Source organism: Pangasianodon hypophthalmus, chromosome 25 (assembly GCF_027358585.1).
Source record: "Pangasianodon hypophthalmus isolate fPanHyp1 chromosome 25, fPanHyp1.pri, whole genome shotgun sequence".
Taxonomy (NCBI): domain Eukaryota; kingdom Metazoa; phylum Chordata; class Actinopteri; order Siluriformes; family Pangasiidae; genus Pangasianodon; species Pangasianodon hypophthalmus.
The window spans coordinates 2,331,899-2,560,737 of record NC_069734.1 but is presented as its reverse complement, the minus strand read 5'-3'; the positions used below and the strand labels follow the sequence as shown (position 1 = coordinate 2,560,737).

General features: G+C 38.6%; 11 protein-coding genes and 1 long non-coding RNA gene across 18 annotated transcripts; 7 read left to right on the top strand and 5 right to left on the bottom strand.

Moving 5' to 3' along the window:
• Positions 1 to 10,757: 10,757 nt before the first annotated feature.
• LOC128317481 (uncharacterized) lies at positions 10,758 to 23,104 on the bottom strand. The gene is made up of 3 exons (XR_008301013.1): positions 22,953 to 23,104; positions 22,728 to 22,847; positions 10,758 to 10,867 (listed from the first exon to the last, which is right to left on the bottom strand). It is a non-coding gene; the product is annotated as an uncharacterized LOC128317481 (long non-coding RNA).
• A 4,400-nt stretch (positions 23,105 to 27,504) lies between these two features.
• hrh3 (histamine receptor H3) lies at positions 27,505 to 32,210 on the top strand. Its single transcript, XM_026937662.3, has 3 exons — positions 27,505 to 28,121; positions 29,520 to 29,686; positions 30,474 to 32,210. Exons 1-3 carry the CDS (start codon positions 27,512 to 27,514, stop codon positions 31,389 to 31,391), a joined length of 1,695 nt encoding a protein of 564 aa, XP_026793463.2. The 5' UTR covers positions 27,505 to 27,511; the 3' UTR covers positions 31,392 to 32,210.
• A 4,973-nt stretch (positions 32,211 to 37,183) lies between these two features.
• On the bottom strand, positions 37,184 to 78,722 carry vps35 (VPS35 retromer complex component). Its single transcript, XM_053229520.1, has 17 exons — positions 78,608 to 78,722; positions 76,699 to 76,797; positions 74,122 to 74,218; positions 72,526 to 72,649; positions 67,407 to 67,589; positions 66,244 to 66,457; positions 63,977 to 64,060; positions 63,577 to 63,686; positions 63,372 to 63,468; positions 60,633 to 60,781; positions 58,253 to 58,460; positions 55,432 to 55,587; positions 51,159 to 51,281; positions 50,013 to 50,192; positions 48,421 to 48,660; positions 42,202 to 42,345; positions 37,184 to 38,585 (listed from the first exon to the last, which is right to left on the bottom strand). The coding sequence occupies exons 1-17, from the start codon at positions 78,608 to 78,610 to the stop codon at positions 38,406 to 38,408; spliced, it is 2,391 nt and encodes a 796-aa protein (XP_053085495.1). The 5' UTR covers positions 78,611 to 78,722; the 3' UTR covers positions 37,184 to 38,405.
• A 959-nt stretch (positions 78,723 to 79,681) lies between these two features.
• Positions 79,682 to 85,857, top strand: orc6 (origin recognition complex, subunit 6). The gene is made up of 7 exons (XM_034299794.2): positions 79,682 to 79,830; positions 80,031 to 80,157; positions 81,535 to 81,698; positions 82,168 to 82,257; positions 83,271 to 83,380; positions 83,947 to 84,033; positions 85,119 to 85,857. The coding sequence occupies exons 1-7, from the start codon at positions 79,766 to 79,768 to the stop codon at positions 85,259 to 85,261; spliced, it is 786 nt and encodes a 261-aa protein (XP_034155685.2). The 5' UTR covers positions 79,682 to 79,765; the 3' UTR covers positions 85,262 to 85,857.
• Positions 85,858 to 86,838: 981 nt separating this feature from the next.
• On the bottom strand, positions 86,839 to 123,569 carry mylk3 (myosin light chain kinase 3). Of its 2 annotated transcripts, none has more exons than XM_026937382.3 (13): positions 123,351 to 123,569; positions 114,487 to 114,580; positions 112,030 to 112,282; positions 108,931 to 109,361; positions 106,524 to 106,629; positions 101,827 to 101,920; positions 99,853 to 99,962; positions 98,818 to 98,959; positions 97,376 to 97,446; positions 95,820 to 95,948; positions 93,473 to 93,625; positions 89,617 to 89,752; positions 86,839 to 87,598 (listed from the first exon to the last, which is right to left on the bottom strand). In XM_026937382.3, exons 1-13 carry the CDS (start codon positions 123,426 to 123,428, stop codon positions 87,524 to 87,526), a joined length of 1,872 nt encoding a protein of 623 aa, XP_026793183.1. In that variant the 5' UTR covers positions 123,429 to 123,569; the 3' UTR covers positions 86,839 to 87,523. The 2 variants fall into 2 exon arrangements, with proteins under 2 accessions (XP_026793183.1, XP_026793181.1); XM_026937380.3 differs by lacking the exon at positions 123,351 to 123,569 and adding an exon at positions 116,625 to 117,511.
• Positions 123,570 to 132,583: 9,014 nt separating this feature from the next.
• c25h16orf87 (chromosome 25 C16orf87 homolog) lies at positions 132,584 to 151,676 on the bottom strand. The gene is made up of 4 exons (XM_026937439.3): positions 151,219 to 151,676; positions 148,641 to 148,719; positions 140,447 to 140,626; positions 132,584 to 135,069 (listed from the first exon to the last, which is right to left on the bottom strand). Exons 1-4 carry the CDS (start codon positions 151,282 to 151,284, stop codon positions 134,951 to 134,953), a joined length of 444 nt encoding a protein of 147 aa, XP_026793240.1. The 5' UTR covers positions 151,285 to 151,676; the 3' UTR covers positions 132,584 to 134,950.
• Positions 151,677 to 155,470: 3,794 nt separating this feature from the next.
• gpt2 (glutamic pyruvate transaminase (alanine aminotransferase) 2) lies at positions 155,471 to 169,343 on the top strand. Of its 2 annotated transcripts, XM_026937580.3 has the most exons (11): positions 155,472 to 156,030; positions 159,098 to 159,187; positions 161,026 to 161,134; positions 161,581 to 161,714; positions 162,773 to 163,016; positions 163,793 to 163,872; positions 164,146 to 164,282; positions 165,773 to 165,947; positions 166,036 to 166,191; positions 166,424 to 166,536; positions 167,541 to 169,343. In XM_026937580.3, exons 1-11 carry the CDS (start codon positions 155,755 to 155,757, stop codon positions 167,662 to 167,664), a joined length of 1,638 nt encoding a protein of 545 aa, XP_026793381.2. In that variant the 5' UTR covers positions 155,472 to 155,754; the 3' UTR covers positions 167,665 to 169,343. The 2 variants fall into 2 exon arrangements, with proteins under 2 accessions (XP_053085370.1, XP_026793381.2); XM_053229395.1 differs by lacking the exon at positions 159,098 to 159,187 and having other exon boundaries at positions 155,471 to 156,030.
• A 972-nt stretch (positions 169,344 to 170,315) lies between these two features.
• On the top strand, positions 170,316 to 173,380 carry cdca9 (cell division cycle associated 9). Its single transcript, XM_026937582.3, has 10 exons — positions 170,316 to 170,458; positions 170,547 to 170,678; positions 170,767 to 170,807; positions 170,902 to 170,953; positions 171,732 to 171,796; positions 171,893 to 171,942; positions 172,762 to 172,848; positions 172,928 to 173,000; positions 173,080 to 173,166; positions 173,260 to 173,380. The coding sequence occupies exons 1-10, from the start codon at positions 170,341 to 170,343 to the stop codon at positions 173,308 to 173,310; spliced, it is 756 nt and encodes a 251-aa protein (XP_026793383.1). The 5' UTR covers positions 170,316 to 170,340; the 3' UTR covers positions 173,311 to 173,380.
• Positions 173,381 to 174,236: 856 nt separating this feature from the next.
• Positions 174,237 to 185,661, bottom strand: dnaja2a (DnaJ heat shock protein family (Hsp40) member A2a). Its single transcript, XM_026937615.3, has 9 exons — positions 185,506 to 185,661; positions 182,232 to 182,291; positions 181,029 to 181,255; positions 180,745 to 180,825; positions 179,678 to 179,811; positions 179,327 to 179,523; positions 176,709 to 176,853; positions 176,485 to 176,612; positions 174,237 to 175,302 (listed from the first exon to the last, which is right to left on the bottom strand). Exons 1-9 carry the CDS (start codon positions 185,581 to 185,583, stop codon positions 175,114 to 175,116), a joined length of 1,239 nt encoding a protein of 412 aa, XP_026793416.3. The 5' UTR covers positions 185,584 to 185,661; the 3' UTR covers positions 174,237 to 175,113.
• Positions 185,662 to 187,324: 1,663 nt separating this feature from the next.
• LOC117596041 (uncharacterized) lies at positions 187,325 to 192,991 on the top strand. Of its 5 annotated transcripts, none has more exons than XM_053229258.1 (10): positions 187,325 to 187,871; positions 188,341 to 188,371; positions 188,470 to 188,519; positions 190,253 to 190,283; positions 190,384 to 190,433; positions 191,252 to 191,279; positions 191,681 to 191,781; positions 191,975 to 192,002; positions 192,153 to 192,353; positions 192,481 to 192,991. In XM_053229258.1, the coding sequence occupies exons 1-10, from the start codon at positions 187,782 to 187,784 to the stop codon at positions 192,705 to 192,707; spliced, it is 837 nt and encodes a 278-aa protein (XP_053085233.1). In that variant the 5' UTR covers positions 187,325 to 187,781; the 3' UTR covers positions 192,708 to 192,991. The 5 variants fall into 5 exon arrangements, with proteins under 5 accessions (XP_053085233.1, XP_034155393.2, XP_053085234.1 ...); XM_034299502.2 differs by having other exon boundaries at positions 187,329 to 187,871; positions 191,249 to 191,279; XM_053229259.1 differs by lacking the exons at positions 190,253 to 190,283; positions 190,384 to 190,433 and having other exon boundaries at positions 187,330 to 187,871; positions 191,249 to 191,279.
• A 5,767-nt stretch (positions 192,992 to 198,758) lies between these two features.
• LOC113540837 (uncharacterized) lies at positions 198,759 to 205,492 on the top strand. The gene is made up of 4 exons (XM_026937448.3): positions 198,759 to 198,858; positions 203,326 to 203,526; positions 204,566 to 204,780; positions 204,918 to 205,492. Exons 1-4 carry the CDS (start codon positions 198,759 to 198,761, stop codon positions 205,065 to 205,067), a joined length of 666 nt encoding a protein of 221 aa, XP_026793249.2. The 3' UTR covers positions 205,068 to 205,492.
• A 13,718-nt stretch (positions 205,493 to 219,210) lies between these two features.
• Positions 219,211 to 228,065, top strand: LOC113540943 (uncharacterized). The gene is made up of 10 exons (XM_053229288.1): positions 219,211 to 219,319; positions 220,129 to 220,317; positions 221,019 to 221,257; positions 221,485 to 221,745; positions 223,937 to 223,970; positions 224,117 to 224,158; positions 224,349 to 224,549; positions 226,546 to 226,781; positions 227,195 to 227,236; positions 227,446 to 228,065. The coding sequence occupies exons 1-10, from the start codon at positions 219,313 to 219,315 to the stop codon at positions 227,536 to 227,538; spliced, it is 1,344 nt and encodes a 447-aa protein (XP_053085263.1). The 5' UTR covers positions 219,211 to 219,312; the 3' UTR covers positions 227,539 to 228,065.
• Positions 228,066 to 228,839: the final 774 nt, after the last annotated feature.

The window sequence follows — 228,839 nt, the reverse complement described above, 5'->3', positions numbered from 1 at the left end:
GGTTGTTGAGAATAATGGTGATCAGTGATTGGTTAATGGGAAACAATGGTGATCAGTGATTAGTTAATTGTAAACAATGGTGATCAATGATTGGTTGTTGAGAATAATGGCGATCAGTGATTGGTTGATGGAAGACAGTAGCTTATGATTCATGGGAACAAAAGTTATCCATGATTGGTCAGTAGAAATGATGGAGATCAGTGATTGGTTTTTATGAACAATGGTGAGCAGTGATTGGTCGTTGGGTTTACACACTGGTGCTGAATCGAGTAAACCTGCTCTCTCGACTTGTGTAACAGCAGCTGTGATGTGAGCTGTGTGGAGTGCAGAACAGTCACTAACGTCTGCTCAAAAAGGTGCTAGAATTGGCTCATTTTTGAAACAGTCGCTAAAGGACTATAAACAGTCACCAAATTCTAGTTAGTCTTCGATTCAGACCACATGTTTTTAATAGATTTCAATTTTAGGGGGAAAGATGGTCATTGCAACACATTTCTGTGTAGGTTTGGGATCATTAGCTTGTTGAAATCTCAATCTAGGGCCAAGTTTTTTACTCCTAGCAGAAGCAGCCAGGTTTTGGGCTGAAATATTCTTGTAATTAGCAGAATTAATGATGCCATCAATCAACACGAGAACCTCTGGACCACTAGCTGCGAAATAGACTGAAATCATCAACACTCCACGGGGGTGGGTTTGAGGGATTTACTGGCACTCGTTCACCTTTTTTCAACAAACATCATGATGTTCATGATTCTAGTCTAATCTATCCACACCATATGATTCACACTGTAGCTCTAATGGTTTGTGAAGTTCAGAACCCCCAGAACCCAAGAATTAACTAAACCTCTGAAATCTTTGGATGCCTGTATTGTGCTTAATGCTATTTTTTTAACAATTTAAGTATTTTTTATCTCTATGGAGTGTCCCAAAAGTCTCAATAAATAGGTGAAATTAACACTTTTTAGCAAAATGTCTTCCAAAACTTTCCATACTTAGTTTATATTATAAATATATTCCAGATAGCCTTTAAGAATGCCTTTGACAAAAGAAGAACGTATTGAAATCATTCTCATGGCTGAATCGGGAAGCTGTCGCAAGGTTGCGATGAACTTTAACAGGAAACATGGCGAGCACATCACACACACGACACTGTCGCCAAACTTATTAACAAATTCAAAAAGACTGGAAGTTTTACAGACCAACTGAGAAGTGAACGTCCACAAACATCCACTGATGAAGACACAACCGACATGGTGAGGCAAAAACAGTCCCCTGTGTATGGAGACACTTTTGGGACACGCTGTATTACGCATCTCTTTTGTGTTATAATGGCTCTATAACATGGACGAGACAGGGACTTTACATGTACGCAAAGTTTTCTTTTAATGGATTTGCAGTAATTTTAAATGTGCTTTCCTTAGGGGTGTCAATAATGAGAGAAAATACTATTACTTAATAAAAAGATGGCTTTGGTAAGAAGGTGTGACTTAGAGAAATAAACTGAAGAAGTTTTTTCCTGTTGTTGGCGTGGAGAATTATCATGTGTAGTGTTTATTTTATTCAATGATTTAAACCAATATTTGTGTAGCTGGAACCCCGTTCTCTCGGTGTGTCACAGTTTTTAAGAGCCACTGTGGTTTATAATAATGGCGGATATGTAGAAAGAGCTGTGGGAATGACTGAAAGTGTGCAGGTCAGAACAAGCTGTGTTTGCCTTAGGATTTAATCCCGTAAGAATGTTCAAAATGGCAAAAAATAGAGGCAAACGTCACCTGAGCAGAGAAGGCATGTAATTGTTGAGCATAATGCACTGCAAAACCAGAATAACCCCTGTTAACAATTCCTGCTCACACTGCAACGTCTTGCCCTTCAGTCACACTGAGCACACGTTAAACTGATGTTGTTCATTATTTGGTGCAAAGGTTCGAACCTGAACCAGCTGCTGTGGTGGTTAATGACCCAAAAATCTGCTGTGTTGATCGATAAATAAATAACCACTATCATGGACTTGGTAGAGGATGCGGATGCAAGTGCAGGTAATTTATTGCAGAAGACAAAGCCAAACAAACCAAACAGTGAAAACAAGAACCAGTCACATGACCTACAGATATGGGGCAAGAAACATACAGACTATAAGTGATAATGTGGCGCACACACAACAAACGACACCTACAGCAAAAGTGTGACAGTGAGACACTGAAAAACTAGAACCTAAATAGTGGAAGTAACAAGGCATAAGACACAGGTGAGAGTGATTAATGAGGAATGTGACATGCTGGGGCTGATGGGTAGTGTAGTTCTGCGCCCTTTGGCGCTACCATGACATCCAGGCCCGATTTGTGCAAAAATGTGGATTGTGATGATGATGATGATGATGATGATTACTCCTATTACTATTATTTTTTTTAAAGGTTTCAAGATGAAATTGCAGTTGCACTTAATTAATTCATTCATTCATTAATTAGAAAATTCAGACACAGTGAAATTAAGAGAAGCAATAACATGTCAAATTTAAGCATATACAAATAACACAATAAAGAAAGCAAAAATCAGAATAAAAGAATAATTCTGTGTGTGTTTCTGTTGCTGTGGCTGAATTTTGGCAAACTGAAAAAAATTACAAAAAAAATTTCCTGCCTGTTAAATATTTTAACATCTCTTCTTTCAGGAAATATAAATATTTCTACAATATCATGTAGAAAGTTTTTTTTACTTTGCTGTACTTTTTTATTTGATGCTTTTTACGTTGATTTTTTTCTTACATTACAGTTTTATTTACTTTCTAACAAACTTTCTAACGAACACGGCTGTAAAAACTTATTCAGTCTAAAGAGGTTTTAATTGCTGTCTTTTCTTATTGAGTGAATGTCATGCTTTAATCGAGTTGTTGATTACACACCAAAGCGAAACGGACGTAAGCCTAATAGATTTAGTGAGTAAACAGCTGGCAAATGATCCGTGATGCACGCGAGGCATCGCTGCTGATACTGTAGACGTGATATGACAGAGCTTGTACAAAGATCAACAGAACGAGATAGCTTTTATGGTCATATTTATCACTGTGTGTTTTATTTATTACATATTACATTAAATGCAAATAAAGAGATAAAAATAGCAGCTGGGTTTTATGATCAGTTGGTGTCTTTAAGGTGGAATTGGAATAATTCGTCTGGTTAAGGAATAAAAAAAAATAATAAATCTGATAAGTGCATACATTTCAGTTCAGAAAAGCTCAAAGCAAAGGACCAGTACAAACTGGGACAAATATAAGTGATGGTTAGAGACAAAACAGTGATGATTGGAGATAAAAATATAAAGTATAAACTATAAGATGGTAAAATAAGCTCATTTTTACTTCCTTTTACAGTTTATTAAATTGTAGGTATTAAGTGGGAAAATGAAGGCTAAAGTACAGGGTACTTTTTTGGCTAAAAATGGTTAGTAAAAGACATTTTAGCTCTTTAAATCTTTAAATACTATAAACACAAAAGAGCTGGTTTATTTTTTTTGTATTAAAAACAGTAGATTTCAAGACAATTTAGCTAAATTTTATTTTAGCAAAAGAGAAAGAAAGCAGTAAAATACCTCGTAGTTAATTATTTGGAGGAATGCGGTGGTAAATAGAAAAGGAAGTAGAAAGTGTAAACAGTGGATTGTAGTGAAAGTAAACTGGAAAATTTTTATTTTGGCATAAAAAGATGTTTTTACAATTTCTTGTTGAATGTTTTGCATTTCTGTTGTAAAATCAGCTAGTCAAATTTACTCATCTAAATGACAAATTCCTGTTTCAGACGTGTGAAGAAGTACACCCACATTTCCTCTAGACCTAAATTTAAAAAAAACTACAGGTTACTATATTTTGATCTCTGTGTGAGTAATAAACACCGGGAATTTTATTGTGCAAGCTGAAGACGAATGAAGACGAGTGTTTGTGTTCACTTCAGAGTAATTTATGATTTTTTACATTTTCCTGGCCATGCTCCATTAAGCTGCTAATAATCATGTAATGAAATAATTACAGAGTCAGAGTAGACTGTCAGCTGGACTGGCTGTTCCAGTGTGAATGTGTGTAACAGCTCTGATGTGTGTAATATCCGGAAATATCGGTGGGTCACTTTTCTATTCTCAGCCTTTGGATCATTGCTGTTTTACACTGTGAGCTGCAAGCGAGGTGACTCATGTCCAGAATCTGTGGGTTATTCTATTGGGTTATTGTCTTTCATATGTAATAATAATAATAATAATAATAATAATAATAATAATAATAAGTAGTCAGTTTAAGAAACACAGCAGTAAAAACAGTCAGTCGGAATAAAGCATGATTTCCTCATGATTTGTTCAGGTTTTTGGATAGCTAAGTCAAATAAATTCAGTTTTTCATCAGATGTCGGTCGTCAAAATGTCCGCCATGCTCCTGCTCCATCACATCATCATCATCACAGACAAGAGCGCTTACACACACTCTTTTCAAATGACGGCGGACCAAATTTTTACATTTTTAAAAATGTATATAATACGAAACTGATCCAACAGAACAGAAGAGAGTGAATGATGGATTATTTGCTCACTGATGTTAGCGTGAACAGAGATCAGTGGAGTGAAGAGACGATGATGAGGCTCGAGTTTAAACACCACGAGTGACTTTTACCTTCGATGATGAAACAGAGACTGATGTGGATGAAACTGATAACCAAAGTGAGAACTCATTTCCCATCATACACTTATCATTCTTAAAAATATAGTGTTTTAGTCTTTAAAAGTTTAATGTAAAAGTTAAAAATGTTGTTTTTCCATAAGGTTATAAATGTAGAGGTATAGTCGGAGCTTCTTTCAGTGGAATTAGAATAAAACTTTAAATGCGATTTTCTCTCTTTTTACTTTAAAATGCTAGAACTTTACTTTCTGAGGTATACACAAAAATAGTTCAGTTCAGGAAAGTTGGTAGGTTTTTATTTTGTAACTATATATAGTAGGAAATTTTAAAATGTCACCATATGAAGGGTTTTCACAGACTGCCAGACAAATATGGAAGAAAGTAAAATATCAAGAAGAAGAAGAAGAAGAAGAAGAAGAAGAAGAAGGAAATGAAGAATAGGAGCAAGAAAGCGCAATGAAATAAAACATGGTACAGAGAGGAGTCTTTTGGAATTTGTTTTAACAAGATGGATGCTGTATCCTCACCTTCCCCCTCGCATCAAGCCTTGCTGTTTAGAGATCTGTGTGTGTGTGTGTGTGTGTGTGTGTGTGTGTGTGTGACTGAGTGTTTCCTCATGTATCAGACCTGTCCTCCCACTTCTTTCCTTTCGCTGTCGCTGATGGTGGCGCACAGGACAGTTTGAGAGCTACAAAGTTGTGGACGTTTTTGTTTTCTTCTCCTTTCTCTCACACTAATGTCACAGAATGTACAATTACAGCAAGGGCCTCACTTTTGGCCCAAAGCGAGAGGGACAGGAAGAGAAGAACAGAACGTCTGTGTGTGTGAGAGAGAGAGAGAGAGAGAGAGAGAGAGACGAAGGGAGCGAGGCGAGGTGTCAGGCAACAACTAAACGCGCCGTACTGTGACGGGAGACGACACACACATATTTCTCATAATGTTTTATTCAGTGTACAACCAGGAACATCAGCGCCTGTGCTCATGTATATGGAGCATGCTGTTGAATTCTGGATTCTGATTGGTCAGAAGTTGTTGATTCATTTTCTATAACAGCAGCACTGACAATGGTGCAGGTTTATATTAATGCGCACGATCTTATACGTTATTGTTTCTAGAACAACAGCTCATTTACAGGGACTTGTACAGTGGACGATATTACAGAAATATCATATCGCGATACTTCAAGATTTTTCTATGATACACAATGTGTATAACTACATAAGTTTGCTCAGAAACTTCTAGCAAAATAGTAATTTTGCCTTAAAAATGAATATGAATTTGAATTAAATATGAATTTAATTTACTTTTTATTTAAAATAATAAATTAACACTCCAACAAAGGGAAAATCAAAAGAAAATATGTAAAAAACAAAAAAAAATTATGTTTTTTTTTGTGAATATTTAACATTAACTGCTTCTTACAGATTGTAAATATTAAATCTGACAGATTGTAAATATATAAAAAAAAAACCATAAAAATGTCATAAAAAGATATCATGATACTCACGATATCTCAGAAAGGTGTACTGCGGCATAACTTATCACAATATTGATATTAAATCATCATATCGCCGAGCCCTCGCAACGCTCCACATAATCCAATACTAAATAAATGGATTAGAAAAAACATGATGTTATTTAATAAAACAAAGAAACATATAATCGTTGCTATGGTTAAGCTTACTGGAAGTAAGGAGTCTCCAGTGTCAGCTTTGTAACAGTCAGTGGTGAAGCAAGAACTTTACGTTTTCCGACATCTTCAGTTTTACAGGCGTTTACACGCTTCGCAGTTTCTCGGGAACATGCTGGATTTTTGTCTTATTAACATCAAGAGAGAGAAAAAGAGCATCTGCTGAGGGAACAGCTGTTTATAGCTGCTATAAGGTAAGTGTTGTTTCATGGCCATTAGATATGTGACCTGAGCCTACGACTTAGTATGTTATGGAACATCGTTGTAAGTACGTGGCCTCAAGTTAGTAATCTGGTGAGAGTGGGAGAAGAAAAGCACAGAGCCACTGAGGCGACATGATGGTTAATTTTTAATAAGGTGCAGCCACAAATTAATATAATGAGACCATGAGATATGTTTCTTGGGATCTGTTTGGTGGCCACTAGATACTGCTGTATTTTTAAATGAGTGAGAGAGAAATCAATTGAATTAGTCCATTGTGTAAACATGGAGATGTGAAGTGAAGTGTAATACAATAAATCATCTCCATGATTATCTTTCTGTGATCACAATGGTCTAATTCAACTGATTTCTCTGTCACGTTCACGGCAGTTGCCACATTTTAAGTATTTTATGGCCATCCATTAGAACTCAAGAAACTTAACTCTGGCCTTAAAACATTCATTTGTGGCTACACCTTATTAACTCCAACATTTACCACCAACGTGATTTTCAACATAAACAATGCTGAAGGTTTTCACTGCATGCACCTGTATATATATATGGTCCAGATTGTGTAAAATATGAAGCTAAATGGAGATTTAACAGAGTATGTAAATGCAATGTTGACGTACACACATACACATTTGAGCATGAATGCTATCGGTCACTGCTTCTTAGAAAGAGGCTTCTTTAGAGCACTCTGCACTCTGAGTCGTGGGCCATGCTCCTGCACAAAACATAATTTGTTAAGAGAACAGCTAAAGTTCTTGAGACGAACACTAAGGCTGCATAGCAACTGAACACTGCCTGAGCCTCCTAGGCGTGAGCTGCGCTGTCATATGACTGACCCCGGATCAGCCTCGGAGGCCATTTCTCAGCCGGCGTGCTTTCAGCACAGAAACAACACTGACCGCTGATCAGCTTTGTGCGGGCTGGGGAAAAAAGAGAAATGAGCGGAAACCTGTTTTTGTGAGAGTCGAGGGGAAGACCTCCTCTCTGGAAAAGAGACCTTGAGGTCTTTGCAAAATAAATAAATAAATAAATAAATAAGTAAATAAATAAAAATACAAGAGAGGCGTAGAGGCTGTCAGGAAAATGGCCCTCGAACCTGCGGCCTGCTGCTGCATGTTTCTCAGCACTCAAGAAAACCAAGCGTCTCTGACTTGTAAATTTAAATCTCTCCTGTTCCTGCTCTTACACATATAATTTGTAAACATTTTCATAATCTTATGTTTTTCTAAAATAAAAGAAAAACAGCTCGGAAAAGGAGGCGGGGTCTGACTCAGCGGGCCTTAATCAAGGACACAAGAGTGTCAGCATCACTTACTTTTATTTCCTGTGCGATTATGTGAGCAATATGTGGAAAAACATGTGAAAATGCATTTCAACGTCAGACCCTGAAACTGCACGTGTGTGAACTAAACATGTGACATCATGTGGACAATATGTGATGACCTGAAAAACTAACATGAAAAAAATCATGCACTAGATGTTGACAAAATCAGCATGTGAATATTAATTAATCATGAAAAAACAAACTGATTAAAAATGCAAAAAAAAAAAAAAAAAATCACAATGCAATATATTACAAAAGAAAGTAAATGAATTTTACTGTATCATTAGTATAATATATTTCCCTCTTTTTTTACCTTCAGATTTTGGCATTTATGTGCAAATCAAATTTGAAATATTTTCTGCAAACTACAGGCTGATTAGACGGATCCAGTTTGATCCTCCACACACACTCCACACACACACTCCAGACGCCATCTACTGTTATAAAGCTGAACACACATTTATCAGTACCACTTTGACTGAGACTTTTCATAGTTCACGCTGAAATACCCAAAAAAAAAAAAAAAAAAAAAAAAGATGTTTTGTTGTTTCTTCAGGGGGGAATCGCATTACTTTGTGTCCTTGTTTCCATTTTGGGGAACTGAGTTTCTCCAGTGCGAGCTTCAACTGTCCCAAAATATTCATTGTTGCAAAAAATGCAAATTGCCTACTATTACTTACAAAAGCGGTTACAAGTTTATATATATATATATATATATATATATATATATTTATATATACATATACACACACACACACACACACACACACACACACACACATCGATCAGCGATAACATTAAAACCACCTGCCTAACATTGTGTAGGTTCCTCTTGTGCTGCCAAAACAGCTCTGACCTCTCGAGGCATGATCTCCACAAGACCTCTGAAGGTGTGCTGTGGTATCTGGCACCAAGACATTAGCAGCAGATCCTTTAATTCCTGTAAGTTGTGAGGTGAGGCCTCCATGGATCGGACTTGTTGGTCTAGCACATCCCACAGATTCTCAAACAGACTGAGATCTGGGGAATTTGGAGGCCAAATCAGCAACTTGAACTCTTTGTCATGTTCCTCAAACCATTCCTGAACAGTTTTTACAGTGTGGCAGGGAGCATCATCCTGCCGAAAGAGGCCACTGCCATTAGGGAATACCGTTGCTATGAAGGGGTGTACTTGGTCTGCAACAATGTTTAGGTAGGTGGTACGTGTCAAAGTAACAGTCATATGAAGGCCAGGACACAAGGTTTCCCAGCAGTTTGCCTTCTTCCCATAGTGCATCCTGGTTCCATCTCTTCCCCAGGTAAGCGACGCACACGCACCCTGCCATCCACATGATGTAAAAGAAAACATGATTCATCAGACCAGGTCACATTCTTCCATTGCTCCATGGTCCAGTTCTGATGCTCAAGTGCCCATTGTAGGAGCTTTTAGCAGTGGACAGGGTCAGCATGGGCTCTCTCACACACGCAACAAGCTGCGATACACTGTGTGTTCTGACACCTTTCTATCAGATCCAGCTTTAACTGTTTCAGCAGTTTGTGCTACAATAGCTCTTCTGTGGGATCAGACCAGACGGGCTCGCCTTCACTCCTCACGTGCATCAGTGAGCCTTAGGAGCCCGTGACCCTGTCAGTGGTTCACCGGTTGTCCTTCCTTGGACCATTTTTGGTAGGTACTAACCACTGCACACCGGGAACACCTCACAAGACCTGCTGTTTTCAAGATGATCAGACCCAGTCGTCTAGCCAGCACAATTTGGCCCTTATCTAAGTCTCTCTAATCCTTACGCTTGCCCATTTTTCCTGCTTCCAACACATCAACTTTGAGAACTGACGGTTCACTTGCTGCCTAATATATCCCACCCCTTGACAGGTGCCACTGTAACGAGATAATCAATGTTTTTCAATGTTAATCAATGTTATGGCTGATCGGTGTGTGTGTGTGTGTGTGTGTGTATATATATATATATATATATATACACACACACACACACACACACCGTCCTCTTTATCAGGAGCACCTGTACACCTGCTCATTTACGCAGTTATCCAATGGCAGCAGCACAGTGCATAAAATCATGCAGATACAGGTCAAGAGCTTCAGTTAATGTTCACATCAGACATCAGAATGAAGAAAAAGTGTGATCTCTGTGACTTTAACTGTAGCATGGTTGTTGGTACCAGATGGACTGGTTTGAGTATTTCAGAAACTGCTGATCTCCTGGGATTTTCACACACAACAGTCTCTAGAGTTACACAGAATGATGCGAAAACAAAAAACACTGAGTGAGTGACAGTTCTGTGGGTGGAAAAGCCTCATTGAGAGAAATCAGAGGAAAATGGCCAGATTGGTTCAAGCTGCCTGGAAGGATATAGTAACCCAAATTCTTTACCGTGGTGAGCAGAAAAGCTTCTCAACATGCACAAAACATCAAACCTTGAGGTGGATGAGCTACAACAGCAGAAGACCACATCAGGTTCCTCTCCTGTCAGCCAAGAACAATAATCTGAGCCTATCATGGGAACAGACTCACCCACACTGGACAGCTGAAGATTAGGGAGAAAAAAAATCACCTGGTCTTTTTCCAGTCTTCACCTGTAAAATAATTAGTTGAATAAGGTCCACCTGCGTGCAATCAAAATGTCACATGATCTGTCACATGATGTCAGTGTAAACACACCTGTTCTGAAAGGCTGAGTCTGCAACACCACTAAGCAAGCAACATGAAGACCAAGGAGCTCTCCAAACTGGTCAGAGACAAAGTTGTGGAGAAGTACAGATCAGGCTTGGGTTATAAAAAATATCCCAAACTCTGAACATCCCACAGAGCGCCATTAATTCCATTATCACAAAATGGAAAGAATACAGCACCCTTACAAACCTGACAAGAGAAGGCCACCCGCTAAAACTCACTTCACCCTCCCTGGTTGGTAGCAGTTGTATGATAGGGGAGAGCTGGTTCGTGGGTGGGAATTGGCCGAGATCAAACTGCGGAGAAAAGGCAGGAAAAAAATGCAACCCAAAAAATAATTTGTCCTGTGCTTTATCTTTTTCTCAGTTGACATTTATGCAGAATTGCCCCCAGCCGAATAAAACAATCTGTATAAATCATTCAAAGTTATCTGGCATGAGAAAAAAGGGCAAAAGTTGCCTTAGTGCTCTTTTTTGACATTTAAATTTGTTCACATATTTTTTTTACTAAGTCTTACAAATGCTTGTTCGTCTGTCAGCCTTGTGCTCGTGGGAGTGAACTGCTTCTGCCAAGACTCCCTGTGAAGCGAGGAGAGCAGAAGCCTTGGAGAGAAAACAGCGAATCAGCGAAGCGAATCTGACCTAATGTTCACTACGATGCACATTTCACTCCATTCTGCCAGCAGCTTCCAGAGCTACAGGTCTCACCGAATGTGCTACCTTCTTGTTAGAGGTTATATAAAACTGCTACAATCTACTTTCTGCTGGTTATGTAATGCTCTTGCCTTTGAGTCACTGGCTTTCCTGCGTAGGATACAGATGCTCTATGTCCTTCTCAATAAAATAAACCTGCAGTTGGTCTTTATTTCTACTCTGTGTGTGATTTAGCGTATCACTTTTTAATGAGTTCTCTAAAGAGTTTAGACGTAAGCCAGTCACACCCTCCTGGTAATCTTGCTGGAGGGAGCGATCTCTAAAAATCCTCATGCTGAAGGATCTGAAACAGCAGGATGACTCACGAGCTGGCTTTAAGGGTTTAAATGCAGCGCAGTGGTGCAGAGTGATGACGTATAACTGCAGAGTTTGATTTTGTTTCAAAATATTTATTTGACCTTTCTGTGAGTCAATGACCTGTACTTAAAAGTTTGCATTAAACACTGACAGAAGCATTTAAAGTGGTTCTGAGATTCAGTTCTGGGTCCCAGAACAGTTTTGTCAATATTCTTGTTTTAATTTTATAGTTTATTACTTCCATTCATCCATCTCTGTGCTGTTTGTCCTATGCAGGGTCACGGGGAGCCTGGAGCCTGTCCCTGGGGACACCCTGGACGGGGGTGCCAGCCCATCTCTGGCCACGATCACACACACACTCACACACCATTCACTACTCACAATTTGGCAATGCCAATCAGCCTATGACGCGTGTCTTTGGAAACCAGAGTACCGAGAGGAAACCCCTGTAGCATGGAGAGAACCTGCAAACTCCGTGCACACAGGGAGGAGGCAGGATTCGCACCCCCAACCCTGGAGGTGCGAGGCAACAGTGCGAACCACTAAGCCACCCTCCAGTTAGTCACTGCCGATACTCAATACTCATTTCCCCTCACTTTATTTCCCTTTGGTTTTCAGGAATTAAATTAAATGCATACTTTTTGTCATGTACATGACAGCTCTTGTGTACAAAAAAATGTTCATCCACTTCACCCACTTTAAAAGTGGATAATTTCTCACTTGTACTTGTGTAGCATTCGCAAAACTGTTAATTAGTGTTCTAAATATCCCACAGCGAGGTCTAAAAACATCTCCACACCTAGGAGGCAACGGTTTGCTCCTGCCAAAAGCTCAGCAGGAGTCATATGGAAAAACGTGGAACGTGTGTACAACGAGCCAGACGGTGCCCCAGTGCCTTCTGGGATATTAGATCCATTAGGGTTTATGGGGAAAAGAAGTTCTGAGAAAGCTGACTTAGAAGCTGAGACAAACTTTTAGCAAGACAACGTGGACTAGCGGCTTTCTTAGAGAACAGACACCGCTGTGGGGATTCAGTGGTGTGATTCGATTACAGTAAGTAAGGAATAAGAGGAATAAAACACTTTGTGTCGTGTTAATAGGAAATTAATCAATGACAGGGTGGTTCGATGAAGCAGATTTACTGTTACCACCACAAAGTTGACTATTTTCCAAAAACACCACTTACTGAAATGTTATTTCCCTTATAACCACAGCAATTTGCCAACTGTAGTAAAGAGATGCACAGCATAATGTTTTTTTTAAACTCATATATAGTTAGAATCAAGAAATCCAGATCTACCAATTGCATAAAGTTCAAGTTTGAAAATAAAAAAATACACTTATATTCATTTATTTCTCATAATGAGAAATATCAGATCAATCTGATTATAAGCAAGACATTTTGACTTGATATTATTTGTGGACGTTATATTTATATAACTCTGTAAACTCTGTAAACATGTACGTATTTTATTTTGATAAGATCTTTATAAAAAAAAAAGCTCCAACAGTCTCATCAGTGATTTGTAGAGAAGTCTGGAGAGTGTTTTCTTCCTCTACTGCTCCATAAGACTTCTCCTGAACACTGATGTGGACTCTTTGTTCTTTGAGAGACGGAAAGAATTTAAAACACCCCGTTAAACTCAACAAGGTGTTCGTGAGTCCCATCAGAGGAAAGAATAAAAGAATGAAGGTGAAGTGCTATCCAGTGTCTCTATACTCTCTCCCTGGAACATTTCTGTTTATCTGCCTCTTTGTCAGTTTAGTGATGAACCTGCCCTTGGACATTCTCCAGTCACGCACCATCGATGTCCCGAAGGTAATAAGAGAGCCTCTAAAAACTGCTCCCGGTGATAAAATGGACCTGAACAGCATTAAAATGTCCCAATCCTTTCTATTTGGTAAAAAGGAAATGTTGTATTAATGCAAAGCCTCTCCTAAGTAACACATTCGATTAGAACATTGAACAAAAATGAGATGTAAATTCATTCGGACATTCAGTCTTATTGATATCATTCATCAGTGACTAATTCGTGTAGATAAAGTCAGAAATTAAAGTAGACAGGTCCTGGTTTTGTATCCTGCTCTGGATAATGAGAGAGAAAAATATGGCTACATGAGGTTGTGAGAGATAAAAAGACAACAAGATACGAACTAATTCACTAGATACGAACAAATTTATTCGCAAATCGTTTGCAAGAGCCTTTACACAGGAAATGTAGAATTCATGAAAATCCAGGAAGCTCAGAAAAACCTTCTTATCCTACGTTTTGCTCCTGAGTTTGTGTAGATTTCCATATAATGAGATTCACTCATGTGAACCTCGACTGATCGTCTTCAAATCGCGAAATCGTCAATGAGTTCCTGCGATTTTTATTTATTTCAATTAAACGAAAATTTAATGAACATTTCATGAAACTCAGTTGCTTCGTTTTACAGCAGTTCCAAATCAAGTCCATAAATAAAGACCAATAAGACTAGCTGCTCAGTTAGGGCAAAAGTAATGGCACCCTATAAAAGGAGAAAGAGTTTGCATGTGTCTATGGTAGCTGACTCACTGCAATGGCTGAGCTGCATTACTGGCTCAGGAGGCATGCTTTCATCATGTAGGTGTCAGCTTTCTGTGAGCTTATATGTTATGGAGTTTAGCTAAATGCACATGCTTGAACAGATTAGTAATTTACAGCTAATTGGTGTTTCTAATCGTTTAAAATTTTTTAGCTTGGTGCGGTTTGAAAATATTTATACACAAATTTACTATAATGATTAATGTACACTGTACACAGTGCTCAGGCAGTGCACAGTCATACATCATAACCAGCGTTAAAGCCCAAGCAGATGAAACCAACACAGACAAGTACGTTATTATTATCCAGAACGCAGACTGAGCTGAGCACAAAAGCCAAAAAATACACAAGAGAGAAACTTCGGAAATTAGGAACAAGCCAACAAAGTCTCAAGAGATGCTACCAATAATTATGGAAGCAGACGAGTGAGACATAATGAGACAAATGACAAGGTGTGAATGATGATAATGAGATGTGGACAAGCTGTAAGAAAAAATGCTTTTGTTTTTTTAGCCCATTTTTCTTCCAATTTGTTCATTTGAAAAATTTCCACTCACTCTGTGTTTTGGCAATGAAGTAGCCACAGTGACCATCTGCAGCCAGGATTTTTCAAATTCATCTCTACATCTATCACACAGAGAGAAAAGTATTCACTCCCTTTGTTTACTGACTGAAAGAGTCACTTCCTGCTTTGGTAATTGCATTTTTATTCAGGAATCTTACATTTAACTCACACTGCAAAATAGCAGCTAATTGCTGCGAAGTTTCATGATGATGTTTTTAACAGGAGGGAGGCTGATTAGGAGACACTCTGCAATCAGCTGAAGGCTCAAAAAACAAGTATTTTTTTTTTTTTTAAAGTAATGTTTCACTCATTAAATTCCTGCAGATCTCTCTCTGATTTGGGGCACACTGCGGGTGAAATGAGCTCCAGGCAGATCTTTAGCGTAAACAATGAACACGAAATGCAAGACACATGTGGAGACTTGGCATCCTTTTAAATGCACATTTTATAGACTATATATTTTAAACAGGTTTATAAATAAAACAAATGATAGATAACACAAAACAAGCCAACAGCATGCTCTCAGACTACTCCAATGAATTATGGGTGAAAAAAATTATCAACCGAAAAAAATAAAATCTAAGAAGTTAAAAAATAAACCTGTACTATAAGATAAAAATCAACAGAAAAAGGTTTTTGCCATAAACCTCTTGGTCTAAAGCCTTATTTTATAAAGATTTTATATATGACATGCTTATAGGAGAATTTCTTAAACTATCATCTTATTTTATCATCAAATAAAATAAAAATAGGAGCTTTTGAGATGCTGTAGGTTTTTTCCACTTTCAGTTCACAGATAAAAGCTTCAGAAGTGAAATAATTTCCAAATCTCAAAAATGAATCATCTGAATCATGTAAAGCAGCACACTCAGATCACTGAGCGTTTCTCTGACCGTCTGAGAGCTTTAATCTGACGTTTAATCTGACGTTGAATCTGATTTCAGCTTTTACACACAGATTGTGCTAAAACTACATCTATTTCTTGCAGAAAGTCATTTGAATTAGTCCAGTTTGAACCTGCTTGATCCTAAATAATACTCACTAATACTAAAGTCTGATCATTTACACATTGCTAAATAATTTACTCATCATTTGGGGTACTCAGTGAGATTATATTTTGTCTGGATTATTTAAAAAAAAAAAAAAAAAAATGCATTTTTGCATTTTAATTAGTGTAGATTTTTCTAAAATCATGTGACCCATTTAAAACTAAATCAGTCCCATAGACCTATTTGTGCCTATTTGTTAAAAAAAGTTATATATTTCCATTTGAAATAGGGATTTTTACTGAAAGTTAAACTTGCATATAAAAAAAGGCCACAAGTAGGCATAGACTTCTTAGGGTTAATCTACGGCTAGGGTTAATCCCAGTCCAGGAAACCGGCCCATAAACTATTTTTGTCCAAAGCAAGACAGAGTGTCTGGGTCTGACAGTAATTATTAATCGCACCCAGTGTTCCTGGGACAGACTCTGGATCCACAGTGACCCTGACCAGGATAAAGTAGTAAAAAGCTGAAAATGAATGAATGAATGGATGAATGAATGAATGAATGGATGATGTTGTGATGTAACCAAGGAAGAAGTACGACCAGGAAACATTGTTAAAACAATGCCCTTGCTCTGTTTTGTGAAAACAAAATAATGCAAATTACCATATAATCAGCATAAACGTTAACGCAGCAAGGCTACCGCAGAGGCTCATGGGTATGAAAATTAGCGCTCAATCATAAAATATTTCAGCAATATGACAATATTCAGAAAGGACAATGCAAACCATTGTTTTTGTTCCATTACTAATTTCTTAATTTTTTTTTTTGTTTGTTTTTTGTTACTTATAATTAGTTTTGCTACTGTGAAGGAACATCTGACAGATTAAATGTCTTTTATAGCAATAAATATATATTTTTTTTGTGCTAAGGGTGTCCAAACTTTTGCACTCAGCTGTACTTGTATCCAGGAGGTGGCAGTACAGAGTCATGTTTTCCACATCAAGTCCACATCAAGGACACGTGGCTGTTGTAGGCTTAGAGCTGGAGATGATGTAATAATAACTGTATGAATATGCAAATATTATTATAATTATGCAAATTAGTATACAACCTTTGTACCAAAGCGCCTCCATGTATTCTCTCTCTCTCTCTCTCTCTCTCTCTCTCTTTCTCTCTCTCTAGAGGGTATTCTTTCAGTTTTCCAGCTGTATTTTGAGCTGTACTCAGTTCCTCTATAGTACTTGATTTTTTCCCCCAGTATTCCTTTTTGTCTGTAATTTTTCTTTTCATTTTATTCATTATTCATTTTTCATCCTTCTCCGTGTCTTTGCTTCTTTATGTCATTCGAGATCAGCGCAGGAACTCTCGACACTCTCACTCACTACTCTCTTTTCTCTCTTTTTAATAAGTTTTTTCCCTTTTTCATTTCATTTCATGTGCGGTTTTGGGTGTCACTTCCACTTTGGTTGTTGCCCATCTGAGCCGTGTTGTCATGGTAACCACTCTGAATTAATCCAAATGTCCACAATGAGTCCTCTCTGCGAGCCACGAGGCAGCGAAGGAGGTCTACTGCTTTCCTAATTATCGGAGACGAGGTCATGGTTGAGTGAGCGGGTCATTGTTTTGCAATCGCAGTCTGGATGATATGGTTTTGATTTACATCCTTTTGCTTTTAGATCAGATTAAAACCAGCACATACCCCGTGAACATGGGCGTATTCGGATCATTTGGTGATCCAGTGTGAGGCTTTGTGTGTTTTTTTTTTTGAGTGACAGAATGCATTTTTGAGCTTGTGGGATGTGAAAACAAAATGTCAGCCTCCACCTCCATCACTCCACTCCACTGCACTCCACCCCCCTCCAACCTGATCCTGTTAGTGTGAGGAGCACATGGTGTGTGGGCGCGTACAGATGGCCAAACCTCACCATGTCCATTCAAGCCATCAAACATGCTTACAAACACAGCAATGTGACTCAACACTGATTGGGAGCGAGTGTGACGTTGTGGTCACTAACGCTGTAATCAAGGGCACTTTGATTGGAGGGCGGGATTCAGTGATTAGACTGAAATAACATGGGCCATGAATATGACACTCATGTTTACAGAAAAACTCCACCCTGAAGCACAAAACATATGTTTATAGTGAAACATGTGTGATGTGTTTAGCAGTTCTGGTGCTAATATATTTGCAGTATTTTCTTTATTTGTGTGAGAAGTTAGCAATTGTGCATCATTTGGATGTCACAGGGTGACATTGTTATTTCTAGGTCAGTTCCAATGGCATTTCATTTTAAAAATTAAGATACACCTCCCAGAATGCACTGCGGCTATACAACTCATTTGCATTGAGTTACAGCAGGGACTCGACTCGGCTAGTTAGCGATCTACAAGATGATGAGTGCGATGCTAGTGATGGTGGTATTTGCATGAAAGTTGCTTTGGAAGCTGATCTGTTTGAGCAGAGTGTAGAGATGAGAGAGCTGGACAGACTAAAGCGCCGCTGCATCGCTCTCTTTGGGTAGAGATGACATGAGGGATAACGCCTCATTCAGCTTACCTCAGTAGTGGGAAGTTGGAAGTTTTGAGCTACAAAGTGGTGAAAAAACATGGGCACCTTCACATTCATCTTTTGTTAGCAATGAGCTAACCAGCTAACTGTGATGAGCGACGTTTTCCTCTGACTGTATAGTCAGTGTTACAGAGTTAACAAGCGAATATGTCTGTATGTTGACTGATCTAAAACAAACACTTGTATTGAAAGGTAAGAAGTGCTACTTTGTTTACCGCTGATGCTGTGAGCGGCCATGTTGATTTGATGTCACTTGCTGAACTCAAGGTTGAGGAGACTGTCTTGAGTTTCTCAGTAGGATTTCCAAGTTTTCTGTGGTTTTTCCTGGTCTGAGGTCGGAAATTACGAGTTACGACCTTTAGTCAAATGCAGCGTAAATCCCACTGCACCACTATCAGCGTGGCATTTTGGGTAATGTTATAGGGAAACCCTTAACCAAAGAAAAAAACAGACTAACATGCCGATGAAAGAAGTTTTAACTAAAACACTCATTATAAAATAAACTGGATGTCATTGAGGATGATGTTAATTATAAAAATTAATATGCAAGACGTTCAGGGTTAACCAGGTCATTGTTTTTTGTTTGCTTAATAAAGAACTTCATTAACGTTAATAAGTCTCTCAAATGCATCAAGCGCTGCTTAATCAGTGCCGTAAATGCATTCAGTCATAATCATAAAAGAGTTTTAGTGTTTATATCTACTGCAGCTAAAGGATTCGTCTTTCATGATACTTCAAAATGTCTCTTATTATTGATTTCTCGTGAGCTCTCTAAAAGCACCTTTCTGTTTTCCCTTCACACAACAACTTCTTTTTAGCTCTGGCGTCTTGTCCGTCACATCCTCTCACGGCTGTGCAAGGACACCGGCTGTTTCATGTGCCTCGTTTTGAAGAGTCCTTGACGCTGAAGCACTCTTGCTTTCATGTCTATAACATGCTTATTCATGAGTATGAACGAGACTGAGGAGTGAGTGGGCTTCTGTTATTCTTGCTGGTACACGTTCCCACCTTTTACATGTTCAATATTGTCATACAACATGGGGAAAAAAAACTTCTTTGCTTCAGGGACTTGATTGAACATCTCTTCATTAGTTAGAAGACCAGAGAGATTTGCACTACAATTAAATTCATGATCCTACATCCAACAGACTGAGTTAAGCTTCCTGGTTGCAGTGATTATCTTCCATTATGTGTGCAGGCGTGCTTGTTCAGAACACGGCACCACACATTTCATTTGCTTATCTATAGGCTGATTATTATTTGGCCCCTGTGGAAACAAAAAAAGAGTGGATCTCTTATCCACAGTGAATACAGTCATTCGTCTTCTGGAAGATTTTTGGGCAGACTGTGTTAATTGTCTGTCTGAAAGGTTTTCCCTCAAACAGAATTTGCTGAAAAATTGCTTCTGTATCTGATGAGTAATGATGGCCCATTGCATGACTAATCACACAGGTTTTCTCCTTTACAGCATCAGGAGGATTTGTGTAGTTCTATCCACAGAGGACACTAAGGTGCCTGCTCAGTCCCTTGTCATGTCGAGACTGAACTCGCTCCTGGCAGATCGGACCCTGTGCACCATCTGACCCCTGCAACTCTTCCAGAATCTCCCCAAATTTTCCCACAACACCCCACTGCTGCGTTCTCTCCACTGGCTTCCTGTAGCTGCGTGCATCAGACTGAAGACACTCATGCTCACGTACAAAGCCTAAACCGGACCCCCAGGAACCTGAAGGCACATATCACACCCCTCTCTGAGCCTCTAACATGACTCGACCGGACTCACTATCTAACAAGAAGATGATCAAGGTACGAGGAAGACTCTTCTCGGTGGTCGACTCTATCAAGTGGTGGAATGAACTTCACATTTACATTAAAGCTTTTTGGCTGATACTTTAATCCAAAGCAGCAACAGAGACAGGATGCACATGTACAGTTTTGAAGGTTATGTGTCTTGCATAAGAACTCAACAGTGGCAGATTGGTGATGCTGGGATTTGAACTCACAACCTTCCAATCAGCCATACAGCTGAGTCACAAACTCAGGACCTCTTCACCAAGCATTGTGTGTTTTCTTTTCTTCCTGACCTAGTGAACTAGAATAAGGATTTTCTTTGATTTTACCCCATTTTTAACCCACAATTTGGTTATCAATGTATCATTTCCAACCCACCAGTCAGATCTCCTCTATCTCGCCACAGCTACCAACACAGCGAGGGTGAAGGCTAACACGTGATTCCTCCAAGCTATGTGAAGCCACTCGGAAGAAAGTGCTATCCGTCAAACACAGCATACATGGGCTCATGGATGCCAATGATTGGCCAGTGCTGTTGTGATTGACAGGGGAGAGAGCGTATGCCCTTCCACCCAGACAGCTCAGCCAATTTTGCTCTCTTGGCTCTCTTGACATCTTCAGGATTTGAATTCACAACCTCTCAATGATAGGTTGAACGCTTTTCCATTGCACCACTCGGGAGCCTTTGCGAGGACATTTTTAAGAGAGACTACAAAGCATTTCTTTAAGGCGCTCTGCAAAAGGTCGTCTCCAAAATGCTGTGAAAGTGAATCTAATTGTTTTTTCAGTCTCTATACTCGCTCCTTGTGTCAGTTTCCACTCCCACCACCTCCTCGTCTCATCCCTATTATTATTAACGCCTCCAACCTAATTTACTTTAAGGGTGATGCAAATCAGAAAGAAGCTGTCCACAACTCATGGCTCTCATAGTTCTCTCCGTTACAGGTGACACGCAAAGTGTTATTTGGTCAGTTAAGGGTTCTTCTTGTCCTAAAAGGATTTTACTTATACTCTTTCTGATAGACAAACACTCAGTTGTAGAGATATACATAGATAGATCTACATTGATCTACATTGTCCTCCAGAAGGACAAGTGAAGGATGTTTAAGGGAAAAATGTCTAGATTGAACATTTTCTCATGCCTAGTATGTGGTTCATGGACATTCAGAATATATGCTGTCAAACAATATAATCAGGTAATCTGTTAAAGAAAAAAAGCAACAGCAATCATGGACATTCAAATGTGGCCTACTCTGATTATAATATTTTTTGTGATGTTACATAATCCAGATTGCCCACACTCATGCCCACACTCATACACACACACACACACACACACGACTTGGTGTGTATAAAACACCGCTCTATAATTACCAACCCTTTCATTTAGTGAATGTATTAGTGTGTGGTTATAACCAGCCTCTGACAGGTGTGTAAATGGAAACCACCTGTTTCTCAATATGCGCTCTTGTTTGCTCGAGTGCTCATATACTTGCCTGATTCCTGGCTTGAGTAACAAAAATGCTCTAAACAACCGACATGTGCCTGATCCTGGCTTAACATCGAGGATGAATCACTTGGTGACTTGCCAAACAAAACAAACTCGTACAAGTTTAATTTATTCTTAAACCACAGAGCTGTTGAGTTCTGGATGCTGATTGCTTAGAAGGTGTTGATTAATTTTCTATAGCAGCAGCTCTGACTGTAGTTCAGCTCCAGATCACAGGTTTATATTAATGTGCTCGTTCAGATACAGTATTGTTTCTATAGCAACAGCTCATTCACAGGGACTTGTACAGCGTACGCTTGGCATAATCGAACTCTATTAATAAAAGGATTATTTTCAAATCAATGATGTGGTGAAGTTTTCTGTAAGGAGATGTTTATTTAACATTAATGGAAGGAGTCTCCAGTGTCAGCACTTTGTAACAGTCAGTAAGTTTTCCACCAGGGGAAAGTCTTCAGGACTGTGAAATATGTGGTTTCTTGGTAACATGAGAAGCTGTTTATTTATTTATTTATTTGTTTATTTATTTACTTTTATTAATATCAAGAGCGAAAATAAAGACAGGCTGGTGAGGGAATGACTGGAAGTAACTTGTTCCATGAATGTTCTACAAACATTAAAATGTAACTATAAATGGATAAAAAGTATAATGTGTCATTCTTTAATTAATAAAAAAGTAATTGTTGGCAAATTACTGTGGTATAAGAGGAATAAAACACTTCAGGATGTTCTTTTACTGGAAATAATGAACAGCAGGTTGGTAACAGTAACTGTTAAAGTAACTGTGCTGTCAGCGGCTATGCCAATTTCCTGATGCCAATTTCCCAAAAGAAATGTAAAATTATCTTAACTAGAAGAGAGAGAGAGAGAGAGAGAGAGAATTGAATGTGATGCTAGCTCAACCAATCATCTCTGTCCTGCTCTCATGAGAAATCTGTACAACCAGAACCATTAAGTTTGGATTTCATTCAGTTCCATATGTCGTAAGAAAAGATACAAACTCTGACTCCGCCCCTAAAGCTGATTTCAACTGTTTATTCAAATAGAGTCGTGTAAATTGGTATGAATTTGAGACTGTGTTACAGTTACGCAAGACGTCTTAATCGCTTCTATATGAATATTCTTCACAGTAATGTAAGTGTGTGGTGTGAAATTACCTTTATTTCCTATTTTAACACCAGTGTGAAATGCAAATCATTCACTGCGGCTCTCTCTGAATTCTGCCAGGAAGCTGTCCGTTTGACGCCAGGTTAAATCACAATCCTTCCCCAGAGTATCTGTATGCAGTGCAAGACACAGTTTTACACCAGAGTCATTTGTCTTCCTCCAGTTTTGAATAAATTCTCTATCAAGGCTGAAGTAATACTGAAAATAATATTTACAGCAACACATCCTGGCTGTGCGGATGAAACCTGCAGATTTCTTCGTCTTCACTCTTCTTTCGTTTTTTCTTCTTGACATGGACTGTGCACTACGGTTTGTAATCCAGAACTTTATTAGAACGTCCAGTGAGTATTCAACAGGTTATGCGAAGGTTAGACTGTAACATATAAGAAATAACAATCCGGCAATTCTATAAACACATCCACCCAGTTAGACAAAAAAAAAGACTGTTAAGGTTCCTAAAATGTTGCAGAAATGTTCTGAGAACGTTATTTATGAACATACACAAAACCTGACCCAGAAATTCCTAGAACTGAAATGTTCATCGCTTTCATTTCCATACATGGACTTCCTGACACGCCCACATTTCCATCTATGGCCTTTAACCCAAGGTTTTCATTAGCAAGTGAGGAGTCACTCGTATTGTTTGTAGTTTGTCTCTTGTGGGAGCGTAGTAACTGCTAGTGTTGTTGTTTGTGGGCGTGGCCTGTCTTGTGGGTTTTTTTTTTTTTTTTTTTAAAGTTCCAGCTAGAAACTCTAGTAGCCAATGTGTATGCCGTCTAAAGCTAACAAGGTAACACAAATCCACCAATGGAATGACGTAAAACTCACAGGACAGCTACAAATACGCTAATGACATGTTCGCTTTCAAGGTATGTGCATCAAATACCAATAAGGAGGAAGGTTAAGACATCTCCTAGGTCAGCCTGATGCGGTGTGGCCTCATCGGCTTTGTTAGCTTTAGATAACATAAGGGTAATGGGTGATCTAAAGGGATGGGAGACATGTAATGGTGGTAAAGACAGTTAGAGTGAGTAAGGTGAATTAGAACTAGCCAATTAGAGGTGGCATTTATGTCCCGCCCTTGGGACATTTAAGATCATGCACTATGGTCAGCTTTTCAGTGTTCACTCTCGAGACTGACCTCTTTTATTGCTTAGGTTTTCCTTTGTAATAAAATTTATTATTGCTTTTGAGAAGTAAGTGCTTTGCTTCTTGCTTATCCTTAATATGAGACGGGAAAGAATTATCCACGACAATAGTGATGATGAAACGTAAAGTAACTTACTAATAGACAAAGTATCATCACCTCATGTGCACGAGCTGATTTCTGGATCACGATGATTAATGACGTAAGTAGAATGTATTTGTTTTCTAATCACAGGTCTATCGGTAGAGGATCTTCATCATATAATCTGACATGGAGAACACACACTATCACACAGTCTGCTACAGAGTTGTGTGACAAGGAAAAATTTTAAAAGACTAAAATCGGCTTTTCCGACTAAAAACTTAATCTACCTACTTTTTTGCCATTTTTAAAAAAAAATATGATTACTTTAAAAAGTATGATAGATAAACACTATAATAGTCTGTACAGTGGCATAATGGAAAAAATGTAAAGCTGTCAGATGGACCAGTAGTTTATTGCAGTAGGAGCAGACGTCAGATATAAGAACTGCACTGCGTCGTTCCTTGATCTAAAATCCTCTGTTTCACGTCATGTTCACTAATGTACTAATTTCTCTCAGAGTGAAAGTGATAAACTGCTCTGAAAGCTACTGTGCATCTTAAATCCAGGATAAGACGATGTAGTCTGTTCAACTGTACCGCATTCACACATCGCGGATTCGACATCTGATCTTATGGATTAAAGGATTAAAACACCACGTGTGCTTTGTGTTGTACAAACTCCACTCAAAAGCCTTCTGTCTGAACACCACCGAGAAGCGGTGAAGTGGACGATGCGCAGCCGGAGCTGTCCTTTCGGCACGCGGCGCCTCATTAGACCTGACAATCCTTCCCCAAGATGACCTTTATGAGATGTGACACACACAATGTCAACCGATTCGCTTGTCCTTCTCCAGTTTTCATTTCAGTTCTCAGATTTACACATAAACTAAAAATAAAAACCTCCTTATCTGTCAGTGTGTTGCTACTCTGAGCTGAAAGATCTCAGCATGCTATAGCAGGGAATATATTTGCGTATGGTCTTAAGGAAAGCCTCGTCTTGGATCATATGGAACGTAGAGAATGCATGGCACTTACATCGGATCCGAGTTATCTAAAATATAAAGCATGTAGAATGGGAAAAAGCTTCAGTCATTAGCAGCATGGTAATGAGAGACACGCTTTGCATAATGGTGAATTAATTAAAGCCACACACACGTCCAATTATAAGCTGGCCAAAAGGTCTCTCTTAGAGTGATACTGTAATTTAATTTCACAATGAATCTAATCAGTGTCAGTCACTTGAGATGTTTTGGAAACTGTTCTAGAAAATAGCACCAACGTCACTGTGTTGCATTGTGTTTTATAGACAAGTTGATCTGAATACAAATGAACGGTGACAGTGAATGAAGTGCCATGAAGCTCACCATACACTCTGTGCACCCTGAGGGTCTCTGACAGAACAACTGATTTTCTTCCCAGCACTGAATAATTAAAAAAAAAAAAGAACAAGACAAAGAGTTCTGAATTATAGCTTTTTTCTCTAAATCAATTCATTGGCACTGGTCTGGAAGAACACAGCCATGTCTAGGGGTGTAATGATTCTTACGATTTGGATCGATGCATCGTATAAAAGGCAACAATTGAAATGAATCGAGGCAAAAATCACAACTCGATTATTATAAAGAAAAAGGACAGACAACTGGTGTGTAAAAAAATCACATTTTAAACTGATGTGTAAATTATTTTAATACACTAGCAAGATTATTTACCTGTAACTCTGATACTTTTGAAACAGACTTCGTTACATAATCATCATTCCTAAATTAGCAATACGCTTTCGCCAGATTCAGTTAAATATTAGAAAAAAAAAATCACCTGGTCTTTTCCAGTCTTCAGCTGTCCAGTTTGGGGGAATCTGTTCCCATGATAGGCTCAGATTCTTGCTCTTGGCTGACAGGAGAGGAACCTGATGTGGTCATCTACTGCTGTTGTAGCTCATCTACCTCAATGTGTGGTGATGTGTTGTGTGTTCTGAGATGCTTTTCTGCTCACCACGGTTGTAAAGAGTGATTATATGAGTTACTTTAGACTTCCTGTCAGCTCTCAACAGTCAGGTCATTCTCCTCTGATCTCTCATCAACAAGGTGTTTCAGCCTGCAGACCCTCCGCTTACAGGATGTTTTTCGCATCATTCTGTGTAACTCTAGAGACTGTTGTGTGTGAAAATCCCAGGAGATCAGCAGTTTCTGAAATACTCACAGTACCAACAACCATGCTACAGTTAAAGTCACAGAGATCACACTTTTTCTTCATTCTGATGTCTGATGTGAACATTAACTAAAGCTCTTGACCTGTTTCTGCATGATTTTATACACTGTGCTGCTGCCACACGATTGGCTGATTAGATAACTGCATAAATGAGCAGGTTTAGGAACAGGTGTTCCTATTAAAGTGGACGGTGAGTGTATATTATTCATTCATCTTCAGTAAGCGCTGTATCCAGGTCTGGTAGGCGGTTGATCTGCAGCCTATCCCGGGAATGCTGGACGCAAGGCAGGAGATGGCAATTCATTGCAGGGCACCCCACACACACACACACACACACACACAAGCAATTTATCTTAGCCAATCTACCTACTGACATGTGGGAGGAAGCCGGAGAACCCAGAGGAAACCTGCACGGACATGGGGAGAACATAGACAGAAACTCCACACTGACCTGAGCTCAGGATCGAATCAGGGACCCCAAAATTTATTTATTTATTTATTTATAGTGTGAAAAGGATTCAGTGATTCTGACCCCTTCTGCTCTCCAGACCTGCCTGATCCATCCTGATGCCCTGCTTCTGGTTGGAGTTGTCATCACTTGGAACTCACTCGCTGTTGTTAAGGATGGACCCACACGGACAGCCTGAAGATACATGAGATTACTGTGGATGGTGCCACTTCGAAACCATGAAGATGGCTTTGGACTTCAACTGCTACAGTTATGGAATGATAGCTTTAGGACTGCAATTGCTACAGTTTTACACTCAAGTCTCCATCAGTGAACAGCTGATAACTTCAACAACACAGACTTCACGTGAAAACTATAATGAAGTTCCTGGTTACACAACTGCACTATATGTAGTACACAGTTATAGAAGGGATGAGGATGAGTTCCCTTCTGAGTCTGGCTCGTCTTAAGGTTTCTTCCTCATAACATCTCAGGGAGTTCTTCCTCACCACAGTCACCACTGGCTCGCTCATTAGGGATTCATTTATAAATTTAAAATTTATATCTGCATTTTATGGATTTCTGTAAAGTTGCATTGCGACAATGTCCATTGTTAAATGCACTATACAAATAAATTAAATTGGAAAAAATAAATATATATATATATATATATATATATATATATATATATATATATATATATATATTTTTTTTTTTTTTTTTTTTTTTTTTTCCCCTAGATTCCTGGAGTTTGTGTGGTGAAGCAAGTAGAAAATTGATATTAAAAAAACAGAACAGAGGAAAATGCTGAGTGTTGATACTCGAAGGATGTTTATAACCGCGCATAAGGATGTGATGTGAAACACTAGTGTGTTGAGTGTGTTGTGGATGTTGTGCGTTTTTACGGACACGCGCAGTGAACCCGTCTTCACCGTGACCACAGTGAGGGTTAATGTCCCTGAGTCCGTCCCTGAGTCCGTCCCTGAGCTGAATGAGATGCAGCCAATGAGCGCCGCTCTGCGTCTCCGGTATAAAGCACCGGGCGCAGCGCCTCCGCTTCAGTTTCGCCCTGAACTCCGGCGCACATCGCTCGCGGTGCCGGTGCATTGCCCATGCCTCTACCTCTACCTCTGCCTCTGCCTCAGCAGCATGCAGTCCTCGCTGTTCGCCGTGGGTCACAGCTTCGGGCTCCCGACGCCCGTGTCCTCCGTGTGGAAGCCGTCCGCGGACGCGCCGCTCGCGCTGCTGCTCTCCAACTGGTCCGCGCCCGACAGAGCCAACGGCACCGCGGACGCGCTGGAACACCGGCGGCGCGCGCAGTCCTACGGCCAGTTCTCCCAGAGCGCCGCGGTGCTCGTGACCGCGCTCATGACGCTCCTGGTGTTCGCCACCGTGCTCGGGAACGCGCTCGTCATCCTGGCGTTCGTGGTGGAGAAAAGTTTGCGCACCCAAGGCAACTTTTTCTTCCTCAATCTGGCCATAGCGGACTTTCTGGTCGGTGAGTGACCGGAAATCTCACACACTGGAGAAATTAATCCATAAATAAAAACAAAACAAAACAACAACAACAGAAAAAACGCAGCTGATACACACCTGTGTGTTGGATTCATGCTTATGATTACGGACTTTAATGTGTTTTTAGATACAAACTTCATGCGTCAGAGTAACACGTGGGAAACAAACCAACAGCAGGTCATTAAAACGTGCAAAATAATCTAAAAAAAAAAAAATCTGAAAATGGACTGTTTCTGTAAGAGCTGTAGACTAACACTAATTTATTACCGTATATGCAAGAATATATTTAATATTGTAGTAAATATCTATCTATCTATCTATCTATCTAAAGATACTTGATAAGATACTTGAAGATTGTGTGCATCATGACATTCAGACTTGTTAACAAAGTGCCAGATGTAAATAAAAAATATATAGATTTGCTTTAAAGATATAAACCTTTAACATAAAATAATGATTCACAGTTTCATTTTTCTGAAGAGGTTCTACCTGCGACCTTAAAAAAGATTGCTAGACTGTTGTAATTGTTGTATATAATATATGAACATATATAAAATAATTAAAGAACAAAATTAAAAAAAATGTTTGTTACGAGATAATACTCACAGAAGAGTGAATTATGTACTAATTTATTGCATTATTGATATTATACCTTAAACTCATCTAGTGCAGCATGGTACACTCTGACACTCAGAAATAAAAGGTCCTTCTCCTTGTCGCTGCAGTGGTTCCTTTATCATTCCTTTATCATTTTTACCTTTAAAAATTATTTTAGGCACCTAATCAGTACCTTCAGTGTTTTACTCTAAAAGGAAAAACACACACCTTCTCAGGTGAAAGATACACAGTGAAGGCACCAAACATCCACCCTTTGATGGTACCACAGCATTGACAAGGAAAAGTCCTTTATTCCTGGTTTCATTTTGCACCCTTAAGCCTTTATTTGGTTTTAGGTTCTGAGTTGATCCAATCTCGGAAGCTAGAACTGCTACGCATCCAAAGAACCCTTGAGAAATCCTTGTTATGGACGAATGTAGCTATTAATACATGAACGTGTTGTGTTGGATTAACACTTGAACACGTTTGAATCTAGCACTTGAAAGTTTCATGTAGAACCCTACAATGGAGGCTCTTCCTTTCAGAAAAAAGGTTCTAAGTATAAAGAGATAAAGGGTAAAATCAAGAACCTTTAATGGCTCTATGATGCGTCCACCTGGAGAACCTTTAAAAGCTCTATGTAGAAGCTTCCAAGTAGAACCTTTTCAGGAAGCCATCTAAACAAACCCTACAGTATGTTACAGTAGTCTGTATATAATTCCTAGAATGATGATGTGCTAACGTGCATATGTTTGTGCCCCCGTACCTGAATGTGTACCTGTAGGTGGGTTCTGTATCCCGGTGTATATTCCCTACGTGCTGACGGGGGAGTGGAGGCTGGGCAGAGGTCTGTGTAAGCTGTGGCTGGTGGTGGACTACATGCTGTGTACGGCGTCGGTCTTCAACATCGTGCTCATCAGCTTCGACAGGTTCCTCTCCGTCACTAGAGCTGTAAGTCAAGTCCTTTCCTGCTTCTAGATGAAAAGCTGCAAAGTGGTGCAATGCTACACTATTAAATAAAGGTGCCAGAATCAGTTCTTTACAACAACCGGTGTTTGGTTTCCTGTAGAACCTTTCAACAGAGAAATCTTTATTATTCTGAATAAGCAATTTCCATGACAAATGCTAATTATTAGTTGATTATTTTCTGTTCTCTGTGGCCCAAGAAAAATGGTTCACGATCCATCGATCATAAGGTTCTTCAGGACAGGGGTTCTCAAACATTTTGCAGCCAGAGATCCCTCCCAGAGTAAAAGAATTTTGAAGAACCCTCCTTACGATCACTGCTCAGATTTAATTTTAAGAACAATACATGAGCAAATATGTACCAACATTTAAATGTATTTGAGCTATTAGAGCTTGTTATTCCTTTCATTTCATCCAGATTTAGATCTGAAACAACATCATATAAACGGCACTTCCTGGTTTTCATAAAACAGCATTTAATTGCATAAAATTACATCAAGAACCCCTGGGAGTCTCCGGACATCACTTTGAGAACCAAAAAGAAAAAAAAAAAGCTTCTTCTGTGGCCTTATTTTATATCACAATTTCTAAAAATTTTATTTTTGAGAGTGTATAATTCTACACTCAAGGATTCTTTGCAGAGTTAAGGGTTCTACCTGGAAGGTTTCCACCAGAGGGACAACCCAAGGGCCTTTAAGGTTTCATCAATGAAGAACTGAAGTCTGTATGGTGGTAATGGTTTAAACCGAGTCGTTTTTTTTTCCTGTTCCAGGTGAGCTACCGCTGCCAGAAGGGCGTGACCCGTGAGGCCGTGCTGAAGATGCTGTGCGTCTGGTTGGCTGCTTTCCTGCTCTACGGGCCGGCCATCATCAGCTGGGAGCACATCGCCGGGAAGAGCGTGGTTCCTCACGGCGAGTGCTACGCCGAGTTCTACTTCAACTGGTACTTCCTGATGACCGCCTCCACTGTCGAGTTCTTCACACCTTTTATAAGCGTCACCTACTTCAACCTCAGCATCTACATCAACATCCGAAACCGCTGTGTGCTCAGAGAAGAGCGCTCTACCTGCGCGCACCTCAGGAACGAGAGAACCGGAGAAGCCAAGCCGTTCTGCGCGGCTGACGTCCAGCGAGTGTTTTTCGTGAGGCCGGCTGAAGAGAGCAGCATTGTCGAGAACTCAAACTCAAGGTCTCGGTGTTGTCGGTTGTCCAACGCTACAGTATCAGGAACCGATTCCGAAAACGCCGGGCGGACAACGAAGAGGAGAATGAGTGCGATTCAGGATCTTCCACCTCTGCAGGTTGGGGACATGGTGAACGAGACGGGTTTCAACTGCGCTGGACATTCGTGCCTGTCCCAAAGAAACCGAGCGGACGTTTCATCAAGTCTCGCCAGCCGCTTTCGCCTCTCCAGGGACAAAAAGGTGGCCAAGTCTCTGGCTGTGATCGTGTGTGTGTTCGGCCTGTGCTGGGCTCCGTACACACTCCTGATGATCATCCGAGCTGCCTGTCACGGCCAGTGCGTTCAGCACTACCTGTACGAGATCTCCTTCTGGCTTCTGTGGATTAATTCGTCCATCAATCCCGTGCTTTATCCGCTCTGCCACACCAGCTTCAGGAGGGCTTTCAGTAAACTGTTGTGTCCGAGTAAAATAAAGATCCAGCCGCAGTACATGGACCAAAAATACTAACAAACGCAGGACTGAGATGTGTGAGGTGTTCATTTGTGCAGATGATGTTCGTGTCAGGATGTATTAGTAATCTCTATCCGTATTGGATTGGTGTAAAAACTGTAGTACTGCTTGAAGTAAACCCACTTCTGTGTATCCATCATGTTGTTTCGAGGTTCTTGGGTGAGCAGGAGAAGCTCCAATGTGGTGCAACTGTGTAAAGTTTCAACTTAAGCAGTACTACAGGCATCCGGAGTCAGTGGTCGATGTTACAACTGGAGGACATACAGCTTGTGTAACGTCACAGGAGAGCTCAACACGCTCGGAGGAGAGCACTAACAATCCTACAGTCTAGATTAGGGAAGAAAATGGGAAAAGACCCCAAAAAGAAAACAATACTGAAAATGTAACCCTTTAGACTGTCTGAAGTTACAGACGAGTGCATGTTTCTCTGGTGCAAAAAGTTTTTTTTACTGTATTTTGTAATGGAAAACAAAGAAGAAAAAGATAAACATTACAACTGAGAGGATTTTCGAGCTGCTCATGAGTAAATGAAAAAGAAACAGAGATAAACATTTGTGTATCATTTAGATTCACCCCAATATTAATATCCTATTATTATCTTAGCATTTGACCATTTTTGTTACTTGTGATAAAGAAAGAACATCTGTGGAAGCAAAACTTATTAAATGTCGTGTTTATTTTGTCTTAAAGATGCCAGTTTTTCACTTGACTGTAGTTTGTTCTTTTGTATTTTTTGAATGTCGCTGCATCCTGCAGATTTGTCAAATGAAAATGAAAGGAAATGTATTTCTCTCCCCTGACTGATTAAAGAATGAATTGTAGTAAAACTGCTTGGAGTATTCTGTAAATCTTCAGGATTAAACATCTGCATCCAGAACATGATCTTATTTCCAAATGCTACAGAAAGATGTTATTTGGGAAATTTGCAAAAAGGATAAAAGATGACCGGAAATCAAAACTCACTTTCTTGTTAGCTCTTTTCCTTGATCAGATTGTTCACGATTCATCTGTTACTAATCCCTTAAAAGACAAAATTCATCGTTGTCCGTAATCTTCCACTTCCACAAGTGCAGCGACTTTCTCCAGCCTCTGATTTATTTTTTATTACATCATAGTAAAATCGGGGGCGGGACAATAAATATAACAATCAAGAAGTTAACGCTGTGTTTGACCACATCTGTTCTGGAACGCCCACTTTTTCAAAAGCCAATGAAATCCTGTTGGATAGAACCAAAGTCCCGCCCACTCAGATAAGCGATTTTGCTTGTAGATATCTCAAATTTTCATTTCACATCATCTATAAGTGCTTTGCTCAAGAGAAGGCAACTTGTTTATGGTCAGAAAATGAAGGGTTATTTGAGAAAATATGGCTCTGAAAAAAAGAGAGAGAAATTCTGCAGTTTGGGAAGAATGACACCTGAGTCTATAGCCTTGATTATTTCTATTTTTAAAATAAAAAATTAAAGATGCAACATGCTCCATTCGATTTTCAAATCGCTACTTAGCGGCTTAGTGATGCCTACGACTGAGAAATTGGTTCACTGTCAAAAAAGGATTGTCTGGCCATTTTTCTTCCTTGTCACGCTGTATTAGAAACGAGTATTAGTATTGATTTTACATCTCTGAGCGAGAGTATCTGATTATTTCTGCTGTCCGAGTGCAGCCAACTTTAAAATCGTGATTTAAATTAGCAAAACTGCGGCCATTTTTGTCGATCCTTCCCTTGTAAGCAATGCGTCGGCTCCTCTGCTTTGAAAAGTCTGGTAGTTTCCATGGCAACCCAACGACCACAGCGCGTGCACCCAGAACAGTATGACTCACACCTTTCAAAGTCACTCGGTCACCTGGTCTATAGAACACTGCATGCAGCATCTCATTTACAAAGGCCAAGTGGAGGATTGATTGTGGAGGATGAAATACACTCTCAGGAACTCAGGCTGCTTACACGGGCGCTCGGGGGAGAGTTACACGGGCGCTCGGGGGAGAGTTACACGGGCGCTCGGGGGAGAGTTACACGGGCGTCGAGGGGAGAGTTACACGGGCGTGGAGGGGAGAGTTACACTGGCCTTCGGGGGAGAGTTACACGGGCGTTGAGGGGAGAGTTACACGGGCGTTGAGGGGAGAGTTACACGGGCGTTGAGGGGGAGAGTTACACGGGCGTTGAGGGGAGAGTTACACGGGCGCTCGGGGGAGAGTTACACGGGCGTTGAGGGGAGAGTTACACGGGCGTTCGGGGGAGAGTTACACGGGCGTTCGGGGGAGAGTTACACGGGCGCTCGGGGGAGAGTTACACGGGCATTGAGGGGAGAGTTACACGGGCATTGAGGGGAGAGTTACACGGGCACCGAGGGGAGAGTTACACGGGCACCGAGGGGAGAGTTACACGGGCGCTCGGGGGAGAGTTACACGGGCATCGAGGGGAGAGATACACGGGCGCTCGGGGGAGAGTTACACAGGCGTCGAGGGGAGAGTTACACGGGCGTTCGGGGGAGAGTTACACGGGCACTCGGGGGAGAGTTACACGGGCGTTGAGGGGAGAGTTACATGGGCACACGGGGGAGAGTTACACGGGCGTCGAGGGGAGAGTTACACGGGCACACGGGGGAGAGTTACACGGGCGCTCGGGGGAGAGTTACACGGGCGCTCGGGGGAGAGTTACACGGGCACCGAGGGGAGAGTTACACGGGCGTTGAGGGGAGAGTTACACGGGCACACGGGGGAGAGTTACACGGGCGTGGAGGGGAGAGATACACGGGCGTGGAGGGGAGAGATACACGGGCGCTCGGGGGAGAGTTACACGGGCGTTCGGGGGAGAGTTACACGGGCACTCGGGGGAGAGTTACACGGGCGTTGAGGGGAGAGTTACATGGGCACACGGGGGAGAGTTACACGGGCGTCGAGGGGAGAGTTACACGGGCACACGGGGGAGAGTTACACGGGCACACGGGGGAGAGCTACACGGGCGCTCGGGGGAGAGTTACACGGGCGCCGAGGGGAGAGATACACGGGCGTCGAGGGGAGAGTTACACAGGCGTCGAGGGGAGAGTTACACAGGCGTCGAGGGGAGAGTTACACGGGCGCTCGGGGGAGAGTTACACGGGCGCCGAGGGGAGAGATACACGGGCGTCGAGGGGAGAGATACACGGGCGCTCGGGGGAGAGTTACACGGGCGCCGAGGGGAGAGTTACACGGGCGCCGAGGGGAGAGTTACACGGGCGCCGAGGGGAGAGTTACACGGGCGCCGAGGGAGAGTTACACGGGCGCAGAGGGGAGAGTTACACGGGCGCCGAGGGAGAGTTACACGGGCGCAGAGGGGAGAGTTACACGGGCGCAGAGGGGAGAGTTACACGGGCGCCGAGGGAGAGTTACACGGGCGCAGAGGGGAGAGTTACACGGCCGTTCGGGGGAGAGTTACACGGGCGTCGAGGGGAGAGTTACACGGGCGCTCGGGGGAGAGTTACACTGGCGCTGAGGGGGAGAGTTACACGGGCGTTGAGGGGAGAGTTACATGGGCACACGGGGGAGAGTTACACGGGCGCAGAGGGGAGAGTTACACGGGCGTCGAGGGGAGAGTTACACGGGCGTCGAGGGGAGAGTTACACGGCCGTTCGGGGGAGAGTTACACGGCCGTTCGGGGGAGAGTTACACAGGCGTCGAGGGGAGAGTTACACGGGCGTCGAGGGGAGAGTTACTCCAAATAAGAGTTATAGGAAGTGGTAGCTCAGTGATTAAGACCTTGAACTTCTGATTGGAAGATTGAGAGTTCAAATCCCAGCACTGCCAAGCTGCCACTGCTGGGCCCATGAGCAAGGCCCTTAACCCTCAACTGCATAAATGAGATAATTGTAAGTCGCTCTGGATAAGGGCGTCTGCCAAATGCTGTAAATGTAAGTTACACAAGCGTTCAGCATGCTGTTTAGAGATAACCGTAACACAATAGCAGCAGTGCAGCTGCAAATAACAGATTTATATTAATACACTCGTTCTAATACATTATCGTTTCTATAGTAACAGCTGATTCACAGGGATGTGTACGGCAGATGCTCCACAAAAACAGATTAAAAGCGTGTGTAATTGTTGATGTGGTGAAGTTTTCTGTGAAGAGAAATGTGTATATTTTACATTTATGGAAGGAGTCTCCAGTGTCAGTGCTTTGTAACAGTCACAGGTAAAGCTGTGTCTAAATTTTCAGACATCTTCAGAACAGAGGAGTTTATGCTTCTTTGTAGTTTATCGGTAACATGACAAGCTGCGTTTTTTTTCTCTCATTAACTTGAAGAGAGAAAAAGAACAAGACAACATACTTTTAATCAGTTTATAATTACACTTAATGTTGCTGAATGCCCATGAGACATGTTCGCTCCTGTTCACCAGCCTCTCCTTTTCTCTCTCTTAATTAATAAAGTTAATAAGACAAAAAAAAAAAAAACCCTTTTCAGCTACCAAGAAACGACAAAGAAGCAGAAACTCCTCTGTCCTGAAGATGTCACAAAACTAAGTTACAGCTTTACCCCTGACTGTTCCAAAGCGCTGACACTGGAGACTCCTTCCATAAATATTAAACAAACAGAAAACTTCACCATATCAACAATTAAAGACGTATTTTAATGTTTATGTGAAGTGCCTTCCTGTGAATGAGCTGCTACTACAGTAACGATAACGTATTAGAACGAGAGCATTAATATAACGCTGTGATTTGCAATGCGCTGTCAGAGCTGCTGTTACAGAAAACTAATCAACACCTCCTGACCAATCAGAATCCAGAACACAACAGCGCTGTAGTATAAATTACATTAACTCATTTTTGAGCTACACTTGAGCTGAGCTACAGGATGTGGTGGTATTTTCTAGAAATTAAACCTCCAGAAAGGAGACAAGACATAAACGGTCTAAAAAACAACTACAGCAACAACAAGCAAGCGAAAGGAATTATGGGAATTATGGCGTGATATTTAGGAACTGTCTGTCCTTTAAGTGTTAAATCGAAAAAAAGGCAGTGTGTCCTACAGAGCCAGCAACACACAGATACACAACCTCATTAACCTTTCACACACTCTGATCCACACGGAGCTTTTTTTAAACACACAGGTGTAATTAAGCCGAGGTCTAAATGTTACCCAAGGCCAACTTTTTAATATTTAAAGAGAAAAACAGCATAGAGAGTAGGACTGAACATAAAGTCTCTTTTTAAGGAAAAATACAATCCTGAAGTAAGGAATAAAACACTCCGTGTCATGCTGTGATAAGAAAATTCATCAACAACGAGGTGGTGTGATGAAGCAGAGTTACAAGCTGAAACTGATTATTTTCCTCTAACAGCATGTCCTGAAGTGTGTTACTCCTCTTATACCGCAGCAACTTGTCAGCAATTAGATATGCATTATATATTAAATTGTCACATCATACTTTTTTATCCAATTATAGTAGCATTTAATGAAACGCATTATGTTATAGCAGCTCTAACAATCAAGAAAGCGCAAAGCATAAGCTCCTCTGTCCTGTTACAAAGCACTGACACTGGAGACTCCTTCCATAAATGTTAAATAAACATCTCCGTAGAAAAAAAACAAATAATGGAGTTAAAGAAAATATCACTCTAGGCTCATTCGTTTTGAACCTGGTGTTCAGTCGTGGTTTTTTTTTCCATCTTGTGCTTGTTCCTGGTCTGTGGCCTGAAACTCCGCCCACTTTGGTACCTTTGATAAACCGGCACAATTGTGGAAATTATATTCTGCGTCACCAATTACGTTATTTTCTGATGAATAAATGATGTAGACGCTAAAAAACAGTTTCACAGGGTTAATGATTTGTTTATTTGCGCAAATGTCATGAAATCAATGATATTCTGCTTTTAGGCGATTTACAATTAGATTATACACACAATATACGACGAGGGAACAGAGGGGAAATAATGAGTTAAAAAAATATATGGGAACGTGATACACAGAGCTGGAGGCTGAGGAAATTGGTAGCCACACACACACACACACACACACACACACACACACAAACACACACACACACACACGCACAGAGCTTTCATCCATGCACGCTCACGTCTGCCTCCGCTCTGTAGGAAAGCCAGTGCACCAGCGTGTGACAAACACACACCATTTCATCTCTTCACATTTTACTCCAGCGTACACTGACGACACCACCACAGAAATAAACAGACTGGAAAAGCAGAAAGGGAGTGAGAGGAAAAAAAAAAAAAAAAAAAAACAGAGCAAAGGACACACAGAGAGATGACAGCAAAAAGGAGAACAACCAGCAGCAGCAAGGATTCTGTTTAAGCGCAAGGATACGAGAAGAACGCGCCACTTCCTAATGAACCTCCAGAGACGCACGGAGCAGACAAAAACCTCCGTCTAACCGAGAAAGAAAGGAGGACAAAAAGGAAAAAAAAAAACAAAGTAAGAAAGAGAGAAAATAAAGAGGGAAAAAAAAATCGAAAAGAAATAATTTTTCTTTTTCTTTCCAAAAAGACAGAAAAAAAAACAGAAAAAGAAAGAAAGGAGAGAAAGAGCAAAAGAGAGCAAAAAAGCAGAGAAAGAGAAAAAAAGAGAAAAAAAATTATATTTTCTTTCTTTATAAAAAGGAAAAAAGGGAAGAAACGAGAAAGAAAATAAAACATTCTTTCTTTTCTTTATTTTTTATAGAAAAAGAAAAAGAACGAAAGAAAGGATAGAAAGACAAAAAAGAGAAAAGGAAAAGGAAAGAAAAACAGAAAAAAGGATCAAGAAATAAAAGGAAAAAAATGTACATTTATTTATAGACAGAGAAAAAAGAACAAAAGAAGAGAGAGAAAAGGAGAAAGAGAGAGAGAAAGAATGAAGAACAGTAACACAAAGATGGCGGCTGTGTGTGGGTTGGTTTTTCTATTAACTGGAGCAGATGTTCAGGTGTGAACACTCACTCGCACACTCGCACACTCACACTCTCTCTCTCTGTATGTCTATAGGGGTGTGTGCACAGATGTAGGTATGCATGTTGGGCGAAGGGGCGTGGCCTCTACAGCACCAGCCCCTCGTAGGCGGGGCCCTCTGACTCGGGCGACTCCCTCTGCAGGCGCAGGTGCTCCAGTGTGTTGTGAAAGTGTTTGTTGATCTGCTCCGTCTCCTCGCTCGCCTCCAGGTTGGGCAGGTCCTCACGGATCTTCTGGATCAACTGGTTCAGGACCTGAACGGTCACCTGTGGAACACACACACACACACACACACACACACACACACACACACACAGATGAAATCAGGAATGTAGCTGAATATTAATGAGTTCTTATATAATGTATAAATCTGCTGCAGACAGACAGACAGACAGATAATAGTACGGACAGTAAGGAATAAAACACACTGCGTCATGCTGTTATAGGAAAATAATCAACTCTAGTGTGGTGTGATGAATCAGAGTTGTCCAGCAGGCACTAAGGTGTTTTATTCCTCTTACACCACTGCAATTTCCCTAATGATTATATTTTTATTTATTAAAGAATGACACATCATACTTTTTATCCATTCGTAGTTACATTTAATGTTTTGTGGACGAGTTCGTTCTTGTTCTCACGTGCATTATAGCAGCTGTAAACAGTTGTCCCCTCACCAGCCTCCGTTTTTTTCTCTCTTGAAGTTAATATGACAAAAAAAAAACAAAAAAAAAAAAACAAAAAAAAAAAAACGTAGCCCAGAATCCGCAAAGCGTAAACTCCTCTGTCCTGGAGATGTCGGAAAACTTAACGTTACAGCTTTACTTGTGAGTGTTACAAAGCACTGACACTGGAGACTCCTTCCATAAATGAACACATTTCTCCTTACAGAAAACTTCACCGTATCAACGCTTACACACGATTTTAATCTGTTTATTACTATCAGAACATCCAGCTATGAATGAGCTGTTACTATAGAAACGATATCGTATTAAAACGAGTGCATTAATATAAACCTGTGATTTGCAGCTGCACTGCTGTCAGAGTTAATCAACATCTTCTGGCCAATCAGTGCACAGAAAGAAAAGCTCGACAGAGCAGGAAGTAAAGAAAGAGATGTTAATACACAATACACAAGTGCAGCCTGAGAGAATGGAAGAGGAAGTGGAGAGCGAGAGGAAGACGGGTGAGAACATCCATCTGCTTTTCAGCTCTTTACACCGGAGAGACTCGAAGGGCTTGAAAAGGCTTAATGTAGGTCATGTGTGAAAAATACCGACGGCCAGAAATGCAACGAGATGAAAGCCTGGTGGAAATACGTGCGTGTTGTGTCTGTGTGTGTGTGTGTGTGTGTGTGTGTGTGTGTGTGTGTGCATGTACGCTTTGGGTTGTGTGCTGTGTGTGTGTTTGTGGTCTCCTGTTAAATTACAGCAGGAGAGAGGTCTGCTTCTGCACCTGAGAGGCCACTGAGATGAGGCAGTAATGAGAAGCAGACTGCAGCTGGGAACACCTGGAGTGCACATGAGTGAGGGCGAGATAGAACAGGAAGAGAAAGAGAGAGTATTTTCTCTTCTCATCAGTGCTGTGTGATGGACTGTGGTGACCGTCATGTGCTCCGGAGGCAGCGAGTCGCTCTGAAATGCTGCTGTCCAATAAGGAACGTGCAACGACGCCACAAACTGGTGTCCTTGTCATAAGATTAGAGAGTATGAATTATCTACTGAACGTAGCACAAGGATCAGTCTTGAGTTTTTAAAAAGAAAGAAAAGAAAAAAGGGTTTGAGTCATTTTACAAATAACACCACTATCGCATAGACTTATCTAGATTCACATTATCTTCATATTTAGATGATACAATCGACGTTTATTTATTTTTCGCAAAATATCGCGCAGATGGAACATCGTCTCTGTAGCTGTTCTCCAGAAAAGCTCCATGCGTTAATCCTGGGGGCACTAATCACCCGCTAACAGTTCTGTCACGCTGTTCTGGGATAAAAATCCACAACAGGGTGCTGTTATGAAGTGGAGTCACTTTCACCACCCTGTAGGATTATTTTCCTACATCACTACGTTCCGAAGTGTTTTATTCCTCTTATACGACAGCTTTCTTTATCGCAGTGCTATAAACAGTCACTCCATCACCATCGCCCTTTCCTTTTTCCTCTCTCTTGAAGCTAAATTGTCTGAAGATGTCCCAAAACGTAAGCTTCATCTCTGACTGGCACAAAGTGCTGACACTGGAGACTCCTTCCATAAATGTTAAACAAACATCTCCTTACACAAAATGTCACCATATCAACAATTACACGTTTTTTAACCTGTTTTGTGGTCGTGATGTTCATCCGCTTACGTCAGGACAGCAAATTACAGCGTATTAAAATCAGCGCGTGAACGAAACGAGACGAAATATCAGATCCTCTATTTAACCAGATGATTGTTATCTGTTTTCTAACTAGTCAGTTTCTAGCACATTAAATAAATAATATAAATCAATACATAATGAAACAAAACATTTTCCATCACACTGCCATAAAGCAGCGCAGCTTTGGTTACGAATTTTTACAAATTTTTACGAATTTAACTATTACGCTACATCAGCGACATTATCAGAGCAGAAGAAGGAATTTGATTACTCTCTCATTTTCAGTAACGTAACCAGATCACCACACGTTTTACGTTAGCTGCCACTTCTCCACTTTTTAGCGTAGTTAATTAGGTTTCCATGAGCAGCACACTGCAGATTTTATTTGCCCTCGGAGAGCAGTAATGAATTGATGATTTTTTTTATTGTTTTATGGATGTTTCTGCTGGTTAAAGTTACAGGACTAATAAATACAACATGAGCAACAGTGAGCTGAAGGTGGACTGAGATCGATAGCAGTGTGCACTCTGTGTTTATCTGCTGTTTTCAGTGTTCTCTCACACACACACACACACACACACACACACACACCGAGCTCTTTCATCTCAGGGCATTTCTGGACTTCAAGCTTTCAGCTATAACCTAAATCCTATTGATCCTATTGTAAGAATTGTGTGTGTGTGTGTGTGTTTGTTTCTCCCTGCTGGATAAATAAATGGATGAATAACCGCTATATGTGAGACATACACAGCATGCTGGTTCAGTATGTTTGTTTCTCTTTGATCATTTTGCAGAAATGGATTTAATATTTAGAAACATACACATACACACACACATACACACACATGCACACGCACGTCTTTTTCAGGTTATATGCAGGTCTTGATTCTACACATCACGTCACACTGTACTAAGAAACCATTTAAAAATTCATAAGAACAAATTTATCTCGGCATCTCGTCGGTTTATTCAGAAATACACCTGGGCTTCAGTAGAGGAGAGTGAACAGACTAAAAACCAAACACAGGACCAGGATTCTTCACTCTGCGGGCCAGAATCCATTGTTTTTTCGAGGCAAAAAAGGGCAAAAGGACAAAAGAAGGGCAAGAGCAGTTTGTTTTGGCTTGTGCTGGAGTGTGGTGATAAAATTCAGGGTCAGTGAGGGTTAAACGCGCCGCAGGAAATAAACAGAAAACACCAAAGAATGGGAAATGAACTAATTTAAAATCGTGAAGAAAAAGTTCTGTTCCTGCTTTGCTAAATATTAATACCATTATTTTCAGATAAACAATGAAGCAGCAAAATGGAAAGAAGAGCGTTCCTGTTTTATTATGTATTATGCTAAGGATAATTTGTAAAGTGTTTTGTGGATGTCCAAGATGGCTGCCATAACGTTCAAGCGTTCAGCTACACGCTTGAACAGAGACACTCAACACGTCTACGATTCCATTTATTCAGCATTTCGGTTAATTATTTCATTAAATGTAGAGTAGAGAAGGATAGAAAGAAAGAGTTGAGCGTACCGCATCGTTCTCTCGCTCGTAGAAACACACGTAACGGTTGAGGATCTCGATGAAGAGCTGCACTTGCAGAGACGGGTCCATGCACTGGTTGGCGATCTTCAGGGCCTTCTTCAAGCACTCCATCACACGCTTCCCGTCACGGATCTGTCACACACACACACACACACACACACACACACACACAGAAAGGGTGAGCATCTGCAAAACATCCTCACAAAGCTATTTCCATTTAGTCAAAGCAATGATTCAGCTCAGAAAGTATGACTCAGCGCTTTACAACGATTCTGCACGAGAGAGATGCTTTGAGCTGGAAGCTGTCTCCAGGCTCCCTAAATCCGTCGCTAAGGGCAACGACAGCATCGGTACGAAATCACTGTGCTGTGTTGTGCAGCGAGACGAAGCAGAAGACCTCTGTTTGCTTTATAATGGTTACAGAACACCATGTTTCCACTGAAACGCTGCACGTTAACTGGGTCTTTGTGAACCACTGAAGAAAGCGGGTCATTTCCTTCAGCAAAGAACATCATGCACTAACAAACGACAAGAAAAGAAACGTAAAAAAGCGGCAGGTTGTCGTTTATTTTTATGCACGTGCGTGACACGGAGCTGCGACTTCAGCGGAAGGTGACGTCTGAATTGAGATTTTCTCATCATGATGCAAATTATTTAAGACAAATCCAAACGGTTGGCTCGAATGATTCCTCGAAACAATCCTAAGGTGTGTGTGTTCTGACGTTTCTTCAGTTCCTCACTCACAACTTTAGCTCCTGTGGTATGCTAGCTTTTGTACTCTGTCCATATTCAGCTCTGTGCTAGCCTTTTGAACTTTGTATACCGCTAGCTTCATAAATAAACATGATATACACTGTATATTAACATTATAACAGCTTCTTCGTACCTATAGCTAAAGATGTTAGATATGAGAACGTTTCAGATAATTGTGTCCTTCATCACCACCTGGACACTTTGTTTGGAATAATGAAGGTACATTAAAAAGCTCAGCGATATTTTGTTGATTATTCCTGCATTACTCAGCTCAACACCAATATTACATCATCATCAAGCTTCTCCTGCTGTCTGGTCTCTTTGGTTTATATTATGACTACGGTTTCTCACTCGCAAAACGAACCAGATGTTAACTTTTTTCAAATTATGATCGTTTTGTGCAGGATAAACGATCAACGAATAAATCATGCCTCTATATTTTACTGTTGTGCATTTTAAACTTTCTTTTTAGAGACAGCAGGAAAAGAGCGAACGCTTCCTTACACTACAGCTTTATACTGAAAACGTTTGCTAGAGCATATAACGCAATCTTTACTGACGTGTCAATGAACTAATCAACTAACGCTCCATAAGATACAGAGTAATCTTTCCAGAGGTGTGCATGTGCAATCCATTAAAAAAATACAATAAAATCCAGACATAACCAATTCAGACAGGGCTAAAATCCCAGAGATGCTTCACCTCCCCGTGAAAAAGGAATAAGATGCGTGTAGCTACACCTCCTGACTCAGTGACTGCATATTAATCTGTAAAATTACAAAATCTTGAGAAGTGAAAGTCTGTAAACACTCACAACTCTTTAAAAATGTTAAGTGCTTTTTCTTGATTAAGTGCTGCAGTGCTTTGTTATTCTAGAGGGAATTTCAGAAGGTCGTTTCTCGCAGCTCTACTACACTACGGCGTATCTGCTTGATTAGCACTAGCCTCCTGAATGTTAGGAAATGCAAATGAACAGAGAAATCCATGCATGATGGGACGAAGCCTGTGCAGCAAGCAATACCTTCGCTTCAACACGAAAAGATTAATCAAATCAGATTACACACATGACGTCAAACTGATCCGTCTCTCCGGATTAATCTCGATGGCAAATCAAACTGAATATTGTACAAATGGGGGAAAAAAAAAAAAAAGGAGAAAGTCGTGACATTTCTGACATTCATCTCCACGTTAATATGCAGTAGCTGCTCCGGAAGCTCACAGGCTCACAGCTCTGTCGGTCTAATCCAAATCCATGTTTCCCTACATATCACACACTTCCGTCTAAACACACTAGCAGAATATATCACACCGTGTGCTATACAACCGTCCCTAATGAACCAGGATTCATTTTATCTTCTGCTACACAATACAATTTTTCCCTTTGTTCAACAGCCGAAAAAATCAAACTGATTTAGTATTTTTATTAGAACAGGTGCAAATGAACTCCAAATAGACGGGAAAAAACAGCCGCAGGACGAGAATGTTTTCTCAAGTAGGAGAATGTTAGTATTAATCAATTACTGGACATTTTATTTAGCTCAGTTTACACTTCCTCTGTTTAAACAGTGGCCATGAAAAGCACACAAGCGTGTGTTCTTGCACTTACGCTACTAGGCTCGTTCTTTATAACGTCAGCTCAGGTGCTTCTCAAACTTTTTCCGCAAAAGACCCCAAACGGACATTACGATTTTTCTGCAACCCCAAGCCCTGACCACCCTACATCCTTTACATTCCAGATATAAACTGTATATAAAAAGACAAATTAAAGTATTTTTTTCCTACAATTCTGCAAGCAACAAATCACAATGCACAGAAGAAGGATATCAACCGTTCTTTTATACGTTCCTTCTATCCGGTTTACAAATAAAATGGCTTCTAATCCCAGATTTGCAGAGTGCAGCAGTTCTCAGTTACTTACTAAATCCAGTTTAATCCTATTAGTAATTCTAATTACATTTAATTAATTTATTAGAATATACTGTATTACTACTAATGTAGCAGGGTGGCTTAGTGGTTAGCACTCTGCCTCACAACTCCGGGGTTGAGGGTTCGAATTCCACCTCCGGGTTTCCTCCTCCAGTCCAAAGACGTGTGTTGTAGGCTGACTGGCATTTCCAAATTGTCTGTAGTGTATGAATGGGTGTGTGAGTGTGTGTGATTGTGTCCTGCAATGGGTTGGCACCCCATCCAGTGCCACGAGTCCCCTGGGATACGCTCCAGGCTCCCTGCGACCCTGTGTAGGATAAGCGGGACAGAGAATGGATGGATGGAGGGATGGATGGACGGATGGATGGGTATTACTACTATATTCCCTTAAATGAGACAGCGTACTGTAGACAGCGCACTGAAAACTCTGACTGGCGTACTCTAAAGTTCACGCATGTCATTTCCATGTTTTCAGCTTTAATTAATGCTTCACCCCAGAGCGTGTTTTATTCCATTCACACCTCTCTATAAATAAATAAATTGCTAATTACTCTCTAATTTTGTCAGCACCTCTGGGTAAACACGTAGCAGGAACTTTGATTTCGTGCTGCAAGCATGAGACCCTGCGCTGAGGAGCGCTGAGCTATCTAAAGAACCTCAAGCACGTTCAGAATACAGCATCATTATTATTATTAATCAGCGTTTTAGATCCTGGAGATGTTTGAAATGTTCCCTCGATGTTTCAGAAACCAAACATTTCTGAAAATTCTGCAAGCACTATCAAATCGTGCACTATCACTACACGCGTCTCAAATCGTTCACCACACACTTTCTAATTAACTATCCAATACCGGGATTTTTGTAAAGCAGTAACAATAAATAAATAAACAAATAAATAAATAAACAAACATATTAAACAAAATCTTACAGGGTGGTACCAGCAGAATAACCTCCACAGGAACAACTATTCATTTCATAAGCCAAAATGGCTGGTTTCAACTTTTTGCTCATAATTTCCTTCCATGCTAAAAAAAAAAAAAAAAAAAAAAAGAAAATCAATCAATAAATCACACGGTCCTCTGATGGCTCCGCCCCTTCCCCGACCGAGTACAAACACTATCATCTCAGACATTCTCATTGCAATAGTTATTTATACCACAGTGCTGCTGGATTGTGATTGGTCAGAAGGTGTTGATTAATTTTCTGTAACAGCAGCTCTGACAGAAGTGCAGGTTTATATAAATTCTAATACGTTATGGTTTCTATAGTAACATCTCGTTCACAGGGACTTGTACGGCAGACGCTCCACTAATAATAAACGAATGAAAAAAAAAGTGCATAATCGTTATTGATATGCTGAAGTTTTCCGTACGGAGACATTTATTTAACGTTTATGGAAGGAGTCTCCAGTGTCAGTGCTTTGTAACAGTCAGAGGTAAACTTTTTTCCCCCGACATCTTCAAGGCCAGAGGAGTTTTACGGTTGCTTTACGGTTGCTCAGTAACTGCGTTTTTTAGGCTGGCGAGCGAACGACTGTTCATAGCGTGAGTAATGACAGGTGCTAACTTGCTATCTGACAAATTGTTGTGATATTAAGAGGAATAAACACTTCATTCCATGCTGTTATTGGAAAATAATCAACTTCAACACGCTTCATCACACCACCCTGTCGTCGATTATTTTGCGTAGCTGCGTATTTTGAACAGTGTGTGGTAGCCATGGTAACCCATGTCTCACCTTTACTGCAGGGTAATTTCAGCCAATCACAGAAAAGTATTTAAATTCATCTCTCTTTTAAACGCTGTATATAAACAAAGAGCATTTTTGTGACCTTCACCCTAAACAAACCGCCCTGTGTCGCAAATTCTTACTGTTTAAAAACCCCCGGAATACAGGAAGAAGCCGATTTTCACAATATTTCATATTTTTATAGCACACTGCTTATCGTATCTGCACTACATGCATTAATCAGACGCCGAGTTTGAGACACGGCTGCAGTCGCTCCGCTGTCTCCTCTGTCTGCGTGCCATTTTTAGAGCCTAATTTGAGCTCGTGGGATGTTTCCTTCTCCAAACCTGTCCTCGGGGCAGAATCCACTCCACTCCTGCTGTAAGTGAGAACAGGAAGTGCTGCTGCTGCAATTCGCTCTCTGACACGCTCACACACTACTACAGTCTGCTACGTATATTACCACAACTCCATCCTCATCTCTTCTCTTGGATTTAATGCTACAGTTTATTTATTAATATGTCTTGTTTATTTATTAAGATTCCTGCCTAGTCTTCACTTATTTATTTAAAAAACAGAACTTCCAGTGATCATTTTTAACCATGGACACAATGCTGAACAAGTGATGGAAAGTGTGCAAAAGCAGATCGAGTCTGTCAACAGAAACACCTACTAACACCACTCATGTTCTCAGAAAAGCACATTAGGAGATCATTTATCATGATATGGACGTCATATTGTTATTTTGGCCCGCCCCACTCACTGGCTTCTCACTGTACCACCCTGGAAGCTAATTTTACATGTAAAAGTAAATTTAAAAAATAGTCTATTTTCCACTCCTCTTCCTTTTCAGATTGTTATATAACAAAAAGAAGAAGAAGAAGAATAGGATGGGTATACAGATGAACAGATCGAGATAAGCAGACAGATATACAAACAGACAAATACACAGATAGAGAATCAGATGGATAATCAGACAGACATATTGACAGATCTGACAGAAAGACAGTCAGAATCTGACAGACAGACAGACAGATATATAAATAGACACATACTTAAAGACAGATAGACAGATAAATGTACACTACTCAGACTTAGACAGACCAACAGACAGATAAATAGATAGACAGACTGATAGAGAATCTGACAGACAGACAGACAGACAGACACACAGGTTTCTGTCACTTCGTTAGAACTCTGCAGTAGAAGTAAATCTGATGTGGTATTTCTGGCCCGTCTCTCTGCCCCTGTAATACAGTGCAGCGTTTCAACCTTCAGCAAGAACCAAGTGAACACTACACGACCGAGGACGTCTTAAAGAAAGGAAAAAACGCAGCTATGGTAACTGAGATAACCAGAGAAAGATGGGTAAAGAAACACGACAGAGTCTCTCCCTCTCTTTCTCCAGAGTCGTGTTTCTTTACTCGTGGTTTATCTCGGCACTGATCATCTCTCGTGCTCTGTACATCCCCACGCTTAAAACTCTAGTACATAGAGGGCAGGCCCACCCACAGGCCCACCCACAGGCACACCCACAGGCACACCCACAGGCACACCCACAGGAACACCCACAGGAACACCCACAGGCCCACCCACAGGAACACCCACAGGAACACCCACAGGAACACCCACAGGCCCACCCACAGGAACACCCACAGGAACACCCACAGGAACACCCACAGGCCCACCCTCAGACACACCCTCAGACACACCCTCAGGCACACCCTCAGGCACACCCTCAGGCACACCCTCAGGCACACCCACAGGCACACCCACAGGCACACCCACAGGCACACCCACCTCATCTCCATTCTTGTCGGTGTTGCGTCCGGACCAGAAGAGGTGAGCGCAGATGCTGACGGCGCGGCACTGGTCGGGTTTCTTCAGCAGTTTGGATGCAGCGAGAGCGCACTGGGTTCTCAGAGGCTCGTGGTTCTCCTCGCTGAAACAGCGCATGCGCTCGAACGTGCCGATGATCAGCGTGATGGCTGCAAGCTGGGCCTTAGAGTCACTGATCTCATCCTCATACAGAGAGAACGCCTGAGAGAGAGACAGACGAGAGGAGAGAGGGAGTGAGACAGGGGAGAGAGAGAGACAGGGGAGAGAGAGAGAGAGTGAGTGAGAGAGAGGGAGTGAAACAGGGGAGAGAGAGAGACAGGGGAGAGAGAGTGAGTGAGAGAGAGGGAGTGAAACAGGGGAGAGAGAGAGACAGGGGAGAGAGAGTGAGTGAGTGAGTGAGTGAGAGAGAGGGAGTGAAACAGGGGAGAGAGAGAGACAGGGGAGAGAGAGTGAGTGAGAGAGAGGGAGTGAGACAGGGGAGAGAGAGAGACAGGGGAGAGAGAGTGAGTGAGAGAGAGTGAGTGAGACAGGGGAGAGAGAGAGACAGGGGAGAGTGAGTGAGTGAGAGAGAGGGAGTGAGACAGGGGAGAGAGAGAGAGACAGGGGAGAGAGAGTGAGTGAGTGAGAGAGAGGGAGTGAGACAGGGGAGAGAGAGAGACAGGGGAGAGAGAGTGAGTGAGTGAGAGAGAGGGAGTGAGACAGGGGAGAGAGAGAGACAGGGGAGAGAGAGTGAGTGAGAGAGAGTGAGTGAGAGAGAGGGAGTGAGACAGGGGAGAGAGAGAGACAGGGGAGAGAGAGTGAGTGAGTGAGTGAGAGAGAGGGAGTGAAACAGGGGAGAGAGAGAGACAGGGGAGAGAGAGTGAGTGAGAGAGAGGGAGTGAAACAGGGGAGAGAGAGAGACAGGGGAGAGAGAGTGAGTGAGAGAGAGGGAGTGAAACAGGGGAGAGAGAGAGACAGGGGAGAGAGAGTGAGTGAGAGAGAGGGAGTGAGACAGGGGAGAGAGAGAGACAGGGGAGAGAGAGAAGGAGTGAGACGGGGAGAGAGAGGGAGAGAGAGAGAGAGTGCAGGAGAGAGGGAGAGAGAAAGTGAGACCGGGGTGGGGATGAAGACCAACACAGAAAGTGAGCCAGAGGCAATGACAGAGCAAAAAAAAACGAAGGGAGCCAAAAAAGAAAAAGAGGGGTACAGATAGAGGGAGCAAGACAGAAAAACAGTGTGATAGACAGATAGATAAATAGACAGAGTGACATGCAGAAGAGACAGACACACACAAGCAGACAGACAGACAGACAGAGAGACAGACAGATGTAGTGTATGACTAATAGGAACATTCAGTTGCAGCGCTCGGTTTCATGCTGAAAACTTTCTTTAAAAGTGTTTTTTGTTTTTTTCTGGAGAACTTCTCCCGCTGTTCAGTGAGGACAGTACACACGTGTCCACTTTTCACCTCCCCCTGTCCCTGAGCGTCTCACTGTGAGCCGCTGCTGCATTATTTCTTTTTCTAACCCCCCGTCTCTCAGCCTGAAGACACACTGCAGACGCCGCTCCGGTACCTGAGACATGAACTCGTAGGCGACGGTCTCGTGGTTCTCGAAGCCGATCTCTCCGGCGGCGAGCGCCCCCTGCAGGAAGAGACGCAGCGGCAGCTCTGCCAGCTCGGCCTTTATCAGCGCGCTGATGGTCTGATGGGCGAAGGAGAAGATCTTCTGGCACTTCTTCTCCCACTTATCGTCCTGCAGGTGAGAGGACAAAAAGAGACAAGATTACGGATTCAGAGAACTGATGAGTCACACGAGGGGGAAATAAATGACATGTAATGACGAACTGATTTTAAAAAATAAATAAATCAATTCCACATGGTTCTCTGATGACTACAACTCATGAAAACTGGGACAAGACAAGAGGGAAAATTTATCTCCGGATTGGGGCTGATGACGTTTGTGAAACGTATTTTGGTCTAATCGCTCGCTCATTGTCAGTCAGTCAGCGCTACACCTGCTGACTCCTGAGGCGAATGCCTGAGGCAAGAGGAACATGAAACCCAGAACACACACTCACACCTCTGTTATTTGCTACTCTGTCACTGCAGCTCCATACAGAGCAACAACGTGGAGATTTTGTTCTTGTAAAAATTTAAAAAAAAGAAAGAAAGAGAATAAGGAAAGAAGAGGAGAGAAGGCAAGAACATCCATTTCATCCATTCATCAAGAAAGAAAGATAAACAATCAAGGAAACAGAAGAAAGAAAGAAAATAAATCAGAAAAAAAAGAAGAAAGAAGGCAAGAACACCCATCCATCCATCAAAAAAAATAAAGAAACAAAAGAAACATCAGAAACAGAAAAAAAAAAAATAGAAGGAAAGAATGAAAAAAGAGTAAAACGAAAGCGAGAGCATCCATTCCATCCATCCACAAAGAAATATATTTCAAAATTTTCTCTTCATGGCAAAATTGCTTTAATAAGGAACCAAACAAATTAAGAATCATTTTTAAAAAAAATAATTTAATAAAAGCAGCTTTTTTTTTTGCTTTTTGTCAGGACTAAAATGATCACACAGCCACTCTGTATTCTGAAGATAATTCAGGCTGGAAAACAGAGAAACACACACACACAGACCACTGTGATTTTACTTCCGTCCGAGTGTGTGTGTGTGTGTGTGTGTGTGTGTGTGTGGAGAGAGGTGTGAAATGGAGATGTACCGAGGAGGCGTTGTCTTTGTAGCGGAAGGCCAGCTGATAGGCGGCGAACACCAGCGGAGGCAGCGTGTAGCGGATCCTCTGATTACCCCCGGCTCCGAAGTGCTTCCTGGCTGTGTTTAAAATCTGTAGGAGGCACAAATTAGGATGAGAAACTGTGGGGCGTGTTTGAATAATTCATCACCCCGTAACAGCGAGACGTCTTCTGTAGGTTCAACAGATTCCATATTCATTAGAGACTCATTAAGACAATTTGGAGCGTTCTGTTAAAACGGCATATATGATGTGTTTCATGGTGTTTTACTTAAGCGGATTTGAGAGAGAGAGAGAGGGAGAGGGAGGGAGACAGAGAGAGAGAGAGACATTGAAGCACCTTAGCTAATTAAAAATAAATAAATAAATAAATGAATAAATAAATAAAAGCCATTTTGTATAACTTTCAGCTCCTCACAGAGTAACATTCACATAAAGAACAAACGGTCATTAATCAAGTTCAGGTCATTTAGGAGCTTTATTGAGATCCTCCTTAAATTATTCATATCGCAATTTAAAATAATTACAATAAATGGTTTCTATTTGCTACTTTAATAGGTTTAATAGTTCACCTGCTGTCTTCTAATCACTAACTTTAATTGCACATAGCGCAAGGGTTTTCAGACAATGTCACAAAGACGACCTGCAAAATGATCTGTGTGGAGAATAAACAGCGTTGAGTCCAGATTCAGGAGAGATTTAAAACACGATCGAAGAAATCACTGAACTAGCATGGAGAGGCGTGAATACAAGATAGAATTTACAGAAAGAAAAACAAGAAAGTACTACACACCAGGTACTGTAGAGCTTTATAAGAGTACAGTGAGAGTACTACACACCAGGTACTGTAGTGATGTATAAGAGTACAGTGAGAGTACTACACACCAGGTACTCTAGAGATTTATACGAGTACAGTGAGAGCACTACACACCAGGTACTCTAGAGATTTATACGAGTACAGTGAGAGCACTACACACCAGGTACTGTAGAGATTTATACGAGTACAGTGAGAGTACTACACACCAGGTACTGTAGAGATTTATACGAGTACAGTGAGAGCACTACACACCAGGTACTGTAGAGATTTATAAGAGTACAGTGAGAGTACTACACACCAGGTACTCTAGAGATTTATACGAGTACAGTGAGAGCACTACACACCAGGTACTGTAGTGATTTATACGAGTACAGTGAGAGTACTACACACCAGGTACTGTAGAGATTTATAAGAGTACAGTGAGAGTACTACACACCAGGTACTGTAGTGATTTATACGAGTACAGTGAGAGTACTACACACCAGGTACTGTAGAGATTTATAAGAGTACAGTGAGAGTACTACACACCAGGTACTGTAGAGATTTATAAGAGTACAGTGAGAGTACTACACACCAGGTACTGTAGAGATTTATAAGAGTACAGTGAGAGTACTACACACCAGGTACTCTAGAGATTTATACGAGTACAGTGAGAGCACTACACACCAGGTACTGTAGAGATTTATAAGAGTACAGTGAGAGTACTACACACCAGGTACTGTAGAGATTTATACGAGTACAGTGAGAGCACTACACACCAGGTACTGTAGAGATTTATACGAGTACAGTGAGAGCACTACACACCAGGTACTGTAGAGATTTATACGAGTACAGTGAGAGCACTACACACCAGGTACTGTAGAGATTTATACGAGTACAGTGAGAGTACTACACACCAGGTACTGTAGAGATTTATAAGAGTACAGTGAGAGTACTACACACCAGGTACTGTAGAGATGTATAAGAGTACAGTGAGAGCACTACACACCAGGTACTCTAGAGATTTATACGAGTACAGTGAGAGCACTACACACCAGGTACTGTAGAGATTTATACGAGTACAGTGAGAGTACTACACACCAGGTACTGCAGTAATGTGTAAGAGTACAGTGAGAGTACTACACACCAGGTACTGTAGAGATGTATAAGAGTACAGTGAGAGTACTACACACCAGGTACTGTAGAGATGTATACGAGTACAGTGAGAGTACTACACACCAGGTACTGTAGAGATTTATACGAGTACAGTGAGAGTACTACACACCAGGTACTGTAGAGATTTATACGAGTACAGTGAGAGTACTACACACCAGGTACTCTAGAGATTTATACGAGTACAGTGAGAGCACTACACACCAGGTTCTGTAGTGATGTATACGAGTACAGTGAGAGCACTACACACCAGGTACTGTAGAGATTTATAAGAGTACAGTGAGAGTACTACACACCAGGTACTCTAGAGATTTATACGAGTACAGTGAGAGCACTACACACCAGGTACTGTAGAGATTTATACGAGTACAGTGAGAGTACTACACACCAGGTTCTGTAGTGATGTATACGAGTACAGTGAGAGTACTACACACCAGGTACTGTAGTGATGTATAAGAGTACAGTGAGAGTACTACACACCAGGTACTGTAGTGATTTATACGAGTACAGTGAGAGTACTACACACCAGGTACTGTAGTGATGTATAAGAGTACAGTGAGAGCACTACACACCAGGTACTGTAGTGATTTATACGAGTACAGTGAGAGTACTACACACCAGGTACTCTAGAGATTTATACGAGTACAGTGAGAGTACTACACACCAGGTACTGTAGAGATTTATACGAGTACAGTGAGAGCACTACACACCAGGTACTGTAGAGATTTATATGAGTACAGTGAGAGTACTACACACCAGGTACTGTAGAGATTTATACGAGTACAGTGAGAGCACTACACACCAGGTACTGTAGAGATGTATAAGAGTACAGTGAGAGTACTACACACCAGGTACTGTAGAGATTTATAAGAGTACAGTGAGAGTACTACACACCAGGTACTGTAGAGATTTATACGAGTACAGTGAGAGTACTACACACCAGGTACTGTAGTGATGTATAAGAGTACAGTGAGAGTACTACACACCAGGTACTGTAGAGATTTATAAGAGTACAGTGAGAGTACTACACACCAGGTACTGTAGAGATTTATACGAGTACAGTGAGAGCACTACACACCAGGTACTGTAGAGATTTATACGAGTACAGTGAGAGTACTACACACCAGGTACTGTAGAGATTTATAAGAGTACAGTGAGAGTACTACACACCAGGTACTGTAGAGATTTATACGAGTACAGTGAGAGTACTACACACCAGGTACTGTAGTGATGTATAAGAGTACAGTGAGAGCACTACACACCAGGTACTGTAGTGATTTATACGAGTACAGTGAGAGTACTACACACCAGGTACTGTAGTGATTTATACGAGTACAGTGAGAGTACTACACACCAGGTACTGTAGTGATGTATAAGAGTACAGTGAGAGTACTACACACCAGGTACTGTAGAGATTTATAAGAGTACAGTGAGAGTACTACACACCAGGTACTGTAGAGATTTATACGAGTACAGTGAGAGCACTACACACCAGGTACTGTAGAGATGTATAAGAGTACAGTGAGAGTACTACACACCAGGTACTGTAGAGATTTATACGAGTACAGTGAGAGTACTACACACCAGGTTCTGTAGTGATGTATAAGAGTACAGTGAGAGCACTACACACCAGGTACTGTAGTGATGTATACGAGTACAGTGAGAGTACTACACACCAGGTACTGTAGTGATGTATAAGAGTACAGTGAGAGTACTACACACCAGGTACTGTAGTGATGTATAAGAGTACAGTGAGAGTACTACACACCAGGTACTGTAGAGATTTATACGAGTACAGTGAGAGCACTACACACCAGGTACTCTAGAGATTTATACGAGTACAGTGAGAGTACTACACACCAGGTACTGTAGTGATGTATAAGAGTACAATGAGAGTACTACACACCAGGTACTGTAGTGATTTATACGAGTACAGTGAGAGTACTACACACCAGGTACTGTAGTGATGTATAAGAGTACAGTGAGAGTACTACACACCAGGTACTGTAGAGATTTATACGAGTACAGTGAGTGTACTACACACCAGGTACTGTAGAGATTTATACGAGTACAGTGAGAGTACTACACACCAGGTACTGTAGAGATTTATACGAGTACAGTGAGAGTACTACACACCAGGTACTGTAGAGATTTATACGAGTACAGTGAGAGTACTACACACCAGGTACTGTAGAGATTTATACGAGTACAGTGAGAGTACTACACACCAGGTACTGTAGAGATTTATACGAGTACAGTGAGAGCACTACACACCAGGTACTGTTGGTCCGGATCGTCGGAATGCAGCAGGTGGATGAAGCGGCCCACTAAACTCTGCTCCTCTGCAAAGTCCTCTGGGTCGGGATCCTCTGCAGGCTGATCTGGCTGGTCCTGGATCAGTGTGGACACCAGGTTCAGGATCGCATCCACCTGCAAAGAAACACACACACACACACACACAATTAGCAATAAAGACAGAGCAGAGAGAGACTGAGAGAAAGAGAGACAGAGAGAGAGAGAGAGGGAAGAGAGCGAGACAGACATGGAAAAAGAGACAGAGGCAACCAGATTGAGAGACAGACGAACAGAGACAGAAAGAGAAAGAAAGACAGAGGGACACAGAGTTAGGCAGACTGAGAGATACATACAAAGTGATAAACATACAGAGAGTCAGACAGGTAGACCGAAAGACAGAGACAGAAACAGCTTTAGAGATACAGACAGACAAAGACAAAGGGACAGAGACACCTTGAGAGACAGAAAAAAAAAATAGATTACTAGACTAGCTTACTAGACACAGACAGGTACAGGCAGACAGAGAGAAAGAAACAGACAGACAGCTAGAGAGAGAGACAGAGAGGAAAAAGACAGATCGAGAGAAAGATAGACTGAAACAGACAGACATATGCAAAGAGTCAGACAGACAGACAGACAGACAGAGAGAGAAACAGACAGAACCACCGACTACAACAGACAGGCAGACAGATACACAGACAGACAGCTTGAAGAGACACAGACACACAGAGACATGTGGAGAAATAGAGAGAGAGAGACAGACAAATACACAAAGATGCAGACAAATAAGAGACAGAAAGACAGCCTCCAAGACACAGAGAGACAGATAGAGAGAGACAGACAGAAAGCAGAATGGACCATCTATAATGTGGTCCACAGGGAGCGAGTGCATGTTGCTGCTCAGTGAAACTTCTCTGATAAACCCATCACAGCTAATAAACTTTAATAACCATGTTGACAACATCATTACACGCTCTCCTGAATTCTACACGAAAAGCAAATAAAACCAAACCAAGAACTTTATAAACTAATAAGATGTCCCTTTTTTCCTCCGTATACCCGCCCCACCTAACTCAGATACAGCATTTCAAATATCGAGCCACTTCATCTAGAACAAACAAGTTTAAACGGTTTTCCCCCCGCTGCCACTCCAACAGCCGCCCGAGTCACCGCGTGTTTGGGAACAGACATTCGAAAAAAAAAAAAAACATGGCAGGCCCCTCATTAAAGGAATGGAGTGAAATCAATACGTCCGTGCCTGTAATGAAGCCTCGGGGAGGGAAAGAGAGAGAAAGAGAAAGAGAGAGCGCAAGCGCGTCACATCTCAGCACTTATTGACTTTTTCTCTACCTGACCAGCTTTTATAACCAGCACCGCAATACAGCTCTGGAGAAAACCGCAGCACATGCAGAAGCACGAATGAATGAAGCAGTGTTTAAAATGCCACAACGCAGCGTTGGTTTAGTTGTGGTCGCCCAAGACCACAAACACGTTCACCAGCGTGACGCTGAGCAGGTGCAAAATAACAAGCTAGCGTCAAACTGCTTTAAAAAAAAGTTTAAAAAGCTAGATCTCATCCTCCACCACCAATTATTATACCGCACACACACACACACACACGCACACACACACACGCACTGAAGAGGCTAATAACGTGGGCTGGGGTTAATGCAGCCTGGAGCTACAAAGATTCCTCTGAACTTAGGGCAAATTATCTACAAATGAATCAAGCAAATGAAGACCTCAGAGAGGCAACACAGCCTGCTTTATTTATAAGGCAACTGAGTTGTGTCGAGGTTTTGTAAAGTCATCATCAGCCCACGGGAATTCAAGGACCTTCTTATCCTGTCTGTTGAGTATCTGCGCTGTTCAAATGACCAAAATAGACGTCTTGATCTACTGGCAAGCAAATAACAGAGTGTCTTCCTGCGACGTGTGTGGCGGCCGGTGACGCAAACGTTTTCTGAACACTGGGGCACGACAAGAGGAAAACAAAAGACAGCTAGAGCTGCTCTCTAACACTTCCTGCACTTTATTCATTTATTTATATTTATTCATTTTTCTCCCAACACATTTTTAAAGGATCTGCTGACAACGGAACCCTGGCGTGTTCTCCACCTCAGTGCGAGACGAGAACACAACAATCTCGAATCAAACGTGCCGTGTGTTTTGGGTTGCTGCATTCGCTCTCTAACCCGAGCCAAAGGACAGAACCGTAGCGCTGCCGAAATGCCACGTGTTCTGGAGATTCGGATCAACAAACAGAAAGAGAAAATAAACTCAGGATGTGATACACAAAAGATATTCATATACTTATGTCAGCAATTATTCAGCTCCAGCTCAGTGTTTTTCATGCTCGGGTGATTTTTGTGATTTCTACACGCACTGACTAATGAATAAAAGAGTTTTTTAAGTCACTTTCAGCCTTACACACCCTTCGAAGAGCGTTAATTGGCTTTTTGGTTCCTTTAATTATGTGCAAATGCACTAATGCTCATTATTTGTGTGTGTTTATCGTCCTCTAGCCTTCATCAGGGTGAGCTTCTGACCACAGCATCACTGTCAGATAGAGATTTTTCAGTTAATCTCAATCTTTACTTTCAACCCTGCTGCATCTGAGCCGCTGCAAGAATAAATCATCATCCAAATATCACCTGCTCAGTGGTGCACTGGGTAGAGGGGTGCCAATAGATTTGTATAGCAAGAGTCAGTAATTATACATCTACAATGTGGTCTCTGTGGTAGGTATTGATTATAAAATGGCAGTTAAGGTCAAGCCGCTGCATTCCCGTCTCTGTACCTGCTCCTGGGCCACGATGGTGGTGTTGTAGTCCAGCGTGTTGCTGAGCACGTAGCAGCTCATGCTCTTGCGTGACTCGTAATCGAAGTACTCGAAGAGCAGCGGGAAGTGTTTGAGCTGAAGGACCGTCAGGATGTTGTTGTAGGTGTCCACGGGAATCTTCAGCAGCCTGGTGAGCTCCTTCGATACGGCGCTGCTCGTCGCAATGCTGCACAACAACATGGCGATTAATATAATATACAAAAAAACACTAAACTCACAAAGATCTTTTCATCGCTACTGAAGGAGTTTTTTTTTTTTTTTTTTTTAATACAACGTTAACATGGAAGAACCAGGGCCAATTTTAGTTCTTGAGTTGTTGATCCAGGAACCATTTTAGTTCCTAGAACCTCTTTTGAAATGGCGCTATTTCGCCTTCAAACTTTAGGCCACGCCCCCTACCCAAGTGACACCAAACTACGTGCCAAGGAAGAAAGTGATTTAAGCCCTATTGTCCATTTTTATACATAAGAGTGTGTATAACTATTATTAGTGTGCTTTTTGCCCATGTTAAACCGGTAGCTATACATTTTTCTTTCTTGTTATCTGTATCAGCCCCGTAGCTAGCCTCCAGCACAAAAGTTACTGTTCGACTACTATTTCCGAGTTTAATTTCTGTCAGAACTCTGAAGAACAAAAATAAGAACCTGTCAAAGTGGCAGTCATTCAGTGCCGCTTTCTCTGCATGACTCTGAACCACCACTCTTTACCTGCTTTTTTTTTTTAAAGCAAAGTGGTAACAATGACCGCATGAAAAGGGAACATGCTGCTGTATTTTCTACAGCGTGTGGCATTTCGGAAACTTGAAATGAGTATTCTTTAAATAAAAAAAAAAAAAAAAGGGTCTAAAAAAAAAAAAAAAAAAAAAAAAAAGGCTTTTACAAATCTGAGGTGACCTTAAACCCAGCGGCGACTGCGTGGGGAGTGAACCTCTCTGCCTGTAATTAAAGGCGAGCAGGATGGAGAGGCTTTTCTTTAAAAAGCCACCGGCTGGGTGGCACAAAGCGCTCATGCTCTACAATTACAATGAAGTCTTTTTTTTTTCTTTGCTTTAAATAACCTGCGTGTTGACATGAATAGAAAAAAAAAAATCTGACAGGGTAAATGTAGAGGAAATTAATGACTAACCATCAAAACATTTTTTTAATCAAAATAAAGATTTTTCCCCTTTATGTATATCCTGTAATTGCAGTATTTACGGTAGATGCAAGACTTCACCAGTTATGGTATAGTATTTTTGATAGCTTGGAGCTAGGCTTGTGGGATTTCGTGCTGTAATTGTCCAGTGAGATTTACTCCGAATATTTTATATCACCAGACCTTCCAACCTTTACGCATTTTCTCCACGTTAACGTCGACATACAATGCTGCGAGTTAGCACTCAAAAGGTGCTACACTAAAAGTGAGCCATTCAACAAACGAATCTGCAATGGTTTGAAAACGATTGCGTTAAACGACATCAATCTCACACTGGAGCACTCTTGCCTTGTCTCATGGAAATAAAGAATGTTTTGAGTTCATTATAGTTAAATAAAATACATCACTGTACGTATGACGTAGCTAACTTTAGACAAATATAACGTTAAGGTCAATTAACTATATTTTTTAATTTCAGTCCAAAAATGTTCAAAAACAGCACTTTCGGTTTTTGAAAAAGATCGAAGATTTTTAAAAAATTAGCATTAAAGTAGCACGAAATATAAAACAAAAGCTACTTAGTTTTGTTTAGGTGGTAGCCTTTTAGCACAAGTACGCAAGACTAACGAAGCACATTTTACACTACATTTGTGGTAAATGGAAAACTATGTACGTTTTTTTCCCCAAGTATCGATCGCTTTATGATCGCTAAACTGCGTCAACACTAACGGGACCAAAAAAACCTATTTTTGTCAGAACAATGCTAAGCCTTTACGCAAGATTTTACCCTATAAACAGACAGATCAATTTTTGTTTGCTTCTGGATTTTTTTTATTTTTCAGTTGCAAAGACAGTTTTAGTTTTCTTCACCACCAGTGTGTTTTTTAAATGCTAGATTAATACCGTGATATTTTCAGACAAGGTTTCATAACTGCTTCTCACACTTCTCAGATAATTATTTGGAAAATATTCCACTATCGATGACAAGAAATCGTTATCTTGTTACCAAAAAAAAATAATAATAAAAAATGCCCGAAAAAATGCCCAGCCTGTCCTACAAGCTAAGCGTGGAGGAAAAAAAAAAAAAAAAAAAAATCAAAGGGAACTGACAAACCGTTTAACATGGACAACAAAACAAAAGATCTTTTCATTTTTCTAGACTTTGGTCCTTGTCTGAAATTGGTGTGTCCTCTGTTCTACTCACTGTTCCAGGTTGAGTTTGTTGAAGATCTCCACGGTGCTCTCGAGAACCTTGTCTACGTAGTCAACGCGCTCAGGGTAGCATTTCATAGCCAAGTTAATGAGGGACACCTGCAGAGACACAACGTCCTCCGACGGCATGTCCTGACGAGACTGAAACAGCAAATCAACACAAACAACTCAACACACAACCATTTGTTATGACAGTAATGTGTCATTTAGTGCAAACAGGAGTCAGAGTTTAAAATACATAGTATAAAATACCTAGTACTTACACCCATCAGCCATAACATTAAAACCACCTGTCTAATATTGTGTACGTTCCTCTTGTGCCACCAAAACAGCTCTGACCTCTCGAGGCATGGTCTCCACAAGACCTCTGAAGGTGTGCTGTGGTATCTGGCCCCAAGACATTAGCAGCAGATCCTTTAAGTCCTGTAAGTTGCAAGGTGGAGCCTCCATGCATCGTTGTTTGTCCAGCAGTTTCCACAGATGTCCAGAGCATCACACTGCCTCTGCTGGCTTGCCTTCTTCCCGTAGTGCACTCTGGTGCCATCCCTTCCCCAGGTGAGCAACGCACACACACACCCAGCCTTCCACATGATGTAAAAGAAAACGTGATTCATCAGACCAGGCCACCTTCTTCCATTGCTCCATGGTCCAGTTCTGATGCTCATGTGTCTATTGTAGGAGCTTTGGGTGGTGGACAGGGTCGGCATGGGCACTCTGACAGGTCTGTGGCTACACAGCTCCATACGCAGCAAGCTGCGATACACTGTGTGTTCTGACACCTTTCTATCAGAGCCAGCTTTAACTGTTTCAGCAATTTGTGCTACAGAAGCTCTTCTGTGGGATCGGACTAGACGGGCTCGCCTTCACTCCTCACGTGCATCTGTGAGCCTTAGGAGCCCGTGACCCTGTCGGTGATTCACCGGTTGTCCTTCCTTGGACCACTTTTGATAGGTACTAAACACTGCATACCGAGAAAACCCCACAAGACCTGCTGTTTTGGAGACGCTCTGACCCAGTCGTCTAGCCATCACAATTTGGCCATTGTCAAAGTCTCTCTAATCCTTACACTTGCCCATTTTTCCTGCTTCCAACACATCAACTTCAAGAACAGACCGTTCACTTGCTGCTGAATATATCCCACCCCTTGACAGGTGCCTTTGTAATGAGACAATCAATGTTATTCATGTCACCCCTCAGTGGTTTTAATGTTATGGCTGATCGGTGTACATTAGGAAGCTCTCATGTTTCTTGGTTCCTGAAAAGGTTCCAGAAAAAGTGTAGGGTACTTCTAAGGTTTCTGAATCCCTGAAAAGGTTGTATGTTCCTTATAAGATTCCTGATTTTCCAAAGAAAAAAAATTATAGGTTCCTAAAAATGTTTATGGGTCCCTGAAAAGGTTCTCCTGGGCTCCTTATAGGGTTTCTGAATAGGTTTCAGAGTTACTGGAAAAGGATTCCTTCTGCAAATTTTCTGGGTAAAAAAAAATCTACTCCTATAAAATCAAGGGGAAAAAAAGTACACCCTCCTTCAATTCTATGTTTTTATTTATCAGCACCTAAATAACGCTTTTGTGGTCCTCACCATCTTCTATAAACAAACAAATAACCTCAAGTGACCAAAAAAAAAAAAACAAACAAACACAACAGATTTCAATATGTAGTCGTTTTTCCCAAAAGATTAACCAACTTTCAAAACTAGGTGGGGGAAGAAAATGAGTACACTCTTCCTTCTCCTAGGTGTTACTAATGCAATGCACAAGATTAGTTAATCTCAAGAAATGTGACTACCTCTGCAAAAGCAGAACTTTTGGCAGTTTCATGCCAAGAAGAATGGACATCAGCCATGACCTCAAAGAAGCAATTGCTGCTGCTCATCAATCTAGGACGGGTTATAAGGCCATCTCCAAACAATTTGAATGAAATGGTGGCTAGGAGAAATAAAAATGCATCTGAACAAACCACAGAAGTTCTGGATCAATATCCTTTGGACTGATGAGACCAAGGTGGGGATGTTTGGTCATCATACACAGCACCATTTTTGGCAAAAACCAAATACAGTGTATTGCCACAAACACCTCATACCAGCTGTCAAGCATGGTGGTGGAGGGATGATTTGGGCTTGTTTTGCAGCCACATGGCCTGGAAAACTCACAGTCACTGAGGCAACAATGAACTCCATTTTGTGTGAGAATATTCTTGAGACAAATGTGAGGCCAGCAGCTTAAGCTAGGCTGAAATTGTGTCATGGTTAAAGAAGACAAACGTGAAGGTGTTGGACTGACCAAGTCAAAGTCCAGACCTCAACCCCATTGAGATGCTGTGGCGAGATCTTAAGAGAGCTGTGTATAAATCAAAGCCCTCAAACAACAATGAATGAGACTAAAAAAACTCCTACAGAAAACATTTACTTCGTTATTGTTGCTAAAGGTGGTTCTACGTTATTGAATCATAGTGTGACATATTGAAATCTGTTGTGTTTTTTTGTAGTCATCCGAGGTTATTTGTTTATAGAAGTTGGTGAGGACAACCCAGTTGTTATTTAGGCCCTGATAACTAAAAACATAAAAGTGTGATACTGGTATGTTTCAGCATTTTCTGGAATATTTATAGGTCCCTTACAGGGTCCGTGAAAAGGCTTCTAAGGTTCTGAAAAAGTTCCTGGGTTCCTGAAAAGTTTCGCTTTTATTTGGATATTTCGATCCTCGCCATGCAGGAGATAAACGGTGATGTACCTGGATGACTGTGGCCACTTGCTGGGAGAAAATATCAAAGAGTTTGATTTCGGCAGGGATTCCAGGTCCATCTTCTCTGTGAGCAAACAGAGCCAACCTACAGAGAGGTACAGCGAAGGTAAACAACGATAAGATAATAAAAGTCTGTAGGAACACCTGTAGGAAGCAGGGTGAAGGTGTGTGTTTCTATGTGTGTGTGTGAGACCTGTCAATAAGAGCTATGATGATGTTCTTGACATTGACGTGCTGGTGGAGCTCAGCACACGCTCTGAGAAACGGGTTCAGGGTCTGGAGGTGGAACTCGTCTGGGAAAACCTGCGGAAATAATGAGAGGCAGTCGGTTTGAGTAAGAGCGCGTGCGCACACACACACACACACACACACACACACACACACACACACACCTCTCACTTGTTTCTTTTAACCACTTAAAACACAAAAGCTCTTTGTGTGCCTGCGTGTCTGAATTGGAAAAAGCCCGGCATGAGGCTCGAGTGTGGCCGAGTGCCTGAAGCAATTAGAGAGCTCGAGGCGATGGGGAAATGAGACATCACTGTGAAACGAGGCAGCTGAAGTGTGTGGCATTGTGTGCTAATGTTCTCTACCTGTATAATACACTCCATGAGGTACTCCTGCGCTAGAGAATCTCTGCAGTTCACCACCTGCTCCAAGACTCCTGGCAGAACAATCTGAGGAGAACACATGCAGGATTTCACTCAATGCCACATTCCTGAATTATAGCCAATTTTATTTTAAAATAACGTTCAGAATGATAGCAGGGACGCCAAAATAATGCTCACTATTCCAGTACTATACAAATTTACATAATACTTATGCATTTAAAGGCTAAAAATCTACATTTGCATGAACGGATGAATATCAGAAGGCTCACGTGTGAACAGAAGCCGATACATTACCTGGAAAAATGATAACTGTTTTTAATTTATAATTGAGATACTTATTTTACGCTGCACTAACACCATTTAAGACACCAGATTTAGCAAAGTAGGCTTTAACCTCTGATGGCACGGTGTGAAAGAAGATCAATTAAGATGTCATGTTTTACTTTTATTGCGTAGAAATCTAATTTTCCGCAAAAGTTTTCCTTTGTCGGTGAATGAGACGGCTATTTTTTCCCGACAATGCAATTTTATAGGTGTTTAATTACTGAAATAATAACAAATCTGATATATTGCACGTGTTAGTTAGTGAGCATGTTACGCAATTTTTCTTTAAATGACGTCACGCAGAAAGCAGCAGCAGAAAACAATATGTAAATAAGGTGTTAATGTGTGCTAATTGTTCTCAACAGCCATGATGAGGTCAGATTTCAAACAGTTTCGTGGAAGAATAAAACCAAAAATAAAGTATGAAAATTCAGTAATATAAAATATTACTACAATATTAATTCTAAAATCTTAGAATTCCCTTCATAATTCTGATTCCTAACACTATGACGATGCTAATTCATTTACAACATAGCATACGTGTTATTTTACCATATTTGAAGTAGCACTACCGTAAATACACTAACAAATAAACATATTAAAATTGTGCTACATAACCTATTTTCTATATAATTATCCCTTTTAGAAAATGAATCTGCGTAGCGAGAAATGAATCTTAGGTAGCGAGAAGGTGAAATAACACTGGAAAAGCAAAGTTATAGAAGTGTTATTGTGTCATAAAATACAAGAGCCAATCACATTCCAGTATGCAAATTCTGGCCAGGAAAAACTATCCTACTTGCACATTCATAGATTTATTTATTTTTTTGTTTTTTTGTCATCTAATGACACTTTTTGTAGAACGTACAGGTCAAGCAACTTATTATTGAACGCTTTTAAAAGAAAAAAAAAAAAAGAAAAAAAAAAACCCTCGAGTCTATTTTTAGTCTCCATTACAATCATCAAACAAAATGTGATGTACAAGTGGATGCTTTTTTCGTGGGACAAACAGAGAAAGTCCACCGAGAGCACGGCTGAAGAATTGCTGGTCGATAAGAAGAGCCATTAAACACACAGCAACTCTCTTCTGCTTATTAACGAGGACAAGTCAGGACTCAGGACTGTCTTTCCCCAGGCTGTGTTTACTGATCCAATCAATTTCATCAGCTCGGTTAGTGCATCTGCCGTCTGCTTTATCCTGATGTCCTCTGTAGGTAAAGTGTATCTATTTATAGTTATATACCATGTTGCAGTATTCAGCATGAAGAATATATTTTAAAATACAACCATTAGCTCTAAACTTCAAATAATGGTTCAGATGAAATCCTCTGGAAATAGAAATGGTGCACTGAGGAATGTTTGTGCAGTTTTATTTCACTGGGAAAGAAAAAACTACAGTTCCACCTGCAAAAGAAAAAAAAAAAAAACCCAAACAGATCCACAACGATGTGGATCACGCAAACTAAAGACACTTGATGCACACAGACATACACTGATAAAACTAATATCAACTGCAAGAAACTCCAGGGGGCAAAAACTTTTGAGTGGTAGTGTAGTAGTCGGTGATTACGCAACACCTAAAAAACCCTGGGTTCTGTTTTATAAAAGAAAATGACGTTCCCATTAGAGTGGAGACTTCAGAAGGAGGAGGAATCATGTTCATCTCATAAAGGAATCAAATGATGATTTGATTCGATTCATCAGCTATTTGATTCAGCAATTCAGTCCTGTATAATGAATATAACGATGCAGTAAAAGTATTCCTAAAAGACTTCTCTAATTGTCTTAGCCACATTTCTGTGTTACTGACATGTTTAATCCAATCCATGATTCAATATTATTTTATTTCTTTTTTAAGATTCATGCGATTTGAATCGATTCACAGAGGAAAACGAGTGACTCGTTGGTTCCCGGTGCTCTGATACCTGTTTGTATTTCTCGACGTTGACGCCCTCGAGCTGGCTGAGTCGGACGAGGTTGGTGCCGACGAGGATGCGCAGCTCCTGCCTCTCCTTCTCCCGCTTCTCGCGGTCACGACTGTGGCCCTGGTGCTGCATTCGCACCCACAGCTTATTCATCTCTGCAAAGTTCAGCAGGACAAAGTCGATCGAGTCGTTGATGTCGCCGGTCATCTCCTCCCTGCGATAAATAAAGACAGAGAGACGTTGCAACACATATTATTTAACATACGGATATTATATATTATATATATTTCAGCTATAGTTATACATAGGAACAAACCACTGCGTGTCATGCTGTTGTTGGAAAATAATCACTGACAGGGTGCTGTGATAAAACAGAGTTACAGTTACTACTCTGAAGCTGATTTTTTTCTCCTATAAAAGCACAACCCTGAAGTTAACATTAAACTTTAGCCCTGACCGCTTTATGCTGACACTGGAGACTCCTTCCATAAAATGCTAAATAAACATCTCCTTACAGAAAATTAATCAACACCTTCTGACCAATCAGAATCCAGAACTCAGCAGCGCTGTGGTGTAAAATTGCACAAACAAATTACATATTTATTTTGCATTGTAGTAGTAATGGCTGTTTATTTTTCTATACATTTAAAAACCTATTTTATTTATTTGCTTAATTCTTTTGATTTTTTTCCTTTTTTCATGGTATTTTCTTATTTTTAATTAGTTCTTTTTCTGTTGTACTGTAAAGCAAACTGAGTTGCATTTTATGTATGCTACATAAATTATTATAGCTTTAAAAATGACTATGTTTTAACAAAGAATTAGCTATGAGAATAAAGTCACATTTGTAGACAGTGTGTTCATTCAGAGTGACAGTATTTTAATATTTCATAGCTCTTATGTAGAAAAAAAATCAGAGATTATTTGTGAGAAACAAACATCCATTCAAGCATGACCAAAATAAAGAACTTTAGATTATCCTGGGAGTAAACATGAAGTAAATGCACGGATGGTAATTTATTTGCCGTCACACAGCTGAGGCCAACAGTTGTACTGAGATATTTGGTTGTATTGTATTGTATTAAGAACCTCTCTAGATTCCTCAAGCTGATCTGAGAAAGCAGAAGGTTATCCCAGGAGTAAACAAAGCGTTTGGCTCTTACTCGGCCTGTTCTCCGTCGTCAGGCAGGATGTTACGTGTGCACTGCAGCAGGTAGTTCCTCAGGAACAGACCTCTCAGAGGATGCTGAACACCACGACACATCTCCACCAGATCCTTCAAAATGTCTTTGCGTGACTGAGGGAACGAGCGCACGTACACCACTCCCACTGTTATCAACAAGTACCTGTGAGAGAGAACAGAGAACGAGAAGAAGAGACGGGAAGAGACGGAGCAGACGTTAATATGGGATTAAATGCCAGCCATGCAGGTGGACAAGCAAATAAAACGTCTAGAGATACCCAGTGTAAACAAGCGAGATATTTATATTAGACCTGAAATGACAGCTGGGCTTTAAGAGCACGGAGACTGGATGAGTTTTTAATGAGCTGTCCTCTGTGTGCTTTTTCGCTTCTCAATTTAAAACAAGCCATTAATTCTGCCGATCTGTCTCAACATCTGTCTGAGCTTATGTTCCGGACGTCTCCGTCTAACCATGCCGACTTATTAAAGACAAGCGGACCAGAAATCAGAAGAGTGGAAAAACACACAGCTTTCCACTCCACTGCTTTACTGCTTCACCATCTCTCCACTTGCATTTAATCAAAGACAAAAAAAAAAAAAAAAGTAGTTTGAGTTATCACTGACGTTTTGACAGCTGCAAACATCCGTTCGCTCACTAGCCTCTCTTTTTTCCTCTCTCTCTCTCTCTCGAAGTTAAAGTGTGTTGACGACAAAAAACACATCTTGTCGCGTTTCTAAGAAGTTACAATTAAAGTTACGGCTTTATTTCCAACACTGGGGACGTTTTTTCTATAAATTTTAAATAAACATCTCCTTACAGACGTGGACAAACTTCTTGGTACCCTTACACCTCACTGAAACAATGCTTCATTCCTTCTGAAAAGTGATGAAATTAAAGCAATTGTCTCATGTACGCCTGCATGCCTTTGGTATGTCATAGAGTAAAGCAAAGAAAGTGTGAAAACAGATAAATTATTGCTTATTCTACAAAGATATTCTAAAAAGGCCGGGATAGATTTGTTAGTACCCCTAGAAAGGATTATAAATAATTGGATTATAGTGACATTTCAAAGTAACTGTTTTCTTTAATTAGTACACACACGTGTTCAATCTTGTAATCAGTCATTCAGCTGATTTAAACGGAGAAAAGCAGTCACTCTGCGGTTTCTGTATCATCGTCTGCAGAGAAAGCAAAGGAGAGAGCTGTCTGAGGAGATCAGAAAGAAAATTATAGATAAGCATGTTAAAGATAAAGGCTATAAGACCATCTCCATGCAGCTTGATGTTCCTGTGACTAAGATCCAAGGAACTGTAGCCAAACTCCCTGGACACGGCCGCAAGAGGAAAGACAACTCCAGATCAAACAGAAGGATAGTGCGAATGGTAGACAAAGAGCCAAGGAAAACTTCCAAAGAGATGCAAGCTGAACTCCAAGGTCAAGGTACGTTAGTGTCTGATCGCACTATCCGGTGCTTTCTGAGCAACAGTGGGCTCGATGGAAGAAGAAGAGCCAGGAGGACTTCACAGTTGAAAGAAAAACATAAAAAAAGCCAGACTGGAACTTGTTAAACGCATACTGACAAGCACAGTGCTTCTGGAAGAATGAGATGAGACAAAACTGGAGCTTTTTGGTGAGTCGCATCAGCTCTGTGTTCACAGATGAAAAAATGAAGCTTTCAAAAAAAAAAGAAAAAAAAAAAACCCACCACCATACCCTGTGAAACATGGAGGAGGCTCGGTTATGCCTTGGCGCTGCTTTGCCGTGTCTGGCACGGGTTGCCTTCAATCTGCGCAGGGCACAATGACATCTCAAGACTATCAAAGCATTCTGGAGCGAAATGTACTACCAAGTGTCAGAAAGCTCTGTCTCAGTCACAGGTCATGGGTCCTCCAACAGGGTAATGACCCAAAACACACAGCTAAAAGCATCCAAGAACGGCTAAGAATAAAAGACTGGACTATTGTGAAGTGGCCTTCTGTGAGTCCTGATCCGAATCCTATGGAACATCTACGGAAAGAGCTGGAACATGCAGTCTGGAGGAGGCTCACTTCAAACCTGAGACAGCTGGAGCAGCTTGCTCTGAAGAGAGGGACAAACTACCTGCTGACAGGCGCAGAGGTCTCGCTGAGAGCTACAGCAATCACGTGTTTGCAGTGATGGCCTTTAAAGGTTGTGTAACAAAATATTAGGTTAAGGGTGCCATCATTTTTGTTCATGCCATTTTCATTTGTTTTATTATTTTAAAGATTCTATTGAATCAAAAATCAAAAGCAAATTGTCATTTTTATGAATATGGAATAAACAACGATGGACGTCAATTACTTTTGTCACATGAAGTTCTTTCAGAGAAAACTGTGGGTTCTTCTTTTTTCATGGAAGGATAGCAACAAGGCGAAAACTAATCAACACGTTCTAACCAATCAGAATCGAGAATTCAACAGCACTACGGTGTAATTAACTTTACTAAAAATGAGGACATTTTTTATCGTTCTTTATTCAACAAAACAAAAACAGTGCTTCAGTTTTTTTTTTTTTTCACTTCAGAAAGTGACGAAGTGACGGCAGACGCTTCACTTCCGGTGAACGCACTTGACTCAGAGCTGAGAATCAACATGCGACAAGCAAACTGAGATTTTTCTCCACTTTTTCAGTGATGACTAGATGAGTTATGACACAGTGAAGTGACAAATGCAAATGATTGGCTGGACACCAGGCTATGACGCAGATTCTCTGACGACCCGTTCCCACTCTCGCTGTTTTTTTTTTTTGTTACCTCTGAACTTCACTTTAAACAATGCGCAGCTCTGATGAAATATAAATAAAAGTCTAAGACGCAGTTACAGCTCTAGTGCTAGACTTCTCAATCTTTCAGCACGCTAAATTCCAGGAGCTCCCTCAGTACAGCTTTTTTACACAATTTTCTGCAACTCCAAGCTTTGTTATTTACCACCACACTTTTAAATCCATATTCATTAAATGCTTCGCTCAAATTAAATGTGGTTTGTGTTAATTGTGACATTTCAAAATAGCAGCACTCAAAACCCATCCTCATAGTTAGAGCCATGTTCATAATATTAATCTGTAAAATAAAAGAAACAAACAAAAGAGAAGATTGTTAGTTTCTTTCACGACCGCGTTTATAAATCACGTGACCTCAGTTTGGGAATTGCAGGTCTGTGAGAATTAATGCAAAAGAAATTATCTTTCTACAAAAGAAGAACCATTGGGAGATCTGATATTTTCGCTTCCATTTGGTTTTGTCTTTTTTATAAAACACACACACACACACACACACACACACACACACACACACACACACGGATGCACAAACTCTCTGCAGGAAATTTTTTCCTTTAATTTTCGTCACTGGTTTATGTGTAAGAATGTGTTTTCAAGTGTCATTGTTTTGACTTAGTAACTCGTTATTTCAAGATATCTCATGATTTTTGCCTTAGTATCTCGTTATTTTTAACTAAATCATTATTGCGACGTAGTATCTTATATTGACTCGTTATATTTCTGAGTCAACGTAAGATAATATCTTGAAATAATGAGTTAGTATGAAATTTACAACTTACTAAGTCAAAATAACAACTTGGCATCTTGTTATTTTTATTTACGAAGTCAACATAAGATTATTGTTTGAAATAACGAGACACTAAGTCAAAATAAGATAATTTCTTGGAACAACATGATACTAACACAAAATAACAAGATAATATACTGAAATAATGAGATAGAGTCAAAAAATGAGATAATATATTGCAATTATGAGTTACTAATCCAAAAATGTTGAGTATTTCTTGAAATAATAAGACACTAAGTCAAACTAATGAGATAATTTCTTTCAATGACATAAGTCAAAACAACAAGCTAACTGACATAATGAGCTACTAAGTCAAATTAAGATAATTTCTTGAAATAACAAGATACAGAGTCAAAATAATGAGATAATATTGAAATAATGAGTAACCAAGTCGAAATAACAACATTTTTAAAATAAGACAGCAAGTCAAAATAACGAGATCATTAAAAAAAAAAAAATAACAGGACAATAACAAGATCATTTCTTGAAATAATGAGATGCTGAGTCAAAATAATGAGAATTTCTTAGAATAACAAGATACAATCAAATAAGATCATTTCATTTCAAAACAAGATAATTTCTTCAAATAAAGAAATAGACCCAAAATAACAAGATAATAAACTGAAATAACAAAATACTAAGTAAAGAGATTTTTCTAAATATTGAGATACTAAGTCAAAATAAGATAATTTCTTGAACGAGATACAGAGTCAAAATAGCGAGATAACACATCGCAGTAAAGTTCCTAAGACTAAATGATTAAATAATTTCTTGAAACAACAAGACAGAAAGTCAAAAACAACGAAATCTTTTTTTGAAATAACGAGAAAATATATCAAAATAGAATTTTTTTAAATAACAAGATAGTAAATCAAAATAAACAGATTTTGTGAAATAATGAGATACTAAGTCAAAATAAGATAACGTTCTGGAGTAACGAGATATGGAGTCAAAATAAGATAATATATTGCAATAAAAAGACAGTAAATCAAAAGAAAGTGATATTTTTTTAAATAATGCGACACTAAGTCAAAATAATGGATCATTTTTTAAAAAAAACAAGGAGACAGTGAGTCAAAAATAACGAGATAGTATCTCGTTATTTCAAGAAATTATGTCATTATTTTTGACTCAGTGTCTCCTTATTTTTTTTTTTTTTTAAATGATTAATTATTTTGACTTAGTGTCTCATTATTTCAAGAAATTAAGTCAAAAAATAATGAGAATTTCTTGAAATAATGAGATAGTAAGTCCAAAATAACAAAATAGCACCTGAAAAAAACAATTCACACCTTGAGATTCAGGGCTTCTGTAAAACCATGACACCGTGATATTTTTAGTCTAGATTATTATAAAACGCATATAACAGCACCCGAGCAGCTCTACTCCACATCCACAGGAGAGAAATGAATGTTAACATTAATGTTAAAATTAAAATGTGACCTTTGTAACTGAACACAGGGGTGTGTAGTAAAGCTGGTGTGTGTGTGTGTGTGTGTGTGTGTTACTCACAGTCTGGGGATGATGTTCCCGGCGTACTGTACGAGTTCATACAGGTCTGCCACCTTACGACCTTTAGCGAACTCGTCAGTCAGGTAAACCTCCAGGTAGTGTAGCTCATCCGATATGGCCATGTCTAAATCACACACACACACACACACACACACACACACACACACACACACACACGTGCATAAAGTCCATAAGACTAAGCAAAATTTTAACGGTAGAAATTAGATGCTAGCTAAATATTCACATTACGACAATCACAATGAGCAGTTTTCTGAATAATAAAGAACTTCGACAGGTTTCACATTCGGCAGGGGGATTGGTGATATCATGAAAATATCACAATATCATAAAAATATCACAATATCATAAAAATATATCATATCACAATACACTGTTTATAAAACAATATATGGATTACGATATATAGTTTGTTTTATCGGTTTTGATATTGAGAAAATCCTTTATTCAGTATCTGTAAAAAATATTGAACATTAAACAGCAGGAAAAGTTATTTTTGAAAGAAAAAAATTCATTAAAGTTTCATTAACCATAAAAATACCTGCTGCAATTTTAAAATTACAACAATACAGTAACGAATTAACATCAAATCCGCTGCTTAACCCTTTCAGGTACGACGTCCGCACTCACAGGTCGCAATCTTAAGGCTGTTTTAAGAATATATTAGATCTCTAAACCACTCCAATGTTATACACACCATTATTATTTATTACTCCATTATTGTTTAATTATTACTTTATTATTATTTACTACTATATTATTATTTTTTACTCCATTACTGTTTAATTATTACTTTATTATTATTTACTACTATATTATTATTTTTTACTCCATTAAAATGTAAAATGTTGAATCAAGGGGGGGATTCGTTTTTTTTTTTTTTAATAAGACATCATATAACTTCAGAGCCAAACTGTGTAATTACTGTAGGTATTAACTTTTCTGTTAAAATTATTTTGTTAAAATTTGCAATATTTTTTGTAAAATATATTTTTTTTAAAAATCAGTCATTTTTTTTAATTTGTCAATATCTACATAAATCTAAATTTTCTATCAGCGTTTACATCAAAGTTTTAAACATAGTTATGTAACATTTCAGACTTAAAAGATTCATGAATACAAATTATTAAATTTATTTATTTATTTAATTAACAATTTTACTTTTACTTGATGCCTAATATTCATTAGTTTTTACTATAAGCAATTTTGTTTTGGAAAATGTTTATATTTATGTGAATTTGCATGTCATTTTTGTTTAATAAAAGCATGTGAAAATCTGTGTTTTATAATCATTTATGCAAAAAAAAAAAAACTTCAGTAAACTATAATACATAAAAAAATAAATAAATAATCGTCTGTCTTTGTTTTCTTTCCTTTTGTCCTTAAGGGGAGGAGCTAAGAAGCGATGAGACACAGTTTAAGAAACTGAGCGATTACGAACTCCGCCCCCTAGAACACTATTGCGTGCGTTATATTACAATATCACACGCCTGATTATCGCCGCGCCCCTGAAGCTACACACTCGGAGTTCAGGCTGCTCTGACTTCAGGACGCTGGATGAAGATTAAAACCACGTACAGAGTTCATAGTAGCTTTTAGGAGACAGCATGGAGGTCCTGAGCTCCCCCAGCATGTTAGAGGCGTGTTTCAGTGCATCCATCAGCTTGTTCTTGTCCTGAAAGAGAAAATAAACGAATACGTCATCAGTGTGGATGGAGACGAAGATCGGGAAGATTCTTTTTCAGGAAGTGGTGCACGAGTACCGAGACTTCTCATCAGTCCGACACTGACAATCACATTTAGAGTTTACGATTACTTTATATTACTTCCGAATGACTTTTTTATTTAAAGGTAATTAAGCTTATTATTAAAGTATGAAATGAATCGACCTCAGATTTCACTTCATTCGCTACGGAAGCAACGTGACGCTTAAACCTTTAAAATCCGTCTGTCACTTTTTTAATCACTTAATGACCTCAATGACTCGCCAAACGCCTCACTGTCTGAAGTGTCTGAACTGCTGAGCGTGAATGAGTCATGTGACATTTCAGCCATATTTATAGCTAAACACTATTCAGAACGCAGTCGATTCGGATGACTCGTTTTTCTGGAGCATCAATAAAACAAAACGCAGATTAGAAGAAAATTTTACGCTCAAATAAAACACAAATTCTATCACTTCTGATATTCGTTACGATTTTGTCCTAAAGTTGAGAAATTCTACGATGCAATGTGTGAACGCATTACAATATAATCCCACTAACGTAATTACACATACATATAAAATATATAAATAATATTCTTAAAAAATACACACCAGAGATTTTATTTAATCAGATCAAATCTAACGCCACTTCTTCAGTGATTTATGTTTCATTTAAAGAATTATTACTTCGGCCGTGATTCTGAATCATTTTGCGACTTTATTTCTCTGTTAATGTGGAAGTAAGAGTGGAATTTTTTTTAATAATATTTATCACCTTCAATAGACAAAATAAAAATAAAAATAAAAATAATCTCTACAGCATTAATGAGACCTGCGATTTAAATCTGCACACTTTATTTGCGCTCACGTGAGTGACGCTTATTTTGTGACATGTGTTGCGTTATGGGCAGGACGAATTTTAATTAACGGACGTTACATGTTTTGTGTTTAAGCGGTGCGACTCGCTTTGCGCTACAGCTGTGACATACGTGAAAAATCACGTGAACCACCAAAACGTTGTATATTTAATGTAAACTGAATGAACGAATGTTGTAGGGTTTGCGGCTGCGCATGTCGCGTTTCACCATGAAGTGTTTACATTGGGGATTCCCAAACTAGGGGTGGAGTCGCGAGAGAAACTCACAATCTCCTCTTTCATTTCATTTATTTATTTTACAAATTAATATTAGAAATATATACATGATGGATTTTGTGTGGTAATACTCTGAAATGTTCCTGCGAGTCACATTCAGACAGACCACGTTTAAATTATTAGTGCACGAGTTACTGTAGTGTTTGTCACTATCCTGACAGTTCACTGGCGTAAAAATGGACAAATCTAATGCCACTAAACAAACTACATTTCTAGACCATTACTGAGCACTAACGCTAACCGGGTTTCCTGTTACAGTTACTGTTTTAATTTTAAAAGCCTCTCATGTCACCTTCAAACCCACTGAAAGCTCTGTTTTGCGTACCAGCCTTCTGGATTTTCTAGATTAGTAAATACTTTTGATTGCAAGCTCAGAGTTTTCGATTTGAGATGCAGCTCATGACGATAATCACGACGACAGCGTGAAGTTTTAAAAGCGAAACAGAGCTCGTCAGTGTGCGTAACATCACTGTGTATAAAGTCGCTAAACATTTTACAGTCGATCACATCAATCAGGCTACGATCACATTAATCCGGAAAGACCTGAAAACTGCATTTTCGTTTTAAAACGCTCTCCGTCTACACTGGCGTTTTCTAAAAATCGCTTGTCCACACTGAAATGTCTGAAGACGCTCACATTCCTGTACTGCACGTGTAAAACGTAATACGCTTTGGCCTGCGTCACTTCCGTCAGGCGTTTATTTACTGTCCGTCTTTCTGAATTAAAATGTCACGGAAAAGCACAGAGTTTTTTTTTTTTAAACGGACAGACGAAGAGGTGAAGCTGCTGCTGCTCCCGGAAACTCAAGACTATAAAGTTGTGTGTTTTGAGTTGAATGGGTCACATGATTAAAAACACATCATTGTTTTTGAATCTCTCCGTCTCTCAGTTCACACTACAACAGGAAAACTGCGTTTTCAAATTTATCCACCTGGGAAAGCGTTTTCTAAAATCTCCGTTTTTGTTGGGCATCTCACCATCTCATCGTAGATGGAAACCAAAACATGGAGAAAAAGATGCGTTTTCAAATTCTTCCAGATTAACGTGGACGTAACCTTAAATCTTTCTGATGTACGTAAGATACGCAGCGAGTGTGTGAACGATGACGTGCACGCAAAGTCACGCGTCAGGTATAAAGCAGAGCTTTCTGCTTCGCATCACGTCACCGCGTTGTGGATTACTGTTTCCCTTAAACAACACGACAGACTGGAGAGTTAGCGTGAGGAATATAATAATAGTCACGTGCGTTACGCGTGCGAATGTTACAGACGTAATAAAGGTGAAAGTGAGTCTCACCAGGCAGCGTTTCATTTGGAAGGACTGCACTTTGACGGCCTGGACCGCCTCGTCCAGCAGCTTCTCCTGCTCGTCCTGGGGCGACTGCTGAGTGGTCGGCTGGGAGACAGAGAGAGAGAGAGAGAGAGAGAGAGAGAGAGAGAGAGAACGAGAGAGTGAGCGAGAAAGAGAGAGAGAGAGAGAGAGAGAGAGAGAGAGCAAGAGTGAGAGAGAACGAGAGAGTGAGCGAGAGAGAGAGAGAGAGAGAGAGAGAGAGAGAAAGAGAGCAAGAAACAGAGAGAGAGAAAGAGAGCAAAAGAGAGAGAGAGAGAAAGAGAGACAGAGAAAGAGAGCAAGAGAGAGAGAACAAGAGAGTGTGAGAGAGAGAGAGAGAGAGAGAGAGAGAGAGAGACAGAACAAGAGAGAGCAAGAGAGAGAGAACAAGAGAGTGTGAGAGAGAACGAGAGAGTGAGAGAGAGAGAGAGAGAGAGAGAGAGAGAGAAAACGAGAGTTAAACAGAGAGAGAGAGAGAGAGAGGGAGAGAGCAAGAGAGAAAGCAAGAGAATGAGAGAGAGAGAGAGGGGGAACACGAGAGTGAGAGAGACAGAACAAGAGAGAGCAAGAGAGAAAGAGAGAGAGAGAGAGAGAGAGAGAGAGAGAGAGAGAGAGAAGACAATCAGCTGAGCTCATCACATGACTGACTTACTGATAACAGCTTCAGCTCCCACACTCTACAGCATGGTTTTGGGAATTTCAGAGAAATTCTGGAGAAATTAACATCTATTTCTAAACAATAAAGCGTTAAGTACAAAAGTTTGTGCCCCCCAACCTCTAATTTTACGCTTCCTCTATGAAACAGCTTCCATTCTCGTTTAATTGTGCGTGTATTTTTCTGAATGGAAATCCGGTTAAAACCTGCAGCTTGGATCTGATTACAAACTGAACATGATCCCTGCAGCGAGACGGCAAAGTACGGCTAGAAAACAAACAAAATATATCTCTTAAATATAATCTCTATAATTTTAGACATCAATGATTTTTTATTCTGTAATATTATAGACCTTTATTATTAGTGAATAACGTTACAGTAATGTACAGCAATTATGTTTTTACCTCATTTCCCTTCTCTGATGGTTGCTTTTTATTATAAGTGGGAAGTTCAAATTCAAACTTTTTATTTTACATTTTTTATTAATGTATGCATAAAATGGTTATTAAATTTCACAAACACAAAAACAGTTAATGATTCCTGAACATCAGCAGTAACTAAACAAACCAGAGGAACTAAGTTTCTCCTCCTGATCTGTATCTAAAGCAGGATGATTAAGGGCTGATTAATGACATGTCACTAATGAATATGTATGAGCTCATGAATATTCATTAGTGACATGACAATTATACAATGCAGCAATGACAGCTCGCTAGCTTAGCTTCCTTTATCCAGCTTTCTGTCACACTGGCACGACAAATTACACATGAAATCAATAAACTGTTGATTAATTATACAATATTTCATTGCATATTTGTGTGTTATATCAGACGACTGGCTTTGATGCTAACTCTCGGACAGGATTTCCAAAACAACACGGCTAATGCTAGCTAGTAAAATAAGCTGAAGGTTGTGTAACAAAATTCCCTGCAATTCCCAAACATGTTGTGCAAACATATAAAAGCAAATAAAACTCTGTAGTTTATCAGTGACGTCAAAATCATCAGGGAGAAAAAGGAAAGCAGGATTATCTTAGCTTAGCTTAGCTTAGCTTAGCATAGCCAGGCCTCTGTAATACCGAGCAGCTAGCTAACGGAATAAACATGCTAACTCGCTAAACACTGCCATTTTAGAGTCTTTAATATTTCGTTTTCAGTTAGTAGATGTTATATAATGTGCGACATGAAAACTATGTTTATACACATTTAATTTTTGACTTACCATGATGATTAATAACTGAGCTGTTAGCAATCACTCTGCAGCTCAAAAAAAATCTGTCGGTCATGTGACTGCTGGAGATCCGCTCAGCCAGCGGCGGCCTCTGATTGGCTGAGAGGTGTGCGCTAGGAAGACGCTGATTGGCTGAGCCCTGAACATTACAAGGGCTCTGATTGGTTACACTAGGAACCGTAACGGTGTGTGTTCCTGGGTTGGGAAATAGTGTTGAGGAAATTATTTAATAATAATAATAATAATAATAATAATAATAATAATAATAATAATAATAATAATAATAATAATAATAAATAAATAAATAAATAAAGAGAATTCACAAACATTTAGAGTGAGTGAAAAAGTTATCATAGAAAATTATTAATTTTCATAAAATGAACGAAAGAATAAAAAAACTGAATATACAAGCAAATACATCTTATCATTATTGTTATTATTATTATTATTATTATTATTATTATTATTATTATTATTATTATTATTATTATTATTATTATAATATAAGAAATAACAGTATAATTAGAAATTACATACTACTACTACTACTAATAATAATAATAATCAATAAAATAAATAAAAATCAATAAAGAGAATTTACAAACATTTAGAGTGAGTGAAAAAGTTATCATAGAAAATTATTTCCTAAAATATACAGTCTATTATTATTATTATTATTATTATTATTATTATTATTATTATTATTATTATTATCATTATTATTATGTATAAGAAATAACATAATAATAAGAAATAAGAACTATTATTATTATTACTACTACTACTACTAATAATAATAATATCATGCCTCAAAACATTCTAAATTTAAATTTAATTTGCAAATACTCTAACATAAATTTATATAAATTTATATAAATAAAAATAAGATAATTATTTGTTAAAATATAATCGTAATTATTATTATTATTATTATTATCATTATTGTTACAAACGGAAAATTAAAACGTCAAAATAATTCTAACAAATTATAAAATGCGATTCAGAAAAGAAAACTTGCAAAACCGTATTACAACACTTCCGCATGACCGGTGACGTAATCGAGTTCCACCAATCAGATGAAAAGTGGGCGTGACTTGCGAGCAAAATTCCCGCGAAAAGAACTTAGCGGAGTTTAACAAAACTAACAAAATGGACGGCGAGTCATTCCGGAAACTTGCATCTAAACTGGGAATAACGTCTCCTAAAGTGCTGAGGTATGTCCGTGGCTTTGATTATTTATAAAATTCCTTTGCAAAAAGAGTAAAAAACGTTAGTTTCTGAGTTGGAAGGAGTGTGTTTGTTAGATAGCTCAGTATAACCTCCAGGTCACAGGGAGGATCTGGGGGAAGCCTGGTGGAAAATGGATGTAAATAAAGTCATAAAGTGTGTTTTTGTGGTATTTCCTGTATCTCAGCCAGGCAGAGGAGTACATGAGGCTGTCTCAGGTGAAGTGCACAGGCCTCGGAGGCTCCACAGCAAGCAGCAAGGCTGTAATATGCCTGGAGCTGGCAGCTACAGCCATGAAGTGTCCTATAGACAAGGTGTGTGTGTGTGTGTGTGTGTGTGTGTCAGTCACTGTCTCTGAGAAATCAGACATTTCACCTATGACCAGTACACACCTGCATGGATGCACAATTACTCTCTGTTTACTCTAAACAGTGTATTAGATTTGTTTTCAATTAATCTTTGTACATTCATTTTCTTGCACTTGTGCAGCCTCCAATAATCCATATCACACTTCATATTTTTCTCTTTTTTTAAGTCCATCACCTTTAAAATAAGTGAGAAAACTCAGCATATGAAGTCTGGAAAGTTCATAAGTTTCCAAAAAAAGCACCATAAATATCAACATAACCATGAGAGAGAGGGAGAGAGAGGGAGAGAGGTGATGATGATGATGATGATGATGATGATGATGATCATCATCATCATCGTCATTGCTCTAATATTTAAGAATAATCTTTGCTGTGGTGTTTTTGGGGGAAATTAAGTCCAGTGAAAAGGTCTCAAATTTTCTTCAGGAGGATCAAGAATTCAAAAAGTCAAGAATTAAAAATCAACTAGTCATCTTTTTCATCATTTTCTCCACCTTCAGGACATCGCTAGTTTATGAGTGTAGTTCTCCGCCTTCAGGCAACAGCAAACAATGTTCAACTCCAAACAAACAAAAAAACAATCGTAGATCGACGTCTTTGAGACTCTGATAGTTGCGTGTGATCAGATAGTGATGCGCAACCCGCGGCTCTGAATAACAGAATTCACTCTGTTACGCTGCGATGCTTTTATTTAGGTTTAAAAGACAACAAAATAACTGCAAGTGTTAAAATCCTGAACCTCTCCCCTTCATACAAAGTGCTATTAAAGTGATGAAATTTCATTAAAGCTAATGAAAAAAATAATAAAGACTTTTTCCAGTGTGGTCTTACAGAGTGCGTAGTTGACTCTAGGATTTTCATCTCCTCTGAAATATTTCCAGACTAACTGAGCACACGTAGCTGCTTTATTTACTGTCTGCCTCGCTGTTTTCCCCTGTCTGACTAGTCGACATCCCCACAGCACTTTATTATATTCAGCCCTTACTATATTCAGTTCAGCTGAATTTTGTCATTGTACATATAACAGAGTGAATTCTGTCGCTGTGTGAAAGAGCGCATTCAGAGCCGCGGGTTGCACATCGCTATCTGATCCAGAGTCGGATCAGGGCCACGTGTTCGCTCAAAGAGGTCGATCCAGGCTCGGGTTTGGATGCTGCTGATTGTGGCGGAAAAAAAACGAAGGCTGCTGAGCTGATGCGCAGCGTGGAAACTCGTGTCCAGTCTCCGTTCCTGATCTCAGCCAAGCCACCATTTCATCCATGTTTGAGTTGTGAATTCAATTTCTCTTTAGTCGCTCGTTTAAAAGGTTTTGTTTCTGAGCAGGAGTACGTCGTCAAGCTGTCGGGATTGAATAAGAAAGCGTATCAGAGCAGTCTGAAGGCCATGGAGTGTATGCTGGGTCTGCAGAGCAGTCTGGGGCTCGGGGATCTGGCTGTGCAGTACGGATGCATGGAGGCGGTAAAGGCGGCGTCTCAGATCCTTCAACGGTAATCGAGCTTTTAATGAGCTTCTCTATAATATTCATCTAATCTGAATACACCACTATGAATCTACTGTTCATTCTCTGAGCTGATTTTAGTTTTACACTCTAGCTACAAGGCTAATGTTGATAAGTAGTGGAAGATTATAGCTATCAGATTAGCACTATCCATACTGCAGTTTATATACAGCGCACTCGTATATAGCAATATAGAGTTGTACAGTGTGGAGAAAATTCTGTATAGCGTTAGTAACTCTCTTATCTGGAGTGTGTGAAGATCAGTCGAGATGATCACAGCAAGTAATAAAACCTTTACGAATGGGACTGAGAACCGTTTCATGTGACGTCTGATATATTGGCGAAAGCTGATAATGCGGTAATAATGATTAACGAACATGACATCATGCTGTACTACTTCCTGCTGTGTGTGTGTGTGTGTGTGTGTGTGTGTGTGTGTGTGTGTGTGTGTGTTTTAGGTACGAGGCCAGTTTACCTGCAGCTCAGCAACAAGACCTCGATCTTTCCAAACCCCTGTTCACTACGGCGGCTCTGTTCACCGCCTGCAAGTCAGTACTGCACAACACACTGCTGCGCTCCTCCGTTACGTCCTCCGAGTGTGTGTAAGGAGCGGTGTGAGAGCTGTAGAATAGAGCGATGTTACCAAAAATAATAATAATAATAAAATATACAACTGACTGTAACTACAAATGGTTAAAAAGTACAACCTGTTGTTGATTAATAAGTTAAAAATTGTAATCTTTGTCAAATTGCTTTGGTGTAATCGCGTCACGCCGGGCCGGAACACACCACCATGACGTGGATTATTTTCCTATAAGAGCGCAGCACGTTGTGTGTTATTCCTTACGTATAACGGAGCCTCTGTCTCACCTGCTTTTGCTCTCATATGTCATCACTGTGCTTACAGATATTACTTTTTCTTTTCCAATACTGAAACATTCCGAATCAGTCGATACCGATATTCATTTGATTTAATTTTTAACGAAAAAAATAATAGCGCTTAAAAGATAGATAGCTAAAACACAACTAACACAAAAGTGTGTGTTTGTTTATTCGGTTAAACTCTTTCACTGCAAATATGATTAATATAATAACATCTAAAGTATAAATGGAATAAAAAGCAATCCTATCAAAAATGTAATCATGTTTATACTATGTAAAGATTCAGTTCCAAAAAAAATCTCCTCCCAGTCGAATTCCAGTCTTTTCCATCTGTTACGGATCTGGATCGGATCTAGTTTTCCTTTCCTCTAATATCAGAGTATTATTATTATTATTATTATTATTATTATTATTATTATTATTATTTAAACCTCGATCCTGGTTATCGTATGATCCTGGGTATCGTATCGTTGCGAGTCCACTAGGTTGATAAATCGGAGTGCTGTTAGTTAGCGGCGCTACTCTCAGGGCTGCTGTCATACAAAATCATCTCCATTTATTTCAGCATCTCGTAATACCTCAGCGCTTCTAATCCTGCTGCTGCTCCACGCTGTGATTTGGGGAACGTGTAGGGGAGAAAAAAAAAAAACTAACATGGTGTCTGACATTTACTTTGAAGGTGCATGAAAATCAGAGTTGATAAGAAGCTGGCGTCATCCTCCGGAACGAAGAAGGCTGTGTTCGACAGGCTGTGCGCTCAGCTTCTGAAGTTCGGCCAAGAGATTTGCAGTCAGTTGGTTTTTTTCTTTTTTTTAAATTGTAAAAAAAATCAGCCACACGTTCAGACATGAAATGTCTTCAGGAAAAAAAAAAAACTTCACAAATGATTTAGCTTAAAATGATTAGCATATTTGCATCATGTGATCATTTGCTCTAGTTGTCATGGATACAGAACAAAGACTTCATGTTTTAAATTCCTTCTACATTAACAAATTAAGATCTTTAATGAGCCAATGGAATTTATTTATTATTTTTTGGGGGTTGGATTTGATGATTAAAAATTGTATTTATTAAAAGAACGACACAGTATTTATCCAGTTACAGTTGCATTTAATGTTGGCAAAACAAGTTAGTTCCTGTTCTCACTTACGTTATAGCAGCTGCAAATTAAACCTAAATTCAGTCTAGCTGCAGATATTAACACAACTTCAGTTTTAATATGATCCTCTGTCTTTAAGAGTTATTGTGGGGAATTTTTTTTTGAAAGCCGCAGATATAGTTCAGGGAAAAACCCCTAAGATTTATACCTCCACTTAATTACACGCAATCCCCCTCCCTCTCTCTCTCTCTCTCAGGTGACGCATCTTCTGTGAAGCGACAGATGAAATCAACACAAAAGAGACCGAAGACTCTGACTGAGACGCTGCAGGAAGCAGAGGAGGGTGAGCGGAAGAATGGAGGAATGTTGCAGTAATTCTCATCAGTGGGGTTTAAAGATTTACAAACTTGAATCAGTGGCAGTATTTCAGTATTTCAGCATTTCATCACAGCCACAAATGTAAAAGCTTCTCCTCCATTCATTTTTTAAAAATTCATATTAATATTCTCCTAAAGAGCTGAAAGGAAAGTGTACAGACCTGCAGTTATTCCATCATCACATCCCTGACGTGCAAACATGGAATTTTTGCCAAAAACCTCTTTTCGTTTATTCACTCTCACTCCCTCATTTCCCCTCTTTCCATCACTCATTTCCTCATTCTTTCATTCCTGGATTCCTTCTCTCACTCACTCATCTATTCTCTCCTTCTCTCCTTCCCTCCCTCACGTATTCCCTCATTCACTCATCTATTCTCTCCTTCCCTCCCTCACGTATTCCCTCATTCACTCATCTATTCTCTCCTTCCCTCCCTCACGTATTCCCTCATTCACTCATCTATTCTCTCCTTCCCTCCCTCACGTATTCCCTCATTCACTCATCTATTCTCTCCTTCCTTCCCTCACGTATTCCCTCATTCACTCATCTATTCTCGCCTTCTTTCCCTCATGTATTCACTCATCTATTCTCTCCTTCCCTCCCTCACGTATTCCCTCATTCACTCATCTATTCTCTCCTTCTCGCTTTCCCTCATTCATGCCCTCATTCACTCATCTACTCTCTCCTTCCCTCACTCACACATTCCTTCATTCATTCATCTATTCTCTCCTTCCCTTCCTCCCTCCCTCCCTCCCTCACCTATTCCCTCAGTCACTCTCTCATTCACGTATTCTCTCTCTCTCTCTCTCTCTCTCTCTCTCTCTCTCTCTCTCTCTCTCTCTCTCTCTCTCTCACACACACACTCGAGCCTGGATTTCTTTGTAGTCGAGGAAAAGCAGCTTGATAAATGAAGTGTGTGTCTGAAGCGATATTCATCATTATAGATGAAGTTTCAGAAATTGACTTAATTGTATTTGGAATAAAAGATTCTGTACTGAAAATCTTTCTGCATTTAACACAACTCTTCTCTCTCTCTCTCTCTCTCTCTCTCAGACGATGGCTTGCCAACGTCTCCTAAGCAACAGCGGGAACCGGCACTGAGGGAAGACGAGTGTGAGGAAGAGACGAAACAAAATTACGAGGAGTGGAAGAGAAAAATCCTGGAAAACGCTCTCAAAGCCAAAAGCAGCGGATAGTGCTGGCTGCACCTGTTAGAGTTTTTTAATGATTATTATTTATGTCATGTTTTTAGTTTTTTTTTTTTTTTTTAAAACATTGCCCTTTTCTTCAATTTGAATTTGATTTCATTTTCCCACACGTACGTGTGTGTGTGTGTGTGTGTGTGTGTGTGTGTGTGTGTGTGTGTGTGTGTGTGTGTGTGTGTGTGTGTGTGTGTGTCAGTGTCAGCAGGCGAACCTGACCTGTGTGTACAGATATTCACTCTGCTGTATTATTTCACTTGATTGCGTTGACGGAGATGATTTTTAACGCATTGTTGGGAGTGAGAAGAGCAGCCGAGCGCTGCTTTATATTCAGCCGTGTCTGAGAGGTTTGATGATGTTCATTGTTCATGTGTAGACTCGGCTGCGTTTTAATCAACTGCCTCATTACCTGTGACTCGTTCGCATCACGTGTCTCGTGTGGCAGTGTGAAGAGGTTCATGTGAGCGTTTGTGGTCACAGTCACACAGTTGTGTGTGAGTGGGTGAGCGTGCGCTCATCATCTCTAAAGGAAATCCTGCAGCATGATTCTGTACCGCTGATGTTTTAATAAAACTAAATGATCAAAGTGTGTTTGTGTGTGTGTGTGTGTGATGTGTTCACAGAGAACAGCTACCATTTTAGGAAAGAATGCTTGCTAAAAAATAGTTTGCCATCCTATAACAGCCTTAAACAGGTGTTCTAAAGAAAGATGTACTGTCAAACTCCAGATTCTGATTGGTCAGAAGGTGTTGATTAATTTTCTATTACAGCAGCTCTGACATTAGTGCAGGTTTATATTAATGCACTCATTCTGATTCCTTATCGTTTCTATAGTAACGGCTTGTACAGGGTGGACGTTCCACACAAACTGATTAAAAAATGTGTGTGAGGAGATGATTATTCAACGTTTAAGGAAGGAGTCTCCAGTGTCAGTGCTTTGTAACAGTCAGAGGTAAAAAGCTGTCACTGTGCTTCATGGACATGAAATGTAACTGTAAACAGATAAAAGGTACGAATTGTCATTCTTTAATAAGTAAATAAATAAATGTTATAATCACTGAAACATTACTGTGGTATAAGAGGAATAAAACACTTCAGGACATGGTGTTATAGGAAACTGCTTCAGGATGGTGACAGTAACTTCATCGTAACCTGTTGTTGATTATTTTTCTAAAACAACATGACATGGAGTGTTTTATTCTTTACTTAATATATAACAGCTACTTCATTTCAGGAAAAAAATAATAAATTAAGCCATGCAGCAGTGCTGTGCCTGATGAAGAGGGAGGAGTGATGTGTGGTTGGGGGCGTGTCTCATTTTCATATTCATAGTATTTGAATTTCTTGAAATTTTCCAGCATAAATGGCACACTAAACTATTATTTAATATAGAAAAAGCTTTGGGTAGCTCTATAAATTAAGGACTGTTTTTTTGTGAAGTTTATGAAGTTTTGTTTGGTGGTTAAAATCTAAAAGATTAAACTAAAACAATGCTTTCATGCTTCACTACGAAAAGCATATTAGGGCACCAGGATGTAAAATTCTGAATGTATGTGCCACTAAAGTAGACGTCTTTTGGGAACGTGTTTATTAGTTGTGGTTTGGAAGCTGACGTTCGCTTCCCTTGGCTGCTCGCTTCCTCTGCTGTGTGGGAGGTAATTTACTTCAGGAAAAAATTTCCCACTGCAACTCCAAGTGCCAGAAGTGTCTACATGATTTTATTGCATAACTGAACAAGTGTATCAGAAGAGGCAAGAAGCAAGAAAAAAAAAAAAAACTCTCAGCTGGGAAATGAGTTTTAAACCACCACAAGGTAAAAGAGGCTAATTTTGAGTATCAGACTGAGGCGAGAAAAAAAAAAAAACACCTTCACAGAAGGGAGAATTAGTTTTCCATGTGAGTGTGTGATGTGTACAGCATCGACTTTACCCTCATGGCAGAGAAATCGGTGGCAATTATTTCTGGTTGTGTTTAAAACAGTACATCAAACAACACAAATAAAGTGAGCATTGAAACATATTCACTACAATAAGATGTCATTTTTCAATCAGCTGCTGTTCCTTTGACTAGCTATAAGAAAAGAAAAGAAAAGAAAAAGAAGTCTCCACATGGTGCTGGTCTGTGCCATGCTCATTGCCCCGTCATCTTCACACACATCTTCACCCCACTGGAGTCGAAGCTCAGTGAAACTGATTCGAGCATGAAGAAGAAAGGAATGTCCATCTTTTCCTCCTCAGTCCTGTATTTGTGGAAGAATCACAGCGTGTTGATGGATCTGCGCTGCTGGAACCTCTTGAGCCGGTTGGCCGCCGTCACCGCATAGAAGTGTTTCTGTAAAAATGATGGACGGGTTGTGATCACGGACGTGACACACACTGCAGCAGATTTCAATTTTTATATTCATTCATGCGACACTTTTTTCTCCAAAGCGGCCTATACGTGAGATAGAGTCTAATACAAGCACTGAGCTGTGTAGTGAAAGCTCTGGGATTTGAACTCATACCCTTTCTGGCATTTTAACCCATAAAGTTCTCAACACTGGAGTCGCCTGAGATGTGGACGGATGCAGGGGAGATTTTTACCTACTCTGATTTATAAGGTAGATCTATGAGTATAAACCTGAATTGTGGAATATTTGATAAGAATTAAAGCTGTCAGAATATTATTATTAAATTTCATTAGCCTTCATTCTCTTAATCTGATCTTCCACCAGACTACACGGTGCCGTGTCCAACGCTCTGTCATGTTCATCAGAGTGCCAATGATTTGACGATGTGACTGAACCTCTTATGATATGATATGATTTTGATTCATAAGGCAACGATTCTTTAAAAAACAGGACTCAAGTGGAAATTGAGGATCCAGTCTATTCAAATGGAACACTAACAACAAACCTAAACAAAGTTAAATATAAGCAAAGTTATTGGCAAGGTAAGCCAGGAACATAGCAGGAGTCCAGCAGCGGCATGAAATGGAGCTCAACACAGCTGAAGCTGTTTAAATACACACGCTAATCAGCTTGGATGAGAAACAGGTGCACACAGTTACTGGAACGCTTTCAGGGAAGGCTGCCCTCTGGTGGTGTGGTGGTGATTTGTGACAGATTCGATATTTAACAAAACCACCTAATGTGCAACGATATAATACAATATGATACAATTTAGTAGCCTCTGATCTATATGTGACTCATGTTGTACAGAATCTAGGGAAGGCCTACCGTTAATTTCAAGGTTCAAGGTTCTTTATTTGTTGCGTACATATTACATACATGATGTACTGTACTGAAATGCTTTTCCTTACTGCCTCGTCCCACAGTGCAACAATCAACAGAGCAACAACGAACTACATATACACAAACATAATAAAAACAGAATATAATAAAATCTAGTAGACTATATGATAAAGTTTAGCAGCCTTTACAGGAATGTAATGTAGAATATGAATATGCATAAATAGAATATGTTTAAAAAAACATAAAAAAAAAACAGATTTGTGAATAATGATACTATAGAAAAGGACTATTTTAAAAGGATCAATCACTTTGCTAGTGTATAAATGATTTACATTAGTTTAAAATATTAATTACTTTTTACGCACCAGTTGTTTGTCCTTTTACGATAATAATAATTGATTTATAATCAAATTGGAACTGACAATCCTTTTAAGAGTGTTATGAGTCATTGCTTTGTAAATTGATACACCGATCTGAATCATCGGATCGTTCCACCCCTACAGCATGCAGAGCGGCCGAGTGTGATGTATGTCGCAGCGTATGTCTGTAATCTGAACAGTCTGTAGCAGCACCTGCTCGGGTGTCGGTTTAAAACCCAAACTTTAGCGTAGAAGTGAAAATCTCATTGGCTTAATGTACATTATGTACAGTATGTTCAGAAATAAATACTCCACTCCCTGAAGTGAGCATGTCACGATGAGCATGAAATGGACAAATATTACATGAATATTACAATACGTGAATCCGACTAAATCGACGAACCCAACCATTTTCTAGCACTTATTTATTGGACGGAGGTTTCGGTGCATTTGTGTGAATCGAATAGAAAATAGTGAACTACTGTAGATTGGATGAGATGTTCGCTTTCGAAGACATCTCCTGCAGTGCGACGCACAAGCCCAGTCCTCTCATTCGACACCATCTTTCCTGCTTTAATGTATAACCACGCAATGTAACGTGTGTTGTTTTGTTTGTATGTGTTTACTAATGTGCTAAGATTAAATTTAATCTTAAGCTTAATTTTTTTAAATACTGCATTCTTACAGGGCCTCAGGGGTCCTAAGCAGGCCACACAGAGGTACCAGTGATCCACGTGTCATATCCTGTGTGTGCGTACCTTCCACTGTCGATGAGCTGCTAGGTAACGCTGTAGTCTCATCTGGGATTTGAGACGGACTCGGTGTCGCTTCGCTTTTTCCTCCAGATTATTCAGCCAGCCGTGTTTCATACAGCCTGAGGCGCTCAGTCGACTGCTGCCGTATACACACACACACACACACACACACACACACACAGTGTTATAATGATTTTCCTTAACAGTAGAGAAGCAAACTTACACAATTAAAAAAAAAACTGATTTAAAGTAAAGTATCACCTATTTGAAGCTTATAACGTATACAGACATATATGTATATATACAGTACTGTGCAAAAGTCTTAGGTACCTTATTTTTTTTAGTACAAATTTTGATATAGATTGTTATTTTCTGACTTCTACATAATTGATTCAGTACAAAAACATTTTAGATTCCAAACATTAGTTTTCCAGCAGAAAATGAAATGTTACAGACAAATGTTTGTATGCCAGTAAAGAAAGCAGCAGATTCCATAAGAGACACTTTTCAGATAAAAACATAATGAAGGCTGCTGGGTTTCGCTGCAGAAATAAGAAGCAAGTCGACAGTCAAAGTCTCCAGAAGAACTGTGGCTGCTTCTGCAAGATGCTCAGTAACACTTACAGCTCATTTCCTTACAAAACTGCACACACTGCACCTGTGAGTACACTTTTTTTAAAGTGAAGGATCGTCACACCAAATATTGACTTTGTTTCATTTATTACTGTTTACTGCTCTTTATAGTATTTTTTTAAATGTAGAAAAATTTAATTTCATTATTTTTGAAGGCATCTTTGCTCTACAGCATTTCTTTGCATTTGCCCAAGACTTTTGCACAGAACTGTATATATATATATATATATATATATATATATATATATGTATATATATATATATATATATATATATATATATATATATATATATATATTTTATAACTGCAGCTCTGACAGTAGTGCAGCCGCAAATCACAGGTTTATATTAACTTGCTCGATATTGTTAACGTAATATGTTATTGTTTCTATAGTAACAGCTCATTCACAGGGACCTAAAATGTGTGTAATCATTTTCTGTAAGGAGATGTTTAACATTCTCCATTTTGTTGATTATTTTCCTATAACATCAGACTCCCATGTGTTCGCTCTGTGTGTGTTCTACATAAAGTTATAGAATTATGAAGTGTAAACTGAGAAAGTAAAACAACACTAATTAGAGCAACAGGCTATCAGTAGCTTTTCTTCCTTTGGTGATAATTAAATGATAACGTTAATTGTCATTTGAATGGCAGCTCAGCTTAATTAGCCGTCTGGTATTTGTGAAGGAGCCTGAGCTGCTGACTGTGAATGTGCCATTAGTGGTCATTAGCTAAAAGCATGCATGACCCGTTAACCTGAAACACACTGGTGTGAGAGAGGGAGAGACAGAGAGAGAGAGAGAGAGAGAGAGAGAGAGAGAGAGAGCACAAAAAATCCATTAAAATATATCTGTTATAAATCACACACTACTGAACAGATCAGAGTGTACTGTGAGTGTGTGTACAGGGGCACGTTTTGCTATCTTGATGGGGACCAAATATTCGTCCATCCAACCATCAGTTCATCCAACCATACATCCATTGGTACATCCATCAATTTATTTACCCATCCACTCATTCAACATCTATCCATCATCAATTCATCCCTCCAGCCAGGCATCCATCCATCTATGTTTCTTTTTAACAAAAATAAGAAGCTTTTATCTAAAAATAAATAAATAAATAAATAAATAAAAGAGCCAAAATGGTTTCCTTTTGGTTACTGAGGTTAATGTTAAGGTTAGCTATAGGTGTACTATAGCATTAATTAGCTGGATTAATAATTATATCACAGGAAGGTCCTCACAAGGATACTAAGACAAATAAGTGTGTGTGTGTGTGTGTGTGTGTGTGTTGCATGAACATGATTCACACTTTAGGCTTTGTAAATGCTCTACACCATTTTCTTTTTTTTTTCATCTATGCGGATGACTACTTTAACACTGGTACTCTATAATTACCCCCGGATATCTAGTTATTTCGTGACCTTTGACCTGCCATACAGACCAGGGAAGTGTTGAGTCTCTCCTTCAGTAACAGCGATTCACGGCGGCCCTCTACACAGCGATGGCGGCAACGTGCCAGCGGAAATGATTTAGAACTGTCTGCTATACAAAAGCCATTTTCGTCAGCAAAACACAGCAATTACGCAACACTCGTGCACAATCAAAAACGCATTTTCTCAGGCACGTCTCGTTGAAGGGCCGCCCATCTGCGTGTATGTTTTTAGTCACCGGAGAGCGGGTGTGAATGTGAAGAATGTTAAATGTGGGTGTGTGTTGCGTCACTAAGTGCACCCTGTCACAGATCTGTAGAGGATCATTAGCAGGCAGTGGAGGCCCTCGCTGGCCCCTGCTGTGCCAGTCGCCTATTGTCTCACGCCAGATGAGCAGTGACGCTCGCGTGGCACTAAAAAAGCCCCCGCCTTACAGCTCGGCCTCGTCTATGCTGTTAATTTCAGCCTATTGATGAATGCATCCGGATGTTTGCTGAGTTAAATGTTCTGTTCTGAAGAGAGGAAATGTGGGGATGAAAGAATGAACTGCCAGCCTCACATCCTGTTACTGCAAAAAACCCAAAATATTAAAGCGAGAAGTTAAGCAGATTGATCCTTCCCTAAAAAAAACAACTTTAAACTTCCACTTTAAAGGAGTCTTTAATGTCATTTTCAATTAAATATTCTAACTATAGTATTAAAGTATTTAATATGCTTTTTATGATTACACCTCATAAAAATGAATATGAATGATATGCCACTTAGAAAAACACCCCATGACCAGCCTTCCATCTCTAACAGCCTAATATCACTACTATTACCTCACCGGCTAACTGCTAATAAAATAGCCCACATTGGACACGTGTTGAGTGGGATTTCAGTATCAAAGATGTGATTTGTCATTTTTACACAGTGAATTATTTAACAGCAGCCAGATACAGCAAACCTGACATCCTTTACAAAAAGAATTACAAAAAGATAGATGAATGAATGCATTGAATTGATGTATGTATGTATGTATGTATGGATGGATGGATGGATGGATGAATAGGTGGTCGGATGAACTGCTGAATGAATAGATGATTGGATGGAGGGATCAATGGATGGATGGATGGATGGATGGATGGATTAATTAATGGATGAGTAGAAAGTTGAATGGATGGATGAATGTTGTTGAATTGGTGGATGGGTAGATAAAGTGCTGGATGCACCAATGGATGTATGGATGGATGAATAGATGGAAAGATGGATGACTGAAAACAGGTTAGAAAAATAGAGAGAAACAGTAATGCGAAATGAATAATGGATGGATGGATAGATGGATGGACACATTAATGAATGGATTAGAATGGAGTAGGATGGATTTAGGGACAGATTCGATGGACAATAAATGGATGGATGGATGAATGGATGGATGGATGGGTGGATAGATGGATGCATGCATGGATGGATGAACTGATGATAGATGGATTGATGGATGTTTGGCTGGATTGATGGATGTTGTTGAACTGGTGGATGGGTAGATAAATTGATGGATGCACCAATATATGTATGGTTGGATGAATTGATGGTTGGATGGATGGATGAACAGATGGAAAGATGGATGATGGAAAAAATTAGGTTAGAAAAATTAGAGAGAAACATGGATGATGGATAGATGGTTGAATGATAGTGAAAGGATGAACAAATAGACAGACAAACGGATGGTTGCCCGAATAGTTGGATGGATTATTGAATGGGTGGATGTGTAGATAAATAGATAGTTGGTGAATGGATGGACAGATAGATACCATTTTGCGGGGATGAGTAATTTAGAGATGAAGTCTTTCGCTTCTTCAGACACGTTCTCAAACGCCTCAGCATCAAAGTCCCAGTTAGCGTGAAGGATGTTGTTCATCGTCTCAGCGTCGTTTTCACCCAGGAACGGTGACAAACCACTTAAACTGAAAAACACACACACACACACACACAGAGAAACACAGGAAGACATTAGGACTGTTATATAATACACCGTCTGATAGATTATTAATGAAAAGCCTTTTTTACAACCATTTGGCAAAACCGAACAAACAACCTCGTCCAACCTCGTGATAAATGTGTTGCTAACACTCTGGCAAACTGTTTCAGTTTATCAAAAAAAAAAAGGACTAATTTACTGCTTAAGTGCTTTCAAAATTGCACGCTCTGTGCTGTTGACTTTTTAAAATGTATTTAATATGACAAAATGTGGTTGAAATGTCATGGAAATAAGAAGAGCAAAGGAAATAAAAAGAGAGAGCAAGACAAATAAAATAAAAAAATCCCTCCACAGTGTTGTTGGATAAAGAAATAAAGTCAGCATCATCGTTTTGGCACGTTGGAGGATCGCTGTGTGCTCTAAGTGTTTGCTAATGGTGTGTCATCTTCTTCGGTAGCAGTCATCTTCCTCACATGTGCGTCTGTGAGCACACGTAGCCTTGCATAACACTTCAAAATGAGGCCAGCAGTTATTAAAAGTCATGTATGTATAAAATGCACGCATTAAAAAAAATCACACACACCTGCCGAACGACTCCATGGGTCCTTTAAATAGCAGAGAGATAATTGAATAATCAAACTGGGGCGCTGAGTGGCATGAAAGTAGGTCATAACATACATTCGAGGTGAAAAACTAAAATCCTGCTAAAGCCTCTTGAACACCTGTCACGGTGTTGGCGCTAATTTGCACGTTACAGTAGGTCATCCAGGGCTAATAATGGAGCTTTGGCATTTAACTCAAGCTAGAGGATGAAAAATAGGAGCAGTGCCTGATCCTGATTCCCGAACAACCCTTTTTTAGTGTTAATGATGAGGAATATGACTCACTTTATTGATTTAATTACTTGAGGTTTTGATTCATTTGATTCAGTCAGAGAAAAGAGTGAAAGAAATTGTAGTGTGGAGCACCAACCTACCAGAAAAGACAGTCACGAAACATCAAAACATCAAACTTTTTCAGAGTGGGAAACTTTACTTTGGGAAAGTTACAGGTATTCAGACTCAGATTACGCACTTGCTTAAGTCGATTTTCTGGGCTCCGCATTCAGATTATCCAAAATGGCTTCCATCCTCATTATCCAGCTACTAATAAAATAGCACTTGATTCGGCACATTCCAGCATATTTTTAGATTGTGTGGCAAGACTTAATTCTGCACAAAGCTTGCCATGAGAAGCCATGAGATACTAAATCGAGGTCAAGAAATCGTTATATGTGTGTGGGATGATTTTATCATGATTTTCATTCACTGTTTTGAGTTGTAGATTAATAAAATAACAGCAATGTTTTTGTTAAATCGTTGGAAATGATAAGATGAATGAACACTCATCTACGACACTTACAGCCCACTTTAAGGAACTGTTGGTTATCATTTAAGAAAAATGAGCTTGAGGTCAGAGCCTCACGCAATTGAGAAATGCCGGTTTACAGCAAACTTCGCGCCATGCGCTCAAGTCACTTAAAAGAGTCGTTCAGAAAAAAAAAAAAAGAAAGAAAAAAAGAATAAAAAGTTTGCCAATAGTTCCTCGTTATTTATTATTTTCCTGCTCTAATACACCAGTTGGGGCCTTGGTAAACCAGGACCAGGAGTTGGAGTTGTAAACACTGTTTTTTTTTGCATATTCATGTGAGTACTCAGGTCACAACCTATCTGAGAAGGGCTTTGTTGTTGGATTTTGATTGGGGTTGAGTAGATATTGTGCTTTCAGGACCTCTTAGCCATCTCCCAGGGCCCAGAGCCTTTCATTAGAGGATTAGTGGATGCACTCATGCCTCAGGCTCTGATGTCTGGCTTTCATTCCTGTGGCATTTGCATTTCCTTTTTGATCTCTCTGACATTAAAAGTCAGGAAGAGCAACAGAAATATAAAATTCAATTCAGTCAGATACTCAGTGCCAAATAGGCTTTTTCTGCCTTTGTAATATTCAGTTTCCAGACGCAAAGGCATTCTCAAAAAGGTTTTAATGTATTCACTTTTTTAAGTGTGCATGAGATGAAAAAAGCTTGGTCAAAAAGGCCTGTTGGAGATATCTAATTTATATTTTAAAAGTAAAGTTCAGCTTTAGGGTACAACATGCACTGTTGTGGATTTGATGCCATTTGTCTCTGGATTTGAACCTACAGCATGTATGTGATGACGCCGACACTCCACATGTCTGTAGGGAACGAAACAAAGTCGTAATTCACCACTTCAGGTGCCAAAAACTCAGGAGTCCCAAAGTTGACCTTCAGCTTCTCTCTGGGTCGATATCTGCAAATCACAAGAAACAATAAACATCAAATGCTAGTATTTCGAATAGTTCCGTCTTCATTGTAGATGCTGTATATTTCATTCCCAGTGTGTCTATTTGCACCCAGGTAAAACAGCATTGGCCAAACAGGACAGATATTTACACCAATCAAAGCTGCTGTCACTTCCATATATGCACCTGAAGACACACCCACATCCCCATCTATGCCTTAAAGGCATGCTCACTCAGACTTGCTGAAATTACCATATATGGACTTGGCATTCCTACTTATTGGGTTCCATATATGGAAATGACACATATACTTAATAACTATGGACAGGACACGCCTATATACTGAGTTCCATACATGGACATGACATGCCAACTTCTTGGGTTCCATATATGGACATGACCTGCCTTCTTTCTGGATTCCATACATGGTAATTACATTCCTACTTACTGGGCTCCTTATATGGATATGACACATCTACATATTGGGTTCCATATATGGACAGGACACACCTACATATTGGGTTCTATATGGACATGACATGCCTTCTTACTAGATTCCATATATGGATATAACATGCCTACATATTGTGTTCCATATATGGACATGTTACACCTACTTCTGTGTTCCATATATGGACATGACACGCCTATTACTGGGTTCCATATAAGGACATGACACGCCTTCTTACTGGATTCCATATATGGATATGACATGAATATTTATTGTGTTCCATATATGGACATGGCACACCTACTTATTATGTTCCATATATGGACATGCCTACTTATTTTTAGAAGCAGTGCTAACATTATATAAAATAAAAAATCATGCTTCATTAATGCCACGTAGCCAATGAATTTATGTATTCATGCATTAATATTTTCTTTAAGAAGAGAGTACGCACTTGATATATGATATATATACTCGGGAGTGATTTATGTTCTGGAAAATTCAGTATATCAGTACGCAAATGACAAACATCATGTTCTAAGGCTAAAGAAGAGAAACTCAGTGTTTCTGACATTCAGAGTATTTATAAGAAACGATTGTGTAACACAAAACAATCCAGGCCTAATGACTCAGAACTGCAGAAAAATACAACATGTATCTCAAAATGTAATTGTTGCCTGTGAATCTTTCGCATGATATCTCCGTGTCAATCTTTGTTGCGAGTAATCATGTAGGTGGAGGTGTGACGGCAGTGATGGTTTTTCTAAATCAAATGTGGGGGCCGGATGATTAAGGCGTTGTAGCCTGGTGAATCAGAGGCAGCGCATGAGAGAGAACTGCTGAGAAGTATAATTACAGACAACTGGGGATCTTTCTCTCTCTTCACACCATCACAAATAACTTTACAGACGTAATCAAAGGTATCTGTTTGATACGGGAAACTGTCTAACATCTGCCAGAAAAAAAAAAACACAATTCACTTACTTTCTAGCAAGTCCAAAGTCAATGATCTTGATTTGGTTGCTGGTGCTGCTGACACACAGTATATTTTCAGGCTGTGGGGGAAAAATAAATAAATAAATAAATAAATAACTATTTGAAAAAGAGCATCCCACGTGTCCCAAGCTTTCGTAATTAGAGTATAATAGCTATTAAATGTTCATGCCTTATTTTATAATATGCTATTTCTAGGTTCTTAGGGTATTAGGGTTTTTATCTAAATGGATAAAAAAACACTTTAATTGTCATTATTAATTGTCATTATGACACAACAAAATAACTGTCAGTATCAGATGTTATTCATTATGACACAACAAAAATATAATAATAATAATAACAGTAATAATAATAATAATAATAATATATTTTGTGTCCATGTAATATGCTAAACTATTAATTAAATCATCTTTAAGGACAGGTTTACATTTTTATTTAATTATTTTTAAATATTTTAGTGTATTTTAACATCAAATTGCCAGAATCAGAATTGTTGGCACGCTGCATAATAATGAAAACAAAATGAATTGTATGGAATCACTGTATTAGTTTTAATTTTTAAAAATGAATTGTTATTTGGTGAAGCCTTCCCTGGAGAGACCAACAGCACTGAGGACCTTCCTGTAGTTTCCATGTGCAACACTTCAAGCTCTTTTATAGTCCCAGGTTTGCACAAGTCTTAACCTCTTGGCAGAAGCAACCAAGTTGAAATATCCTGCTAATGATCAGAATTCATGATGCTATAAATCTTCACAAGAGGCTCTGAACCACCAGCTATAATGATCAAGAATCCACTACCAGACTTTGCAGTTGATTTGGATTTGGGATCTTTTCCTTGAACACAGTGCTTATTTTTGGACAATGAAAAGATTTTGGTTTCATCTGACTACAACATACAGTGTTACAGATGCAGTAGTTTAAGTTGATATTTTTTTAAAAAATTGTTAGAAGAAAGGGAAGTGGTTTCTCCAAACATGGAAACATGGAAACATGGAAACAGTGGAAAATTTCAATAATTGTTCATAAAATATCTTTTTTTTTTTTTTTTGGTGGGGGGATGCAACCACAGAAGGAGTTGGAGCATAAATGTTGCAGTTTTAATGAAATAGAAATAAAAAATGGATTAGGATTTGGTTTTGATTAATATATTTGTGAGTCAACTATGATGTTTTATGTATGTTTTTATATAACTGAAGCAAAGACCAGAAAGTCGGATGTTTGGGCTGTACTGCATACTGTAAAGTGCACTTTGATGCTGTGTTACATGATTTATCAGACCCTTACACTGACCTGATGCTGTATAAATTGAGACTATGGACTATCGCTGCTGTTCTACTGTATGTGCGTGATTTTTTCTGGTTTCTGTACGACTGTGCTAGCCGCAGAGGTAACGCATCAGCGTGCATGTGATGGAGTGCAGGTCGCTTCACCTTCAGGTCCAGATGCAGGATGTACTGCTGATGGAGGTACTGCACTCCCTCGCAGATCTGCCGCATGAACACGATGGCGTCCAGCTCCGTCAGGTGGTAATGTTCGTTCACGATGCGTTCGAACAGCTCCCCGCCCTCCACGCTAATCAGAAAAAGCCAGCCAAGCAGAAAAATAAAAAATAATCTCAAAAATATTAAACATTTGCGTTCCTGTTTATATTGTTCACACTTTCTCTGACTGCTTAGTTTAGTTTTATAATAATAAACAGATTCGTAACTGACACAACACTCTGGTTATATAGAACAATTATCTATCTATCTATCTATCTATCTATCTATCTATCTATCTATCAGTAACGTGACAAGCTTCAGGTAACTATAAATGGATAAAAAGTATGCTGTGTTGCATACCTTTGTGGTACAAGAGGAATTAAACACTTCAGGGTGTGATGTTAGGAAAATAATCAATTTGGGGTCATTAGAGTGACTCTGCTTCAGCACCCTGTTGTTGATTATTTTCCTATAACAGCATGACACGGAGATCTGAGACGTCTGATCTCTGCCAGGTTGTGTGATTGGACGTCTGCGGTTAAATTGTTTAGATTGTTTTATCGAACAAAAAATTGTTTGTTTGACTGATTATAATTAAACACACCAAACCATAACCAGATCTGTCAGAGCTGTCTTGTCTGGTTAACAGTTACAGAAGTGAAAATGACAGTGTGCGTATGTGTGTGTGTGTGTGTGTGTGTGTGTGTGTGTGTGTGTGTGTGTGTGGGCACTTGCAGTTCTTGTCAGCGACAACAGAGGTGCTGAAAAACACGCTGAGTGAAAGGAAATTTGTCTTGCAAATGAATCTCTAATGGACGGAGTCAGATCAGGCCTCAAAGCCTTAATGAGCTGAGGCGTATAAAAGAAAAAAAAACAACAAATGTGCCGATGTGAACAACAGGTGCAGAAAGACAGGCGTGTTTATTTCTCCCCGCCGTGAAGAACACAACATAATACCCATCTTTTATGAAAGTGTTTACTTACTATTCCATTATAAGAGTGAGATTGGTCCTGGACTCGAATGCGTCATACAGCTGAATGAGGTTTACGTGATTTAGCTGGTTCATCATCCCGATCTCATTCTTCACCTCCTCCTGTTAGAAGAGATGAAAGGAGGGGAAAAAAATGAGAAAAACAAGCGGAAGTAAACATCATGACATCCTCAGTGCTCTGGACTTGACCTCTATTTCATACCTAAATCCTGATCCGAACATTGTGTTTTAAACTATGTGAGGGCAGACCTCATCCAAATTCAAATCCCCAGACACACGGACAAACAGAGATGATTTTAGATTTTGTGGTGAGTTTCCGGAAACGAGGTTTCCAGAAGCGAGGACGCTCCCAGAGAAGCGTTTAGAGACGTTCTGCACAGACAGAGGTTGACATCTGCGCATAATTGCCAGACTCTGTCTTTCTGGATTTCAGGTCACCTATTTTCTCAATTGCCCTGCAGAAATCCTTTCAGTTGTGTGTGTGTGTGTGTGTGTGTGTGTGTGTGTGTGTGTGTGGTTTCAGAGGAAAAGATGGGTCCCGTAATTGTATGTGTTGTCACTGTGAAAGTCTGCAGTGTGTGTAAAGGACTGGGTCATCTCTTCTAATCTTCTGCTCTCTTTGGCTCTCTAACATCAAGACAAGCAGGGCAGATTCATAACCAATTTGTGTGAGTGTGTGTGTGTGTGTGTGTGTGTGTGTGTGTGTGTGTGTGTGTGTGAGACTTTTCTACAGATGCTCAAGAAAAAATGTTATGTGTATGGCCATATGCTGGCATCCCAGCTTAGTGTTACTTACACCACTGCGCTGTTGAGATCTGGATTCTGAATGATCAGAAGGTGCTGATTAATTTTCTAATTTTCTATAACAGCAGCTCTGACAGCAGTGCAGCTGCAAATCCCATGTTTATATTAATGCGCTTGTTCTAATACATTATCGTTTCTATAGTAACACATCATTCACAGGTGGACACTCCACATAAACCGATTAAAAAACATGTGTAATCGTTGATATGATGAAATTTTCTGTAATGGGGCGTTTATTTAAATCCTTATTTATGGAAGGAGTCTCCAGTATCAGCGCTTTGTATGAGTCAGAGGTAAAGCTGTAACTTTAAGGACAGAGTAGTTTATGCTTTGAGGTTTTCTGGTAACATGACAAGCTGTGTTTTTATTTAATTTTGCCTTATTACTTTCAGTAGAAGAAAACGAGTGTTTATAGCTGCTGTTCTGTAAGTAAGAATAGGAACTTGTTTCCACCACATTAAATTTTAAAAGTATGATATGTTAGTCTTTATTAATTAAAAAGTGTAACTGCTGATAAAAATGGAGTGGTATAAGAGGAATAAAATAGTTTGGGACATGATGTTACATCCTGTTGTTGATTATTTTCCTATAACAGCGCAGTGTTTTATCCCCTGCTTAAAACAGGTATTAAAGAGGTGAAAATGGGAGGAAGTTTAATTTTAACACTGTAACACTAATTTTAACAAATCGAATAACTGAACCCTCGCATTCTATGGCATTTAATGTTGTCTTCTTCGCAAAATCTACTCCAGAAGTTACAGATACAGCGCTGTACTGAAACCCACAAGAATGGGATGTACAATGTTTGTGTCTCATATTATGAATTTTTCATGCTGTTCCATTATGAAGAACCCTACAGCTTTATGTTTTACAGCTTGAGTTTATATGGATTTGTATACTGCCGCGGGCTAGTACGACTTCTTAAGAGTCGTCATGAATCATAAATCTGGTCACTGGGACATAGCGAGGAACAGATTGGAGCAGAAGGAGAGAGAGAGAGAGAGAGAGAGAGAGAGAGAGAGAGAATAAAGGCAGGAGTAAGGCTGTAGTAAGACAGCCAGTGGACTTTCACATAAAAGCTGCCTTTGAAAGAGAGAGAGTGAAGATGTGAAGGTGGAGAGGGGGGTGTTGCTTTGGTTTGTGTTTTTTTTTTTTCACTCACCCTTTCTTTCATCCCCTTCACTTTTATAATCTTGGCAGCCAGAGTGAGACCTGAAGAGAGCTCAGCACACTTATGAACCTGGCCAAAACGCCCCCTGTAGAGACAGCGAGCAGAAAACACACAGCGCTTATTAGAAAACAGGTCATCATTCTGCATACACCGTCAATGCAGCATAACAAGAAGCTAGCTGCCAGCTGTGGTGATGCTGGTAATGCTTTACGGACGTAGCAAAGTATTTCAGCAGATTAAAAATACTGTAGAAGATCCGATCGACTTATGAACGATACCAACAGCGTGGATGGGGATGCCTCCAGTAATAACAAGTACTAATTTATACTCATCATATACCCTTAAAATGTACTTCCATATAAATCAAACAAACATTCAACCACTCGATCTTGAGATATCGCACTAACGAGAATCTCAGACAGACGCATTTACAAACCAAAGACCTAGCTGCAGTGGCATAAAAACATGAACCACCAGAGATCCTCTTTTGCAGCCAAGCACATGCATTTATATAAATAATGTATCTAAAGACAAGGTCACCAGGTAAGGGATGTTTTCACAGATTTTCATTAATTTTTTTATTTTAAAGAAAATTTTATTGAACTTTCTTTAACAGCAGCTCTGACAGTAGCGCAGCTACATATCACAGGTTTAGATTAATGCACTTGTTCTAATACATTATTGTTCCTATAGTAACAACTAATATGCCGAACGCTCCACATAAACCTCTAGACAGACCCTGTACCCATAGGCCCTGCCCACTAACATATGAAGGTGGAATTTAAATATAAATATGCTCTATCACTGCAATTTTATATAATGTTCTATTCAAAGCTTTTTACCCTCGTATACTGACCTGATAGCTGGAGCAAAACGTCAAAACTAACAGGTGTGTACATTCGAATATATTTTCACTGGGAAATTTTTTTAGCCAAAAGCTCACTCTGTGTTCCTTTCAGCATAAAGTAGAGTGTGAGTCAACAACAGCCCAAAATAAACTCTGTCCATGACAAGTCAGAAACAAGCCCAGCACTTATTTGTGCCCTATTGGGGGGGGATTAGTCTCTGTACTCTGTGTACGCCAGTTATTCAACTCCACGCTCCTATCTGCCCCTCCGCAAGCTATCAGCAGCCCCGACCTCTTCTCCACCCCCTGTCCCTCCCCGACGCCTACATATTTATCTCTGTAGGCCTTTATCTGCATTGCTATTGTCAGAGGACGCAAATGGGTGAATGCCAAGTTGACAGTGTATTGATAGCACAAAACTATAATTACCCACTGGTGAGGCCTTATCACACACTCGGAGGGTCTGAAAGGGAGGCAGGCTACTAATGTACAGCAGCTTTAGAGAAATAAACAGATTATATAGGATGTGCAAAGGATTACAGTAGCTCTAAATGCAACAAATTTGCACATTCATGTCAGTCTATAGGACTGAGATACAGTGCAGCTTGTAAGTATGGAGCTGTGACACTGTTTAAGTTGTCTGTATCCTGTAATGCACTGAATGTGAAATAAAACACCGACTGTAAGGTTAAAGTGCAGAATAGTGATGTTCTGATACTGATACTGATACTGGTATCAGGTGTACAGTACTGTGAAAAGTCTTAGGCACACGCAAAGAAATGCTGTAGAGCAAAGATGCCTTCAAAAATAATGAAATTAAATGTTTCTACATAAAAAAAAAATACTATAAAGAGCTATAAACAGTTCTTCTGGAGACTTTGACTGTCGACTCGCTTCTTATTTCTGCAGCGAAACCCAGCAGCCTTCATTATGTTTTTATCTGAAAAGTGTCTCTTATGGAATCTGCTGCTTTCTTTACTGACATACAAACATTCTTCTGTAACATTTCATTTTGTGCTGGAAAACTAATGTTTGGAAATCTAACATGTTTTTGTACTGAATCAATAATGTAGAAGTCAGAAAATAAACATCTATAACAAAATTTGTACTAAAAAAATAGGGTGCCAAGACTTTTGCACAGTTCTGTAGGTCAGATATTGTGCTCCAGTGTGGTCTGTAAAAATATCAAGAGGAGGAACTACAGCATCTTCCAACAATAGATGTAACGTGATAAAAAACCATCTCTATGGTGTTTAAAAAGTATGTGTAATAGAGAGCACGAGGACGGCTGACCCGTTAAAAAGTGTGCCGTTAATTGCACACACACAAAGTTTTTCACACGTGAGTGTGCAGAGACGCCGAGCACTGAGGCACACCTACACTTTGCTCATGAGTCGAGGTGCAATTCACAACACATACAGTAGCACTTGTTTTTAACGTTCACGCTCACTGATACTGTTCTTCACATTCAGGGCGGCCATCTTCACTCTCTCTATTATAAACACTGTTTAAACATCATAACAACTTACATATAAAACTCAGCATAAGGTGTTGATTGCTACCAGCACACTGCAGCGACCTACACAAACAGAGCTAAATAAAAATTTTCATGATGCCCCTGTTTGATTAACATTAAGTATTTACTCATTCTGAAAGTATCAATATGGATGAATACCAAAAAAACATGTAGTCAGTTTGGAAAAAAATGTATTGATGCAACCCTTAGTGCAGAATATCAAGTGAACTCCATCAACTACACCAAAAAATATGTTGAAGAATGAACACCAAAAAGTTATTCACCTAAAAATATGTTGAAGAAAGAAGAGAAATGATTTATAATCACACTGTTTGGTGTCACTCAGAAGATGATGGGTTCTCTTTTTGAGAAAACTCTCCAGGTTTCTTCCTCTTGTCATCTCAGGCAGGTTTTCCTTGCCATCATCATCTCTGGCCTGCTCATTAGTGATAAGTTTAAAATTTTAGTGTAAATTTTATACCTGGATTTGTGTAAAGGTGCTTTGTGTCAATGTCCAGTGTTGAAAGTGCTATATAAGTACAAGTGTAATGTAATTGAATTGAAACTCATTGCAACTGAACTCATGAAGTCAACTACATACAGTAGCTCCCTTCCCATGATGCACTGCCTGTAATACATTTTTTGGTTTCTACATGCTTCAGGGACTTTTTGAAATCCAGCTGAGTGCAGTTCAGGTTCAGGAATTTATTCAAAAAACCAAGAACTTTGGAGTTTTGTTCCTGAATAAGTCTGTGGCAGTGTGCCTTGGGTCACTGCTCTTTTTTCCAAGTTTCCATTGAATAAGTTTCATCCTGCAGTTACATCACTGATGAATACGAGTGAGTCAGTTCACGTAGCAGCTGGACAAACCCACATTTCGCAGATTAGTTTCCTTGCTTTGAATCACGTTCCCTCATTCCATGACCCTGGAACAAGTTAATCCTCCACTCATCTGCTTATAAAAGATTGATGCAGAACCCAGCAGGCTAGTTAATATAACCTTCTGTAACCTGGTCTTTCAGGGCCGCATGCTGACCTTTCCACTGTAATAGCACATATTAAAATATTAAAATATTGTAGGACTAGTATAAAAACTCCACGATAATCCTTGCTTAATCATGGAAAGTTTATCATTCACATAAACGTTAGCTACAGTTTGTCATTTATACAGTTTACAGAAAAAACACAGAGACTGAATATCTGAATTTAGTTCGTAATTTCCTTTAACATTAGGATCTGAAAACTGATGTCAGAATTAAGGTACTGATAATTTTCCTACCTGTAAAAATCACACTCATAATTACCAGTTAGGAACTCTACAGAAATAAATAAATAAATAAATAAATAAATAAATACCACCCCAAAGTTGATTATTGTCCAATAACAGCATGTCCTAAAGTGTTTTATTCCTCTTATACCACAGCAATTTGCCAACGATTACAATGTTTTTTTATTTATTAAACAATGACACATCATACTTTTTTCTCATTTCTAGTTTCTCGTTACATTTTATGGAATTGCCTACAATACAAGTTAGTTCCTCACTTATGCTATAGCAGCTGTAAACAGTTGTTCCCTCTCCAGCCTCTTTTTCCTCTCTCTCAAAGTTGATAAGACAAAAAAATACAGCTTGCCATGTTACCGAGAAACGGTAAAGTGTAAACTCCTCCGTCCTGAAGATGTCTGAAAGTTACAGTTTTCCCTCTGACTGTTACAAAGCACTGACACTGGAGACTCCTTCCATAAAAGTAAAATAAACATTTAACTCCTTAAAGAAGTTAACTTCACCATATCAGTGATTTTTTTTTTTTATTTGTCTATGTGGAGTGTCAGCCGTACAAGTCCCTGTGATTGAGCTGTTACTATAGAAACGATATTAGAGAATTAATCAACACCTTCCGACCAACCAGAATCCAGATTTCAACAGCATGGTGCACTTTATTTGTGCTACAAGAGCGCATGGTATGATGTATGTAGCTGATGTTAACACGCTACAAAAACTGTTCCATGCCACCATAACTATTTGTAAAGATCCATACAAAAAATAAATATAAAACAAATACTTTAAACAATATTCTAAGTGTATGCATTTGATGGGTTTTTGAAGATAAGAATGTTAAACCAGACATCCTTATCTGATGGTAAGTGTCTTTGTCTGTGTCTTCCTGTAGGAGTTCTACCTAAAAACTCTTTTGAATAGAGAAATAATCTCTGCATGGTTCTACACAGAACCTTTAAGGGTTCCCCTGTAGAGTCAGAAACATACACACTGCAGTAGACATATTCATGCTGTAGTCAGGAGGAGAGATGCTGAAACACACTCACCCTCCGAGCAACCCGTTGGGTTCCACTGTGTAATAGGAGCCGATGGGAACCTGCTTGGCGCTGACGATGCGGTGCTCGAACGGAGCAGGTCGAGGGGGGCAATCATCTGGAAAAAAAAAAAAGAAGAGAAGTGGAATAGCTGTGAAATAGCTGACTATGACTTGGCAAGGTGTGAAAGGTGACAGGTGACGTCAGGGACTCGGTTTACAGCGACTAATGGAACAGAACAGTTTTCACATTAGCATCAGGAGCTTTGACAGAACCCTGCTGTTGTTACGGTTACAATCACAAGCGATATCTCAGATTCCAGCTAATGACCTATCGAATGCTTGGAAGGTGCAGCTGCTAACAAAGTGTGCCAATTTATCTGATTCATCTCTGTCACAGATTTAAGTTTGAACACATCACATGGCATTTTAATTTAAAACATCCAAATGATAAACTTTCCTCTTTGTAAAGATGCAGGTCCTGGAGAGTATAAAGTGATTTCCACCACAGCGCTGTTGAACGCATTATTCTGATTGCTGGTGATTAATTTTCTATAAGAGCACATGTGACAGTAGAGCAGCTGCACCACTCCACAATGTTTATATTAATGTGCTCATTCTGATACACTTTCATTTCTGTAGAAACCCAGGACATTTTAGAAATCTTCTTCAAGAACTTTTTTACAAGAATCTTTTACAGGAAATCGGAAACCTTTTTCAGAAACCATTTTAGGAACGTATGTTCTACTTCGAACTTTTGTTTGTTTTTTTTAGAAATGTAGGACCTTTTAAGAACTTATGGTCTTCTTCTGGAAACCAGAAACATTTACAGGAACTCAGAAACCATTTTTAGAGCCCTAGGACATTTTTAGGAAAGTATGTTCTTCGTTGTGAACTCAGAAACATTTTCAGTAACCTTTTCTCCAACCCATGAACTTTGTGTATGTTCTTTTTCATGAACCCATGAACTTTAGCTACATTTCCACTGGAGGAACCTGAGCCAAGTCTGACACCAGACTGTGGTGAGGTAGGAAGCAAGTCCACAACTCCCCAATGCTAATTGACTAGACGCTAAACTGTGCAAAATGCTAAACTGGTGGCTATAAGCGTCCTTTTCTTTTTAACAACATTAGTTAAAAAGCACAAAGTTAAAAAGAGGCAAATTCAGACATCAAACATGTCTCGTGTGATTGACTACATTTGTGTTAAAGGTGCAATAGTCAATTTTTTTGTTTGTTTCTTGCTAATACTAATAATGTGGAAATTATTTAGAACAAGATAAAAAATAATGCTTTGAGCCATGACCACAGCACAAGTGTATTACATGGCTGAGAAAACCCAAATAGAAAACTGTGTTATGGTCTGGAGTGCTTGTTTGTGTTTAGATGGACTTCCTGTCAGTCATTTTATAGACAACTCCCCTTCTAAGATTATACTAAGATTAGCGTGCAATACATAGTATATAACTACTGTACTTAATTACCGTTACCACACTGGACTTAATACTCAACATCTGTCATTCCGTTGCACTTCAATTAACTTCACACCTGATCTAAACTATCATCTTCACTGGTACAGTTCTACATCATTATTTGTATGTTTACCTATTCATTTTTAATGTATTGATTTACTTTTTTCATTTTTGTGTATATATATATATATATATATATATATATATATATATATATATATATATATATATATATATACTGTATAGGTATATATTTATTTTTCTTTCTTTCTTTCTTTCTTTCTTTCTTGAGAGCAATTGTAACATGGCAAAGCAATTTCCCCCTGGGATTAATAAAGTTCTTTGAATCTTGAATCTTGAATCTTTACTCTGCCGCCATCTTAGAAATCAGCAAGCTCCCAGCGCAGCCTGATAATTCGCTCTGTGATTTGAAAAATACTTAACTGCAATAAAAGCAGCAAAACCACAGCAGAATAAACACTGGCAGTGCTTCTCCAAGATGGAGTCATTTATTTCAGGTGAAGGATGCAGAATTCTCTACACTTTTCCTTGACAGGAATAAATAGCTAGCAATGCTACCATGCTAATATTAGAGCTTAGAGCTCATATTACAAGCTTATTATAAAAAAAAAAAGGAAAGGAACATCCTTATGAATCAGTATAAGAAAGATTTTGCTTATTTATAGTGTTAAAACTCGGGTTTGCTAATGCTAACTCTAGTTGAACCACTGTAGGTTATGGGGGCGGAGCTTTTTGTACATGGGTGGGAATGGGGGATGTGGTCAAGGAGTAAAAACAACTCATTCAAATCTTAATCAACTCTAACTATTTGAGCGCTAGAGACCTAATCCTACCAAATTTTGACAAATAATTCCTGATGCACCTTTAGGTGGAAATCTGTGTTCATTTCTGGCTGAATTATTTCCAAAACATTTTTTTTTTTACGCACCAATGATAGGAAACTGTAAATCCAGGCCTTCAGATTTCGAATTATCCTCGGTCTGTGGTGCAGAACTTGCCGCTTCGACGTGTTTTGAAGGCTCGGATTTGTTCTGGGGTGTTTTAGGCTTTTCCAGAACCACATCTGCAGTCTCGGTGTTAGTTTTCCGGGTGAGTGGTTGGGGTTTTGGATCGCACTCAGCTTCTCTCAGCTGTGGAGTTTCCAGAGCAGCTGTCTCCTTCTGTTCCAAGTTTTCTGTGATTGGCAGATTCGGCTCTGTGGCGTGACATGGCTCGGCTTTAGGGACTTCTCTAGTTTTTTGCTCACGTGCTCTCTTCTGCTTGGGCTCCTCTTTTTTAATTAAAGAGTCCACAGTCAGCGGGACAGCGGCTGCAGAAACGTCCGTCCGCCCAGGGGCACTGTGGGTTTCTGGGGTTTTACTAGAAATACAATAATCCAAATAATTAGTTTAATAATCTTTCAACACGGTTCTTATCTCACTTATACACATTAAAGCTTGGTCTAAAGAACTCCATGCAAATTGGCAGAAAGCAGCAGGACATGACCACTGGAGTGAATTAGAACTGCCAATTAGCAGGAGATAAACTGTCAGGAACTCTGAGTTTGCTCTGCTCAGATGAAATGAGCTGTGGTATTCCTTTCACTCGGAATATTTTAGCGTAATTAGCGATAGCTACATGCAGCAGCCCTCAGCCTCGCTCCTTTCCTCATGAACTACACCTTAGGTTTGCATCTCATTAAACAGTGGGCTAGTTGAGAGAAAACAAGCATATTAACACACAAAGGCTGGATGTTGAAGATGTAAAAAAACCTTTTAAACAAGTGTTAATTTCTCTACGAAAACACATTTACACTGCAGGAACGTTTTCAGGAACAAAGGAACTTTTTTATGGAGGTTTTATAGAATAAAGTTCAGAAAAAAAAAGACATTTTTATATAGCTTTTTTTTGTTATTGGTTTCCAAAAAACATTCCTGTGAAAGGTGACAGAAAAGGTTCCTGTGATGGAAAAGCAGTAAAAGTTAGTGAGTTTCTGAAAATGAAACGGAAACATGCGTAGAAGCAGCGTGACATAGCGAGCAAAGTGAAATGTTTCTGCGACACTTTTGCTTTACACAGTTCCTGGAATGAGATGAGAAAGCAGAACAGGAAATCTGCAAAGACTTCTTTTTCAGGAGAGTTCAGGAAACTCTTTAGTTCCTAAAAAACCTCCTGAAAATCAAGTCAATGGCCTTTAACCCCTCATTCAGGAACTTCTAATTCATCCGACCCCAGGCTATGTTTGCCTGAATGTCCTTAAATCACATACATCATAACAATGAGACACCTTTACAAAGGACAAAAAGGGACACAGAGAATTGCATCACTGCAATTTCATAGAAATTTTACAACGATTTAGGGGCTTTTAAAGTTCCTTTGTGTTGTGAACCAGCGGCGGCTTGAGCAATCTCCCCAGTCATCAGAAAGCACACGGAAAGTGCACAGGAACATGATGTAAAGGTCTCCTCGCTCCTCACAAAAACACATCCATCCTCGAGCGTGAGTGACAGAAGCCTTTGTTGTTCACGTATCATCTGCACGTTTCAAGTTTCAGTAATACATCAAATAAAGGCATGCAATCAGTCTGAGTGTGATGTGCCTCTCCAAACACTCCAAACAATGCAACAATACATCACTGTGGATGTGTGAGTTCGTGTGTGTACGTGTGAGTATACGTGCATGTTCTCTCCTCTGAGATGATGCTTGCTTAGATTTTATTTTTATTTCTGTGTTCTGCTGCAGTGGAATTACAATAAGCCTCTCAAATGCAGTATACAGTATGACCACAATAAATTTCTACTGATTTTCCATTGATGTGGTCAGTGTGTGTGTGTCTGTGTGTGTGTGTGTGTGTGTGTGTGTGAAGACAGCAGCTGCTATGTTATTACAACGTACTTTCATTATAAACAGCATGTATTAGTGTGTGTGAGAGAGAGAAAACTAACATCTGAGAGCTGACTCGCTTTTAAAATCATTTGCTCTGTCAAACTCATGACAACCTGGTGGCTTCGTTATGAGTAAGGGACAAATGACAGGAGCACAATGCTGACTCCTTCATTAGCGTGTTTTTGGCACCAGTCTGAAAGCCGGAGGAAGACTAGAGGAAGACATCATGCAGATACGGGTCGTGAGCTTCAGCTAATGTTCACATCAAACATCAGAACGGGGAAAAAATCTCAGTGATCTCAGTGATCTCAGTGATCTCAGTGCCAGCTTGAGGATTTCAGAAACTGCTGGTCTCCTGAGCTTTTCACACATAATCATCTCTAGAATTTACTTTCACAGAATGTTGCGCAAACAAAAAAACATCTGGCAGTTCTGCGGGCAGAAACACCTTGTTGATGAGAGAGGTCAGAGGAGAACACTCAGATTGGTTCAAAGTGACAGGAAGGCCACAGTAACTCAATAACCACTCTTTACAACCGCGGTGAGCAGAAAAGCATCGCAGAAGGCACAACATGTAGAAACAGCAGTAAACACTTCTCTCAGCCAAGAACAGGAATCTGAGGCTACAGTGGACACAGACTCACCCAAACTGAAGATCAGAAAAAGAACAAACGATGCTTTTCCAATCTTCAACAGTCCGGTTTCTGTGACAAGATCTAATTCTAAAAATATATAAATCTGACCTTGCGTAATGAGTAAGGTGCTACTCTCACTCTCACTGATTTAGTAACTACACTATTGTTCTTTATCCCATGTTACCGACCTCTGCTTACTACAAACGTAAAACCAAAGCCCACTTTTATCCCGCTAATTCTTTGAGAAGAACAGAGCATGCTGTGATGTAACACCGCAGAAAGTTCCATTAATGAGTGTTTAAAGGTAAAACCTTTAACGTCTTAGACATTTCTAAATCCCATCTGGGAGAAAATGCCATGAACTCGGTTCAGTCATTCCTGACTGAACACATGAAGGAAGCGATTAGCAGCTGATGAGCTAAAGCGAGTGTGTCAGAGCAGACGAGGTAGAACCTAGATCCCTGCAGCACTGGGGTTTAGGAGAATCAGTTCCGCTAGACTGAATCGTTTAGATTTTACAGGCTCACCTCTCGAGCTGAGAAGCTTCTGTCACGGAGACGGTCTCTGCAGGCAAGACTTTATGATCTTCACTCACTTCGGGCACTTCAGACTCATTGGGGCTCTCAGGAGCGAAGGCCTGGACTCGGCCAGGCTCTCTGCTCTTCAGGGTCACCTCCTTCGGCCTGCGCTGGGATTTAGGAACTGGAACCTCCTCTGTTAGAGCTGGAGCGGAACCAAGAGCCGGAGACTTGACTTTATGCTCAAGATGCTTGTGTGGGACTGTAGAAGGAAAAGTGAATCAGTGGCAGAGTTACAAATTTAAAGCAATGTCATTGTAAAATTGATTTTAAATAAATAAATAAATCTAATTTTAACGTCGGTTATGAGCAAAAGAAGCAATATGAATGCAAATCCATTTTCAAATGTACTTTACATGAACAGATGTTACTGTACACATCAACTCTGTTACTGTACACATCAACTCTGTTACTGTTCACATTAACACTTTTACTGTACAAGTCAATATTGTTACTGTACACGTCAATCCTGTCACTGTTCACATACACCCTTTTACTGTACACTTCAACCCTGTTACTGTACACTAACAATACTGACGTGTACAGCAACAGGATTGATGTGTACAGTAAGTGGGTTTATGTGTATAATAACAATATTGATGCATACACGTCAAACCTTTTACTGCTTTTATTACATGTTTATTTTAATTAGTGTTTGGAAAAAAGAAAAACTTTCTTGCGGACACTGAAGATTGCTTGATTACCCTATTAGAAATAAATGTTATATATCATATATTAAAATTACTTTTAGCTCATAAAAATGTACTTTATTACAGGAAATACATTACAATTTAGAAATCTAGAGGTTTAAATTAAAGATTGCTGCAGGCTCTGATTCAAGATAATAACCCACGTACATTTTATACTAAATTCAATAAGCACTGTTCGTGTTGCTGCCATACTGATTCCTAAAATAATGATAAATGTGGAGCTGTCACAGTCTCTAGAATTAGCTCTGCTGATAAGGACGTGCTGCTGATTCACTCATTTTTGACTTTTATAAGACTGTTAGTGTGAGCATGATGTGAGCAGCAATAAATCACACTTGAAAAATCTTTAGCATCTGGCAGATCTTTTTAGCAACTGAGCTTAAAGCACCTTTACATGCTGAGGTTAAGTTTTCTTCTCCCCGTGTCAGTGGTATCCAGTTTCCCCTACTGTAGGTGTCACATGTCACATGACAAATTCCAACCTTTCAGAGGACCTGCATTGCATGCAAAGCTTCCCGTTGTATTTTTTTCTATCGCCCACCTCTAGCATTATCACTGGGCAACTCAGCACACATGGAGAGCAGTGTTAAAGGCTCTGTTCTGCTCAGTACCTGACTGATGATCATGTAGGACACTGCATTGTAGAAGCTCTGGCACTGAATTCTCATTATAAAATACAAAGAAAGTGTTATGGCAATGAAACTTTAATCCATTTGTCAGTAATAGTCCTAAACATAGGGATCCAGAATTAAATGCCTTAGATGGTTTCTTTACATTTTACGCTCTTATTAAATAACTTCTAATATTGTGGCCCACAGTGGTGTACTGCGGATTGTATACCTAAACTACAGAACTTTAGGAATTTGTGGGAATATACTGCACAGTGCTCCTTTAAGACAAAATGAAGATGATAAAGCCAAATTAAAAGGTGTTTTTATAGCAACTAGATTTTAAGGGCCGTATTCAGAGTTAGCAAACTTTGTCCAAAAGCTTTGCCAATATTTATGTAGGGAAAGTTATTCGTATTCAGAGTTTGGCAAATTACCTCAGTGTAGTTCATGCCTCCGAGGTTGCCAGATTTTCTCTGAAGAATCCCAGATGGGGTTTTTCAAAAGCGTCTAGACCACCGCCTTTAAACACAAGCACTCGCCTTATAACCCCCCCAAAAGCCTGTGTTTCTTTATTGTCACAAAAAATTTAACAGTGTGTCAAACTAGCTAAACATTTTGACATTTTGCCTTTCCATTTCTGAATTTGGCATAGCTTTTTTGTAAGCTCAACCTTTTTCTTTGTCTGTTCGTACCCTTCCAGATCAGGTCTGGAAACCGAGAAGCTAATTTGCAAACTATTTATTTTCTGTATTATTGTTACAGCATGCACATACATTTCTTTTTTCCAATAAATTTGTAAAATAGAGGTGTCCATTTTCCCTTTTTTACATTTAACCACCATGGGCGATGCAAATTTTTTGCCCACAACTGGATAACAACGTTGGCTTCATAATTTGCACATCACAGCTTTAAACAACAGATTTCGTCATTATTCAGTCATCGCCGCGTCTTATTTTCAACCCAAAAATGCCTCGGCTGAGCTGTATTTCTGGCGGATGAAGAATATTCCTGTGGAAACTGTCCAGATTGACGATAAAGCTCTGCCTCTGAGAAAGCCAACGTTGGTGAGAGACTCGATCTCCTACCTGCAGGTTGCTCATTAATTTCTTCCGGAGCCTGAGTTCCTGTGTGACAGAGAGAGCTTTTGGCCTTTCTGGCATCATCATCTGATGTATTTTTCTGGGGAAAAAAAGAAAGGTAAAGATGTCACAGATTGCTTTTGGATGAAGCAAAAAAAAAAAAAAAACTGCTGCTGCGTTTCTGGCTTTAAGCCATGGTGACGTTCGGATTTTTTCCCTCAGGCTATAAGAAAAAAGTCACCGATTATATGAGGAAGGATCTTCATCCATTTTGTATCCGGCATCATTTGAATAAAAATGACTCTGGAGGTGTTTGTTTAATATTAGCTGTACTCGACTGTCAATCTTCTTACGATGATAAAGATGTCAGAGATGACTCAGATAAAACTCCAACTTATCACAAAATAAATACAAAACAGAAGGAAAATGATCAAATTCAACTATTCTGACTGGTCTGAGGGGTTTTACGTAGCAATGCAAATCAGAAAAGAAGTCATTCTAAAACAATGCGACTTGAAACAGAAAGAAATGTGCATATATATAGTTGGTATGCATGCCTACTAGACTAGCTCCACAAGTGGGTGCTCAAATCTGCAGGGAAATGCAGACCTTCCAGTAATTGGTTATAGAGTGTTCCTTCAATCACAAGATGAGCAGAAAAACAATACAGAAGGACTTTTTTCAAATGCATAGACTAGACTGAGACTGAGCTACAAATTATGTGCTGTCACAATTCCCAGTCACATTCCTACATAATTTTTCCCTGAGTGTTTATAGCGCTCTGGGCCTGCCTTTTCACACACTCCGCTTAACAATGCGGTTACGCTGTATGACCACAGATCTGCCAATTAGAGCAAGGCTTTCTGACTTTCTTTTGCCAAGAGTAAGTAGAATATGCATGGAGTAATTAGAGTAGCGTGTGCAGAGGAACTGAGAAATATTTTTAAACCTGATGCACATCTAAGTTGCATCCTTAACTGTTAAAAACAGCGACTGCAAAAAACTTTCTTGTTTTGTTTGGTAATGTGCCAATTAAAGAAAGAATTAGCATCCCAGGAAACAGTGGAGAACTTTTTAAACAACGAAAACAAGTACGTTACATCAGATAATGCATTATTTACAGAATAAAACACCCAGAGCGGTGCTGTTATAGAAAAATAATCAACGACAGGGTGGTGTGATGAAGCAGAGTTTCTGTTATCACCTTGAAGTTGATTATTTTCCAATAACAGCGCATTCTGAAGTGTTTTATTTCACTTATATCACAGTAGTTTGCCAACAATTACAATTTTTTAATTTATTAAATAATGACATGTGATATGTCTGTGAAACAAGTGAACTCCTGTTCTCAGTTAGTTTATAGCAGCTATAAACAGCTGTCCTCTCACTTTCTCATGAAGTTAATAAGACAGCTAATTATTGAGAAATCACAAAGCATAAACTGACACTGGAGACTCCTTCCATAAATGTTAAATAAACAGATTTCTCCTTATAGAAATTACATCAATAATTACACACACTTTTTAAAAATCTGTTTATGTGGAGCGTACGCCGTATAAGTCCCTGTGAATGAGCTTTAAACGCATTATAATGAGAGCATTAATATAAACCTGTGATTTGAAGCTGCACTACTGTCAGAGCTGCTGTTATAGGAAATGAATCAACACCTTCCGACCAATCAGAATCGAGAATCCAACAGGCTGGAAATAAAATGGTACAACTGAATGCCAAAGTTTCATGATTTATGTCTGGAGACTTGGGTGCCAGTTGAACTCCCAGTAATCCAGGTCAAGTGTCCTTAAACAACACATGCAGTGCAATGGCAAATGAAACCTGAAGCTTCTCTGTGGACACAGCAGTGACCTGGGAAACATGTTCCAATAGAACCTGGACTCTGTTTACCAAATCTTAAGAATGGAGTCAAGGCTGTAAGTTAAATATAACAGCTTTAGATGACAAGATGTCATAAAAAAACCCACATCTTTCCTCAGGTATAATTTTTTTCCTATGAAGTGTATCAATGTTCAGACAACAATTAGCTCAGATAACAAACCCAGCAGCACTGAGTCATCAATGACTCAACGCTGCACGAACTTGCATAAAAACTAGACAAAAGCTCTCAAAACGCCCAGAAGCTCACTAACCTCATCCTCTGTTGTGTCTAGAAGGCCTTGCTTCCTCCAAGGTACGACGCCACTGAGGATGAAGTCCACTATCTTTGAGCTGCGAAAAGCTTCGCCCACGTAACCGAGCACTTTATCCAGGGTGGACACTGAACTTTCTATCCCCTCAATTTTCTTTCTCTGCAGCTGGCCTTCTTGTTTCAGGCTCATCAACAGTGCCACCGTTTCTCCACAAAGGGATTTGACCTCAGCGATCACAGCTGAGTCACTCACGCCTTGTTCTGCATCTCTATGAGGAGGTTTTAATAAGGATTGTCCTAGAGCGTGATCTTGTCTGAATTGTGCAAAGTTTTTCTCCAACGCACCCATTCCTTGACACACTGAATCTAATTTCTGAAGCACTAAACTCTGTGTATTTGTGATATGTTCAACCCTTCCTTCCAGGAGGTTTATCTTCTCTTCGATGTGGCCCAGACTGCCCAGAAGAGTCGAACTGGCCTTCTTTGGTGTCCCAGATGCAGTTCCAGAGTTGTCCAGCTTGGCACCTTCGTACATCTTGGCAATGCAGGTGGCCAGAGTCACCGGTTTACTCATGATTGGAGTGAAATGCAGTCAGGATAGCAGCTCAGGGGTAAGACAAACGGCAAGAGAAGGAAACACTACTAATCCTTGGGTCACAGTCACCAAAAGTTATCAGAACTGCTATTTCGGTCCCTCCTATCTTACTCCTCTTAAGGCTTCTCTGAGGTATCGTTGTGCCTCCCACCAAAGCAAGCAGCTTGTCCAGAATGGTGTCAGTATGCGCCAGAGACATGACACCACTTAAATAAACACCTCCGTTCTGGTATCTTATCGTGACACTTCTATTTTTCCTCCCCCTTTTCTGTTCCACTCTATTGAGCTCGCTCTGTTTAAGCGCTTTTATATAGGTCCTAGAGCTGCCAAAGTTCCAGCAGTCCCTTGACGTCACCAAACATTTAAATTTAACACCACGCATGCTGTTGACAAGCATACATGCGAGGAATGACCTTTTACAAAGGGCCAGAAATCCGAAAATGCAAAGCCGGACTGAATAAGTTGGAATGTTGTACAGGTCTGTCTGGATCGGGATAGTGATGTCCTCTTTGATTAAAGATGCACTGGTCCAAATCTGCCTAATGCTTTGTGGTCTGTGGCTTGAATGTGCCTTGACTTTGGGTTGACTCTTCCTGTAAAAATAAACCCCTCTGGACACTGGTATGAAGATTAATTGTGAACTGGAATGTCAGATGTGTTCCCTCTTCGAACAAAGAATTCAATCATGCTTCCTCCTGCCAGGAATATTGCTTGAGAAAGGAGAAAAAAAAAACAACTGATACCTGATCCAGGGGCTTTCTTGTATTCGCAATACAGTACAGGCAGAAAATAATTGGACAGTATCAAGAGTTTTTTTGTTGTTTTGTTTGTGCAATATAGCACACAGGATGTGAAATGAAACAGTGCAGGTCAGTGCAGAATGTTCCCGAGTGGCCCAGCTGTTCAAGCTTTCACGTTTGTAGTCGGGAATCATGAGATTGAAGTTTGAATGCCACAATTATCCACTGTCAATAGTCCAAGAGAGCATATTCAGCCATCTGGGTGAGAATGACAGGACTTTCCTCTCTACCCTGACAATCAGATTGCTGTTAGCCAATCTGTTAACCCATCTATCCATCTATAGGGCAGTTGAGCAACAGTTTAAAATTTGCAGTGGCTTCTTGTGTGCATGTTTAGCCTTCATCGTGTCTGCTGTTGCTAGCTGGCCAGCAATATAGGCAAAGTTGCCAAGTCCCTGTGACAAAACCAGGCCAATACCAAAATTCAAAATCTGATCCTGAAGACTGTAATAAATCCAAAATCAGGGCTACCATTGCCAAATGCATTGTAATATTTCCAAAGTAACATCATGCAATACATTTTAATGTACTGTTTTAAAACCCAGACACTTTCACTAAGAAGTGTGTTATGCTCAAGTCTAGGGTCGGGGAGAAAATAGAAAGTGTGGTTTGAAATTTTGATAGACAAAGAGCACACTGGCAAGTAATGCACAATGTATATAAAGCTATACTGAAAGACATGCCTGTACAGTCACGGGTAAAATTACATCAGGCCGGCCAAGGCCAAAATAAGAAACAAATCTAGAATAACCGAAGAAGACATACGTAAAATGTCTTATTACATATTGCCATAAATAAAGAATAGCTATGAGAACAAGAAATCCAATGCACTCACACCAAACAAGCTTATTCATACAGTAAAGGGCATCCATTATTTTTATTCTATAAGCATTTACTATTGTTACAATACCTTATTTTCTACAGATGCACCATTAGTTCAGTTTATTTAGCACCACAGCCTACATATACTATAGATATACAGTGAATGAGTAGAATGAGAATTTATCACTTGCATTAAAATAAACCCTGGATTACTCTGATATACTATAATTACTCTAATGTGTGCAAAATGCACAGCAGCTACCTAAAAGTAGCCCAGTTCCATGGGGACATGGCATCCCTGAATAAATTAAATGAAATTAAACTAAATTGGCTGGAAAACATTTACTGTCCTCAATATCACACAACCTGACTGGCCATGCAAGACCACAGTATTTTTCCAGGCATGAAGAAATCAGCTGAACAGCTGTAGTCATAGAGTGTAGTCACATCCGAGCTGAACCACACTGAGCTGAATTTCACTTCCTGAAGACAAAACTGAAGGCACATCAAACAGGACGTGAAAATGGCTGCATCAAAACCCCTTCCAGCTGCGAATCATGTACTGAACATTATCATGTTATTGAGGGTTTGTGATTCCTGTAGGGAAGGGGTTCTTGAATGTTTTCCAGGGCTTATAGTTTAAAAAACAACTATTCAAATATTAGGGATATTAGACGAATATGTACCACCTGATTGATTGATTGATTGATTGATTGATTGAAGTCATTTGAGCTTTTTAGTTCCAAACCATTCCAGTTCAAGTGAACATTATTTATACTTCTTATTGGACCTATTTGTTTAAATTAATGAGTCTTATAGCTATAATAACCAAATAATAGCTATAACAACTTTAATAATCCTTGATTGTGATCTTCACTATTGTCATTTAAAAAAATGATTTTGGATCTCAGTTTGCCCCCGGACACCACCAGGCTATTTTTTTTGTAAATAGTATGGCTGGAAATAGTCTCAAAATCAGACGCAGACTGTGTTTACATGTACAAAGTAACCTGATTATTGAAATAAAAAAACAGATTTCAGGAATAAATCCAAAAATTCTTTCAATAACTTCAATAATTTGTATCCGTTGTAACACTGTGAAACATCCACATGGATTTCACAACATGGAAAGTACATAAATAACAGGAATAGTTTAGGATCTGTCTCCAGACTGTATGGAATCATAACACTGTCACACCCACTGCATTTAAAGCATCGCGTACATACAACAGCACAGGGAGATAATGAGCCTTTTGTACACACTCATGTCTCACATGTAAGCGAGTGGGCTTTATTTATAAATCTCTCCCCAGTGAGAATATGGTTTTCCACCCTGCACTGGTGCCAGATCCCGAGCGTACTCTATAGATGCGTGTTATGTAATGGACAATCAGTGGAAAGGTACCAGCTGGGTGCTTTCCTTTCTGTCACTGGAATGTGACTCCATCATGGCCTTTCCATGGAGATCATTTATAGTGGCTGAAGTTCATCATTACCAGCTGGTGTTAACTCAATTTCCCAGTTCGCACGTTGTATGCACGGGTGTGTTAGCAAGCAAGAGTGTTTGGGAGCATGGAGGATATGGGGCTGGCAGCGAGTCTGCTCATAAATGGATATTTCCTCACCTCAGCTGTGACTGTCCACACATTTACATGTGATAAAAGAGACTATGAATAGGACAAAGAAGTGCAGACATCTCTTCATTCTACCCAGAGAAATGAGGTTAACCATAAAATTGGTCTAAGTAGCCAAAAAATGGATAAAAATATCTTTTCTAACACTGAATGGACTTCTCTACTTGAATTCCCCAGCAAATGGAGAATGTTATCTGTAAAATCTGTGCAGGTTTTAAAAGCAAAATAATAAATAATATCCTGCTCTTTAAAATATTTTATGTGGTAATAATAGGCTTCACAATGTTTTTAAAATGTTCCAAGTTAGACAAAAACCTAGCATTATGGAAATTTTAATGTTAACATCCGATGTGCCACAATGTTGTAGGAACGTTTATATATGTTACATTAAAATATTCTCCTAAAATGTGGAAACTCTGACAGATTGAAGGAAAGAAACGTGTTCCTACAACTACTACATTCAGAAAACATTCTGGGAGCTCGCCTAATACCATAGTGACTCAGCAGTTCATGACAACTGACATAATCCTGAATAAACTTTTATAGCCTTACTGACAATCTTGATGTCACAATTACATTTGTATATAGGTCTACATAAGCCTACATAAGCCTTGCATAAGCATTCCTTGACAAATGACATAACCGTGAATAAAGATTTATAGCCTTATTGATAACTTCCATGGCTAGGTGACATTGGTCATAGGTCTACTTAAGCCCTACATAACCAATTTTCATGTCAAATAGACATTTTTTCATAGGTATACATAAGCCATTTATAACCTCTGAGTCAAGGGAGAGATCTTTGTTGACATAATGTTCCATTATGATACTTTTCAGGCTGACTTTTTTTTTTTACAATGTTTTAACAACTGACATCTGTATCTGTATCTCAGTGTACAGCATACACATGTTCTGCTTATAAGACAATTATTAGTACTTATGGCAATTTCATGACACCATAATTACGGAATTGTGTAGGCTTTCTCTAGCCTTTAGGTGAAGGAAGTTTAATTTGAATATGTATTAGATATTTATATATATATATTAATATAAACTCATAACAAAGCTATGACACCATAATGACGGTATTGTGTATATTTTGATAGACCTCTGCTTATAAGATATATTTTAATACTTATGGCAATGTCATGAAACTGCAATTACAGAATTATATATAAATTTCTTATATAATGTCTCTTGTCTCTATGTGACTGTTTAATTTAACTATTTATTAGATTTTAATGTAAAGTCATAACACTTCTATGACAGAGTAATATCAGCGTTATGTATATATATTAAAATAAAACATAATTGCAACCATAAATGTCTTTGCTCTGGATGTTTGACATGTCACATCATCACCATTTTGTGACTCTGACATACCAGAAGTCAGTTGTAATAACATTCTTATGTAATTTGGACTGAGTTTTGAAAGTGTTGTAACACAAGACTATGTCAACAAAAACTCTATGTCACCCGACTCAGATGTTATGTCAACTTGACCTCAAATTTATTGAAGGCAGGCGTTAGATACTGTAGATGACATGTTTCTGTAGGTTTAAATCAGCGGCAGGAAGAGTTTATGTAGGTTTTATGTAGCTCTATGAACACTTAAGTGAAGAGTTACCTACCAAAGAATGCAGCTCTATCAGTAAACCTGCTGTGGCAGAAACATAAGTGAAGAAGCAATAATTCTGCACTAACAAGTATGAATGTGGTGTCCACTGTAAACAACATATTTCTAAAATAAACAAACATGCCTAGCAGAGAGAATGCATTATGTTTCATGCATTATGCAAAAGGTCAGTCATGCGCAGAATCTCATGAATGCATTATGATCAAAAATACAAATGACCAGTGTGTAAGTTAATATCCTGTCACAGCTATTCGCACCCCAGACATTGCTCTAAAGGACGTGCTGTGAGTCAAACGGAGTGGATTTTCCGTCGTCCAGGATGACATGGATGACCTCCCCCTGTTTGTTCATAGCAACGTTTAGCCTTGACCTATATGAGGCGAAGTTTTACCCTGCAGTCTCCGTTTACAGAGGCCTTCTCTCCATCCAGGGATGCATGACATGGCAGGACATGGCAGGACAGCTCACACTCTGTGAAATGAGCTCCTCTAATGCCTGAGCTTCAGACCGATGTACTAATAACATTTCACTTCCATCACTGATTATTTTCCCCCAGTGTTAGTACTTTGGGCTTCCCTTTTTCGGTCGCATAAAAAAAAAGATCCTTAGTAACTATGAATCATTTTCCTGACCACCCAAATAGCACTGAGTCTATTGCTTATTTCAAGGTCGTGCTCCTAAAAGGAGATTTACTCATGCAGGTGGTAATATATTTGAGGATGATTCACAGCTCAGGAGTGATGGAAGGCAAAGATACAGCAGCAAAACAAAGAAACAGACTCAAAATAGCACTTTAAATGACAGGTAAAGCAAAGGCACCAGTCTGAAGATCTTAATCTTCTCCCTGGCTGTGGCATTCACACAAAGCAGTGGCTTTAAAATATCAATAAAGTGCTCGAAATAAAACATTTTCTTGCCAGCTCTAGCTGCAAAACCAAAAAAAGTGAGCTTTGTTAGATTTCTGCTATAATCCAAACCCCATTTTCTCATTTAAATGCAAATCATGGTGTTTCACGGCCCGCCTTTTTGCATATATGTGAACTCTTTTTAGGGATGCTCCGCTTATATTGCTTACATCACCATCACACAGTGCTGGCCCTGAATTCTGCGAAATAAGTGAGCACTCTCTTCTAAAGCTCTGTCATTATCTGGTGCTGAAAGGCTCCATTTGCGTAGAGCACAGTCTGTGCTCGATGCCATCATGCGAATCGTGTTAAAAAAAAAAATTGCATTTAGTTACCGTGAACTTGCGGATGTAGTCGGACACGCTGAACCCGCTGGTGCTGAGGAGCAGAGATTTGTACAGTGACGTCCCCATGTCTTGATTTCTTTACTGCTTTACTTATTTCTTCACAACAGCGGCATGCTTTAAATCTGGTTTCTTGGGAGGCCAGGATCATTCTGGACCCCTAAAGGGGTTCTGTCTTCATTGCCCTGTTCCCTTTTGTCTATGTTTGCGCCCCTCCTTATACCAGAGTCCCCTCAACACGGCACCAGGCCCAGAGCACTTCCTGCACAGAGATAACAGCTGCCTGAGATTAGTACGGTATGCTGGAAATGTCAGGGTCCTGTTTTGTTAACGGGGTACAGATTTGTTTTTATACATCAGAACTGTCCCCAGAGAAGGTTTGGATGTTGTCACCGCAGATCAGAGGGCAGGACAGGAGAGACAGGACTTTCTGGTCTGGAATAAAGATATAGTGATTGTGCTTCTCTGTATTTCTCACAGTTTTCTCTCATAGTGCGCCAGTAGCACTGCATTGTGGAGGCATCAGGTTCCTTACGTCTTCAACTCAGAGTTTTATACATAGAACTCAAACACTTTCAGATTTCCTTCATTATAAAAGCTTGGTTTGAAGTGAAGGTATTTATTTTGGGATGATGGTCAACAAGCTGTGATATGCGATGCGTCAAACTCACATACCAGATAACAGCACAGACACAGTCATCAGGGGAGACGAGGTTCTGACTAACACTGAATTCTTCTTCTTCTTCTTCATTTTTCTTCATCCTGGTCAGGGTTGTGGTGGATCCAGAGCCTATCTCAGGAACACTGTAAGCACGAGGCAGGGACACACCCTGGTCAGAATGACAGCACAGTGCAATCAAAACATTCACACACTCATCCACACCTAGGCAATTTAGCGTAGCCAGTCCAACCAGAGAACCCTGAGGAAACCCACAGAGACACAGGGAGAACATGCAAAACTCCAGAAAGACAGTAACCTGAACTGAAACCAGGAACCCTGGAGCTGTGCCAGTGTGCCACCCTTTACATTTACTTGGGAAACTTTACTATAGTGAACTTTTAACTGTAGGGCATATACAATGTTATTGACATCATCATTCATACATGGAATGAGTGTGTAAATCTGTATGTGTGTGTGTGTGTGTGTGTGTATGTGTGTGAGCACATGATGCTCTGCAAAGGAATCCCATCCTTTATCCTTTTAGCAAAAAAATCAATTGTTGCATTTTGCATTTATTCTAGAGCCCTTATAACAATATATGGACTTGTATTTTTTTGTATAATTTTCTAAATTATTACATTTAAATATTTAAATATTTTCTACAAATTTCCAGCAATTTTCATGGAACTTCGATGAAGTTGCCTGTCTCGAAACAAAGAAGAAAAAAAAACCAAAAGAGTTCCCAATGATTCTTGACATGATGCTTTCTATATACTGTAGGTTCTACCTGAAACTTTTCTGAAAAGGGAAACCCTCTTGTAATGTTCCTGTTTTGTTGGAATGGCAGTTTGCTAGCACAAGAGGTGGAGCTTTCTGAATTGACAGGTAACATGATTGACAGGTGTTTAGAGCCACCTCCCTGTCCTGATTGATTGAATGTTGGTGGTCCACATCAAGTCTTGCTTCTCCCATTTACAGAGTCTGCAAGAGTTGCATAGATGTGAGGAGAAACTTCACCAATTAATACAAATAAAGCATTTTATTTCTGGCCACTCCTTTAAGACTGTTTGAAAGACTGTTCAGGTAAAACTGGAGCAGCGGTTTGAATCCCAGGTGTACCACACTCCGCGACATCTCTGCATGATGCACTTGACTGCATTTTCAGGGAAGAAGGACAGCAGGGAGCCATTCTTGCACACAATTATGCAATCATATATATTACCCAGTGGGTTGTAGAGCAGAAATTAGCGATTAGAGTTCTTATTATGGCTGAAAATACTAGACAGTAAAATAACACAGAGGCGGTAGAAAACACAAAGGAAACAATATGCACTGTATTGGCAAAGGAGAGCTCTAAAATAGGACTGGATGGTGCTAAATTGGGGGAAAAAGTAATTAAAATTGTTTGAAAATGGATAATATTGCATAAGGAGGAGAGTTTTCAGTCTCTCATGTTGCAATTACCTTCAATTTCAAACAGTTGATATTTGCGTGGAGATCAGCAGAAGGATGGAAAGCTGCCAGCTGTGTGTATTTGATAGGAAAAGTAGCTTGGAGATTCTGTTGCTAATAAAACGTTTGTGTGTGTGTGTGTGTGTAGGTGTGTATGTGTGTGGGGGGGTGTATTGTTGTTCTAGGTGGCATTGTAAACACTTCAGGTTGTACGAAATTGTTAACAGCCTAATAATTAAGTGTGTGTTCTGGGACAGAGTGTGTGTTTTCTGATGGTCTGTTGTTCCTGGCATTGCAGGTGGTATAGCAAGTGTGCCAGGCCACAGAAACTGCCATGAGTGATTTGTCTGAAAGCGAGGTGGATTTCAGTGACTCGTTCTATCTCACAGTTCCTTCAGTGTGACTGTTTATGAGGCTGTGTGCCAATGATGAGCAAAAATCAGTACGCAGAAAAAAAAAAAAAAACATGAGCCCAAAGACAGGCTTAATATTGCTTTTTAAACGTTGTCACTGGACATTGAAACCTTTCCTGCATAATATTCTACAGCATGTCCTAAAAGTCTCCATACATACAGGAGTGTGTTCACCAGCACCACGTCAGTTGTTCCTTCGTCAGTAGATGTTCATGGACGTTCACTTCTCGGTTGGTCCGTAACACTTCCAGTCTTTTTGAATTAGTTAATAAGTTTGGCAACAGTGTCATGTGTGATGTGCTCGCCATGTTTCCTGTTAAAGCTCATTGCAACCTTGCGACAGCTTCCTGATCCAGCCATGAGAATGATTTCAATACGTTCTTCCTTTGTCAAAGGCATTCTTAAAGGCTATCTGAAAAAAAAAAAAAACATATATAAACATATATAAGTATGAAAAATGTTTTTTTTCTGTACATAGGAAATAAAGGAAGTGTGATTTATTCATGTGTATAGCACATGATTAAATCATAACCTATGCCCTTTTCCAGATCAGCTTCAGTCTGATGTCTCTGTGGAGAAAATTCCAGACATAAACTTTAGGATTTGGCTGCCATCTAGTGGGTAAATACACAACAGGCTGTAAGTGAAGTGAAGCAGATATTTACTCTCAAATACTGCTCAGAAATGCAGAAAGATATATAGAATGGTACCCTGAATAAATACCTTACTTATTAAAGGAATAGTAACATTTTGGGGGGTCCTACTTACCAAAATGAATACAATCATGGAGCAACATATTTCTGAAAACAGTGCAATGTATCTTTAAGCTCAATCCACTATTCTTTTATATAATTTTATTCTATTATGTTTTATCTGGGTTGTACTGTCCTGGATGTACAATCTGATAATAAGCACCTAAAAGTAGCATTATATATATATATATATATATATATATATATATATATATATATATATATATACAGAGCTTCATAAGTGCATTTAAAAGATTTGTTTCTGAAATATCCTGTCAGGTTAGCTTACACCAGCCAACTAGCTAGCATCTGCAGTAGAGAATTTAAATATTTGTGAATATGACCTAAAAATTCTGTTTAGCTCTTATTAGCTAGCTGGTTAGAGTTTAGCTCTTACTAGCTTATTAGCTTTTTCTCAGTTTAGCTCTTACTAGCTAGCTGGTTAGAGTTAGCAGTGTACATTATAAAATATACAGTATGTATAAATATGTATACCTAAAAACCTGACAGCAGGCCCGTCTGCTCTTGTTAGCTCTTGTTAGCCAGCTGGATAGAATAAGAAGTGTACATTATTTAAAAAGAAATCATGAATATGTCCTAAAAGCCTTCTGAGAAATTATGTCATTTTAGCTTATTTTAGATAGTTGGCTGGAGTTAGTAATGTACATCATAAATAAATTATAAATATGACATAAAATCCTGTCAGGTTATCTTGTGGTTGCTTACTGGCAAGAGTTAGCAGTGAAGATTATTGTCTTTTATTAATCTGACCTAAAAATCCTGTCAGAAATTTGATAAAATGTGATAAACCTAAAAACCTGTCAGAAATCATGTCACGTTAGCTTGTGGTAGCTAACTAGGAAATGCTTTTGGATTAGCTCATGTTACCTAGCTAGGTAGGGTTAGCAGTATAGATTAGGGATGTTTATTGATATGAATTAAAAATCCTCTCAGAAATCTTCTCAGGTTAGCTCATGTTAGCTAGCTGGTTAGGGTTAGCTGTGTAGGGTTAACTGTAGCTAGGGTAACTGTAGCTAGGATAGCTGGCTAGGGTTAGATTATGTAATTTTTTAAATATGATCTAAAAATCCTGTCAGAAATCCTTTCAGGTTAACTTGAGGCAGCAAACTGATGAGATTTAGCAGATTAGGAACTTTTAGGAATATGACCTAAATATCTTGTCAGAAATTTTGTCAGATTAGCTCTTGTTGGGTAGCTGGCTAGAGCTTGTAGTGTTTATTAATATGAATTGAAAGTCCTTTCAAAAAGTCCTGTAAGGTTAGTTCATTTTAGGTAACTGGCTAGGATTAGCATGTGTACATTATGAACATTTATGAATATTTAATTAAAATGAATTCATTTTTTATTAATTAAAAACCCTTTCAGAAATCCTGTCAGGTTAGCTCGTGTCAGCTAGTTGCCTAATGTTAGCGGCTAAGATTATAAATATTATAAATTGATTATAGATTTTATTATAAATATTATCAAATATGACTTATGAAATCCTGTCAGGTTAGCTCACAGTAGCTAGCTTTCTACATTTAGCTGTTCATGAACAGTGAGCGTGAATGTATTTTGTTTTTGTTTGTTTTTTTAAAATATAATATGTGTTTGTTGGTCTGTTAGCCTAATGTACAGCTTTATGAGCTTCAATAGAAATCACTTACAGTTAAAGTGAATCAAAACACATCTAGGTTTTTAAGTTACATATTCAGAAACTTCTCTCATTTCCTCTGATTGAGGAACGATTTTAACTGGTTTACAGAAAGAAAAAAAAGCAGGAACAGATGCATTTTACAGAGAAGGCAAGTAAACCTTTGCAGAATGAGTTGTATTTGCATATATGCATATTCATGATGATATTTTAATTAGCAATTTAAAAACAGATTAACACTGGTTATGAAATAAACATACCTGAACCAATAACAATTATGAAATACCAAACTCTCTTCCAATAGAGCTGCGTAAAAAAGGTAAGAGAAATGAATTTATCATACAGGCATAATTTTTCATCAAGTATAATTTACAAATTGACATGATAGAGCTATAGATTTTAAATAAATAAATAAATAAATAAAAAGAAAATAGTGTTATACTGTATGTGTGTATAGAATGTATGTTTGACTTATTGAAAAAGCACATTATAAAAATTTATTGTGATCATCATTGAGAATGATCGTATGACCTTAGTTTTAATGAAATCAAGTTGATTTATTATCCACACTGAGACATAAAGGTGGGAATATATCCCCAGGGCATGGAGCAGGAGAGTGTGTATTATTCATACAGATGATGCTCCGGAGCAAAGCTATGAATTTAAATCAGAGCACTTTCTGCTAGAATGTACACAAGGACCAAAGCGTGTTACGTCATCCATGCACGGAAGAATGGAAAATATTTCCCACGAGTCAGGTTTGAGGTTTTCAGTTATTAAAATTAATGCATGATGTGGATGCTCATTTTTATTCTAATTCCCAATGCAGCGTCTTCATATTGTATAGCAATACAGTCTAAAATACCAAATCTATGCATTATTTATCACATTGATGATCAGTATTAACATAGTGATGAAAATGAAGTCCCTTCCCATGCTCACGGCTGCTCCTGATGGCAAGCAAGAATAGAAATAAGAAATGCTGTGAGTGAGACGACCATAAATCATCTCTCTCTCTCTCTCTCTCTCTCTTTGGCTCAGATTCACAATCAAGGTATTTTCAACACACTTTTATTGCACTCTGATATTTTTAGGGTTATATAGTCTCCATATTATGAATATGGCTTTTTAAAATGATAATCTTTATCAGAGGAGTTCAGCCAAGCAGTTAAAGTTTCATACATACAAAAATTGCTAGCATTGCAAAAAAATTTTAATTGTGAGATTAGGACTGGAACAGAAGAGAAGGGTTAAGAGTGCAGACGGCGTAACGGCCGTCTCTCAGCTCCTGCTGTGCTTTTGATGGATGTGACAGCCTTATGCAAATAAAGGTGCTGAAACACACACGTCTGTCTTACTATCTTTGTGAGGACCTTCCTGTAACATAATTATTAATCCATCTTATTAATGCTATGCTAACCTTGGTTATTTTATTTTGTTTTCTTTTTCAGGGGACCAGCCAAATGTCCTCACAAAGTCAAAACTGTCAGATATTCCTTTCCTTGTGGGGACATTTGGTTCCAACCAAGATATAACACACACACACACACACACACACACAGCTTGACTCATGTTGGAAAATCCCCATTCCAACCCTCACTGAGTCGCGGGTTTTATATACAACAGAGATTATCTTAAGTTTACTCTGACTGTTTCTAAATGCAAATTTTGCACTCTACAACTGTACTTCTCCCTGTTACTGTGTACTTTTTTCCTCTAAACATCTTTACGCAATAGAAGTAATGCAGAAGTAAGTGGAATTATATACTGTATTTGTGTATATATAATTTCGGGAAGTGCACTGAGTACCAAGTGCTGCCTCACAGCTCCAGGGTCCTCGCTTTGATCCTGAGCTCAGGTTACTGTCTGTGTGGAGTTTCACATGTTCGCATGTGATGAGTGTGTGAATGTTTCCCACCAAGGGCGTATTCCTGCCTCACACCCAGTGTTCCCAGGATAAACTCCTGACATTCCATGACCCTGACCAGGATAAAGTGCTTACTGATAATAAATGAAGGAATAATTTTCAGTAAAATAGACTTTTGGGCACAAAAAAGATGTCTTTTTTTTTTTTACCCATATACACGAACCTGCCAAAAGTTTGTGCACCCCTGACCATCACACCCATATGTGCTTGTTGAACATCATTCCAGATTTATTCCCCTTTGCTGTTATAATAAGCTCCACTCTTCTGCAAAGGCTTTCCACTAGATGTTGGAGCGTGGCTGTGGGGATTTGTGTTCATTCAGCTACAAGAGCATTAGTGAGGTCAGGCGCTGATGTTGGGATGTCGAGGAGGTCTGGGGTTCAGTCGGTGTTCCAGTTCATCCCAAAGGTGTTCAGTGGGGTTGAGGTCAGGGCTCTGTGCAGGACACTCGAGTTCTTCCACTCCAACCTTCACACACCATGTCTTCATGGAGCTCGCTTTGTGCACGGGGCATTGTCATGCTGGAACAGGTTTGAGCTTCTTAGTTCCAGTGAAAGGAAATTATAATGCTACAGCATATGGGTGTGATGGTCAGGTGTCCATATACTTTTGGCTATATAGTGTATATCATATATAGTGGAATGCAGAAGTTTGCACACCTTTACCTTGACATGAATAAAGCCAAAAAAAAAATATTGGGAGGTTTTACAGATAATCCTTCATCATCACAAGTAACACAAATGGTCAAAATATGTACAAGATATTAATAATGAAAAAATATTTCTGAAAGCTTCATAAATATGGATTTTTATTCTAGATTTTATTCCTATGAGGACTTTTTCAGGTCTCCTGCTTTTTTCTCTTTTGTGTGCTTCATACATTTCTGAATGATTTTCACTGTTGTTTTGGTCTCACGAAACACTTCTTATCTCTCACTATCTTTTTAGCTCTGTTCGTTTTTTTTTTCCTGGTTTAACCCTGTTTTTCTGATTCCTAATGATTACGAACCCTTGTTAACTGCTTACAGCATGGAGATTTGAGCCTTACTTATCACCATTAACTGAACAATGAATTGTTTTGTAGACAAACTGTAAAATTTAGGTCTGTTTTTCCCCCAACCAGAAACCACTTTTAAACTCAAGTGTTTTCCCAATTTGTACTATTTAGAGATATTTTTCTGATCGACATACCTGCCGTCCACAAAAACCTCCTCCCTCACTCCTCTCCTCACTCTGTTAAAAGTTAAATAAGGACAATAACGCCCTCTCGGCAAACAAATAGGAAAGGTAAACAAGCTATCTCTCAGTGGCATGCTTTGCATTATTAAACACAGCCAGTACCTTGAGCCAGTCCTCTGAATTGCAGAGATCATTAGAGCACCGTATTACTAAGAGCTACAGAAATAGCTCCTACACTGTATCTTTTTAAATTCAGTCATGGATAATGTCACATTACTGTAAATCTGTTACTGATAATCAGTGTTAAAGTATGCTAAAGGAGCTAAAGGTCCACACAGCTCAGTGGAGACAGAAGGAGATGCAAGATCCAAATTATTTGGAGGCAGGAAGCCCTTTTATGACACCATGTGATGATGTAATCTATAGAAAAAAATCAATTATGGATAAAATCTCTGAATAAAAAAAATACATGTGCTTACGATTGTCACATGAAGCATGCTTCCTAAGATTTTGTAAGGTTTCATTTTGGATAAATAAAAGTATTTTTTCTTTTTGTTGACTTGGTCCAATGTTAGTGGTCCACAGTAAAATGGTACCTTCCTGGTACATCATTTCAGATTGTATGCAAATCTTAAACTTAATCTTTTTCACCTGAAAGCTGTTTAAACAGCAAATGACTCTGGGAACTGGTAGAGCGGTAGGCGTGGCCTGTAAAGGCATTCTGTGAAACCACACAAAATATATTTGCACAAATTATATTTGTATTCTTTATCTAGTACTAGATATAGAAGTGACAGACACAGAGACTGAGAAAGAGACCAAATATCTTGGTGTAAAGTACATTTGTTGTCTCGAACTTGTCCTAAGGGCATGCAAACTTTTTCATTCTACTGTATTGCCCTATCACCGAGAGAGGCATTTTGAAATGACTAAGTTTCAGTCCTAACGTTCCTGTGAGTGAGAAACAGATGACGGTTTATATCAGAGTGAGACAGAAGGGGAACTGGAGCTTTCACAGCTAAGCTACAGGGACACAGACCAACTGAAATGTGAGCAGCCATTTTTTCTGTAGATGAAAAACAGAGAGAGAGAGAGAGAGAGAGAGAGAGAGAGAGAGAGAGAGAGAGAGACATGACTGGTTATAATTAACTTCCCCTTAAAAAAACAGCAGCGAGACTTGCAAAGAATGTTTTCCCTCTGATGTTTAATATAATCGTGGTGATTATTACACATGTACACTTTAACCATTTGTGAAATAAACATTAATAAAAGGCCATAAAATAGAAGATGCACTTAAATTAGAGTGGAAAAGCACCAATAAATAAAGTTCGTTCCCCAGTATTAGCTTCAGAGTCCCCACCCACTTTTTGATCAGTTGCATTTACAAAGCAGAATGGCTCACCGGAACGTTTAAAATAAATAAAAAAGTAGTTGTTCAGCTTTCAACAAGCTCGGTGTGAGACATCAGCCATCTGATATACGGAGCACTCTTTGGAAATGTTTAGATCTGTGACCTGGATGAAGAACACTTAACTTGTGCACTCAGTACTTTACGGCCCTGTTTACGCCTTAAATTAACATTCATAATGAACAAGTAAACGACACTCAGGCGCAGCCCCACAGAGCAAGCCTCACGCTGGGCACAAGTGTGAAAGAATGCAGGAAAGATGGACTTTGAACTGGTGCCTCCTCTGCCCAAGCAGGGGCCCCTTCCATCCGGTGTGGGGCTCCCTCTGCCCAAGCAGGGGTTCTCACCATCCAGTATGGGGCTCCCTACATCTGGTCTGGGTCTCCCTCTGCCCAAGCAGGGGTTCTATCCGTCTGGTGTTGGGCTTCCTCTGCCCAAGCAGGAATTCTGTCTGTCCACTGTGGGGCTCCCTCTGCCCAAGCAAGAGTTCTGTCTGTCCACTGTGGGGCTCCCTCTGCCCAAGCAAGAGTTCTGTCTGTCCACTGTGGGGCTCCCTCTGCCCAAGCAGGGGTTCTCTCTGTCCACTGTGGGGCTCCCTCTGCCCAAGCAAGAGTTCTGTCTGTCCACTGTGGGGCTCCCTCTGCCCAAGCAGGGGTTCTCTCTGTCCACTGTGGGGCTCCCTCTGCCCAAGCAAGAGTTCTGTCTGTCCACTGTGAGGCTCCCTCTGCCCAAGCAGGGATCCTCTCTGTCTGGTGTGGGGCTCCCTCTGCCCAAGCAGGGGTTCTCTCTGTCCAGTTTGGGGCTTCCTCTGCCCAAGCAGGGGCTTCCTCCGTCCAGTCTGGGGTTTCCTTCTTATGTCGTCACTCTGTGGGACTGCAGCCACACACTACTGACCAAATCCAATCTCTTTCTTGTGCTACATCCCATTTCTCTTCCACAATATATAAATATGTTATTTAGGATATAAATGATCTCCCTCAGGTTCTGTATTCTGGTTTTATGGAATAAATGAGAACACACAGTACAATCACAGCTCGAACCAGACCTCTGGAGGATCTCCAGTCAAGTTCACACTTGTCTCCAGTCGGACATGCTGCACAATCGTAACTGGATTAGAAGAAATGCTCGTTAATGGAAGATGTAAACAGGGCCTTTATAGCAATCTCAATATTTCACATTTGTTGCATTTCAAAGTTAAAGTTCAGCAAATAAAAAATACAAGTAGCTGAAACATATTTGGTGAAATTTGCTTCTTTAATTTTGCACTGGCTAGTGTAGCTAAAGTAAGGAAAACATATAGGCTCCATGTCTAAATCCTCAGACTTTGCTGATGTGGTTTCTCACACTGCATGACACTGTTATTTATTAAAAAAAACGTACCAACGGATGGTGCAGAGCTTAAAAAAAAAAAAAAAAACCCAGTCGCGGCTCCAATTCAAACCCTCAAGCAGAGGGCGTGGCCCAAAGATTGACGACTGAGTTCAAATTTGTTTTTTTATATATTTAATATGGATATATTTTCTCATGCTTGTGTCAAAAAATGGCACTGATGAGTTAATTGACGTCTTTTAACGTGTGTGCGTGATGCTAATCTGGTAGCTATAAGCTTCCCTCAACTTAGCTACCTCTAGCCAAAGTACGAGAAGCAAACTTCAGACACTTCTCAAATCTAAACAAGTCTCAGCTGGTTGAATTATGTAAATATCATTTTTGGCCTAACTACTCTTTTAATACCTTAAAAATGTTTTACTACGTTTCATCATGACTAAAAAACCCTGTTGATCTTTTAAAAAAAATAGCCAAAAAAAAAAAAAAGTATGATGTGAATGAGAACGTGTGCATTGTGTTGACAAATCACAACTTGGATAAAAGAGAAAAAAAAAACACTCCTTCTTTAATACATTCCATAAAATCTGTTTAAAGATAAATAGAGAAGATTCCTACATGTCCATGTTTACAATATTTAAAGAATCGCCACGGTCACCGTTCCCTCGTCCTCGTGTGACTCCACAAACCATCAGCCGCCCGAGTGAGACGCTCACCAGTCCCGACTTCACGCCTTCCTCCCAGATACACACATCACCCGGAGGGCCATGCAATACGAGTCCTGAACTTTCACCTGGCAATCATCTGTAGCTCCGCCCCCTTACAAGATCAGTCTCTGGCCCAGGATCTTGCGGTTGATCTCAGCTAAGGCCACGGAGAACACGAAAGCCTTCTCGTCCGACAGGTTGGCGTAAATATCGACTTCCCGCTCCTGTTTTTCTGGAAAACATACAAGAGAACAATGTCAGTACAAGAAAAAAAAAGACTTTTTAAAAAAAAAAAATACAATTCCACAATGACTTCTTTGTACTTTTTCCCCTGGAGTACTGTTATGAGAGAAATAATAAAAAGATAAGAATTTTTAAAATAATATTAAACGATTAAAGAAGAGCAAGTAAACAATACATCTTTTTGTTTGTTTTTTTAGCATCTGAATCAAATTAAATTTGAGAATTTTTTTTTTTAATATATAATTCCACTCTTACTTCTTTACACTTCTTCCCGAATGCACCTTTATGAAATAAACAAAGTAAATATTGAGAAAGCAATGTCAAACAATAAATAATGTATAGCACAAATTCAGCACTTTACATTTCTAACATCAAATAATGAAGGAAAATAAAGTATCACAATAAAAGTATAAATTCATCTCTGTGGCTTTTTTTTTTTATCTCCCTGAATATATAATTTTAAACCATTATATAGAATAATTAATTGTTTAATTTGTTTTTAATACCAGAGAACCATCTTTACACCTTCACCTTCTTTAAAAACACCAGAGTCTATGAATATACATGAGTATGCAAATTAGAAACACCCACATGTCCTCCTGTCATGGCATCACTAATAGGCTAATATATCGCTTAGCAACAGTTAACTTAGCTATCTGGCTAGCTAACTGCTATTAAACTAGCACAGATGACACACGAGAGGGATTTCAGTAGCAGAGCCTCATTGTTATTTTCTCCCTGATTTATTTAAACAGCAACCAAGCCTGACAAAATGTTATGTTACCATGACAACCAACATCTGTCACCAATTTATCACTAACATTAGCTAAATGAGCTAGATATCTTAGAACATGCTGAAAGTGGTCAGGTTCCACTTTATCATTCTCTAAAATCACATGTGATTGGTCCAAATCTGTGGCACTTGTTATATGATTATAGTTGATGACACACACTTAGCCCCGCCCCCAAGTCCACTTTATACAGAAGTATTGAGAAAGTCTGTTTTAATTGAAAGATGTGTTAATGAATCATCTTTGGACTGTGTGTGTGTGCAGATAAAGATGAATGAATCATTTAACACTATGTTAGTGCTGCAAAAAGAAAAACACGAACAGAAGGCTCAGTTCACTTATCAGAGGAAGACATTTTGCAAGACAAATGAAGAAGAGATTAGTGTAAAGAAAAACAAATCTAAAAACAAATCTAGTCTTAATAATGACTAACGTTTTCCTCTTGTGCATATAAAACTGAGCTAAGAATAGGTTTAAAACTGAGAAATTTAAATCGATTGACACAGAGTGAATGACTCAGACGGGGAGAGAATGACTGCAATGATAGAAATATGTTTCGAAAAAAGAGTCATGTCTAGAAATGACTGGAATTATCAAAAAAAAAAATACAAATCTTTCACCAAAAAAAGAAATCCAGATGAATCATAATCACATTTTCCATAAATGACCTCATGAGTACTGATATTTACAGTACAGAACATATTGAAACTGATAATGTTCCTGTTTTAAAGGAAAAGAGAGAAATTTCTTTAAAGAAAAAATAATAAAACGATCATGATATGGGGCTACTGAGCAGTTCTTCAGAGGTTGTTAATGTTGCAGAAAATTTCTTGTTTTTGTTATCAGCCTACTCTTGTTACGTCTCTGTGGTTTCAGTAAGCTGTTAACAGTAAAAGAGGAAGATGTTACGGAGGAAATAAAGCACTAGTGTGTGTAAAAAAAAAACTGTCACTGTGTGTAATGGTGTGCATTCCAATTTTAACATCAAATGTTTAAAAAATTAAAGAGTCGCATTACAAGAAATGTTTTCCCAAGACTACTTGTTTGAGAATATTAAACAGAGAGAAAAAGGAGAGAGAGGGAGAGAGAGAGAGAGAGAGAGAGACAGTGGGAGAGAACGACAGACTGAGACAGTAAAATGGAGAAAGGGATAAAGAGTGAAATAGTAAGAGAGAGATTAAAAGACAGTTAGACAGTGACAGAGAGAAAGAGCAATTCAGTAACAGAGAGTGAGAGAAAGAGAAAGAGAGAGACAGCAGGAGAGTAAGAGTGTGTTACACAGTAAAAGACAGAGAGAGAGACAGCAGGAAAGAGGGAGCTTAAGAAAGGGTGGGATGATAAAAGACAGAGAGACAGAGAGTGATAGAGTGTATGTGTGTGATGGGAGTGTGTGAGAGAGACTGAGTGAGAGTGACACCGTAAGAGAGAGACAGATTGAGAGAGAGACAGTAAGAGAGAGTGAGACAGACAGATAGAGTGTGTGTGTGTGTGTGTGTGTGTGTGTGTGATGTATGGGAGTGTTTGAGAGAGACTGAGTGAGAGTGAGAGTAAGAGAGAGACAGTAGGAAAGAGGGAGATTACGAGAGAGTGAGACAATAAGAGACAGTGAGATTGAGAGAGACAGAGTGTATGTTTGTGATGTATGAGAATATGTGAGAGAGACTGACTGAGGGTGAGACAGTAAAAAAAAAAAGAGAGATTTAGAGAGAGACAGTAGGAAAGAGCGAGATTAAGAGAGTGAGACAGTAAGAGAGAGTGAGAGAGAGAGAGAGATAGTGTGTATATGTGTGATATAATGGGAGTGTCAGAGAGACTGAGTGAGAGTGAGACAGTAAGAGAGAGTGAGAGAGAGAGAGAGATAGAGTGTATGTGTGTGATATAATGGGAGTGTCAGAGAGACTGAGTGAGAGTGAGACAGTAAGAGAGAGTGAGAGAGAGAGAGAGATAGAGTGTATGTGTGTGATATAATGGGAGTGTCAGAGAGACTGAGTGAGAGTGAGACAGTAAGAGAGAGTGAGAGAGAGAGAGAGATAGAGTGTATGTGTGTGATATAATGGGAGTGTCAGAGAGACTGAGTGAGAGTGAGACAGTAAGAGAGAGTGAGAGAGAGAGAGAGATAGTGTGTATATGTGTGATATAATGGGAGTGTCAGAGAGACTGAGTGAGAGTGAGACAGTAAGAGAGAGTGAGAGAGAGAGAGAGATAGTGTGTATATGTGTGATATAATGGGAGTGTCAGAGAGACTGAGTGAGAGTGAGACAGTAAGAGAGAGTGAGAGAGAGAGAGAGATAGTGTGTATATGTGTGATATAATGGGAGTGTCAGAGAGACTGAGTGAGAGTGAGACAGTAAGAGAGAGTGAGAGAGAGAGAGAGATAGTGTGTATATGTGTGATATAATGGGAGTGTCAGAGAGACTGAGTGAGAGTGAGACAGTAAGAGAGAGTGAGAGAGAGAGAGAGATAGTGTGTATATGTGTGATATAATGGGAGTGTCAGAGAGACTGAGTGAGAGTGAGACAGTAAGAGAGAGTGAGAGAGAGAGAGAGATAGTGTGTATATGTGTGATATAATGGGAGTGTCAGAGAGACTGAGTGAGAGTGAGACAGTAAGAGAGAGTGAGAGAGAGAGAGAGATAGTGTGTATATGTGTGATATAATGGGAGTGTCAGAGAGACTGAGTGAGAGTGAGACAGTAAGAGAGAGTGAGAGAGAGAGAGAGATAGTGTGTATATGTGTGATATAATGGGAGTGTCAGAGAGACTGAGTGAGAGTGAGACAGTAAGAGAGAGTGAGAGAGAGAGAGAGATAGTGTGTATATGTGTGATATAATGGGAGTGTCAGAGAGACTGAGTGAGAGTGAGACAGTAAGAGAGAGTGAGAGAGAGAGAGAGATAGTGTGTATATGTGTGATATAATGGGAGTGTCAGAGAGACTGAGTGAGAGTGAGACAGTAAGAGAGAGTGAGAGAGAGAGAGAGATAGTGTGTATATGTGTGATATAATGGGAGTGTCAGAGAGACTGAGTGAGAGTGAGACAGTAAGAGAGAGTGAGAGAGAGAGAGAGATAGTGTGTATATGTGTGATATAATGGGAGTGTCAGAGAGACTGAGTGAGAGTGAGACAGTAAGAGAGAGTGAGAGAGAGAGAGAGATAGTGTGTATATGTGTGATATAATGGGAGTGTCAGAGAGACTGAGTGAGAGTGAGACAGTAAGAGAGAGTGAGAGAGAGAGAGAGATAGTGTGTATATGTGTGATATAATGGGAGTGTCAGAGAGACTGAGTGAGAGTGAGACAGTAAGAGAGAGTGAGAGAGAGAGAGAGATAGTGTGTATATGTGTGATATAATGGGAGTGTCAGAGAGACTGAGTGAGAGTGAGACAGTAAGAGAGAGTGAGATAGAGTGTATGTGTGTGATATAATGGGAGTGTCAGAGAGACTGAGTGAGAGTGAGACAGTAAGAGAGAGTGAGAGAGAGAGAGAGATAGAGTGTATGTGTGTGATATAATGGGAGTGTCAGAGAGACTGAGTGAGAGTGAGACAGTAAGAGAGAGTGAGAGAGAGAGAGAGATAGAGTGTATGTGTGTGATATAATGGGAGTGTCAGAGAGACTGAGTGAGAGTGAGACAGTAAGAGAGAGTGAGAGAGAGAGAGAGATAGAGTGTATGTGTGTGATATAATGGGAGTGTCAGAGAGACTGAGTGAGAGTGAGACAGTAAGAGAGAGTGAGAGAGAGAGAGAGATAGTGTGTATATGTGTGATATAATGGGAGTGTCAGAGAGACTGAGTGAGAGTGAGACAGTAAGAGAGAGTGAGAGAGAGAGATAGTGTGTATATGTGTGATATAATGGGAGTGTCAGAGAGACTGAGTGAGAGTGAGACAGTAAGAGAGAGTGAGAGAGAGAGAGAGATAGTGTGTATATGTGTGATATAATGGGAGTGTCAGAGAGACTGAGTGAGAGTGAGACAGTAAGAGAGAGTGAGAGAGAGAGAGAGATAGTGTGTATATGTGTGATATAATGGGAGTGTGAGAGAGACTGAGTGAGAGTGAGACAGTAAGAGAGTGAGACAGAGAGAGAGAGTGTGTGTGATGTATGGGAGTGTGTGAGAGACTGCGTGAGAGTGAGACAGAGAGAGATAGAGTGTGTGTGTGATGTATGGGAGTGTGTGAGAGACTGAGTGAGAGTGGGACAGAGAGAGAGAGAGAGTGTGTGTGTGTGTGTGAGATGTATGGGAGTGTGTGAGAGACTGAGTGAGAGTGAGACAGAGATAGAGTGTGTGTGTGTGTGTGTGTGAGATGTATGAGACAGTAAGAGAGTGAGACATCCACAAGGCTGTCAGTTACAGGAAAGGACAATTTGGTTAAAAATATCGCATTATGATATGATGATAGCTTGATGCTCAAGGGAGGAAAAGATTCTCCTTTACATATCTAACATGTGACGTTATTCTTCCTCCTGAAAAAGTCCTGCATGCAGAAACCTACAATAATCAGCAGACAAGTACATGAAGATTTATTAAAAAAAGTTTCTTACGTAAGTTCTTGTTAGAAGACACGGAGCATCAGAAGCTAGCTCACCTTTCTCCTCCTCCTGCTTCTTCAATCCCACGGTCTTCGGCCTGCCCCGCCCCCTCCGGATGGTATCTGATTGGCTGTTGGAGCGGGACCGCCTCCTGTTCTCCATATCATTGGTGGACGTTAAGTTGATCTTTTCCCTTCTTATTCTTTCCGGTCGTCTTCTTTTCGCGTCCGATTTGTCTGACAGGAGATTGGAGGAAATCAGTATCGGACGCGCATTAACGTGAAATAAAAAAAGAGCTAAAACTTTAATATGTGCTGGTAGATAAAGGAATAAAATTAAAGATGAAAAATGATCTCACAAATGCATGACATTAGAGTGACTCATTCATTATGTTTTATTATTATTTATTGTTTATTTTATATCATTCTGTTATATTATGCAATTTCTGTCTGCTTTAGGAGGCATTACACTATTTATTAATTAATTAATATACATTTTCATGTTTTAGATTCATTTTTATTCATTTACCCAAAAAAATGCTCTTATCACGCATATTTAGCACGATTTTCCATTTCTTACTCTTAATCCACGTAAAAAAAAAAATCCACCATCTTTAAGTCAAATACAAAATGGCTTCCTGTTCCCGAGACGCCTTATAAAACTCGATTTGATATTCAGCCAATGATTCTTGTAATATTTTAGCTCCTCCTACTTTCATAGGAGTAAATAATATTCGTTTATTAAAATAAAGACTTAAAAAAACAAAGACTAGATTCTTTTTGTTTTGCACGTTCCACAGATATCTAATCACACATTTTTATAAAAGACACATAAAAATATCAGTTTGTTATTATATACGATATATTATTATATATGATGTGTTATTTATTTTCTTATTTAATAGGAATTTATTAAAAGATATATAACAAAAATTAAAATAAAATATTGTAAACTGTAATAAAAGGTAACATTAAATATTTTAATATTTTAGTATTTGATAGTTGAATATTTTAAATCCTTTAATATTGAATTATTCTGTATTTCTTACGTGGTACATTATATTAATTTAAATATTATATATTGACATATTGAATTAAATTAAATTATTCTATTTCTTTTTAATTTAAGGATTTTATTGAGGCATTAAATTAAAAAATATATATATTTTAATGCTCCACTCTGTAAGAAAATAAGAATATAATGATGCATATTGTGAATTTCATGTTATTGTTTCTCCCATAATTTGAAACGCTGCATGGACAGATAATCACAATGGCAGTTTTTTTAATGCATGTCAGTAATGCGTGTCAGTGTGTTAAATATGGCAGCGCCGTGTCTCCTCCCTGTCTCACTGCAGTGTGCCGTTTCCACACAATACTGCAGGAATCCTGATCTTGCCAATAACCTGCCCTAACAGGAACAGCTCTGTTCTGCAGCTCGTTTGATTCATGTCTTCCTTGACACTGCCTTCTGTCAGTGTCAGAGCTGGGCTTGGTTACAATCCTGATGAAACGCTTATACAGCTGCTCACGTCACTGTTTAACCAGCAGCCTTATCGGAAATTAAATATTTATTCATAAAGATCACTTCCAAATCATGCTTTACTCTCTCAAACCGAGTGAGGGCCGCTCAGCCTAAATAAAATCCTGACCCATATGAAAATCGAGCAGTTATTCTTAGCGTAAGCTCAGTATAAATAGTCCATCCTGCTTAGAGAACAAGCAGCTAACACTGAAACCCGAGCACTCAAAGCAAAAAAAAAAAAAAAATCTCTCTGAACACACTTCCTCTCTTGCAGAGGAGAAAAAAAAATTCACTAGTCATGTGAAGTGAAACGTCTGCAGTACAGGGATTGCAGTATAATTCACTATCTGGACTGCATTATGTGAAATAAAGAGCAGAGTTTATTATGCAGCTGATTGGAGTTTAAAGCTCTGGTACAAAGAAGCCTGTGTTTAACATTCCACTCATAACTGCGGGCCGAGCGTCAGCCAGCGGTTACACACTCAAACACCAAAAATATGCTGCTACAGTAAACTCTTTAATGTCAAATACAGACTGTACAAGTGTTTTTGTGTTTCTTAGACAGTATATTCTTGTGCTCGATTTCCAGTATGCTCCACTGCGTCTCATGGAAAAACCTAACTTGATGCAAATATTTTTTTTTAATCATAGGTCTACCCAATCTACCCATTAATACTATATATATATATATATATATATATATATATATATATATATATATATATATATATATATATATATATATATATATTGTATTTTTATTAAAAATGGCACCAATGTGATACCCAGGATCAACATCAGGCCAAAACAAGCAAAACATGTAGATCAGATATCGAGGAAAAAAAATATTTGAGATTACATATTAAGAGAGACTTGATTTTTTATTTATTTATTTTTTTGCTGGGATTGATTTTTATTATATTGATACTTTTTACTTCATTATATTTGCGATGGAAGTGATTTTTGTGTATCTGAATATTTTGTGTAACCGAATAATCAAAGCTGCATTTGTTTTGCTGTGTTTTTTGCCATGTATTTTTTTCCTCGATTTTTAAGTGCTTTAGTTAAAAGTTAATTTTAAAGCTTTGTGGTTTCTTTTTTGTAATTGTCAGATCAGTATTGTCATCAGCTGATACTCAAGGTTTCAGTATCAGTATTGGAAAAGAAAAAGTGGTATCGTGCTCTCTCTAATTTTTAGTTTAATTGGCTTCATTTACCTTACCAAGGACTAGGTGAGAACAAATGGAGAAATGTTTAATATAACAGTTATAATGTTATGATTTTATTCTATTGTTCCAATCTAGGTCTAATCTAATTGGATGAGAAATCTTTATGGCGACGTTCACATTAACAGATTGATAACAGAAAATCAGATTTTCTGCCTTAAGTCAGTACGCAAATATTGTTTTATTTTATTGTTAACTGTTTAACTTATTGCATACGGGTTCTCTTATTCAGACTGTGAAGTGACTTTGGCTATTGTGTATTGTTTATTTTTATTATTCTTCCTTCCTTGTTCCTTATTGCATATTTTTTGTATTTTTATTGTCTTTGTAATTTATTGTTTGTTGCCCTTCTACGTCTTTCTCATGAGGAATAAACAAAATAAGAATTTCATTGTACCAAAGTACACGACATTAAAGATTTTTGAATTTTTATTTTTAAGGTCTTGATCTTCGTAAATCAGACCTGAGCCACTTTCTTATGTGGCCCTAGATCGGATAGATATCTGATATGTAGTGATGTGACATGAACCATGTGCCATCATCATCCAGAGGTGTCAGCACGGCAAAACAACAAAACAACAACGGAGGATAAGAACAGCAACAGAAGCGACTATACTCAGTGGAAGGAAAGGGAAATTGGGGATTTAGTTAATATTTGGAGGATCGATTCAAGCAAAACTAGAAGAAACGCAACCTGAGTAGCTTTCGAAACAATCCCCAAGAAATCCACATGCACATGCAGGACGTTTCAGCAGACAAGTGCATTCGCATTAAAGACAGATACGCATCACTTCTTGTTATGAATGTGAACCATCAAGACAGACAGATCCAAGCTGAACAAAAAAACCAAAACAAAAACAAAACAAAAAAACCAAATTTCCCCTGTACACAGAAGCTTGTAATAATGTGAACGTAGGCAAATCACTCTAATTCTAATATCACAGCACATATTTACGGTTTCCAGTTAATACTGCTGCTGCCTCTGAGTCATTTATCTTTATGAATAACAGCTTTATTCACCTTTAATCCTTCAATAAATAACTCATTTAGAGTTGCATTAGAGTCTGAGCATGAGAGATTAGTAAGTTCCACAACAATACTGCTTTCATTAATTATTCACTACTCAGTATCATTTTGTTTCTTACGTAGAAATAATAGTGAATATTTAAGATAATCAGAATGATTGCGATGAAATGATGACTGCAACTATCGATTATTTCGTTATACGGACTGAAAATAATAATACACGAGGCTCGCGCCTATTCTCTCGGGATTTCCTCATGTTCAGTGTTATTATAAAAGTGGCATAACTTTAACAGAAAACACAATTAAATCATTAGTCTTAATTATGTGCATGACAATTAATCATGAGCCAAACTATCCTAATTATGACAGGCCTAGTATTTTTTTTAAATAATGCATCACAAACCATCATTAGGCTTCTGAAAGCACAATATACATGAATCATTTCTTAATCATTATTAACATGCAATCAAGACTGAAGATCCAGCCTCAGATCAAATTATAATGCAAATAAATTAGATTTTTTAGAAAATAATACACAGTCAAAACATGCTGCTTTATCATTTATATGACATTTTCTGTTATGAAACTGATGATGTACTGATAATGATAACAGCTGCAAAATACAGGTTTATATTAATGCTCTTGTTCCAATACATTATCGTTTCTATAGTAACAGCTCCATCACAGGGACGTGTACGGCGGATGCTCTACATAATCCAAGATGTTTATTTAACATTGATAGAGAAGTCTGAGGACAGAAAACACTTCAGGGGCGTGCTGTCAGAGGAAAATAACCCAACGGCCAGCTTCGGGGTGATTATTTTCCTATAAAAACACGCATGCAGGCGTTTTATTCCTTACTTGCGACTTTATTAACGTTATGCTGAAGTTCATGCTTTGTTAATGTTAAGACAGTAAATAACCATAGCTAAGGTAAAGCTTTACCGAAATGATTCCAAAGTCTTCTCATGGCAACACCTTTTTAAACAATCTTACAATTATTATTGTAAAAATACATAACCATATTAGAGCCGTATGTGCCAGATCTATATTTAGAGCACTGTTAAATCGCTATTGCAGCAAAAATGGAAAAAAAAAAAAAAATTTGCAGTCAGTACTTTCCTGGAACCAGCATTTCTACATTTAATCATCTGAACACCTCCCCACACTGTTATACACTCTTTTAATGTCATCCATTTTGCATAGTTAAAGCTGCAAACATTTATAATGATTCAGCGTTTACTGTTTATCAAAGTGCTGCAGCTGAAATAAGTCATCACCTCTCACTGATCTGCTAAAGCTGATCATAACGAGTCAGTAAGGACAGAGTTCCCGTTTTTTTTATAAAGCCATAATGAAGTTAATGAGGCTCGTGAGGCCTAAATGCTGAGTGCTGTAGGGGAGGAGGGAGTGAGGAAGGGAAGGGAAGGGAGCGTTTTCAGGCAGGAATTAGTGAATTAGTGCACCCTTCCCCCCTTTTCCACTCGACGTTACTCACTCAAGCGAACAGCAATTTCAGCAAGAAGTCACTGAAGCACTGCAGAGACGCTCGAAATCCTGCACTTACTCTGCTGACCGGGAAACTTCCAATTTACACCCAGTTCACACGGCAATATAAATACAGTCCATCACTGCACTATTAACTGTATGTGAATCGCAAGTGAGCTTTTTTAAGTTATATTTTTTAAACTAATGAGCTCCTTCATACGATTTCTATAGTTCAACTGCTCATTAAGTCTCATAGCGTGATGGCATTTTGCTTAATTTAGAGTCTAATTGTGTTTTTATGCATCATTTGATAGCTACACGTCATTAATGTGACTGGTCTTATTGTGATTCAGAGATACATCCTAGTGAAAAGACTTTTTTTTTTTTTAAAAAAAGTCATTTTAAAATAATAAAGAGCAACAACACTTTAACTTCTAGTGATAAAAAGCTGTTATTTCAATATACACTCTCTGATTTGACAACTTTCTGAAAGACTAACTGTAGTGTCCTGTTTCTTTTTTCCCCCCCCATGTTGGACATTCTGAAATAACATATAAAAAAAAAAAAAAAAAAAAAAAAAAAGGTTTAAATAATTAATAAAATGAAGTAAAATAAATAGAAAGCCAACTGTACACAATGACACTTGGTCATCATTACAGGTGTAATTGTGTAAGTAAAAAACTTTATTTGGTAGAGGTGACATCAATGCTACCCGAGTACCAATCAGAATTAGGCATTTGCTTACATCTGTGCCCCTTTTAAGGCTGATTTATACTTGCTGTTAACTACGTGAACGCGTAGGCAAGATGGCCGCCAGTAGGCATGTGTCCCGCAGTCATGTGGTGCGTATCCCGCAGTAATGTGGTGCGTATCCCGCAGTCACGTGGTGCGTATCCCGCAGTCACGTGGTGCGTATCCCGCAGTCACGTGGTGCGTAACTTGTGCACGTCTTCAGAAAAGAACGCAGTATAGCACCATGTGATACTGTCTCTGCAACTGAATACGCAAACTAACATTGTGTCTCAAATTGCACTCTTAATTAATTTTCTAGGTTCTACGTTTTCCTAATTATAATTAGTGTTTGAATTTTAAAAACCTCTTAAACCTAGTGAAAGCTCTGTTTTGAGTACTAGTCATCTGGATTTTTCAAGATTAGTAAATATTTTTTAATGTACAGTGAGAGTTTTTGATTTGAGACACGGACCATGAAAGCAATCTGCATAAACGGAGCTTTTAATCCTGAAGGTATACATAAGATACGCAGGCGAGTACGTGAACAATGCTGCTGGCGTAGCAGCTGCGCGCGCACGCTCGCGTGCTGAAAATGAAGAATATTTGCGCCTTTGCCCAACCACAGCAACTAAAGTGTCTTCTTTCCTGCTCTCTTGTCTTTCTTGTGCCTGAGCGTAAGCGAAATTGCTTAGAGTTGGAATATTTTCCATTTGATCAGCAGTCGAGTAAACACAAACTGCAATCTTAGCTGATTTCCCACTTGAAATAACTACAAAATACACCGATGCAACGTTCGTGACCCATAAAAACAAAAACGCGCATGATGTAATAAAACAAAAGCGCTGTGAAAGCACTACTCTATCATTCCTACACACTTTTCTGGCACGAGATCTGTGCCAGCGTTAGTGACTGCATTGCCTTGAAGACGCAGCTGTCACTCATTACGCAATCTGACACACCCACACAGATCCGAGCAGGAAGAAAATATTTCTTTTGATAGCATTTAGATATTAAATCAAAGTTAGGGATATATTAAAAAAAGATCTAAGATTAATAAATGTTTCTTTAATGACAAATCTTCAGTATAACAAAGGTTTTTTTGCTTATTAGCATTTGAAAGCGTGTTGCCGGAGGCATTAAATGATTCACTGTTTAAACTTCCTGTGAAGCATTTCAGTGCAGATTAAAACTGCTCATAAAAGTGGGAGAGGCACAACACCAGCTCTGCTGCTCACCTCTGGATTCAACTGCAATTTATTTACCTTCATTTCTTCGACTACACCATGAGACTACATGTTTAATTGGGGGCAAGAATAAAATCACACATTATAACTCTGACGTTGATTGATATTCACTTAAATTACAGATTAAGGGAACAGATCAGCTACAAATGTACACAAAATTTCCCCTTAAACTAAAAGTAGTCTAAAAACCCTGCCATATTCAAATAAAAAAGTGCATATCTAATTAATCACACACTCACCACTATAAAAAAAACAAAACAGTCTGACTCAGTAAATACACAAATCAAACTGAATCTATTATCATCCAAATTATTTCTAACGTCTAATGGCCACGCCCCCCTGGGTCTCACACCAAAGTGTGTGCTGTAGAGGAAAGTGATTCAGATCTATGACTGATTTTAGCTGTGCAGAGTTTTTTTTTTCTTTTTGTGCATACTGAGAGAAAACACGGCGTCACACACCGTCAGAAATCACCACTAATCTGTCGACACTACCATATGATGACTGAGATATGATGCTAAAACGGAGGCTATAAACATCCCTTACTTCTTAGTCACATTAGCCTCAGAGCTGCATTCAGGGTACGAGGGAAATTTTTCATTCACTTTTCATTTTTGACCAAACTGTTCCTTTGCTATAAATCTTATGAATGTTTTAAATTCCTAAAACACACTGAGATGCAAATATTAAAACCACACGAGTGGAAAAAAAAGCATTCCATACCCCTTATTATATTAAATTACAATCCAATTTAAAACAAAACACACCCTTTGGCACAAATATCCACTTAATTTATTCTTTTTTATAGAATAGCAACCATCTATATAGCACTCAGGCCAATATTTCAGACTACAGCCTGTGATTATGGTTCCTATAAAAAGCCTCTTAAACAACACACAGCCCAACTTTCAATAAAAAAAGAATGAAATGGAGGGTATGTGACGTGTACCAATGTAGCAGTGCTTGATTTGTTTTTTGTTTTTAAAGAAGTGAACATTTAAAGGCGTTACCTATAGCAGGCGGCTCTCTGAGCAGCTTTCGGCTGATGAAGACGTAACCACAAGGGCACGACTTACAGGCCACAGGGATCTGATTAACCAAAGAAAGAGGAAAGACACACACACACACACACACACACACACACACACACACACACACACACACACACAAAACAATGCTGTTTACACTGTTTATAACACACTCCAATGCTTTTACGTCCTGATTGCATAATGCTAACAGGATAACAGTACCACATCAGTAAAAGAACAGATATTTACTCTGATCTTGATTATTAACAGCGTCACATCAACCTTTGCGCCTGTTTAATTATTCATTGTGATGGTTTTGGTGTGTGGATTGTAATGGAAAGAACACCGTGCTCTCCATCACTACTACCTTCTACACCCACCTTCCAAGCACAGCGAAAATGACATGCATTAGAAACTAAACCAGGACTGCTTCTGTGCAAAATTTTTACAGCATGAAAAAGGCCAAGCTCCTGCGACTCATCACATCCTGTTGTTGTTCTAAGTCTAAATTTCAGTATCTGTGAAATTTCTGGGTTTATATGATTGCAGAATCATTTGCTCTACATCACACCATTTTGTATTTCTGTTTGTTCTGGAAACACTGATTGTTTCCAGAAGCTTCAATTCATTTATGTGCTAGTGAATAAAAGCGCATGCTTTTGATTCAGGCCTTAAAATTGGGATTTTATTGCTATCAAATGGACTGGATTTGTGTATTACAGATGACCAGTTTATAAGTTTACATGAAGGAAGTCTGTGGTCTTTTTAAGATTAGGTTTTTTTATTGTTTTGAAAACCAACTGATTATCAAACTCATTTAAAATTAAAATTACGCTACAGAAAATTCACCAGCTCTTTCACTACATTACAAAAGGCAAATATGAATTACTTCTCACTGCACAATTTGACTCGTTAGAATATTTAAATAAAGGCTGAAAAGCAGCAAACGTCAGAGTACTGAATCGTCTGCCACATTGTAGTAACGGACAAATATTGAGCTTTTCATTCCTAGTATTCTTACTGACTTAAAATGAGCTTGGCTCAACAAATCCTGATCCCAGGGAATATGATTTCAATACCAGGCGTTACATTTTCCTCACCAGACCTAGTTAAAAGAATAAAACTACTCCTTTTTTTTCGTAAGTCAATGTGAAATGTGCAAGCAGTGAAAAGTAAACGATGAGAAGTGGCCCATGATCTGGGCATCCTGCCCTGCAGAAACCCAATAATCTGGCCTTGGCCTTGGCAAGCAGGAAACTCCACGTTGACTATGAGTTTTTAGCAGGAATGATATGAAATTAGGACATAAAACAGCTTGAAATTAAATCAGAGGTAATATGAGATGTGTGTGTGTGTGTGTGTGTGTGTGTGGAGGGTGAGGAATTAAAAAGGAAATGATTCAGATGAGCACACAGCCTATTAGAAATGAACATTAGAGAAAGAAGCATATCATAATGTAATATTAAAGATATGACAAATAAGCAGAATTTCACGCATAATGAATGAACCAAACCCATAACAATGATCTGACATCAGCACCATGAACAAAAGGATATTTCTTTCTTTCTTTGTTTTTTAAGATAAGAATTGATTTTAGAAATCAGAAATATTTTTCAATGACTGAAAGATTCCCACAACAGCTCTAAATATGAATCATTTCCACTGCAGCACTTTTAAAGCCAGATTATTCTCATTTCCCAGATAAAATCACACAAAAGCATAAATATTTCATATTTCCATTAGGAGGAAGACTCCAGCTGGAATATTATACTTAGCTCTCGCTCTCTCACACACACACACACACACAGAGACAGAGAGAGAGAGAGAGAGAGAGAGAGACAGACAGAAAGAGAGACAGGCAGAAAGAGAGAGAGAAAGACAGAAAGAGAAAGAGAGACACACAGAGAGAGAGAGAGAGAGAGAGAGAGGGAGAGAGACAGACAGAGACAGAAAGAGAGACAGGCAGAAAGAGAAAGAGAGACACAGAGAGAGAGAGAGAGAGAGAGAGAGAGAGAGAGAGAGAGGGAGAGAGACAGACAGAGACAGAAAGAGAGACAGGCAGAAAGAGAAAGAGAGACACAGAGAGAGAGAGAGAGAGAGAGAGAGAGAGAGAAAGACAGAAAGAGAAAGAGAGACACAGACAGAGACAGAGAGAGAGAGAGAGAAAGACAGAAAGAGAAAGAGAGACACAGACAGAGACAGAGAGAGAGAGAGAGAGCAAATACACACTAATGGCTCAGAGCTGAAAATAATAACCACTCATATATTTATTGATTTGTGGATTTGTGTGTTTATTTATTTATTTATCTCTTGCCGGTGATATAAGAGCACATTTGTATTCTTTCAGGAGTGAAATCGGAAACAGAGATGTTTCTTTTCTGCCTGAACTTTTTTTTTTGTTTGTGTTTTTCATGCTACAGACTGAAGGAGCCATAAAAAAACATCCCCCCTGCTGAATAATAAAAGCAGCAACTTCAGCCTGGACAAACTTCCTCTCCACATCAGGAACACTTCCACATGCAATCATATTCATATCATCAGCCACAAAATCAGCACTCACCTGTTGGTCACATTCCGGACACGATTTGGTAGCCATTTTCACTTTCTTCACTTTATTTGCGGACATTATTTTGGGTTTTAAAATTTTAAAAAAGTCCAAAATGTGGAGGACGGAATAATCAAGTCGATCCTTTGCCTGTAATATCAGCCACTTCTCTCTCTCTCTCTCTCTCTCTCTCACACACACACACACACACACACACACTCACTCACTCACTCACACACACACACACGCGTGCACGCGCATTCACACACTCACACACTCACACACACATACATAAACCATCAATCAGCGCCCGAAACCCTAAAAGAAAAAAGGCTACAGCTCATTTTCCACATTATTCACACTGCACATGCGCAGTGCGGCTAAAAAAAGATACAGTAACCAAGAACATGCTGTTGATATTTCCTCTGTCTCTATGTGACCCGCACTGCGCATGCGCGCTCCGACGCTACCGGGTCACGTGACCCAGGAAACAATAACGAGCCGGTTGAAAGCCTATATTGTTATTTACCATTTTCTTGTATTGCTTATATACATGTATATATGTATCCATATTTTTTATATTTATATTTATACATATATATCATAATAATCGCAATTTTTTAAATAAATATGAAGGACAGTGTGAGGAATGTTTTTAAACAAATCTGTTTTTATATTTTAATTACTTGAATATCTAATACAAATCTAAAATCTAATATTATTTCATTAATTTTTTTTTTTAAAGAATTTTTTTAAATCAACTATATAGAAATAGACACTTTTCTAATATTGCTGGTTGAAACTAAGGTCAAAGGATCTTTTTTTTTTTTTTTTTTTCTCAGCCCATCCCCCCAACACACACACACACACACACACACACACACACACACACACACACACACACACACACACATACTTTCTGTGGGTTTTTTCCACTGACTTGTATATTAACACAGTTAAATAATCTAACCTCTAAACCCTAGCTTTAACCTCAATAACAATGTAAACAGAAATTTTCTGCCAATTTCTGGGATTAAATAAATAAATAAATAAATAAATAAAATAAATAAAAAAACCTGCTTAAGAACTGCAGCTTGTAATTTTGTGAAAAGAAATCATCAAATAAATAATATAATAATATTATACATTTAATTTACATCAACTGGAACTGGCCAAATGTCACATCTCCCCATCATTACAGTGAAGATAAAGAAATAAAGACAATCCCTCCTTCCCAAACACAGGCTTTATTCAGATTCTCTCCTGCTCCTCGAGACGTCATGGTCTGCTCTCCAAACCTCAGAGCCACGCAGAAGAAGCCTGTGCAGAGTTTTCCATCAGCTTTACAATCTTCACTGTCATGAAATATAATCAGTTTACAAAAGCATGTAAGAGAAATCATTGAAAAGCCGTGAGTTTTATACAGAGGTTTGTCTGAAATCAGCACACAGTAAATTACAATCTGTGTTTCTCTTCATGTCCCTTCATCACTCCTCCCAATACTGTGCACTCTATAAGGAGTCTGAATGTTATGTGGTATGTTATTTACATAAAGCTCCTTTTTAAAAAAAGCTGCATTTTGGTGACAGTCTTTGTTTCTCATGCTCACAAGCTGAACTGATGAAAGACTGATGAATATCTGCGGCTCTGTGTTTCCTCTTTTTCTCCCACAAATCTGCCAGCACCAAGCAGACAAAGACATCTTTAAAAAGTTCTGCTCGTCTCTGATGGACGGCTTCTTCCTGAAGAACGTGATCAAGACACAAGCTTTAGTTTGTGTGTTTCAGAGCCGAGAATGGAAATGTAAAGTTTTTTTAAAAAAGATTATTAAATCATATTTTACTGTTTGTTTGTTATTTTACAAAACAAAAAATTACTTTGTTGTTATGTGATATCAGTCACCAACACCGAGCATATGGATTTCTAAAAAAAAATAAAATAAAATCTTGTGAATAAACAGAATTATTAATTATTGGACACAAATGTTTACCCTTTTTTTGTAATATCTTTTATTGCAGTTCTAACATTTAAAACTATGTATAATGAGGTCACTGAGGTCATGATCTGATTTGTCCACCAGATAGCAGTGTTTCATTTTATTTATTTATATATTATTTAAAAATATTTTAATATATTCATTGCTATGACAAAAAAAAAAAAACACCATTTGTTTAAACTTTCTGAAAAGCTGAACCTGACTGATGATTGTAATTCAGAAAAAAAAAAAAACACAGAGCTGTTATATATTATTACATTCACAATGTAAGTGATTAAAATATTTCAATTTATTAAATAAAATAACTTAATTAAGTATTTAAATTTAATTCAGGGTAAAAATTATATTAATTATCCCTTGTGTAAGATCATTAACACTCGTATCTTATTGTGTTGTTTTTATGTTGATTTTTTTTTTTTTCACTTGGCCAGTTATTCTCTTTCACTACATAATTTAAAATCACTTTCTTTACATTTCTAAGCTTTCTGCTTTTATATTTCATTTATTAATGTACTGTTTTTATGTTATGGCTTAATTTATTTGTGTTTTACCAAACTTTATCATGTCACTACCTTTTTTATTATTTGCATTTTATACTTTTTAATATTTGGCTGCAAATGAGAATTCAATTTCATTGGACTACAAGTTTCAGTGAAATAAACGTCAAAGCTACAAGCTTAAATTGTACCGTATTTCTTTATTTCAGTGAATTTATGGCCACCAGTCAATCTGAATATGTTGTTTAGTATACAGTATAATAAAATATGATTTATTTAGACAGTTTACCCCTCATCTTCCCAGAGAGATTCACATTCTAGGCTTGTTATACCTCCTTTTTCATATAAGTGATTTGTATAATTTTGAATAATTTGTATAATTTTTCCCCTATACACATAAAAATAATCAAATTGGTTGATTTTGTTATCACTATTACCATTTACACTCTCTCATTCTTCTTTCACCATGAATATTATTATTTTTATTAATTTTCTCTCACCTGGATATTTAAAACCAAATAAACATCGAAAATAGACAATATAGACAGCTATAAACGTTAATCTTTGCTCATGAAACTCACATTTTGGCACTGTGTTTATTTAATCATTCCTATGAACTCACTCTTGTAGAAAATTTGGTAGTTTTGCGCCACGTGTCAGTAAACAGTATGACAGTCAGTGCAGTACATCAAACTGGACAGCAGGTGGCAGTGCAGAGTCAGTCTGTTGGAAAAGGTCCCGCCTCTTGCGCGCTGATTGGCTAGGAAAATCAGTTTCACAAGCTGGCCTGCAATTGGACAGTTGAGATGACGTTCCCGTTGCCGTAGTAAGTATAACACCATAGCAACCGTGGAAAGCCCCAACCGTCATTGCTCTTCATTGTTCCTTTTCTGTTATTATTATTATTATTATTATTATTATTATTATTATTATTATTATTATTAGCATATTAACCATAGCAACCGTGGAGTTTTAACGGTCTCGTGGCCCATTTTAACCGAAATTTGACAAAACAAAATGGCGGATCTTCCTATTATTATTTTTTTTTAAACACACATAATACTTTAAATGAAAAATATTTAAAAAATAGTTTATCCGGCAGATTTCCAGACTATCCTGATAAAATGTTTGCTTTGCTCTATAAAATATTGTGCATCAAATTTTAAACTATATGTAAATATTAATAATTGAGCACAAATATGTTCCATTTTGTGGTTATCTGAGATATAATTTCATCTACAGTTGCCAATTTGCTAACAGTTATTGTTTTCTGTTGTTCTTTATGAGCGTATAGTGCACATAAACAGTAAAATATTGCAGTAATAATGATATTTTTGGGCAGGGAAGAGGAATGAGCTGCATGTTTGTATTGATGTAATGGGAAATATTACTGTATATTAATATTTCGGCATTTATTTGATTTGTATTTCTTTTTAATTCGGTGAAAATTGACGTTGGCTGTTCGGGACTGCGCTCTTGTTTAAGGTTGTACATGTATATTTCATATAATAAAGCAAATAAAGCATAAAAATGAACAACATTTAAACAAAAAAATTGTACGTTGGGTTTCTTTTGTATGACGAGGGCGGGGTGTTTTTAGCCAATCGCAGAGCAGAGGGCGGAGATTTGTGTGCTGACGTACTCGATAAACAACATCCTTTCTGGCATTTGTAGTTCTTTAGAAATTACATCATCGTAGTCCAGATAAGAAGACAAACCGGAAATGGACTACAATTCCCAGTAGTGAGGACACACGCGTTACCGGCTGATGAAAGAGTGTAGTCTGGCGGTTTTGGAAATGAAATGCAGCTGAGGATCTGACAACTTGATCCGTGCCTCACGGTTATGTATTAGATATAGAGAATAAAACGTGTTTAAGGTTAGAGGGGGAAAAAGGCTGTATTTAGGGCGGGTTTGATTGGTGTGAGATATTGGGAATTGGTTCATATTTCCATTGCGCATTCTTTGAGGAGGAGGAACCGAGCAACCTGCTCCACTCATACATTTCATTTTGAAGGTTCTACTAGGAGATCTCGGTATATTATTATAATCATAATAATGTATAGATTGCAGTCTCTCGCACACCAGGGGTTAATCTCCGGAGCTCTGGATCAGTGTGCGGTGTTAAGGCGCGTGTCTGGGAAGTGGAGGTGCGGGATGGAGCGGTACAGCACCGCCGAGGCGACCGCAGCATCAGCAGCTCTGGGGAAGAGCAAGCCGAGAGAGAAGATGCTGAGCATGGAGAACCTGAACCCGCAGGTGAAGGCCGTGGAGTACGCGGTGAGAGGACCAATCGTCATTAAAGCCGCAGAGCTCGAGAGAGTAATACAGCAGGTGAGACGCGCGAGCAGACTTCCGGTTTACCAGGGGTCGCGTTTTAACCCCCCTCTTTATAATTACTCATTTATTTATTTTTATATTCAGTGCTACAAGAGCAGGAGGTGTTGAACATAGTCACACTGTCTACAACGTTAATGCAGTCAGACAAAATTTCCTACACAAAATTAAGTTCTGTTGTAAAACTTTACATGTTTTCTCAGTGCTTTTTTTAATTTTTAATTTATTCCAAAAAGTTTATATATAATTCAAAGTCTACATTATAAAATGTAGAACATTTGCTTGGTTTACAAAGAGGCCATTTCTTCTTGTGATTGTGCTATTTACCTACAAAATAAAATAAAATAATTTAAATAAAAAAATAAATAAATACACAATGTATTGTTGTTTACCTTCCATAATGAAAGGCCATTTTGGAAATAAAAAAGTGCATCAAATACACAAAAATTTCTGTCATACATCCCAGTTTTCTACTGATATAAGTTTCTAAATCCTTCCCAAATAATCTTGAGTGCATATGCTGATAAAATAAATTGCATAATTGTTCCAGAAAAAGTAACAGGTGCATGAAATGTTCAGCTTAAATCTTTCCAAAACATGCTTCGCTGGATAAATGAGACGATTTATACAGTAAGAATTAAAAATAAGGCAAATATGGATCGACATGTCGTTAGAAACTATTTATCACATCCGAAAAAAATATTCATTTCCTTGTTTGGCAGCTTTGCGATGTCTGTATACAAACCAAACAAATGATCCAATAACAGCAAGGAATAAAAGAAATTCCTTTGTCTTCACTTTGTCCTGAGGGTGTGCAAACTTTCGCACAGTACATCTTTCCCAAAAGTATTCATGACAGTGCAAAGTTTTTGAACATCCACTATTAATATTTTCATTCATCTTTCAGCACTGGGCTCTGAAATGGTCTATGATAAGAAAATTTAAGTAGGAAAGAAAAATAAATAAATTAAAAGAAATCTTTGCAGCTTGTGTACACTCTCAGAAAAAAACTAAGCTACATATCCCTGTTGCTGAGGCAGGAGTGTTATCTTTTATACCTTTAACCTATTAGAGTACTTATTTAAAGTACATAAATGGACCAGAATTATATTTTCGAGTAAAGCACACATTTACGTAGTTTAAAATCCTATTAAGATCTGAGAGATTGCCTGTTAAACCTTTAAAATGCACAGATGTGGGTTTTTACGTAGCATTTGTTTAATATTTTTCCTTTTTTCCATCACCATTTGGTGCTATTTAGCTTTATTAGTGACATCAGTAGTGATTAAATGTGACTAAAACAAGACATTTGAGCTTTGTGTTGGTGAAATTGTGCCCTATTCTCTACAACACATTAACGTGCATTAGGACTGTTTTGTATCTGTTTCTGTTTGGACAAAGTAGAAAATAGTTCACTATATAGTGGATTTTGGATCACGTTCTTTGCATTACATAAACAACTGAAAGTAAAATACAGCCAGCGTTAATCTAAATGTCTTCCAAACTTCTTTTATATGCACCGCTTCATAGTTCTACCAGGTGGAATCGTTTTAAAATAATAACTACTTTTTTGCGCAATTGTGCATTTCAGAGCAAATTCTTCCTTCAGCACTTCTGTAAAGCAGTTCTTCTGTAAAGTCTATTAAACATGAGCCGTGCTTCAGAAAGTCTCAGGAAAACGATTGCTTATGCAGAGACGAGTGTTCAGTACGAGAACAAACCAGTACGAACGCACTGTCCAGATGAGTTCTCTTACTTTCAGCTCGTCTCTCTGCGGCATGCTTGCGTCCGTCACCAAGCTGACCCCAGCATAAACAAATATGCAGATTTAATTTTAGCTCTTGGCTGGAACAGGTGTTTTTCCGAAGGCCTCGACAAGCTCTTAACCCTCTGAGACGCCCACTTTTCCAGTGTCTACACTCCACTGGACCGAACCGCCAGCAGTGATGCAACACAGCTTTCTCATGCTCTGGATGTGATCACAGGGCATGACAGAGCAATCATCTGAAGGAGATCGTTTCACTGACACGACATATTGACTGAGGATTTGTAGCACTGCTTGAGTCAGGGATGTAGATGAAGGGATGAAATGATTAGATTAAAAATTCTAATGTTAGATTAAAAAATCCCTCATTCATTCTGACCTCATTCACAGGTCTGAGATGATGTTATGTATGTGACTGAAAGAACTTTTTGACTACAATTTGAATGTAAAAACAGCTAACTTTGAAGATTAATAAGGAATGTCATTTATAGCAATGAGACAGAAGTTCCTGCAGAAATTATCGAAGCAGAGAAGCTCATGGCCGAACTTCATTTAAAAATGTTATTTCATTTTATTCTGGGTTATTGTGTTCCAGCAAACATCTTTGTTAGTCTTTGTTTATCTTTGTTTAAACATAAATTTTATCTTTGGAGAGTCAAAAGATGAACAAAGATTTTCTGTTTTTTCATTCAAAGGCCATGGGGGATGCAAACTTTTGCACTTTGCATTGTAAATCACTACTTTTTAAAATCTAACCAGTTTTCTGTGTTCATTTTTCAGTTTCGTCTTCTCCCAACTGCCCGAACGTAGCTGTATTATGGTGTAATGTCTTCCAAAAGGTGTACCAACGACGTAGCCATAAGAAAAAGAAATCATTTAATTGAATAATTTATGCTTGTTTAAGTCACCAGGAAGATCAATCCAGTATTGCTGCTATAGAAAGTGCTGACGATGCCATAGAGAGTCAATGAAATGCTTTAAATCAAAATGAAAGGCTTTTTATGAATAATTCATTCTCCTTTAATTACAATGAGAAACCTGAAGGCACTTTTTGAGCATCTTTTTCTTCGGCATGTTTTTCCCTTAATGCATGTGTTTGAGGGATTTTGGGATGCTGCAGATTTTGGTGTTATAAGGGCACAGAAAAATAAAAGTCTAGTGTCTGATTTGTTTGTTTCCACTTTGGGTGTAGCTTGTAATTTGGGTGTGGTATAATCGTAATGCGCTATAATCGCTGTAAACAACATTTATTTCCACTGGAATGTTAAATCTGACCACTTATGTCTGTGACTCTAACAGGGGGGAAAGAAGCCCTTCACCGAGGTCATTAAAGCCAACATCGGAGATGCCCACGCTATGGGACAACAACCAATCACATTCCTCAGACAGGTGAGATCAGGTGAAGGAGTGTAAAACGTGTAACCGCGCTCAGATGTTCTTGTTACTAAATCTCTGTCTGTGTGTTAGTGTGCTCTGAGGAAGGATTGATGATGTGGCACTGGGAGACGGGAAGCTCGGTTCTTTGGCTGTTGTTTATTATCGACACGTGATCTCCGAGAGTACTGTTTTATTCATCACATGCTGCTCTTGTGAGACGTTTCAGGACAGCTGAGCGGCAGCTGGAAGGTGTCCGAGCGAACTTCTCAGGAAGCGAGTAGTGCAGAAGGGAAAGTTGTTGCATCAGCATGGATCGAGCCAGAGAGCTTCAGAGCAATCTGGCTGAACTTGCTCAAAATATAGACAGAAATATGGACAAATAGCAATATTAATCAAAAATTGAATCCAGAACTGAGCAAAAAGTTCACTAATTAGTTCTACAGATTCTAAGTTTAGGCTGTAACATTACAAAAATTAAATTCCTAAGATTGATAATGGTTGCATTAAAAGCCAGAAGGTTTACAGTTTATTGTCTGTGTATGGGACGAGGTGGATAAATCAGTACCCCTACACTCAGGATGAACAGATAACCTGATGGGTAAAATTCAGAAAATCGAGAGAAAACAAAGACACTAGACAGACTCGAATAATATCTTTTACTTGCAGAGCTTGTTTTCAAACAACCATGGCTGACCCAAATTTGTCATTTAACCGGGAACGACAAATTAAATTAAGCCTAACATACAGCCTAACATACAGCTTTTCACTCAATCAAAATGTCTTTAGTTGTAAACAAGCCTAATATTGAATATTAAATACTACAGTCTATGACAGTAGCCAGTTTGGGCTCAAAGCCAGGATGTAGTTTCTCTCAGTGTGAGCCAAATTGTCTATGTTGACCGTGAATATGTTTGTAGGACGGTGTAAATCTCCGTGACCCATTGTGTCGTCAGCATTGTCTTTTACTGAAGCGGCTAGCAGGTGACATGGAAGTAAATATGGCAGAGTGTAATATATCATACAGGTTGGGATCAGATAGAGCTCGAGTCATGAGTCGTGTGCTTCAGCCATGTGTCATGTCTCAGTTTATAGCGCACAGGGAGTCCGATAATTATCATGTTACATATAACCTCGTGCAGATGAGAGAAAGCAGCAGTGATATGAGGCTAAATTGAAAAGCAGTTCAGCCATGTTTATTGCTTTTCAGGATAAAGTGTGTGTAATGAGCCGAGGATGAGCCGTCCTGCTGTCCTTTTAAACCTGCCTAAACCGAGAGTTGCATCATTAGGGCATTTTATACACCGGTTGTTTTCTTAAGCCTCTTCACCTGTGATCAAAAGACAAGATTTATGACCCAGCATTGCCAAAATGCCCCTGTTAGCCTCCTAAGTAATCGTCCTGCAGTAATATTCCACACTCTTTCTAAGCGTTCTCTACATGTGATGTTGACTGTCTGCTGTAATTGTTTTTCCAATAACCTGCTGCACCGAAATAGCGAACTGTTTGTTAATTGTTCTGTTCTCAAGGTGTTGGCCCTTGCACCAGTCTGAGGTTCCAGAAGAATTTTCACTGGCTGTTCTGATAAATCATGGCTTTGATGTGATCCAAACATTTTTGCTCAGATTAATGCAGAACATGTATTAGTGTGATTAAAACAGATCTATATAAACAATGAATTAGCAGTCTTTCAGTTGCTTAATTTCAATTATACACATACTACTACAATATTAAACATATTGTTTTGTCATGTTTTCTAGTAACATAAGGATAACCCAAAACACAATTAATTGTTTCCCACTTTTACCAGAACAGCAGTTGATGAAAACTTTTCAACTGATGTGTGTCTTCAGGTGGTGGCTCTCTGCATGTTCCCCGAGCTCATGGACAGCCCGAGTTTCCCCGAGGACGCAAAGTGGAGAGCACAGCGCATCCTGAGGGGCTGCGGGGGACAAAGCATTGGTGTGTGTGTGTGTGTGTGTGTGTGTGTGTGTGAGTGAGAGTGAGAGAGAGAGAGCATGTAAATATAATTTGGACTGGGGAAGAGACAAAGACTGAGAGAAACAGACAGAAAGAAGGAGCTGATGGAGAAAAACAGACAAACAATGGGAGAAAGACACATGGACAGTGGGGTAGACAGACAGACATGGACGGACAGATGGACAGATTGTTTGTCAAAGGCCAGAAAGGAAGAAAATAAATCATTACACACAGACTGAGAGTGTTAAACAGAGAAAGACAAAGATAGGAGACGGAGAGAATGAAATTGTGTTACATAGTGCTGTAAATCACACAAAGCAAGACATGAACACTTGCCTTGACTAATGACACAGCAGTTTTGCAGCAGTAAGTGATTTCTCGTGCTGTGTGTGTGTGTGTGTGTGTGTGTATTTATGGTCATGTCTCAGGCTCGTACAGCTCCAGTGAGGGGGTGCAGTGTATCCGTGAGGACATCGCAGCGTACATCGAGCATAGAGATCATGGCGTACCAGCTAACTGGGACAACATCTTCCTCACCACCGGGGCCAGCGATGGCATCATGGTACGATCCTTAAGCCAGCTCTGAGCTCAGAGAACATGTAGTAAACTTTTGGCACATGACACATTAATGACTAGGATTCAGATACTGAACAAACCTCACACACGCTCACACCAAAACATTTTCCCATTTTAGTGTCAACAAGTACAACATGTCACTGTAGTAGTTGCGACATGTTTGTTGATGAGAACGGGCAGACAGGTAATAGATAAATGTCCTTGAATATGAACCAATTTGCCCCAAGATCAGCCCCAAGCTTGTAGCGTTTTCCATAGAAATGTCACTTATATGCGCTACTCAAATAGTATTAGTTCTACAGGGGTTTTGGGAGTTAATTTTATATTTCCAGTGTTCACACAGGTACTGTGTTTGCTGTGTGTACTGTGTGCCTCACCCTTTAGAGCATGCATGGGCAGACTATGTCCCATGAGCTGGATCCTATCCTCCAGCTGCTTTAATTTGTTTTTTTTTCAGTCCAATTCCAGAGTACAGTCCTGTAGTGACTCGATACGTCCAATAGGCGCGTATGCCTTAATGCAGCCTTTTACGGTAGATGAGTGTGCCACACTGAAGCAGCACATGCATGTTTATTAGCTAGAAAAATTACAAATATCATATACTGTACTTATGCTTTAGTTTGTATTGAATGTTTTCCAAACACAACATGAGCTAGATTTGTTGAAATTTAAACTTCAGTGACCCACAGCATAGGAATGAAACTAAAACTAGATAAAGATCATATCAAGATGGGAACAAGTGCAAAATGCAGGGAAACTATGCAGCAAGAACAACACATCTTCCACAAGCCTTACTTATGTTTGTTGTGTGTCTTATTGAAACGTGTCTAATGTGAAGACTTGATGTACCAAGTATCGTAAAATAGTCTCTCATGCATATACCCAAGTTTGTAGGTAATTTAGGAGAGCATAGTACATGCGTGTTATGTATAATGGTACGTCTCTAAAAGGAAATCACTGGTGGTGTTACAGTGGTGTTAAGGCGATCCATTGTGCTACTTCAGCTAATAAACACTGATGTGTTGGTTTGTGTTTGTTCCTCAGAACATTCTGAAGCTGCTGGTGTCGGGTGAAGGTCATAACCGTACGGGGGTGATGATCCCCATCCCTCAGTACCCGCTTTACTCAGCTGCCATCGCTGAGCTGGGTGCAGTGCAGATCAATTACTACCTGGACGAGGACAACTGCTGGGCGCTGGATGTCAACGAGCTCCACAGAGCGTACCAGGCTGCTAAACAGCACTGCCAGCCCCGAATCCTCTGCATCATCAACCCCGGAAACCCCACCGGTGGGACAGTACATTCCTTTACTGACTGAACATTTGAATTGACATGCACATCCTTTGTGTTAAGGGCATTTGGATTTGAAAGGCCTCTTTTTGATTAATACACATTATACAGGAATTATAACTAAGCTCACAGCTCCTTTGAGCTATATTAACTCCAACTTAATATATCTGTTTATATCTAAACATCTAATCAGCATTCCATGGCCTGAAGTACCTGCTCAGGTGTGTTAGGAGCTGGGAAGCCTGTGTAATAAAAGAACAGTGTTCTCTAATTCTCATGACCTGCATATCAAAATATTGTAGAATGTGTTTAGGGAATAAAACACACTGTGCTGTGCTGTTGTAGGAAAATAATCAGTGTCAGGGTAGTGTGATGAAGCAGAGTTACTGTTTGTGTGTTTTATTCCTCGTCTAATACAGCAATTTGCCAACAGTTACTTTTGTTTATTTATTAAAGAATGGTATGTTGTCCTTTTTGTCTGTTTATAGTTACATTTAATGTTTTTGGCATGTCCGAAACAAGTTAGTTCCTGTTCTCGTTTACGTTACAGCAATATAAACATTTACACGCAGAAAAGTTTCAGAAAAGTTCTTCTCTGTATAAAAACAAAGCCCAAAACACTCAACATATAAAATGTATCGATTCTGGTCATGGAGCAGATTTAAAGGACAGCAAATAAGATTTGATTAATGAATCAATTTGGTTACATTTTGCTTTCTGTACTGAGTGTACTGTTCTGTCTATCTCTCCGTCCTTCCTCTCCCTGTGTAAACAGGTCAAGTCCAGAGCAAGAAGTGTATCGAGGACGTCCTGCACTTCGCCTACGAGGAAAACCTCTTTGTTATGGCTGATGAGGTAATGATGCAAAGCCAACAGGAGAAAAGACTGTTTGTTTTCTCTGATTAGTGGCTCTTGCGCTTCTTCACACTTGAGAGGCCAAAGCGTTCTGTTACGTTTGTTAAGCATTGAAATGGAGATTAAGTTCTAGAAATAATTGTTAGTTGCAGCTTCAGTTTCAGTTCATCTTGCTGCTTAAGTATAATTTTCCTCCTTACAAGCGTTTATGTGCTAAATATTACGTTTAATGTTTATTTCTTCAGTATTAATATGCCTTATTTTACCCTGCAGGTGTATCAGGAGAACGTATATGCTCCCGATTGCCAGTTCCACTCGTTTAAGAAGGTGCTGTATGAAATGGGGCCGGAGTACTTTAACAGCGTGGAGCTGGCCTCCTTCCACTCCAGCTCCAAAGGTTACACGGGAGAGTAAGTACAGCCATCTGAGTCAGCACGGCTCTGAAATTAAACTCTCGCACATAACCGCCTCATCCTGCAGGCACAATAATGCTTACTGCAGCTTAACCTAGAATACACATTTGACACGACGAGCAGGAAATACACTGACCAAGACATCATGCGTCTATCAGTACGGTGGATTTGAACATGTATACACTACACAGGACAACATAAAGTGCAAAAAATATCTCCTAAATGCACATAATGGCATAGCTACCAAAGAGTGAGCATAGCTGTTGAGCTGTGTAGTTATATCAGCATATCAATACAATCCAGTGCAACACTGTGAATAAATCAAAGGCCAGAAAAAAAGCCAGCAAAGATATGTGGCTCAGTTCTTATTCACTAAAAGGGTCAGGTGAGGTGATCGCTGTGACAATGCTGACAGACTGGAAAGGCATTGCTGTAGTCCACATACTGCTCTCTTCCTGTTATTAAACTGCCAGCAAAACAGCAGCTCTGACAGCAGTGCAACTGCAAATCACAGGTTTATATTAACGCGCTTGTTCCTGCACATTATCGTTTCTATAGTAACAGCTCATTCACAGGGGCTCGTAAGTTGGACGCTCCATGTAAACGGATTAAAAACGTGTGTAATCGCTGGTATGGTGAAGTTTTCTGTAAGGAGATGTTTACTTAACATTTAGGGAAGGAGTGTCAGTGCTTTGTAACAGTCAGAGGTAAAGCTGTAACTAAGTTTTACGACATCTTCAGAACAGAGGAGTTTACACGCTTTTTTGTCTACAAGAGAGCGTAAAAAAAAAAAAGAGAGAGGCTGGTCAGGGAACAACAGCTGCTATAACAAGCGATAACAAGAACTAACCTTCGTGGAAGGCTCGTCTTATTAAAATATGTCCTCGTCTTATTGTTTATATTTACATTTGCAGAGTAGAACTGACTGAGTGAGATTGTGTTCTATAGTAGGGGTGGGTGATGTGACAAAAATATATCACTTATTTCTACAATACAGAATATGCATCACAATATATATGGATGGAAAAGTAATAGTGCTGCATTTTTGGGGGGAAAAAAAAAAGCTATGAAGAAAAAAAAAAAAAAAAAAAAAAAAAAAAAGAGTATGCTGAATCTACCAAAGAGAAACAAAACACAATTAATCACTCCCGCACAATCCTGCACAATTAATCACTTAACCTGAAAATGAACAAAATCAAAAATAACTATATTCTTAAAATGATATTTTGCAATTCTGAAGATTTAGTACAACATTTTAACCTGAAATCAATGGCTTCAAGCAGGAAACATGTTCAAATGACTGCTTGTGGTAAATCACACATGCTACTGATGCAGTAATTGTTGATGAGGTTGGAAAAACACTGGAGTAGTTCTGCATCCATTCTGGAGTTTCTTTTTGGGGAATTTTTAAATCTCTGTGCTCATAAAGTGCTTAAATCCTGACAGCGTGCTCTAGATGATCTCTAACTCCTAGCTGTGTTCTTCAGGTGTGGATTCAGAGGAGGCTTTATGGAGATCATTAACCTGGACCCGGAGGTCAAGGCCCAGCTGGTGAAGCTGGTCTCGGTCAGATTGTGCCCCCCCGTGGCCGGACAGGCTGCCATGGACGTGATCGTGAATCCTCCTCAACCAGACGAGCCGTCCTTCACGCAATTCCACAAGGTCTGCAATAGCTTGTGTGATTTGCGTCTGTTCGTACTTCAGAATTATAACTCTAAATTAAATATACGTATGCTGATGTGTGTTTCAGGAAAAAGCAGCAGTGCTGGGAGCTTTAGCAGATAAAGCGAAATTAACGGAGCAGGTCCTCAACGCAGTGCCTGGGATCAAGTGTAATCCCGTGCAGGGGTCCATGTACGCCTTCCCTCAGATTTTCATCCCTCCAAAAGCAGTGGAAGAAGCTAAGGTACGTCTTCGCTGCTTCATATCGTAGCCTGAACCTTGGCATTCGTCAGTGACTTTATAAACTCAGTTACAAGCACAAAGGTTGTATCAGGGTGTGTGACTGTGTAAAGTAGCATACAGAAAAAACAAGGTGCGTCGTGATATTTAAAATCCACTCACACTGACCAGCAGAAATGCAACGCCTGTTCACCTGCACTGTGGTTTACTGATTGTACTCTGATGGCCATGTGCAGGCTTTGGGAATGGAGCCGGATATGCTGTACTGCCTGCGTCTCCTCGAGGAAACGGGAATCTGCGTGGTCCCTGGCAGCGGCTTCGGACAGAGAGAGGGCACGTACCATTTCAGGTAATCTTACTTCCTGATCTCCCAGTGCTCCTCAGTCCCCACTCCCGAAGTCTTTATCCATCCCAAATTCCTAAAATCACATCTACTTTGTGTATTTATTAGAAAGGCAGCTACGACACGCCTAGACAGAATGTTGATTCTCGTTATTTTATTTAAAATGTTCATAACGTGTCCGTATTTACCCATACGTGGCAGAGGAAGCATGTGTTACCCATAATGCATTGCCAGAGGTTTAACACTGAGAAATGGGTGTGAGTGGTGACTTTGTTTACAAAATACACATTCAGATGAATTTGTAATCAAATAAAGTGTAAGGTAAGCTACGTTGTCTGTATCTTAATACTAGAGATCATATGTGTTTAGCGTTCGTGTCAGACTTTTCCTGACAGTGTTATTATTTTTCCTAACCCACTAATTACCCATCTTGAATACAGATATTAGCCATCTACAGAATAAGCTGCAATTATGTAAAGTTATGCCATTGTTTGGTGGTGCAGTTTGTTTGCTTAACTTTGCTTAATGACTGTCGCTTGATTTAGACCCTGTTTACCTTCATGTTCTGTTGAATCCGGATGTTTGATGGCCAGGATTCCGCTATAGACAACTTGCACAATGTTGTGTGACTGAAAATTCATTCACTGGATGATATATTCCCATATGTAAAGATCTCCTAGCAGCACTTTTTTGTTATTTCTCTGTTAACTTTGTAGATATTTATGAAAAGATTGATCTCACAAATCATAATAGGTGTATTAAGAGTTAAAACTGCTTTCTTCACCTGAAGTTAATGCCATGTTTTTATATTTTATTAGGCAAAACATTTCATATTATGCAAAATCCTTCCACAGTAGCAGAGTGGCATTAGATTTGCATTTGCTGAAATTCTCAAGAACAAGAAGTGCCTTGTTCTAGTGCAGGCTGTAGGAGGGGAACTGCATTTATCAGATTCCGTACTGCATTCCTCTCAAGCTTCACTTCAATTCTGCTTCTCTGTTTTATTTCAGAATGACCATCCTGCCATCTCATGAAAAACTGAAAGTGCTCCTGGAGAAGGTGCGAGATTTCCACATCAGGTTTCTAAAGGAGTACTCGGACCTACAGGACCCTCAGTGCAGTGTCGCAGCATGAGCTGCTGACCGCCGACCACGGGACACGTCTGAAATATTACTTAACACACTAGCCACAAGTAACAGTAGTGTTAAGTAACTATTTATCTACATAAAATCCCCATAATTTGTTTTAAATCCCCCAAAAAACTCCCAAGGGTCAAAAGGACTACTGTTTCATAATCTATGTGCCTTTGTGCTACTGTAACATAATTAGGAATGGGATGGAGTCAAAATAGTTTAGTTATGAAAGAACTAACACTAAAGCATGAAATGATGAAATGTGAGAATAGGCTGTTTTCTCAGTATTTATAACATGACTCATCTTCATTAAACACACGTTTTTACATCACAAATGAGATTACGAAATTAAGTTTGTCAATATGTCTCTGAATATTAACGTTTTTATTTGGACCTCTTTCATATTATACAAAGCCCCTCCAGATATATCCCTTATAAATAAAAATACTGTGTGGCTTTACCATGTGTGAAATTAAAACTTGTAGCCAGGCCGCTAATAAGCTAGCTAACATTCGGCTAACAATTATGTCATTAAAACAATGGCCAGGTTCGCTAGCAAACTAGCGTTACATTAAGCTAGCTTTTAAAGTAACGGTTATATTGTGTAATCTAGCACACTAACCAACACAAACTACTAAGTTATGCAGTTGAAACTAGTACCCATAGTAGCTATTAAACTGGCCAACAAAAGCTATTTATTATAATCAATAGAAAGTTTTAGATTTTCTTATTTTCAGATTGGTATTGTAAATAGTTTCTGCTTTACTTTTATTAATAAGGGATGTGAAGAGAGGACCTCTGTAATGATCTATGCTCTATTTAAAACACTTTTGCACTTCCCAGGGAAACTGCTGTACACAGCATTAAGTAACGCACACTTGGACAGTGTTGATGTAATTTCAGAAACGCACATTTCATGATGATTGAAGTACACTTTTTGAACATTGTGTGCTAAACATATTGTGAACATTGTTTAAAAGTTAAATAGAGAAGGGGAGCGTCTGTGCCAGGTGTCTCTGGCGTTTGCACCTTATGTTCTTTTTTTTTTTGCTTCCAGGGATGTAGTTGTGTCACTGCTCTCATGTGCTATTCAGTTTTATAATATGTGTTTTTGTACTGAAGTAACTGACGATTACATTTTGCATTTCAGATATAGAGAATTGCCAAACCTTTCCTGACGGTTTAAAAATTATCATTATACTTTTTCCCCCTAAATAACCTCATTGCTAAAACGGTATTGCTCATTTTGTTCATCACATTTTAACTATTTAACAAAACTCTTGAACAGAATTATGAGATTTTAATATTGTGTATGCAGTAAGCAAAAAAGAAGCCCAGAGACGATGCCTAACTATGCAGTCTCTGTCCAAATGTATTGTAATTTGAGGTGTCTGTTATATTTTACTGATTATCTGCACGTCTAATCTCAGAGATTGGACTACTGCGTTATCGTCACTTCACTTCAGTGAGTTTGACTTTTATTTGTGGACATTTTTGTCTTGAAGTTCGAATTAACAAAGGCAAATCAGTTTTGTCTGAAGTTTGCAAGGTACATCGTTTTTTTTTTTCCATCAATGTTTACATTCATTTTGCTAGTCTAATATGACTAATTTCATGTGAATTGTAATGAATCTAAATGCCAAATTAAAGCTATCATTAAAGTGAAGACTGTTAAATGACCGTTTTGTGTTTTTTTTCTCTCTCTCTTTATTTAATTTCTCAGTTAGAGCAAGAACATTAATTTAATGTTTTCTCTCTTTAATTAATCAATAGAATTACTTCCAAAATGTAGGAACTTTAAAACTTTAAAATTTTATCAGAAGGATATAATTATCCCAATAATCAGCCAAAACAGCATGAAGTTCTTATTCACACGTGACCTTGATTTGATCTGAAAATGCTTGCAAAATAAGACAGCAGTGCATCAGTACGTCTGTAAAGTGTCAAATCCACACAGTTTATACATTCATTTCAATAGATCTTTTTTTTTTTTTATCAGAAATGTGGTCTATTAGTGAATATGTACCATTACTTAACAAAATACTTTCTCTGTAACACTGAACTTTTGGGGAAAAGAGTATTTGGAAATCTTAAAACCATAGTTTAAAAAAATTCGAAACCTCCATGTAAGTGTTTTTGTGTGTGTGTGTGTGTGTGTGTGGTTCCTCTAGGAGAATAATTAACAGTTCTGTGAGGAACCTTGCACCAGAGGCTTTCTCTTTGGAAACAGTTCCAAGTAGGAAGATGGAACCATGTGGATTTCATTCAAACTTGTAATATTTACACATATTCCCAACCCTGGTCTTGCACATTTTAGTGTTTGCCTGACTCTAACACATCCACATTAACTCAGAAAACGCTGATACTTAGCTGATAAGTTGGATCAGGCGTCTTGGGAGGAGAAAAAAACACCAATATGTGCAGGGCAGTGGGTTCTCCAGGATCACAGGTTTGGAACCTGGTCTTCTAAATCACCTGAGAAACAGATTAAAAATCTTATCTATATCTGTAGTGCACAAATACAGGAAATAGTGAGGCATTTGAGATTTATCCAAAAAAAAGAGAAAAGTTCAGCTTGCAGTTTATCCTGTCTGATTGTTGCTGCACCTGTTGTTAATCATATTCTCTCATGATGAGTTTAAAGCCAGGTTCAGAGGTGAGGGGTGATTTGGAGAACATGGCTGCCAGAAGAACTCGTAAAGGAAGCCAAAGCTCTGAAGGTCTCCAGAGAGACCAAGCAGCTGATAAACTCAGGAAAAGGAAAGAGCTGTTCATTCAGCAGTTTGAGAAGGAAGGTTGTTTTTCCCCACAGTACTATTAATATCGTGTTTACTATCAACAATTCCCTGTGTGTGCTAAATCTCAGTGTCTGTTTCGTAACAGCACAGGAACGGATAAATGAAATGGAGGCCAAACTGGACAAATTACTGGCGACACTGGACCGAGCTGTGAAAATAGAGATGATGAAACTGCCTCAGTCTCTTCATACCACATTGATTAAAGATATAATGAGTGGTAGATACACATTAAATAAACTATTTTCTGTAGATAAAATTATATACACACTTTAAAATCTTCATTAATGTGGCTGTGTTAAATGCAGCGCAGGAAACATCTTTTGGGGAAGTTACAATGGCGATTGAGGTGAGTTTGTGTGAAATGTGGTCAGTTGTTACAAGTGCAGTTTTTTTTTTTTTTCCTTTGGCTCATTCTAATATTTTTGTATATTTTGTTGCAGTCTGCGTCTCCAGAGATTAGTAAGCCTCTCAGCAGAAAGCCCAGCAAAAAAGGTGATCTGTCGTATTACCAAAAAAAATAAAAAAATTGTCACAAGACCTTCTATTTATTCAGTAGTCAGTGAGGAAAGTGTAACTCAACATGGAGATGTTAGCAAAGTGGCTAACACGCATTAAACTTTTTAAAATCAAAATATTCAGTTTTGAGAAATAATTTGTTGGCTTGAGAAACTCTAGCAATGAGAAGACCCTAAATACATTAAGATTTTTTTTTATATAAGCTGTTTTCCCCCTAAAGACTGACACCAACAGAAACTAAGGGTACTTGGTCTGGTTCATTAGTGGTGTTTGGGTCATCAAAAGCACCATTATGCTGATTAGTTGCTTTGTTTCGGGGTCAAACAAAATTCATCATGGGAAGAAACTGTTAATTTCTTTAAAGTCGTTCTAAAAGACCGTTCAAAATGAAATGTTAATCTCAGCTCTCCCAAGCTGAACCTATGGCCTTGTTGTATGTTGTAATGTGGCGCTAGTGTTCTCCCAAGTTGGTGGAGGTTTAAGGAGAAGGCCAAGTTTTAGTCTCTGTTTAGGAAGGCTTTTAAATATATGGAAACTAATCCAGTTAGGGTCTTTGACTTGGTTTAAAATAAAATAAATAAAAGTATTGAGCAGAAATGGAATACTTTTTGCTTGCGTAAACATGAAAATCCTCATGGAAGCACCTCAAATAGCTTTGTTCAGGTTCAAACTGTCTAAATGAAGAAATCTCCTTTCAATTGTTATAATTCAGTTTTCTGACCCTGTGCGTGTCCCTGTGTATGCTGTCCTTAAGGTAAAGCGAGTACCACAATGGCAGCACAAAGATCCACAGGTCCGGTGAAGACAGATGATAATAAGGTACAAAGCCTTCACATGGAGCGTACATTGATTCATTTTTAATCATCTAACTTGACTTGTCTTAATTTTTTATTTATTTTTTTAAAATAAATACAGAGAAAGCCCAAGAAGAAACTGCAGCCCAGTAACAGCACTGGGAATCTGAGGTAGACTCCACAATGTTCATCAAATGTAGCCCTAGATAATGCAGATAACTTCCAGGAAGACACTTATGCACTACTTTAAGTATTGACCAAAGACAAATTCGGACATGAGTCTGTCCATCTGTATCCCTGTATCACAGTCTAATACATAAAATGCAGTATAAAATATCCTTTTTATGCCATCAAGTGTAAACAGGTGTATAGAAGACACACGGGTATAGTTCTGTGGACTGAAGTCAGACTAACCTGGGGAACACCTACAGCCCTTATTTTAAAATTTTTACCTTATTTTACTTCTGTCAAGTGCAGGGATGTCCAGTCTTATCCATAAAGGGCCAGTGTGTGTTTCAGTCAAGCAGGAGTCACACCTGATCCCACCTGAACAATCGGTTGACCTTGGCTTTTGATAGACTCAGGTGTGGCTTCTGCTTGGTTGGAATGAAAACCTGCACCAACATGGACCCTTTCCAGATAAGACTGGGCACCTCTGCCCAAGTGCCTATGACTGTTATACTGTAGGTTATTGACGTTCCCTGAAACTAAAGGTGTGCACTATAGTGTTTATTTTAACCAACGATGCAATATTGACTTTTCATTTTCGATTAATGTGCACTGACTTTACCAGTTATGGCACAAGTAAACTAAACACTTTGTCGCCACCTGCTGGATACACTTAGAACTGCAGCATTGAATAAAACTATGGTTAATTACTGTATGAAACCTAATTATTGTTAGAAGGGATTATTTTGAGAGCAAATATTCTGAGACTTCTCTGAAAGTCTGAATATTTGAAGCCTGTCAAGTACTGGTTTTCTTTTGCAGATGTGTCTCAACAGTCAGTGGCAAAAGAACTCAAGGCCGTGTGATGAAGCTGAGCGACCAAGCTCTTCTGCTGGGTGGTCATATGAGGTAAGACTTGAATATTGTACAGCACAGGACCGAGGTCTTCTGAAGTGAAGGCAAATCTCTTGGATGCTTTTTTGTACAGACTACAAAGTCGGTCACTTAGTGACGATCTCTCGGGACTTGCTACCGCCACCATCACCACCTCTCTTGGAGAGGTAAGCGTAATCACTTTAGAGGTTTGTACCTGAAAAATTGGATGTAATCACTAAAATGTGTGGCTTTTTTCCCTGCCAGACCTTGTTTCTGTCAGAGGAGAACAAAGATGAAGTCAAACTTGAACTTCTGGATGAGTTGGCTATATGCCAGATGCAAAAGATTAAGGTGAGGGATGTGTGAATGCTAGTGCAGTGTGTGTGTGTGTGTGTGTGTGTGTGTGTTTATTTCATAAATAAACTAAAATTTCTTTGCTTTCAGGAGCTGATGGAGTACCTGTGCAACAAAGTCAAGCTCAACAATACTCACTGATGTCTTCAAAACCAATATTCTTCAGTTTTACGTTTTAAATATTCTAATATAATAAATATTTGAAACTTTTTCCTGGAGTACTTTTGGTGCACTGCAGAAAAATTACTGTTTATTGTCTAGAAATCAGCTTCAACTGGTCATGACTCTCTAGATTACAGATGTGTAGAACCTAAACGTAACACACTCTGAATAGCAGCCCTTTGTTTCAGCAAATGCTTATACTTTACGTAGCAAAGGCAAACTCTCGTAGCAAAAAAAAAAAGTCAAACACTCTCCACTGTATGTGCATAGTTTGAGGCTTTTGGGTGACATGCTGAATTTCCTCAGTAAGTAGATCTTCACCTGATGTATGAATCACTTAACATGAAATATGATGACTATGAAAAGAAAACATTGCACTTTTTCATCTGTTCAATTTTATTTCAGAGGAATAAAATTGGTTTCCCTGCAACAGCATGTCCTAACTAATCATTATACCACCTCTCCTTGATCATTTTCCTTGAACAGCACCACACTATGCATTTTGTTTCTCTTGTATTACAATAGGGGCTTTATTGTTTTGACTTGGCTCTGGAGAGGCCACAAGATTCATCCTGCATACTGAATATATTCATTGAGCTGTCTTAAAATAATGCCATAAAACACATGGGCTTTCTTTGTGATTCAGCTTCATGACAAACTACACTTAATCTCTACTTATAAAGTGATGAAGCTCAGTTGAAGTGCATGTAGTTTTACCTGCTGAAATTGTAAGCCTGATTCTTTTTACTTATTTGAGAACCAGAAATGGCAAACTTCAGGCACAAAATGAAAGTAAATTTAATCATGGGGCACAAAAGTTGGAAATTACCTTCTGAAGAAACCTGAGAGAATTCAGAGCTCCAACATCATATCATCGTATCAAAGGAAAGGAAGGACTCAGTTGATTTTGGAGAGATAGTTTTATTTAACAACTTCATAAATTTTTTTCCACAGAAGTTATAAGCCTATAGCTGCTTTCCACCCACTTGTTTCATAATACGATTTTTTTTTTTATTTGGATGTTTCAGTGCTTTCCCAGCATGCACCTGGGCTGAAGACAGATACAGGCAAGTGAAGATTTTATTTAAACTAGATCATAACTGCAGCTCATAAAGCTTAAATGACAAACACTTTAATTTTATACACAATGCTGTAGACTCTTGTTCCAATTCTTAAAATATAACAGAAAGAAGAGGAAGAAAAAAAAAAAAAAGTAAAAATCTACAAAGTAAAGTGGTAAAAATCAATCAAGCACAAATACATACAAACCAACCTAAAAATGTGATGCTTATTATAATGTCCCAAAGGTGTTTTTGTCTTATTTAAAGGACTTTTCTCTTTTACGGTCTCTTTCTCTCTCACACAAACATACTCTACAAATAAAGAGGCTCGAGTCCAAGGCCAGAACTGCACGTTGGGATTAGTTTTAAATTAACTCTAAATACTATGCTGACAGCAGAAACAACAACAACAACAGAAAAAAATGCAAGTTACACACCAAGTAAAAGAGAAACGACCTTTTTTCTTCTCCTCCGTCTGATGTGAGGTTGCCTGGATAGGAAACTAAAAGGGGAGGCTGCCAGAGAGGAAAGAGGGAGGAGCTACGGGCTCATATGTGCGTTCACTAGGGAAAGCAGCGTACTCGCTGTTTAAGGCGAACCCCAATCAGACGGAAGAAAAAAAAAAAAAAAAAAAACGGCCACACCTTTGTTGATCTGATGTTGTGCAACTAGAACATTTTTTTTTCCTTCTCTGGATCCAGACAGGTTGGGATGGTCATGCTTACTGATGGGCGCACTGCACCCCGGGGCCGTGATGGCCGCCCTCTTCGTCAGAGCTGTCGTTGTAGGCTTCGCGCCGATGGCTGCCGGATGAGCTCTGGCTGACGTTGAATTCCTGCAGGTCCACTTCCTCTGCATCGCCCGAGATTATGGGAGCCTCGGCGCGCGAGGGCAGCAGATCCTCCAATTCCTGTGAAAAGATTTACACTATTTTACACTATTTCAGCTACTTATACTGTACTCTTTTGCACCATTCTCACTGGATTCACTTTCTAATAGAACTGTGTACTGGTCGGCGCTGCACTGGGACTTACTGTGCCCACTGTCTATCCCAGTAGTCATTGTACTGTCTTGTGCTGTCTGCACTTTATGTATAAATTTATGTAGTCCCTTGTAGTTCTGTGTTTGTCTTATGTAGCACCTTGGTCCTGGAGAAACGTTGTTTTGTGTCACTATGTACTAACTGGCTATATATGGTTGAAATGACAAACTCCACTTGACTTTGAGATGATTATCAGGCTTTAATCAACATCAGCATACCCCGCCCTCTAATCAAACCGTTCAGTTTATAACTGTTTGGCTTGGGGGTAATACCTTAAAAACATTTTGCCAAGGTTCTTCAAGCATACCAAATGATGGGGAATTCACTAGTCTCTGACTCACAGGTGAACGATATTAATAAAATAGTTCGATGAAAACTGAAAGCTAAATATAGACAGACAATCAGCGTAGACATTTTTAGTTTTGTTGCACAAAGTTGGTAACAAGTCTATCTGTTAGCAAAACTTTCCAAAAAAAACACCAAGCTCTCACATACTTCTGTCCATGGATATCCTTATGCTACAGAAAAATATTTAATTATTCTGTATAACATTCCAGCGTGCAGCTATGTGGTGAAGTTGTCACGTGACACTTTTACAGACAAGCTAAAAATCAAAACTGACCTTTTTATACATTTTTATATCTTCTACTAAAGTGCAGCAATTCTGCCCCACCGCTAAAACTTTATTACGTCAAATATAGAATTGCTGCCTCCGTCTCCTCGATGCCGTGGTGTTGAGGGAGGCGAGTAGTCCTTCATAATCGACTAGCGTCTCCCCGTGTGTTTCAGAATGTCCACTTTTCACAAGCCAATCAAATCCCTGCCCTCTCAAATAGGCTGTTTCTCTCAGAAACGTGTCACATGATGAGGGAAAACATGTTCATCTACTTCACGCCTCTGGACTCAAAGCTAAACTTTACAGCTTCACTGAAAACCTGCAGATTTATTCAAATTATTTGCACATTGGAATCAAATAATTTAGCATCATCCTCCTGTTCAGACATAAGAGCTGGACATGAAGGACCTGCAATCATGTATCATTACACTCACCGATAGTTTCTCTGGGCTGATCCATTTGTTCTCTGGGAACTGAACTTCAAACTTGATGAACAGGTCTCCTTTCTCGAAGGGGTTGCGGTAATGTGGCATCCCTTCACCTCTCACAACTCTGATAGAACCTACAACACACACACACAGCTAGTTTTATAATCCCTGTGCATGAAACGATAAACCGCTCATAACCAAACAGAGCACACTGTTTGCACATCACTCACCTGGCTCGATGACTTTGCCAGCTGGGTATTTCACCACGATCTGTCTGCCGTCCAGATGTTTCAGGACGAACTGAAAACCGCAAAGTGCTTCGACCAGGCCAAGCTTGTGGGTCATGTGCAGGTCGTGTCCGTCTCTTCTATACGTCTAGAAAAAAAGACAGCAAAGCAAAAAGGAAGATGATTACAGATCATGTGGGTAAAACCAGAAGAAATACAGACGCAGTCTCAATTACTCTACAGGATGCCCCAAGTCTCCATACACAGGGGAAATTAATACTGTTCCAACATTTTTCCTATTTAGTTTATATTATATATATTTTCCAGATAGCCTTTAAGAATGTCTTTGACAAAAGAAGAACGTATTGAAATCATTCTCATGGCTGGATCGTGAAGCTGTCGCAAGGTTGCGATGAACTTTAACAGGAAACATGGCGAGCACATCACACACGACACTGTCGCCAAACTTATTAACAAATTCAAAAAGACTGGAAGTTTTGCAGAACAAGTGAGAAGTGAACGTCCACAAACATCCACTGATGAAGACACAACCGACATGGTGAGGCAAAAACAGTCCCCTGTGTATGGAGACACTTTTGGGACTTCCTGTATTATGTAATTATCTGTGTAAACTATGTACATACGCACACAACACTATGTTTTGTCTGAAATCTGATCACATTTACACAGACTGATACACAATCTGATATTAGAAAGCAACAGGTGTAGGAGTCAGACAAAACTAAAGGTTCATTAGATAAGAATTTTTTTTTTTTTTTCCCAAAACTCAGTCTCCAACAGTTAAGTAGGTGGGTTTGACACTTGACCTGCCCATGTTCAAGAAGCTCCGCCCCCAGGATCCATCCAAACACAAACATACATTCTGGACTGGAAGTCAGTTTCATAATCACGTTTTTTCAGCCGCTCAATACACTTTTACGGAGACCATGGCGTGAACAATTATTTTTTATCATGTTCTACATATTTTCCGGGTTATTTGTACAAGCAAGAAAAAAAAATCAACTACTGCACCTTGAAATAAATAAATAAATTCTCTCTCTCATATATATATATATTTTTTTCTTACATGACATTGCATATCCTGCACTGACTCTGGAATCTGCCCAAAAAAAATTAGAGGACAAAACAAAACAAAACAAAAAAAAAAAACACTAAAGAAGGAGGACAGGATTTAAAACAAACCAAAACGGGAGGTAATTTCCTACCACATCTTTCTAACATTAGGTCATTTTTTTTTCAGTCATCACCGCATCCACACACCGTCACTGTAACTGTCTCACTGCCTGAATGACATTTAAATGTAAAGTAGTCCCTTAACGGCTAAAAGCTTCCACTTTGCATGAAAAAGTCAAAACCCCACAGAACATGCAGCAGCCTATCAGGGGGCCAATCACAATCATGTCGCCTTGGTGATATTTAACAGTGAAGACTATGCTAAAATAGCACTTCCCCTTAAGCCCTCTCTCATCAGTTTCCATGAAAGCTTGCGTCAGCATGATCTGCCAGGCTATTTTGAAGAGGGCTTCAGAAGCTTCTAGGCCTGGAGGTGACAGGAACACAGAGGCGGCGGCTACGAGTCAGACAAAGAGACGTCAACACCCGAATGAAACAACTAACTAATTATGTAAAAATGTACACAAATAACTCGTACGATCAAAATAAACCATTGCCACTTGACCAGTATCCCCATAAACTATCGCTAATGCACTCTCACTGTTACAGTCTCCATCTAACTGAGACCTTTTAAGAGCTACATGAAGTTAAGGAAAAAATAAATAAAGAAATCAGCAAGTCTGTCATGACGATTCAACGGCTTTCACACCAGTGCATTTCTTACGTAATGTAACACAAAACAAAGAAGGAGGAAGACGCTGTTTTTTCATTTACAGATAGGTGAGTGCTTGTGAGAAGGAACTAGTGATGGGTAAGATCAGGAGAACTGACCACAGCATGGACATGACACACTGTCACTGCAATCTGCGTTGCTCTCTCTCTCTCTCTCTCTCTCACACACACACACACACACACACACACACACGGTTATCTATCTGTCTGCAGTACATGATGCGTCAACTTGCTGCACTTGCATCCGTCCAGCAAAGTCATGCTGATACAGTATAAGGCCGAAAGTATGTGCACCCCTGACCATCACACCCATATATGGTTCTTCCCCAAACACACAATTGTCTAGAGTGACTTTGTGTGCTGTAGCATTACAGTTTCCCTTCACTGGAACTAAGAGACCCAAACCTGTTCCAGCATGACAATGCCCCTGTGCACAAAGCGAGCTCCATGAAGACATGGTGTGTGAAGGTTGGAGTGGAAGAACTCGAGTGTCCTGCACAGAGCCCTGACCTCAACCCCACTGAACACCTTTGGGATGAACTGGAACACCGACTGAACCCCAGACCTCCTCAACATCCCAACATCAGTGTCTGACCTCACTAATGCTCTTGTAGCTGAATGAACACAAATCCCCACAGCCACGCTCCAGAACCTCCAGAGTGGAGGTTCAATAAGATTAGACATTCTCAGTTCTTTATTGTATTTGTTGTTATAGGGATAGAGGGATGCCGTGATGGTGTGGACGAGCAGCGTACCTCGTGCTCCTTCTCCTGCAGGACGAGGACGATGTCTCCAGGCTCCACGCCCGGCGCCTGATCCGCTTCTCCTCCGAAGGTGATCTTCTGCCCGTGTTTCATGCCTTTGTCCACGTGCACCTCCAGGATCTTTACCTCCTTCACCACTTTCTTCCCCTCGCACTTTTTACAGCGGTCTTTCTCACTGATCACCTCGCCTACAAACACACACATTTCTCATGTTTCCTACACATTCATTGCTAATAAAAAGTTTCAGTGCATAAACAGGACCAATTCCAGCTGACGAACGACAGCTAGACGGACTATAAAAAGTTAGCTGGTCTGGGTTTTTAGCTCTGCTGGAGCATTTACCTTCACCACTGCAGTCAGTGCAGACGGACTGCATCTGTTGGACCATGCCAGGAGCCAGCTGTCTGATCATGATGCGCATACCACGCCCCCTGCAGGTCGTACACTTCTGCACTGCGCCAGTCTTCCCTCCCTGGCTGCAAACACAGACGACAAAATTTTCTCTCTTCACTGAATCCCAACACGACGGCAAGACAAAGTCATAAAGCACTCTATGTCGAATTCTCAAATCTGATTGGTCAGAAGCTGTTGATTAATTCTCTACAACAGCAGTTCTGACTGTTGTGCAGCTGCAAATCGCAGGGTTACATTTATATTAACGCGCTTGCTCTAATTATGTTATCGCTTCTACGCTAAGCGCTCATTCTCAGGGACTTTTCGGACGGACGCTCCACATAAACAGATTAAAAACACAATCGTTAATATAGTGAAATTTTCTATAAGGAGAAATAATAATAATAATAATAATGCGTTTTATTTAATGGCGCCTCCAATTATTATTTAAAGGAGTCTCCAATGTCAGTGCTTTGTAACAGCTGTGGCCAAGTTTTCCAACATCTTCAGGACAGAGGAGTTTACACTTTGAGGTTTCTCGATAACATGACGTACTGCATTTTATTTTTTTGTCTTATTAACTTAGAGAGAGAAAAAGGCGCTGATGAAAGAACGACTGTTTACAGCTGCTGTAAAGTAAGTGATAACACGAATTAACTTGTTTCATAGACGTTCCACAATACGTGTAAATAAACAGATGAAAAAAACGTATGCCTTAAATATGATCATTCTGTAAAATTGCAGTGGTATCAGAGGAAGGAAACACTTCGGGACATGCTGTTGTCGGAAAATAATCAGTTTTAACGGTAACGCTGCTTCATCACACCACTCCACTGATGAGCATTTTCTATAAGAGCATGACGCATTGTTTTATTCCTTACATATTCATTTTTATTAAGTTAAACAAGCAAGTGAATGAAAACTGATTTTTTTTTTTTTGCAGGGATGATTTATAAAATGGCTGACATTTTATTAACATCACTCACTAGACAAATCAGTTCATTCCAAATACTTACCCATTACAAGTGCTACAAAGGACGTTCTTGCTCAGTTGTAATTTGGTTGTTTTCCCATTATACAGATCTTCAAGTGAAACCCTTGAGATAAAGAGGAAAAACACCAAATTATACACCAAAAAAACAAATTTATTACGGTTAAAATAAATGAAGAGCATGGGTCCTAAAAGAACTAGATCAGCACTAAAAATAAAAAGAGGGTAGCCTCGGAGTTCAGGGTCAACCCACCACGTCGCTTTTCCATTTCTACACGTCACTAATCTACTGAAAACGCGATGACTCACTTGAGAGGGTGCACCATGTCCTCGCCTCTCCGCCGGCCGCCGTTCCGGCTGCGCCCCTGACCGCCCATGAAGCCGAAGAGGCCACCGCCGAAAATGTGAGAGAAGATGTCGTCCATGCCGGGTCCTCCTCCGCCCCCTTCTCGCAGGCCTTGCTCTCCATAGCGGTCGTACAGCTCCTTCTTCTCTGGGTTAGTTAGCACTTCGTACGCAAAGCTGATCTCTTTGAACTGAAATTAAACGAGATAAAAGGTCACCGCTCAGCTATTCTACCATTTCTGTTTATTTCTCTCCAACCTCAAAAATGATTAACGTTTCAGAAGAATGCGCTCTTGGCATGATGAACACATTACTATCTGAAATTCTGGAAATTAAATACCAGACTCTTAAGACTCTTATAGCTCATCACTTTGCAGTTGCATCAATCATTCAAATGAAGTTCATTTTCCTTTTTTATTTGTTTGTAATTTAACACCATGTCAGCCACCATGGCTATTTTCACGGTAGGAAACAGGAGCAAAATATAAAGAATTTTATTTAAGTTTCTTTAAGTTTCTTAAAGTTTATCTTCGATAAAAAAATCTAAAATTAAATCTGTTCTCACTTCCAATCTTTTCATATGAATCAACCAAATACAAAAAGAGATCTAGAGGCGTTGAAACCATCACAGTCCATGAAAATATGCCTCAGAGATACGGGACTTTAGCATAAGCGGCATGAAGGAGGATCTTCACCTGTTAACAAAAACTTGAGTGAGTCTAGAGTGGCCTATTCGACGAAGGATGTAGATGACACGCGATTATTCAAGTAGAAACAACGTTTTCTACCAACAACAGGACTGATTTCGTGAGGTTTATTTGAACTACTTTATTGGTCGTGTTCCTTGGAATGGTTTCCTGAATCCTGATTACACTAAACTGTTGCAAAAATCTTTATTCTTTTGTTAACTTTGTCGTTACGGAGCTACACAATGCAAGATCTTGGACATATTTTCATTTTTTCTTTTATAGACTGTAGCAAGTGATTTGAACTTCTGAATTTTGTAACAAAACCAAAATTAACATCCATCTGTGAGACTTTCTGATAAAATCCACTCATCATTTTGCTTCATTATTAGCCTTTAATCCCAGATCCACAAGGATAAACACTGATCCAACATTACATTTCACTTCTAATAAGCAGTACGGCTTGTTTATAAATCCTTACCTTGTCTCCAGCATTGGGGTTCTTGTCCGGGTGATATTCCTTTGCTAATTTGCGATAAGCCTGAAATAAATTATAAAAAAAAATCTTTATTAACAATAAAATGTACTCTCTTGCGTATATTAAGGAGTAACGTATATGAGAAGTGCATAAAGCATCTTCAAATTTTAGTAATTTCATGCCCCATGAAACTGGAACAACAGGAAAGCGAATTATCTTTTATTAAAATGGCTACGTTGTTCATTTAATTACAAAATTACTGCGTTTAATTACTTCAGAGCGCTACTATACCGAGTTATTTATCGGCCATTCGTCATATTTTTATTCCTTTCGCTGAAGAATCATTGTTTAAAATCACACAAAACTTATGATGTTTAAGGCATCAAGACATTCGCATGTATAATCACGTCAATGTTATTTTAACTATGTTAAAATTTTATATTTAATTAAAAACAACAGTCTTGATTGTGATATAAAACTTTAAATTTTCGTACTATTAATAATTTAAGAACCAATGCGCAAGGTGAGAATTGGTCGGTCCAAAAACAACTTAATGAACCAGAATAGGAACGATATCTTCAGATTAAAAAAAAAAAAAACAGTACAATTATGGAAATGTGGTTGTTACAAATTTCTGCGCTGATAACGGAGGATACTGTCAGTAAGATATCATTCAGACCAGAACAGACTTTCGAAACGCCTCACATTTAGTGTTGAGTAACGAGTTATGAATCTCAGTACGGAGAATTTCAGTCTTATCCAGAAAGGACGTTTGTGGCTGCAGGCTTTCAGTCCAGCCGAGCAGGAGTCACACCTGATTCCACTCGTTTAATCAGCTCATGTCGCTCTCCAGTCTGACTTGGCATCTGGTAAAATATGTAGATGTTAAAATATATTTGTACCAAAAGTTTCTTTCTGTCCTCTTTAATCTGATGCCAATTTGTGGGGAAAGAAGAAGAAAAATTTAGTGACTTTTTGAGTGAATGTTTGCGACTGTCCTGAACTCGAGGCGGCTCCAGTTCACATCACAGCTGCTGGTTATGTGAGTTGAGAGCAGATTCACTTGACTCACCACCAGAGTAAAGACAGTGACCAAACACTGATCACCCCGTGTTCCCCCGACGACCAACCACTGATCACCCCGTGTTCCCCCGACGACCAACCACTGATCACCCCGTGTTCCCCCGACGACCAGCCACTGATCACCCCGTGTTCCCCCGACGACCAGCCACTGATTACCCCCGTCCCCCCCGTACTCCCGACAACCAATCACCCCCGTACTCCCGATCACCCCCGTTCTCCCCGACGACCAATCACTGCTCACCCCCGTACTCCCGACGACCAATCCCCGATCACCCCCGTTCTCCCCGACGACCAATCACTGCTCACCCCCATTCCCTGACCACCCCATGTTCCCCGACGACCAGCCACTGATTACCTACATCCCCCGACGACCGATCCCCGATCACCGACGACCGATCCCCGCCGTCCCCCCGACGACCGATCCCCGATCACCGACGACCGATCCCCGCCGTCCCCCCGACGACCGATCCCCGATCACAGACGACCGATCCCCGCCGTCCTCCCCGACGACTGATCCCCGATCACTCCCGTCCCCCCCCGACGACCGATCCCCGATCACTCCCGGTCCCCGGTCACTGCCGTTCCCCCTGACGGCCGATCACTGAACGCCACTGTTCCCTAATGACCGATCGCTGATCACCCCGTTTCTCTGTTTACATCTCTCTCCTTGGCGATATTCGTTCTGCGCGTCTGTTTCCCGACTCCTCAGTACCGCGGCTTCATTATTGATAGAAATGTCAGAATTTGGCGAATATTTAAATAGTTTGCGATGCCGTGACCAAAAGTCTACTTTCTATAACAAATGTTATCCATCTTTCACCTTCTAACACGCCACAGTATGCAAATGACTCTGATGATTTAATGAATATGCAAATTAGCCTGTGACATCATGCTGCGAATTCTCCTGAAAATTAAAAAGTTATCAACACTTTAGTTATAAATCTTACAGTTTAGTCTCTGGTTTATGGTTTAACCACGTGTGCTAGTTAATAGTTAACTAAGCCGTAAATAGAAAAGTTTTGTGAGCAATAATGTTTAAAAAAAAAAAAAAAAAAAAAAAAAAAAAAAAAAAAGAGAGAGAAAAAAACGTTAGCGTGATGACGTCATGGGAAAATTGCGTAAGTGATATTTCATAGTGAACAACTTTTGTTAGCTTCACTCAGCTAGTTAGCCTGTTAGCTAGCAACACGTTTCGCTTGATTTATAGTTAGCTAGTTGGCTAATTTTACCCGTAACCATGACTACGAGCTCAGTGTGAGGTGGATTAAACTGTAGGTTTTGAAATAACTGGAATATAAAAAGACAATGAAATCAGGCCTGCTATGCTAAAGCACATAAAGCTAGCTAGTTAGCTAACTACACACCCATGATTTAAAAAAAAAAAAAAAAGTTTATTATCCAGAATACAACTTGTCAAAATATATACATAAGTATATAAGTGAAATAAATCAACCTGAGTAATGATATTATTATTATTAAGCAACAATATGTTGAATTAATAACTGCGTTTGTGTCTGAGTTGACCCAATTATTTCCCTAGTGTCGTTTATCTAAACATATAGAAATATAAAACCACTTCTATATACACTCTTCAAAATGTTTTAGTAAATATTAAAGTGTGTGTGTGCGTGTGTGTGTGTGTGAAGGCTAATTTCTCACGAGAGAAAGCGGTTTGCTAGCAAAACCGGCCTGTTCACCGGCTTTATGAACGTTATGCTAATCACGCTAATGCTACCTACTTTACAAGAAACGTTACAACTGAAAAAATTTGGCCAATTGAATTCGTTAAAGATAGACAAACAGCGAATCAAAGAGACAGTCAATATCTAATCCAAGCAAAAAAAAAAACCTATAAAAGCGTATTTGTGTAATAGTCACCGGCTACATCTACTAGGCCTCGTTGCTTAGACATACAGCGTTATCAAGGGACGCATCCCAAATCGCTTCCTCGAGCACTACATAGTGCGCACCAGCCAATACAGTCAGCGCCTAGTTAGTGCACTCAGACCGGACGTGCGCGGCAATTTGGAACACGTCCCCTACTCCTGCTAGCAAAGCTAGCTAAGTTGCTAATCCGTCCTTCCTGCTTGTGATAGCCGCACACCGGAGTCGGATTGAGGTCTGAAATAAAGCGGCGCGGGAGCGTTTCTCGATCTTAAACCGACAGCGATCGATTTCTATCACTTCAATTTACCTTTTTGAGCTCGTTTTCAGACGCTGAAGGAGACACGCCGAGAATGTCGTAGAGTTTTGTGTCGGCAACGTTCGCCATGGTGAAGCTGAGCGCAGGGAGGTGAAGAGAGGAAACCAGCGCATGCGCAGTGGAGCTACTTTAACCTCCCGTCCGGGTGGGAGATCTATGCGCATGCGCGGTGTGACGCATTTCATGCTTCCTTCAAGTTCTCCCTTATTTATGGTGAAAACGCGTTTCCGAACTAAGCTGCACTGAACATGAACTTCCTCTCAAGTCAAGTGGGGTTTATTGTCATTCATATTCTATAGCCTGTACACATTTTGAGCGAAATGTTGTTTCCTCAGGATCATGGTGAAACACATATGCATGAATAAATTTAACTTATTGTATTTTATATTTTATATTTTGTGTGTGTACGTGTTGTATCTTGCTACTGACCATGCTGCTGTAACACAAGAATTTCCCTCATGGGATCAATAAAGTACATCTATCTATCTATCTATCTATCTATCTATCTATCTCTATAGGAATACAATGGCACAGTACACAGGACAACATACAGTAAAGTGCAGATGTGTGTGACGGTGTGAGAAAATACAATAAATACACAGGACAATAAACACACTGGATAGTGCACGTCAAACTAGAAGGACAACAGAGCAGTGTTGAGTGGAAAAAACAATGTAGAAAATTGTTTTAGCAGCAATAAGAGAGTCCTAACAGTTAGAAAAGGAACTTCAAAACCTCAGCAGCTATGTTCAGAAAGAAAGCTCAGATAAGGTTTCTGAAATATCAGATTTAAGAAGGAAATATATTCTGAAGGAATATACTGTAACTCACAATGTGGACACTCAGTCTAAAAACTGTTGCTTCCACCATCCATATATCCATATATATATATATATATATTCTTATACACTTAAAAAAAATCCCTTCATAAATTTTTTTATGTATATATTTTTCTTATATTTAATATTTTTCTTTATATATATTTTTATGTATATTTTTTCTTTATACTTAATATTTTATGTCGGAGCAGTTGTATAAAGCATTTCACTGCAAATTGTACTGTGTATAGTTATGTACGTGACAAATAAAAATTGAATTTGAATCTGAAAAACTGGATTTAGGAAATAAAATGCACCCTGCTTGTGTGAATAATGTCCTAGTTAAGCTTTCTGGCTTGTTATTCCTGTTATTCCCTTTAACTGCAACTGCTAACATAATGTTAATGATATACAGATAAACAAATTTCTCTTATACCAACGTTTATTAATGAACGACACATTATTGAGCTTTTAAACTTTTTAATGTTGTGGAAAGTCTGTGAGACTCGAGTCTTCAATTCTCTTTTCCTCAGACAGCTTACTAGATTTGCATGTGCTCAAAATCTCCTTACTATCCAACATTTACTGAAAATATAAAATTGAAAAAGCAATAAAATATTTGAATCACCATGTTAAAAAAAATCTACAATTTAGTTTTTAGTAGTCACTGATTATTAATTGTGACCCACAGACACAATTAAGCTTCCATCTCTAACTCCTGTTGCATTATGCACTTTATTTTTAAAAATTTTATCTATTTAATATAATAGGTGAAAATATTAGAAAGACAAACAGACTGGGCTAGTTAACTAGCCAACATTCAGCTGAACGCAAAGACCTCGTAATTACAACTTCACAGTAACATATAGGAGCAGGTGAAGGCACCATAACTTTTCCTTGCTGCGTCACTTTATGATTTTTTTTTCTTCTATTTTTTTCCCCCAGGATCCCATCTTATGTAGATAGAAGTTAAACATATGTAGTCGCACGTGAGCCGTACAAGCCAATGAATCAATGAAAAATACAGATAATAATAATAATAATAATAATAATAATAGAGCAGAACGTGTATTGTAGCTCATACTAACAGACTGCTGAGTGCAATACCACACATGACCAGCAGACGGCGACAGAATCACAGGACTGTTTATGTTCTGCTCTTAAATAGAACTTATTTAACTTAAACAATAAGACCTGTTTACTATAATATACATAATACAGCAGTTAATACATAATACATCAGCAATTACAATGTTATAATGTTTATATATGTAATTATATGTAACGTAAAATGTAGTGTAATATATGTGACCAGGGACTGTTATTATAGAAAGCCATGTGGTCGTTAAAAGGGTTTCACTTTCATTCCGAGAGATAAAGCTCTGTAAAAGCCTACTATTGTTCATAATATCTCTCTTTCCTGCCGCTGACGTTCGAAGGACAGCAATTATGGCTTCACTTTGGACTTTTTTGGGATACGTTTTGTATTTGCTTGCTTTTATTCTTTGTTTAATCTACTTCATACTCCAACTCATTTGTGTGAGTAATTTTATTCTTATGTGGTTTGAAAGGCAGACGGGTATCACAACCATGATGCACTGTCATTTCTTTTTCTGCATATAACCTACAGTTCATGTAGATGGGTTTGTTCAGTCACAGAGAGGTGAGATCATGAGTTTCACAGTTGTCTCTGGATTCAGTATATTTTCACTAACTGAGGACAGACAATGTTTCAGTAGAACTGTCATGTGTTTACAGAAATTAGTCCAGCTGTATTGCTGTAAATCAAACTAGATCATTCCAGACAGTTCTCATAAATCCATGACAGCCAAAGCAAGGTGTATTTATCTCTTGGTTTCTGAACATGTGTTGAACATGGTATTGAACTTGTATTAACCGATAGACAGAGGTTATGTACATTGATGTACATTATGTACATACATATATCACATGCATGTCATACAGACTGTAGGTGAACTTACACTTTTTATTTTTATTTTCGCTTTAGGCATTTCTGGCTAAACTGGCACCATATAAAGGTAAGTTTCTTCCACTACAGAGCACAGAGCTGAAATTATGACAGTGTATTCTGTTTACATAAAAAGGCAATTGACTTTTTATTCTTTTTTTTTTCCAGTGAAGCGGATTTATTTCCAGCATTTTCAGCGTCCAGCACAATCCCTACAGGTGGATAATTGTTATTGCATTCTTTGGACTAATTAAGCAAATCACTTAAATGTCCCATTAAATGTCTAGTTCATGTAGATGTATTCATTCAAGCATAAGTAGTGTTACTGCTGTAAGGAATAAAACACGCCGTGTTGTGCGGTTACAATCACAAAACAATCAGTGATGGGGTGGTGTGATGAAGCGGAGTATCTGCTACCATCCCAAAGTTAATTCTTTTCCAATAACAGCATGTCCTGAAGTATTTTATTCCTCTTATACCACAGCCAGTGTAAACATGTTTTATTAGTTAAAGACACATTGTAAGTTTTAGTGGTTTATATTTACATTTAATGTTAGTCAATGTTAAAATTTAATGTTAGTCATAACATTTCTTGTTATCACTTACACTATAGCCGCTGTAAACAGTTGTTCTCTCACCAGCCAATTTTTTTTCTCTCCAACAAAGTTAATAAGACAAAAAAAGCAGCTTTTCATGTTACAGAGAAAAGCGTAAACTCCTCTCTCCTGAGGATGTCAGAAAACTTAAAATTACAGCTTTACCTCTGACTGTTACAAAGTGCTGACACTGGAGACTCCTTCCATCCAGAAAACTTCACCAAATCAATGATTACACAAGTTTTTTAACCTGTTTACGTGGAGCATCCACTGTACAAGTCCCTGTGACTGAGCCGTTACTATAGAAATAATAAGATATTAGAACGAGTGCATTAATATAAATCTGTGATTTGCAGCTGCACTACTGTCAGAGCTGCTGTTATAGAAAATTAATCAACACCTTCTGGTCAATTAGAATCCAGAACTCAACAGCACTGTGGTATAAGTGATTTTATCTGAAAGGTTGATAGAGATACACTATATGGCCGTAAGTATGTGCACACCTGACCATAAAACAGTCATATGTGATTGTTGAACATCACTTTCCAGATTTATTCCCCCTTTGCTGTTATAATGAGCTCCACTCTTCTGCGAAGTCTTTCCACTAGATGTTGGAGCGTGGCTGTGGGGATTTGTGTTCATTCAGCTACAAGAGCATTAGTGAGGTCAGGCGCTGATGTTGGGATGTCGAGGAGGTCTGGGGTTCAGTCGGTGTTCCAGTTCATCCCAAAGGTGTTCAGTGGGGTTGAGGTCAGGGCTCTGTGCAGGACACACTGACGTTCGAAGGACAGCAATTATGGCTTCACTTTGGACTTTTTTGGGATACGTTTTGTATTTGCTTGCTTTTATTCTTTGTTTAATCTACTTCATACTCCAACTCATTTGTGTGAGTAATTTTATTCTTATGTGGTTTGAAAGGCAGACGGGTATCACAACCATGATGCACTGTCATTTCTTTTTCTGCATATAACCTACAGTTCATGTAGATGGGTTTGTTCAGTCACAGAGAGGTGAGATCATGAGTTTCACAGTTGTCTCTGGATTCAGTATATTTTCACTAACTGAGGACAGACAATGTTTCAGTAGAACTGTCATGTGTTTACAGAAATTAGTCCAGCTGTATTGCTGTAAATCAAACTAGATCATTCCAGACAGTTCTCATAAATCCATGACAGCCAAAGCAAGGTGTATTTATCTCTTGGTTTCTGAACATGTGTTGAACATGGTATTGAACTTGTATTAACCGATAGACAGAGGTTATGTACATTGATGTACATTATGTACATACATATATCATATGCATGTCATACAGACTGTAGGTGAACTTACACTTTTTATTTTTATTTTCGCTTTAGGCATTTCTGGCTAAACTGGCACCATATAAAGGTAAGTTTCTTCCACTACAGAGCACAGAGCTGAAATTATGACAGTGTATTCTGTTTACATAAAAAGGCAATTGACTTTGTATTTATTTATTTTTTTCCAGTGAAGCGGATTTATTGCCAGCATTTTCAGCATCCAGCACAATCCCTACAGGTGGATAATTGTTATTGCATTCTTTGGACTAATTAAGCAAATCACTTAAATGTCCCATTAAATGTCTAGTTCATGTAGATGTATTCATTCAAGCATAAGTAGTGTAACTGCTGTAAGGAATAAAACACGCCGTGTTGTGCTGTTACAATCACAAAACGATCAGTGACGGGGTGGTGTGATGAAGCGGAGTATCTGCTACCATCCCAAAGTTAATTCTTTTCCAATAACAGCATGTCCTGAAGTATTTTATTCCTCTTATACCACAGCAGTTTGCCAGTGCAAATATTTTTACCAATTAAAGACAGACACATTGTATGTTTTATTGGTTTGTATTTACATTTAATGTTATGGAACCGTGAAAGAAGATAGTTCTTGTTATCACTTACGTTATAGCAGCTATAAATGGTCATTCTCTCACCAGCCATTTTTTTTCTCCCTTGAAGTTAATTGGACAAAAAAAGCAGCTTTTCATGTTACAGAGAAAAGTGTAAACTCCTCTGTCCTGAAGATGTCAGTAAACTTAAATTTACTCCTTCCATAAATGTTAAATAAACATGTAGTTACAGAAGACTTCACCATATGAACGGTGCCGCATATTTTTTAATCCATTTATGTGGAACGTCCGCCTGTGAATGAGCTGTTACTATAGAAATAATAATGTATGAGAACGAGTGCATTAATATAAACCAGGAAACTGTAGCATATAGCATGTACTGCTGTGGCATAATTGATTTAATCTTAAAGGTTGATAGATTCATCATCAGCCACAAGCCTTCCAGTTTGCAGTTAAACTTAATTTTTCAACTTTTTTGCAGCAGGATGAAGTGGATTTCACACCACTGCAAGGTAACTTTCCCCACTGACTGTGGACCTGAAATTATATATTAAATGTTATATGGCAGGAATAAAACATTTGGGGGCGTGCTGTTATAGGAAAATAATCAACAATGGGATAGTGTGATGAACCACAGTTACTGTTACCACCTACTGTTATTTTATATACCACATAATACTGTTATTTTTCTATAACAGCGCGTTCCAGTGTGTTTTATTCCTTTTATACCTCAGTCATTTCCAGCGATTTTAATGTTTTATTTATTAAAGAATGACACATCATGTGTCTTATCCATTTAGAATTACATTTAATGTTGTGGAACATCTGTAAAACTTGAAACTCCTTCCATAAATGTTAAATAAACCTCTCCACACAGAAAACTTAATCCGTTGATGTGATGTGTTTGATCCAGATTATGTTGCTCCAGACAGCAGACGAGCTGTAGACCGTCACCATCATGAAGACCAGGGACTCCTAAAGTATTTGCAAGACATCGTGAAGAATAACCTGTTGGTATGGTTTTAACCTAGAAAAGCATATTGACTGCATGTCTCTCTTGAAGTTAATAAGACACACAAAAAAACCCAAAACACAGCTTGCCATGTTACTGAGATACCTCATTCTGATTGTTGGTGCCAGATGGGCTGGTTTGAGTATTTCAGAAACAGAAAATTGATTGATTTAATCTTCATTCTCTGATTTCCAGGGATCGATGAGTTTCATACTCCAAAAATGTAGGTTTCCTGCTCTGTCGAGTTAAAATCATGTATTGGTGATTATACTGTATATATTATATAAGTTAAAAAATTTAAATGGGAACATATGCCATTTTCTTTACTTCTCTAAAACATGTATGCACTTACACTTTGTTAATTCTGCTTCAGGTGGATTGTCAAAATCGATCAGATTCCACAAGACGGTCTTTGGAAATACCATGAATTGTCACGAGGACTTTTTGAGAAGTCTGTGTATCAGTCCCCAAGACACAATGTTTTCTGTGGATCAGTGTGATGTCATCATTGCTTTCGTCTCTATTGTGTCTCGAGCTGGAACTGACATTGAAGCTGCTCTTAGGAATATACCAGGTAATTGTTCACAGGAAACAGAGAGATTAATCTTTTTTTCATGGCAGGTGCTTTAAAAATGAACAGCCATTTCTGCTGAAAATGAAAATGTTACTGTATTATATTGTTGTTATATTTTCCTTCCTAGGAAACCAGCCGGTTGTTTTTGTGGTGCTCCATCACACTTTTGATCCGAATTACATTTTTCCAGACAGCAGACGAGCTGTTAACAGGAGCAACGTATTGACTGTGGACTGTCTCTTTCATGAAGACCAGGGACTGCTGAAATGTCATTGTAACACAAGGGCACTGGAAGCAACAGCAAAGTATTTGCAAGACATCAAGATGAATGAGAAAGTGTCAGGATATTTTTAAATTGGAAATGATGTTCTCCTTGAAATTTTATTGCCCTGTATCTGATTACACCACTGCAGCTCTCATTGTCCAATTTTTTCATGGAAATTAAGACTAGATATGTAAAGATAGTTCATAGTACAGATAATTGTACATAATTTAACAACAATCAAAGCTATGACTGTTTAGCTTTCAGCTTAAGATATACTCTGATATACTCTTAATATGTAATTCTTCCGGCTTAATTATTTTATTTCATCAAAAGACTATATACAAATTTGAGAAATAAACCTGTTCTGAGTTGATGATGGGCATTTTTTTATGTTAAATAAATATCTCCTTACAGAAAACATCAGTAAAACAACACTGATACAAATTTTAAAAACCCATATACGGAGCACCGACTATTAATTATATTCTTTTCTGCAACATTGGAAGTATTCTTAAAATACATCACATTAACAATCCCAGATTTTGTTTTCCTTTTTAAACTAATATTTGCATTGCACACAAATCTGGGATCCTTAAGCGTTCGTTGGTTCTGTGTTTAAGACCCTACAAGTGTTTCTTTATCAGAAAGTCCCTTTTAGAATGCAGAGAACCCTTAATTTATAAAGAACCCTCTTCTTTTGGGTGTACAAAACATGCCACTTGTAAATGACAGAGTGGTATGAGTTTATAGACATTATATGAAGGCCACATGGTTTAAGCTGGGCTTTTACAGCAACACACTAAAGTTTAGATGTTGCAACTTCATTGAGTCAGAAGTGGCTGCCATCTCAGAGGCATAACGAAGCTGAAACACACAGGTTACTGTACTGTGTAAGTGTAAACAGGAACTAGTAATAAGAAACAGGAAGAACCCATGAAGTTTTTACAGAGACATTACATAAACCAGTATATATTAGTAAACTTTATAAAAAATAACCTTTGCATTCTTAGTAAATTTAACCATGGGGATAAAACCATGGGGATAAAGTCTGCTAGCATTTACAGCACTGATTATTTTTTTATTTCATTATTTTTACTTGGTTAATTTTTCCACTCATTTTTTTGTGAATAAATAAGTGTAAGTATATACATAGCATAAATAAGAATAAATAATGTCAACTTGAATCTAACTGCAATTTTAATAAACTGGAAAAGTTTTATATGCTACAAAATGTTTTGGATCTTCTAACAGGGCAGATGGTTTGGGGTTTGGTCAGGGGAAAGTAGAAAGTAGAAACTATTTGTATAACTTAATCACATTCACTAAAGAGCAGGAGGGCAGGATGTTGTGTAAAAGTGAAAGCGAAACTAATGAGTGACTTTCTGCAGTCATATGAAGAAAAAACAAAGTGCAAACTAGTGAGACATTTGAATGCTTGAGATTCGTCTTCCTTCAGGATGACTTCAGGTTTGTCAGTCTGTCTCTTTGTCATTTTTTTGGTTAATTTTCTTAACAGCTGTTTTCACAGCTATGGCGCAGAAGCATTTTCTACACCAGACTAAAGTTGTTGTTGTGGTACTTGGCCTTATCAGGACGAGTTCTTAACACGCAGTGTCTGTTAGGCAGCTGTTAAATACAGGGTCTCCCAAAAGTCTCCATGCACAGGGGAAATGAACACTTTTTAGCAAAATGTAACTATTTACAAAATATCCTATGTATGATTTCTTTGTAAACACGCACATGGAGTCATCTCTCCCACTCATGATCATATCTGGTGTTATGTGTGTAATTACATGACTGTTACAACCTTGCGACAGCTTCCTGATAAAGCCATGAGAACGATTTCAAAACGTTATTCTTTTGTCAACTGCATTCTTAAAGGCTATCTGAAAAATATATATATATATAAAATATAATATAAATTATGTTTTGGAAAATTTTGGAAGAGATTTTGCTAAAGAGAACATTTCCCCCATGTATGGAGACTTTGGGGACACTCTGTATTTTAGAAATTAAATTAATGTTCATTTCACAAGAAGGCAAAATAAAATCTAAGTGTACTTTTACACATTGTGACATATTGCTATAGTTATTATTTAAAAAAAATCCCACATCCTGTTGGTTTCTCGAATTGAGAAAAGCTCTTCACTAAACCCATATACACTCACTGACCACTTTATTAGGAACACTTGTATGCTGGGGAAAAAAAACATTCATGAATCAATGTATTTAAATTAAGGGCAGAATTTCCACTTAACTAGCGAAATAATGGCAGGTTTATTTTTTAATGAGTTAAACATAAACCTGCCATTATTTAGCTATTTACTTGATTGACTGTAGTAACATGGACATTATATCAATATGTAAAAACTACATAAGCCCATAATGACTTTGTAGAGTGTACATTTTTGTAGATATCCAGTCAGCCAATGGCGTGGCAGCAGCACGCCTCAGTTAATGTTCACATCAGACATCAGAATGGGGAAAAATGTGCTCTCTGTGACTTTGACTGTAGCATCCTTGTTGGCTAGTTATTCAGAAACTGCTGTTCTCCTCATTTCTACACCCTACATCCAGTAAGTGGCAGTTCTGTGGGTGTTGATGAACTAGGTCAGAGGAGAAGTCTACGGTAACTCAAATAACCACTCTTTACAAGCGTAGTGAGCGGAAACATCACCTGTTTTTTTTCCAATCTTCAGCTGTCCAGTTTATGTGAGTCTTTGTCCAGTGCAGCCTCAGATTCTTGTTCTTGGCTAACACGAGTGGAACCTGACGTGGTCTTCCGCTGATGTATCCAATGTGCCTCATGGTTCGATGTGTTGTGCGTTCTGAGATACTTTTCTGCTCATAAAGAGTGCTTATTTTAGTTACCATAGCCTTATTGTTAGCTTGAATCAGTCTGGCTATGCTTTTTTTGGCCTTCAAAGGCCTTCATTTAGTTGCCATTTTATTAGGTATACCACTCTGAATAAACAAACAAACAAACAAACAAATAAATAAATCACCTCATTGCTTGAACAAATAAAACACCATATCAGGTGTGTCAGGTGTATAGCAGGTGATTATAGTACGTAGTAGGATGATTACCCATTCAGGTGTGTTCCATATAGCAGAATAAAAATGTGCAGAAATAAAACTTTTCCTCTTGGTCTAGAGGTTTTCTGATTTCTGTGTCTGGAACCCCCATCAGACGTAAATGTGTCTTCTACTCAAAATACCTTATAATACAGGATTTACAGGATTCCAAAATGTATATTAACTGTATATTAAATGTATAAGTACCACTGATCTTAAACATTGATCTTAAACATTCACTGTGTCATTTTGTCTCCAGGATCAAAGGTGCTGGCGTTCTACATGATGTTATTCGGCTCCGCTCCGGGCGTCCCAATCGACTTCATAGACCGGCTGAAAAAACGTGTTCGTCTCCGTCAAGTGTTTTCAGAGGAGGAGTGTGACATTATCATTGCTTTTGTCCCTATTGTGTCTCGGGCTGGAACGGACATTGAAGCTGCTCTTCAAAAAATTCAAAGTACAGAGTGATGTCCAATATTGTACTTATTATTACTATATTAGTGATAATATTCAAAAGAAAACACCACCATAGGTTACAAACTACAGCATGTATAGTGGTATGTGGTATGGGATATACCATCAACCAAACTAATGGTGTACAGTCCTGAACACATAAAAAAATCATTACTGGGTCAGGAGAGTGAAAAAACCCTCTAAAATGAAGTGTTCGAAAGCTGCTGTGAGTCACCCTGGCAATCCTGTATTAATAATACGCTTATAAACACTTATACCGTTTTACCGTTCTTTCTTCCAGCGAGTCAGCCTGTTGTCCTGGTGATACTCCACCACACGTTTGATGAAACTTACATTCCTCCAGACAGCAGATGGATTGTGCGGAGGGAAGGTGTGTTTCCTGTGGACGTCCTCTTTTATGAAGATGTAGGACTGCTGAGAAGCCTGCACAATGACATCGCCCTGAAATCTACCACTGATTATCTGATCTCTATGGGCGCTACACCAGAAGTCCTGGTAGGTTTTGAACAGCTACAAAGAAAACAGCATGTAATTTCCACCATTATTTAGTTCAGTTTTTCAGCACAAACGTTACACTGAGCCAGAAAACAGTTTTAATGTACTGCACTAATTCTACTTCTTTTTCCAACAGCCTGATTCATTAAACGGGTGCAGACAAAATCCCTGCTGGCTGTGTGCACTCCTCATTTCAGTTGGTTTTCTTACTCTTTTGGGACTAATTGTGATATTCCTTGATTGTCTTAGTAAACTGTAACTAAACGGCAACCTTATCTGACCTTAAACCGCATAAACTAATGAACCAACAAATGTAATATTTTTCTTATAATCAAGATCTCATTATGATAAACAACAACAACAAAAAAGTAAAACAAGAAAGAGAGGCTAAAGAGTTAATTAGCACATTAGCATAAATATTCTGCTAGCAATTATTAGCTAATAGCTAGCTATACTTACTAGCCAATTTAATCTAAATTTGAACAGCATCAAAGATAAAACCACATTAAAATTAGAAAATTTTACCAGTGCATTCAGAAGGTCTCATTATGAAAAGAAATGACCTGTCGGTGATAAAAGGTATCTGTAAGTGTATTTAATAAACAGCATACAAAAAGTAGAAACATAGAAAAGATCTGAGCCAGGCTTCACACAGAGCTTATAGTATCGAGCAACAGCAGTGAGTAAACACTGTTCAATCGGAATAATGAGTAGTCTTCCCGTCCTTCCAAATTCTTCTACATCATGTAAATGTGGCTTAAGCTACCTTTTAATTACGGCAAGGTTTTCATTTCTTTTGAAAAAAAAACCCAAAAAACTGCTGAGTATTCCTCAATCATCATACGAGGAAGTGAGTGTTATTAAGTGAGTGTAAACTAGCCTCTGTGTGTTTAGCTTTATATTTCTGATTGCTTTATTTAATGCACATTAAATATACATTTGATTAAAAGACAAAATGAAGGCTGATGAATTAAATAATGTTGAACCTAACAATTTATTATATAATTGTATCTTTATATACAAAAGTTGTTTTTTTTCTTTTTTTTTTTTCTTTATCTATTTGTGAATTATGGTTGTGGAAATAAAGAATTCAATTTTGTCCATACTACTGATTGACTATATGCATCTCTGTATGGATTATTATTTAATGAAATATCAGACTAACATGAACATGAGTTTCATGCTGTGCCACAAAATATTCCATTTTATTTACATTATTAAGAGAAAATAAAATTTCATTGGTATTTTTTTGTTTCCTTGAATAAAGTTTAGCACCAGGAATTAAAATATTCACTCAATTTGTCTGTCAGCTATTAAAATGACCAGAATACACACCTTTATAGAGCTTTTATTGGCAAAAAATGACATGTAGTGACTTTCTGTGGGTGAATTTGCACAAACTTATATTATAAAAAAATATTATAACTTCAGTTGTGCTGTATTTAGCTTAACTCTTAGTGAAATATGTTGAACTGGGGTTATAAGGTACAAACCATGAGGTGTCGGCCTAAACTCTGCTTATTCACAGAACAGTGAACAGGTAAAACATGTTCATGTAGTGACACTAAACAATGAGAGGTGTGCATGCATTGATCAAACACAAAAATAGCTCTTTAACACAACTTTAAATCTTGTTCATTTAAAGGGATTTTGCTGTGTTTGATAGCAAATGAATGTAAACTTCTGATTAAGTAATCTGCAGTTGTGTAATCTGTAATCCGGATTAATTAGAAACTGTGTGCCAAAAACTAATTACAACTACATTTGAGGTTTCTGAATAATTTCAGAAATCTTGATATATTACAGCCTTTAAACTAGTAAAATTTAAACTAGAACATATTTTGCTTTATGATCAAAGACATCTACACAACTGTTAACAATACTTTGTTTTTTATTTTTACAATTATGAAACAAATACACCTCTCTTCACATTAGTATAAAACTACATCACTATTATTATTATTATTATTATTATTATTATTACATTCTATGATTTAGATGTTCACTAATTACACTATCGCAGCTTTTGTCTGATTGGTGTTCACATGCTCTGCCACCCCCATCAAGTCTTGGCTCTTGCTGATGTGGAAGAAAGAATGAAACTAAAATTGATGCTCGACTCTCGTCAGTCAGAGACGCTGCAAGCTGCTGCAAGTTCGGTTGCTCGTGATCTGTCTCCCTTCAAAATGCCTGAAGGTTTGTCATTAGTTTGTCATTTGTCAAACAATTATATTTCATAATAGGCTACAGCTTTTATATTTTTGGTATCTTTGTTGAAAAAGAGATCAGACTGCAGGCATGTACTTGATCTAAGCTAAGTTGTTTTCAGGATGTGTTCTTTACATGCAGCCTGTTCAAAGACTTAATAATTCATACATTATATGAATTATATTAACGATATGTTCTTAACTAGACTCTAATGAGTGGCTTTAAGTAAAATAGGACTTTACTTTTAGATATTGTGGTGTATTATTATTATAATTATTACAGCAATGTAGACCGTTAGAAAGAAAAAAAGAAAAGAAAAACACCACTTCCTGTTGTGAAACAGAAAAATGCTTCCCTAATGCGCTTAGATGCACTCGAAGTTGGTTTAGGTATCAGTTATTGGTGGGAAATATGATCAGAGGTACAGCTTTTGAAGATCACTGCAAATCAGTCTGTTTATTAGGCTTATCATATATATCAGACATATGCAATCATGTCCATTTTAATATTGAAATGTTAAATATAACATACTGGCATTCTGGTTATATACAAAATATATTATGATGCGTATTATATTACAATGTTATGCTCAACTGGTGAGGGTTTTTTTAAAATGGCAATCTGCTGTGTGTTATCAGGATTTTGTATCTTTATTGAGGCAATTAGCTGCTCTATTACATTTAGCATACAGAATTCCACTTAATGTTAGGCCTCTATTTTAGACAGAATGTAATATTATAACATATTTAACTTTCAGTGAAATATGGAAAACTGAAGTTTTAAGGTACAAACATGTGATGAATGTGGCGATCTAAAGGTTATTCCTTTTCATAAACAAATCAGGCAGCAGGTAAAACAAGTTCATGCAATTTACACAGTGTGCGTGAGGTATGCATGCATTCCTCAAAACAAAGGAGCCATAATTAACATGAATTATACTAAATCTGATATATATAAATCTATAAATATATATATATGTAATATATATGTAATATATAAAAAATAATAAAAAAATCTAAAATAATAATGGCTCTGTAGAATGGTTCACATAGTACTCGTAGCATAAATATAAGTTGTCAAACATGTTATCACGCATCAGTGGTGGTGAATAAGGAGCGTTAAAAAAATACCATTTCTTAAAAAAGCATTCAAAAGAGTCGCGATTTGAATAATTTGGATAATTAGACAAGTTAGAAATTTTCATAGTGTCATATGTGGACCTCCAGGTGTGGTGTTGTGCCCTCATAATGTTGTTTGAATGTTGGTCATTATAATTATTCTGTCAGTAATAATCATTAGTACTTTTTCAGAACAGACACTCACACTCACAGCTGAGGTATGTGCTGGGTGTGTTTCTGGAGCTTTCCCCTCCCTGCTAATTCTCGCCACACCCTTGATGTTCTAAGACCTTGTGGTTTACAAACGAAACCTTTATTACTTCTGATTAAAAGTATTATGTGCTATATTATCTTAAATAATGAAACTAGATTTAAAAAATAATGAGCATAGGACTTTGACATGGTGTCTACATTTACTCACTCAGCAGCTGACTCCAGTGTAAGCACAGAGGGGAGTTGTTGAGGGATAAAAGCTTTACTCAGTGGTTCAGCAGGACTCTCTGGGATTTAAACTCACAACCTTGGGGTCAATAGGCCAAAAACTTAGGTGCTAAACTACACAATTGGACTACACATTGTCAAGTTATCAAAGGGTTTCAGCCTCAATGTCTGCCCAAACTTGCAAAAAGGCTTCAGTGACCTCTAGAGGGCGCATGGAACAACTCAAAACATTGCTTTTGCTTACTGATGCAAAAACTTTCCAGACAACAGCTTAGTCTTGTTTATTCACTTTGCTTAGATTCACTGTGCTTCAATCAGATATGTTTAGCTTAATAACCTATGCAGAAAAATAACAAACTATATAAATATAATTATATATATATAGCATGATTATATATAAATTACCCCAGAGAGCATTAAAATCAATATGTACATTTGAGAACATTTTAAAGTACTCATATAAACTACAAACAATATTGCTAAATTACTCACAATTTACATAGCAAAGTATATACTTTACATAGCAATTCAACAGCAATATTAAAGCCAAATGCGCTTACTGCACATGGCTAATTTGCATATGAAAGTTAAGAGTGCTGCCAATAATAAACTGCTTGTAAGTAAAACGTTCACATGAAAGTCTATAGTCGATGAAGAAGATGCCTTCTGCCACCTGCTGCCCTGCCTGCTCACATACTAATGGCTTTTCTTTTCATTTCAAGAATAAACTTATTTTATCTGGTAGATTCTTCCACTGTTTTAAAAATTATGAATATGATGCTATACATTTAAGGTTTTTTCCTTGCAATTCCAGATTCAACTTCACACACATACCTATATAACTTGAATATACATAACATACACTAATATATAAATTCATTAGCTAGTCAAAGCCAGTCCCATATTATAGAAACTCTACAGCTGTCTGCAAAACACAGGGCAGTATATTAAACATATACTGTATACTGTATCATAGGGTATAAATGCATGTTTGTGCCCTTTTCCTTCATGTATTTACAAAAAAAAGGCAAATGTTCTCCTGAATCCTCCATAATCTAAAATTGCAGGACATTTTGCAGTCTAGCAAGCAAAAAAAGTTAATGTCATGTAAGCTGGCTAACTTTCCTAACTAAATTAAAAGTAGTAGCTAACAAAAAATGTATTATGAGCATGATATGTATCTGAAGTTCATATATTAATAAAAAATTATTTAACTAATAAAAATAGCTCTTACTATCAGACAAAATGGATTCTCAGTGGTGTATGTGGTGTGATTTGGAAATGAGCTGCAGTTACAGCAAAGTGTGTCACAGCACCAAGAGATACACAATCCAGTTGGGGCATGCTACTTTAAAAAAAAAATACAAATACAAAATTTTTATTTAACAGTGAAAAAGACAGGAGAAGAAAAAAATGTTGGGCGTCATATCAGGTGCACACTGTGTTTCCGCCATGACACATTAAGAAAAACATACATCAGACTAGATTAGATAATAGATATCAATTAGATTAATAAATATTGGAGATGAATGGATGGATGGATGGATGGATGGGCTTTATTGATCCCCAAAGGGGAAATTTAGTAGCAGATTAGCACAGGATATTAAATAAACAGAATAAATACACCTAATTACTATGAACTAATAGCGTGATAGCAGGAAACCTCCAAATGTTTGCAAAAACATTATTGTTTACAAAAATTAAGCAGAAAAAAGAGTGGTATTGCCTGATAATAATTTGTAAAACGGATAATGTAAACAGGAGACAGGATAGCACACTGGGAGGAAGTATTGTGGAACCTGATAGGAGTGGGTAGAAAAAAAAATCCCCAGTCCTTTGAGTAAAAGAAAGTCACATTAGTAAAATGATCTGGTGGCTTAACATGGTCCTGGATATCACACCATGGAGTATGTGGGCAGAAATGTTCAGAATGTTCTCCAAAAATGCTTCTCTTCACTGTCACTGCCTCTAATGAGCTTAGATTTAGTCCTGTGACTCTGCAGTTCCCTGCAGTGACGCTAAACCACTCCAGCAGACCACAGCATAGAAAAGAACCATGGCCATGAAAGACAACAGATAAAAACCCCCAATGGCTGCTGAAGACCGAAAACTGTGAGCCTCCTGTGTCTTCATTTCCACTTGGTCTGAATACTAAAGTCTGTACTCAGGAAGTATTCTCGGCTCGTAAGAAGGAAAGCCTCATTATCGCAAATCTGTTTTCACGCAAGCAATGTCTATAAAGCTGACTGCTTTCACATATTCACCTGAAAAGAACCTGAGACTACTGCTCTCAGGTGAACCAGATGTGATCGCACATGGATTTTATAACAGCTTTCACTTTTGACTAAAGGTACAATATCACATATCTACAAATACTATCATGAACAGTTGAACAAATGTAATTAACAGGCACAAATAAGCACCGGCTAAGTATTCTTAGGGGCAAAAAAGGTACCAAAAAAAGGGCTTTTAGCTTCCTAAAAGGGTTCTACTTGGAATACTCTATGAAAGAATACCTGTAGTAGGGACAGAAGGTGATGTTAGATAAAACCTATCTCTATGTTTGGGACTGATCTGATAAAATTTAAGGTGGTTTGTGTGCCATAATAATTTATTAGTGTAAATTACACTACACTACACTAGTGCAGTGTGTTCCATTTGTGCCTGAATGATAAAAATAGGCAGTTATGAAATACATTTTAATAAATGCATTTTATTTTTAATGAAATTTATTAATTAAAAATACTTTGTGTTATAAAGTATAACAATTAATATAAAGTTTAAAATTTATTCAGCAAAAAAGGCTTGTTTAGTCTTCATTGTAGACTTTCAGCTAACTTTCAGCTCACCATTGTACAGAAGGTTATACTGCAACTGAGTGTCTTTTTTTCTCCAGATTCCAAAAAACTGTCATTCTTCCTGAAGTTAATTGGGAACACCATGAATATCCATCAAGAGATATTAAGGCGGCTGAAGCAACGTCTTGTGCTCGCTCAAGTGTCTGCAGAGGAAAACAGTGATGTCATCATTGCTTTTGTCCCAATTGTGTCTCGGATGGGAACGGACATTGAAGCTGCCCTTCAGAACATCCCTAGAAGTAAGGAGTAATCTATTAGATTATATGTGTGGTGGCCTGGGAAAATTTCTCACAGTGAAATTAAATTTTTTTTTCTACTAGTTCTGAAAACTACTTTCCTGAACTGAAAATGACTTTCCTGAACTGAAATTTGTTTCCCTTTTCTATGTATCTAAGTAAACTTCTAGCATTTTAATGTTACCCCCAAAAATGAAAAGAGACAAAATTTCATTTAAAGATTTCATAATGCTGCACAGGAGCATTGCAGACATTTTGCCAGCTGGTACATGATTATAAACTGACTTCTGTCCGCTTCACTGTAGCGCATAGCTATTCAAAAATATTAACTCTGTAAGGAAATCACACTTAGCTAGCAAGGTTTTAGAAATCTTTAGACAGACTAGCTGTGTGTACCACCAATTTAAACGTAAATAAAAACATTTTCATGTCTTTTTGGTAAAATGTATGTATGATTTCTTAAAACTGAGGTGTGAAAGTATTTTATATGCAGAAAAACCCAATTTAGAGGCACAGTGACAACTCACAGGCTTTCCCACGCTGATACATACATGGCAAAATAGAATACCAATATAGCCAGCATAGTCTCCTATTCTCCATAAGTCATGTAAAAATCTAACATACTATTAATTATGATGGTACAATGTTCATCTCTTTCAGTTTGCCATTTTCGCTATTACCCAAACCCAATGGGAGATAGAACCTTATAACCTAAGGCCATGTAATGCTAAATAAAGGACCTTTCTAGTTTTGAAACAGATTGTAATTTGGTGCTTATACACTGTACTGCCTCTAAACTCATCATTGGTTACAGCAATAAGCTGTAGAAGAGGAGAATTAGTTTTATAATTTAAAAATGAATATTGGAATAGAGAGAAAAAAAATGGCAAACTGAAGTAGATAGAAAATTTATTTTCTTTGGACATTGGACCACTCCTCTTTCTTTCTGATGCAAACCATCCTCCATCCATTGTGTTTTTCTGAGCAAATAGAGTGTCCTTTATTAACACAATGTTGCCCTGTTAATCTCTCATTATTCCAGCGGGTAAGCCTGTTGTTCTCATGGTGCTCCACTTCACATTTGATGAGAATCACATAGCTCCAAGAAGCCAAAGGATCGTAAACAGGGATGATGTGTTAGCTGTGGACTTGCTCTGTTATGAAGACCTGGGACTGCTCAGATCCCTTCACAATGATGAGGCGCTGAAAGCCATCACTGACTATCTGACCTCTATTGGAGCTTCACCTAATACCCAGGTAGACAGAGACAACAGCATTTATTTACCAATTATCCACGAACTGCCATTATTACATTTTCATTCTTTTTTTTTTTCAACCAGAGCTATAAGCACAAATCAGTACTCGTGTATAACTCTTTTTTTTTTCCCCAACAGCTTGACTCAACCAGATCACCATGTGGGCCCTTGGTACTCATCACCTGTATCATTTTAATTGTTATTGTAGTAGCGACAGTCATTGGCGTTATCTTTTATTTAAAGCCATGGCAAAAGCACACTGCACACCGCTCGCTAATACTACCGTAAACATGAATTCCTAAAAACAATACATTTACCTGATTTCTGTAAATTAGCTACAGTTAAATTACTGTAGAAACTGTTCCTGTTAAAACGTTTTTCAATAAGTATGGGCTATTTTGACAAGTAGGATGCAATCTTTAAACAATTCTAGTATAATAATAATAATAAAAGACTTTCTTCTTTCACCGACCACTGGTGCTCTTAGCTTTATAGCGATGGCTAAATTTAATGTACATTAAAAATTAAAAGGCAAAGCAAAGACACGAGAATGTTAAAGTGTCAAATATATGATTGTAGCTGTATATAATGGTCTTATGAAATCTTTTTTGCCTCTAATCAGCAATATTTCACATGCTGAGGCTAAAATGAAATGAATGGCTTATAACTATATGCATGTACCTGAACTGTTAAATAAAATGTATATACTATTGTATGCATTTCTATATGAACAGGCATTCACAAAATCAAGTCAACTGGCTTTTATGGTCGTTTCAACCATATACAGCTGGTACAGTACACAGTTAAACGAAACAACGTTCCTCCTAACAACTACACAGACCTACACAGGACTACATAAAGTGCACATGTGCAAACAGAGCAAGACAAGTATAAATTTCAGGACAGTAGGCACAGTAAAGGACAGCGCAGTGCCGACTAGGACACAGTTGTAGTGTGGATTAAGTGCCATATGTAACAGGTTGTGCAAAAGTTATAACAATATTATAGTAAAATACTGTAAATGTAAACATACCATACTATGACACTATGTATTTACTGTGATAAATACAGTGTTAGCAGCAAGAGTGAAGGTGGTCAGTACAGTATATTGTGAACAGGGTTTTTGTCACGGTGTGGGGATTGACCCCAGGTCTCTGGAGCAATAGACCAACACCAATCCACTAGACTAGGGGAATATAGACTCATGTGCAGAGCAACACAGGGAGTGTCCAAAAGATTTATTAAAAGGTTCTAAAGGCCAACACAGAAAAAGCACCAAAAATAAGTCCAAACATGAAGGCAAACAAATCCAAAGGTAAAATCCAAAAATCATTAACACAGGACGTGAGGCAGGCAGAAAATTCATGAGACCAGGTAATCCAACCAGTAACAAAAGGCAAAGAGTTTGCAACACAAAGGAAGACAAAGACTGAGCAAAGACATGGACTTGAGACAGGGTTTAAATACACAAGCTAATAGATCACATGACAGGGAGACAATGAGGTACAGGTGAGCAAGGTAATTACAAGGCTAGGCAAAGTCAACAACATAGAGAGTCATCTGGCGACCTCTGGTGGTCAAAACTGTTTTACAGTGACAGTTTTAGCAGTAATTTAAGAAAGAAATGTGCAAATATTGCAAAGAGATTGGAGTGGAGTGGTGTTCAGCTGATCATGAGTGTGTGTGTGTGTGTGTGTGTGTGTGGGCTGGTGTCAGTCCAGTGTCTGGGTATTGAGGAGTCTAATGGCTTGGGAAAGAAACTGTTACACAGTCTGGCTGTGAAGGCCCGAATGCTTCGATACCTTTTGCCAGACGGCAGGAGGGTGAATGTTATATGCCTGAGGATATTATTTAAGAAGTATTAAAATATGCCTGAGGATACATTACTGACTTTTCTGCTAAGTATCAGGCCACAGCATTCCATGTTATTTAAATGTGTGCTAATTAGATGAGAATTCCTTGGCTCACAAAACAATACAGCAGTTAGCAGTATTATTGACAAATAGGCAAATAGTTTACTCATTTAGATACAAAAAAATTAATGTAACACTTTTACTTTCTTACCACAGCCATCCTTTTTTAATATTTTTTTTTCTGCCGATATGGTTGCAAAAGGATCCCGAAAAGAGTCGATTCCCTAACAGAGGAATCGATTAGATATTATAATACTCGAGGTAAGTGGAGCTGATGTGTCGTTTGTGAATGAGTCGGCTCCTTGAGTCGGCTCCTTGAGTCGGCTCCTTGAGTCGGGTGAACGGTGGGAGCCGACTCGTAGAACTGAAGAGCCGTTTAAATGATTCAGTAGCTGAGAAATAGTCTGAAGGAAGGCGTTTGAGTTTTTCATAATGACTTAATAATAATGGCTTGAAGGGCTTATGCTAATATTTCAGTAGGTAGGATGTGATGAGAAATTTAGCTGAATAAGTGTAATGGAATAAAAAAGGGAAGAGGGTAGGTAGTTCTGCCGAAGCTTGTGAGTCGAGTGATGTGTAAAATCGAAACTGAAACTGATTCTCGCGTCACAACATTCTGTCTCTCTTCAAGATGATGCGAGGTTTGTCAATCCGTTCTTCTTATTAATTATGGTTGATTATGGTAAATTATATTCTCTGTGGTGTGTTCTGTAATCCTACTAAATGCCAGCTTTGTTAAATGCTATATACACAAAAATATCATGATTAATGTGGTTTGATATTGGATTTAATATGATTTTCGTCATTTTTTCACCTGACCAAATGTTTGTTAGTAATCTGGGTAGCTTCATGCAGCACATTAGTATAGGAACAAGAAGAAAAAGGTTGAAATATAGTGTTGTATAGTATAGTTTATATAGACGTGTGTATCGATCTGATCATTGCAATTCATGACAAATCTCAGCTCCAAGTGCACAGTTTACATCAAGTGCACAGCTGGAGTAATTACCTTATCTTAAATGCAATAAATGAATAAATCAGACTTGTCCTGCATTTTCCATGAAGTAATTTTTACTGTCTTACTGTGAGGGGAAAATTGGTTACACCATAAAGCCCTTTGTTAAGACACATTCAATCCCTTAGACTTAAGATTCCCTATATTTAAAAAAAAACAAAAAAAAACAAGGTGGCTTATATTTATATTCACTTTTACAGCATTCGACAGACGCTTTTATCCAGAGTGACTTTGAAAACATGTCATTATGCTATTGCAGACCAGCTCTTGTCTAAGATAAGATAAATACAGATAAGATAAAGGACTTCCAATAACAGGATTCAGTGGTAATACACTAAGAAAATGAGTAATGTTTGTTGTGTTTATGGTCATGGTCTTTAGCCATCCAGGGGAAGGTTTATTCTATCTCCTGGGCACCAGTAATAGTCTTGATGCTTGTGGTTCTGGTGTGTTGAAGAGTTTTGGGTCGAGCTGAGCCATCCTTGTGGCTTGATCTGCTTGGGGTGTTGCTGTGGAATTTGACTGTTGCCAGGAGGGATTTATTTATAGCTTTTTGCTTTACCAACACCGACCACTAGAGGGCTGTAAAACATTTATACAAAAACAGTTTTGTTACATAGTCCATTTTTATATTATTAAAATATTAATATATTCCAAAGAAAAAAGGACTTGGACAAAGGCATCTGAGTTCCTTGAGACTGAAAGCAATTACAATATTCATATTTTATACAAAATGGTTCTCATGAGAATGATTTTTGTCAGTGGAATTTTTGTAAGTTGTTTCTCCAGTTTTCTGAGACACACCACTGTGAGAAATGTTTATTTTACAGGACAGGTATGTGTTTTAGCAGGGAGGTGACTGCACGTGTTAAATAAACAATACAAATACTATTTGACTGGTATCTGATCTCCGCATGTGGGATTTTGCTGGCTATGGCAGAAATGGAGGTGAACTTTGATCTCCTGATCTGCAGTTAGGGGTGTGTGAGTGTGTGTGTGTGTGTGTGTGTGTGTGTGCGCGTGTGTGTGTGGTTGTGGCTCTTGTTAAATGGTGTGCTGTGTATAACCAAAAGCGAAACAGGTGGTTGAGTCTGTTAGCAGTCTCTAGGGAAGGTCTTGTGGAAGACAGAAGCACAAACACCGCACCGGTTCTGTAAGGCTCATAATCGGTCTACTTCCAAAATGTCTCAAGGTTTGTTCACTTGTTTCTTTCAGCTTTGGCATAAGAGAGATTATCAGACTCCAGACATTGTTAATTCACCAATTTTAGACTCTTGTGTACCATATATTCAGGATGTCTTTTTATATGTAGAGTTGTATGTAATAATTCTGCGTCACAAAATGCATTTACAATGTACTTTCATTGTAAATCCAAAGAAAGCTTTGCTGAATGTGGTTTGTGTGCCATAATGATTTCAGTTTCGTTATGTGGTGCAATATCCCCGTATTCAGACCACAAAGCAGAAATACAACAAAGTAATTGAGAATTGTTTTCTAGTCATGAATTTGGGCAAAATTCAGCTGCTGGACTGATGGATATTGTGTTGTTACTTAATGGCTTTTCATACCAGAAGTTCTCAGTTCATGATCCAGGATATGAAATTCTATTTGTGCCAAAATATAATGAATAAAAAGCAGAGCAGATTAAAAGTTTCAAAACAGTACATTCTTGAATACTTGGCTGAAATTGTAATGATCAGATCAGATCAGTGCTCCTTGTCTTTTCCTAAGTCCCAGGATGTAGTGTTTTGAAAATTTGAATCTGAATTTGAAGAACTGAATTTGAAATGGATTGTTCCACCAAAAATAAAAATAAAAATATGAATTTCCTTTTAGTTATGAGAACTGCTGAGGAGTTTGGAAACTGTCTTTTCTCCATTATGACACTTTTATTCAAAATAGGATGTAATACAGGATTTATATCTTTCTTTTTGGATGCAGATACAGAAAATTAATGTATTGTCTGATGACTGAAAGGGTAAATGTTTCACTGATTCTCTAACGATTGGCTGCAGATGCTTATAACGCGACCGCTAATTCTACAGTAATTCATAAGCTCATAGTAATCAAACTAAGACGGTGTGTCATTTTGTCTCCAGGATCAAAAACACTGGTGTTCTTTATCAATCAAAGTGGGAAATTCTTGGATGCCCAACGTGAGATTGTGGAGCGGCTGAAAAAACGCCTTGAGATCCGTGAAGTGGATTCAGTGGATAAGTGTGATGTCATCATCGCTTTTGTTCCCATTGTGTCTCGGGCTGGAACAGACATTGAAGCTGCTCTTCAAAATATTCCAAGTAAGAGATTTCCTTCAGTTAATTAAGGCCATGTCCAGAATCACTAACTACTGTTTAAATACAGTAGACAAATAGAATGCCAAAACATGCTCCCATATTTGGGTGACATACTGTTTTGAGATACTATCTAGTATTGTATTATGCAGGTGGGACATAGCTTTAACTGGTACTTTTGATGAGGGGTAAGTAGTCATGAATGCATGAAAAAAATTAATCATTTAAATACAGATTAGTTTTTAAACTAAAGTTCCTGAATGTATCATTAATAATGGCCGTGCCTAAGAATGTGTACCATTTATGTCTCTAATTGAGGAAATAGTCTGCGAGTCTGACTTCTTCCTTGTCAAGTATGCCAAATATTTTCCAGGTTTGTCACCATGTTTGTATAATTTTTGTTTTGCACTCATAAGCCGCTGTTTATCTCGGTAATTGTGAAGTCTCACCAGTGCAGGACGCGGTTTCTGGTTACGGGAGGGGATCTGTGCCGCTGTGCGGTGCACTCTTTCCACTTTAAGTCGGCCAGCCTTCGTCTCGATGTGTAAAAGTTTAGGCAGCCACGTCTCAAAAAAACATGTAGGGTCATTTCCCTCGACGCCCTCTGGGAGTCCAATAATGCGAATATTCTTTCTTCTTCCCCTATTCTCTAAGTCGTCAGCGTGCTCCGTAAGGTCCTGTACTCGCTTCTCCAGCGACTTGAGCTTGTTTTGTATGGGCGCTGTAGCATCTTCGATGGCCGAGAGCCGGGTCTCAGTCTCTGTTATGCGCCTCTCGTGTCTCTCTAGTTTTTCCCGATATACTTGCAGAAGCTGTGTGAGCGGCTCGAGTTTATCTTCAATGACTTTAGAGATGTTCGCTGTCACCTCACGAATTACCTCCCGGAGTGCTGGATCAATTGTTCTGTCATTAGCATCGGCGCTAACTCCCGTATTAGCCCCTTCATTAGCCGCGCTGTTCTGCAGATCGGGATTATTCGCCGCGTCGGATACTGGAATTCTCCTACGTGGCATATTGTCAGACTGCCTCAAAAAGTAGTTGTTAATACTCATTGCAGACTACAGATATTAAATGTCCATGCTGTGGTTATATTTGTGGGTTTTAAGTGTTAAAGTTACTGAACAGGCGCGCTTGCTCTCCCTAACACTACCTTCCTTCACGCCGCCATCTTGAATACCCGATATTGACCATGTTAACTGCTTTGTAGAAAAGGTCAGATTTTCCTCATGTCTAATTTCTTCTATTGAAGCATGTGATCAGAAGACACTCCGATGGTTTTGATCTAAAATGGATCACAAGGTTTTACACAAACTTGTGGAGTCCATGCCAGCTCAAGTGGGCACTGTCTTTAAAGCAAAAAGGGGAACCAAACACTAAGATATTCTGAAATTCATGTAAATATTTCAAAGATTCCACTATTCACTCAAATTGTTGTCAGTAATATAATTTGTAATGAAAATTGTTGTATTATATTAGAAAAGCATGCAAAATAGAAGCATTTTCACTAGTGCTCTCAGAGTTTTGGACCCCACCGTATGTATTTAAATAATTGCACTCAAGCAATATTCATATTAATATAAAACGAAGTCAGAAGAACTAATCTTTCATTGCCCATTAATGCCATTTAAATTCATCTCATACCAGCCTCAGCCCTGCCTCACTTTATCACCTTGGATCTGGTGTTTACTGAGCAAATAGTGACGTAACGCAGTAACATATTAACACAACATTATCCTCCCTCTGTCTCTCTCTCCCTCTCTCTCTCCCCCAGCAACTCGGCCCGTTGTCCTTGTGGTGTTCCACCACACGTTTGATGAAAATTACATTGCTCCACAGAGCAAATTGTGTGTGAAGAAGGAAGATGTGTTTGCTGCAGACTTCCTCTGTCATGAAGATGTTGGACTGCTGAAATGCTTGGCCAATGATGAGGCACTGAAATCCATCACTGATTATCTGATCTCCATGGCACCCAGTAGCCCGGTAGGTATTGAACGTGTAGTAAATGATCATTTCTACCTGTTCTAATTTCTATTATTATTCAGTAACTTGAACAATTTGCATATTTTTAAATTGTTCAAGGATTGTATTCTCAGAGTATCCTCTGGAATAGAGAACACATTTACAGTGGCTTTTGTGTTTCATTGTACTTTCCTTTTTTCCAACAGCTTATACCAGTTAATCCACGACCACGACGAAGATATTGGACCTATGTGGCAGTCTCTGCTTTGGTTGTTGCTGTCTCTGTGTTACTTATTTACTTTCTCGTTAAGAAAAGTCAAGGAAAAGATGACACTCTGACTACACAGAGACCTAACATAACTGTAACTACATAGCAGCCTAACATAACTGTAACTACATAGCAGCCTAAGATAACTGTAACTACATAGCAGACTAACATAACTGTAACTACGTAGCAGCCTAAGTTAACTATAACTTAACAGCAGCCAAACATATCGGTAACTACAAAACAGCCTAACATCTGGTAACCAAATAGCAACATAATATAACTGTAACTACTCAGCAAACCTAATCTAACTGTAACTGCACAAGAAACATAAAATGAGCACCAATCTTTCTTCTAATTACTTTTTTTCATTTTATCAATTCTTGTGAATCAGCTGAAGTTAAAAATTTTCCTTTCAAAATAATTTTAATAAACCTGTTGCAAGTATTTTGACATCAATCATGATACAATCATCCTAACATACAATCTTAGAAAAACAAGGTTAAACTTAACACTATAAAGGATTCTTTGATTCGTAAAGGTTTCATGTAGAACCTTACAACAGAGATTTTCTGTTTCCGAGAGGGTTCCAGGTAGAACCACTTTAGGAAATCAATCAAACAAAAAAACCTGTTAGACAGAGAATGCTGTTAGAATTTTTGTAAGCGTGTAGTATCTGAAGAATCTCTTAGACAAAACTAGTGTAATTAAGTGTGCTTAGGTTTAAGATTATACTGTACTCCAGTTACTATATTTAATGCTTATTACATGCACATAAAATTAAAAAGCCTCGAAAACGAAGGCCGGCAAAAATGTTGAAACAGAATAACAAGACTGAATCTGTATGTAAAGATTTCAGGAAATTTTGTTTCTATTCAATAAAATTCTCATGTGCTTATGCTAAAATGTAATGTGCTGTTTGTGAAAATTAAACTAATAAAATAAAATGAAAAACCTTTGTATGGCTGTGCATGTTCACAACATATAGTCTGGGAATATAAAAATGAATTCTTGAGTAAAATATCACAACATGAGTGTCATACAGTAATATAAAAATGTATTATTATTATTATTATTATTATTATTATTATTATTATTTGAACCATATAAGAATTTATTGGCATTTTTTGTGTATCTGACATCATTACATTTTGGCTGTATACTATATATATTATTTAATATTATAATACGTGGTATGATCATAAGCATACTTTGATCTGAAATGGTTATAAATTTGATGCTACACGTATAGATAATTTACTGTACTATGATAGGGGATTAAAACAGGGTTTCCTATTTTGTCAAGTTAAATGTAATACATATTAAGACTTTAAATTCCACTTCAAATTAACTGACTTGTTTAACAGACATTGTACAACATTAAATGTAACTAGAAACTGATTTTTAAAAACATATGTCATATAGATATGTCATTCTTTAATAAATTTTAAAAGTATTATGTATTTAAAGTATTTAAAATTTCTGTGGTCTATGAAGAAAAAAAGCAACAGCAGCAGAAAAATAATCAGCTTTGGGATGGCAACAATAATGCTGCTACATTATACCGTTCTGCTATTGATTATTTTCTTATAACTGAAAGACACAGGGTGTTGTCACCTCATGTCACCTTTATCAGAAGGATAATTAAGGCAAAAGATAAATCTACTCCATATATGATAAAATAATGAGAATCTGTCCTTTCACCTCATAGTAAAGATTAGAAGACTGTAAATGTATCAAACCAGCTGGAGATTTACTTCCAGTTTTGCTTTCCTGTAAGTGCATGATTTAACAGAGAGCCATGATAGAGTGAAAGTGAAAATTTAGCAGCCTCCCTATGTCTCTGAATGCAGTCTTATAGTAATGATGTGTAAATACAGTAGTAAATCTGACAAAAGTGGATCAGTATTTCCATAATGATAATCGCTAACTTACATATAATCAAGTTTTTTTTTAGTTCTAATGATTTTTTTTTAGCAGCACATAATCTACACATTACAGAACATAATTTACACATTACGGAAGCTGATGCTGTGTTCTCAATTATAACTTGTTATTTTGTCTGTGTTGTGTCCTGTACTAATAAAATATATAGTGGGGTCCAAAAGTTTGAGACTACATTGAAAATCTGGGATTTTTTTTTTTAAAGAAAACTTTACCTTATTAAAGATTATAATCTTTATTATAATCTTTATCTTAATATGTTATTTAATCTCTGTTAAATAACATATTTTCAATCTGTTTATTATTTAGTTTAGAATATGTCTAGCATCCACCATACAAGACCCTGTGAATTGACAATAAAATAAATAAAAAAAGAATAGAAACCAATGATTTGCTGCTGCACTACTATTAGAGCTGCTAACAGCTAATAATCAACACCTTCTGACCAATCAGATTTGAAAATTCATTGGTTATGTGGTATAAGTATCTATAATTATGCCCATTTCCACAAGCCATGATGGGGACACTACAGCAGTATCTCTTTCAGTACTCTTCCATTTTACTGAGGCCTTTTACATGAGCCGTGTGTGTATAAAGCAGACTAGTAACAATATAAAATGCAATTTGATATAAAAAACAATCTATCTGACCTTTATCAGGAGAAGAGGTGAATTAAGGCAAAATGTTCATCTACCCCACTTACTGTACTTTCACCTCATATTAAAGATTAAAAGACTAAAATTCACACTTACAGGTTTGCTTTCCTATAAATGCATGATTTAACTGAGAGCCACATCAGAGAGCATTTGGCAGTCATCCTGTCTCTCTCCACCTATCAGTTGTGTCTTAAACTGATCCTCAACAAAGTACACAACCGGTGTCTAGCAGATGTGTATTCTTAACTTGAAAATGTTTTACATGGCTAAAGAATTGTGTCTATTTTTTGGGACATTCTCAGGTACGCTATGTAGTGATCTAATTAGTTAGCTGACAGTAGCTAAGACTGGCAAGAGACCACATGCACAAACTACCGCATGGTTCTCACGCAACTGCCACCTGGATGATGAACAGACAGCACCATTTCAGCTCCACTGTTGTGGACCGCGAAAGAGCACATGGCCACAGGGCAGGGCGGGGGAATGGAGCAAGGCTGGCGGCCATTAATCACTGAGGCTCCTCATCCTCACAGAGAAGATGGGAGAGGATAAAAGGGCACTGCGGCTTCAGTGGAGTGAGCAGCTTTTGTCACCCCGACTATGCTCATCCTTTTTGCTCTTTGTCTTGCAAATGATAGCGACAGAGACCAGAGCAATGCTCTCCCCCGTGACGCGCTGAGAGCCCTCACCCCCGCCACCTACGGGAGAGTCTCAGACCCCACGCCACCCCTGCACGACGCTACTGGCCCACGCCGCTCCACCCGGCCAATAGCATCCACATCCAGCACAGCCTGCTGCCCCTGGTGGTAGTGTCCCACACCCCTTCTGCACTCCCATCCTCTCTCTTTCCCCTCACTTAAAGAAAAAAACACCACCTTTATCACCAGTCCTGTCTGTGTCTGTGTTCTGCCTGCTGCTGCTGCGAGTCGCTACACTGTTTGAGGATGCGGGCATGAGCACAGACCCAGGCCCCACCCATGCCATGGGCCCCGTACTGAAGCACATGCTCAAGACCAACCTACACCAGCAGGGAGTCACTAAGGAACTAGTGCTAGGGCTCTGAACAGCCATAGAAGTACTTCTGGCCCTCTGCGGACTGAACATGGCCAGAGCCACACCTCTTCCCAACCCCTGCTGGGATGCCCAACGCCTTCAAGCCTAGATGAACCACGCATGACGATGTGGAGACCACACCTTCAAGCAGATCGCCATCCACAAAGGCTGGCCTAAGGGGGACTGGGCCCAAATCATAGCATTCTTCATCTTGGGGGAGGCCCAATTGGCTTACTATGGGCTCCAGGATGCTGCCAACTATGATGTGCTGAGGGAAGATATCCTAGTGTGCTTTGGATTATCTCCCACCATTGTGGCAGCAGAGTTCCACAAATGGGCCTGCAATACTGGGGCCACCCCCAGGAACCAGATGGAGGCCCTGTGCACCCGCAAAAGGTGGCTACAGCCAGATCGGCGGACAGTGACCAAGATCACCAAGCAGGTGGCCAAGTTCCTGAGGTCCCTGCCATCAGAAGAATGCAAGGCTGTCAGCATGCAATCTCTCGGCACCCCCAAAGAGATGGTAGAGGTCCTGGAGTGCGCCCTAGGAGCACTGGCAATCGGCAGAGAGGAGCGGAGAGAGTTTTTCCCCGGCCAACACTGGAAAAAATACCCCCAGCATCAGGGCCCTGGTAGCAGCAGAGAGAGGAGGGCCAAGAGGAGCCGCCCCGACTATGCCACCCCATAAGATGAGCCCATGCCCACTGAACTGGCCCCACCGCCCCACCCCATGCCAAAAAACAGAACCACCTGCAACCACAAAGGTCACAAGTACGGAGACAATGTCAGCAGAACCCAGCTCAGGCCCCCCCGGCATACTTGGCTCAAGAGGAAGAGGACAGCACCAATGTAGGAAGAGAGGGTGAGTCCAATAATTATACTAACCCAATCTCCTCTGTGTATAACTAGGAGGCCAAAGAGGGCAATTTTGGTCAAGAACAGAAGGAGGAAGGCTGAAATGCTTTTGGGGGCTACAGATAGAAGGAGAGAATCATCAGGGCAATCAGGCTTTACCTACCTCATACTTTCTGATAAAAGTGGGCCTACCACACTACCACTCCTAACATTGCACCAACTAGGCGGCCATCTGGGGGCCCACAACACCCTGGGAAAACTAAGGGACCACTTCCACTGGCCAGATATGGAGGAAGAAGTACGAAGTGCCTCGGTGCCAGTGCACCTCCCCTAAGAAGCCTGCACCCGCCCTGCTCATTCTGCTATGTTCCAGCAGCTCCTATGAGTACACCAGCAGTTTGCACCAGCCTACTTGGACGACGACGATGACGTGATCCACCCCCACACAGGTTTGGACCACCTGCACCATCTCAGAGAGGTTCTCGGATTAACAGCAAACCCCCAAAAGTGTCATCTGGGGCTGACCGAGGCACAGTACCTGGATTACTGCATCGGCTGGATCCTGCTGAAACCCCAAGAGAAAAAGATCGAGGCATCAAAGAATACCCATGACCCACTTCCAAGTGACAGGTATCTGTCTTCTTGAGGTTGGCAGAAGGTTTGTCTCTAACTTCTCCTCTCTAGTCTCCCCCCTCTCAGACTTAACAAAGAAGGGACAGCCGGACTGGGTGCTATGGTCTGTGGCAGAGGAGCAGGCATTCCAGACTCTGAAGCAAGTGCTCGCAAGCTCACCAGTGCTAAAGAATCCAGATTTTGATTGGCCCTTCACCGTGTACTGGGACACTTCTGAGACAGGCCTGGCCACTGTATTCTCCCACATTTTTGATGGGGAAGAACATCTGGCCATAAAGTGGGCCGTTGTACAATTGTGATATTACCTCTCCGGCAGACACTTTACCCTGGTCATGGACCACGCCCCTCTGCAATGGATGGCAAAAGCGAAAAATGGTAATTTACGAATAACCCTGCAGATTCTGTCATTGTAGGATTTCTCATTCCAGGTACAACGTCAAGTGGGGGTCCACCACGGCAATGCAGACGGGATTATCATCACAGGATGATAGGGCAAATGCTTTTCTGCATCGGTTGGGGAAGCTCATTTTTTTTTTATTTCAGCACGAAAAATGGTCTGGCCAGGACCTTTTTAGAAAAAAATTGTGAATACACCCTAATTCAAAATTTAAAAAAAATTTAAAACTTAAAAAAGTATACACTTAATGAATTGTGTGTAAGGTGAGGACTGTCTTCATCATGAACACCAGGGACTGCTGAACTCCCAATCTAATGATGAGGCACTGAAAACCATAATAAAGCATCTAGGAAGGAGAAAAATAATCAAATCAGGTCTCTGAGCCAAGCTGTTCGAGTGTAATTTTCACAATCAGAATCTGTTTCAGATTATCAAAAACATAATTTCAGAAACAGTCAACCTGATTTACAACAGGTTAAGGGAGGTTAAGGGACTGCCAGATTGTGAACGACCTGCTGTGTCTCTGCTATGTTGCTATTGGCTCAGCAATATTGTTTTACCTGATATTGTTGCTTGTGTTTTAATAAAAACTGATAGATGCTTTGCTTGATAATAAACTATAGGCATAGGGAATGAAAATTAAAATAAAAATAAAAATAAACAATTCTAAAATGTTTCATTGTAAACATATTAATTATTATTTACTAAACATTAAAAATAATGATTCAATAAAACTATACTCAATGTGCAAGCACACATGAAAAACAACAATAACAACAACAAAAAGTGAGCCATGGACTCTGAAGAGATGTGATGTCTGTTTTTAATATGACACTGAGGAAGTAAACACACAATTCTTTAAATATTCTGTTTTCCTTGTCAACTTTAAAAAAAAAAAAAAAGTCATGCTGGCAAATCAAGTTACAAATTGTGTAACTAGAACTGGGATGTAGGTCAATAACAGAAACATAGATTACAAAGAAAGAAGTGTATATACCATCACTAACGAGACATAATAAACTGTAACACGGTAAAAATGAGGGCAAAAACGATTACTGTGCTAGGAGATTTTAAAACAGTTTTGCACATTTTTCGGCAGGTTTTGTCAAGATAAATATAATCATTTTTAAGACTTTAAATTCTACAGACATTACACATTATTAAATGTAACTATGAATGGATAAAAGAATAAAGTATGACATCATTTTCCAATACATTAAAATATGAATTGTGGCAAACTGCTTTGGTATAAGATGAATCAAACATTTCCAGGCATGCTGTTATAGAAAAATAATCAATTTTGGGGTTGTAACAGAAATTCCTCATCACACCACCCTGTCAGTGATTATTTTTCTATAACAGCAGAACACAGAGTGTTTACACAAAGGAGCTTCTTACAGGAATTACATTTGCTTTCCTGTAAATACATAACAGAAAGCCAAAAGTGAAAGTGAAAGTGCATTTAGCAGCCTTCCTGTCTCTCTGCACCAGTCTCAAACTGACCCTCAACAGAGCACACGACAAACCTGGGCTTTAATTTGAAAATTTCAAAATGCGTGGTATGTATTCTTAACTAATAAATACTTTTGCGTGGGTGATGAATTTGTATTGCTGTGCTTGTGTAGCCTCTGAATTTTTGCATGTAGCATCACTGTAGTCAGTGAAAGAAAATTAATAATCTGTAGGTTAGCAGCAAATAGCAACAGCATGTTTTTAATCCTGACTATGCTTATAAACATTAATTTACAGTCCTGACTGCTAAGTTATGGTGCTATGCTAATAATTATGCATGTAGATGTGTGTTGCTACAGCAGGTTCCTTTTTTTTTGTTGTTGTTGTTGTGTGGTTTTATGGTACCATTTTGTTTCACTTTTTTTAACGACCATTGGTGGTGCTTTTGCTCTTTTCCTGTGCTACAAAAGTCCAAAATAATCCACTTTAAGATATTTGTTAAGAGCAAATAATCTGATGCAAAAAACTAAACTTTATATTATATTTTGTAAACATATATATATATTTTATCTTTGAAAGCTCTGCTAGCACATTTATACCAGCCTCTCCTGGATATATAAAATCACCAACACTTGACAATATCCATGAAATTGTGTATTATAATGCTAATATACAGTATTGTGATATCATCCTATCATATCATATGATATTATCATATCGCCCCGCCTTATAATGAAGTGCTGCAGTGCAGTCATGGTTTTATGTAATATGTGTCTTTTTATAACTACTGTACACTTATTACTGTATGTTTTTGATTTTGAGTTTATAAACCATTGAACATGGCTTTATGAGTGAATGCACTGCTAATGTTCTTGTGTGTTTATTAGATTTTTATGTTCTGTTCTCTGATCTACAGCACTCAGAGTCTTCTCCATGGTTTTGGGGAACACCATGAACTCCCACAAGCTCTTTATGGATCGTCTCAGTTCCAAAATGAAGCTACATGAAGCGTACTCAGAGAGTGATTGTGATGTCATCATTGTGTTTGTACCGATTGTGTCTCGAGCTGGAACGGACATTCAAGCTGCTCTTGAAAAACTTCACAGTAAACACCCGCATACATATGGCTGCTTTCACACTTGGTGGTTTTTTTTTTTTCTCAACTGTCAGCACACATTTTCCAGCACACATTTTTATGTAGTCCTACAGGAATGCTGCCATCTGTGTTTTTGGGCATAAAAATTAGCAAAAAAGTTCAACTTTTCAGAAAAGTGCCAAGTGACATCAAGCACATTTTTACCTCCCTGAACCAATCAGGTCGGTTAATGAGTGAATATGAGCAGATTTACAACATACTGAATAGAAAATAATTGATTGCCAGTACAATAATGTTGCAGTGTAACAAAAAATAACATTGTGTGGATGTTTGGCATGTTCAGTGGTAAATGATGCAGTCAAGTACAAAAACTCAAATTCTCTTGATTTTCTGCCTCAAAAGCTACAACAAAGACAAAACAACCTCCTCATCACCAGAGTTACACCAATCTTTATTTCTGGTAATAATATATCTAATGTAGAACGCACTAGCTACGACTGGTAAGAGCGTTGTCATGGTTGCAGTGTGAGCGTTGCAAGAGGCGAGTTATTTCATATCAGCACAAAAATGCTCAGGTACCAGTACTTAAAAAAAACAGGGCAAGTGTGAAAGCACCATTTATTGAAAACTTCTATATATATTTATTTATGAATTATTTGTTATGTGAGCCATCTCTCTCTCTCTCTCTCTCCCTCTCTCTCTCTCATCAGGACATTCATACAAGAACATCATTCTGGTGTCTCTCCACCACACATTTGATCCTCATTACATCGCTCCAGACAGCAGACACTCTGTTCACAGGAGTGACGTGTTTGCTGTGGACTGTCTTTATCATGAAGACCAGGGACTGCTGACCTCCCGATGCAATGATGAGGCACTGAAAAGAGTAATAAAGCATCTAGGAGGAGAAAAATCATCAAATCAAGTCTCTGAACCGAGCTGGTTGAGTGTAAGTAAAATGTTAAACAGCCACCATGCTACAGTCACTAACACCATGATAAATGCTACAGCCATCACATGCACTGTTATTTGTATAATTAACATATTTAATACCATTAATATAAGCATGTTACCTTATTTTGTCATAAGACATCAAATATTTTTCTACATTCTGCTCATACAGGAAACTGGTCTGCTGGTATCTAAACAAGCTAATTTTACTCTCTTCCTCTGCAGGGTGTGGACAACACCGAACTGATTTCTTGGATATTCACTGTGTTGAGCATCTTCCTTGTTTATTTAGTTCTGCCAGAAGGGTACAGCTTCTTCACCTTATTAATTTTCGAGATATTTCTGCTGATTATCATGGCTGTCACCCTGAATTACTACAACCTTATCAAGAGGACCCTTTGGATTTTTATTAGTATAAACATTTTGTTTTTCATTCTCATACTTGTCATTCAGAGCCTCAAGACTGAGAAGCAAGATTTGCAGAAGTAATTATTACATCATAACTAAAAATTAGTAGTAAAGTAAATCATTGAATCATGATTTAAATTTGTCTGTGCATGAACTGTAATGACTCTAGCCCAATTACTGAATTTAGTAATGTCACTGAACGTGGTGAAAAGATGTTAAACAGATAATATTGCTTTGCCTGATATTGTGGTATGTGGATTAGAAAACTGAAATCTTGTTAATAATAAATAAACACTTCACTATTCAATAATAAACTATAGGCATGGGGAACAAAAATGTGTTAATTCGTCATTTTGTTAAAAGTTTGTAAAAAAAAAAAAAGTTGTCATTCAGAACTCAGAGAAAGGTTTGGTTTGAGATTAAATAAAAAACTCTTGAACTGAATCAAATTAGAAATATAAAATATATAATTTTGAATACAAATTTATAAAACTTTATTCAATAAACAAAACAGTTTTGCTATATTAATGGGATTCAACTAAAATTGGTAAAGGTATATGGTAATGGTCCAGTACACAAAATTCCTTGCACAATTAATTCTTAACCATTAGTGATTAGTTTATGGCTACAGATTAGACAATTTGAAGTCAATTAGATGATAGATGAGTGCAGGTCTTTGGATAGCAGTGTGATCCATTTGGTACTCAGAGAGAACACAGAGACAGGGCTGCATTCAAAATGCTGAAATAAGCTGTTCTTAAGAAACAAAACTGCTTTGGAAAAGAAACAGCATTGTCCAGCCCTCTCTGATCAATTACCAAATAACCTTGACAACATTTTGGATCAGTGCAATCTCAAAGTATGGCTTTATTTGTCACCGACTGTGAGCCAGATGCAACTGGATCCAAGTACAGGGCATATTAAATATTAACAGATCTAATACAAACCAGGGAACAATCAACTACTCAGTATAGAAAATAAAAGTGCAGGAAACAGTCAAGGTCAATGGCAGAAAGTATCTGCAATGCAGCTTGTATTAGGAACAGGAGAGATAAGGAATCAGAGCTAGGATGTAGGTAGATAAAATAAAAACACTGACCACAAATAAAGAATCGCATAGTAGAAATTATGAACATGTGAAAATTCTGTGAATGTCTCTATTGTCTGTCTCTCAGTGTTGCATTGCAAACTACAAACACACAAGCAAATCCTGACACCAAAACAGCCACTTTTGCTGGTTCATATATTCAATCTAGAGCGAGCACTGAAACAGAAACCATTTTCTAACCTTTGGCTTACAATCTGAAGTTTTGCAAAAATACTGAGTGATTTTATTAGGGCTAATAAAAGATTATAATCAATAATTACATCAATAGTCAGTATCCACAAAAGAGACAGTTGACAAAATTTATTTATAAATGAAAGAATTAAGATATCAGGATTTAAAATTAGTCTTGCATTGCAGTGTTAACAAGTGTGTGCCTTTGCTTGGAAGCTGCAACTCGGAGAACCAAACAAAGCAAAATAACAAAAGGAACAAGAATGTGTTGACAATGTTCAAGGGGTGTGGTGAGGGCAGAACTCAGGAAGAAATGCTGAACAACAAGAAAACAAGAAAGTTAAGGACAAAAGACAACCTACCCAACTATGCAAACACAAATGTCCACACCTGGGCTACACGACACCAGCACACAGTATGACATTTACTTAGTTTTATCGTCTATTACATGGATACAGTTTTGTGCCAGAAACACATTTCATCCCCTAAACACTCTTCAGCAGAGTTATCAGAGACCTTAAATGGACAAATCTGAAGTGATCTTACGCCTGAGCTCACATCCATTCATGGTGAGGTTTTTATTTGCATTGAAGTGGATTTATATCTATTCAGCGTGTGTTCATTTGTCCCTGTGGAGGGAATAAACCTTGTCCTTGAGGGTGTGCTACAGAACAATAATCTCTCAACTAGAAACCGGTGTCTTTAAACTAGCAATGCCGGTATTTATAACCACAATAAACTTAACCATGTCCATAACCACTTTTACCCTGTAATTGTTCCACAAAATTCGACTTTTCATGACGTTTTCAGAACTAAGAAAATAATGACACTCGTAGTCTTTTAAAGCTTCCGTGATTTACCCTTTAAAATATAAAATGATCAACTAAAATAGAAAATTATTAACTTCAGGCTGATAACAGTAACTCCATAGCACACTCTGTCTTTTTTATGCCTTACTCATTTCATGTTCATATTGTGCACACTTTGCAGGCAGAGGTGGAGGCTCATAACGTTCCATACACTGGTATATTTATAGAGGCTTCATTTGTGTTTAGTTTCCCAGAAATGCAGTCTGAGGCCTAAGAGTGAAAGTAAAAGTACCAGGAAAAAACTTTACCTCATTATTCTAACCTGTGGTTTGCACATCATTTGTCTTCCAACGGATTTCAGATCGTGTAACTCGGCTGAGATCTGACTTCAAAATGACCCAAGGTATGTGTTCTTAATAATATCTTACTGCATGATATTATGTGATATTGTGCTGATCCTGTTTAACCATTTGCTCTGTGTATGCGACTTGAGAAAATGTATCATATGCATTTGTGCAGCCACATTCCATTAACCCTTTATTTACACAGCAATTAATACTGTAAAAGCTTCTTTCTTTTTTCTTGATGTACAGTCTTTCCAGCAATTATCAGATTTTTTGTCATGGTCCTTGGAAACACCGTGGATTCCCACAAGACTTTTCTGAATCATCTGACAATTTCACGAAAATTTCGAGAAGTGAATACGCTGAATGACAGTGATGTCATCATTGCTTTTGTCCCAATTGTGTCTCGAGCTGGTACTGACATTTCAGCTGCAATAGAGAAGATTCCTGGTAAGTACAAATAACTCTCTCTTACTGTGTTTACATTAAATAAACTTTCTTTAGCTTACTGTAAAACATTACTGTAAACTCTTTATTTTAATTATTATCATTTGAGTAATAAATGCATAATTGAATGATTATTATTATTATTACATTTAAAAGCACCATTTTCAAAAAGCCCTTCTCATAAGAATAACCGGAAGTGGGCGTGGTCTGTACTGGAATCTTTTTTTTTTTAATGTTAATCCTACCACTATGCACTGGAAACACTGGAAAACACACTGAAAAAGCCAGGGCTCCTGGAAATATTCACAAATTATAACAACAAAACATAACGTTTATATATTTTAAAAATAACTTTTATAAATATTTAACTCCTGGAAACCTGTCAATCTTCTAGCTGATGTGACTGAGTAAGCTAGCTAACTATTTTTTCCCAAATCAGAAAACTGTCATTTAGTACATTTTTGACAACAATAGCCATCCATTTGATCAGATTTACTTAGTTTTTTTTTACATTTCACAAAATTCAGAAAAATCTACTGTAAAGCTGGGACACTCTCAGTGCTGCTGCGAGTCAAAATTGGGTCCTTTAAGCAGCATTTCATTATAATGACTGAACAATTTTCTGAAAACATTTTCTTTTAATAAAGACAAAGAACGATCATATAACAATGATGAAAAACACATGCAACAAATGTACACATTTTAATGATATTTTTTTAAATGAATTAAATGATTATTTTTGGAGACCCAGCAGAGAGATCCTGCTCTGTGCACAGAGCACAGATATGCATGAGCCATATGGAACAACAACTCAATTGTAATGATGAGTCAGCAGAGTAAGGAACCATTTGCAGCTTTTAATGAAAGGTAAACACAGTAGTACAAGCGTGGTTGAGAAACAGCAAACAGGGTAATCAGAGGCGAGACAAAGGCAGAATTATCAGACAGGCGGATGATCGGGGCAGGCAGCAAACAATCCAGAAACGAAGAGAAGAGAACAGTCCAGGGTCAAACACAGTAATCCAATAAAGAAGTTAGTAACGCTCAGAAATGTCAGCTGAGGCAAAACAAGACTTTGCAGAGAGTGAGTGTGTGGCAGAGGCTTAAGTAATCCGGTAACAAGCTGCAGGTGAGCTCGAAATCAGTGCTGAGCACGGGGTGATGGGAAATGGAGTTTAGAGGGAGAAATCAATACTCGGGTGAAGGTGACCTCTGGTGATGATCAGGGGGAACCACAGACTCGTTACATCAATATATGAAGGCATATTTCTATTTTTTTTTACATAAATATAGTTTCATTTTGGAGCTCAGTAAAGCAGTGTGTGGGTCGAGTTAAAAGTGAAGAGTGCATCTCCTGTTTGCATCATGTTAATAAACTCATATTTATGGCATAGTATGGCATTGTATTTATGTGGTTGTGTAGATGTGTTACATTTATGGCATTGAGCAGTAGCCCTTATCCAGGCAGACTTACAGAACTTCTTTGGAGTCTCAATCTAAAACATCCTCATGCTAGTTCACTGATTCAGGGACGCTGGTGTAAAAACCCTGTTGGAGACATTAATACAGTATGAAAAAAAAATAAGACACTAAAATTTTTATTAAGTTAATTTAATAAACAAACCTTTATAATAGCATTATATACATTCCTGAAATTTCAGAATCTCTGAAAATCAAGTTACATCTTTAAATGGGAATAAATGATTTTTAATAATTCTTTATTACTTTTTGTTTTATTTTTATCAATTGTGCATTAATTTGTTAAAAAATATAATTCACTTGACCAACCCAGTGTTAATCTCCTTAAACTTTCAGGAGCCATCACTGGGTTCAGATATACACTCTTTACTCTCATACACACCTGTCCTATTAGCGCCACTGCACTTACTGAATAATTTATAGTAATAAAGAGGTAAAATCACCTGGTATAACCCTCAAAAAAGTGTGTAATTTATTAACTCTGTGTTTTCTCATTTCTCTCTCTCTCTCTCTCTCTCAGAGGGTAAACCTGTCGTTCTCGTGGTGCTCCACCACACATTTGATCCAGACTACATCGCTCCAGACAGCAGACTCTGTGTAAACAAGGAAAAAGTGTTTGCTGTAGATTGTCTCTATCATGAAGATCAAGGGCTGCTGAGATGCCTGCGCAATGACGATGCAATCAGAGCCGTGAAGAAGCACCTGACAGTCGAGGACCACAGTGGGGATGTCTTCAGAGGTGGTGACTGTGTTGCGGTAAGGAAAATATAGCCTTTTAATCAAGCCTTTATTTATACTGTATATTAATTTTTTTGCTGGACATGAGAAAGAAAGAGAAATAATGTAGCTTAGCAGATAGCACATTAGTCACAAATCTCCATCACCCCAAATCACAAATCACACTAAATCATCATACACTCATATCAGGCATTGCCGTTAAGTTGTTCAGTCCTCCCAATTTGTTTTGTATGTAATGAATAAAACACTTCTTGTGGTGCTGTTATAGCAAAATAATCAATGATGGGGTGATGTGATGAAGCAGATTTACTGTTACCACCCTGTTTAACACTCCTGACAAAGAACTGTACAAAATAACAGTGAGTTGATTATCTAAACTAATTCATTACTTTTGTTTCCATTTTTCCCCATGCCCCTGTTGACTCCTGAAGTGCATACCCTGTACGCGAGATGCAGAAACTGGGTGCCAATCTGTGAGTTGAATCAATTAAGTTCTGTTCACATGAAGGAATATAATATGTTAAAAAAAAAAATCTTTAATGCCATCTGCTGGTCAAAAACTGTTTTTTGTATGTATTTTTATACAAAGAATATACATTTTGTATATATACATATATATGCAATACAGAGAATAATTTTGGTGTTTTTTCTTTTTCTTTCTTTTTTTTTTCATTTTTTCCAGATGAAAGCAAAGCGTCCTATGTGGATATGGATTGTTGCAATTTTCACTGTGATCATCATCTTTGCGATTATACTTGGGGTTTCGTTTCGCTGAAGCCACTGTACTTGCCATACTCTTAATTTAACTAAGTTCACTTAATTAATGCTTTAATTCACGGTTTAGAAATGTAGTACAAAGCTTGTGTTAGAGGTATATCTATAATATAATGATTATGAAGTACTTTGGATAAATAGTTTATCACTGCATGTGCTTTAGACTGTTGGCTTTGTAGCGTTTAGTATAAAAATATCTGTGTATATGTTATTTTATGACAGACCATAGTAACAGATTAGTTTAATTATCTCTCTCCCTTTAACGTTTTTGCCATTTGTTGCTTTCTGACATACAGATTTGAAATAGAAAACAAAATTACATTTACGGAATTCGACTTGCATATTTGATTTATTTATGTTTATGTTATGTTAGGTGACAAAGTGCACATTACTCCAGCAGACTTGTACTGCTTTTTGCTCATTTTTAACTTGTTGGTTACGATATGCAACACAGTATAGGCTAGTTTTTGTTTTGTCTTGTTTTGTGCAGTATATAGTATAATGGTGTTTTTTGCAAATAAAAATAAAAGAAATAAATGCAAAGAAAAAATATGTACCATCTGGTCCGTAATATAATGTGAGTTTTTTTGCTTTGAAAAAATAGTGACTTTTTGTGCCTTTTTCACTCACACACACATCACTGTATTTTGTCATATAGTCTAATCATGCTAGTTATTTCTGTTTAGTCTGGTGTAAAATTCGGGTAGCTAATTTAGCTAGTGAGCTAACTAGTTTGCAAGACAATGCTTGCACACTCTAACATCAGTGACTTTTACAACTTTTACAGCATTTAAATAATACTTTAACAAAAAAAACCCCACAGTTCAGCATTTTGATGCTTTCTGCATTTTTTGGGAATCTTTACAATATGTCCATAGACAACCATTCATTTCACTGGGCTGAGGAAGAACCAATATGGCAGCCATGAAGCTTCACTTTATTTTGTACAAAATGGCGTCTTCATCTATCTAGGTCTCTGTCGGTGCTGTTCCCCCAGATACTGCGGCATGGTATGGTAAAACTTCTCTGATACCACATTTTGATGTATCATAGTGTAACATAATCGTCTTAAATTTGGTTTGTGTTCATGCAGGGTATTGAGGGACAAAATGGGTGGAGCTAGGAAAAAGTCATACTATTCACTGGTCAAACATAATTATTGCAAGTCATCGTTCAAGCCAGAAACCCACCATTTTGGTTGCTACAGTATTAAATAATATGTTACAAATTTGTTATTTATAGTAGTGCGCTGTTTGTAACAATAGCGTTTTGGGATTTAGCCTGGATAGCTGGAATTAGATT

Bases quoted from the DNA above. Each gene is read 5' to 3' on its own strand.
- hrh3 (XM_026937662.3), top strand. From the start codon at position 27,512: ATGTTGTGCGTTTTTACGGACACGCGCAGTGAACCCGTCTTCACCGTG. The intron at 28,122-29,519 runs GTGAGTGACCGG...GTGTACCTGTAG, and splicing joins CATAGCGGACTTTCTGGTCG to GTGGGTTCTGTATCCCGGTG. The intron at 29,687-30,473 runs GTAAGTCAAGTC...TTCCTGTTCCAG, and splicing joins TCCTCTCCGTCACTAGAGCT to GTGAGCTACCGCTGCCAGAA.
- LOC113540837 (XM_026937448.3), top strand. From the start codon at position 198,759: ATGAAACTAAAATTGATGCTCGACTCTCGTCAGTCAGAGACGCTGCAA. The intron at 198,859-203,325 runs GTTTGTCATTAG...TTTTTTCTCCAG, and splicing joins TCCCTTCAAAATGCCTGAAG to ATTCCAAAAAACTGTCATTC. The intron at 203,527-204,565 runs GTAAGGAGTAAT...TCATTATTCCAG, and splicing joins CCTTCAGAACATCCCTAGAA to CGGGTAAGCCTGTTGTTCTC.
- vps35 (XM_053229520.1), bottom strand. The intron at 66,458-67,406 runs GTAAGAGCCAAA...TATTTATCGCAG, and splicing joins GACGACGGAGAACAGGCCGA to GGAGGAGATGACCGGCGACA. The intron at 64,061-66,243 runs GTATCAGAGCAC...TGTTCTCCTCAG, and splicing joins ACGTCGAGAAATACAAACAG to ATTGTTCTGCCAGGAGTCTT.
- cdca9 (XM_026937582.3), top strand. From the start codon at position 170,341: ATGGCTGCCAGAAGAACTCGTAAAGGAAGCCAAAGCTCTGAAGGTCTC. The intron at 172,849-172,927 runs GTAAGACTTGAA...TTTTTTGTACAG, and splicing joins CTGCTGGGTGGTCATATGAG to ACTACAAAGTCGGTCACTTA. The intron at 173,167-173,259 runs GTGAGGGATGTG...CTTTGCTTTCAG, and splicing joins GCCAGATGCAAAAGATTAAG to GAGCTGATGGAGTACCTGTG.
- mylk3 (XM_026937380.3), bottom strand. From the start codon at position 117,197: ATGAGTAAACCGGTGACTCTGGCCACCTGCATTGCCAAGATGTACGAA. The intron at 112,283-114,486 runs GTAGGAGATCGA...TTCCTTCTACAG, and splicing joins AATTAATGAGCAACCTGCAG to TCCCACACAAGCATCTTGAG. The intron at 99,963-101,826 runs GTGAGTGAAAAA...CTCTTCTAACAG, and splicing joins TGAAGGGGATGAAAGAAAGG to GAGGAGGTGAAGAATGAGAT.
- dnaja2a (XM_026937615.3), bottom strand. From the start codon at position 185,583: ATGGCGAACGTTGCCGACACAAAACTCTACGACATTCTCGGCGTGTCT. The intron at 179,524-179,677 runs GTAAATGCTCCA...GTGTGTTTGTAG, and splicing joins CACTGACTGCAGTGGTGAAG to GCGAGGTGATCAGTGAGAAA. The intron at 175,303-176,484 runs GTGAGTGTAATG...ATCTTTTCACAG, and splicing joins TCAGCCCAGAGAAACTATCG to GAATTGGAGGATCTGCTGCC.
- LOC113540943 (XM_053229288.1), top strand. The intron at 221,258-221,484 runs GTAAGTAAAATG...CTTCCTCTGCAG, and splicing joins CTGAACCGAGCTGGTTGAGT to GGTGTGGACAACACCGAACT. The intron at 223,971-224,116 runs GTATATTTATAG...AACGGATTTCAG, and splicing joins TCATAACGTTCCATACACTG to ATCGTGTAACTCGGCTGAGA.
- c25h16orf87 (XM_026937439.3), bottom strand. From the start codon at position 151,284: ATGTCCGCAAATAAAGTGAAGAAAGTGAAAATGGCTACCAAATCGTGT. The intron at 148,720-151,218 runs GTGAGTGCTGAT...TTGGTTAATCAG, and splicing joins GTCCGGAATGTGACCAACAG to ATCCCTGTGGCCTGTAAGTC. The intron at 140,627-148,640 runs GTAACGCCTTTA...ATCTCCTGTCAG, and splicing joins CAGAGAGCCGCCTGCTATAG to ACAAATCGGACGCGAAAAGA.
- gpt2 (XM_026937580.3), top strand. From the start codon at position 155,755: ATGTATAGATTGCAGTCTCTCGCACACCAGGGGTTAATCTCCGGAGCT. The intron at 156,031-159,097 runs GTGAGACGCGCG...TGACTCTAACAG, and splicing joins TCGAGAGAGTAATACAGCAG to GGGGGAAAGAAGCCCTTCAC. The intron at 159,188-161,025 runs GTGAGATCAGGT...GTGTGTCTTCAG, and splicing joins CAATCACATTCCTCAGACAG to GTGGTGGCTCTCTGCATGTT.
- LOC117596041 (XM_053229256.1), top strand. From the start codon at position 189,574: ATGTTGGGATGTCGAGGAGGTCTGGGGTTCAGTCGGTGTTCCAGTTCA. The intron at 190,284-190,383 runs GTAAGTTTCTTC...ATTTTTTTCCAG, and splicing joins TAAACTGGCACCATATAAAG to TGAAGCGGATTTATTGCCAG. The intron at 191,280-191,680 runs GTAACTTTCCCC...TGTTTGATCCAG, and splicing joins GGATTTCACACCACTGCAAG to ATTATGTTGCTCCAGACAGC.
- orc6 (XM_034299794.2), top strand. From the start codon at position 79,766: ATGGACGGCGAGTCATTCCGGAAACTTGCATCTAAACTGGGAATAACG. The intron at 79,831-80,030 runs GTATGTCCGTGG...CCTGTATCTCAG, and splicing joins ACGTCTCCTAAAGTGCTGAG to CCAGGCAGAGGAGTACATGA. The intron at 83,381-83,946 runs GTCAGTTGGTTT...TCTCTCTCTCAG, and splicing joins GTTCGGCCAAGAGATTTGCA to GTGACGCATCTTCTGTGAAG.